Source organism: Strigops habroptila, chromosome Z (genome assembly GCF_004027225.2).
Source record: "Strigops habroptila isolate Jane chromosome Z, bStrHab1.2.pri, whole genome shotgun sequence".
Taxonomy (NCBI): domain Eukaryota; kingdom Metazoa; phylum Chordata; class Aves; order Psittaciformes; family Psittacidae; genus Strigops; species Strigops habroptila.
Window position 1 is genome coordinate 89,612,269 of NC_044302.2, and position 288,358 is coordinate 89,900,626.

A 288,358-nucleotide genomic window follows, 5' to 3' on the forward strand; every position below is an offset into this window, starting at 1 on the left:
GCTGTCCGCCGCCGCCCCGTTCCGCCCGTATGGCCCCGGGGGATCAGCACCGGGTCTGTCCCCGCTGCCCGCCGCCGCCCCATTCCGCCCGTCCGGCCCTGCGGACTAGTACCAGGTCCGTCCCCGCTGTCCGCCGCCGCCCCGTTCTGCCCGTCCGTCCCCGCCGTACCAGCACCGGATCCGTCCTCGCGGTAGCAGCACCGGGTCCGTCCCCGCTGCCCGCCGCCGCCCCTTTCCGCCCGCACAGGGTCCGTCCCCGCTGCCCGCCGCCGCCCCGTTCCGCCCGTCCGGCCTCGCGGTACCAGCACCGGGTCCGTCCCCGCTGTCCGCCGCCGCCCCGTTCCGCCCGCCCGGCCCCGCGGATCTCGCACGGCGTTCGTCCCCGCTGCTCACCGCCGCCCCGTTCCACCCGCCCGGCCCCGCGGGACCCGCACCGGGTCCGTTCCTGCTGCTCACCGCCGCCCCGTCCCGCGCGCCCGGCCCGCCGGGAGCCGTGCGTGCTAACCGAGCGGGCGGCGCGGTTCCGCGGTCAGGGTCTGGCTAGTGCCCTGTCCCAGAAAGCCCGCCCGGCGGGTCAGCATCGAAAGAAGATCCTCTGCCATTCCCGGGCACTGCTGGGGACGTCGCGCCCGAAACACCCCTACACCAGAAACCTCGACACCAACCCTAGGCGTGCTTCTCTACCCCCAAATAACCACATTCAGGACAGGGATCAACACCTTTCATGCTTCCGGGACATCGGGAGACGGTGTCTATTCCTAATTTTAAAATGAACGACACGGACAACGAAGCTGTAAAGTTTTGCGAGGCGGGCAAGATCGGCGGCGGGCAGAGGCCGCTTTCCCGGGATGCTGAGGGGCAGCCGTGAGTCCCGGCCACCCCTCGGCCGCCCGCAGGGGGCCCCGGAGCGCCGGCGAGCGGCCGGCACCTTCCTGGGGAGCTCGGCAGCGACAGCCCGCCGGGTCCCTGCCCTGTGCGGAGACCGAAGCTCGCCTTCCCACCAACCTTGCAGCAGACGCAGAAAGCAACAAGTGGGAATAGAAACCGAGGCTTTCCCTCGTCCATTCTGCTTTTAAACAAATAGGGACAAGAGTGCAGTTTAAAAACTAAGTAGATTCTAAATACACTTAAATCAAGCACTGTGAATCAGCCATGTGAGGGAGATTCTTCACTATGAGGGTGGTGAGACATTGGCACAGGTTGCCAAGAGAAGCTGTGGCTGCCCCATCCCTGGCAGTGTTCAAGGCCAGGCTGGATGGGGCTTGGAGCAACCTGGTCTAGTGGAAGGTGTCCCTGCTCACGACAGGGGGGTTGGAAGCAGATGATATGTAAGGTCCCTTCCAACCCAGCCATTCTGTGATTCTATGATTCAGATTTAACAAATAAGTTATTTCTCCATAGTCTTTAAACTGATTAATCTTACTGAAATTCCTCCAAAGGCATCACTGTGTGTGCTGTTTGTTGCCAGCAGTCAACTGTTGCTTCAGTTTATACCTACAGAGACCCTGTAAAAGTATCAGCCAGATTTTGGGAGAGCTAAAGGGAACAAGAGTAATTAGGAAGTTTTATGCACCATTCATATTGCATATAATGAGGGCACAACTTACTGGAATTAGCAGTACTGTGCTTGGGGAAGGCTTAGCCTGCAGATTACTTGCTACACTAAATACATTGGTACTACAACAAAACAAAAAAAAAATTGAAATATGTGCCTTCAAAAGACTGACTGCCACAGGCCTTGAAAAATGGACTCCTGGCACTTCTTCCCTAGTCCCTCCAAATTATGGGTTTTTTCTAGCTTCTATACCTCTGAATCACTGACTAGGGTTGCATTCAGGTGGCATTTTCAATAGCAGGGCATTAAGTTGCATCCCTAAGCCTGCTGGATGGCAAAAGTTTCTCAAATTTCCTCGTCTAAAGTAAACCACACTTGCAGTGAAACCTGACAACCCTATCAGCCCCACAAGTGTTTCACAGTCCCCTGTGAAACACTACAGGCAGGAGGGAAAGCCAAGGATGCTTCGACACTAGTAGTGCAACAACCATATACAAAAGCGAAAGGAAAATAATACCAAGTTTTAATCAGAGTCACACCACTGCCAAGGTTCTGCAAACAGTACAGGACATGAAGTGCCCCCTGGCCCTCAGCAGTGCCAGCTGCCTTAGCAGTAGTGTCAGCACTTATCCAAAACTAAAGTTAGTAAAATATTTGAAATAGACAAGTTCTTGTTCAGTTTTTCCTCCTCTACTTAGTCCTTCCACTATTAGCTCACGAGAAAAAAACCATCAGTAATTGAGCCTTGCAGAGACTATGACACATTCACCTGGTAAATCATTAGCGGGATGGACACTGCAGAAGTGGATTTCTTCCAGATTGAATTCTACCCTATCCTGATCACACTGCTACTTACATGCCCAATTTTAAGTATCTCACTGGAAAAATTGCAGAAACCCTGTCTTGCACAAAATAATTTCTTCTACCATTTGAATATTTCCTTGCTCAGGAGAACATCTTCTTGATGTACTGCAGAGGCTGAACAGTAATAAAGATTCAGAAAGGGGAAGGGGTGGAAATCATGTCTGAAGATATGTTGCTTTTTTTTGTTTGCCACCCAGAGAAAGCAATAGAGTGTGAACTGAGGAACAACGGCAGTGGCTTTTGAATTCAGGGCTGCAAGTGTGAAACACTGGTCCAAGTTTTTTGCTCATATTCTGACCACCAGACAGATTCCTTTTCAGTCTTGGGTTTGTCTTTTTTTTTTTTTTTTTATCATTCTTCATCTCAGAGAAGATGTTTTAGAGAAAGGTAAGGAACCTTCTACACCTAGATGAATAATAAAATGAATATTCACCAAATAATTTATTCATTACACCATCAGAACTCTTCCGTAGCCAGAAAAAATGCCAAAAATAGTAATCAGCTGTTTTCCAAAAGTATTGCAAGATTGATCACATACATTACCTAAGGGTTACTATCTTGGAAAATACTGTCTTCTATCTGATCCTTATTTATTCCACCAATGCTACCAAAGGCTTGTTGCTTGTGACTTTCTGAAGTCTTCTATTTATCAAAGTGTCAGTGAAATTGGTGTTACTGACTCAATCTTTTTGAAAACTGAAATAGTTTGCCTTGATGGCATAGGCTTTTGAGATGTATTCTGGTGGTAATGGGGAAAAAAATGACTGATTTGTTTACTTTGGAAATCTCAAACTGATCCTGTAGAGTTTTGTTAGAAGCTTTTTGGGGTTTATATAGTACTATGCTAAAATAATCCATGGGGCTAAGGTTGCTAGTTTGCCTTCAGGTATCATCAGTCTGCACAGTAAACTTGAAAAGCTTGCACCAGTTCAGACTGCCAACAGAAACTGCCCATTGATTTCGACCAGATGTACCAGAGATGAAAGTGTCCCTGCAGGTATTTCTCAGATAGCCTTTAAAGTGTTTCAGATAAATATGACAAATAAACATTTGCTGAAAATGATAATTTTCCTAGAATTTACCCTGAAGGATCTCTTATCACTTTTCACTTCCTTTACAGACCTCGCACACTGATGAAAGATTGATTATGATTACAACAGTGACTGAACCAGCCATACGCTGTTCTGAAATGTTTTGGCAAGGAAAATGGGGTTCTGTTTTCAATATGAAAGTAATTTTTTCAGCTCAAAGCACACTTTTGAAATACTGACGTATCACTACTTTAAATATAGAAACATGCGACTATTTCTCAGGCCATTTTTGTAGCAGCAAAGGATATTTTAATCTTTTTCTATCCAACATACTGAAACAATGGGTAGTAATAGTAAAGCTCTTGAACAGATTTCATCAAAAAGAGTTATTAATATGTGCTGCTTAAATGGGCTTTATATTTTTCTTAAATGTTGCATTCTTGCCATAGAATTCTGTTTCATGAATAATTCTTTTGATGGCATTTTCTTCTCATTAAGCTGAATTTTGGAGCAGGAAAAGGAAACAGGAAAAAAGGGACATTTCATATTTATTTATTTTCTGACTTTTAATTTTTGGAACCCCTGTGGTGTTCCTTTGTTTTTTTTATGGGCTCAGGGCTACAACCTCATGCTTTTGACTAATTTGGACAACAACTGTTAACAGTTACATTTTGAACTGGATTTTACAAGTGTATTTTCACCTATAGTGAAGGTTAGGTGTGACTTGGTGTGCATCCACCATGGGAAGATTTTCAGGCAATTCTTTTCTTAAAAGTGTAGAGGGAAATGTATACAGGTTTTCATATAAAATCTCAGTCAGATACCACAATCAACATAATTAGATAACACAATGATCATACCATCACAGGTACACTTCATGGACCACAAACATGTTCTCCAGAAAGCATTATTTAAATAGAGATATAAATCTTAAAAAAAAAACCCAAAAAAATCCCCAACCAACCAAACAAAAAACTACTTTAATCATGTTCACATCCTCTCTTCATTTGCCTTCAAGGTAGATCACTGAGAATATATTTTTCTGGCACTGATTTTTATAAGAAGTTAATTTCAAAAAGTGACCTGTTGCTCTAGAAACGTGCTTTAAAATGGTTAATATGGATAGTTAAGACCAAATGACCTTTTAAATTCACACAGTCCAAGTATGAAATTATAATTTGGTGAATTAGCTCACCAACTACAAAAAACAATCCATCCTTGAGGACTGATCAGGAATCTGAATGTGAGCATCCCAAAAATTTTCACATAATAGAATCACTGACTACTTCAGAGTTTGTTTCTTTCTGTTCCTTGAATCTGCCCACAGATGTACCCTAAGTAATGTCAGCAAATACTTTTTTGCATAAATAACTTAGAAAATTCCAAAAATCTTTAAAGACTATAAGAAAATTGCGACTGAGAGATCCAACAGTGTCTTTGATTCAGTTACCAATAATTAGTTGTGTTAGGAGGCTGCATTTCTATATGAGAAAGAGGAAAATAAGATTTTAAAAAACATACTCATAAACTTACATCTAAATCTGCATAAGAAAAAAAAAATAAAATCACTGGATGCGCAGTAATTACGCAGCAAACTCCACAGCGTCTCTGGGATTCAGAGTAATTCCCTTTCAGTTCATCTCTCTGTTAATACTTGCTACCTTTAACATAGCCCACCACATCGTGTGTGATTCATCTGCTTAACATTTCTAGTCCAAGCAAATTGTTAAACTGCCTGTATAGTTAATAGATAATCAGGTCTGGACAGACTTTTACCTCGTATGTGACAGAAAGGGATGCATTATCCTACAGAGGTTATCTTCTCTCCCTACTGATCGGAGGAACAGACAAGCAGGCATATATTAGAGGCTTTTAGATATTTAAACTTTGAGCAAGAGGATCTCATTCCTAGTAAAGCAAAATTTCCTGACTCCCTTCAGCTGGGCTTCATTTTGTAGCAACTTCTCAATGTCAAATCAAACTATTTTTGTTGCGGTTCCTCACTGCTCATAACCTCTGCTTTTCTGTCTCTCTGTACATGTTTACACATGCATATAAATTCCTATACACACATTTCTTTCACTGCTGTCCTGGAAGTCTACTTAAATTTAAAAGAATCCAGATATTGATTGTGCCTGGACTGCCAATCCAGGCTGGACCGTGTCTTTTGATCGTGTACCTTGGGTTTTTCCCTGCCTTCTTTCATTAAATGTACAGGCTTTTCTGTGTTGAGCTGCAGGCACTGAACTGCAATACCTTTGTGGCCAAAAGAACACAGCTGATATAGTGTTGTATTCTTTTTATAATTGAGGTTATGAAAAAAAAAAATAAAACGCCCTTACATTCACAAAAGGCTCCAAAACCTCAGGTTATGCCTCTTTGGAACAGGAAACCACTAATTCATTCCTTATAATTAGATTTTTCCAATTCATTGTGAATGACTGAATAGCTTTTCAGGTAGGTATCTTATATTAATAGTCCACAAATGCTCTACTACATCAGGTCTGTACTGGGAAGACACAGAGACATTCACTTCAATAGCTGGCCTCCGTATATCCTCACAGCAGGAAAGTGCTTTCTGCTTGTGCCATTGCTTCCCAATTCAAATCTATGTGGCTCTGTCAGCTATAGCCACAGCATCCCTTAAGCAGGAACCCTACTGTCCTCCAGGGTATTTTCTGACCCTGCGCCCACTGAATCACTTCTTCTGTGTATGTGCATGCTGGCACAGAGCCCAGGGAGTTATAGATGTTTCAGATCAGATTCCCACACTTCTCTTTCTCCATCCTGTATGACTTTTCCATCCACAATTTTTGGTCATTATAAAAAAAAAAAAAAATCAAATCAAAACAAAACACCCACATTCCCACAAACCCTCTTGAGTTCCTAAAGATTTTATTTTGTCATCATTTCCTGATTTTTTTTCTTTCTCTCAGATGATGCTGTCTAGAGAAGGGGTAACAGGGAAGAAAATAGGCAGGAATAACAGGTTGAAAGAGTTAGTCCAGAAAGAGAAACTCTGTAGTCTCAGGAAAGGGCAGACTGAAAAGCATCTCGTGCTTGGAGACAATTATAAGTAATGGGAATGAACTTTTCCTGCTGAGGATAAAACCAAGATAGAATCCTGCATGAAATACTAGTTGCCTCACATCGGACATGCTGAACCAAGATAGAATCCTGCATGAAATACTAGTTGCCTCACATCGGACATGCTGAACACCTACCCAAAAAGATTACTGGAAATTCAAGCAAATAGTTAAATGCCTCTCACAGAAGGGCTGTTTTTCTAATTGCCTTCCAGAAGTTTGTTAAACCAGTACTTTGTAAACATACACCTATACCTTAAACTTTCACCCCTTCTTTCCAACGCTCCTAACCTGTTCTGTTCATTTTACAATCCTTCTCTTTTTTTATTCCATTTAATGTAGATACTTTCTTATTCTCCAATTTAATTATTTTAAATATTCACTGCAAATTGTGTAGCTTGTTCTAGGCAACAATTGTCAAGTGTTTTTAAAATGTTAGGTATTATAGACACCATTAGCTTTAAAATAATTTCAGGAAAGTACTGATAAATTGCTAAGCACGCTACAGTATCTACTGTCACAAAACAGCCTAATGCCTGCTATGTGACTAGACTATTCAAAGAATCCTAACGGCAAGCACACCAGGAAACTTCTCACTGTAACAGGCAAGATAACATTATTCATATGCTGAATATATGTCAGCTATATTAAAATAAATACCTTACAATCTTCTCTTGGCAAGTGTTGTTGGATATTGAGTATTACACAAAATCATCTTTTTTTGCATGGTCTGTGTCCTTCCATTAGCTAGAAGACAGCACATTATGACTCATAAATCAAATATCACTCTTTTATAAAAATATTCTGTTTCCAGAGTTATCATGTCTCAAGCCTCGGAGAAGCCACATTTCTATGTGATTTAGAAATCCTTGGAGTTTTAACTCTTTCTTGCATTTGTGTTCTCTGGAGTTTGAGGCTCACAGTTCTCACGCTTAAGGCTGCTATTTGCCTTTGGGAAAGTTTGAGCAGAGGAATGAGCATAATTAAGCATAGATTGCCATGAAACTATCCAAGAAACCCATGCTGGAGTCAATTTTAAGCAGAGGGCTACTGAAGCATACATGGAACTCACCCCATGTCTCAAGGACAGGACGGCACCAAAGCAGTGCCCTGAACACCTGCCTCTGGTACTTGGGGAGCCATGGCTGGGGCAACCTTAGCAAAGGACACATGAGAGTATCCTTGGTGAAAAGTACATGGCACGCACTTAAAAACGCGGGTGCAAGGCTATGAGAAACCTTCCCTATGAAGGGAAGACATTCAGATGTAACCCAAATGTGGCTGCACACTGCTAAAGCACAGGAATGGCCTCTGCGCCCCAGCGGAGACAACCTGGAAGATGGGCTCTGCCTGTGCAGGGGCCTGAGGCCCTGGCTGGGCCCTGAGGGGTCCTGGTTGCCTCAGGTATAGCAAGCCCCCATGGCCCCTTGTTGCTGCGATGGCATGCAGGTTGAACACTCTCGTGCTTCAAGCACCTTCTCCACAAGCTTGGTGCAGATGACACCAAGTTGGGTGGGAGTGTTGATCTGCTGGAGGGCAAGAAGGCTCTGCAGAGGGATCTGGACAGGCTGGATCCATGGGCTGTGGCCAATGGCATGAGGTTCAACAATGCAAAATGCCAGATCCTGCACTTGGGTCACAACAACCCCATTCAATGCTCCAGGCTTGGGGCAGAGTGGCTGGAAAGGTGCTTGGCAGAAAAGGACCTGGAGGTGCTGACTGACAGAGCTGAACATGAGCAGCTTGTGCCCAGGCAGCCAAGAAGCCAACAGCATCCTGGCCTGTATCAGCAATAGTGTGGCAGCAGGGCCAGGGCAGTGATCATCCCCCTGCACTGGACGCTGGTGAGGCTGCACCTCAAATCCTGTGTTCAGTTCTGGGGCCCTCACTACAAGAGAGACATTGAGGTGCTGGAGCAGGGCCAGAGAAGCGCAACAGAGCTGGTGAAGGGTCTGGAGCACAAGTGTGATGAGGAATGGCTGAAGGACCTGAGGCGTTGAGTCTGGAGAAAGCTCAGGGGGGACCTTATCGTTCTTTACAGCTACCTGAAAGGAGGATGGAGCAAGGAGGTGGCTGGTCTGTTCTCCCAATTAAAAAATGATAGGACGAGAGGTAACGGCCTCAAGCTGTGCCAGGAGAGGTTTAGACTGGATATTAGGAAAAATTTCTTCACTGAAATAGTGATCGGGCATTGGAACAGGCTGCCCAGAGCAGCAGTGGAATCACCATCCCTGGAAGTGTTAAAAAACCGTGTAGATGAGGCCCTTGGTGGTTTAGTGGTGGTAGTCCTGGGGTAGAGATTTGACTCTATGATCTTGAAGGTCTTCTCCAACCTGGCTGATTCTGTGATTCCAAGCAGGGTAAAACCCCTTCCCTGCCGGCTGCGGGAGTGCGAGGCCCTGCGGCGACCTGCCGTGTGGGGCCGGGGCGGGGAGGCTGCCTCATACGGGTCGGCCCTCCCCGGGGCTAACGCCCCACCTTTGAGCCGTGGAGGGCGGAGGGGGGGGGCGGCAGTCCCCGCTGGCGGCCTCTCGTCCCCTCCCCTCCGGGCTGGCCCGGCCCGGTTCGCTCCGGCGCCTTAACCCCGGCGGCTCCGAGGCGGGGGCTCCCGGAGCGGCTCCCTCCCCACAACCCTCCTTCCTCCCCGGCAGAAACCAGACACCGGGACGGCCCCGCGCAGTCCTTGTGGGGAGCGGCGCTGGGAGGCCGCTCCGCCGCTGCCCCGGCGCCCGACCATGCCGCGGCCCGGCTAGGCGCGGCCCCGCTCGGAGCTCCCTGCCCGCACCATGCCATATGTCCCGCGGAGCCGGGCGGCACACGTCTCCCTCTGGATCCTCGTCCTCCACGTCCAAGCGCCCTGCCTGAGCAGGGCCCCGCCAGCCGGCAGCTCGCTCTTCCCCGACGGGAGGCAAGGTCAGTAAGGCTGGGTGCGGGGAGTTCCCCGGCACGGTGTGAGGGAGAGCGGGGTCGCCCTGGGTGTGTGTCCCGCGGGTCGAGTCGCGGCTCCTTGGCACTGCTCGGGCAGGAGAGGGAACGAGGCGCGCTGCTGCTGCCGCTCGGGGTGAGCGGTGCTGCCGGGCTCTTGGTGCGAGCCCGCAGCGCTGCCCTGAGCGGCTCCCGGCACCGGCTGCTCCAGCCTTTAAACTTTTGCAGTGAGGACAGCTCTGGCTTGTCCGTCTGTTGCTGTTTGGAAGTCACCGAGTTGCACTGTGTAGATGAAGGTATTGATAAATCCTGCTTTTTGCTCGTCTTCCTCGTTAAGAAGCATCTCTCTCAATACCAGAATAGTTTTGTATTAAACTGAAAAAGTGTATTGCCCTGATTTGTTTTTTTTTTTTTTTTTTCTTTTTTAACAAAGAAGAATTGGTGTTATCAGGGTGTAAGACCCACTGTGATTTATTCGTATTTAGTGAGGATGATAAAAGCGAGGCTTTATCTGCGGGAGGAATCTCGAGGCCGCTGCCCAGGTGGATTAATTCATTCCCTCAGTTGAAACTGACTCCACACCTCCCTGGGGGAGTGTAAATCAGGAATTTTATCCTGATGCCTGTTTAAGGAAAATCAGAGCGGCAGCTCCCAAGAGAGAAAGATTGTGATTAGTTGGAAGACTCTGCCTGGTGGTAGAAGACTCGAAAGTGCAGGAGGAGATTTTGCTTCCTGAAAATCTCCCTGATGCAATCAACAGCTGTGGTGCTGTCAGTGGGAGAGCTTGAACACAGGAGAAAATCTGCTGTGCACCTCAGAGATCATGGAAGTAAAAAGTGGTTAAGCAAGCTGCTGAAAAGTGAAGTTATCCTGAACTTAGTTCCTGCTGGATCTATTTAAACTGAATGCAAAGTCACTGCGTTCCACTGTCTCTCTACATGGGACAGAACAGGGATGGCTGTGTTAGCACTTAATAGCTGTTTAACTGTCAGGCATTTGGAAGTGAATGTAGAATTAATTTAACTTTCTAGGCATGAAAAGTCTAGGCTTTCGCAGGTGTTTGCAAATAGTTAAAATTTGGCTAATTTTTTTGCAATGGAAGATTGAATGCAGTGCTAAGTGTAAAAAACTTAAATTTGTATCTCGCATAGCGGAAGTGACTCTTGTGCTCCCTCCACATGCACGAGTGTGGCAGCTGGAACTGTTAAGGATTCTCTCATTGAATGTTGAGGGCCGCATCCCTGCCATGGGGCTTTGGAGCTTGGGGTGTTTCCTGTGTACAAAGCCTTTCTTTGGCTCGGGAAGACGCTTCCTCCGGAGAAGAGCAACTCTATTTCCTATCCCAAGGAATCATTTGAAAAGAAGCCAGAGGGTCTGAGGGGCAGATGTAGATGCAAACATGGAGATGAAACAGTGTCAAATGATGACGCGTCACATTTTAAATGAATTCTGTCAGAAAATATGTTATCTGTCTGAGAGAAATTGTGCTTTTCCCGTCACATGTTACAGACTATGTATGTTTTTCTCTTTATCCTAGTTTATTCACTTTGTGTATAGCCATCTTTATGGGCAGTTCTCTGCTGGGTTTTGAATCCACAGAGGAGCAGAACAGGCAGCAGTGGTTTGGAATATTATCAGATGTTTTCAGTGGTGCAGAATTAGGAGGGTCTGCAGGGAAGCTTTCTCTAACAACTTAAACAATTCTTAGACTTGTCAAACAAACATGAATGGCCTGTGGAAGCCATGATGCCAGGCTAAGCACTGACTTGAATGTATCCTGCTCAGTGCGATGTTTGGTTCTGCTTATGGCACTGATGAAAGCTGGCATGGCCAGCCTGCAGTTGTGGAAGGACAGAGTGATCCCTGGAGCTACACAACCTGCCCAGGGAAGTCTTCCCATTCCTGGGCTATAAATCCTGAACAGTACCATGCGACAGGCAAGGCTTCCCTGGACCGGAGAGTATTATAGGTGGCCAAGGAGCATGCGGTAGCATGCCAGCCCTGAGGCTTGTCAGTGGCACTGGGATAGTTTCTCTCTGTTTAGTGTTTGCTGGCACTAAGGTTTATGTGAACCTGTGGTGTTTTAATAAGAATGAATTATTACTTTAGGAAAATCAAAGCAGTCAGTGGTGAAGAATTCAACCCTTATTCTTGTGCATTCTGGTTGCATGCATTAAGTTACTCTGTTGCCTCTGCCTTCTACTTGAGCATTACTCTTTCCTAGAAGGGCAGAAAGGTAACACCAAAATTGTACCTCCTATCTTTGTTTTAGACTTGTCTCCACCTAGAAAGGTCAAGTGGTACGTTAGACTTAATATGGAGCTCAGAAGATTGTTATTGGTAGGATTGCCTTTGCTAATCTCTACCCAATGGTCTAGACAAAACTGGTAATGATTATTTGCAGAAATATCCTTAGCCTCATCTTGTTAAACTTCATTGTGTTGTAATCTTACTCCCTCTGGTCCTTTGAAAACTGCTTAATAATTCAATTCTGTGATTATATTACAGTATACTATTATTGCAGCATAATTCTGCTCTCCAGTGACTAGCATTCAGAAACGAGTATTTAAGGAGGGGTGGAAGAAGTTAGACTTCTCTGCTTTGATAATCCTGGTGCCACCAGATGCTTAGGCATTATTTTCCCTTTTACTGATGGTGGTGATGTCTAAATTGCCTTAACCTCTACACACTAATCACTGTAATGAAATAAAAAACTTCCTTGAATAGTTTGAAGTCCAAAACCGCAAGTCCTTGGTCTTGCACGGAGCTGACCAGTAAAGCCACAACAAATTAATCTCAAGACATCGAGCAGAGGCAAATCGCATAGTGACAGTAAAGGAGTGAGTTTTCCTTCAGGCATTTAATTTGATTATTTCATGAGTTGTGCTGAAAACCACAGAAATGGGGCCTTATCTTGCAGCATTCTCTGTTAGCCTGTCTTTGCTAGCACAATATGGGATGTGGGTCTTCCCAGAAGTCTAATAATGAAACTTCTACAGGTAAGCCATAATTTTGGGTGTCACACCTCTCTTCTCCTGCACATTTTTTGCTTCACTCTGGAGCATAAGGTAGGAGTGACCTATCTTCAGCTGCTAAATTGTTCAGCTGGCACCTTATGTGGTATATAGAGGCTGTGTAAACTACAGGCATGAAGGTGTGGATTGAATTTCCCATGTCTCAGTCCCTGCTGTGCCTGCGTGGGCAGGGGCAGGAGATGTCTCAGAACTTGTGGGAGGTGCTAGTCTCTGAGGTGTCAAGACCTGCCACTGTGGATGTCTAAAAGCCCACTGCTGTGGCTTGTCCTGCAAAGGCCAAAAGTCATTGTAGGCTGGTGGGAAGAATTGTGTGCAAAGAAGTCTGTTGTGTATGAGAATAAGTTTGCTTGTGAAATAAAGGTGCTACTGAGACAAGGCCAAATTTCTTGTGTGGTTTTGTATATGTGCTTCCCCCTCCTCTCCCCCCCCCCTTTTTTTTTTTTCCAATTGGGAGTGTTTTAGTGCATGCGTCTCAGGGGTCCATGGCCTGAGGAAAGACAAGCATCCATATCTCATACTACAGCTAATGAGGACAAAGGAGATATGTTCCTTCCCGGAGGGGATGAACCTGGACAGCTGTCTGTCTCAACATGGTTTATTCTGTGTGTCTTTGAAGATGTAGGCAGAGGAGAGAATTGTTTCTAGAAGGATTGTCTTACCAGTCCTGAGGAGGAGTAAAGTGCTCTGGAAGTACCTGGAGCAGGCTAATTGCTCTGTTAACCAGCTTAATTAATGAATGAGGTTTAAGTGCTTCACGTACAAGTGGCTGGGACTTGGGGAGTGAAGAACAGCCCTGGAGAAGGATGAACTGAAATAACATGTATCCTCACAATTTCTTTTTGATGAAATATGTTCAGATTGATTTCTTGGGCTGAAGATAAGTATGCTAGCAGAAGATCTGGCCCTAAGAGTGTAAGTTTGTAGGGACTGTGTTTTATGTGGATTTATGTTATTTGTTTGGGGCTTTTGAGTTTTACACTAATTTAAAGAAAAATGAAATTGGGAACAGGTGGTATTTGTTCTGTGTCACAGCAGGAGACAAGAATGCCAGGAACGCTTTCTTCCCTTGTTAGATCCTGATAAGTGTTAATACATCCAATCTTACTCTGGTTGGAACCCCTTATAAAAAAGGGCACAGTTACTTCATTCCCCTTCAAACCCGTCTTTAAAATTTCATCCTCTGCTGCAACTGCTAAAGCTGATGCTACTGAGGTGCTATTGCAAGGTGCTATTGCCTGTCAAGCCAATTAGTAGTGTTCCTTTTACCCATATCTGTTTTTAAGGCTCTGTCTCCTGCTTCAGGTGGTCAGCTTTTTGGATGTGTGAGGATGATCTTGATCAGAGCACCGTGTGCTGGGGACCTAGGACAGAGAGGGTTCTCAGCTCTCGTAGGGTTGGGAAGAGGTGTGTGTGTGTGGTACAATCAATCCTTCATATGAATGGTGACAAAATGTTTGAAAAGAAGAATTTTTAGCTTCTAGATTGAGTGTTATAACAGGGGAATATAAAGCCCAAATGAGGATTGTAATGCATGATGGTCTGTACACTGCCTGCCTTTATGTCAGTAGGATGGTGGGGCTAATTGCAGTAATTTTTGAGTTTCCCCTTAAATCATGTGAGATTTGAACAGGTTAGGACTCACCCTAGGTTTACTTGTTTTCTTTTCTTTTTTTTTCCCCCCTTCCTCTCAGAGCAATTTATCAAGACATTGCCAGAATACCATGTGGTTGATCCAGCAAGAGTAGATGCAAGCGGGCATTTTCTTTCTTTTAATTTACACCATCACATCTCAAACACGAGGAAGAAGAGACACCTCAGCAAAAAGGATAATGTGGTATACTACAAAATTAACCATGAGGATAAGGATCTATTTTTTAACTTGACTGCCCATGTGGGATTTCTTTCCCATAACTACGTAGTAGAAAGGAGACATGGCAACCACACTGGTGCGAAGATTGCAACTCACTCAGGAGCTCCTTGCCACTTCATTGGCACAGTGCTGCAGCCAGGTTCTGGGAATGGGACGGCAGCGATCAGCACTTGCAATGGCCTGGTAAGTGATGTGACTTTTAATGGGGTTCTGGCTAATTTTGGTGTCATTAGAACTGAGCTAGAACACTGGTGTACAAATATATTTGGTAAGAAACTGGATGAGCCAATCTGACAACACTCTGACATAACCTTACTGACATGATGCTCCAAAAGAATCGGTTTAATATTATGGATGTCATTTGGATTTTTGGAAGAGAGAATCACGTCAAGAGTTGATCCTGAGGCCCCCTTGGGGTTTACTTTAGTCGCTAGATTTTTTTTTTGGTGGTAGACTGAACATCTCTATCATTCATATGGCTTGAAGCCATCCAAATATCCAGTCACTGCTCTGATCCCACTAGTAGTTGGAGCAACTTTGCTGTGCATCTGGATATGAGCTCCTGTTTTAGTTTCCTCTAAAAGGAATGTAGGTCAAGTGCAGCATAACTGCCCTGCTTATCAAACCTACTGATGGTAGGCTGGGAAGACTGAGAGATTTGCTTCAGAACTGCACTGCAACTTCAGAAATAAATGTTAGGATAGAGGCAACCTTAGCCAGAGCTTTAAATTCAAATCTGAACCACTTGTAAGCATCCCTAATTCAAAAGAGTACTTCTGAGGCTGGAGCTTGAAGCCTTACATTTCTCAGTAGGCTGGCTCAGACAAGGAGGTAGAAACCTTATTTTTCTGGGCTTTGTTTTTTACCACTACCATAGGTTAGGTTTCTATTTCTACAGGATAAGGCTGAACCCATCTTGTCAGGGAGGGGAAGAAGACACAGACTGCTGGAATGTGAAGGGGATGCTACAGGGAGCTGTGTAAAATGTCATACATAATCGCTGAGAAGCAAACGCAAAGGGTTTGTGGAGTATGCAGACAGAGGTGATGAAATGTGAGCAGGGTGCGTGTGCTGTAGCGCCTCGAGCACTGAGTGGCACGTTAAAGTGTTTGAAAGTGCATAGAGCAGTGCACTGATGCCTTTCTGACAACACATCTCAGTCTGACACAAGCTAGGGACTGATGCTTCGTTTTTAAGCATGAACTCCACACCAAGGTGTGTATCTGTAAAGTACATTCTTTCCCAGACAACCTGTCAGTGTTGAAGTGTGTTCCTTGTTACTGAGCAGTATGAAGCTTTCTGAAGTTTTGGAAAATCAGTGAGTTACAAAAGTATCCTGGCAATTTATGAAAAGTAACATGAAGACAGCTCTGGTGCAGATGAAATGTGAAACTTTGGAGTCTACACAAGTGCTGATGACACTTTTGGCATGTTGCCTAAAGAAACAGACGATTGCTTGAAGTCAGAAGCTTCAGTCCCACAGGCATGAACATCAGGGATTTTCTAAGTAATTCTTCCAGTGTGGACCGACTTGTCACAACTTTCCTGAAACATGTTGTGGTCATACAAGTTCAGTAAGGAAAAGGAGACAGGATGAAAAAGGTAGTTCCTTTTGTTGGTTTGTCTTGTGCGTTACCAGAATGTCTTCGTTAGTTTTCATTAGGATGAAAACCTGAAATTATGTTCTGGGTCTTCATTATGCCTTCTGAAGTCTTCAACAAGGATTTAAAACCCACAAAAAACTTCAAATTACATTTTAAATTCAGCTTGGTAATATCCGGTGCAGTGATCCTTTAATTTGGGCTACAAACTTTTTGAGGTTTAATTTGATTTGGAGGGTTTTTGAAACAATGTTCGCTAGAATACAGGCTTGGAGATTGTTTCTTTTTGACAAAATACTTGTATCAGAAAAATACTGTCATGGTTTGGGTTTTCCCACTACCCCAGAATGAAACCTTGAAAATATAGAATCATAAATTAATTCAGGTTGAAAGTGGCCTTTGGGGAAAAACACGATGGTTTTGGTGCAATGATTTTTGAAGTCCAGAAGTCACTGCTCTTAAGAGGTTCTAATAAGGGTTGGGTCTGAATCTCTTAATTCCTCTGGCTGCCACAGCTGGGGAAAGGTGGTTTAGCTTGCCTTTCCCCTGGAAGTTTTCCAAAAGGTCCAGTGTCATATGGAAACATTGGTTAGTGAGTAGTTTTGCCAGCACTGAGAAATGCAATCGGGTTTTCAGGATAAAAACATGTTGTTTCTGAACGTGTATGTGATAGTCTGCTGCTTCCTGAGCTAATGGTAAATTATTTCCATACTGGAGAGCCACAGTATTTTGCTCTTCTGCACCATGTCTTTTTCTGCTTTTTGCTGCATTTTTTTTTTTCCTTTCTTTTTCTTCCTGAGATGTGTTGTTGTTGTGTTTCTTAATTGAAAAGAATTTTTTTTTTTCTGTTTATTCTTATCAGGGAGGGAAGGAGAACTGAGAATAGGTAAAACACATGGAATTAGAGCAACTTATTTGAGAGACGAAAAACCTATCCCATAAGGAGAAATTGCAAGCTTGTTTACTGTAGGAGATTAATTCTAAACTACTTGATAAAAAGAGTTATAAGAACTAATGAATTGCACAGGGTGAGTTGGTAAGGCTCCTTGGGGCTGAGATGAGAAGAAGAGGAGGATAACGAAACACTGTGATTGAAAGATGCCAGCTTCCCAGAATAGGCTTTGGCAGCAGTGGCTGCTGCACAGGTCCCTGTGCAGGGTCAGGACCACACTCTGGGTGTATGCTTTGACAAGTCCGTCCCAATTCAGCACAGCACTGCGAGCTGGCAGAGAGCTGATGATGAGCTCCAGCCTCATAAACTGGGGGCAGGTAAGAACCAGTACCTTAGCTTTCAGATTTGGGGAATAGGAATATTATTGATCTTCCTTTCCTCAATGCCATTTTGTCTTGACAGTTCAAGTATGTTATAAAATGATAAACATACTTTGCTTTTTTTGCTGAGATGGTCTTTCATAAGCTAAATAAGGTACTGATTTATGATAGTAGTGAGTGACAGGAAAGTGTGCCATACCTAAACTGCTAATTTTTGTCTTTCTTAATGATAGGGGCTGGTAAAAAATTTACAATACTGGAAAATACTGATTTAAATAAATAAATGTGTTTTAGTGGAATATTCCTTTTGTTGACTTTTTTTAGTGGGAAAAGGTTGAAATGTTATCTTGTAATTTTTTCCAGTGAATTGCTTAAGAATATGGTCATCTTTCGCAACACCGCCCACCCCCTCCAAAAAAAAAACCCTAAAAAAAAAAAATTTGGCCTGAAGTGGGGCACAATAAATTCCTAAAGATGAGTGTGGGAGGGGAATCCTAGTTTTAGTCTTCTTTCTGGAATGACTTCCTCTTATGGGAAGTCTACTTGGTTCATATTTGGAAGTTCCTGAATTTGCAGGATAAAAGCAGTGTATAAGAACAAAACAGAGATGTGTGGTTTAGATTTGTATTCTGTCATAAGGATCACTTGCACAGAGCACTGAAAGTATAGTAAACCTAGAAGTGGATTTCCATCTCCCTTGTGTTTTTACTTTGAAATAAATTCCTGCTTCCATTGACATTACATGGGCATCACTCATGTAGCAGCGATATAACTTACTATTAATTTTTATTCATGTCACTCTTTAGAATCAGATTTCTTCTGCATAAATCAAGTGGATGGTGCTGAGAAGATGTGGTTTTCAAAGGGACATCTCTTTGGCTTTATCACTTTGACAAATGATTGAAAAAGAGAAGTGACGCTTTCGAAATGTGGGAAACAACTTTTTGCCATCACTGGTTCTCCAGGTTGACAGCTTGTGGCTTTTCAGCTAGAATGTCATCAGTCTTAGGAATTGCAGCATTTCCTTACTTGTTTTGAAAACAGTACGCTGATGTCTTATAAATTTCATTTTCCTATGTATTTATATATTCCCAAATGCCCTGCAAGGGGAATAACAAAGTGACAGATTTGAGATATAAGAATGGAGGGAACAGTCATTGTATGACGTTGTTCTTTTTAAGAAATGTAAATATGTCTCCATTTTCAGAAATATATATGAAAACAAACGGCTAGGTTCGTAAAAGGATCTGGGCAGAATGAGACAAGAGGATTAAGAGGACAAACTAGCAGAGATCTGGAGGAACTTAGCTGTAATTTCCAAATCCTTTTTTTCGTGTATTAACATCTTGTTGTATCTTTTTTTCCCTTTCATGCTAAATAGGTCATGACCTTCTTAACAGGTTGAAGAACATGATTCTGCAAGTTCTGTCTATTCTGTGTCGGTTGTCCTATAGCCCAGAGAAATTACCATGTCTTTCTATTCCTATGTGGTATATCGGCAACCAACATTTTTTTCTCTTCCAGTAGAAGCGGGGTTATTTTTTGGCTAAGTATGTGGCAGTGCAGAAATACACTTAAAGAAAGGGAAAATGTAACCTTTTCTTCTGTTGCACTTACGATCATCTGAAACTGGATTCAGCACTCATCTCTGACAAGGAATTGCACAGCCCCAGAACATATTTGGACACACTTGCTGTGTTGGTGGCTGTTATTTTAAGAAATAAATTGAAATGTATTTCTGTAGTGGCAATAAAGGTACTGGGACACGAATACACAAGTTCTTTTTCAGGGACTCTTTCCTTCACTCATCTTTCTTTGCTTCCTCTAAGAGAGTCTCTGACTTCTTTGTACAGTCTCTGACTGTACAGTACTTGGTGGGTTCTACTTGTGGTTGGAAGAATGGCAGATGGCCCTATCTGTCAGTCATGTCTTTTTATCTGGATGTCAGTGACATCTCCACAGCATCTTTTGGTTTGTCCAGCTGGTGATGATCTGCTGGAACCAAAATGTAAGAATAAGGTGTCTGGAGAATATCAGGTATGAAAGCAAGCTGCCAGCCTTTTTCCTGGGGATGGGAATTGCGCTGTGGTTGGATATAATGGAGCTTCCAAAGTCTGAATGTTCTGATTTGGCTTGTTCTGGCACGTCTAAAGAAGGAAAGACCTGCTAAGTAACTCGGTTGTGTATCTGCTGTATGTTTCTTCTTAGGCAGTAGTATGAAAAACAATGTAAGTAGAAAAATTTACACTGAAACTAAATGCAATGTTCTGTGTCATGCTTGGATGGCCTGTTCTGTCCATATAGTAATAAATATCTGGATATTCTCCTCGCTTGACTAATGTTGTGGTTGTGTTGTGTGGTTTTTTGTTGTTGTTTTGTTTGGTTTTTTTTTTTGAAGATGATCCAAAGATGGGGGGGTGATGGTGTTTGTTTTGTTGTTTATTTTTTCTCCCCAACAGATTCATCATTCAAACTTTGACTAGTATTTGCTGCAGTACTTTAACATCCATCCTTTCTCTTTGTGTTTGAACTTCAACTATCCATCTGCCAGCTCCCTTCCCCCAGTCTTTTGTCTGCAAAAAGACTCTAATTGACAGGTCAAATGAATCTCATCAGTGATCTCAATACATGAGAATCCGCTGTGCCTGTGGTTCCTGGTCTTGGCCTTGTCACCTTTAGCCAATAAGAAGTTGTTAGTCCAGAAGCTGTGTATGGCTGGAGTTTTTATAACATAGTTGTTACTTTTCAGTGGAACAGTCATTGATGGTGTAGGTGAAAATGAGGATTAGTCAGTATGAGCTGATTTAAATGGAGTACCCAGGATTAGAATGCTTTATGCTCTATTTTTGAGAACATAAAAGACAGACTGTTGTATAGTTTTAAGAAATCTAATTCTCTTGTTTGAATCTGTATGTAATGATTTGCTAATTACTTAGGAGTATTGTTAGTGTACAGAGCTGTCAATCTTAGTTCCAGTTTCCAGGAATCTTTTAAATGAATCTTATATGCATGAGTGTATTTTTTTTTCTGTGAAAGTCTTCACTCATCATTTAGTGTGTGGTGTTTTTTATAAAAAGTGTCTTGTTACTGAGGGAAAACTGGGGAATTGTGACTTCAGTCTAACAGTTTAGACCCCAGAAGTGAAAAATATACATAACATCTGTTTTGCCTTGTTTCCTAGTAATGTGAGGTTTGTAGGATGGTCTGTTTTTAGATTCTTCTCATACGGCCTAATCTAGGCCATCTAAGCCTAATTCAGACTAATCTGAAAGAGAAAGCGAGCTATCAGAGCCATTAAGTTCTCACGAATTTTGGAGGTAAAGGTGGAAACTTTTCATCAGTGAAATGATGGATGAACACAAGCAGGTTGACTTGTGGCTCAACACGACTGTAAGTTGTTACTGAGCAGGGCGCAGTGCTACCCATGGACCAGCTGATGGTGAGGAGTGCTGGAGAATTCAGGAGAGATTGAAGAAAATTACTTGAAGTGAGGAGATGGAGTATGTGTGAGAAGCAGATCTGTGGGGAAACAAGGCTTTTATAGTTCTGCTGTTCATAAATTTTTTTTCTATAATCCATTTTTGTGATGGCTGAAAGGAAGAATCCAGCATGGAAGTAAATAGAATTGTTTGCAGTTTTTGCTGTCTTAGCAACGTGCTGTACCTGCTACCTGTCACATGGGCACATGCTTTGTATGTAATAATTAATAATGAGCAGAGGAGAGGGGAAGAACTGAAGCTTTCCTACATACTCAGGCAGTGATGCATTTAATGTGACATTAATAGGGACAAATCTTGCCGGTTGCATGCCTTATTTTCTAGCTGTTCAAAAAGAGAAAATTACCATAAGAGCCTGCCTTGCTTCTGTTTTGAGCAGACAGTCACTGACAGGATGTTAGGTGGTGAACAGCAATGGGTGATGTAAATAACAGACCCAAATAGTGTGTGTCTCCTGCTTGTACATAGAGGATAGATGGGCTAGTGGTACTTTCACAGCAGCTGTGTGAGCCTGGCTTCTGGCACCAGCTGAAAAACAGCAGCCTGAAGGTCAGGTCCTGCCTCTTCAATTCTCTTTGTCTGCCAGAGAGGAGCAGCTGCAGTCCCTGAACAGGGTCAACATCAGGGCATGGTTATATATACACATGTCAGGCACACACACATATGCAAAACTACATACATATATCTAGCTTTGTCATCGCAGAACAGTTACACTGAAGCTAAAGCTCTTGGTTTAAGATCCATGCTGTGTGCTGGGAAGGCTTCTGCCCTGTTGTACGCATTAGGTATTACCAAGCCATTTTTTTTTTTCTTAGAAACTGGTGCTTAACAGTTGAGTTCCCCAATGCATTTGTAAATTGCAACAGAATTTAAGTATTTAGTAATTCAAGCTGGGATATTTATGTGCTCACACTGGCTCCAGGGTGTGCTCTGGAGAAAGACTGATCTGAAATTGCAAGCTCTAAAAATAAGTGAGTAAAGAAGTAGTGATAAAAAAGCTGGTTGTCTTGGCTAAACAGTATCTATGTTTAAACACATCCATTGTGGGTTCCAGTACTCATGGCAAACAGCAGGTCCTTAATAAACTGCTTAGGCTTGTGGATGCATGGAAAGCCCAAAAATAGATCTAAATCCATTGTGGTTGTAACTCACAGTAAAGGCTGATGCAGACACTATTTATGAGTTGAAGTTTTCTTTTGTTCAAATGTCAGTCTTCCAATTTTTAGATGTATGTATTTAAAAGAAAGGAGATTCTAAATGCTTGGTCCAAACTTTAGTATCTGTTTATTTGGATGCAATGTTAACTCTGTTTCCTTATCTAGAACCTTATCCTTACTTGGTCATAGACCAAATCTGGCCAAAATTGTAAGAATGGAGACTGTGGCTTGGTGAATGTGTCTCTTTTATCCAGCATCCTCTGTCCAACATGGACTAAGTAAATATCTAGGAAAGAGTAAGAACAGGGCAGTAGGATATCTCCACTTAGTTCATCTTTGCTTCTGTTTTCAGCTCAGATCAAATTTCTTGATGTGTCTGTTTTCTTTCTTGAGAACTTCCTGATGGAATAGTCATTCACATACTTTCTTGGTCTCCCCTGAGTCACTGGGTGCTAGAAACATGAATCTTTACTATGAATTACAACATTTTAAGTGGATTTAGATGTATCTTCTTTTGTTTCTCATTAGTGTTTTATCAGCTTCATTTGATGCTTTCTGAAGCTGTTGTCTTGGAGGAGATAATGGACAGTCAACATGTCATGAAGAAAAAATTCTGTATGTTTTTTTGCAACATTGTTAACATGGCCATAGCTTTAGAGTTTAATGGAACGTAAGTTCAAGCAAATGGTATTCCCTTTATTTTTTTAGTCTGTCATATTTTCTCCAAGCTCGAGTTCGTTAGATAGGCAAATCAAGATCTAGTCAGGTCCACTGTCTTTGTGATTAGATCTGATTAAGCAGATAGTGGATTAGGTATTGGGGGACAAAGCATGTTGTTTTTTGGCAAAAACCCATTTACCACATAATTTATTTTCCTTTTGCAGAAACTCCTCTCTTAAGAATTAACACGCTTCTGTGTTAGCAAGGGAAATATAAATGATTTGCATTACTGTAAATCACCTTGGTGGATATTTATGGAGCTGGAATGACATTGTAGGTAGTATTTCATCCTTACTGAAGTCCATTACACTTCAGTTTGTGTGTACCACTTGAGAAGAATCTCTCCGCCAAAAAGTATACTATGAGTAATTATTACAAGTAACTTCAGATCAACTACATTTAATTTGGAGAGTTTTATCACTGAACGAAATATTTCCCCCACGCCCCTGTTCCTGAAATTCTCACACAGTATAATCTCAACTGGAAGTTTAGTTGGATCGAAAGCTATATTTTTGTTGAGGATTTTGCCTCTCCTCCTAATATGTAATTTTGGATAACGTCCTAAACAGAAAGCTAGCAAACAGTTTTTGTTATGGAATTTACTGGAAAAAAGTTATCCTGGTTTATTCTTTAAATTGTTTCAGTTGATCTCAATCTGCAAGTTTAAAGGGAGAGTGGGAACTGGCAGAAAAATACTCAGCTTTCTATTTCTGAATGCCAGGTAGTTTAACAACAAGCTGCAAACAGTTTTTCCCATCTGAAAAGTTTCGTTTAATTAGTCCCTGATTAGGTGCCTGTTACTTTGGGGGTGGGCATGGGGGCAGCTGAACCAATAGAATTTTCTTTTGAGCTGTATTTCCATTAGTGTTGAATGACAGCCATGATACTGTAGTGCACCCATGCAAATATTTCTAGTGTCTTTGATGTTTTGAATGTTTCATTAATTACTGTTTGTGATTTGCACAGCGGTGGCAATCTATTCATTGCAAATCACTTTTTTGCATTCTACAATGTGTCAACTTTGTATGTGCAAGATTGGCAGAGCAGTATTGTTATTTGGGAATGTTTATAGCCAGAAATATCGTCTTAAATTGAAAACAAGCAAGCCTGGCACATAATTTCCTAATTTTTTTTTCTTTCCTCAGGTCCTTTTGGTGGAAGAAATTTGTGTCTGCACAGTTCTCTAGAATTACTGCTCTCTGGTAGTGACATATTTTAATAAGCCAGAACTCATTGATTTTTCTATGTCATGTATACCATGGTTTGCCTCAGACAATCTAATAACTGGTTTTAAAAAGCAGCATTTTTGCTGTGCTGTTAGTACTCTCAGGGACTTCGAGTGGCTGTGTCTTGAGATGTAAATAATGGTTTCATGTTGCGAAGTTGCAGACTTGAGTGCATTTACGTTAAAATTCTGTTTGGTGCTGTATGTCTCTAAAATAATCTCAGTACTACAATTGCTCTGACACCTCACAACTCGGCCCATTTGCAGACACTTAAATGAAGAATGAGCTTGAATAAGAGTACTTGGCAAATAGAAGCTTTCCCTGTCCTTCGCTGCTCCTCTGTGTATCACTTCCCGGCATAGGACCTTTCCTGCTCAGGGCATGAATATGCTACTGGGCTGTACAAGTTGAAATTTGTATGAAGGCCAGAGGGTTGAGGAAGTGTCTGTAGACATCACACACCTGGTTCTTGGAGTGCACTGATGCATGAGAGGGCTGCACGAAGCAGCATCTGGATCTGTTTGGGCAGACATGGGGAGGGAGCAGCAAGGGACTGTAATGCTCCCTCGCCTCACACTGGTGCTAGGTGCTGCTGTTGCTGCTTCACAAGTGTGGGAAGCATCAGACAGGAGGCAGGTGAGTTTGGGCTGTGTGAAGGGGCTGCTACAGCTGGTCTTGCATGCCAGGAAACATGGCATATTTAAAATACGCCTCAGCCAGGAGAAGTGAGGAGGCCAAAACCTGCGTCATCCTGTGGTACCCACCTCCTTCTGAAGGTCGGGTAATGTGTGCTCCTTGCTGAGGACTGTATTGGAGATTTACAGTTCAGGTGTTTGTTATATACTGGTGTGAATCAAAAAAAAAATTTGTTGTGAATAGGGCTGTCTTGCATCTCCCATGGGTGGGAAGGATTCTTTTTTTTTGTATGTTGTATTTTTTAATATACTTTTCCTTAGCACAGTTGCCATATAAGCATTATAAGCATATAAGTTGCCACAGGAAGCACTTAAAATGCAGTGCAGTATTCTCATAGGTGGCTGACAAACTAGCTGGGGTGTGGTATAATGCAAAGCAGTATGTCAAGTGAAGCCAACGGACCCCAGCAGTTGCCTCACAGAGAGCACATGAGGCAAAAAACATTTGGAGATCTCCCTGGGTGAATATGTTTCCTATCTGCTGTTCCTTCGGGAAAGGGAAAATTTAATGTCTCAGAAGAAAGGAGTTCCAAACTTGATTCATGAATCATGTCATAGTGAATCATGCTCACAGATGCCTGGAGTTGGTGTCTTATGTGTAGTCCCTGTGTTACCTTCGCCGTTAAAGTTGGCATAATAGCTTCACTTCTTAGTCAGTGGCTGTGTACTCAAGCATCTTAAATGGAGCATGGAATCACGAATGGAATAAAACTGCTCTGTACAGCATCACTGATGTGTTGGTTTTTTGGGTTTGTTTTGTTTTTTGCCCTTTGCCTGCTGTGCAGCATGGCATAATTGACCGATTGACAAAGTAGAACTACCCTTGAGATTGCTATATTTCATATGTACTTTCTCTAGCTAAGTTTCTTAAATTTCTTTAGTCAACTCTGCTATTATTGCAGTAGTTGTTAGTGAGTACTTCTTTAATGTGTGGTCCTATTCTAAAAAGGAAGATTATTTATATCTTCAAATATTTGTACAAACAGGTATTAAATATGTAGTATTTGCCTTCCACAGTCTTTCTGCTGTGTTAAGGTACACAAAACAGACTAAGAGGAAACTGTGCTTGTCTTAATGATGCGTTGTATTTCATTATTTAAAAAAGAAAAAAAAAAGGAAAAAACATTGTGCTACTCAGTCTTTATTATCACCTCTTTTTCACACTGGGACTCTCGGGTCCTTCTGTTGTGGTGAAAAAGATCTTCATGTTGTGTTAGTGCTGTGCTGAATATAATAAGGTACTGGATTTAAGACTAGGACTCTATGATAAAATTACAAGCAGTATTTTGTAACTGTTGTTAACTTGTGCTGGAGCTTGCAGCTGTGATTTCTAGTCACATTGATATAGTGTGCGTCTTCTGTGGGTGTACTTCTAAAAGGGAAATTGCTTAAAAATGATGAAGGGTTAAAAAGAAGCAGCTGGTGGGGTAAAATGATTAAGTTGTATGGGACTTGTTTAATGATACCTTCTTGGAAGATCAAGAAAAGTGATAATTCATGATTGTTGTCTTAATTCTTAAAAAAAAGGGGGGGGGCATAAAAAGCTGTTGGAAATAAACAGTAAGAAGTAAAAGCAAGTGCAAGAATTATATTCAGGTGGGGGAAAATGAAAATTAACATACAGGCTGCTAAGATAACTGAAAAAGCTTGGTTCAAAAGCAGAAAATGTCTTCAAGAAAAGCTTGTAGAAGGTGCAAAAATTAGGGGCTTTAATAAACACTTCAGAATCAGGAAGGCTGCCAAAGATTCTGTTAACAAGTGTATGATTGAGAATAAGTGGCTGAAGGAGATAAGGCCATAGCAGAGAAGCTACATTATTTAATGAAAAAAAAAAAAAATCTCACAAAGACAAGGTGCTTTTCAAAAGGAATGAACATAAAATTGTTGAATTACTGTGACACGTAATTGTCATTTAAATTGACCTTATAAGGTTGATAAATATGTGGGCAGTGAGATATTTTGGATGGCACAGCAATAAATGGACCAAATGAGCAACTGACAGGAGGGCAGCTCCAGCAAGTGTTGAGAAAGCAGCCCTTAACTCTAGAATCCCCAGCTGGAAGATTGCCAAAACATCTGGAGGTCAGTGCTTGTGTCGTTCCATGCTTGTACTGTTTTTGCTACCTTTTCGTAAGAACCTACTCTGGTCTGCTACCAGATGAAGGCTACTGGGTTGAAGAGGTCTTCTATTTTAATCTAGACAGGTTTTCACCATCCAAGAGTATTTGTATTTTTGCTTTATCTATTTGTTAATATAGAAGCCCTTCTCTTGAAAGTTGTGCATGGTAAAACAATTGGCTGCGGTTGCTGCCTTGAGATGTAAGGATTTGTTTTAAAAATAAGTTCTTTCTGGCTTTGATTTCCATCTGGAATCTGGATGTCCTTTGTTGCTCTTTGTCCTCAAAGGGCCTCACGAGATCTTAATCTGCATTAAACAGTCTTTGCCATGACTATAGATGACACCAAAATGAACTGCATTGCTTACACATTCAGAGCAACTGTTGTCTTTTTCCTAATAACTCAGAACCAAAGGAAGAAGCTGGATTTCTTCCCTCAACAGATTTTTACATTACGTCAGTTCACAGTAGCTTCACAGTGGCTCAGTACTTGCTGACAGTTTTTGATGTATCTTTATATTACCTAGTTAAATTACAGCCTGGTAGCAGACACTTGTCAAAAATGGCAAATGCATCCAACCTTTTTTGCATCAAAATGCACAGAAATGCTATTTCTTCAAAGTAGGACCCCAGTCCCAACAGCCGGAAAAAAGGGTAAGTTAGGAAAGTACAGGTTTCTCCTTACATAGAGAAATGCATGTTTCTTATTTTATTGCTAGCTAAGGTACAGGGACAAAATACCACTTGTTTATCCAGTTCAGTGTTCCCTTTCAAATGAAGAAATGAATTTCACTTGGCTTTGGAGAAGAGTTCAAAAGTCTGAGAGTAGTAGCAATTCAGGAGAGAGATGCCAAAGCTAAATGACCATTACTGCTCCCACGGGAGGCAATCCAAACCTAAGGAGGGAATGAAACTGGAGAGCGTAAATTAGGTATGACTAACCACAAAGCTCCTGCTTGCAGTGGTAATCACTGTCTTCCAGGAAAAGGGATAACTGTGAATTAAAAGAGTGCAATATTAAATACTAGCAGTATATTAATATTAAATAATAAACATTAAATTAGTTAAATATGTAGTGCAAGATCGTCAGCTACACTGATCAACCCAGATTAGGTTTTAGGTTGCCAGATTTGTTTTGTAGCAGTGCTCTGAACTGCTCTGGTCATTAGAAAGGAATATATCTCCAGCTCAGTTGTGTTACCTTTTTGGCTATTTTCGGTAATTAGGACATGTGCTCTACTGCCAGGATAGCAGACTAGATTTGGCAGTCTCTTCACATTATGGCTGTGAATGTTGCTTTATATGGTACTTTTTCTACTTAAGTTGATTATCACAACACTTCTAAAGAAATGTGTTTTATGAAGAGTGTGAGTGACAATTAGATATTTTAAAATATAAACCAGCCAAGTTTGTTTATGTCAGGCTTCTTTATGGAGACTGGAGCTAGCCAAACCAAGTTGCATTTTTCATCCTTTGACAAATGTTCTGTGTTTCCCCATTACTAAGCATTTATGTTCTTTTGAACTATAAAGTGCCATCTAACACTTGCGTGGAAAGCCATTATTCATCCAGAAACCTCTGTGTGAAGGCACATGATGCAGAACACAGAGATGCAGTGCTGTACAAAGCCTGTAAATGGATATCTTGGGGGAGCTAAAAATCTAAATCAGAAGAACACGTGAAGCATCATAGCTCAGGCTCTCAGAGTGGATGAATTTCTGTGAAGTATAGGAATTTGTGAATTGTCAGTCTGACACTGGCATTCCTGACTCTTAGCCCTCATACAGGCTATTTTTGTTACTGAGCAAATCACTTAGGTCCTGTTTCTGTCCAAGTCAGGAGATCAGACTGATCTGATTTAAAAACAAAACAGAACTAAAAAGTCAAAACAGAAATCCTCTACAACCTCAGAAGAACACCCTAAACTCCAAGCACTGTGCTTAGGGCCTCTCTTTTTTTAACCTGAGTACAGGATGAGGTCTCTAGGTGTTTAACCTGATCATGGCAGTAGCTTGAGCTGTTACGTTAGATCTGAAGCAATGCCACAGAGAATCGAATACTATTTTTCACTTGCATTTGTCTGCTGTAGAAGTAAATAATGACATTAATACTTGCATGGTACATCTACCACTGGTGAAGGACCACTCTGTTACTGACTGAGAGGAGTTGTGTTAGCCATTTGGGAGCTGCCTTTCTGTCGTGGTTTAAGCCCAGCCGGTAACTAGGAACCACGCAGCCGCGCACTCACTCCCCCCCTTCTTACTCCCCCCACTCCCAGAGGGGTGGGGAGGAGAATCAAAAGAACGTAACTCCCACGGGTTGAGGTAAGAACAGTCCAGTAACTAAGGTATAATACAAAACCACTACTGCTACCACCAATGATAATAATGATAAGGGAAATAACAAGGGGAGAGGATACAATTGCTCACCAGCTGCCGACCGATACCCAGCCCAACCTGAGCAGCGATCTGGGCCTTCTGGGTAACTCCCCCCGGTTTATATACTGGGCATGACGTGCTGTGGTATGGAATATCCCTTTGGCTAGTTTGGGTCAGGTGTCCTGTCTCTGCTTCCTCCCGGCTTCCCCTCCTCCCTGGCAGAGCATGAGATTGAGAAAGTCCTTGGTCAGAGTAAACATTACTTAGCAACAACTAAAAACATCGGTGTTATCGCTGTTGTTCCCAGGCTGAAAGTCAAAACCACAGCACTGCAGCAGCTACTAAGAAGGAGAAAAAATGACTGCTGTAGCTTCATCCTTTCTGCCCACCCAGTTACATCCAGCTAAGAGGGCTAATGATGTTCATGTGGCAAGATGCGTATGTGTTCATCTGTGTGTAGCGTTGGCTCTCCAGTATGTGGCACAGATCAAGTGTAATGATAGCTCTGCATTTTAGAGCACTTTATTACTTGGGATTACAGGTTGCAGGTCGGTAGTACCTGGCTTTCTTCTGTCTGGTGTCGAAGTTCTGCTCTAGGCACTGCAATGCTTCCTATCCATTGACTAGGAAGGGACCTGAGCTTGCCTGACTGAGGTCATCAGAATTGCTCATTACTGTCCTGGATGTAATGTGACTGATTGCTGAAAAGTTGTCAGATTTGTCTAGTTTGACAGTGGTGGAGAGGAGCTGGAATGCAGCCCCTAGGAACAAGCGGTAGTAATTGGCGATTGAAGAAGTTTTCTGACTGTGGCAGAGTGTGTAACAGACCCCAGCATAGAACAGATAGCAGAAACCTCCTGGTGTGCTAGAAACCTGCTTGCAGGGCTAGTGGCAGTATGGTGAGACAAATGTACCACAGGTACTGGACAGGAGTAACAACTTTAATTCTGGAGTACTAGAGAAAGAAGTGAATAAAACTGTGAATGCCTCAGCAAAGATTTTAAGTCAGTCTACTGAATTTCATGGCTTCCTAAATTGGGAGCATACCAAGTGCGGGGAAACTAAGTCTTTGTTTTGGGGCTACTTTTGTTTAAAATTTTCGTTGATACTTATGGGACAAGAAAAATCAACATGTGATCAACTTTGCTCAAGATGCAGAGCTGGAAAGTATGAGTACAGAGTATCACTGAAAGAGATGATGTTAGACTCAAGTTGCAGGGAGGAAAATTCAACTGTAGTAGTCTGGACTGTGAAGTCATAAATTTAGCAAATAATGGGAATTTCTGCTTTTAAGAGCTCATCTGTGGAATCATAAGAGAAAGATTTTAATATTCTCTCGTTGTAGTTTGTTTAGTAGTTTATTACTAGCAGGATGTTACCTTGGGAGGAAAAAAAAAAAAAAAAAGGATCCTGGGATTGAGCAGAGATTAGAAAAAGATAGGAAAATGTGGCTAAAGTTTCATTTAGGATTGAGCAGGCATTTCTCATCACTCAGTTTGAAAAAATGCAGGGAAAGAACTAGTGGGAAGTATTACTTTACTATTCTCCAGCTGTCTGCATTTGGCAGTTCTGGGAAATAGGATGGGGGGTAAGAGATGTTGGTCTGAGCCAGCCCTGCTTTTCTCATGCGAGATTTAGTTTATGCAATGGAGAACTGGCAACTCAGTCTGTTGATGTAGGGTTTCCCTTCATGTCCTGTTTTTTGCTGCCTGAGTACTGTTTTGGATGCTCAGACCAAAATGGTTTGTGAGGATTAACAGATGTTCTTGGAGCAAGCGTGCTAACATCCTCGGGAAGACCTGGAAAAAGAAAAAGTAAACTTTGAAATTGGAGCATAAGATATTATGTAACTGTGGGAGATGATTTAGGCATACTTGGAGACCTATCTGAGCCTGGGATTTCAAGTAGCAAGACATGTCCTTTTAGCAGTACTCAGAAATATGATTGATAAACATCTTATTTCCTTCACAAGTGGACTTCATTTATTTCAACCTTACTTTTCTTCCAGAGTTATAAAAGCTAAAGCAGAAGTAATTTTCTAGGGCACAGTGTGCCTGTGTTTGGTATGAGTCCAGATAATACAATTTCTATAAATGGCTTCGTAGTTTGTGGCTTGCTCTGGCTTTTGTTATGCCCTCTGACCCCTGCTTTCAGGGGGGCTGGCTGCTTACGTGACCTCTCCAGTCCAAAAACAAGGAGGGTGATGGATTTGGAGGAAGGCTGGGCACTCCCTTCCCTCTCCACAGTCAGTAGCATCCTTTTTTCTTTTCAGCAAAGTGCTGTGGTGCCTTTGTGTGTTATCAGAAATGTTTGGCTATAGGAGAAGGCTGATTGAGAGCAGAGGTCTCATAACACTGAGGGGCTGAAGGGATGATGTGAGGGGGCAAGTTTGTCTGCATACAGCCTCTGACTTTTATAATTAGATAGGCTCCAATTACTGCCTACCATCTTTTGTTTGTGTTTCCCAGGGCCGTATCCTTGCTTGTCAGCAAGAGCGGAGTAACCTGGGAGTGACTGTAGGTGCTGCACAGAGCCCCCTGAAGCTCACTAACTCTTTGTCCAAAAGGCTTAATAGTACTGCAGTTTCTAGTACTATCACGTGTCTTTTTGGTATTGGTTTCATGAAGGATTCAAATTCACTGCTTTCTGTTGCTGAAATAATGTGTTGTACACTGGCATATTACATGATCACAGTGCACTGGAGTTGCAAAGAAGCCTGGGCATCTTGTACTTGCACACTAAATTCTGCAACATAAAAGCCAGATTAACTCTTTAGGGGATTATTTTCTGAGGGGTTTGCCAAGGTTGGCAAGGCTTTTAGGTCACCTTTCTCTTTAAGAAGTTACTGGGCAAGTGTGTGAGGTAGTAAACTATTTATTTTCTGGCTTGGATTCTTTTCTGTACAGACCTGCATTGGTTTTAGTCAGGTGGCAGACATGGTAAACTGTAGTCTTTGCTTTTTTGTCTTGGAAAGGCTAATTTGTGCTCCAGTGACTGTGGTAAGAACAGAGAGGTGAACTTGATGCTAACAACAAGAAATTCTCATTATTTGGCTCTGTGTAAGTGTTGGACAACATCACAGAAAATACTCTGGTAGTGCTTCCAGATGTATTGAACAGAGGCTGAGATAAATGCCATCCATGGTTTTACATATTACTATAACATCGAAGAATGAAACATGCTCTCTCTGTCTTCTGCAGCAGTGTAAACTTAATGGCTGACTTGTAACACAGTTCTTCATATTGTATTATGTGTTATTAGAGCAAACATTTACCCAGGGGGCAATTTCATGGTGTGGTTACAGTAGGAAAAGCGGCAGTAGCCCGAGGTAATATACTGCATTGGTTTTGACTGATTAACTGTAAAATGGGTAGAACTGCTCCCACTAGAGCTGAGAAGAGGTGCTGGGGTCAGGGCTGGAAACAAAAGGACTGATAGTTTCAGCAGGGTGAGCCACTGTAGTGGGTGCTCACAGCTGCTGGGGACCTTGCTGTGTTTTCTTGGCTACCTCTGTGGGCAGAAGCCAATGGTGAGTCTTGTCAGGCTCTGGCAGGTTTCCTGGCTCCCGTGAACTGGCCAGATGGCTCTTCTGCCCAGTCACTGCCTGCCCAATCTGGCTGTAAAACACAAATTAAAGGCAGGGTTTAAATGCAGAGTATTTGTTTTTGCACATGGATTTACTCTGTACAAGAGCTATCTAAGCACTGGTAAAGTGGCAGTTTGGCATAGTATCTCCAGGGCCTTTTGGAGTATGAGGAGAGCGGGGATTTTTGTCATAAGCAAACCAATATTTTCTGAGCCATAAAAGGTCATAAGAATATTTGCAAAAGTCAGTCACAGTTAAGGGCCAAATTCTGCTTTTGTTGTACAGCCAATAAAAGGGTAAACAGCAAAGTGTAAACACCAGACTGTGATGCTGAATGTTTTCATATGCTCAGAGTAGCTTTAGATCTTTGGCTGTATGTTGATACAGATTTCCTTGCGTATAATGAAGCAAGAATGTAGCGCTTCTAAATAATTTTCCCGCTTTTGGAAGTGTTGGCTAGGAATCTAGGATTACTAGGCAACATAGTCATGATGGAAGGGCAGTATCTACAATCCGACTAAGTGTTTTACCGAAGACTGTAACATCAGAATTTTCAAAATAGCTCAGGTTTCTTGTGAGGTTTTGTCAAGAACTGTATGCAGAAGTAGTGTTGGTACCTAATTGGCCCTATTAAATATAATTCAGTACCACTTGAAACTGGAGCTGATGCTTAGCAGAAAATTTTGAGTGAACTACTTGTCTGTGTAACTACTACTGATAGAAATAAGGGTACAGGAGTTTTCAAACCCATGAGAGAAATCGGGAGGTGTGATGAGCTCTGTAAGGAACTAGAAGAGACAGGCAGGAGAAACTAGGCATGGGACGGAGGAGAAAGTGGAGATTTGGGAATAGTATCCTGATGCTGTGAGCAGTAGTAAGGAGTGGAGATTACCAGTGAAGGTGGTACTGTGAGTGCTGGACGTCTCCTTGCTGCAGCTCAGACTGTTCTGTGTGTGTGCAGCTGTGGAAACTGGAGGTCTGACATGAGAACGTAAGACCAGGACACTCCCCACTTCTGTTATCAGAGCAGACAGTTTGCTGTTTTAATTAATTATTGTATCCTATCCAGAACAGGGAGTTCTCATCCACAGTGTTCCTTTGGATATCATTCAGTTTAAGGTGGAAAACAGCATCTCTTTGAATATAGAAAACGATAGCAGGCCACAGCTGATGTTTATTGGAATAACAAGCCCATATGAAAGGCAGCAGGCAGTTGGGAAGAATCCTCTGGAAATCTAATAAAAGTTAATTTTCAAGCAGCTTTTTTTTTTTCTTTTTTCTTTTTTTTTTTTTTTTTTTTTAATCTGTTGTTCCTGCTTGTGTGGTGGATGCATTCGAGTTTACTGGGGAAAATAGCAAGTTCATGTCCTTAGGATTAGGCTGACCTCAGCCTGATTTGAAACTCATAGGATATTCTCCTGAGCTGCCACACGTGCCTTCCTCTTACTCTGCCCACTGTACTCTGTCCTAAAAATACTACATGCATGTCACTTCAGAAACACACATCAATGAATAGTAATTGAAGGGCTGATAATGGGAGAGGTTTAAATAGTTTGGGTCATTGATTTTTGAGAGCTGATGTGTGCCTTTGCAAGGAAAGATAAATACTACATTGGATTTGCCAAATTACAGAGGTTGGAGAGAAGGGTGAAGCAATGGCAGTTGTGCCACAGAGGAAGGTGTATTTTTCTTTGGTTCTGAGGAAGCATAAGCTAGTCTGCTGATGTGAGCTGGCAGATGGAAGAGTAACAAGATTATGGTAAGTATAGCTTGCATAAGGTAGACCTTAACTGTACAGGCAGCTGAAGACAAAAAGACCATGGAGAGAAATATGAAATGTCATGCTACTTTCTGTATAATGGTAGGTAGCAACGTGTAATTTTGAAGTGCATGCTTGTCATTTGGTGTGGCAGCTCTGAAAAGAGAAAGCAATACTAGCCAGGTACCTGCTTTCTAGCAAAGATTCTCTGTGCCAAGAGAAGCCTGGATATTGGTGAAAGTAAAGTAAATGCATCACTCACATAAAGCAGAGTTGGCAGACATTTAAGCAAGCTCCTGCAGCAATGGATGGCGGTGCCAAGAGAAATTCCCATATCCTATTGTGTATCTCTCAGCATTGTGTTTGACTGCAGAGATTTGTTAAGAGCTAGTGTTCAGCCAAACTAAGGGGACATAGACTATACCCGTGTTTCCTGAGGCTTAATTTCTCTGTTGTGTGATTTTTTTTGTTTGAACATACAGAAATTTGTGCTGTTTCCTGCATCTCAGATTGGCTCTGGCTGTGTGTGTGTCACCTGTCCTCCTGATAAAGATGCATTCTCTCAATCTTTGTATTTTCTACAGAGGGCATCAGGAACGTTTTCATGTAATTTTTCAAATCTTTGTAAGAATGTTCAGTGCCAGAGGGGCAAAACTGATACCTCCAGAGGGTTTTGATAGACATGTACCTGCTTGATAATGACTCCTCATTTAAAATTGCATCTTAAGCTCTCTCAGTTAGGCAGGTTTTGGATCATTGGAGTGTGTATAGCATTGGTTTTCTTTTAAATCATTTTTCGTCAAAATGTGCGAAGATAAATGCTGTACAAAGCCTATGTGTCATAAGCATACTGTATCTTTCACTGGTCAAACTTGTAATATCATTAGGAAATGTGATTAGAAAATGTAAAAATTGTAATCTTATTAGATAGGATCTGTTGTTTATAAAGTTGGCTTTGGTCGTATTTCCTGCTGTTAATTCTTTACTAGTCTGGTTAATATCAGCTGTCCTTCCTTCTTTCCCTTCCTGCCCACCCTGAATCATGTCAAGCTGACATGCCTGTGATGACCTATGTTGTGCTCAGTAGATACTATGCCACCAGTGGCTTTTGTCAGTTCTTGGGAAAATTTCTGTTGTTCCAAAATACATTGAACAACACCGTGAAGTTCCTGCACAGTTCTTGACCTTCGCTTTTACAGCTCTTGGATACAATCAAAACCTGCTGGCCCTAAAAATGCTTTGTTTTCACATACAAAGCAAGAACACTTTGATAATTCTGGGGTGGTGGTTTTTGGTTTTTTTTTTTTTTTTTGTTTGTTTGTTTGTTTTTGATTTTGTGTTTGATTTTTTTGTTTTGTTTTGTTTTGTGTTTGGTTTTTTTTTGTTTTTCTTTTATTGATGTCTTTGATGTGTCAACAGTTCGATCATCTCCATTTAATAAGAGACCAGAAGTTATATTTGTATTTTAATTTCCAATGTCAATTGTGTTTCACTGGCTTTATAGTCATGGTCTGAGGGGTAGAAAGGATGTAGACAAGGTAGATGTGTTCCTCAACTGAATTCAGAAATTCTTTCTCTCTTCTGGCCTGGGCATCTGTTCATTTCGCTAGAGGATACTTCTAGGGGAAACTTGTAAGTAGAAGTACTTGCTTTTGAGTCAGGTAGCATGACTTGTTCATGAATGTAAAGGAACATAGGGTAGTACAGTTTATTAGGATGAGACTGCAAGGACAATATGAGTTAAAATAATATAGCAGTATGTGAGCAGCTTTTCAGCCAGAGAAGCCATTGTGTTTGAGCTCAGTTTGGATATGAGAGAAGCCAGGTTCTAGTGGACGGAAGCAGGAACTTAGGTTAGATTTACCAGCTTTTGATTGCAATTTGAGCAGCATTAAAAAGAAATAGACAAAAATCCTTTCACAAGTTATTCAAACTGTGCCATCCACATAAGGTTGATCCTTTAAAATAGCTTACAAGGAAGATGACGAAATGAAGACCTGCACATCTGTCTCCCTGCAGGTTTTTATTATATCAATTTTTCCTTTTCAAATATGTATATTTCTTTTTTAATTAATGCATGGCTATATCATGCTTTAGGAAGACATTGTTTGTTTTGGGTTTTCACTTTTATTTTTAAAAACTTGGGTAAGATAAAAGCACAAAACAGATGAACTATATGAATACCAAACAATACTAAGAATTTTGTTTTCATGAAGGCCAGAAATGCTCTAGTAGCAGCATTATGGCTTACGTGTCAAATTTATCCCAGTTGATGATAGCTTATGTTCACTCTCTTGGGTCTTTTATATGTTTTGCTTCATTGTGCAGGCTTGTAAATCCCAATTATACTAATGGGTGTCATGCTTTCACATTATATGAAAGAAGTGCCAAATACAGCCCACAGTGGGATGCCCTCATCTAGCAAGTAGCTCTTACACTGTGGAGCCTTTCTCTTAGCTATCAAAAACATTTAACACTGGGGAAAAGAACATTAATACAACATGTATTTGAGTCCAAGGACAATGATCCGGAAAGCTGTTTGCAGTTGTGTTCTGCTAGGCTGTTGCATATTGGAACAAGAGATAAAGCAGTTCTCATGTGAAAGAAAATAAGTGGCATTTGCAAAGTTGATGGTCAGTTAATTATTGCTGAAAAGTACATAGCAACTTGCTCCTGTAGGTTTTAGAAACGTTATTTGATATGCTACCCTCATTTACTGAAATGTCTCATAAAATAATTCTTTGCTATGAATTAGAAAGCCAAACATTTGTGCTCCTCTGTTTCTGAGAAACCGGTTCTCAGAAGGACAATACACATAGGTTTGCACAACCATATGGCATTTTGATGAGGGCCGATGTCCTGTCTCTGTTGTGAAAGAAATCAAGTCACAGATGTCAACTGAGCTTACCTGTGGACTGTTCAGTAGTATGAGTAACTGTCTGATGGTTTTATATTGCTGATTTGGTTGGCAGCATTTTAAAGAGTATCTGAATGGAAACAGGTAAATTTGGAGGGATGTATGAACACCAGGTTTAGTTTTATTCATGCTTCAAACTAGCACTCTTAGAAATGGATTCATGTGGGTTTATTTTAGACACCCAAAGATCTTGAGGTGGGAATGTAATTGCTCAGGATGGTGGTTCAGTCTGCTAAAGATCAGAGTCACTCTGCTGAAGATCTCTAAAAGAGACCTTCAGCAACTGAGCTCTTAATGGTGGTTATTGGTGCTACATATCTTTGTAAAGGCCTTACCTAGCACAAGTCATGTTTACCTTTCACTAATAGTTCCAATGGGTATTTCGAGTGCCTAAAGTTGTGTGGCGGGAACCTATGGTGTTATGCCTGACATAAGCAGAGGTTAAGTCTGCGCATTCAGAAAGGACGGAAGTTAATATACCCAGCATTTTTCCATCTGCTAGTCTGCTCTTGCTTCAGGTTTATGTCATACCCAGAGGCTCTTAAAAGGGTAGTCTGAATCCTTACCTGTTGACTAGTTAATGAGATATTTTATCTAGTCTACAGCCCCATAATTTAAATCTTCTCTGGACAAAATGTGGGCTTTTTGCCTTTTTAATAATCCTGCCTGGTTTACTTTCTTGTCTCCATCCCAGCCAAAGTGAATTATCTTGGCAAATATTTGATTTCCTTGAGTATACGTGAGCCATGGCACAGTTGGTGGGTTTTTTCAACTCTGGGCTGCTGATCAATAAACAGGTTGACACTGGAGGGACTAGTATACTGATTCTTAACATTTCTTGAAAGTCTTTGCTGCAGGTGATGCAGCAGTTAGGTTTTCTTAGAATTTAAAAACATGTGCAAGCAAGAGAGTAGTAATACTTATGTGAAGTAATGATTTAATATTATAAAGGTTATAACTCAGAGGGAAAACCATCTGGTTAAAAATATGTGCATTTTTGTCATTTCAGGTATAACCCCAGGGTTGTTTTTTCTCATTTTATTTTTGACTGCTTTTCATTTGGTCTAAGAACTTGTTAATGATCTGTGGCAATCAAAGTCAGCAATAGCTAACAGTGAAAATTAAAATTAATTTTGGAAAACTGTTGTCCCTCGCTCCCCTCTGTTCTCCTATAAAATGTTATGTGAACCTGTTGTGCCTTATCTTAAATTATTAGAAGTAGGCATTTTGTGGTTTTGATCTTCCCAGCAATGTCTCCTACCAGATAGTTTAATTTGTATGGTGTGGAGATACCCATAGATTGAAAAAATGTGTATCAAATGTCTAGAAATACAACTTTCTGCTCTTTCTGTTTATAAATGCTTTTATTTTTAGATGTTATTTTCATTCCTGCTTTTATATTATAATGTTCCTCTTTTTTTTTTTTTTTTTTTTCCCCCTTCTCTGAATAATGAGTGAACTGTGCCTAAATGTGTAGTAGAAGGTACTGATTTCATCATGGAGACACAATTCTTGCTCTCAGTATAACAGGTCTAAGTCTGCTTTGTTCAAGGATTATTTCATATGATTCAGTTGTAATGAAGGGAAGAGGCTCTGCAACAGTGTTTCAAGAATGAAGAGTTGGATAGGGATGGCAGGCAGAAGGGTTTAGGTGCTGCTCAGGTGAACAAGAGGGCTGAGTGGGCTTCTGTTAAGTATGAGGTAATTGAAGGAGAGTACCTAAGAGATTGTCTACAAGCTTGGCTGTTTCCAGGCTTGCCTGGGTATCCGGCTGTCTGTGCTTACATCTGCACTTTGTAATGCGGTGAAACGTGGAGGTGCATGAGCAAGGATTACACAGGCTCAGATGCAAGAAAGGTCAAGCTTCAGCTGGACCTGTCCTGGACAAGATGAATACAGCACTGACTGTGGTGTTTTACCTGATGCCTATCTCATGCAGTGCTGTAACTAAATACTAGTCCCATTACATGTCTTAAATGAGAGGGAGCTTTTTGAAATGTACAAGTATTTTAATTACCAGGTATCAAGATTTATTCTTGTAACCAACAGCTGCTAAGTTTTTGTCTGATGACTCTGGTTGCTGAAGTGCTACCACTTACCTGAATTTTAAAGGTGGTGTGAACCTTCAGTTCTGCACAAGCCTGACTTGAATAAGCATTTCTGTTTGAAAGCTGAAGTCCAGAGCTCTCCCTCTGTGTTGTTTGCCTGTTTGGCAGCGCTGGTGTGTGAAAGTAATAAATGAAATTAAATGGCCTTTCAGTGTGGCTCTTGGCTATAGGGTTTTTCACACCTGACAGTAATAGGAATGTGTTTGAAATCCTTACTCTTCTTTTTACAGAAAATGGAGGGATGTGCGTGACTGACACAGCTGGCCTTCTGGATATCATCTTCAAAGAAGCTCTTTTTTTGTTTTTCTTGTGATAAAAGAAAAAGTAAAAATTAATCTGGAGAAACACTAATCTCTCAAGTTTTTTTATAGATTATATCTCATATTTTGGTTCCCCCCTCAGTCACAGTAGTCTTGTTGTGTGTACTGAGCTCAGGAAAGGTAGTGAATGTTCTTTAGCTTCCATGGAGAGGGTATGTATAAGAAGAGTGGATTTTCCAGATGAAGCATATTTGAAATTAATTGGGGTTTTTTTTTCTTTTTTTTAATGCTGTCAGGTATGAGCTTTCAAGTATCTTCTTGCAGAATTGGCTTGCAGGAGTACAGACTGCCCCTGCAGTTATTAGCAATTTAATTTCCCTTTCTTTGGTATGGCAGCTCCAAACCAGCCTCTCCTCCTTTCTTCTGTGAAATTGAGTATCTAAAAAAATACATATGTTTGGTGGTCCATGGTCACCCTGTCTTTGATACTCTCTTATTCTGTACAGTTCCTATTGCTGTTGTATGATGTACTGAGACTGGTGACTAATGCAGAGTTCTGGACAATCCTTCTCTGCCTTGATAGTGCTGCATTAGTGACAGAAGTAATTAATTTTATTTCAGAGGTGTCTGTAAAATGAAATGGTTATTAATAGTTTGTCAGGTCCAAGACAATATCTATGTTTCAAAGTTAAAAACTTTGAAAACCCATCATGTTCTAGCAAAAGTTATTACAATGGGTATTTCCACTCTGCTGTGCTGAAGGGCTAAGAGGAAGACCAGATATCTGAAGATAAGTCCTGTCTGAATCCTATTTAATTGATGGGTATGTAGAATCCTACCACAGTCCCATAGAAGGATTCAGTCTGCTTACTTTCTGGATCTGTCTAACCCTGAAAGCTCCTACATGCTAACATCTCACCTGCAGCTCAGCTGCAGACCTAGATTTTAGAGAGGGCAATGCAAAGTTAACTGTGGTCATGGCAGTGATGTGGGGAAATAATGTTCGTCTTTCGTGTTATAGCCTACTTGTGGGAACATTTTGCTCATTAAGTAGGTGACCCATTTTAAGGCTCAACTAAAGAGGTTTTCATTTCTCCCTGGCACATCCAGGAAATGCAGGGCTTGCTTTAGCCTTGGATCTCTACCATCTAGAATGCTTAAATCTGTGGTGTATCTGCATAAATAGGTGACCAAATTGGCAGTGTGGTTCCCTGTGAAGTATTCAAAGCCACTGAACTGAGAGAAGGACTTCCATTGTACAGCCCTTCTCTGGGATAGACCACATGGGTCTTAATCCTGTGTTTGTATTCTTCATTTGCTTTTCAAAGACAGAAGTCCAAGCTTTCTGAATGTAAACGTGTTATTAACATCCCAGAGGTAAAGAACTTGATCTTTCAGCCTTCAGCTCCATTTTTTTTTTCTGAACACCTCCCAAAATGAGGAGGTGTACAGACATAATCAGTTGGGATTGGGAAAAGAGACTGTTTCTTCTAGTACTGACTCTGTGTTCCTTAGCTTTAAGTGGTGGCTGACCCTTAAAATACACAGGGAACCAGAGCAGGGGAAGAATAGGAAGGTTTTGCTCTTTCTTTCATCTGCACTCATTGTAGACAAGCATTCAGTAAGTGCTCTTTTTGGGGCAAGGTACGCACTCCCTCTATGGATATGAAGAGGGATGCATAGCCATTTAACAGCCACTACAACCACCAAAACAACCAACCCAAAATAACCCAGCAACCAAAACCCAAACCAAAACATCCCTGACCAAAAGCAGCTGTTGCTGTCATGCTGAGGAAAAGCAGTGTGAGACAGTACAGTAATAAAATCAAGATGAATAATGTGTAGCTTCTTGTGTTTTTTCATCTTAAATGCAATAAGTACCTAGTGTGCTAGACCTTAGAAGGATTTTTGACATGCATGAATGGCAGCAAGAGATCAAAATCCAATTTGAAAACAAACACTTACAATCCTAGCTGATGTTTCTGTCACTGAAAATCTGTCCAGGCTGTTCTGGGGACTTAATGTCACTTAATTCCATGCTGGTAAGTCTGGTATAGAATAGACTTACAAATTTGCCTTTTCTGGTGTAGACAAAAGTGCTTTTGTACTATAAGTTTTGAGTTAATGGAGACTTTGAATCAAAGTCCCACTTTTGTATCACCTTGGTAGAGATAACATTGTTGGTGTTGGTATCGTATTTAGTAATTTATGTGTATGGTTAAAATGAATGTTATTTGTGATTTTTCCTCTATCTGAAGCTTTTTAAGCAACAGGCATAGACGTTAGCTTCATGTTTCATTTAAATTCCAGCTGTGCTATGTTTGAATTGTGGATTATATTGTTAGGCAAGTTACATCTGAGCAGTGCTTTTAGATGAATCCTTAAGTTTAAGCCTCGTAAGCAGATGAACTTGACTATTTTTCTGAGTTCTTTTGTTAATTTGAGTGAATTCTTTCTCTGCTTACAGGAAAGTATATTATACCTTGTTAAGTACATGACTGTGTGATTTATTGGATTTGCAAGCATGCATGTATACAGCTTGTGCAGTCATGAAAACAGGATAGTTCCTGCTGTGTCTCTGGTAAGGCAGCCTGTTTAAGCATGAAAAATGAAATTGAAGAGCTCAAAAATCCTAAACAGATCAATCCAACCTTCTACTTCAGCTTTAGTAATTTCAGAATTACTATTTTCAAACCCATGCATGCAACATGCTGTGAAATTATTGAAATGATAGTGAAACCGCAGTGGTATGGAGAGACTTTTTTCTGGCTCAAAGTGATACTAATCATGCCAACTCATGTGCCTTAAAAAGGTAATACAACCTAAATTGTCTTACGTGTTTGAATTGAGATATCAAACTGTCAGCTTAAATTTTACTCAGCCTTGTTTTGACACTGTTTTAACATTAGGGAACTAAACTTCAGTGTGCTTCTAATGAAGAGGGGAGAATAAAGGGCACCTTAAATGCCTGAAGTCCTATAAGTGGCAAGAAGTAAGTTCGTGTATCCAGAGGATTCTGTTAAGTTAATTGTGCGGTGTTGCAGAAGGTGGTGCTGGTTCCTTTCTGGTAGTTCCTGACAGTTTGATGTGACGAAAATCTATCTTAATCCCACAGTTGGGGATTAGTTTAGTCTTTGCAGTTTTAATCACACATCTAAAGATAATGTTTACTGGCACAAATTATATTCATGTTCTTCCATTCTTTCTTCACAGCTGTATTATTTCTAGGTAGATGCTCAGATTACAATCCCAAATATGTGCACACTGCGCGTTATAAACAGACCTAGGATGCTGTCATACAACGGGATAGACCAAAGATGTACCATTTCCCTGGCAAACCTGGGATTTCTCTGTGTGTGTAGTAGCTGGTTATAATGATACATTGGATGACTGTGCTGCTGACTTGAACTTATTCTTTCCTTTTCCCTGGTTAGGACTGAGAAGGAGTCTCCACTGATGCAAAATGCACCCATTTCTTCTTTAAAAAGACCACTAAAAATAAGTAATGTCTCTTATTTTCAATGGGCTTTGCAACTTTCTTGTTGCTATAGGTGCAAGTTGGCAGTTCTGTGCAGATATTCCTGCTGCTGCTTCTTCAGTGTTTGAGTGACCCAGAGAGTTTTTATCCTTCTGAAGTTCTATTTTTATTGGCAAATGTTCACAGGCTAATTTTCATTGAAGGCAGTTTCTCTAGGCTTTTTCCACAACTAAAAATTTGATTAGGCTGTTGCTGAAGGATTTAACAGAAGCCTTTTTTCCTGTCCCTAGACCAGGATTCATTTGCATCTGACTCATCCCCAATGTCAGCAGGCAGTCAGAGGAAGCTGGTTTGAGTTTAGAATTGCATTTTGAAATTTGAAGATACTCAGTCTGATTGTTTCACTAAGGATGCTTTATCCATCTCTGCTGTTTATTCCTCTTAATTCGCCTTTGGTGTGAACTTGAGAGGTGCTGTCTTTCTTGCAGTTTGTAAGTTTGTACAGAAGTGGCTTGCCTGAGCCTCGCAGCTGCTTTTTAGCATTTCTGGGAGAGGTGAAAGCTGTCTGGACCAAGACTTGCATGCTCTGTATGGTTAGGCGGTACAATATGTAGTCTGAGTACTGGAAAGGTGCCCACAAAGTGTGGAGAATGACATGATCTGGAAAAATAAACTTCCAGATACAATAGTCCTTTGGGAGAAAAAGTATATTCATAAATCTGTTTCTTCTAGATCAGATTTTCTTTGCTTGAAACTATGATTTAGGACCCTCCTGGTTCTGATTATTTCAAAGTAAACCAAATTAAAGAGCTCTAGGTGAATTTGAAGGGTACAAGAGAACTGCTTCATGTTTCTTCTTCAACTGCTTCATGTTTCTTCTTCAGGAGAGATTTCACTGAAAGCTATTAATTGCCCTCAAAAAACTTAAGAACCGCTTCTCGGGCTCCAGGATCAGATTGCTCATTACATGGAAAATAAATCAAGGAAAGAACAGGTACAAAATAGCAACAAAAATACTTTTTCTCCCAAAGGACTATTATATCTGGAAGTTTGTTGGAGACCATAAATGCCTAGTTATGTTTGGATGTTCATTCAAAGTAAGGCTCAATGTCTAGGAAACAGACTGAGTCTCCTGCATCCTTTTTAGTTTTTAAAAATAAGATTTTGCTGATGTTGTGTGTGTATAGCAGGTACTGGGAAGCAATATGTGCTGCCTCACTTCCCTACAATCCTGCAATTGTATTACTGAGAATTAGAAACAGTTGCATTAAAGCAGTGTTGGTAGTGGGTTGTGTGTGGGAGTGTGTGTTTGCTTTTTAAACAGTTGCCACTCCATGCCACCTGATCCAATACATGCTGCTGCATGCTTTTTATTGTTGATGGCTGTGCAGTGGGAAGATACTTTGGAGCAGAAAACATAATGTACTTGTCCAATATATCACACCTGCAAAAGGTGGCGATGTGTGGGAAGAACCCACGGCAAATTGGATCGTTATCTGTTTTTCTGTTATGTTCAGCGCCTGCCAGCTTTCATTGCAGGTTAGAGATTAAAAAAAAATTAAAAAAGTAATGTTATCAAGGGTTGCTTAAGAGGTTTTGTGTTAGTGATGTGCCCAACATGAAATAAGAATGCTACAACAGATGCAGTGGTAGAATTAAATTATTAAGAGTGCTTCAGCATTAGGTCCTTTATTCTCTTCCAGCATATGCTCCCAGGTATAAACAAATGGTGGTCTAGTCACGCAACGTTTTCCTTTCCCTTTGTCTAAATTTGGTGAGTTGCTATAAAAGGGTAGAGCAGCAGAAGTGGACAGAAGAATCTGTCTTTGCGCATTGTCCTGTAGCTGCACCACTAATATAAGCAGGAGAATCAGACAGCAGTTACTTGCTTTTATTTAGGAGAGTACATTGTGGGAGAGCCAAGTCCAAAATTTGTCTCTCACCAAGCCCTTATCAGGTAGGTCATTCGTTACCTGTGAATTGCATATTGATGTTTTAAAATAATGTCAGTAAAATACTTGCACAGTGCTTGAGAAATTGTTGATTGTATTGGGGAAAACCAGAGTTATTGCATAAGCTGAAGTGGAATGTGCCACTGCTCTTTCTGTTGGTTTTATAACTTGGCTGAGGAGACCGATTTTATTCAGAAATAGCCCATAGCATAGTGCCATGGTCCAAAATCTGGAACTCTATGCCATATTAGGTATAGCTGCAATCCTTTGCAATTTTTTTTCAAATGATTACACATGGGAACTGGAATTTGAAATATGAGCATGGTTATTAGCACATAAATGCTATTCTGATGGTTAGCTAGCATTTAATTGTTTAAACGAACTTCACTTTAGCAGAGTTTCTAACACTCTCCTGGTTTCTTGCAGTACCAGCCTTTGAAGTTGTCACACTGGCTGAGCAAAATTAACATAGTTTGGATTAAAACTAATGCTATTCTCAGATGAAAGCTCACTGTTTTGACTAACAGAGCTAGTGGAATTACGGGGAAGAACATAGGTAGTATCATAAAAAGTCTGTCACATGTCACTAGCGCTGAAGCCCTTGTCACCCTGTCTGTGTACGGTTTTACTGATACTACTGTTTTAGAACCAATAAAGGATTCCTAAATAGACAGCAAAGGTCCCATTTGTCTAATTAGCACCTCTGCTCTAGGAGCAGCTTGAAATTCAAGGCAAACACAGCAGTATATGAAGCACTAGGGTAATCCCAGTTTACCTGCTGCTTGATAACTCTAGTTTGTAATTACTAAAAACCAGGTATGGAGTATTAGCAGAAGGTCAGGGAGAGGGCTGTAAAGGGCTAAATAAACAAGCAGTTTTGGCTGCTGCTGCAGCCTTCTATCTAGGAAGGGCTTCTGCAGGACTATCAGGACCTGCAAGCAAGGCTTCTGGGAAATGGTGCTGAGCTCCAAATATCTTTTCATAGCACTGCAGAAGTTACTACATCAGAACGGAGTGATTTTCTTCTGCCACACAGTATAGAACAGCATTATTGGCATTGTTCTTTGGGGGCAGAATGTGCTTGTTTTTTCCACTCACGTGAAATTAAGGATTTGCCGCTCTTAATGCAATTGTCCTGGGCCCAATTGACAAGAACTGTACTCTCCTTGTACAGTTCCTGGACAGGCTCTGAGCACAGGCTATTCTTGCTTTGGAAGGCACTGGCAGAGCTCTTCATGACTGAATTCAGAAAGAAGAGACATTCAGTTATGTAAATTAATGAGAATATTTAGGCATGTGCTTCTCAGTGGAACGCTATATTTTAAAACCATAAAGCACTAGAAACAAGTGTTTTATTAGTTGGACAGGTGAGGACTTACTGCGAATGATCATAATTCAGAAATTAGAAATATTCCAGAATATCTGTGCTTTCTTTATGTGGTGATGAGAAATATCTCCATGCAGTAGAGAGTATCCTCAGTACTACTTGTTGGGCCACAATGTTATTTTACATGCTGAATTTTACATGAGTTAGATGAAGATGTTAGACCGCATGTGTCTGAACGTCACACAGCAATACAGACTTCTCAGCAGTCAGTTCTTTGCAGCTGAGTATAGCTATTTGGTGTTCCCTAGTGTGTCAGGGAAAAAAACATTAAGTGGAACACAGACTAACAGCCCAGATAACTGTAAATGAAATGTATCTGACCAAATATGAACATTTCATGTATAGGCGTCCACTTCTTAGCTTGTCCAGACCTTCTAGAAGGCCAATGAAGAGGATAATTATAGGACACTTTCTCAGGTGCAGTTTAACTGGTCCCAGGATTGATGGTTCACATCAGATGAACTTGCCTATTCTTCACTGATTATGAAAGAGATCCCGAGGGCACAAATGAAGAGTTATATATTTACATTTGGTTCAGATAAATGCCACATCTGGAGTTTGATTTTTGCCTTGAAAAATACTAAATTATGGGTGGAGCTCACTGAGTCCAATTTGACCAGCACTGGGAGCGTAATTTTTTTGTTTGTTTGCTTCAGCTTGCAAGAATAAGTTTAACATCTGGGATTCATTTTTACCAGCTTTGCTAGACCCACAATGCCAGAGAGAAAACACTGGGCGATAGGGAGGGAATCTAAAGGGATAAAAGCAACAACAAAAAGCCTCCGTGAAAAGTAAGCAAATATGTGGCCTGTCCCCTAATGCAGAACTAAAGTAAGTATTGGTTGACATGATTAAAGTAGCAGTTTCATTGGTAGCTGTTCTGTAAGGAATTAATATGCAGCCACAAAATCCATGGATGCTCATTCACTTTGCTAAATAGGATCTTCTGAGTTACTTCAGAGGCTCTTCTGAAGACTCTGCAGTCATCTTGCTGCCATACTGTGATGATGCAGCATGAGTACCTTTCCTTTCGCAACCAGTAATCTGGTTTCATTCTTGCTCTTTAAACTTGTGCTGGTGACTTGTGTTTCAGCTTGGGATCGCTGATGCTGTGAGTCTCATCAGGAGCTTTCTCAGTCTTTGTTCCGTTCAGCGCTGTCCATTTCCCACTGATGCGAATTTTTGTACTCGGTTAGGTTTACATTAAACTCCTAGGATGCATAGTTTAGACAAGAATCAGTGCATAAACAAGATCATTATTGTGCAGTAACTACAGAAGAGTATTTGGTTAGAATTTGAACTGGTGGTCAGCTGGAATTTGGAAATATACTTGCTTCTCCTGCTGTAGTGCTACACATAGTGACTCTTCATGCTGTTCTTGGTTTTTTGAATTCACTTCTGTTTCAGGTCATTGCTGGAAGCTTGACAATACGGCATATGAACAATCAATTTATTTTTAACTCTCTACTGTTATCCATTACTGCATGTATTGCATCAAAATGCAAGTCAGCTTGACTTGCATAAATCAGAATAAAAAAAATTCGCTTCCAGTATTGCATTCTGTATGTTGCCAATTAAAAGAGAATAGTGTTTTTCCCTCAGACAGAGAGCAGATGCTTCTGATTGCAATGGTAATAAATGATTTATCAGTGAAGAATAGGGATGGGGAAACATGGCTAATCAATGCCAGGAGATTGTAGATCTTTAATTAAGCCGCCCACAGGCAGATTGGCCTAGCTGTCATTGTCAGGGGAGGAAAGCTGATCCTTTCTAGTTCAGGCAGACTTTTCTCAAACTTTCATGATTTAGTATTCCACATAGGTGCAAGTGACTGGTGCATCGAGCTACCACAATAGGGTTTGAAACTATTTTTCCTCCTGGAAATCCAGTATTAAAAAAGAAAGAAAAAAAATAAAGACAAGAAGGAAAAAGAAAAATAAATGTATTCTGATAATTTTTTCTAGTGAGCTGAATTGGTTTTCTGTCTTGAGTCATCACCGGATCTCAATGTGTCAAGTGTCTCTTAAATATGCTCTCAAACTCTGAAGGCTTGAGAAAGTTAGGGACTCAATAATTTCTCAAAAGATCAGAGAAAAACATTTGACCTGTACTGTCAGATCCTACATGCTTAAATCCCCTGCTTTTGTTACCAGTTGTGCTCCTCCAAATTCAGGGGGCACTGCAGGCCAGCAATGCTGCATGGGACTTGGTTATTCTATCCCATTGGCCTTGCTGAAAGACCTCAGCTCAAGATAGTTGAAAATAAAATACAGACTAAATTAGTCAATGATAACATTCAGTGTCAGTTTTGATTTCTGCTGCTTACCTCTGCGAATTCTTGTTCCTTTTACTCCCCAGTGTTACCCTGAATACCTTGCCCTAGAGTCTTTGTGCCTAGTTAACTGAGATGTTAAATTAGATACCTCCTTAATCTGTGGTCCTTCTGTGGCCTATGGTTTCAGTCATCCCCTAGAGATGCCTGTCTGTTTCTACAAAGTTATAAAACACAGCACAGCTCAGAGTTGTTTGTATGATGCTTTAGTAGTAGCCCTTTCTGCTCCCCAGCCCTCTGTGGGGGCTTGACCATTCCTATCCCTTCAAATCCCTAAATCTTTAAAGATGCTTTGGTATATCAATGGTGAAAGGGCTGTATTTTACTAAAGCAGCTATATCATTCACCGAAGTTCACTTTTAGAAAGAGCAAAGGGAACATGAAGAGAGGAAAGAAGAGTTCAAGGATATTTCTTGCACCAGCATGGCTTAAGCATCGACCTTTCGGAAAGCTTCTGGCTCCTGTCTAGTCCTACTCCACTTCTTCCACCCCATAGCAATTCAGCCAGGGATCCCCCAAACAGCATTCACTCCAGCATTTGGGGAGTTCACCTGATGGTAAGGATGTTCAGAATATCTGCCTAAACAGCACAGTAGAGTCTCTGCAGAGATTCCTGTCCCACCAAGGAGTCTAGATCTACCCACATCAGTCCTGCCTGAACACCACCTGAGATCACAGTGATGCCTACACCCATTCTTCTGTGAAGGCTTTCACATTTCCACCACTGCAGTTTGTTAGCCCTCAGAATCAGTCCTTGTCCTTCAAAATATTTTTCCCTTGAGAATTATCTTGATTGAGAATCAGCAGATGTTTTAAGGTTCATTCTTGGGTTACAAACTTAGAGGCAGAATTCTGTTACAGTGACAATTGCAAAAGAAAACTATATAAATGAAAAAGTTTACACCAGACCTTTTTACAGTTTGAAAGAAGACTAATGCATTGCTATTCTTGGATGACCACAAGTGGCCTGGGTCAGTGTGTCTGTAGAAGAACAAACAGACAAACTTCAGACAGTTGGCCCTGTTACGGACTGGCTTTCTGATATGCTTTTGATTCCTCATATTTAGTGTATGTTTACCAGATTCTGGAGTCTGTCAGGCATTAAAATATAAAAGAATCACTTAATTGGTGACTAGCCATAGATATCCATAGGAAGCATGTTTTTGTTATGAACAGTGTCTTGGCCTCCACTCAAAGGGTTTGCTGGGTACCTCAAGAGATAAAGCAGGATCCATGACATCTTGCAGCTTTGGCTGTAGCATGGATGTTTTGTGTTGCTGTGACTGAAAGGGAGGTCTGTAGACACACACATGAATCCCCATTGTGGCAAGTGGGTGTATATGCTGTTGTTTGTCAGATGATTTTTCAAGGCATACCTCTGTAGGGAGCCCAAGCAGTAATTTTACTCCCGATGGATATTACTCCTTATTATTGTTACCAAGAGTAATAATTCACATGGTAGTAGTGCTGTGTGTCTGAGTCACAGGCACTGTGCTAGGTTCTGTATAAAGATCACCAAAAATTTATTCATTGCTCTGAGACTCTTGAGTGTAGAACAGAAGGCAGCAGGCTGGAAAGGGATGTTTTCCTTTGGGAAATGGTACATTTGACATACATTTCGGTGTTCTAACTTTTCTTTCAAGATAGGGAATGGAGTTTTCTGTTTGATCATGTTTTTTTCTGGGGCGTTTAGGTTCTGAAACCCAACTGGCAAATCCCAGCAATTCTGTGAGCGCAGACAGTGTGCGTCACCAGCAAGGCAGTGTGTGCTGCTGCGAATTAGCATCAGCAGGCCAGAATCTGCTGTTCGTTAGTTTTCAGTCCTACAGCTAATTCAGAGTGTTGCTTACACCATATTGTCCAAAAATCCTTGTGGATCCCTTACGGGTGAAAGATCCATGGCAGGTGATCAGTAGAATGGGCTTCTATGCTCTGAACTTCTCTCTTTTGTCTCTCTGTCTTATATACAGGAATATATGCTTACAGCAAGCTGGAATTTAATATTTATAAAGGATTTATGGCTGTACATGAAAGTTATTTATCTGCAGTTTGAAAAAGGCTAACATACAGATATATGTCTACCTATATATATATAGATAATGTCCCACCTGGAGAACTGCAATTTAAACTGACTTATTTTTGTTTAAGCATTGCCAATAGAATGAGACACAAGTCAGCTGTTTTGTTGCAAGTCAAGGATTAATTAAAAATTCCTGTGCTAAGAGTTTTATTCTCAGTTCTAGTCTAGCTGTAGTACAGAATTGCTCAAACCATATTCTCTATGGTTGCAGGGATTCAGCTGAGGTATTTCTAATTCTTGTGTTTAATGTGTGCTTGATTTTACTCTGTGTATGTGTGTGTAACTGCATCCTTTACTTATCCTTCATTTGCTTGCTTTTGGCAATTTACTGTGGCTGAGAGCTGGACATGATCTTGAATGCTAGAGCTAGAGTTAATCTTTCATTTCTGCAGCCGCGTTACAGTCTTCCTAAACTAGTAGAATTATTGTTTAAGGACATCAGGCAAGCATATCCCAACAGCTTCCCTGGAGCCTCATAAAATAATTGCTAAGACTTGAATTATGGAAAAAAACTTTCTGAAAAGACTAAAAACTAAAAAGACTGAAGATAAAAACAGAGCTTCTTCAGTAACTGTGCATGGCTCTTGTCTTTAAATATTCTCAAGTGCTTCTTGATGAAAAATAATCAAAGGCTCTGCCAAATTAATCAGATCAAATTATGAGGGGAAACTAATCACGGGAGTTTGAACAATTTGGGCAGTAACTTCCTAGGGAAGTCTAGAGCTTAAGGAGGAGGGTAGCTGGACACTGGATGGAGAGTCACAGTAGAAGGGCAGCTGTTTTCCTTTCAGCAGCACTGGACAGACGTGTTGAAGCTGTAACAGGGCACGTACCAGTCTTCATGTTTTGAAAAAAATTGGGCAGAATCCAGAGATGTGCTGCCAAACAACAACCGTTTTCTGGGGGATGAGCCAGGCTGTGGAACGAAAGGAGAAAGTGCATCCTGGACTAAGAGTAGGCGGTGTGGCTCTTGGAGAACAGCCAGCAGCACTGGGGAAAGCCTGTTGAGAGTAATTTTTGACAACCAGTTCCGCTAAACCACCTCTGTGTTTCCAGTTCAGCTCTGGTAGAACCTGCCTTGGTTCTTGTCTTTCAAAGTATGTGTTGGAAATCTCTAAGTGTCGCCATGTGTTGAGTACTGAGCATGGAGTAAGGTCAAGCAGCTTGCAAAGTGGCAGAAGAAGGGCTAAGAACAACGCATGTGTTTTGCATCTGAGTCTAGAGCAGGGTTATTCATTGCCTTTGGAATCCGGACATTGTTGTGATGTAGGCTGTCAGATCCATTCCTGGGGCAAATAGATCAATGAGGCTAAGCCAGGGATGTATTTTATTCAGTGTTTGTTTTCAGGTTTTCATTGTTGGAGGGAAGAAGGAAAAAAGATGTAGCACGAACAAAGAAACACATTAACTTGAGGAAATCTTGCCTGAATTGTTTTGGGGAGGAACAAAAATAACTGTTGCTTGGCTTGTGCAAAAACATTGTTTTTCAATGATAGCATTTCCATTACTGATGCTTCAGTGCCTCTGTCATGATCTGGCATAATCCTGTACAAAAATCCTGGTTCTGAAAATATCTCTCTCAAAAAGTCACAGTCTAATCGCTCAGTAGTAAAGATTTTTGCAGTAAAATTATGGCATTTAGCTGTCCCACTCTGACTAATAGTGAGAGCAGAATGAATAGTTTATTATATGTACTATTTTTGTATGTTCATCTTTGTGAGGGATGAGCTATGAATTATTGATGATTCAGTTTGAATTCATTCCTAGATTTGTTTCTAAACAGTCCTCTGACCACACAAAAACTTATTATAGATTTATGAGTTGAATATACCTCTCTTTAGAGAACTCTTAAGTCCACTGGGGTTCTGTCAGGACTGTATATGATCTAGTCTTTATTATTTCTGTTTGTTTCCATTCTTATCAAGTTTTTCAATTTTCAATATTCGTAGACTAGCAAGAAGCATGCTGAGTAAGAGCTGAGGATACTTAGCCTCTTTTAGATTTGAGTAAATTTGCTTTTTCAGTAAGACATTTTTTCTACATAACTTCCTGATCATATATTCATGAAGGTGTTTCATCTGCAGACAACAGCTGTCTGATCTGTAAAAAAGTGTTTTCTTATTCTTTTGCATATTTTCCTACATATCGCTGTACTGGTTTCACATAAAAGGTATTATATATCCTAAAGAAACAAGCTGCTGAATTATTAGAAATGTGAACATCTGTGCCTTTTCTTAAGTTGAAAGAGATTTTCATAATTTCTGAATTCCTGAAAGGTACATTATGATGATTTCAAAACAAGATTTTAACATCCCGTGAGCAAAAGAAGATGTGACAGCAGTGCTTTAACAGAAAGAAAAAGAGTCCTTTTACTATAGCAAAATACTTTTCCTCACCTGCCTGGTTCAGAGAATGTGTTAGTGCAATTCTTTTTTTCCCCCCAGATAAGTAGCCCAGTTCTTTTCTATATTGTCTTTTTTTTTCTGCTACAAGATACCACATTCAAACCTAAACCACTGACTGCTGCTTTTAAGGAAGACAAAATGAAATGCTTTTATTCCAAACAGTGTTGTATTTCCAAAACAGAGAAAGGAATCTCTTTGCAGCCAAAGAACTATTTTGATGGAAAGTCTAATTCTTCTGTCAGTTTAAAGTAAAACCAGCTTTTTCAACAGACAAAAGCTATTTATTTACAGAAATATTCTACAAAAGAAACAAACATTCATACCGAACCACTTAAAAATCACAATCTTAAATTAATCATTTTTAGACTGAAATCTATCCCTTTGATCCCCATAGGTGACCTGCACAACCGAGACTTCTTTTTTCACAAGCATATAAGTGTGTCCCCAAGAACAGTTTGGAAAAGGGACTCATTTTAGCAGAAGTGGTTGCTGATTGCATGAGGAGTTACGACCTATGGCAGTACAAGGTCAGGCCAGAAGTTCAGCCTGTCCCATAGTCATATGGGACAAGAAGAACTACACTAAAGAGACAGAAAAGAGCACATGTGCCCTACTGTGAAGTCCCAGAAGAGCGTCTTGGGCTGATGTTGGCTAAAAGGAAATACAACCTGGAGTATGAAAGGCACAATAGGACCAGGCTCCTATGGCTGCAAAAGCAAGCGACCGGGCTAAGCACTCAAGCAAGAAAGCCTCTTTTTCTACTGAGAAATCTCCTACATAGGCAGCCCCTGAGCAGTGGATTGGAGTTTCCGTGTTAGTGGAGGTCTTACTTTGCCAGATCGTTGGCTTTGTAGAGTACGTAGCTGACTTTCAGAAGGAAATAATAGTCAACAGCAGATTCCTGGGGAGAGGAAAATAGGGACATCTCCTTGACAGGCTGTCTGTTTCTGAGCTGTGGGTGGTATTTTTCTATTTAAAAATGCAGGATTCATCTTCCCTACATGGATGTATCCAGCCATGTCTGGTACCCCTCTAAAACATTTCCGATTTGCAATTTTCTGTGGGACATGCTCCTCCAGTATAAATATCTTGGATGAAAAAAATCTTCTGTTGCCTGACAGCATCTTTTGAAGCTCCCTATCTCCTGTGCTAGGGCAGACAGCAAACTGGCAGAAACTCTCCACTTCCTCTGTGCCACTTGCTGCTCCCCCATGCTGTCTCTTTTCCAGCATTTTCAGCTGCTCATTATACAGGCCCTTGCTCTGGAGAACATTGAACTTGCTGATGTCCTTTCAGCTTAAGGAGGACCTTAAAGTATTCAGCTCCTTAGAGAGGGTTGTTGGCATTTCATCAGATCAAGCTCCTACCGGGGGGCCCCTCGGCATTAGCAAAGATTTGATGCTAATTTTACTATAAGTAGTTTACTTACTTACTGGTTTTGTACCAAATTTGATTTGGATCACATCGAGTATACATCCTGCCAAGTTTTGAGCTGAAACTTGACTGGGAGTAGATTGAGGAGTATTTGTCTTTTTTCTTACTGTGTGGTTTTGGGTTTTGTTTTCACAACTTGAATTTAAAAGTATAGGTAATTTCTCTGTACCTCTGGGAGACTTGTTAATTTTCTGCCCGCAAGGCATAGCATCTCAATTAAGCAGGTAATTTTGGTGATATATCAGTGTGTGCACGATACCTCTCATATCAACACAAATGGCTTTCAGTCAGAATTCAAGCTTCAAGTAAGAGATTTAAATCAAGTTCAGAGCTAATTTTTTATGCTTTTAAACTGACATGGAACCCAATACTGAATCTGATCAGCCTTCAGCTTTGGTATGCATGGGAGCTGAGACTTGTGCTAGATTTGGAAAAACATTTATGGTGGTGTTCCAGATGCAGTCATAAAATCATTTCGTTCTCCTTTCTCAGGTGGACTGAAGTAACAGGGAAAGTCAAGTGAGTGGCATGTGATTTGTCTCAGGCCAGTAGAAGTTCAACACTTCTGTTGTGATTGCCAGTTACCATCATGCTAGTTCCCAGATTGCCATGTGCTAAGTATCAGCTGTGTGCTAGAGACTGGACTTTGTCCTCCAAGTTCTGGGACTCAGTTGAATTTAATTCTTATAGTTTCATTTAGTTTCTTCTCCCCTCTCCTTCCACATCCCATTTCTTACTCTCAATCCATTTTCAAGCCACTGGTTGTAATGCAAAATAACCTTTCTCGTGTAGTGCATCTCTTGACACTGATAACCTAACGTGCCACAACTGCACACAACTGGGGACTGAATTTTCCTGTTTATAAGGTATTTGATTTTGACAAGCTCCCTCCCCCTTCATTCCTCCCCTGTGATAGCACAGCAAGCTGCAGCTTGAGCATGGCCCACAGCCTGTTGCAAGGCTGTGCAGAGCAAATGGAGCAGCTGCATTCTCATAGCACCCATGGAAACAAGGACAGTGTGTTTCAAGCTGCAGTTGTTGAGCAGAAGCCATGATTCCTCCTGTAGGCACTAAGCTGAAGCTCCGTGTCACAGTGCTGCTCTGAGGTTATACTTCGTTGTGTGGAAATCACCTTTCAAGAAGGCTTTGGAAGCATAGATGGTAAGTGAAGAAGAGACCGAGGGCATCAGTATGGGCTGCCTTTTAGGTCACCTTGATGTAATACTTTCGTAAGTGGTGAATGACCCTTCCTAGGCATGGTGAAATTCATTCGTAAGTTCCATCTGTGCTGCGCAAACAAAGGCTTCATGAGTTTGGAGAAACGAGAGGCAGAAGTCTTCTTCCCTAACACATCTATGATCACAGCTGTAGACCTAAACCATGCCGTTTGCTTTTGACATCTCTGCCTGCTTTTGAATGAATGAAGAACTAGGAGAAAACTAGAATGAAACTGGGAGAATAGCGTCAGCAGGTGGGATGTAGTCCAGTCTCATGTTGCTTCTCCTCATAGACTTACGTTTCTTCAAGCAAAATAATTTTTGTGGAGTGGAAGAAGTTGGGCTGTGACCTTCTCTTACTCTGCTCTTGAGGAGAGTAAAGCTCCTGCCACACTTCCATCCACTGGAAAATGGGATAACTGTGCTTTCTCACATCTCTCTGCAGATGTTGTGGCAGCTGTCATCATTTGTATCTCTGCTTTTCTAGCTATCAATTAGAGTTCCTGTGGGTCACAGTAATACAAACAATACTTGTCAATAGAAACAATGCCACTTGTCATTTGAGCTAATATTTGCATTTAGTTATTCTCTAATAAAATTTGAGCTCTGCAGTATTAACATTGTCATGCTTACTAGCTTGAAATTAGTTTTAGAATATAAGTGAGCAGGAAGCCAAAACAGCCATGGTGCTTTCTGTCTCCAGGAATAGAGATCATGTCTGTTTTGTGAATCCTCTTGCTTAAGTTTTTATTGTTAATAGAAATCACGGTTTAGGCAAGGAATCTCTTACCAACCTGGTGTTTAAATCTTTTCTCTTCAGCATTACACAGGCTTTAAATCATCAAATTCGATCTGCTTTGCAAACTGTAAAAGTTTACAGGCTTCCAAATCAAAGCTTCAAAATGTCTCATCCTGCTATTGGAAGTCTCAGAGGGGATTTCAAATGCTGAGTAGTACAAACCATTTTTAAAGTGTTTATTTTCATTTTCATGGGAGGCTGCTCTGATATTAATGAGATGAAAAAACCCCCCCTATTTCTACAATGTAAGCCCCTTGGATACAGTGCTTTCTGACCAAGTTTAATTAGAAAGGTATGACTTAAATGTTCCAGGAGTATTTTCCAGGAATAAAACAGCTGTTGCTTTTTCCTATTCTCCCAACCTAAAGGTCATTTTTTGAGGAACTGGGAAAACTTTTTGTCTTGCCTTAGAACAGAGACCCTTGCCAAGTTGTTTTTGGATGCCAAATGAAGTCAAAACATACTAGCCTCACCCTCTTGTGAGTCAAAGTAAGCCTCTTGCACCTGGAGAAACAGCTTTTTCTCTGGAGAAAGCATGGATAAGAGGAAGGGTCAAAGACTCTGAAAAATACTGTGTTTTTACCAAAGAGTGTTCTTCAGGCTGGATAGCAAAGCTTATTGATTTTTAATTTATCTTTAACTTGCTGTTAGATGGACCCTGAGGTAAAGCTTGAGGCTATGTTGACTACTTTTTCATACTCCTTGCTTGATGGAGCACCGTGTGTGACCTAGCTGATTTTTGCAGTAGGGAAATCTTTTGGGTGTACTTTTTGCTCAGGGATGATGTACCTTGCTGTCCGGATGGGCTCAGGGCACAGGCTAGGCACCATCCACTCAGCCTGTCCCGGTGGGCTATCACCTCACTGGTTTTGGGCAGACTGGACAGCCCAAAGGACTGCAATGTTGCCTTCTCCAAAGGGACAACAGACTTGTCAACCATTGAGTGACGAGGAAGTACTGACAAAAGGAGCCCCAGATCTCTCTCAGGAGTGCTCTGGGCTTCCGAGCTCTTGGTAGCCTGTCTCTCAACTGCAGTGTGGAAATCACACTGGTAAATAGAATAAGGGTTCAAACTGTGTTTGAGTTAATGAATTAAGAGTTAGCCGTGCCATGCAATCTCCCTGCTGGATGCTCAGCCTGTGGCAAGCACAGGCATGTTTCAGCTTAATACAGCCAGCACTGGAAGTTGTAAAAGATTTATTAAATACCATCTTTGCTGCATTTTAAGGCTGTAAAAATGGCTAGTTACTAAATCTCCTTTAATGGACAATAAATTTTTGCCTTGTTGGAATTTCACGTCTGAGCTTTAGGTGCAGCAGAAGAGGACAGTTCTGGCTTGAGCAGATCAAATGGGACACCATTCAAAAAGTAGAAACTAAGAACGTGGAAGGACGCTTAACAGCTCTTTGGGAATTGAATGAGATGAAGTGACTGCTGTAGGGCACTGCGATACAGTTAGACATGTAGAAGCTATGGGAACATGGCTTCATGTTCCTCATGAACTGCTGGATATTTCAAAGCAGAATCCTGTACAGAGACTAACAAGGCTTTAAGCAGCTTCATGGCCACATAGTTATCGTCTTTCATTTGTGATCTTCTATCATAAGAAAATTAGTAAGATGGCATATTTCTACCACGCATATATAGCCACAGCCAACAGAGTACCTACAAGTGAATGTATGGATAGGATACTTGGAATATTTCTTCTAAGGAAAATCAGAAAATAGTTGGGAGAAATCATAAATGTTTAGGATGGACAGTTAAGACTGATAATGGAGGACACCATGACCTGAAGTACGAATGAAGATGTCTTTTAAAGTTACATGTTCCAAGTTGTATTTTTTTCTTGTGAGTGTGCTCAAATTCCCATAGACAATTAATTTCACAGAGAATTTCCTCAATATAATGAACCTAAGGAGAGTGCTTCAGCTCTGTAAGAGATGTAAAGCTCCCAATGAGTTGGAAGTCTATAGGAATTATTCTTTGCTATCAGTGTTACTTGATGAACTCTTTCTGTGTCACAGCAGAGGAACAGATACGCACGGGGTTTGGACTGCTTGCTTCTCTTACCCGTATTTATAAAGGGTGGACTTTTAATGCCTTAGCTTCTTAAAATGTATCCTAAACATCCTTCATCCAAGTCCCCATCACCACTAAACTGTTGGGAGAGGAAGGAGTCTGTCCTGCTCAAGTGCAGTGAAAAGAAGAAATGAAGTTGAGCATGGTCACCAGCAAGCTGATGCCGTAACCCAGACTAATGATTCTTTGTGAAGTGTCTCAGCTGAATGATCACATACTGTAAGTAGCTGAATGCTAGCTGATCGACATGACCATAGAAACTTGGCTTTTCTCATTTACTGAGGGTATGTCCCCAGCCAGAGTATCCCGGAATGATGTCTGACTGTTAGGAACTGGAGGATATCAGACACTGCTTTCTCTTCTGATACCTTATTTTCTTCTACAGAAGTCCACCTTGCTGTGAATTTGGCTTTGCGTTGATATTTTTTTCCCTCTCCTTTGTGTCTGAACTTTGAGCCCACAGTGTGGAGGGTTTAATTCTGCACATTTTTGATACTTCAGGTAATTTTTTTGGCAGCTTCTAAAATATATGAGGTTGCAAGTGTGACAAAAGAATATAAAATCTTTTCATATGATAGTATTATATTTTTTTTACTTATCTTGTCATCTTAAAAATAAGCCATCTTAATTTTGCACCAGAACTGTGTTAAACTAGAAGGCTGTGTTCCAGTCTAACAGCATCTTTTTCACCAAATCCTGCTAAAAGCCTTTTTTTTGTGTTTTCCTGTAGAACTTTATAAAAGCTAAAGTGTTGTCTTTTTCTGTAGGTGATGTTCATAAAAGTCTTCTGTCAAATTTCTCAGTACCTAAAAAATCAACCTCCTCTTTCTGCCTGAGCAATGGTATGACAGGTCTATTTTTTGTATCTCTAGCTAAGGACATAGGTGAAAATCTCATCTGGATGCTCATGTCACTGGGTTTGTGTTCTGGCTGAGATAGGAACAGATGGCGGCTCAAAGAGAAAGATTCTTGGGGAAAAAAATGGCATAATTAAGTCATAAGCTGAAAAAAGAAAATAAACTTAGCATGTATAATGTTTACAGATAATTTACTTCACCAGTTCAGTTTTGATTGTTTGCAGCTGAAGGTCTCTGGTAATGCATGTTTCTTATGGCACAATTTTTTCTGTAATTAGAAAATTCTTTTATTCATACTGAATTTCTCTTACCGTGCATTATAGTTGTAATAAGCAGCTGGAGCAAATTACTTTAAGGTAAAACCAGCATCTTGTCATCTTATTTTTGTTTCATATTACTTCAAAAAACTCGCTGTGTTTTCGGAGTCCCATCACTGCACTATTGTCAGAAATACTGCTTTCAATAAGTTACACACTGTTCTCACTACAGATGTTATTTTTTGGCATTATTGTCAACATACTCAGTTATATAGCTTTAGACTGCAAATTGTTGGTTTTTTTCCCTCCCTTTTTCTCCTGACATACACCCACTCATTCCAGCCCCTCCTGTCTGGGATAACATTGCAGTTGCAAAACTTTAGCCAAGGCTGAAGCTGCGCTTTTCCCTTCCCACAGGACTCAGTTTTAGCTTCCCACATGGAATTGATTGGAAAAATTCTGCCAGAAAATGTATTTTGACAAAATTCCTGAACTTTTGACCGAAAGAAATATGTGGGGGAAAAAAAGAAAAAAAGCTTTCCACTGGAAAATGCAGATTTCTACTGAAAATCAAAAAAAGTTGGCTGAAAACTTAGAGTCAGAAGTGTCATCGGATCCTCATGTCCTCCTGGCAAGCAACATCCAAGTGTGGGAGATGTAATGTGTCCAGGGCTCTTTGTGTCAACATAATGAGGCGCTTGAACTAAAAATCCTATTGAGTAATGTAGCAGCACATCCAAATGCAGCCTGGGAAACATTTTCAGCCAAAATACGTCAGAATTTGGGGGTGAAGAGGGAGAAGGAGGGGACAGCAACAATTTAGAAAAAAAAATCTCTGGTAGATTTTTAGATTTTCCCCTATAGGCACCCCACCCCACATCACACACACTGCCACCTCACCCACTGTTTTATGTAGTAGCTCTTCATAAAGAAGTTTAAATGAGGGAAACTTGGCTGCAGTCATTTTTTCTGTGGTGGAAACTAAGCTGTAATGAGCATAAATAAGGCTGGCTTATTTCCGATGAGGCTTTCATAAGGGTGCTCCTTTGTATATTCTGAGGCCGTGTGAATGCACTCAAAAGTAGATGATGCTACAGACTGCTTAAAAAAAGCGCCTATATTGTATGCATACATGCATAGCATGAAATCTGGTGGACTTTAAATGAAAAATTCTTGCTATTATATTTATGAGTCAGAAAAGAACAGATACAAAGAGCAAAACTGAGGAAGTACTTAATCAGCAAAGGGAATTTGGCTGGTTCTGAATGCTTTGAAGTAAGTTTAACGTGAAGATTGGTGGTCACTTGTTCTCAGCATTTCATTTCTTGGTGTATAGCCTGTGCAGGATGCAAGGGCAAGTGGAAAGCATGAGTTCAGTAAGTGCTGGAAGTCTCTAGAAGCTGGTGGAAAGCACGTCTGCATGCTGGAAGCAGACTTTTACAGTCATTTAATCCCAAGCAGCACTAGTGGGCACAGTGCATTTCCCACTCTGATGTCCTTAATTGACTTTACTCATAAATTTACACAGGTATCTCTGTAACACGTTACAAGAGCAGGAAACTGAATTAATAAAAACGTATTATTTCCTCCAGTAGTTTAGGATTTTAAATATAAAATAGTTCTTTTTTTTATAGTAATGGACCATTTCTGAGAGAACCACATTTCGCATGGTTAAAATCATGATCATTTTATGCATTATTGCTAATGTACAGGGTGTTTATACTTCCAACTCAAAGATCATGTAATTGATGGATTTTCTTTTTTTCTTTATTTTTTTTTTTAATTATTTATAACTTGCTTGTGTGTGCTCTTCTTGATGATTCTGGACAGGAATGAAAATCGTGGTTTCTACCTGACAGGCAATTAATCAAAAATAAACTAGTTTCAGGATAAAAAAAGCAAGGATAAAGGATTTTGATTTAGAAGACATACAAATGCCTAACTTACCTTCCAGTTGCTTCTGGGAATAGCCATGAGAAGGAATTTTCTCCTGGAGGGTATCAGCTCTTCTTGTAGTGCAAAAGTGGAACTGCCAGATATTTTTAGACGTTCAAAAAACATGGTACTATAATTAGGGAAAAGTTTTGAGGCAGGTTCCAGAACTAAGCTTTTACATGATCTAACGTTGTGTTTTCTTCTCATCTCGGTTAAGTTTAGGCACACAGTGAAGCCATTAGCAGGTAATGTGGAGCATGTATGTTTTACAGATTTTCAGAGGATACGGAGTAATACACATTTTTGGTGTAACTCTTCAGTTACTTTTTCGTTCATGAGTGTAATACGTTTACGCAGAAAGGTCTGCAGAAATGTCTACTGTTCCTGAGCCTCCCTAAATTGATTTGGCTTACGGTAATTCAGATAACACAGGACATAAAACATTTCTGTGCCACATTGACAGAGCTGTATTTTAGATGCTGGTCTCAAGAACCCTAATCTCCTCTCGGACTGGTGGCTGGGAGCAGTAATATAGACCATAGAATCTGTTCAGATCATCATACTTTTTCTGTTTTCATCTTCTCTTCCAGTTCACTTTCTCTGCATGCTATAGCACTACGAGAACTACAGTTCCAAGACACATTAGAAGGAGTGTATTGGCTTCAGGCTAGCAACATGGATAGAGAATAGCTGTATGTTGAAACAGTCAGGGAAGAGTAGTCTGTTACTTAGGTAACACACTGACTGGCCCTTCAGAGAGGGACGATGTCTCTGTGCCATAATCCTGCCTCTCTGCAGGGAACTCATCGAGGTCTGTTTCCGTAAGTTAAGTCAAGATGTCAGGATCATGTTATCAGGAGTTTAGAGGGAATATGGGCTCAAGGTACTCTTGCTCCTCTTTCCTCCCTCTTCAGACTGCGCTGTGGAGGGACTTATGGCGATCATTTCATGGCAGGAGTAAGTAGGTGGGGATGGGAAAGAAGCAAGGATACCTTGTTCCCAAATGTTTTGTTGGGTTAAACCAGGAGTTTGATATGGATCACTGGCCTACCAACTTTTAGCCTTGAAATCGCAATACTGATACTTGCAAGAAGCAACAGGAGTGAAAGAAAGAACCTTCCTGCCCAATGAACCACTTTTTAGGCTGTAGTTAAAACTCTTTTTCATTGGTCATTGTCAGGTCAGAGCTAAAACCAGAGAAACTGCAACAAGCCGTGCCTGTGGTTCAGAGATGCTTGGTCAGTGGGCTGACGGGTACAGTTGTCCTCTCTTTCAGTGCCATCCCATCAGTTGGTTGTAGGGACATACTGTTGTTGTTGAAAATATACCTAGAGCTCTTCCTGTTTTATTCTGTGCTGGCAGCAGTTCTACTTCTAGCTTAGTTTTGCTACTCTACGGATTTAGTTGCTTGTCAATAAGTAAAGATTTTCTGATAGTCCCAAGGTGTCAGGAGCTGTTGTGGCAAGTTGAACTGTGAGTTGGCCATGCTCTGCAAAGTCTGAAGTGTCTCCATGGTAAAATAGGCTCTCATATTTCTTCATGCTCTACAGTGACTTCAGTGCAGATGTCAAGTGTGGGAGCAGCCTTTAACTTCCCAAGATTCCCAATCTGTAGCCAAGAAATATGAAAGTTATGGCTGTTATCAACCTCTTTTAAAGAAAAAATGTTAAAGCTATCATACAGAAGTTACACATGCCCAAGGCAGCTTTCTTCAGGAGAGATGTGACACACAGACATGGCCTCTTCCAGAAATTAAGGGACATGAAAAATTTCCACTTTTTCTGCATGAAGTAAGGGAGGACCTTGTCTCACGTAAGAGAGAGAAGACAAGCAGGAGGGCAGTAATTACAACTCAGAGAACAGTGCTGCTAACTGTGTTTCAGTGCCTATTCAGTTATCTATCAAAATAAAGAAAGAAGCACATGCAGTAGAGCAGTAAATAGAAGGTTGGGGGGAGGCAGTCTTGAAATACCTGAAGAGGGCCTACAAGAAATCTGGAGAGGGAGTTTTAGAAGGGCATGTAGGGATAGGACGAAGGAAGAATGGCTTTAAACTGACAGAGGTGAGATTTAGATTAGCTACTACGAAAAATTATTTCATTGTGAGGGAGCTGAGACACTGGCACAGGGTGCCCAGAGAAGCTGTGGCTGCCCCATCCCTGGCAGTGCTCAAGGCCGGGTTGGACAGCGCTTGGAGCAACCTGGTCTAGTGGATGGAGAGCTGAATTTTAACATGCAAGCACTGCTGGGGGAACTTGGGAAATGAGGTAACTACTGATATACTTAATTTTTTACTTGATTGCCTGGCCTTTCTTCCTACAGATGCAACTTCGACACAATAGTCCAATGACTAATCAGCCTGCCCTATAAAATCAGGGTCTGCAGTGAAGATAGATACTTCTTCCTGGTTCCAGCTGGGTTAAAAAATATAACAGAAAAAGAAGGTCAAGTAACCCAGACTTTCTGAATATCCAGGGAAGATTGAAACCTGTGGAACGAAAAGAAATGGGCAAAGATTTGTGATGGTGCTTTTATTCCTTGAGCAGCAGGAGGAAAGCCACATCTACCAATTTCCTGGTTTAGCCTCCATATAGGCATCCCAGCTGTATAGATTGATGCTTGCAGTATGTTTCAGCTCCTATGTCAAAAGTAGCCTTGATTTATAATTTAAAAAGAAACCTGAGCATTTTTGTATTTCATGGTTAAGAATCAAGAGTCTTGATTTCTTTTTTCTTAAAAATAAAACAAAAACTATACAGGCAGTAACTGTAATCCCAGATGAGCAAACACATGTGACTTTGAGTCCTGAACCTGTGAAACTTTATGGGTGTAACTGAGGCTTCAAAACAAGGCCAACCTCTGGCTTTTAAACTTTGACTTGCATTGGAAAACGGGAGGGAAAGGGTTTCTACTCTTAAGAGCTGTTGGGCAAACTCTGGAATGACAGTCACAGTTACTTATTTGTACAGATTTGCTATGGGATGTATTAGGCCTATGGGAATCAGAGTGGAGGCAGAAGGTATGTGGTAGAGGGGACTTTGAAGCATGCTCTGTGGAGAGATATGCCTTTGAGCTCCAAGTAGATAGAACCCATAGTTGCTTATTTTTTAACAAAGCTTTTCCTCCATTCACATGATTTCCCTCCTGTCCTTATATTCTTACCTTCATACTGGCTTTCTCAATTGTTCAGGGAAACAACCTGAACCTTGGAGTGTTTTAAAAGGGTTTTTAAATTTGTCTGTCCTTGAAAGTTTGAATACAGCAGCTGCAGGAACAATGTTGCTGCTTTTTTCTGCTCCAGAACAAGTTAAGAAGGCTGCACTGACCACAGCAAGAAAGCGAAGGGGAAACGAAGCCCTAAGAATGAGATTCCTCAATCTCCTGTCACATTCCTACTGTGGATTGGGATGTCAGCAGATCTTTTGCTTTGAATTTAGTAGTGTTCTGTATATGTTGAAGTGGAAGGGCTATATAATGGTTTTGCAATGTTAGCAATTCCTGCAAAAATGCTGACACACAAGGGACCAAGGCCATGTCTGGTTGCTTGTGTCTCTTAGGTCATGGCAGAGGGAGGCGTAAACTAAGCCTGTGTAGTCCAGATCGATATCAAAGGCCCTGTAGCTCAGTCAGAGCTGGGAAGTTACAGGAGGGTACAGAAGTTATAGCATGAGAAATGTTACAGGCTTTGTTAAGCAGGTCTATTGTACGATCACAATAGCTTGCTATAATTCATGAAAAGCTACTTATTTCTTCCATTGGAAGCCTGCCCAGAGGGATTTGTAGTCTGAGTCAAGAGTGGACCACACAGTCCAGCCCATCTGACGGGTTGTGTAATCTAACTGTGGAATTGCAGCTAGGAGCAGAATTACACTTTGCACTTATGAAACAGCTTCCCTTCAGGGCTTGTTCTCTGGGGAATGGATGCAAACCAGCAGAAGAACAAGATGCAACTCTTTCTAATGTATCATGTTTGACAAATTGACTTTTGACCTTTCAGTGGCTTTATACAAATCTGCCTCAGTATACAGGATTTCAGATTATTAGGAAGTAGATATTTTTTCTATTCCCCTTTGGACCGTTACGCCTTCGTAAGGTGCAAAGCAACCTCGATATATGCAGCAAAATAAATGCTGAAAACCTGTTGTTTTCATATTTCTGCGGTGTATTGACTGCCTTATGAGAAAGAGTCAGGAATGCTGATATGAAAAGAGTCTGTTTTATTTGTGATTTCCAGTACTGGACAGTAGAGATTAACTCTTTTGTGCTTATTTTCAGACTGGATATTTCCATCTGCCCCATGGGGATTACTTCATTGAGCCCATTAAAAAGCATCCACAGAAGGAGGGAACACCCCATCCCCATATTGTCTATGGGGCAAATATCCTTCAAAATGCTTTAAGGAGAAGACGGGCAATCCTGATGGAAAAACAACAACCATGTGGATTGAATGGTACAAATACTGTTGGCTTTCTCCCTATATGCTTTTTGCATCCTTTTAAGCAGCTTTTATTTTCCAATGTTGCGTGCCTTTCCTTCTGCCAGGCTTTTTAAAATTCTATAAAAAGAGATTATGCAGAATGAGAGAATTTCAGTCAAAACACATCAGGAGTGACCCATCTAGGTTCTTTTTGAAAACTTCAATCCCCCTTACAGCTGGGATGTGTTTTTCACACATTGATCCTTTCTACCCCTGACTGTTTTTTCTGCAACCATAACTGTTTGGTAAGTTTGACTTGAATTCGTGAGTACTTCTCGGATGACGAGAATCGCAGTCATTATTTTTAACAAAGCAGTTCTCACTCCATGCAGATGCTGGCCTCAACATAAAATATTCCTCCTCTAATCCATGGTTTGAGTTTAGGATTTCTAGATTCTCTGTGATAGTTACCAGAATATTTAAAGACTTTTATTTGGTTGTTCTGAAAGTGGAGTGCAGGGCATCAACAACAAAGTGTTTTTGTAGAAGTGTAAGTAAAAATAACTTAAATATTGGTGCAGTAATACTCAGCATCATGTCTTTTGGGAAAATAAACTAATACGCTATCCTGGAAAGGCAGATTATATCTAGAGGGTAGCTGGCATCTCAAAATTACAGAGTGAGTAACTTACTTTATTAAAATAATTTCCTTAATTGACTTCATACCAAAAATTACAGAGCTTCCATTGGTTCTCTGATGTGGGAGGCCTTCAATCTGAGTCTGCACCAAACTTTAGAAAAGGTACAGTATTGGTAGGGAGAACGAATAATAACCTAAATAATGTGAGCCCTGAGTTACATACAAATAGAAATGCAGAATATGTAGGGGTGTGTTTCTGTCTTTCACAGGTTAATGGTTAGAGTAGCTGGTTCTATTCAAGGGGCTGGAAAAAAAAGAAGAATGTAGGAATTTTTAATCCTCAGTCACTACTACTGCTGAAGTTTTACCGTGTAATATGTTTTATTGTGTAATTTGAATTGATAAATTGCAGAAGCAAACAACAAGTCAGCTCCACTAAATTTCATGTGACAGGATATAACAATCATTGGTTCCTCGACCCTGACTTGTGATTTGTATGGTATGTTCTATTATCTCACGTCTGTTGTAGCCAGCTCTTCAACAGGTTAGAAAAAAGAAAGGCATTGGCCTCATCTGTTTACACTATACATTGTCAGGGCAATTGCTCTTGTTAGCAGTGAAATACAGAACAAAAAAGGAAAGTGAGCAAATTCTTGCTTTCTGTGCTAAATATATTCACTGCATGGGCTTTGGGGAATAGTTGGTGCATAAATAAATTTTAAAGGGGGTAAGTTGACTCTTTTCAAGACCTTTGCACTTCATGCTGTAAAATTTGATACCAGAAGCCTAGTACACCCACACGATATCACAGATGTCCTACAGTAATGCCTTTTGGGATTACTTTAAAACAAAATTACTTTAATTTACAGTTCACATTCAGTTGTAGAAAGGAATTATGTTTTATAGATTAAATATTATGACCAGTTTGTATTCTCAGCCCTAACTTTGTCCTCACTGGGATGGGGCTTAACTGATGGAAGAGTTGCCTGCCATATCTCTTGTGGGAACTGGTTTTCGGAATCAAGTATTTTACTTTGTGGACCAAGTTTGATCATACAGACTGTATACTTTTGTTTATTTGAGCTCTGATTCTGTTTGTTTTTTAAACTTAAGACGTTTGTGTCATTTCTAAGACTTGTGCTTGGGAAACCTTTTGTGTACCCAGGCAAAAAAGTAGTGGTGAATTTTGCTTGGATGCTTTCAAGTCAGCACACAAAGTTGGGTAGTGGTAATAGTAATCTTTTAGTCAGAACTAACCTGTCTGTCAGTCAAGGAATATAAAGAGCAATTGTATCGGCAAAATCAAAAGAGAGGAATTAATGTGGGAGGAATAGATAGAGCATGCTGACCTCCTGTGCAGTCTTTTTTCAGGTTGTTTTTTTTTAATGCAGGGACCTTGTCACCTCTTCTGTGAAGAAGCCCTGTACAGTGTGTTCATGACTTTTACTGTGGCAACAACCACATGAATCTCCAGGCTCCAACCTGTCATCCGTCTCATCTGCATACTTAGCATCAGTTACATCCCTGTACTTCTGCAGTGATTAAATTAGTTTATAATTTGCAGTATCTTTAACAGTTATAGATATCTGAAGACAAATTCCTGTGATAAATGATGCAAATTATAACTTAGGTTTGTGCTGTACACTTCCACTACTGCTTAGACAACTGCCAGATGACTCAGACATTAGCTGCATTCAAATGTGAGTGCTAAACTTGTATGTAGCATTATGATACTGTACATTACAAGCTGTTGTCTTGATTTATCATTTGAAATCTCTGTAAGAAATAGCAAAAATGCCAAAGGAAGAGTGGCCCAGAGCTTTATAAATAACTTCTCTAACCATTTATATCTGCAGGAGAGGAAACTAGGGAGATTTGTTTTGTTTTTCTAAACAGGTTATCTTAAAAACTTGACTGTGCCCCAAGTTATAATGCAAGAGAGAAGGAACTATCCTCCCTTCTGCAGAATAAGAAAAGATGTCCTCCCATTTCTTTGGTTTTGTGCAGTCTGATATTTGTTTGTGAGCTGCAAAATGGAGAAGTTTTGTGAAGTTTGTGGATGAAATTGCTGTTATGTAACAAAGCCCTTCCTCACTAAGAACAAATGGGACTGTTATGATAAAAATAGAGGGACATCTTTTTCTTGGACTGATGAGGTGGTCAGTTTGCTCTTTGCTCAGTAGAGCAGGGTAATTGAGTTTATTCAGACTGCAATTTAGTGATTGCTGCAGTAGGCTGTATAAATTGGTTTAGGGTATTAAAATAGATTTCTGAGAATACTTCATTGGAGCTTTCAGTGAACAGAAGTTGTCATGTACTTTACCCTCATTCTGGCATTGAAAAGATTTGGTAGATAAATTCCACACTGGTCAGAAGTTAGGATTAGTTTGGGTTGTACGTGGACCTTCAACTCATTGTCTGCAGTTATAAATCTTATAATTGAAAATTTTGCTTTTGGGGGTTGGAACTAAATGATTTTAAGGTACTTTCCAACCCTAACTATTCTATGATTCTATGATTCCAATTTTGCGTTGGAGCTGTGATGGGGTAAGGCTGGGGTGGGAGGCAGGAGACAGAGGTCAGGTGTTGTGTGAAATGAGTAGAGGGGTGAAGTGAGCTGCAGGAGCAGAGCAACATCATCTGTGCAAAACTGGTTTTTAAGTCTTTTGAATGATGTCTGGGTGGCATAGTTAATTTAGCAGGTGACTAGAATGCCATTAATCTATTTCAGACAATAGTTACCTGTTGTTCTTCCTAAGAATTATGCCTGAGTGTAGGATTTTACTCAGTTATGGTCTTGCTTTTAGATGATTAACTTGATACTGCCAGAGCATTCTCTTCATTTTTTCTGTCTGCAAGTGTACAGTATAAACTGTTAGTCTTGGCTTTTGACAGTGAAGTTCTTTGTTTAACCACTTGGAAGAGGGAGGGAAGAAAAAAAAACCCAGGACACTGTTTTATTCTCAAAGGATTGCCTATCTTTTTTTGGAAGAACTTTGTGGCCAATGGAAGCTGCCTTGCTTGCTGGCAGAACCCCTGGTACATACTGTGTAACTTCCATATCTTTCGAAGAATGATGCTGACATTCTTCCAGTGTTTGTTTATCCTGTATTTAACCACATCATTTACTACTCAGCTTAATTTGCTTAGTTTCTCCAAAACATAGAGACTATTATTGCATAATTTTATACAACTCATGCATTGAATTGTAGTAACTGAGATCAATTCAACATACGCAAGGAAAAGCAACCTTCTCCCTGTATCCCTCTGCTTTCTACAGAGGCTCTACTAACCTGTTATAAGATGTTTGCCGTGAAAAAAGAGCGAATAGAGACATTCAGTTAGAGTGATGTCTATTTCAAAGCAGGAACATAAACCAGACAGCTTACAGGAGTAGATGGAGTATCTCTCATCTCTGAAACAGTCTGCATTGGGCTGAAAACATGAATGCCCACATGTGCAGACAGCAGGAGATTTAGCATTTCAGGGGTGGGGTACCTGGGAAACAAAAACATGATGCCTGGTTTGTTCTAGCAATGGATGAATCAATTGCTACTAACTGTTGTCAAGAGATGTCCCCCCTCCCCACGCTCCCAAATGAAACAAAAGCAGAAGATTCTAACTTTCTTTTTTTTCTTTTCCCTCCTGTTTCTAAAAATCTCTGGATCATGTGCTGGAAAGATAATACTCCTTCAATGTTTTGTTTCTGGTATCTGGCATTGAATTTAAGAATACTTCTGTGTTCATTTCAGTTTGCTGTCAAAAATCCTGTTACTTCTAACAAATTAGCAGGTGCAAGTGTGTAGCCTTGCTAGGCAATGAAAAAGATTGTGGTGGGTTGACCCTGGCTGGAGGCCAGGTGCCCACCAGGCTGCTCTGTCACTCTTCCTTCTCAGCTGGAAGGGAAGGGAAGATAATAGCGAAAGGCTTGTGGGTCGAGATGAGGACAGGAAGAGATCACTCATCAAGGTCAAAGGAGGTGATGCTGCCTCTCTACTCAGCTCTCATGAGACCCCACTTGGAACACTGTGTACAGTTCTGGTGTCCTCAACCTAAGAAGGACATGGAGCTGCTGGAGCAAGTCGAGAGGAGTGGCATGAGGATGATCAGGGGGCTGGAGTACCTCCCGTATGGAGACAGGCTGAGAAAGTTGGGGCTGTTCAGCCTGGAGAAGAGAAGCTGCGTGGAGACCTCATAGCAGCCTTCCAATATCTGAAGGGGGCCTATAAGGATGCTGGAGAGGGACTCTTCCTTAGGGACTGTAGTGATAGGACAAGGGGGAATGGGTTCAAACTGAAACAGGTCAAGTTCAGGTTAGATATAAGGACGAAGTTCTTTACTGTGAGGGTGGTGAGGCACTGGAACAGGTTGCCCAAAGAAGGAGTAAATGCTCCATCCCTGGCAGTGTTCAAGGCCAGGTTGGACAGAGTCTTGGGCGACATGGTTTAGTGTGTGTTGTCCCTGCCCATGGCAGGGGGGTTGGCACTAGGTGATCTGAAGGTCCTTTTCAACCATAACCATTCTATGATTCTATGATTCTAAGTACCATCATGGGCAAAACAGACTTGTCTGGGGAAGTTAGTTTAATTTATTACTAATCAAGTCAGCAGGATAAAGAGAAGTAAACCCAAATTTTAAAACGGGATCACAGCCTCCTTTGGGCATCCCCCTGCTCCAGTGTGGGGTTCCCCCTGGGCTCCAGGTGGATATCTGCTCTACCACGGACCTCCATAGGCTGCAGGTGGATCTCTGCTCCACCATAGACTTCCATCGGCTGCAGGGCACAGCCTGCCTCACCGCGGTCTGCGCCATGGGCTGCAGCGGAATCTCTGCTCTGGCTCCTGGAACACCTCCTGCCCTCGTTCACTGACTTGGGTGTCTGCAGGGATGTTTCTATCACATATTTCCACTCCTCTCTCCAGTTGCAGTTGCTTTTGCCCAGCAACTTTTCCCCCTTCTTAAACGTGTTATCCCCAAGGTGCCATCACTATCACTGATGGGCTCAGCCTTGGCCAGCAGCAGGTCTGTCTGACAGCCGGCTAGTGCTGGCTTTGTTGGACATGGGGGAAGCTTCTGGCAGCTTCTCACAGAAGCCACCCCTGTAGCTCCTCCTGCTACCAAAACCTTGGCACACAAACACAATACAAAGCATTCCAGGTTTCATTAGCATAGAGATGTTTGATAGATGTATTTATAATTACTTGAGTAGCCAAGCACTTAAATACTTGAGTTTAGGCTAGTTGTATTAGAACCTGGCTCCTTCTGTAGATAGTGAAGAACTGTCATTGTCAAAGGCTGACACATCCTATCCTAATATGTTGTCTTTGGCTTTTGGTATGAATTGTCCTTGGGAGCTGCCTAGGCTATAGTTACATGCAGTAGAAATATTGGCAGAGGAGAAGGGAATAAAATACTGTATTTTGTGCAGTTCTTTGTCTCCACTTTAATGAGTGCAGAGCCAAACCCAGAACTTTCCTCATTCAATGACTGAATATATTTCAAAGTTCTGTGGCAGGCCATCTTCCAAACAATTTGGATCGAAACTATAAGGAGGGAAAAATCTGACTCACTGTTTTTCAGTGGAGTCTTTTTGTTCAGTCTCTGTGCCACTGGAAAAAAACAGTGTTTGCTACACCATGCTTGCTTACTGCATTTGCTTTCCTGTAGTTTAAAGAGTAGACTATGGTCTCTTCCATGTCTTCATTGAAACAGTTTGTTTAACCACTCTGCACAGTGAGGACTGTCAGTCTGGATCCAAACTGAACTTAGTTCGGCATGTCTAACAATGTACTGTCATAGAGGAATACATTCTGCTCTTGCTCTGTGTCTACAGCTTTCTGTATGAAACTGTGAGGGATACTATTGGACTTTCTGAGTATTGCCATTGATTGGGTAAACATATGCTTTGGTAATGTAAATGTTAAATGGCTGCAGTATTGATTCAGAGAGCAATAGCAAGCTCTAAAATTAAATTGTTACATGCCATCCCTTTCTCTTTTGTAGGGTAACACTAGCCTGGAACAATTGTAAAGCTTATTTCCACAGTTGCAATAAAAAACCCAGAAAGCTAAGCTGCATTAAAAAACATTTTTGTTCCAAGAGTTTGAAAATTTGCTTAGAACCTGACCCATTAATGGTGTAGTATTGGCAAAGCTGTTCAGCTTTTGGTCTGGTTAGTGCCAGATTTCTCAGTCATACTGAACTCTCTCTGAACTTTCTAAAAAGAAGCTACAGTTACCTTATTATTTCTGGGCAGATCACAGATTTGTAATTCTTCTGAGAAGCACTGGACTTGTGCTCTGGGGCTAATGCGCTGATATGGGCTCAGTGTTCACTATTAGTTTCTCCGAAGTCTGTCTGTCCCTGATGAACCTCTGGCAGCCTCTCCTCATACGTGACCTGCTTTAAACAGGTGTCTGAGCAAAGTTTTTCTGCATGAAACACGGTGTCCTTGCAGCTTGTCCACTCCTGGCTTGGGACTGGTGTTCTTCACTTTGCATGTCCCAGTAGCTGCTTGAACTTGGATGCTTTTTGTGTACTTGGAGAGACTCCTCTGGATGAGTTGAACTTAAAAGGAGATCCTAATACTCCTCTCAGCATAGATTTTAGCTGTATGATTAGTTTGAAATGCAGGTAACTGCATTTCTTAGGAGGCTGTAAGATTTTTTTCCTATCCAGCACTACTTCAGTCAGAGGATTGTAAGCTCTCTTTTAGGGAGAAGTGTGGCTGTATCTAGACTTAGCCTACACCTACACCATACACAAATAACATTTATTTGATAGCATGTTATGGTGTGCACAAATCTCATTCTGCACTCCTGATTATCTCCATGGTGAAAGATGAAGTTCTTAGCTCCAGTGATGGGTGCTTATCAGGACCATTCTCATAATGAATTTCTGGCAATATTGAGCTGCTTGAGACAGTGTTTAGTAGATGCAATTTCACTAGACAGCAGTTTGCAGAGCTCATCTTTTGGAGTGCAGGGTGTTATTTTTAACACAGGTCTTTGTCTGAAGTGTTTTCGCGTTTGGTTGCTGCAGAAAAAGTTCTGTCTCAACATAGATTTAGTGACTTGCTGGACTTTATAGCTGGATTTGATTAGTTGTGAAAGGTACCTTGTAGGGTGAGATTTGTTCCTCAGTTTTGTGGTGTTTATGTAAAGGTTACCTGTTGAAAGGTATCTTTGCAAATAGTATCTCTTTACTGTGTGCTGTTTCTGAACTGTCCTGAAAAAACTGTATGTAAATAACAGACTGGAGAGACACTATTCACTTACAGATCATACAGAACTACACACAATTTTTTTTCTTTCTAGGGAAAGGAATTGTCAAAAAGAAAAAAGGTAAGATTGGTATGCTAAAAGTATCTAAAATATATTTATTTATGCTCTTCAATGCTGCGCTTGTTTGAAGACTTTGTGGAATTACTGTGGCATGTCCAGGTTTCTATAAGAAAGAGCATAAAAGAGAATATTGATTGATTTTTTTCTTTTCCACTTTTTTTCTATTTTATTATTATTATTTTTTATTGCCATGGTCCCTTACTCACTTTCTACTTTTCTTCTCTTGCAAATACTCAACTTTTACTTCAGCAAACAGCATGTAATCAGGCAGCTTAGCTGAAAAAACTGTCCTCTGTAAGTAACTAATGATGAAGTCGTTGTGCACGTAAATTAGACTGTTAAATTAGTGAAAGCCTCTTTTAAATGATTCTAATCAGTCTCAAGAAACACTGCCCAAAAATTAATGTTTGTGCAAATAGGAAGTCCAAAGCCTTGATGTCCTCTATTAATTTCTTCAAAAGAGAAGCTCTAGTTCCGTGCTGTCTCTGATTGTACTCATTTTAAAACAGGTCTTCTCTTTTGTTCAGCTGCAATACAGTGTTTGAGTTGAAGCTGTAGAGAGAGTTTAGATGCTTTTTTAACACAGTTAAAACACGGCCTCAGTCTGAGCCTTCCATTTTGCCAAACTTAGAATGAGCAGCAGGTTAACTGCCTGCCTGAGCTCTAAAGCAAGCTAAATCAAGTTCCTTCCTCTCTGATCTGCACTGTTATCAGTTGAGCCCCTAGTCTGGATTCCCCTCATCTCTGTGGAGGTTTGGATTTGGATCAAAGCTTTCTTTCAGGTGCTGCAGTTTTAACAAGGGATCATTCCTGACATTTTCTGTATTATTTACCTGACATTCTCCAGGTAAAATATTCACTGAACCACTCTGCTTTATGGTATTTTCTTTTCAGTGTCCCTATTGCATCCATTGCTCCTCATGAGGTACTTCTGTCAGTCAGGTCTTCCTCAGAGGAGATGGAAGGAGAAGAGAGGGATAATATTTCATCTGCCAGGGAGGCAGTGGGGAAGAAGGGCAGTAAAAGAAGGGAGTTTCCTGCAAAGCACAGACAGGTCACATTGGCAGGCGAGCTGAAAGCTGCCCAAGTGGAGATAGCCTTAACATTGGGGTATGGATTACTGAACAGCCCCTTCCCCTACTGATGGATGTAACCTAGTTTTATACATCATTATCCAGCTTTGGGACATTTTTCTCTCCTTAATTTGTAATTAATCATACTGTTCTATGGTGTGTATGAATTGCATGTTTCAGGCAAACCTGTCTGCATATTGCTCTCTTGGTCTCAAGTGTCCACCTGGAGAGGAGAGGAGCCAAGGACTTTCTGCAAATGAAAACTCAGATTGTCGTTTAAAAAAGAACAGAGGCTGAGTCTGTTAATAGGGCTTTGCTTGATTCTCTTTCCACAGGAGTGCAAATTTCAAAGCTCAAACTTCTTGGCATTTTAGTGTGGGAGCCCAAATAGCTCCCTTCTGTGAAGGATTCTGGCATAGATTTCTGTAGGCTGCAAACCACAGGGAGTCCAGTTAATTATGGCTGGTGTTACTGATAAACCTCCACCCTTTACATGACAAAGATGAAAGCAAATTAACAGGATCATGAGATCCAACAGGTTATAATGCCCCTGACAACCAGTCTCTGATCAGAAACCAGAATCCAAGGAAAAAGTCACTCTCAGAATTCTGCCTAAAACTTCAAACATTGTTTAGCCCATGCAGTGGTACTCATATACAGTAGGTACCTACACAGTAGGTACTCATACGCAGTGGTACCTACACATGCAGTAGGTAGTCAATGGCTGACATAGAGGCTACCTGCTGGTAGTTTTCAAAAAAATGGTTCTGTCTTCTACGTTAATAGACCTAAGTTAAGATGTACGAAAGAAGGAAAGTGTAATCTAAGTGTAATTGTCTTAGTATTCTCCTGTCCTTTTGGTTTATAAGTCAGGATTTCAGGGCAGCTAAGAGACAATTTTTAAACTAGTGGTTATAAGACCAGGAAATTCTCATTGTTAGTGCTCAGTGAAATAATCCCATGTTTATATTAATAAATGCTTCATTAATATATATAAGTAAATGCATTCTCATACATTTTAACTTAGATACTTATGACTTGGGGTCAAATTTCTTAACCAGTGATTTCTGCAAATACTGAGACAAAGATCTCTCTAGAACCATTTTTATTATTTATTTTTATTATTATTTTGCCCAGCTTACGTTTGTATGTGAAATCATCTGTTTCTGTCTAGAGCTTTATAATTGGACTGTCATGTTATAGCTGGAGAACTCAAATCCAGTCTTTGAAAGATATTTTTAGCTGAATCCTTGACTTATTTTCTCATCTGGAAGAGTTAAAATAGGCAAATCTGTCTTCTTGAAATGTACCCAAGGTTTTTGTGGTGGCCAAAGAGTAAGGGGATGCCAACTGGGGTGGTTTCAGCTAAGCTCCCCAGTTCCCATGCCTCTCTGTGGACACGCAGAGACCTCTCTATGGATGTGTTGAAAGAGATTATTTGCAATGTCACAGTTTAAGCTGTGCATTTTGAAAGCTGAAGTAGAAACTATTTCTCTTGGAAATGTGAACATAGTTTAGTAACTGAGTGATAAAAATACCCTGAAAATACTAATCCAATGCCAGAACGCGTAGCAACACCCTGACATTGTAAATATACAGAATAGCCACAAAGGCAGGCGGTTTATATGAAGAACATAAACAGACATCCTCTTTAACAACTTTGCTTGAAAAATTTTGTTTAAAAGATGCCAGTGGTATTCCCTATCCTGTATATTCTGTTTTACAGGATTACTTTTTATCTGTAAGGTGAGGAGCTGGCATTTACTCTTATACTGTAACACTGTAGATATATTCATGGCAACCACTATTCCTGCACAATGACACCATGTTTGTGCTAATAAATGAAATAGTCCAGAATTCTTTGGCATTGCTGCCAAGTGGCATAGAACAGTCTGTGAGCATCCATTAAATTTTCCCAGCTTCTTGAACAGAGTGGCCAGATCTTGACTACTGAGGGGGATTCCCGGTCTGCATGCACTCCTGTGCCATGCTCAGGAATTGCTTGATAGCATGCTCATTGGCCCATACTGAAGCCATGCTGGGAACTATCCACTTTAATAAAGAAGGTTTAATGAAAACCTTCTTTAATAAAAATCTGAGTGTGTTTGTTCCCTGAATATAATGAACTTACTGGAGTAGGAGAAGCCTGATGGGGCAAATTCTTGTTGCATTTTTTTGTTATGACAGAGGGGACTTGGGAGTATGGAGTACCATTTTGCTTCATGAAGTTTCAGGGGTGGCATTATATGTCCAAAGAGCACATCACCTGGAGAAGAACCAAGTTAGTGGTGGGTGCTCTGTGTCGTGGCAGAGTATCTCTCCTGGGACAGCGAGGCTGTAAAGCTCTGCCAGCAAGGATGTCTTAGAAATGTAAGGATGACATTTACAGAAAGCCAGAGGTGTCAGTGTGTTATAGCAGAAGGTCAAGCAGGAATAAGGCAGTTGTATTACAGTAGTGGAGCCTCTCTTAACTCCAAAATAGAAAAGTCAAATAAAAGTGTATGAGGATTGCTTCTCTATATGGAGATACAATAGCAAGTTTTCAGGAGAGATTTCTGCTTGAAACTGCCAAGTTATGACTAGGGGTTGGTTTTTTTGCTCAAAAAATTTTGGTTCATTGGTCAAGCTGGAAAATAAGAGGGATTTGATAAGAGAAAAATGACACATACATGAGAGTGCACTCTGAAATGTGATTTTGTTGTGTCAAAAAAACAAAAGGAAAACCAGAAAGGTATTTCAGGTTTAAAACCATTCTGCTCAGACACGAATAAAGCATTTTTGTTTCCTAGGGTGAAATGAACCATTTTTAGCTTTCACGTTCTTCAGCCAATTTTAAGTAAACAGAACTATTCAGGCTGAAAAGGTTGCGTAGTTTTGAAAAAAGTTTCATTTTGAAAGTATTGAAGTGACGCATCTTACTTTTATGGTGTTTGACAGTTGATTTTAAAGTATGAACATTAATATATGAATAGTTTCAGTTGACCTGAATCTACATATTTGGTGACAAAAGTAGCAGACTTGACTTAAAATTTTTCCTGCAGATCTGGACTGTATTCATGTGTCAGAACAGTACTTCCTCCATCACTTAAATATACAGTTGTAGAGACAACCAGTTAAACATTGTAGTAATGTCAGAAATGAATGTTGTAGTCGTATTTTGGTGAATACTCTCTATGCTAACTCACAGAAGTCAAGAATGCTGGTCATTACTAACTGCTCTTACGGAATAGTGTTTCTGAGCCTTTTTTTAGTTGAAGGATCAATTGGTTTGGGTGAGAAAAAAACCCAGTAATTTGTACAGTTTTCGTTTATGTCCAGCTAAAAGTGAGTTAATGTTTGAGTGATCATTTGTGGCTCTTCTTTTGTTGGCTTGTTCATATGTGTAGAAATGCCATTTTTTTAAACTGTCTTGTAAATGCTTCATAGATCATCAGTGGTCAGGAAACATTACTACAATCTGTGAATTAAGGCGCTCAACTTTTGTTATTTAATTAGCCTTAACTACTAATAACAAATACAAGGTATACTGGATTCCATTGTGAAGTTTCACCTCTTGACACATTTTTTCCCAATCTGTTATAATCAGTTTTTGTTCTCTTTGTTGGAGAGTGAATGAAGGAATTATAAGGAGAGGTGAAACGTAGTGTCTTTTAAGGTGCTATCAAAAATAATCTCTGTGTAGAAAACACATGAGATGAGTATCTGTAAAGTAGAGGCCTAGTGTACTGGTAATATTGCTCAAATGCAAAAACCTACAAATTACAATATTTGGAAATAATTACTGAGATTGATAGAACTGCTATTGATTTCCAGAAGTCAATGGAGATAATGAAGAGCAAATTTGATTAGTGTTTTTAAACATACGATGTGATTGGAAGCTAGAGACAGTTGATTATTATGGAATACTGTTAAGTTTCTGTTTCTTTATTGAGCGTATCTAGACTGTGACCACCCATCGTAACAGAAATCTTTATTCAGGGAGCATGAAACTCCTTGGTTAATTACAAGAGACTGCCACCAGAGCAGCTACTCAATAGCTATTAGATTTTGTAGAGACTCGATGCATTCATGTACCCAGTAGGATGTCTGTGGGGGACACACATGCTGGGGCTGGAGCAGGATCACAGCCTGCAGGGAGGCTGCATCCTGTTTTGGGACCACCCAACAGGCTTGGTAAACACTGGAGTGGTGGCATCTCAAGGCTGCTGTGGACTGCCTGTGTGTGTTTGCCTCTGACTTCTATCCCTCCATGAGAGGAGGCAGGAGCAGCTGGTCCCAGCTGGTTCTGTGCTTATAGTTTACAAGCTCAGAGAGATGCAAGTAGCTGGTTTTGCTGTATTAATTGAAGGGAAATGGTGAGCCAGAGGTGAGTTACTGCAGTGCACATTTGGCTCTTGGAGACCTAGAGGAGGCTCTTAAACACACCGAACATTTCTGATTCTGCACGGGGGAGCATAAACAGGCAAAATAGTGCTGGGCATATTGTTTTTGTGATGACAGTGATAGTACAGGGAGGATCTTGTGAAGGGTATCTGTGTGGAGCGAGTCCTTCCTCAGTTGTTGCAAGGCTGAAAAAGCCATTGTGGGCATCTTGGGTGTACGAAGCAGCAGTCAATCCTCTCCGGGGAGGTGCAGGGTCATCTTGAGCTGCTTGAAGAAGGCAGAGCAAGACTGCAGGTGGGAAGAGAGGCCTTTTGTTTTCTCTCAAGGGGAATCCCAAACCCTCCCCTTCTGCTCTACAGCTGTTTATGCCTGGTCAAACCAGAGGAAACTTACACCCTGGCTGGAGGATGGATGAGTGATGGTCTAGTGTGAGGCATCCCTGCCCATGGCAGGTGGCTGCAACTAGTTGATCTTAAGGTGTTTTCCAACCCAAAACATTCTATGATTCTATGAGTGTGGAAGGAAGCATGTGTTATGGACCGGAGGAGAGCATTACGCTGACATACCTGCCTCCTTTGCTGTACTTCAGCTTGTGGTTGTATTGGGGAACAGTAGGAAATGTTTCCTCTGTATTTTAAAAATTTCTCCGATATTTTAAAGGTTTTTCACATATTTTAGGACTTTGGTAGGTATCTGTGCCATGGAGAATTTGGTGTCTGATAAAAGAGGAGCTGCACAACTTTCCTGAAGTAAAATGTTTGCACAAGGAAATGCACCGCTTTACTTAGAATCCCTGAATCAAATGTGATTATTCTCAGTCATCCTTTCTTGAAGTGAGGACTGCTAATGTTCACCAGTTTTAGATTCAACATTGTGAATTTCAGTAAGTAGGTGTGGGTGCATAAGCTGCCTTAATGGATTTTCCTGCATTAATGGCTTTTGCCCAAGAGGAATGGCTCTCCCAAGTCCCTGTGGTACAGCACTCAGTCTTATCACTTGTTACTTGGGAGAAGAGACCGATCCCCACCTCACTTCACCCTCCTTTTAGGCAGTTGTAGAGAGCGATAAGGTCCCCCCTGAGCCTTCTCTTCTCCAGACTAAACACCTCCAGGTCCCTCAGCTGCTCCTCATCACACTTGTTCTCCAGACCCTCCACCAGTTCCATTGCCCTTCTCTGGACTCACCCCAGCAACTCAATGTCTTTCTTGTAGTGAATAAGATCCTTGTAGCCTTTTAGCCTTATTCTTATTCCTGATTTGTAGATTGGTGACCTCTGATCACCAGCATATAACCACTTTTGGTTTGCTTCATTATTACGTGAATGAAATTTATAGAACATTAATAGAAATTTTTGGAGTCTGATTCAAGAGCTGCTGGATACTATTTCGTTAACCTCACTGGAAAGCAGATCAACCCTGACAAAGCACAGACAATTACTTCAAGATGCCACTTCCAGTTATTTGCATTAATTTCGCACAAATGAATTTTCATAAAGATATGTAATAAGGAAAATTATTAATAAAGCCCATATGTTTCAATTCTCATTTACATCATAATGGCTCTCCAAAATGGCATTTCTCTGTCATTCTTAGGTCAACAGTTCTTAAATTATTTGGTAAGAGACATTAAAACATAATTTACTGAGAATTTTTAATCTGCAAATTTGCTTTACAGTGAGATGTATTCTATTTTAGAAGATACTTGTTTTTCATCAAATTAAAATAGGATTACGCTGCAAGTTGAATTGTTTTCAGATGCTGTTTTGCCAAGTGCTAGATTAATTCATAGAAAAGTCACCTTGTTCTACTAATCCATCGCATTAATGTTTTCACCAAAATAAGAGGAACCAGCCATTGAAGTTATTCTGTGAATCTAAGTGAATGAGCATGGAAAGTTCAAACGAGATTAAGTAATATGCTCCTAGAAAACCAACCTATGCAACTATAATTTTTTATTGTCCCCTATTGACTTGGGAATCCCTGGAAAGAACGTTCAGGCAGAAGGAGAATTAAGTGCAAAATGCAGGCAGCTCCAGGCATAGCTGTTTCCCACAACATTGTTGTCTATGTATCTCCTGATGCCAGTGGCTCAGAACATTTATAATTCCATCCTTCTAGTGTAAGTGGCAATGAGCGGCAGACACACTCAGCAGCAGTATCTGAGTGCATCAGTCAACACAGGTCCAATTTTAGCTTCATTCTGGATTAGAGTGGTGTAGCTCCACTGTTTGATAGTGTATGTTTTTGACAGCAGGAATGTTAAACAAGGCTTGCAGAGTTGTAACCTTTCTTTCTTTGTGCTTGTTTTTGTTGGGACTTGGCAGTTGTCAACATGGGAAAATATGTGATTAAATATCTGTAATAGTTTCCTTTGTGAACACTGCTTCACACTCATAAAGCATTTGTGTGATTTAGCTTAGCCTGTTTCAGAAATGCTTGTAAAGAGAGCTGTTTTGGTTACCTGTTGTGTTTTAAATTCACAACCTTTCTTCCTTGTTTTCCAACAGTTTTTCTGTATAGCATGTGAGTCCTTACTCTGGCATTGTCAGCATCCAGGCTTAGTTTGTTATGGACATTTATAACCATGATTGTATATAATACGATAAAATAAATATAATAAAATAGTGTTATATGATACAATGTGTGTAGAATTTTAGTGTATTTGGTTTCACTGAGCTTTTCAATATAGCCACATTATTTCAGCAGATAGTTAGAATAGGGGAAGAGGTTCACTTACTGTGTTTGAGTTTTGTAAATAATTAGTAAGTTCTTGCTGTAAATCTACTGTTAGTGTTGCTCTCCTCCTTAATGAGTGAAAAAGAAGGTTTCACATTTATCCAAAAGAGTGGTGGCTAGAGTACTGTCCTGGGAAATCCCCAAAGCTGGTCAGAAAATAATCACATTTCAGAATTTATTTCTTCTGCCTTACTAGCCTTTTAAGTCTTATTAGCTGAGTCACTCCTCAGCCTTTCCTGTATTTAGTCTATGGTTGGAATTGTGTATGCTTTTTAGTGGTAGGTGAGTGTCATTAGTGATGATTTCACATGTTTATTCATCTTCCCTTGCACAGTGACTCTGTTCCAAAGAGTTTATTGACCTCTTGAAGAACTTAACCCAAAACAGTAGTATTTTTTTAAAATATCTAAAGACATGTCTTAGAACAAAGTGAAGGCCATAGAAAAAATCATAACATAGCAAATTCTGAACAGTGTGGGATTTATTAGTCTAGCATCATTCATACCTCATGTCCGGAGATGTAATATTTTGACTGTGGATAATACAGAGTGGTAAAAATGAAAGACCTCTTGCGCAAAGAGAAAGGAGGTGAGGATAGAAAGTTGAGACATAAATTGGTTGTCTGACAGCCTTCATTCATAGCCTGCATTCTCCTCCCCTGGAAATTTCCAGACATTTTCACCTTGCTGTTTCAAAGCCCCGTGTATCTCCAAAGATGCTGAAAGGCGGCTGTGTGCAGTTAGCACCTTGAAGGTCCCCTTGTGTTGCACTGTTTGCTGCACTCTTCCTTAAGCAACACCTGAAGGAAACAAGGTGGGAAAAAAGCCTTTGATATGGCAATGTCACATAAGGCCTTTTAGTGAGGTAAGTCACATCTGTTCTTTACGGGAGTTTTGGAAGAAAAAAACCAGAAACTAACAAAGAACCCTAATCAAGCAACATTTTGAGTGGATGAGTTGTTCAAAGAAGACTTGAATGTTTTTCATAGTGAGACTATTGATACTAGTTCTCAAAGATTAGAAAGCTCTTTCTTAACAGGGATTGGCAAATTTTGATACAGCTCTGTTGTCACCTAATAAAAAATGAAATTGATTTGCTAAAAGAGAGAACATACCTTTTTTTTTCTACACAGAAGCCATACAGCTTTAACCTGTACTGGAGAAGTTTGTGCAGTGCTGTTTTTCCATATATTGTTGGGATTTACGGTTAACTTAAAATCTTTCCTTGTAGCTCAGAGTTAAGGGTCCTGTAAGTTGTAGAATTTGTCAAGTAGGGTTTATGAAGATAATTTCTGGGGACTTTTTTACTTCTCACTAAAAACAGTTCGGATTTTGATGTTAAAAACCAACCCTTTTGCTGAAATTCATCAGCCATTTCTATCTAGAACTTGACAAAATGTTATTGTCTGCACCAGTTATGCAGTGATGTGGCTGGATATCACATACAACTCACAGAGCATTGTATGTGACCTGTTTGGATGAATCAGGTTTTCTAATAAAAGCCTCACATCTGCAAAATTATCTCCTACAACAGATAGAAACTTCCTTTCTGAGTATTTTCATGGAGTTTGGTAGCTGAAACTCTTAGCAGCCTTCTTTTTATTTAGTCTTAGACTATGCTGCACCTATTCAGCACCACCTTCATTTTTACTCTAAGGACTGGAGTTTGCTGTGCTCAGCATTTATGATGGAAGAGTATGGGGAAACAAGCTTTTCTCAGAGAGTACTGTATGTTACTATGTCTCAGACTAACCATCACCCCTTGGGTATTCCTGAACTGGTGGGCTCCTAGTCAAGATTTCCATTCCGGGACAAAAGGATGCCTGAGATTTCTCAGCAAATCTGCAATCACTTGCAACACTTTTCTAATTTAAGGTAAAAGAAAGGTGAGATTGTTTTACCCCAGAATGAAAAGCTTAACAGAGACCTTTATCATTTGAAGAGTCAAAAGCATTAGAACCATACTGAAGAGCTGCATGTATGTTAGTGTAGTTCCTAGAAGTTCTCCCTCTCTGCTTCACCTAAGAAAGCTGCCAGGAGACCAGCAGGGGTCCAGTCCTTAGATGACACCCTTCCAGGTTAGATCCCTGCGCTGGAGGGGATCTGTTGCCGAGCAGAAGTTTGTCTGCAGAATCCCTTTGCTACCTGGAGTTAATTTTCAGAACTTGAATCTCTTCTGAAATTTCCTGTGGTACATAGCCTCATGCTTAACCAGCACTCCAAACTTTTCCCTGAGAGTTGTTCACTGTATGGCTTTAAACATTTTTACCTCCAGTGCTATCACCTGTCTAGACAATAAACAAAACTCTTTGCTAGATGTGAATACGAACCCCAACAGCTGGCGTGATATTTTATTTGACTGTAAACAAATCACTTAACCACAGTCTGAACAGATTTTTTTGTTTAAATAGCTGTGGAGAAGGTTTTTCTCAGCACAAACCCCTTAAAAATGTAGATACAGAGAAGTGTGCTTTATGAAAAAAAGAATGCTGAAAACCGTGTGCCTTGGTTTCAGCTGAAACCAGGTCACCATGCAAGTGTAGAAGAGGGACTGATGAATGCAGCTCATAAATAGCTCCTCATAGGGGTGGCTATTGCAGTAGCTGAACAAAGATTGAGCTATACACCAGGAGTGATGCTGTAGCCTGGGTTAGTGGGGTTAGGATAGAGGTTGTAGCAGTCATAGTCCATCTCCCTTCTCTTACAACAAAACTCCTTTGACTCTAAACAAACAAAACCAAATAAACCACCCACTTTCTTTGTCTTTACTCACAAATTATATTCTTCCATGTAGACAACAACCTGTTTTTCCATGCAGCTCATTCTTCAATATTAAGATACAAAAATGAATGCCTTTCTTTGAGTCCCTTGGCTTGGTGGGAAGGCAACTTTCTTTATTAACTTTTTTTTTACTTACTAACGTATCTACAGGGCAGAGTCTCTTTGTATGGGAGCACAGGATGACACTGACAAGGGATTTCGGTTGGTAATCACAAAGGAAACTGATATGCATGGGTTCTTTTTTGTCACAGTTCATAGATAGTAAAAATTACAATCTTTCATGTTTAGTGGAATTTTTTTATATTTATTCAAGCTTCTGTTACATTCCATTATTATTTGCCTTGCAAAGCAGATCAAAAGTTTTATGGTTCTTTGTACTTCGCAAGTAGTACTTCAGCATCTTTTAAAATGCAAATGCCAGTTCTTGCAAAAAGAAGTCAATGCGCAACTATTTATTTACTATATTCTGAATCTACAATATAGAATAGATGTTGTTCTTCAGATTATATTATTTCAGCTTTATTACAGTATCCTGATCCAGGGAGGTACGGGTTTCCAGTATTGGGATGAACCTGTCTGGTGTAATTTTGTAGGTTTGTGTGCTTCTTGGTGGTATGTGCCTGGTGCTGGTTGAAATCCTGAACTGGTGCTGCAGTGCAGTGCTAACTGGTCACGGTATGTGTCAACTAATGGAGCTGCTGTCTACTACATGCTTGTGCACTGTGGTTCAGTTTTAAATGTGTATGTGTGTGCTGTAATTTTGATTATTAATGTGGCATATTTCAATTTTACACATAATATGTTATCAGTGCCAGCATTTCTTTCTCTAGGTATCTTTCAGATTGATCTTGGAGAACTCATTTCTAAAAATCTGTGCATCTTCCTTTGATACTTTGGTTTACTGTATATGTACAATCACTGAGAGGTGTATTATACACAGCATTAATAGTCTGGTGGTGCCACATTTTGTAGAAATGCAAGATGCCATGATAAATTCTGGCTGCATTTAGGTCTTTGAAAGGGCAGACAGTGCATTCATTACAAAGGTGTAACAGATCTTCTGCTGGTGTAAACACAAGATTTGGGACCTAGCTGCCAGGGCATCCATTCTTCAAGGGAAGAGTGGTCTGAGTACTAAGTGCAGAGCAACAGTTAGTGCTGGGAGGTGGAGGTAATGCTGGACATCTGTCCCCTGCCACAGCACTGGGGGTTATGCTGGACGGGCTGTAAGCACTTGGAGGTAGGAGCTGTCTTTCTGGTGTGCAGATGTGCCCCATCTGGAATAAGGACATCCTCAGGACATCCTCTTTCACGAGTGAGAAGCAAAAGGGGTACTGCAGTATCTATAGGGAAGGATGCTCCTCATTATTCCTAGGACTGAGGGAATCCCAGCGCTGTAGAAGTGTTTCTTTGGCTTCTGGGTTGGAAAAATGCCACTGGTTGCCATCAAACTGCCATTTCTTCATTTCTTTTTCAGGCCTAATGGTATTTATATCCCCCGTATTTCCCTGGTAACACAGCTGGTGTTCAAAGCTAGAATGAGTGGAGGGTAGTTATCCCTGCAGCGCAAGGCTGATAGCAACTCTACAGAGCAAAGAGTTATTCCTGAAAAGTGTTAGCTGCACAGATCCCAAAATTGTAGTGGAAGCACTGGCTTTCCTGTCAGTCAGACAGGATGGCAGCCCCTGAGGAGCCCTTGGCTTGTCTGCCTGGTTGGTATTTAGATGACACCTACTGGTGAAGTATCCCTATTCTTGAGGCGTATTTTCCCTGCAGCGAGCAAACTAATCTTGAATGTGCCACAGCCTTAATCTGCTGTCCTGCCGAGAATAAGAACTGCTCATGGAGAAAGCATATCCTTTATCGTAAACTATGAACTGGTGTCATTAGGGAGTTTAAAGCCATACCACAGAAGAGAAAATCTTGAAAATGACATCCCCAATTTAATTTTTTTTAGCTTGGTTCTGTCTTGCACCTTAATCCCTGGCATTTGAGTAAGGATAACTCCTGCATGTGTATTTAATCCATCTAGGGGGGTATATTCAGAACATTACTGGACAGGGCACTTAGCAGGCTGGTGTCACTTTGGAGTTGGCCCTGTTGTGTGTCAGGTAGGTGGCAGGCATAAGTCCCTTCCAACCTGCATCAATCATGTTGTGATTCTGTGATGCTTCCATTCCATCTGCAAGTGTTACAGCCATACACTTCAAATCAAGCTTGAAAATACTTTGAAGTCAGTGTTGCTTCTTATTCTTCCAGATACCCTCACCTTTTTCAAACAGCAGCAGCACCTGAGGGAGAGATGGGAACAAGATCATATGGCTGTCAGAAAGGTTTCTCGGCGGTCTGTCAGCAAAGAGCGATGGGTGGAGACACTTGTGGTTGCAGACAGTAAGATGGTTGAATATCATGGAAGTGACCATGTGGAATCATATATCCTCACTATAATGAATATGGTATGTACAATATTTCCTTTTTTTAGATAGATGAATGAAGCATCTTTACTGATGCTTTCATTACTGATCTCCTTGAAACAAGTCTGTAACATCATTCACTGAAAGAAATGTAATATCATTCATATATGTTCATTGAAACTTCGAATTTTAAAGCATTTTTTACTTTATATTTTGCATAGGCATAATTTTCCTCTGGAGTTTAAGTGAGAGAAGTTTCATAGCTATAAATTCTAGCAGTAATGTTCTTTCCACTGAAGTTCTCTGCCCTGATCACTGCTCATTGGTGATCTCAGGTTGGTAGCTAGAGCAACAGAGAGAAGTTCTTTCCCATGTCTGTGGATGAGAAAGGCATGCAGTAGCCTATTGGAACTCTTACTAACTTAGCAAGAGCTAAAATATCCGTGTGCTACTGTTTTGGTCATGAATCCAAACAACACGAGCTAGTATAAAGAAAGTTAACTCTATCTCTGTAAAAACCAGTACAACTGTTTTTCCAGGTAAGTGTCTGCATATAATACAAAGTCCACATTGGAAAAAAAAAAAAAAAAAAAAAGTAAAAAAAGAAAAAGAAAAGCTTAACTTTCAGTGTTTTCCTGTGTGGCATGTTTCAAGATAATTAATGGGGGGTGGGGGGAAGCAATAGCATTTCATGGGACTGCCTACAGATACGTCTTCTGTTAATATCTATATCGTAGTGTATATTGACCATGAAGAGTCTATTGAGGATGCCTTACGTGTCATTATCATGGCATGTGTGTAATATATATATGAAATTAATCACAGTGTAATTCTAGCCATGGTAACCTATCTGTCCCTTATGTTTATACAGTATGTTTCCTGTTTCCCACAGGGGAAATGTGTGGAATAAACCTCTGTCATGATCAGATTCAAGAACAAACAAGTCTTAACATCTTCTCTGTAGTCTGTGCCTGAGATACTAGGGTTACTCACAATGATTCAATTTTTAGTCTAGTACCTTGGAAAAGACCCATATCCAAATCAGACTTTTGAAAACACAATTTCCAGTTAATTCTGCTAATTTCTTAGTTTTGACCCAATCACAATCCATTTTGTCCATACATATTTCTTGTGGTAGCTCACATAGAGATAGATTATTACTATTTTTGGTTCTGAATCCCTTTCCTCCTGCCTAATTCAACATTGTGATGGTGTTTATGACATTTGGGTCAGGTTTTTTCTGAGTTCATTTCTTGCTTTTTTTTATGTGGATTCTTTCTTTAATGGATTCATTATCTTTGCTTTTGTTCTTATCATCCTCTTCTGTGCCGTGAAAACACAAGAGTATCCATAATTTAACTGATTTCTCTTTGCCTAGTACTGACTATTTTATGCTTTGTTGTGGCAGAAGCTGATTCGTATTAAATCATAGGATCATAGAATGGTTTGGACTGGAAAGGACGTTAAGATCATCTAGTTCCAACCCCCCTGCCATGGGCAGGGACAACACACACTAGACCATGTCGCCCAGGGCTGTGTCCATCCTGACCTTGAACACGGCCAGGGATGGAGCATTTACCACTTCTCTGGGCAACCTGTTCCAGTGCCTCACCACCCTCACAGTAAAGAACTTCTTCATTATATCTAACCTGAACTTCCCCTGTTTAAGTTTGAACCCATCACTCCTTGTCCTGTCGCTACAGTCCCTGATGAAAGTCCCTCTCCAGCATTCTTGTAGGCCCCCTTCAGATATTGGAAGGCTGCTATGAGGTCTCCACGCAGCTTCTCTTCTCCAGGCTGAACAGCCCCAACTTTCTCAGCCTGTCTCCATACGGGAGGTGCTCCAGCCCCCTGATCATCCTCATGGCCTCCTCTGGACTTGTTCCAGCAGCTCCATGTCCTTCTTATGTTGAGGACACCAGGACTTCTCTGAGTGGGGTCTCCTGAGAGCAGAGTAGAGAGGCAGGATCACCTCCTTTGACCTGCTGGTCACACTTTTGATGCAGCCCAGCACATGATTTGTTTCTGGGCTGCAAGCGCACACTGAAACCGGCCCATGTTAAGCTTCTCATCAACCAACACCCCCAAGTCCTTCTCCGCAGGGCTGCTCTGAATCACTTCTCCACCCAACCTGTAGCTGTGCCTGGGATTGCCCTGACCCCCATGCAGGACCTTGCACTTGGCTTGGTTGGACTTCATGAGGTTGGCATTGGCCACCTCTCAAGTGTGTCAAGATCCCTCTGGATCGCATCCCTTCCCTCTAGCGTGTCGACTGCACCACACAGCTTGGTGTCATTGGCAAACTTGCTGAGGGCGCATCAGTCCCACTGTCCGCATCGCTGACAAAAAATCAAAACAGAACAATTTGATATGCTGACTTTTTTGCACCCTGAGTGAACCTCTCTCCATCAGTGTTACGTGACTCTACATGTTGCATTCTTTTCTGGAGGTGTTTTTGAAGAACTCTGAAGTTCTTGGAAGAGAAATGGGCATACATAATCTTGTGTGTGCTTTTAGTCTTTAGCTTAGTAACTTTTGCGAAGTACTGTATCAGAACTCATTTGGCAGAGCTGCCCTTTGCAGTAGTTCTAACATTTATTGCGTTTCAGTAAACGTTCGGTGAAGTGCATTGAGAATTTAAAAACCAAAACAACACCTCCACATCAAGATGAACAGTGTGCTTGAAGTAAATATTGTATTTTCTCTCTAAAGTCCTATTCTGCTGTAGAGGAATCAATCTCATATCTCCTGGCTCTGGCACAGGTCACAGGGTTGTTCCGCGATCCAAGCATTGGCAATGCAATTCACATTGTGCTGGTTCGGCTCATTCTCTTTGAGGAGGAGGAGGTAAGGTTTTCATTTTCCTCAAAATGTCACTCATCATCAAACTTGGGACTTCAATGCATTGAGCTACAATTGTAAAGATATTTTATTATCTTTACTTAAAATAATGTGTTAATTTTACTCTTCTATAATCTTTGGCAGAACAAATTCTAAAAACAGACTTTGCTGGATAGCAAAGTATTTAGCTGATGACTTCAGGTATTTCTGCATAGAATCACCAAGGAAAATGTAAATAAAACAAGCAAATTAGGAATGGGAAAATGGAATCTCCCTAGTGTCAAAAGAATGTGGGATGCCAAGGAAGGCTAAATGAGAAACAGAAATTATTCATCATCACTCAGAATCTAATTACCTAGCATTACCTGAAATGTATTGTATGCTAGAGTGTTTGCAGGTCTCTGAAGAAATGAATTTGTTGTTGTGCAGCTCAAACACACATTTTCCTTTTTAGATCTTTCAAAACAAAAAAAAAAAGAAAACCTAGTAGATGCTAATTGCTGTAAACTAGTTTTATATTGGTAGTTTCCAATGTCTCTCATTCACAAGTATATTGTTATATGCTTAAATACATGCTGACTGTCATAATTTTATGTATTTAAAAAAACTCAAACCAACTCTGTGCATGACATAGCTAGCTCTGACTGCAGAAACACATTAAGGGGATTTTTCTCCATGGCTTATGTTTTATAAGCACAAGCCAGATGCTCCTGAAGGCAGTGAACAAAGCCGTGGGGCCAGGCAATCTCTTCTGAAATAAGTTATTAGGATAGAGTCTATCCTTATATCCCTTATTGTAAGAATACGTGGGCCAAAACCTGTAGTTCACATCTTAACAAGACAGTTAGAACCTGAAGTCCATGGTGACATCCAGTTAAGTTTACTTGCTAAACTTCTGTGGCTGTTTTGATAATAAACCATGGATTAAGCATAACAGTGTTGGAAGCAATAGTGTTGCATATCTTTCAAAATTTAGTTTTATCTTACCCAGAAATTACTTTCTAGTAACAATGTTATTGAGATACTTTGTAAAAATTTTATTTAAATAAACTGAGACAAGATACAGTGAATGACTAAGACTAGAAATGAGAAAATATGTTTTTGAATGAATTTATTTCACATACTTTGTATTTCAGAAGCAATTATTTCAGTAACTTGTATGTATACTATATAATAATAAGATGAGGAAGAAACACATGTGGCTGCATTGGAATTAACTCTTGGAAACTGAAAAACGTTTTGAAAGAAATAGACCCTTAGAAGCATAGTTGTTCCTTAAGCATAACATTTTTCACATAACACTGAGACAAACTTGAGCATGAAGTCCAATACTAAGTAGTCTTTACCTTCTCTGTAGATGAAAACTTGCTTTCAAGAGAATATAAAGGGTTTGTTTGAAAGTTTCAGATCAGTGCTGGATCTTAGTAAGGTCACTTACCAATAAATATGTACATTTCTGCATTTAATTTTTCCTTTAACTGCACCAACTAGAAACATGTCAACATTTTAACTTAATATTCAATGTTAGATAAATAGATGTTATTGCTCCTAATGATAGCTCTATCTTCAGGCAAAAGCATAATTGCATTTCAGAGGTTACCCAGCTTCACAGCTAACATCGCTGACATGGTACTGCAATGCAGCATGGTCTTTACAATAATGTTTTCCTTCATTTCCCATTAGCAAGGCTTGAAGATAGTTCACCATGCTGATAAGACACTAGCCAGCTTCTGCAAATGGCAGAAGAGTGTCAATCCCAAGAGTGACATCAACCCTACACACCATGACGTGGCTGTCCTTCTAACCAGGTATGACAGCAGTTCAGTGCCTGAATCTGTCTATTGTTTAATTGCATTTTTATGGTGATGATATTTTTTGAATAGGCTCATGGCATCATTTAGTCCGTCCTGCATAGAACCCAGTAAAGTGGTCTAATGAAGACATGCTCTTTCAAAAATATGGTGGTAATGCAAAAAATAACCTAGTGTGGGTGTGCCTGACACTCATACAGGCAGAGAATGAGAGTTATAAAAACATGTGGTTAAAGTTAGACCTGCTGTACTTTTTAAAGGGATTGTTTTTAATTTGTTTTCAAAGTACATATAACACTTCATGTATACATGTGGGTGTTTTATTAGAGATGCATTTTAGTCAGGAAATTGAGATCTCTATGTCCCGAGAGATTAGCAATTTGCAGAGCTCAGGTAATTTTCCCCACTTGATCCTATCTCATTTTGTGCTTAGTCACTTCTCTGTTCTTCTTTGAGGCAATACACGAAAACAACATAGCATGTAGATCAAGAACTCCATAATGACAAATCCTAAAGTAATATACAGGTGCAGCTCAGAATTAAAGATTATCTTGCAAACACACTGCCATTATTTTTAAGCTCTAAAGTGTATGATTTTTAAATATTATCTCTATATTTAAGAAGACACATTTTTTTTGTGTGTGAACAAGGGAGGCACAGCACACGTGAATGTGATGTTTGAGATTACACAGGGAGTTTGTGGAAGCACATGAAACAGAACTACAAATCGTAGAAATGGATGCAGCCTGCACACAACTGAGAGGAAAGATTGAGAAAAATGAGAGAAAACATTTGAGTCTAAGGCCTGCAAAAAAAAAAAAAGAAGTTCTAAGTTACAGTCTGACAGGCAAAAAAAAAAAAAAAAAAAATCACAAAAATAAAATCCCTCAAGTGGTGCAGTAAAGAAAAGAGTCAACAAATCTTAAAATAAGATTGTGAAAAAGAAGTCTCATGATGGTGCATGGTTTACCTCTACAAATAAACAGGCTTCAAGCAGTTCACGTGAATGAAGCTGAGAGGTATGGTGAGTTTAATAAACCATACCTCAAAACACTGAAGGTTTTAAAACTTTTTCTTATGTGAGTTGACAATAAAGATATGTATTTAGGCACTTCAGCAGCATAAATACTGGCTGCACATTATAGCAGTATACTACGACCGTAGCAGAAAAAGTGCCTATTTTTGTTGCATGTATGTTTGCAAAAACATTAGCATTGTGCTTTGCTTAAAACACCAGTTAGCGCTAATACATTATAAGATGGAGACTTACCACCCAATGTAAGTGGCACTCTGCAGCTGATTTTAAGCTCTTCTAATGACATGTCTCTTTTGTGATTCTAGAAAGGACATTTGTGCTGGCATGAATCGTCCATGTGAAACCTTAGGTTTGTCTCATCTGTCAGGCATGTGTCAACCTCACAGAAGCTGTAACATTAATGAAGATTCTGGCCTACCTTTGGCTTTTACTATTGCTCATGAACTTGGACACAGGTATAGTTGAAATTGAAGGGGGGAGGGCTAGCTGAGTTTAATTTATTATATGTTTGTTAATACTCAAATTGGCAGACAGAAACAAAACAAGGAGTGTTTTGTCTCTGTTACTAAAATGTCTCTGTTACTAAAATCAAAACTGTGTTTGTTTTCTCTAGGCGAAGGAATAAGAAAGAGATTCTTAAGCCACTGACCTTTGTTTGTATCTACAACTATCCAGTATGCCCCTTTTAACAGAGTCTGCTAGGGCAGTACATCAGGATGAAATATTTAAGTTACAAAGAAGCATGAGTTAATCATGCTTATTTTTCCAAACATATACTGAATTACTATGCAATTACTTTAGATGATCTCCAGATCAATCCAAATAATTTAAAACATACCTGTTTCCTTATATCAGGGTACTTCAATAGTGCACATTAGCTAGAAACCATTTTCAATTCAAGCAGTCAAACCTCACAGAAATATCAAATGTTTGTTCTCCTTTCTGACCTACAAATAGTCACTTTTGGGCGTTTCTTATATAACTGGTATCTTCTGTATATTAATATTGCTATTGTGGATACACTTGGATTAGGTGAACTGAAGTTCCAGGGCATTTCGTTTCAGACACAGCTAAGCTCTTTATTACTGGATATTTGCTTGAACTAGATTTCCCAGTATTTCAAATTTCTGGGGTGTTTTTGTTCGTGAGTTGGTTTATTAAGCTCACCTGAAAATAATCTGATTTTTGAATCTCTTTTGACACTGAGGTGTTTTCCTCAGGGCAGAGCATTATCTTATGGATACTCTGGCTAGAGTTCTTTTCAGCTGGACCATGTTGCTTGGCTAGGTGACAAGTTCATTGCTGTGTCTACAATCACATTACTTGCATTGTGCACCCAACCACCAATCAGGATGAAATCTGTATGTGCTAATGGTATCTTACAATAATAATCATCATCATCTCATCATCATTGTCATCTGATACAAAGATTACTCAAGTGTTGATCCTATCACCCATTAATTGGCCTTTTTTTATTCAACCTCTCTGTCACCAGAAAGGAAATAGTGTAAGTACATAACACGGAAATCATTACAATTGGCTCTGGATGCTGTGGCCTTAGTTACTTGGTCCCCAACCCTCTTGTTGACAGGAAGCTTTTCTCATTAACAGTAGCAATCAGAAGACACTTCTTACCATAGAGCTGTGTGTGATCCTCTCTTAGTCTAGCCTGGGTGGCTGGTAACTCACAGCTGTGGATGCTGCAAGACAGAGTATTACTGTACTCACCTTTGCGGGACTGATGTAGGGCTTTGCCTGTAGGAGTTGTCTCCACAAAGGAAACGGAATACTGTAGGGTTTGTTGTTAACATGGAACCATTCTTGCCACAAGCTAGATTAAAAAGTTCAGGTATGGACAATAAAAGTCTGTAAGAACAGATGAATAAAAAATGAGAAAAAAACCCCATGTACCCATTCCTTAGATGAATGCCAAAAGTCAACTCTTGCCCGTACTGTCCCTCTAGACTTCCGCAGCCTCCTGTGTCAACAGATCCTTTTGCTTTTATGCCTCAGACCCATTACTGGAGTTGATTCTGTCTGAAATCATGCCCTGCTTTTGGAACATTTAGGTCATTTTACAGTTACATTTTCCAGAAACATAGTCATAAGTGGTTTGGACTGTGATCGATGACTGAATCAAATCCTGAATCAGTTTTCACTGCAATTTCACACAAGGGCTTACACACCTTCAGATGTTAACAGCGTAGGAGTCAACCTCTTCATATATCACTACCTTTGCATATTATTATTTCAGATAATTTCCTTCACAATGAGGTGATGTGAAGGCATATATGTTTAGTCAGTTGAATCCCACCCAGAGTTTTGTATGTTTATGACTTTTACAATCTGTTGAATAAAGAAATTTCTTAGTAAGTCGAGAGAACTTGCTATGGAGATCAATTTGTAAGGCACAGGTTGAGAAAGCTAAATAGGAAGGAGTAGAGGTTTGAGGCAAACTCACTTGTATGTTCAGCAATTTTGAAAACAATAGGATCATAGAATAGTTTGGGTTGGAGGGGACCTTCAAAGGTCATCTAGTCCAACCCCCCTCCAATGAGCAGGGATACCTTCTTCATCTAGATCAGGTGAACCAGCACCGCATCCAGCCAGGCCTTGAATGTCTCTGGGGATGGCGCATCCACCACCTCTTGGGGCAGCCTGTGCCTATGTTTTACATGTATTCATTGTAATTCATTGTAAAGAATTTTATCCTCGCATCCAGCCAATAGCTCTATTTCAGTCTATAAAAAGAAATTAAAAAAAACCCCAAGCAATAGAGACATGATTATAAGACACTGTAAGACAGAATATAACAAAGCCTGGTCTGAGTTAAAGTGTTACAAGCCTGAAATAATTGGGATCCAAGAGCTAAGAAGCACTTTTAGCTTTAGCAGCTTTAATAGAACTTTGAGGTTTAAGCTGTTATTCCCAGCCCAACTGTTCAATAGTGTTTTGTCTTCCTTAAAAATACCCTTCAGTATAGTCTGTGACAGTCTGTTCTTTATTTTGTGCAGGACAGTATTGCTGTACATAACATATATTTGAAAGCTTTGTTGGAGGGGGTGTAGATTTTTTGGTAGATTTTTGGTCAGACAGGTATCAACAGTTCACCAGGCGAGGAAGCAACCCCAGTGTATTTTTAAGCACAGTGTGGAACCCATAGGTAGGTGTTATGGTACAACCAATCAGCTGGAGTTACTAAATGTTGTTTTTTATCTCCAGCTTTGGTATCCAGCACGATGGAAAAGAGAATGACTGTGAGCCTGTTGGAAAGCGCCCATATATTATGTCCCGACAGTTGCAGTATGATCCTACTCCACTCACTTGGTCGCAGTGCAGCAAGGAATACATCACACGTTTCCTAGAGTGAGTGATCAGGTTGTAACATTTCTCTGAAATGAATACAGCTGTGTGTGAGATGTTTATGTGGAGTTTAAAGTAAATCCTCTATTATTGCACTACTAGGTTTGTTTTTTTGCGGTGTGCTTGAATTAATTCCTATGGAAGGAATGCCCCAAGCTTATTGTTCACTTAGCATTTGGTAAAAGCTCCATTATATTCTTGTTTTCTGGAAGTGAACTCGAGTCTTGTCATATTGGCTCAGGTTTGGTGCAGCCTGCAGCTTTCTGCAGCTATCAGGAAGAAAGAAGCCTTTCCATCAAGGACTCTGATGGAAAATCATAAACGTTGCCTTTACCACAATGACATGTGTTGACTTCCATGACCTGTTCAAATTCGTTATGTTTTTCTTTTAAAGAGCAGCAATATAGTATAACTTTAACCAGAGTTTTGGAGTGCTCTGAAGCCACTCTGCAAACTATAATGACCTCATGATATTTCCCCTTTGACAAGCTATATTTGGCCTTTGTAAACCCTCCCTTACTAGATGTTTGTTAGCAGCACTTCAACATAATTTGGCTGGAATCTGGAAGTATTATTTCCAAAGGCCATATGTAAAATTACCATTAAGAGTTAGAAGTTGAAAGTCTGTAACAAAATGTCAAAAAGGTGTGGTTGTAGGGTTTTTTTAATATGTAATTTTGTCTTTTAGTCGCGGGTGGGGATTCTGTCTGGATGATATACCCCAAAAAGAAGTTTTAAAGTCCCCAATCATTGCTCCTGGAGTGATTTATGATGTGCATCACCAGTGCCAGCTTCAGTATGGTTCTAATGCTACTTTCTGTGAAGATGTAGATGTAAGTGCTATATGTTTTTCTTCATTTTCCTAATCAAAACTTATGCTTCTTGAACAGCATGTAAGTGCAGTTAGTGAACCTCAGTTCCTAACTACAAATGTGGTATGTTCAGAGTCTCATAGGCTAAATGTGTAGTTCAGGCATTGCCTAACACTGTTTTTCAGAGTCTGAAAGTGAGTTGTTGTACCATTTACCTTTTATTTTGCAAGACCTTTACTGGATCTGGCCCCATATCTGTTGTTAAATGCCTGTCTTTTAGCACTGGAGTAATTTTGGTTTTAAACCTATAATACTGATCTTGAATAAATTTTCAGTGCAGCTTAAATCCCATTTTAAAAGATGCTTCAAACTTGTAGCTTTCCACTGACCAAATCATTCTGGGAGCAAATCTTCAGTTCCAGCAAACATTTTCTGAAGAAATCAGGGTTGTGCTCTCTCCCCATATGTCCTGTTTTTGCAAACATTTGGTGGTCTAACTAGTTAAAGGGAATTTCAGCCCACATACTTTGAAGAATCTTTATTTTCCCATCAAACATCATTTTTTATGTGGAAATTTGTAATTTACAAGGTATCCTGTGGTTTGTTTAACAGCACAGCAAAAAACAGTGTTGTGTGGAGATGCAGTAAAGTCACAGCAGCACAACTCCCTACAGGAGCTAAGAATCACTGTGGAGTAGCAGGTTATCATAGCTAAGGTGCAGTGGTATAGTATTTTGACTGTACCTAGCATGCTCAGAGACATTTGGCTCCATACAACATTTTTCTACTTAGAACAGAAGAAGCTGTGGTTTCAAGTGCTAGTCTAGCTAAGTGATGACCAATTTTCACTGTGTTTTGGGTAGTAGTGTGCAGCAGACATTGCAGATAGCATCCGATTTGCTCACTCTGTTAAACACAGCTGTGGCAGAAGTGGCATTATGGCTATTGGCAGTGCTGGAGTGTTTTTTAGGCAAGGTATTGTGCACATCTGTGGATTGGAGACTGCTGACAGTGACTGTTTATTTCATTCAGATAATTATTTGTATCCTCATCTACTGTTCTATTGGGGAGATTATCTCTGATTAATCTTCTCAGCCTTAATAGATAACGCGATTACCAATGTTGAACTGCATCTACTGATTCTGAAGCAGGTATTGAAAGATTGCTTTCATTACCTGCTGTTCCAGTTTCCTCAGTTACTATAATTTGTCTGTTGATACAGATAGAAAATTAAAATGTAATTTTGCTGTCTTGGTTCGTTCTGTCTCTCCTTGGGTTTGAACCTAGTAGGCCTTTACATTCAACATCTCCTGAATAACTAATTTTACAGCTAGACATATGTCAGAAAATTAATTGGTATAATACTATTTTGCATTTTACTGGAAAGACTGTTTTGCAGGTAGCTGCACTGGCAAGGAAAGGAGTTGTGAATAGTATAGTCTGCCTGGCATGTTGAATGATCAGTATAGTCATTTTGTCTAAGAGGTCTGGCTGTTCTTTGCCTTTCCGCTGTTACTTTACACTTGCTTACTGACCAGGCTACATTTGTTCTCTAACATCCAATGTCTGACTGAATTTGATCCACAGATTCTTTTTGAGAGAAGAATCTGCATTTAGCTGAAGATGTCCCAGGGTTCAGTGACTCCACTTAGCAAAGACTAAGATTTATAATTCAAATAGTGGTTTCCATGAACCATTTAGGTAGTAAGTCCTCTAAACACATAAATACTGTCCCTCAAATAAGGAAAAGAAAAGCAAAATACAGATTTGGGGGAGGAATTTTCGAAGTGGTAGGTAGATCCATAGTTCCCTATCAATCAGACAGGCCGTAGGAGCTCAAAATCCTTATCTAATTGCCCTCTCTTTATCTCCAAAACTTCCACTGACTTCAATGAAGCTGTTTTGTGGTTTTTTGACTCTACTTTCTTTTAGTCACGCACCCTGATCTCATAGATTGGGTGGAAAGTGTATACCGTATTGCTGATGATAAAAATCACTTGCTTTGCGGTGACTCCACAGTAGAGTCATGAATTTCTCCAAGAGCACACAGCAAGCAATATGTTTTCTTGTACTGTTGTTATTCCAGTATTCTAGAAAAAAGCTCTGGTACATGGAACTCAATATGGAGAATTCTTGCAAAGCTAAAAAATTTCCTCCATCAACTCTTGACATTGAAATCTACAAATACACCTCATAAAAATTTATCTGTCAGTGGAAAGCTGCGTTCAGTTTCAGTGCCTTTTTCTGGTATCTGAAGCACAATGTAGGAGTACACTTTACACGCTAAAAAGCACAAAACATAACAAAAAAAGCACTCTACGTACAAGGGTAAAATAAAGAATGAATTTCATAATGAAAGAAAATTAATTAGGCAGAACACTTGGATAGCTCTGCCTTAAGAACCTGGTAACAATGGCTTCACAAAGAGTTGTAAGTAATGCTACTCTTGAACTGTAAATAGGGAACTGCAAAACAACCTTCGACCAATACATTGTCCAGAAGCAGCTAAATGAGCCAAGATGCCATGCCCCAGACATTGTATTCCAACTGGAGTTTTGGAGTGCTTTGAGATGTTCTTTCTATCAAGTTTTTTTCCAGTGTTCTAGGTGAAAACCAGGGTGAACACAGAATGCAGAAAGTTAATAAAAGGCAACTTACTCAAAACAGACTGTGCCTAAGCTTAGCTATTTTAAATAGAAACAGGTCATTTTTCTATTTTTGAACAGAAGCAGTCATTCAAGTTTTACATTTCACTCTTGGACAAATGTTGCTACTAGCTCATTGGGGCTGGATTTTTGCAAGTGCACAGTTTCTATGTTGGCTCCCCCATCTAGCATGTTGCTTGCTGTGAGAATACCAGTAGGAACTGCTAGTGGGATCCTTCTTACCAGATCCTTTCTCTGATGACATGTACAGCTCTCCCTGCTTCACAGGTAGATGCTGCCAGCTCTGTTCCCTCTCCCAGTCCTGAACTCTGGAGTTCAAACAGCCTCAGCCAAGACTTTGCCCAGAGTTCCATGGCTTTTGCTTCTATTGTTCCAGATGGGAGTGCACAGTCTCTCTGACACCCCTGGTTTCTCCAACTTCTCACACAAAGCTCATTCAGGAATTCCCAAGCATGCAGGGCTGCCATGTGTCAATGAAAGGAGAAGCTGGTATACGTGTGAACTGAGGAGGGGGGACTAGCCCTTGATGTCTGCCCTCATTCTGTAGAGAATTGTTCTAATGGAGTGAAGAAGACTTGCTATCAGGTAGCTGTAATGTTTTTTTGCCCTGCTAGCTCTTTTGACTCTGAGGAGATTCTGCCCCTTCAGTGGAGTTGACCACTGCACGTGCAGCAGCTGAAATGCTGTGCTTTACTGCATTAAACTGGCACCAGTTTCTGAGTAACTTAATATGCAATAATTTACTAACCAGAGCCTTTACCCCACCCGGCCCACTACGCATTTTTCTCTGCCAGCTAGCCTGGACTGCTTCTTTTAGATCATTCCTTTGCCATCTGTTTGGCTGATGTTTTAAGAGACCTGCGTTTTGATCGCTTTTTCCTCATCCAGTTTTGGGACCTCCATGAATATTAACCTGACTGTTGTACTTGGAGATATGACTTTGTTTTTATTTTCCTGGCTGGCTTCTCTGAACTTCTTTGGTTTCACTTTATGTTTTCAGGTTTACAGCAATGGAGATTTGAATATTGTACTCATTAGTACTCATCAAATGAAAATCATACAAACTCTGTTCACCTTCACTATAAACAGTAGTGCCCAAACTTTGCAAAGCCATTTTTCCTATGTGTAGCTGGGAGCTGAGCAGCCAATGAGAAAAATATTTGAACTCATGTAGTTCAAGTAATTCACCTGATTGATTGATAGAAAGTATTCACCATTTTGTATTTGTTAAGTAGTTTCTCCTTGTACACGAACAAGGATTAGCTAAATCTGGTTCTAACTTGTGGAAAACCCTGAACATTTGCCTTTGAAATTACGGCCTTTACAAGGCTTTCTAAATGGATGTATAAAACTATGGAAGGCTGTTGAAAATCTTGGCCATAGGAGTTCAGCTTTGCTTCAGACTGCTGCAGTTTTCTTTCTTTTCCAGAACCTTTGCCAGACACTGTGGTGCTCGGTAAAAGGCTCCTGCCGCTCCAAACTGGATGCAGCTGCAGATGGAACTCAGTGTGGAGAGAACAAGGTGACAGCTCTGCTGCCTACAAAAGGGTGGCGGAGGAACCATCAGTAGCTCTGCCATTGTTCATTGTGAAAGAGGAGCATCATGTGACATCTCACTTAAATTTTCAACCCTCAGGGACTGAAATAACAATTCACAATAACATTTTCCTGCAATAATGGTCTTAAGCTGTTTGTCCTTCCTCTTCTCTCTTCAGTGGTGTTTCTCTGGTGAGTGCATTACAATAGGCGAGACTCCCGAAGCAATCCATGGTGGATGGGGCGTTTGGTCATCCTGGTCTCATTGCACAAGGACGTGTGGAGCAGGAGTTCAGAGTGCAGAGAGACCCTGCGATAACCCACAGTAAGCTGAGTGCACCATCTTTTCTTACATTTCGTTCAAGGTCTTTGAGACACTTATGACATTGGAAGCTCTTGTATGAGGCAGTTATCAGCAGGTGACACAGCAAGACAGACGCTGAACACCCTTCCTTCCCATATAAGCATACCTGTGTGAAACTCATTGCCTCACCTTACATTCTTTAATCCTTACCCTCCATGGAGCTTATTTCTACACAAAATTAAAAAAAACCCAACCAAACTGTTATTAATATTCAGGCGTTGCAGAAATAATAGAAACGTTGCTTTAATAATACCACCATGAAAAAATAAATGTCCCGAAACACTGGGTGAAAACAATAGCTAGCGATCTGTTCTGAGGGAAATCAAGGAGTCAACTGTTCATATTTTGTTCTAGTCATGAGCTTTGTTTAACTTTCGGACACAGGAGTTGATAGGTATAGAACATGAAAGGCAGAATTTTCTAATACATATCTAAGTTCATGAAGACCCTACATCTAATTTTCAGAAATTACTAAAGAGGATGCCTAACAGCAGAAATCACTTGGCTTTCCTAGAAGAACTATCAAACATTCTGGAAAATATGGTATTTTGGGGGAGTTAATTTGATAGGATAATTTGTTGTGAGCTCAGCCAGGCAATTCTTTAGGCTCAGTTCTTCTTTGTTATACAGGTTTTTTTCTAGATCTCTGTGCTCCATACTGATGTGTTTGGGTACTTGAACATGTGAGTGGTATCTCTACCCTGTCAAGGATTCAGATTCACCTTGTTATCCCACTGGAAACTGAAAGACATTGCTCTTTCAAAACTATTTTTAACCCAGAATCTCATGTCCCAGTCTGAATGTTCCTTTTCTAGGCCACAATTTGGAGGAGACTACTGCACAGGAGAAAGGAAACGCTATCGCATGTGTAACATCAGCCCCTGCCAGAAAGACTTGCCAAGCTTTCGTCAGATGCAGTGCAGTGAATTTGATACAGTTCCCTACCAGAATGAATTCTACCACTGGGTTCCCATTTATAACACAGGTGTGAAGCTGCAGATTTTTAATACCTTGTATAAAAAGTCAGATTTACAGACCTATGAGAAACCTCTACAAGGGCAAAAAGTCACTGAATTATAAGTCTTTGAATTAATCAGAGAGAAAAATCTGATGTGCCTCCATATGCAGGTGTGCCTTTTGTATATACACAAAGGCAGGGATTCTCCACACAGAGATGTTTTAGCAAAGCTGTAGTAATAATGGCTGTGATTGTAATTAGCTTAGTTCCTGGAAGGATATTGCACTAAGAAAAGCTATTGGAAGTTACATTTATGCTAGTTGTTCTGGATAGACCTAAACCATCTTTTCCATTGTCAACCACAGAATCACAGAAATACACTAGTATAGTGTAAAGCTGCATGTTTGGGCCTGCAGCATCACTGCACCCAAAAAGCAGAACTGTTCCACTGCACAAATGGAGCTCTACTGCTTCCAGACTCAGATCTGTATGGTAAGTATACCCGGCACCAAACCAAGGATGTAATACCTCAACAGATTCAGTATTGTAATTTCCTGTATTGTAGAGACAGAATGATGCCTCTGTGTTATAACTTGCTTTGTAACAGCTAGTTGCTAAATACAGGGGTAATAGTTACTACCGTGCAGTTTGATTCTGGGTGTATGCATAAATGTAAGATGTAGATTACCCAGTAGAAGCTAGCAATATAATTTTTTTTATTTTATTTTTTTTTACCAAATCAGCTGGGGAAGTGAAGCTCAAGATTCAGCCAACAGTACTGTATGGCATGTTCATTGCATTTTCACAGTTATTGCCAGGAATAGGTTTCCTAAAGTTCAGCTACTGTTTCAATTTCATCAAACAAACACACCATTGAAGATGAACCTGGAGCAGACAGACTTCCAGGAAAATCTCTGATGAAAGAAAATATAGTTGATAGAAAAAGACTTTCAGAAGAACTTCTAGTAAAACAAACTGTGATAAATACTAACAGCCTAAGACTTAGTCCAAAGCCAAACCTGTAAAACATTTTCTGCAGACTCATAAACTGTTTTCTGCACTTGTCTGTCACTGAAGACTGGGATTCTAGTCCTCTCTGTTAGTGTATTGCTGCAGGGTACAGCCTTAGCTCTGTTCATGTCCTCTCTAGGGCAGTGCTGTGGAACTGGTAGTTCTGCATGTGTATTTGTTGCAGGTCTGCTATTAAAAGGCATTAAGAATCACGAATCAAATGCTTCCTCCACAATGGAAGGCATGTCTATTATGGTGTGTCCATGCCATATTTCAAATAGAGCCAATTTGAGCTTTTCAGACAAACCATTTATCTTTAAAATGCTGCATTGTTGAGCCTTATATTTCATCTGGAGCATCTTAGGTTTTGGTGACCTTTTGCAAAAATCTTTCAAATACCAAGGAAATATATTTTTCTCTGCCTTAAAAAGCTTTTTGACTGTTTTTACCTGTTTTCTCAGCAGCCAGAATTTCAGTCTAGAGTTACACATCTCCATCATGATCTGTGAGAGCCTTAATGTTTGCAACTTCATTCTTACATTCCATTAACAACGTTTGAAGTGTTTTCTTGCTGCTAAACTCTTAACTTTCAAAAATCCTGGCATCCTCAGGTAGGCAGATTCTCCTGGGAACTCTCATCTAAGCCAAATCGTGCGCTGATCCTTCATCTGATATCATCATTTTATGATTGAGGGTGGGTGGGCGCACTGCTTCCAGTCGTGTTGAGCCAGTGTTGACTACTGCACTGAAATACACTTGGGATTTTTTCCTCCCATTTCAGTTTTAGTTTTCTTTCATCTTCCCTTGGTTGCTAAAAGTGTCCTGGGCAAAATAACTCCAGAAATAAGGTCATGAAACAGTGCTCTCTCTGTGAGATGGAGCAGTTTGAGCCTTTCTTGTGTTTGTCTTGTAGTGCCCTCCTGCCCCCAAAAAAGAGGTGATGTTTCAGGGCTCTGGAGACTTAATCACCACATCTAGCATATGTACACCAATCTTTCTCAGTGTACACCAGCTTCCCTTACTTCTCCTCTTATTTGGTGCTATGCTATTTCAGAGACTTTTCACATCACTCATACTTCCCTCCACTCCTCCCTTCTTCCCAGGATCAACTTCACTCCTGATTTCTCTGTCTTTTCACCTGAGTGGTGCAGGGGATGGGGAATGGAGGTTGTGGTCAGTTCATCACACATTGTCTCTGCCATTCCTTCCTCCTCAGGGGAGGACTCCTCACACTCTTCCCCTGCTCCAGTGTGGGGTCCCTCTCATGGGATATGGTCGCCTATGACCTTTTCCAATGTGAGTCCTTCCCACAGGCTGCCGTTCTTCACAAACTACTCCAGTGTGGGTCCCTCCATGGGGTGCATCCTTCAGGAACAGACTGCTCCAGTGTGAGTCCCTTCCATGGAATGTAGTCCTTCAGGAGCAGACTGTGTGGAAGCATCTAGTTGAGGAGGTGAAACCCTGAGCTAGACATTTTGTGACATTTTGGACATTCTGTGTTTCTTTATCCTTCTGGAAAAACAGTAAATTATCTAAAGGGTGACAATTCTTTCTCCTGGCTTTAATTTCATAGCTTACCTAAGCCAGTTCTAATGAGTATCACGTAATTAAACACTGTAATAATGTCCTTTTCCTGTTGGGTACATTGTACCTTCACTAGAGGACAAAGACTTTTTTTTTCTTTTTTTTAGATAGCTTATGATTTAATATAAGGCAAAATACAACAGGCAGCTTTAACAAGCAACCTAGAAGAAAAGAGTGAATGACATCTTGCCGTTACTTAGGATAACTATATTTAAGGTTCCACTTGAGATTTTTCCCTTCTTTTTCAATGAATGTGGGCCTGTTGGGGAATTTGCACAATCTTATTGTGGATTAGCCCTGAAGCACAGATAGCCATGTGCTCAAGCTGGAGCACCTGAATATCCCAAGAAGTCTTCAAATGAAGTGGGCTTTCAAGTGCAAAGGCAGCTAAAGCAACCAGCACCTCTGACCAGGATATTTTCTGAATTGTGACCCCGCACTTATTTATTTCATACCATTTAACAAATTACACTTACTCAAATCTGATAGCTTCTTAGTGCTTAACTTCCATGTGCTAAGTATGAGTCCTACACTGAATCATGTATCTTTCTTTTCTCAATCAGTGTCAGGATCATCTCATGTACTGACAGATAGGAATTATGTTGCTAAAGTGTTTTAAATTTCATATTTCTTCCAGCATATGTCGGTATATCAAGGAAGATGTGTACTGATACAATCACAGGGGTTGAGCTAACAGCATGAGATAATGTTTTACTGTCAACTGGTTTGAAAGTAAACTTTCTTTTGGAGTTCCAAGCTTGATTAAAGTGATAAAGTAGCTTCACCTCAGCTATTTTTTCCCCCTGTTTTATGTGTGTTTGGTAATTGTATTTTCTAATATTATTTGGTTTGGATTTCCTCAGCCAATTCTGCATTCTCTCAGAGGTGACAGTTTGAAGAGAGGAGGCCCACTTCTTTTCTTCCTTGTGAATTAGGAAAAAAATACTGAATCCTTATCTTCTGCTGGCAGGCACATTAATCACATCCTTTTCAGTCAGGTTAAGCTGGATCCTTCCTGCAGGTGAACTCATGGGAGTCAACTGTGAGGGAAAGGAATTTAAATTGGGAAGGGAATATGTTCCTTCCTGTTTATCTTTGTGTTGCTCTGTTTACACTTGGTGAATCTGAACTCCGTTGTCATGTACAGGGGGAAAAAACCTCACATGCCTGAATTTTAGGATTTGTACTCAGCTTTGCTGGTTGGCTTCCTCAGTCCCATTCTGATTACAGTGACTTATCTAGTCTCTGGGTGCTTACAGGAGTTCTGTGTCTTGGGATTCCATTACACCTGGGTTTCTTCTGTGTATTAGAGGATTGATCTTGAATCTGTTCAAATCAGCAACATAATCTTGGTGCAGGATATGGGCATTACAGTTAAAAAACAGGATGTAGTTTTTCTAGCCTGCTGAGTGTTGGTGGCACCTCAGCTAAAGTCTTATGTCCAGTTAGGAGCAACACACTGCTGGAAGCATTCAGCCAAGCTGGAGGAGGTTTACAGGAAAGCAACATGGAAGTCAAATGATTTGAAAAACACAGATTGAGAAAAATAAGTTTTGCTCTAGAAAAAGAGAAGATTGAGTGCGTTATATGCCAGCTACTTGAAGAGATTTTCTAAGGTTATTTAGCATGCTTATCTCTGAGCTGGTAGAGATACAGGCTAGCAAGACTGCATGGCTCCATGCAGTGTTGTGCTTGGGTCTGGAAAAAGGTGTGAAGATTCAAGCATTTCTATGCCCTGGTTAACTGACTTTGAAAATCAGTACTCCATGGTCTTACCATCTCAGTTTGAATGTAGCTCTTCTGCTTTCGATTTTGGATTTGACATCAAGTTCTCTGTCACTGTACTTCGTACCATAATTTCCCAGCCTTTCCACTTATGCAGTGCAGAAGTCCCCAGAGAGAGATGTATCTAGCAGTTCTTCATATCATGAAAGCTAGGACACGCAGAAACAGTCAAAGAAGCATGAGGGAACTTCAGGTTATACATTAAGAAGTTTTCATTGCTTTATGGGTGGTTAAACATTAGAGCAGGTTGCCTGCAGGGTTTCATGAATTACTACTATCACTGTAGATATAAATACAGTCTATGCAGGAGAAGTGTAAGTGGCTTTGATCCTAGTTTGGTGTGGAAGGGTGGGTAAAATCCTGTAGGCTTTACATAGGCAGGATGTTTAAATGGTAATTAAGTACGCTTTTCCTGGTCCAGAATTGTGTGAATACATTTATGACCGACTGCAGATTAGATCTAGTGTTTCAGGCCTATGCTGGATTGCAAGAATTCTTGTGTATTTTGGCCTAAAAGTTACTAAGATGACAGCCTGTTTGTTAAAGTCTCATCATGAATTAATCAAATTTGCTGAAGTAACTGAAACTAAGCCAGCTGCTTTAATGAGTTCCTTCTGAGCAACCCTAGTGCTCATATTTATTTCAGTTTAGTCTTTTTAGATTTTCAGGGCTGAAATAAATTTTAGAAAATCTGAATTCAATGTCAGTCTTTGCTTTCAACTTTTTCCGTTGTTCTGGGAAATGTATTTATTCTCTTTGAGAGTCAGTTCACTTTCTGAAAACAGAAGGCGGAAGTACTTCCTATACCTCTATCTGTTTCGCGTTTAAAATGTTAGACTTTTCAAGGACAGTGGCTGATTCTAGTACAGTTTATTTACAGTCCTGGAATAATGGAAGCCTGATCTTTTGTCAGGTTCCTTCGCTCAACTCTAAAAAAATGACAGATAAGTAAATAATTTTAGAAAACTAATAGCTAATACAGTGCTAGGATAATGTGCCCTCACCAGCCTTCTATGCACATGAAATACCAAAATAACTTCAAGAATGATGGCAGGAGAATAAATATTGAATAGGATTGAGTTTGTTGGGAGGGAGCAGTATCCTCTCACTTGCAGTGGTGTTCAGCGGAAAACTGATAGGAAGAAAAGCAATACAAAATTTATGGGTACAGGTAGGATCTAATTTTAGATCAGTTACTACAGTTAGGAATATCAGGAAAACTTTCATGCCTAGAAAAGTCTTCTTCGAATCATGAACCTTTGCAAGTCTGAAAGTTTCCTTGTTACGTATTTTTACTTTTTATTTTGGCTTATCAAGGGAGTTATCTTTCTCTACAATTTTTTTCTGAGTTTCATTCTTAGAGCATCATAGTTATTACTTAATGTCAACAGTCAGCACTGCCTGCTTTTTCTTGCTCAGTGATTTCTGAAATGAAATTGGATACCATCTTGCTTGCTATGTCAACACACAACTAGGGACAAGGTACAGATGTCAAACTGCTGCTCTACATATATTTCATTACAAACAGTGTAAAAGCTGAAATGGCTTTCTGCAAAGTCTGTGTCAGTTAGGATTGATTCTCTGCAGGTAACAGACTAGCTGGAATTTTGGGATTCTCCTTTCCATAAGAGTATTGTGCCTTGTGTTTAAAAAGGTGCATTGAGAAGGTAAGCAAGGTGGAACAAAATTTAGAGCACTAAGATAATCGAACTAGCCACATGGTCAGAAAAAAATTTCTGCAGATACAAGTAAAATTACTTGTATTGAGTATCATGACAGCTCTTATCAGAACAACTGATGGATGTTATGGCTGGCAGTTTTCACAGAGGGGCTGAGGACTGGTAAGGATTACAAATTTTATGTTCTTGACTGAGACTCTGATGTAGCTCCATCTCTGTTGATATTCTTGAACATGACTCACTTTGAATTCCACTTGTTTTGTAACCTTGGTCCATGTGTGTCCTCTGGCTCTAATCACTCTGTTACCCTTTATGAAGGCAATTTTGAGAAGCCAGAAGCACAACATTGTTGTCAGTGCTGAGATGCCATTTTAGCTCTACTGACAAGAGGGAAAACACAAAGTCCTCATTAAGGTTTTGGATTTCCTTTAGTGCCCCTTTTTATTTTTGGATCCCAGTTCTCTAGAGATCCTGTTTATGTCGATGAGATTCATAGTTTCAAAGCTCAAGCTGTATAGGATTCAGTCCCCAAATTTTCTGGGAACAGGAGCAGCTGTCACTTTTGTGCACTGCATGGTGTTGTGTAAGTGTTGGTGCTATACAAACCAGAGCAAGGAGAGCAAATTTTCCCCTTCAACAGAATAAACCTGTATGTAGGAAATTATTTAGGTTTTTTGCATTACCAAAAGTTTGAATTTCGTTAGTAGAAATTCCTTTAATTTTAAACACAGTTCTTTGTATGATACAAGCCAGGTCAACAAAAAAGAGAGAAAGAAAGAAATTCATTAGCCAGTATGTATAAGATATATAGTTACTGCAGATATAGAAGGCTGCATCCTTCTGAGATGAAGGGAGCAGCTTCTGTTGGCTCTGTCATGCACAGGATGAAATTGTCTCTCAGCAGAAGCACCTCTGCAGCACACAGGGAGATTGTGTTAAAATGGCTCAATAATGGTGCCTTGAACTCCTTATAGACTAGCAGTTTTAAGGCCCACTGGTTTGCTCAGCAAAGCATTTCAGCTTGCTGAGCATGAACAAAATGCTGTGGTGCGTGGCTGGACTGGGGTCTTGGAATAGAACAAAACAAGAAGACAGGTCCTCTGTTGCTGTCCCTCATTGATATGACAATGGATGATTGATTTTTTTCCAGTCAGATAGCTCTGGATCTGCTGGACGGTTTCCAGGGAGTGCTGTATGGGCATGGATTATAAATCTCTCTTTGCTTTGGCACTGGATTCAGTTCTAACTCATCTTCCGTGTACACAACTTAGTAATCAAACTTGTGTCCTTTGGCTGTCTGAAGCCTGAGTTTCAAAATTTCTCATTCCAAAGGACCAATATTTATGAGGCAGGGCAGTGCGTGTTTGGCTCTTCTTACTCCATGGGTTGAATAGACTAAGGCCTATTGTAGGAAATCTTGTTTCAGAAACCCACAGATTACTTTTTCTGCAGCTTTTCTCTCCCCTGTTGCCTCCTTGCACATCTATCCAAGAACAGCCTGCGTCTTGTCAGACCCACCAATATTGTCCCCATTTTGTAAGTTGCCAAGCAGGAAAAAGTCCAGTGTTTGAAATAATTTATTAAGTGCCAGCATATAGCTGAAAATAGGCACTGATGTGACACTACTGAGATGCAGAATATCAGAAGCAACCACTTGACTGCTCTCTGAGGGAGACTGGCAGCAGTGGTGAAAAGCTGTAAATTATCTCTGATCACAGTCATCAGCTGATGGAAAACTGTTGCTTTTCAGTATCCTTGGCAATCTCACCGCCAGATTCCTCCTTTCCCCTCACTGATGACAGTTGATCTTGCTGGTTTTCTGTCCCTTTCTCCAGCACAGCTCAGGGCCTCATCACTACTTGACTCATCCAGCTGGCTGTAAACATACCAGTGATGGAGAGCATGGAGGCATGAGGGCACCAGCCTCCAGCAGCTTCTAGAAGTCCATAAGTGGCATTTATCAGGCCTTGTCACTGTCTTTAGCAATACAACCCTCTCTCTGCTAACTGCTTCTGATTACGCCATTTCTGTCAAATGCCAGGGAAAATGAGTGGATGGTGTAGTAAAAACATACTGTCATTCCTTGCACATTGCACTTCAGTGCCCTACGGAAGTATTTGCTGAGAAAGCATCTTTGTTTTCTTTTCAGCAAACCCCTGTGAGCTCCACTGTCGCCCAATAGATGGCCATTTTTCAGAGAAGATGCTTGATGCAGTCACTGATGGTACTCCTTGCTTTGAAGGAAGGCACAGCCGAGATACCTGTATTAATGGCATGTGTAAGGTATTGGGTATGTTTGCATGTTTCTTTCTCTACGATTTTATTTTATAAAGTTGTGGGAAAATGTTTTATGGGAAAATAAACAAATTAACGAATTTTTGAGGATCAAGGTCCAGTACTTCATTTTACCACGTTCTTAATGATCATGGAAACAAGTTTGTAGAAACAGCTTTTCAAAGTAGACATAAGAGCTGTTTCCATCCTTTTTAATTAACCCATTACACTGAGTAGTAGCTATTTCTAGTGCATTTTAATTCCTCTTTTCTTCTTCCATTATTCTAAAACATCAATTTAAGAAAATGTGTTTGTTTCTATGAGATGTTTTCACAAAGGATTGTAGCTTTAGGGTTCTAATTGGTGTTACCACTCCCTGTGTTTTTTTATGAAAATGCAGTTTAACATTACGCATTATGTAGGAGTTCTGAACTGACTTGTTACAGGATCAGGCGTTTGCACTTCAGGGCAGTAAAAATTATTTTCATTTAAAACAATAACTTCAATAATGCTGTACAATGAAATAACAGGCAAACACAGAGTATATAGTTCAGAAGTGAAGAATAAGTATAACATTCTCTGCATATTCTGCATCTTGATAGTAGGTTGCTAGGATGATGTGTTTGTTTGTGGTATTTGAAGGTGTGTTCTTGTAAATTCTGTAATACGCACATCCCTAATTTAGTGAATTAGGTTTTAGTGAATTTCTCATAAATAAAATGAGTACTTTACTTGTAGGGGATGTATTTACAATAACAGTTTATTTTTTCAAACTGGGGATTTGTATGCTGTACCCCTTTAAGCCTGATAGCTTTTTTGCTTTTAACATCTTTAGAAACAAAAGCAGGACTTGGTGTCTTGTGGAAACTATATTAGCTTACTGTACAGAGCTTGGGATTGTATGTCTTAGGTCATTTTATCATATACAAGTGCAACCAGATGGGACTTCAAGAAGTCGTGTTTCATCTCTTTAGAGAATCACGTTCCTTTTGTCACATTTTTTGCATTCTTTTCTTGAAGACTTCTAGTGATGGAAACTCTGCATTTTTAATAGGTCATTGGTATACCCTCTCTGAGGACTTTCTATTTTGGTAGAATGCCAGTGCCTCAAGAGAGCAGCAATAAAAGATTTGTTTCAGGCTTTCCTAGCAGGGCATGCATTTGTGAAAAGGGGTTACCAGGATCCTGCTCAAATTCACAGTGAAGAGATTCTGCTTGACTTTGCTGAGACCAGGATGGGCCTTTTAACTATGATGGTGGAAGACCTGACCTGGACTTGAACAGTTCAGGACAGGTGGAAACACATCATTAGCAAACTGAAACGTGTAGTAAATGCTGCATACCATATCACTGCTTTTGACCTTGGAAGAGGCCAAGTGCTACACTCGAAAGGCTGTCTTTGTGATGTTGCACTTCCATTTTCTGATTTCCAGCCCAAGTGGACTGGGATCACTATGGTAATTTTAGTTTCCATATGCCTTCTGTATTGAACCTTGCCTGTGACAGTCAAATTTATACCTGTTAGAAACAGCAAAATTTAATTAATCAGAATAGGTAAGTCAGAGGTGAAAGGAAAGCTAATTCTAATTGCGGTTTCTAGATACTGGATATACTTTAGCATTAATAGTTCTGCGGACTCAAAGCCTTTCTAAAAAAATTCACCCAAGGTACTGGTGCTATCATAAATAGTTTTGCCAGCATTTCACATGTTGACTGCTGCTTCACATCTTATGACAAACAGATTTAACTAGAGTCAGAATCATGGAGTGAACAATATAATCATGCAACTGCCACAAATGAGACCAAATTATGAATATAACCCAAATAGCTCACATTTCTAAAAGGCAGTGTGCTTTTATCTGAAATAGGTACCCAATATAACACTTGAAGAGAAGCATTTTCAAGTGTGCCATATAATTCACTAGCACTTTAGTCCAGCTAGTTAAACACAATACGTACATTACAAGTCACAGTGAATAAATCTGGAAATGCATTTAATATAATTAGTCTGGTACGTCATTGTTGTACTCCAATAGCAACATGTTGCTAATGATGTGAAAAAGGTGCTCACAAACATTAGTGGCAATGTCTATTAAAGTGTTGTTCTGCCTTTCAGTACTGTATCTCACAAAAGCACTTCACATTTCTTCTTAGAGCTAAAATAACACTTCACTTCTTAGGTCTGAAATTGAGCAGACAGACGCTAGTGCTGATCCACTTGGTCCTTGCAATTTGTCCAATATTTGGGTTCTAATCTTTTAGAAGTTCTGCCTATGCCTCTGTGCAGAAGGAAGCCTTACTAGTCAGGTGTTGTTGGTATGGTATTCCTTTAGAACTTGCCTCGTCAATTCAAAGACAAGCTAGAAATATTAACTGATTGAAGGTCTGGCATATACAATAGCTGGGTCTTCTCTCAGCTTTTTCCTTACACAGAAGAGGATTTGCCTAAGCACGTGCAATGCTGTTAAATCACTGAGTGCTGGAGCCAGTGGCTGCAAAGTGGTGTCTCAAATCTACATGCCTTCAGTTACAAACATGTTTTGTTCCAGGTGGAGCAGCTAATAAGGAGATGAGCAATGGAGTCCCCTAAATCTTTTTATTGTATTTGAACCTAGCCTGGCCTTCCTTCAGGTATCTGCTTAGACCACATTGTGTCATGATGTCTGACTGATAAACAGCCTGCAGTGGAGAGAGTCAACAAGATCTGTCAGTAATTTAATCTAAAATCATCAAGAAATACCATGAGTAGTTTGCTATTTAGTCGTACTCCTCTATACTCATCCTTTGAGTGTCACTTTTCCCCTTTATTTAGAAGATCTTTAAAGCACATAGCCTATCTTCCTGTGTTTTAAATTATACATCACAAGTGCACTCAAATTCTTACTAGAGCAGTCTGTTGCTCCCCCAGTGTTAATAAGCAAAGATACTTCCACCAGAGTATGTTGCTTGAGCACTGATGTATACGTGACTGAGGAGTTTGGTTAAATTCAAGCCATGGCATCATCTAAAAGTGGAGATGTACGTGGTGTGTGCACTGAGAATGGGCAGACATTGTGGGTGGAGGACCTGGCATGTCTGCTGTTTCTAGCAAGCATTCATTTTCCAAACAGAATTTTAATAGGCGTAAATGACCTTCAGTCATGCAAATCTGTGAGCTGTTCTCTGTGGTAATTCACAATTGTTATGTTGAGAGACTAACATTGTATTGGAGAATTACACAGCTGTGTACTACTAGGGAGGAAAATGTGTTGCTATTTTGTTTTCTTTTGCTGAAAGGCAGATTGCACATCTCAGATTTTTTGTAGTAGCTTTGCTGCCTCTCACTATGGTCTATCTCCTTATCCCACTGCTAGCCCAGCAGGACATTGATTCAGACCCATGTAGGCAAATTGTAAGAGAAATAGGCACATCAGGGCACGTTTCTCCCTATTTAAGGCAATGCCATGGCTAACATGAAATGAACATGATTTCTTTATTTGGAGACCAGTGGGGGAGACAGACAGACAGACAGAAGGAAGAGCTTAAAAGCTCAATGTGGCATTCACACAACTTTGATATTCAATACGCCCTGACCGTACCATTCAGCAAAAGCAAAGACTTTTTGTATCTACCCCCAGCTACCAATCTGACACAAAACTCTCTTCCTTTTGAAGTAGCAAAAGGGTAATATCTCTGTCTTTTCCTTTAGTCAGTGGGCAGCAGGAAGGAAATCGTTTCTCCTTCCTGTAATGTAGCAAGGCAATTCGAGTCATTATTTCTGCCTCCACGCTGTGTGCTGGGCCCAGAAATAAATCCAGTCTCTCCAAAAGGCTCTTAGTGAATGGGGCAATGGCAAAGGGCTGCATGAAGGGGTGCTGATTTGTACTGCGCCTGCTATGGCACACAGTGGTTGCTGTAGCACAGCATGTTTCACTGGCAGAGGGAGCACAGGGAAGCATGTGTGCAAAAGATTTAGAGCCTAATTGCTGCTATTTCGTGTCTTGTTTTATAACCTGCATTTAGTCTCCAGATCGCTTTTAACAGGCAATTTAGCATGAAAGTTGAGGCACATGATTATTTAAAGCAGTTATAGAAAATATGGCTACTGCATATACAGAAGAATCAGAAGAATGAGGAAAGCAAGTAAAAGGGAGGAGGAAGTATTTAGAAATTAATCTAATGGATGACAGAAATAATGTGTTACTCACTGGAGTGGGAAAGTAAAACTGCTCCAGTGGAAATTAAAGTTCATGTAAATGTATTTAGAATGAATGACTGCTGTTTAGTCTGACACATCAGAATATACACTTTGTGATGTTTATTACTGGCCTTGTAAGAAAAGGCCCTGTTGCTAGCTCTAAAGGTCATCGCACCACCAGTAGTGCCCCAGAGCTGGGGAATAAAGTGAAGGCTTTATTTACTCTAACACAGTAAATTGCCTGCCCTGCCACAGTTGTCTGCAGTGCCACCATGCGTAGGTAAGACTGAAATCTGATCAGATCCAAACTGTTTCAAATGTCAGAGGAAAAACAAAATACAAGCTTCCGTGGTTAAAACTGGAAGGGGCAGGCAAAGGATTCCCTTCATGTCATAGCGATCCCATATTTTGATGTCATGGATGCTAGAGGAAACTTGAGCTGATTCTGACTGAGCTGATAGAGAGTATGGCCCATGCAGAGGTGTTAATTGACACCCCAAAGACAGGAAAGTGATGATACTGTGAAGCTGCCACCCCACTCATTTGCTTGTGCCAGTGCAGTAGTTCGGGATTAATTTGTTCAGCGTTTGGGGATTTTTACTAACAAGGGAAATATGTTCAGTGATGTTCCTTTCAAAATGTTTGATTGACAGTGGGAACCAAATAAATTAGTTCTGGATGCAACCACTCAAACAAGCATGAACAGTAAATAAAGCTGGACAGAAGCCTTTTCAAGAACACTCATTTTCTACCAGAAAATACTAATACGGCAAAATTTATACTATTTGAAGATGTAGTTTTTTTAAAAGAAGTTTAAAGAGACACTCCAAAACACTCAATAATATTTTATAATAGCAAAACATGAAGTGCAAGGGTTCCAGTTCCAGATTTTCCCCAACTTTCTGTTTAATAGTGAATATGTGGGTAAAATGGAAAATAAACGTGAACTTTCAGGACTCCTCAGAGAGGCTGGTTACTCCTCTGGTCTAATAACAAACCTGATAATAATGACTTTACTAACTGTTTGTAGATGATTAACAAATGTACTGGTAGTATAGTAAATACGCTGCAGAATGCATCTCTTTAAGAAAACAGCTACACACCTCTTTAAATTCTTAGGAAGTGTTAAATATAAACTGCAGTGCATCTGTAGATAGCAGGTGGAGAGTCAGATCTGAACTCTTGGCAAGATAAAGAAACATCCTGCACTTATCGCAGTGGTGTCTGTGTACTTTGAATACTTCATTAAATCCATCCTTGGTTGAATAGCTACATGCTTGGAGTCAAAAAGGTAGCTACCTTCTTAATGTGTGCTTATCTCTGTAACATTCTGTACTGCTCGTAAACGTGGTCCTTGGTGCTGAGTTGTGTCTGTGTGAAAAACATTACAAAACTTCCCCTTTTTGAAAGTAGCCTTCTCTGAAAGGAGCGAGAAGCTGAGGCTGATGCAGAACTTCTTGGCATAGCCATTATTTTTCAGAGTGGGTATTAAAGGTGCTGGCTATCTGAATCCTTTGTAAAAATGCAGGTGACATGGTTTAACACCATTTGTAATTTGAGGCCTTTATGTGCTTCTGTTTTTGCAGCTTCTGTAGCTGCTCATTAAATCACTGGTACATGGAGGAAAAGTTCAGGTGTTTCTGAAGCTGCAAATGACAGAAAAATATTAAGAGACTTGCAGCAGCCTTTATACCTAGATTAGTTTAATATGTGGATTTTCTTGTTAGAAGCTTATAGAAGATTACAGTAGCTGAGGTACTGAAGGTAAAATAAGATCCAAATGAAAAGAGGGGATACCGAGATTTTCATACATCTTACAGGTGGTGTAAGGCAAGTTGCCAGGTATTGCACTTGAAAGCTTATACTGAGAAAAATCAGCTGAGAAAACCTTTACATACCATCAGACTTACAGCCATTCCTCTAAATCACAGGCCTCCAGATATCTTAAATACTATTAACAACCATTAAGTGTTGGACATTAAACTGTTCTGCAATCTTGCTAGTTTTTAAAGAGAGGCAAAAACCACCTGAAAATGAAGATTTTGTTGAAGTTTAAAAACATTAGTGCACATAATTTTTTGTTTGGGCAAGGAAGAAGTTTTCTACTGGCTCATTATGAATAAATTTTTCTCTACTTTCTCCCTGTAGCAAGCATGAACTGGAAAATCAGTCTTTACCAGAACTTTATCTTGACCCATTTTCCCATGCTGGCAAGCTGGAGACACAGCTGTCACGGCTATAAACGCTCATGCCTGCTGAAGAGTTTCTCTTTGACAGATGGTTTGAGTGCAGTAGAGGTTTTGCACTGTCTGACAGCCACAAAAGGCTGAGCAATGATTTCAGTTCTTTTTATTGCATTGTATTGTTGGGAATTCGTGGATGCTTCTACAGCATAAGAAAGCAGACACAAATCCTAGATGTATTGGCCAGTCCTAGATGTTGAGGCCATTTGGGTGGCACATTTCCATCTCAAGTAACTGGTCACTACTGTATGTTTCATGACATGGTGGCGGGTTGTTGCTTGTTTGTTTGTTTTTCACTTTCATATAATACACGACCTTGACCTAGATATAGCAATCTCTACTATTAGTTTCTTTATGTAGGATATATGCTCTTCTACAAAATGGGTTCTCTCCCTTCTTAAAGGAGCAGTGATACATGAGGTTTGAGGAGCAGTGTAACCAAAGGCAGTGATATTGGAGCTTTGAGTATTTCATGGTGGAGGCCACATTTATTCTGAAACTGTTTTTCCTCCTAGGCTGTTGGCTGTGATTATGAGATAAATTCCAATGCAACTGAAGATCAGTGTGGAGTTTGCCTGGGAGACGGCTCTGCTTGTCATACAGTGAAGATGATGTTTAATCAAACTGAAGGATTTGGTAAAATGGGCTCTTCTTTTAAACTCTTCAGTTGGTGAAGTTATTTCTCTATGTAAAAAGGATTAAGTACTTCTCACAGCAAACTGAATGATCGATTTGCTTAGGAAATTGTAAATGGATGTTTCACAGTGAATGATGCTTCTGCCAGAAAAGATCTGTGGTCGGTGCTTTTTAAGTTCACCTTGTATAATAAAAATTATGTCAGAGACCAACAGGCCGTACGCACTTAACACAGATAATAATAAAACCCAAAATAGCAAGTGTATTTACAAAATCATTGTAATTTACCTCTTGGAAAATGGACCAAATCTCTGGACAGTGTAGTGCACCAAGAAAATGCTGGGGTAAGTGGTGTGAGGATTCATTTCTAAGTGTCATAAATCTGATACCACTTGCTATACTGACCGTGCACCACCTCTTCCTAATGCAGAACTTTGCACTTCTGGTTGCTGTAAATGTTTCTTTAGATGCCTCTGGCTTGAAAAGTAACTCCCTGCACCGTTAACATGGTCTGAATCATTTGAGCCTTTCTTTGCTGACAGTAGTGAGACATTCAGGCTTTTAATTACCTTGTGTGGGATGAGTGGGAGCTGGAGAGTTGAGAGAGTGGAAGACTAAAACTGAATGAGAACCATGGCGGTGAGCTGAAGAGACAGCAGGATGAGCAGCTTTGCAGGCAAAATGAGGACAGGAGGGGGAGATGTGAGAAGACAGGACACTGGAGAGTGTGTTTAGGGCAAGGTCTGTGGCCAAAGAAAAAGGCTGGTGCAGAGATGGGAATTCTCAAGAGCAGTAATTGGTATCATGCTAGTAAGGAGGGAGAAACAGCAGTGAGGTTTTGGCTTTGAGTTTCTGTTGGGATTTTTTTTAATAAAATAATTCTGATTTGCACAAATATGACCTGTGCTAATAATTTACAGCTGATAAGATTTGATAGGGTTTTCCAAAGATTGGGGAAAAGCACTTAAAATATTTCAGGGTTTTTTCTGTACTGTGTACATGGATTTGCTCTCCTCTGCATCGTATCCCACAGGTGAACTGTGAAAATGACCTGCAACCAGCTGCAGCATGGCAGCAGCACAGGTTACGTATATTTGTGAGAGTTACAAAGGAAAATAGAGCTCCCTCTCCTCCAGTACTACAGTAATCCTCCAGCCTCTGACCTTTTGCTTCTGCTACTCTAAATTTCACTCTGCCTTTGGTGATGTGTGGGTTTACCAAGGCTGCAGATGATGTGAGGTTTATTTTCAAATAACAATTTTCCTTAAAAGTAACACATGGAAGGATAAGTGCCTCTTACTTTATTTAAATTCATTTTGTGTTTTATCTTCACTTAGTTTTTCCTTGCCCCAAGATTCAATAAGCCTCACTGACACATACTGCTAAGGGATACTGAATGTTAAATAAAATTATTTCATTGCTTTTTTTAGAGTCAGTAAAGAATTGGTTGATTTTGCAGATTCTTTCCCCTTCTACAGACATTAACTCCATTGCTGATGAAATAAGGAAAAGTGTCAGGAAAGGCAGAGGTTGGTGGGCTTTTTAGCTTGTAAGATAACATGTGGATCTTGTTGATGTTCACAGGTGTTAAATTGAGAAAAGGAAATGGTTTTATTTACAATGTCTGGCTTCTTTTTGTGTCAGATAGATAGGTACTGTGCTGTTCTGCCTTGCAGTACAGATTTATGGCAGAGTGGCTAATGAACAGTTTATGTAAATGTGAAGACTTCAGGCTCATAAATTCGGTACAGGTAACAAAACTGGATCAAAGCATGCTTCCAGTCACTGACAAGGAAGATTTGAAGAGTTTTGCTGTGCTTAGTGGCACAGAGAGATAAAAAATCAAAGCTAGTATATTTTGAGTGAAAGCTTTATTCAAAACCTAAGTTCAGCAGGGCCCTTCTTGTGTCTGGTGCTGCAACAGTGTGTATTCTGTCTGCAAGTGAGGGTGCCAGGTCAGACTAATGATATGCTAGAAAAGAGTTTGAATAAGTCAGCCTTTCACTGCAGGGCAGGGTGATCACTTTTACCTGAAGTCTTACTGCCTCATGCTCAGAAAGAAAGGTTTAAAAATATTTTTATATTTTATTATTACTTGGATTTTTTAAAAAATCATTTATCTTTCCTGTGGATACAAAATGGGAATAGCAGTCAAGGAGCTCCCAAAACAGCGAAAGGAATGGCAGCATCATCTGTGTAATGGACTACATTAGAGTTTCATGATAGAAAACAAATCAGAGATCTGATGTGTACAAACAGCTTTGGCTGTTGGCACTAATATTAGCAAGTGCCTGGCCTGCACCTCATTTTCAGGAGTTTCATTTGAAATCTTTTAAGCTGCTTCAGATGAACTTTTACAGCAGAAAGGTTGCAAGATGAGCAGGCCTTTGAAAAACAAGGTCTAGGCCTGGACAAAGAAGTCACGAGCTCTCCTGTTGTTAAGGTAGAAGTCATCTAGCTTTTATTTCTAGGTAGAGTATTTAAAATAAATACTAATCCTAATGAACTAAATAAACTAAATCCTTGTTCTTACTGATGTTGTTTGATAACTGCGAAGGAGCGTTACTGTGTACAGCAGAATGTTTGCAAGGTGTGGAAACTCTTTTGGAAAGAGAATAAATTGTGTTGCTGGATGAGAAGTGTTGGAGTAGGAGAAAGGCACAAGGGACACAGGTGTAGGAATGTGGCAAGTGCAGGGAGTGTGGAGTAAATGGATAACAAAAAGGGGGACTGAGGATGTGAGGATCAGACAAAGGGATCTGCCTGGGAAGGAGGAGAGGCTAGGTAACAAGTGGTGGTCAGGAGGATGGGTAATTGTCCTGTCTTCACCCTTTTGTTTGTGAAGGGCAAAATTTTAGCAGTGATAGGTAAACAAGAAAACTGTGGCTGTACTCACCCTAACCTGGAGGTTTATACTGGTCCCATTATCTCCTAACCCACGTGGCTGGCAATGAATCAGCATCTGCCATGGTCTTCCTGCTACCCTTGTTTCCTTTTCATGCAACCGAAGTGCACACATAGATCTGGCACATGCCTGAACCTAACCCCTAGATGGAGTCTGGGCATAGCCATGATACAAATGTTGATGTGGGAGACTGAAAGGTCTCCTGGATCCTCACTTAGGATACTGTCTCTAGACTATAATTCTTTTCCCGATTACCATCACACACTGCAGTGCTCCCTCTGGAAGCTGTATGCAACCTACCTTGACTTGCAAACATAGTATGCCACCGGGAGCCGGTGCTGTTTTCCACATGATATTCTTATGGTAGTGCCCAGAGCCTAGCTTAGAGTAAAATCATGCCTTGGGAACATGTATGTTTAAGACAGAGAAGCTTGCAGAAACAATAAACTGGAGAGCAAGATGGGAGCTGTTGTGATAAGGAGGAATAGCCACATCTGATTATCATCTCGTCTGCAATACTGTGCCGACAACCTGAGTGAAATTACTCCTCTCTCGCAGTAATGGGAAAAGAGAAACAAGTTCTTCAGTGCTGATAGAGCTGTGCCTACAACAAGGGTTGCGTGAATTTATTCATGTTGTACTCTTGTCCGTGTTAGGAGCATATAGATTTGATTTTAATTAAAAAGGGAAAGATCAATAGCGTCTGAGAGTTGCCATCTCACGGGTGTGTGATAGCAGCCACAATATGGATGCTCCAGGATTTAATGAGCACAGCAGGTAGGTTAGCTGACATTTTGACTGTTATTGAACCTCAGATCTCTCGATCCTTATCAGATGAAACCATATAACCATGAACAATTATATAAACACCATCCATATCCTTTTAAACAAAAATTTACTGTGTTGAGTGACAAACTCAAAAGCTTGCTGCTGATAAGGTTTGCTTTCAAAAGCAGGTAACATTCACTGGGAATTAGTCTGAGGTTCTGGGGTATCAGAAGGTAATTTAGCTAATCAAAAAAGCAAGGGCCAGGGAAAAGTGAGTGTGGTACACTGAGCAAATATAACATCTATGACCAGATAGTTGCAATACATTTAAAATCAGGCTTATGAGCAACAGCAGGTGACTCAGACAAACATAATTATGCAAAAACTTCAGAGGATACACATTTTATGTTACAACAGAAGGAAAAATATATTTTATTGTTTTTATACTTTGTGTTTTGAACAAATGTTATTCTAATTCTATCAAAAAAAAAAAAAAAAGGCCAACCAAAAACTCACCTGGAAAAGGACACCAGCATTGCAAAGCTAAACTGTGAGGATGTGACACAATTAAGATTTTCCATGCTGTGTTAATTTGGCTGACTTGCGAGTATGCCTTCTAATCAAGTCTTTGGTTACATGGTCACACACTGCGTTTATAAGATATCTAAATGAATAGAACATTTGGGAGAATCATTATGCCTTGGATATTTGTAATAGGCCTAGACCACTGGTTTCCTATAATAGAAGTTATTCAGTAATCCTCCAGATATTGTTATTCCCTTCACTTATGAAAAGTTTGATTTCCACAGTCAGTCTGAGAAACTTGCAGAAGGTGACATCCTGAGAGCTCTCCCTCTTGAACATTAATTGCCAGGAGCAAGGAGGTTAGAATTATGTATTATTAGTATAATAAAGAACGGTCTGAGGTAGACAGATCCTTTTATTGTACCATAAACAATGTATTAGACATTAGAACCAATACTTGCCAGCCCACAAAAGAGCTGCAAGGAAATTCAGCAGGTGAAGACTTCGGAGCACTTATTTACTACAGTAGGTTGTTGTACAGCATATAAGTATGTACAACATATGTTCCAATCCTGAAGTAAATGAGCACAAACTGCAACTCACACTCCCAGGGCACCTGCTTATAGAGCTGTCATCCATCCAATTCTAAAAGCCCAACCAAGAACAATACCAAGAAAGCTATCAGAGTTTCTGTTCAAATTGCTATGTGTACTACCTATTTTTACAGTTCAGTAGCAATAGCAGTAGCAGTTCCCTGTAAGGTGAGAACAGAGCCTGATGTCACATATTGCCTGTGGTGCAAACAAAATTCTGTAAGATGCGCTGGGTTTGTTCTTGACACACATACTAAAAATCTCTTTTTATAGACAATTTTATGCATGAAAAGCTGTTGAACTTCCTTATGAAAATCAGTAGTTTATAAAAATGTGTTCAACTGATCGTAGTAATTGGAGGTGTTTGAATGGCATTGAGCTTTTTGAAGCAAGGCTATCTATGGGAAACAGTCATGGAGAAGTTAAATGACTTAAAAGAAGGTACATGGAATTACGTACATACCAGGGTGCTGGTGACAGATGAAAACATTCCTTGCAAATTGGAAAGGCCTTTCCCACAACAGACTCTATCTTGCTGGGACTCCCTGGCATTTCTCCAGATGACTCACGCTGTGGTATGCCAGAACCCTTGGGTGTGGTTATGGAGATGCTGATGCTCAGCTGTGAAGTAGGTTTCCCCTGGTGCAGCTCAGAAAATCATTCACCTCCATATCCCTTCTAAATGCCACTGTCATTGCCTAAACAGAACATGTGTTTGTATTCCCCAGCTGATACTAGAAAACCTGACTTGGAAAGTGACACTATTAACTAGCTGAAATACAAGCTCTGTGATAGCACATTTGTATATACTTTTAAGCAAAGTTCTAATTTTGATAATCTTATACATAAGTAAAATGCAATGATATTTTTGTTATTCGCCTCCATGAACCTTTCTTGTCTCTTAGGATACGTTGATATTGGGCTAATTCCGAAAGGTGCAAGGGGAATAAAAGTCATGGAGGTTGCAGAAGCAGGAAACTTCCTTGCTGTGCGAAGCAAAGACCCAGAAAAATATTACCTGAATGGAGGCTTTATCATCCAGTGGAATGGGGAATACAAAGTGGCCGGCACGATATTTCAGTATGACAGAACAGGGGATCTAGAAAATCTGACTGCCCCAGGACCCACCAATGAATCAATATGGATTCAGGTAAATAGGGGATCACCACGGAACTTGCTGGGTTTGAATGGCAGCAGAATGTGCTGAGGCTGGGAAAATACATATATTTTTATATAAACCAGTCTAATAGCATGCCATCATGCAAAAATCAAGTTAGCTATTTTGGAGAGAAATAAACATTTTGCTTTAGAGGGTTGTTCGTTCTGCCTAAAAATACATGTCCAGTGCCACAGTCCGATGATTATTAGAAGCTGGTATAATCCAGTGCTGCCACTAGGATAGGGATCCTGCCATCTGTAGTTTGTCAGTCCTTTGCCCAAACTTCCTTGCATCTTGTGCCAGGTTAGACCAACATGTGGCTGTAGTGTGAACCAGACTCAGTTACTATTTATCACAAAAAGGAAACTGCTGTCAGGCTGTGAGTAGTGAGAGCTAGGGAAGGCTGAGAGCCGTGACAGCTTGCACTGACCAAGAAAATGCAGCATTACATAGGTGGACGTTTATGATTAGTGAAATGGATCCATTTAGTATCCATTGAGATTGCTCCCTTTTGTTTCTTTTATGTTGCTTTAGAGATTCTAACTTAAACGTAACCAGCTTCTGTTAATTCTGTAAAAATTTACACTTTGTTCTCTGAGTGTATCTTTCCTGGCGTGTTTACCTGTGTATCCACCATGCAATTAGAAGTATTAGGGGTGTGATGGTAAACCACTTTCACACTTTGAATGTCTGATGAGAAGATCAGATCTTCACTGTCAGTAACATGGTCAAGGAAACAATTAGGATGAAGAGTAGAAGTTCGTTGCTGATGTTTTTTTTCCCTTAGTGATCATAGAATCACAGAATCAGCTAGGTTGGAAAAGACCTTTAAGATCATCAAGTTCAACCGATGTTTCTCTTTTCTCCCTCTCGTCAACAACTGGTGAATTTCTTGTGTGGCTCTTCTTAATTGGAATTTTCCTTCTTAATCCAGGACACTAAAATTAATATTCAGGAAGTGTCTGAATAAAGTCTGAAATTTTCTGACCTAGTGGCTGTTTTGTAGCAGATGTGTCAGAAGGGTAGGGAAATTATAATTTACAATGGTGATAGGCAATGGCTTTTAATCAGCAGCACATCCAGACAGTGTCCTGGATGGTCTTTGCCTTATCTTTTCTTACAGTCAATAGGATACCAATTATGCTGACCCACTTACTCCCACTTACTGCTTGCAAAAGCGCATGAGAAACAACTGTGTCTTAGAAAGATACATATGTGCCAGTGTCAGCACACAAATGGAAGTTTTGCCAGTCTGCTTTTCTGAACTCATACTAGGCTCCAAAATGGGCTGCTTTAAACCTTGCTGATTCTTCTGTTGTCATGCTTTGAAAGCTTTGGGCCGGTAGCTTATTAATATCATAGGTAATTAAATAAACCATACTCTTTTTCCAGCTACTTTTTCAAGAAACTAATCCTGGAATCAAGTATGAATATACTGTACGTAAAGAAGAAAGTCATGAGAATGAGATTGGAGAGCCAGAGTATTTTTGGCAGTATGGAGACTGGACAGCCTGCAGTGTTACCTGTGGAAGAGGTAATTCTTCACTTTCTTTTTCTGTTACTGTTTGTCTTCATAACTGGCAGATCTTATCTTTAAGTTGTCCAGACAGCATCCTCAAAGAGGTAAGGTTCTTTAATCTGCATTTGGTGGGAAATCCGATCACATGGTCACAGTAATGTATTTTGGCTTTAAAATAAAATGTTATTAAATCATTTAAGGCAAATAGGTTTCTGTAACACCTGCTGTGAGATTCTCAAACTCTGTCAACCAAAATGAAAGACTACAGTTTCCTCATAATTTGTTGTCAATATTGTTCACAGTAACCTTGTTTCCCAGCACTTACTAATCTATGACCTAGTCCAGTTTCCCTACTGAGTCTATCCAATATGTCAACTACAAAAAACGTTCTTCATTTCTGTCCTGCCTTGATAAGTAGCAGTGGTTTTTGGGCATTTCTCAATAGGTATTTTCTTTAAATCAGTCTTGAGAACTGACATGCCTTTGCCACTCTCAGTACAGTGGCTTTGGAACAGCTGCAGTTATATGTAGTTCTGTGCACCATGTTAAACGAGACAAGCAGAGTGATGACCATGAAGTAGGATCTGAGAACAGGTCCAGAAGTTTGCCTTTGGTAATAGACAGAAAATGCTAGCGGGAAAACTTTATTTAAAGTAGTTAACAGACCAGTGAGATGAAGTTAATGCTTGCAGTAGATCAATAATGGTAAAAAGACTGACGGTTTCCTTACAAAAGTTAAAGGTTTTTATCCATCCTCTGCAGGAATGATGTTTAAAAGATGAGAAAAATGTGTGTGAAAGGAGATCTGTACTTTGGGGGGAAGAGATTGCAGCCTTCCATCTGAATTAGTTCTTAAGTTTCAAAAAACAGAAGAGTCTTGAAGATAGGTTGGGAACTGTGTTCTTTTACTGTCTGTGTGAAAACTGTACAGAACAGTAGAAGATTAATGTTACAGTCATTGGACATACAACACAAAACAAGCCTTTTCTCGTTCTAATGATAGGGTATTGCCAGTGTTTTTTGATAATTAGTGCTTTCATTAACTACTTTCCGGAAGAAAAAGACAAACAAATATAACAAATCTCGATGGGAATCTAGAAGCAGTGTTGATTACAGGAATAACAATTTGTTAATCTTTCCTGTCAGGGAAGACACTATAATAATACAATTTCAGTAGTTTGAATAAAGGGCATTATATGCCCTTAATCTTAGATTAAAAGAAGAATTTTAGAATGCTGGTGTAAACTACCCTGTTCCAATAACATTCCTATATTATAAAAATAAATATATATAAAAGGCATATTACAAAGATGTTTGTACATCTGTATATATATATGTTTATGCAGATATTTGTGGTGGGTTTTTTGTGGGTTTTTCCTTGCTTGGGGGTTTTTTGGGATGTGTTTTGTTTGGTTGTTTGAGAAGAGTCTGCACAAAACAACATGTGCATTCCGTTTAGTGGGGAAAACCCAACCTTTTGTTTAAATAGGTACCCAAAACAAGTGTTTTCCTTAATTGCATGTTTTAGTTCTGATACCCAGTTGTAAATAGTGTTTAATGTAGCAATTGGCATGAGAACAGAAGAGGGGGGAGGGAGGGAATCTTACTAGGCTGTTTATTATGTTCTGGTATCGGTTTTTGGTTTTGGGTTGATTTTTTTGTTTGTTTGGTTTTGTTTGGGTTTTATGTGGGTTTTTGTTCGTTTGGGTTTTTTGGTTTTTTACATCAGCTGCACTTTTCCCAGAACTGTTTCTCACTAAGTAAATTGTGTTCCTATGTACTATCTTCTTGCTAAAGAGCTGTGTGACTTGACTTTGATTTCTAACTGCCACATGGATTACTTAAATAAAACACTGCAGGATATGGTTTGGGTTTTTTTTTCAGTTTTTATTTAATAAGTGGCTTCCCCTGTTTGCTGTCTTTGGGTTCTTAATAAATGTTTCTTGAGCACATTGGCTTTCGCTTTGCATAAGCAGAAATGATATGTTTCAGGCAAGATTGTGGATTTACCGACATGAGATGGCAGGGGAGCCAAGAGGTGCATCATAGCTCAAAAACTGCACAGAAACCTTCCCAATTCTCTGCATTCCTTCATGTACAGGAGAAAATAAATTAATAGACCCTTTGCTCTCTTTCATCTGAGATACAGACATTTCTAAAAGTAACTGAACAGGTCTAAAGGAGGATGTAATCTGCTAATATATGATGCAGTCAGGGTATTGTTGCTTACTTCCTGCCCAGAAAAAAAGGGAAACCCTAGCACAGAGCTTCAGTGCATCACTTGAACCAGGGGAGCTCTGATATTACAGTCTGTCTGCAGTTTTCTGCAGGTACCCAATGCTTAATCTGATGTTTATGCCCGGATGGTCAGAGCATAAACACATCAGCAAAAATACCTGGAGCAGCATGGAAGGTGCGTTTGGAAAATGTTACCTCTTCATCATATGGAAATTTGGAAACTCTAAAGTCTTGCTACTTTTAGCAGGGAATGTGGGCATGGTCATGATTTTTGACCGAGAACCAGAAAATCTCACACAGTTATGCATTTTTGTGTTCAGTTCAGTTTGGGGCCAGGAGGCAGAATAAGGGCTGAATGTCCTCAGTGTTGCTGGATTAAGCAAGACTTTTCTCTGACTTCCACAGAATTTCTTTCCGACTTTGAATGATGAGATTGATTTTATCTGAACGTACACTCTGTTTAGATTCAGAATTTATTGCCATTGGCAGTAACAGACCTGTTGTGCCAAATCTCAGGCAGTTGAAGAGTTTTGAAAGGTTTGTGAGATAAAAGTGTATTGAAGTAGACAAGATCATCTTCTATGGGTGTGCTGCATAGCAAGTCTACTGAAGACAAGTCTGCAGTGAGGGTCAAGGAGATAAGAAAGGTTGCATTTATTTAGACTAAAGTAAAATAACCTTCAAAGAATTTTGCCATTATCATTTGGTAAATAATAAACCAATTGTTACTCAGGATAAAAGGGAGGGCCAAGAAAAGTGAAACCTGGACCTACCTAAAGATTCAGCATAGGGCCTCTCATCACAAGTGGTCAGTATGGCAGCAGTAAATCCAAGGGCACTTCGGCCTGTTGTAGCCACAGAGATCCGGAAAACACAAACAAATGCTTTCTGGAGCCAAGAGAGTGAAGCTAAGGGGGACAAATGGGGCTACAGGCATAGAAATGGTCTTTTTCAGGAAAGCCTCATCTGGCTTAAGATGAAAAATATGGTTTTAGCCCTATGATACAGCTCCTTATTCAAGGGAGGTGTACCTGGAAAAGGTCCCAATGATGAATAATGTCTTTGTAGGGTGAAGTTGTCCCTTCTTAGAATTAACCCATAGCAGCTCCCTAAAGATATTTTCCTAAATATTCTTGGTCTCTTGCCTTGACCCATATTCTTCCTCAACTCCATTGCAACTGAGAAAGAGAAGGCGCAGATGTGCTTATGTTTTCCTTCATTTCCTTCATCTGCCCCTGTCTTTTGTAGTCTTAAAGAGTGGCTCTGGCCAGTCTACAATAACACCATTTAACAGGGAAAAAATACTGTCTGAAAAATCAATGTTTTCTAATAATGCATGCAGGGAAAAGGAGAACGCATTGCAATACCTGATATCCACTTGCAATGTAGAAGGTATTTTAGTAATTACATTGCAACCCATTTCATGGCAAAAAAATGCTGAAGGGGATAGTTTATATTAAAAATCATAAGCCTTGCTTTGTCCTCACTGTAGGGCAGTTTGACTCTCTGCCTGCCATTTGCTTTATGCAGAAGGAAATTATTTTGCAGTCAGTATGTGAGCACACCAGACAGTGTCTTGCAAACTGCTGTACTCTCTGGCTGAGAGCCTGTCCCTTCAGAGCCTACTGTCAAGACAGCAGTGTAAAGCCCTTAAGCTGTTTTTATAGGAAGATTAACTTAAATGTTTTACTGAGTTTTTTTCTAGACCAGCTACCCATTGGTTTTTATTTAAGTAATGGTCCATTAGAAATTTTAAGTCCTTCGTCCTTGTCTAAAGGCTTTAATCATGAACTAGAACTAGCTTTGAGTGACATTGAACGTAACAAGAGGCAAAGCACAGCACAGATACAGCTAAGGGAGATCATATTAGGCAATCCCAACAATTTACTTCTCCACAGATAACATCAATAATTGACAAATTCTCAAAGCTCTGCAAAAGGACTTAACTGTAAGATTTGTTTGGGGGTTAATTGTTATGTGCCCTCTAAATCCTTCGCAACTGTTATCGGGGCTACTTTGCAAAATTACCTCCAGGTGCTCCTGAGCTGAAATGTAGTACCAAACTTGTAGCATTGATTTTAGGAAACAAAGGTCATTATCTTTTCCTTCTCTATTATGGGTCTAAGTTTTGTAACACCAAGAATGTAAGGGTTGGCTCTTGCATTGTGGGCATAACTTGCGCATGCACTGAATAAAATTTGTCCATTCAACTCCAGGCAGAGCATCTGATTTGATGCACAACTTTGATAATTATGTGTTCAAATTAGTTTTAAAATCAAATACTCTCTTTTGCATACACATTTTGTATGTTTGCTTCTGATCCTTACTTTTATTCTACTCAGCCTTACTTTTGCCCAAACTGAGGCTATGCAGCCAACAGATTTCTAATCTCTGTTTCAAAAACCTTCCACACCCAAATAATTTTAAATTGGCACCTTTTTCCCCAAAGTAAGAGAGAAATCAGGTGCCCAGTGGGTCCACCTTCCATCTAAAAAATCCTGCATTAGGGATGAATTAGTACAGAGGGGTACCACTTAACACAGCTGTGATGGTACACTTCTCTGTAAAGAAAACGTGGGTGTGGGAAGGGCTACAAATGAGTGCTGAGGTGAGTAGGAAGGAATGGATGTTCCAACTCCAGAGGAAAAAGCAGGATCTTTGCAGTGGTATAATGACCAAGTGGCAGTGTCGTGATGAATACAGCCAGCATCTCTGTGCATGCAAAACAGCTGTGGACTTGTTAGCACTGAGGTCAGAGAGATATAAAAGAGGAGGAAAACAGCTACCTTCCCAGAGCCGTATAGACATGGTGTTTAGATTTCAAATCTTACTGATTTTTAAATAGATTTAGAATTTTTAATCTGTGGCTTAAATAGGATATTACACATTTAAGTTACGTAGCTCTGTGTATATTTGGTACGGCATGGTCAGTGCGAGGTGACTGGTTTTCTACTTCTGGAATGTTTTCTAGTTCAGCTTGCTCAAGATGAAAAGAAGCATTTCGTTATGTCATTCTGTATATAACCACACATATATGTGTGTATCAGTATGTGCATATAGGATTCCTCACAGCTTTTTGGAACTGAACCATACATAGTCATGATGAAAAAACTGTGCGTTTAGAGCTTATTTAAATATGTACATCCATTCCAGAACTTTCCAAATTTTGAAACTACAGTGGGAGTTCACGTAACTTCCATAATAAAAATTGTTTGTGTGAATAAATTAATTTATGGATGCCAGCGATCAGCAAATATTTTATGAGAATGGAGAGCCTCAAAACAAAACATTTGCAAAAGTTTATAGTGGTTTTAAAGTGAATTACAGCAGCTGAAATGACGCTAAAACATGTATCAAAGCTAAACAGTTCTCTTGCATTTGTAACAGCAACATATTTTGATTTTGAAAGGGACAGAAACATAATTCTGTGAACTGCTTTGTTTACAACTAGCAGGAAGATTGCCAACTATTCCAGTTACATTTTTCATAGCATAAAAGAAAGCACTGCTCCCTGGGAGTCCAGCACTGAACAAAAAAGCTTTCTGCTGCTTGAAGTTGCCTAGGAATAGGAGAGTGCCACGTCCAGCCACGCTGCAGAGTCATGCAGCTACTTCCACATAATCAACCCTTGGATTCCAAGCTGGAGCTTGGAAGCTTCAGCGAAGGGTATTAGTGGAGTACAGGTCTGACGTCCCTTAATCCTCCCTTGTAGGTGAAACTAATCCTTGTTTTAGTTAATCAACCTTCATGTATGATTAGAGGAGTCTCAGTCATCAACCCCCGTGCTGTTGTCTGTAATTGTCTTATGTGTCTCAGTCACAAGTGTTAAAGTACTCTAAAAGCTGTAACATTTCCTCACATACCTCATGTCCTAAGGTGCTAAAAAGAGGGATATAGGTTTCCATCCGCTTCTGTGGAATGACCCAAATATGAATTAAAGTTTCCTTCTGTGTTGTTGAGGCCTTTTTCAGTAATATCTGACTGCAGCCTTCCCCTTCACACACACAATCCATGCTCGGTTCTCCCACCACAAGTTACCTCTGTTGCTAGCTTTGGATTTCCTAGTATTAGAGTTGGTATTCTGGTTTTTCTGTATTTATTTTTATGCATAGATGATTGTTAAATTTTCGAGAGGAAAGAAAAATGGAATGCTGTAAAATTGCTTAAAGCAAGATAGCCATAATGCTAGCATGAACTTTTAGGAAATACATTTTAATTGCCATATATAGTGTCCTGGCTTCATCTCGGATAGAGTTAATTTTCTATCACAGCCAAAGCCAGGACACATGGGGACATTGCTGTATAGAGGAATATGAATAAGTATATGTTCATATTCCCCAAGTATTACTATCTACGGATAACTGTTCTTAGTTTTGCCCATGTAGTTCAGTTTGTATTCTGCTTAAACAGTCTTCCCAGAAGTACAGAAATACCAACAAAAATACACTTACTGTGAACAGCCTGATGCTGCTGTGTTCCCTATTATCTGTGGGTAGTCCAAGAACCATTCATAGCTCTTTAAACCTGCTTCAGGGCCTGCAGGAGCTCTTTTTGAGGCTGACAACTAAATTGAGATTCAGGAAGATGCTTTCTATGAGCTATCTGATCCAGAATAGTGCTGCTTAACTCCTTTTCGGCTATATTGAAGGACATTCATACCTGCCTTAGTTCAGACATTTAGCAGAACTGACTTTGACAGCTGTTACTGTATTTTGGGGTGTGGAGTATGACCAATGTGTACTTCCCATCCTTGAGGATTTCTGCAGCAAATACCAACCTACAGGGATTACTCTTCCATTTTTTTGTGTCTTTCTGTTGCAGGGGTGCGGCGCCAGATTGCCCACTGCATGCAGAAGGGAAGCGGAGCCATCAAAAACTCCTTCTGCGACCCAGCAATACAGCCAAACGGGCGGCAAAAGAAGTGTTATGAGAAAGACTGTCCACCCAGGTAACAGATGCTGGGAGGGCTCTGGTAGTGTTAAATAGCAGCCTGATTCAAATGAAGATGTTGTTCGTAGTACCAGGTTAGTGTGGTATCTATGGGTGAGAGCTCCCAACCATTTCAGAGCAAGATGGCAGAAACCCAGTAATGGACAAATTAGGAGTGAGCTGCTCTAAGAGGTTTCTGAGGCAAGTTACAAGCAGTCTGTCCTGGGAATGGCAGAGGTTGCTCTCTCATCTGTGTAGATAGTATTTTTGTTTAGTTTAGGTGCATGTGTTCCTGAAAACTATATAGATTTTTTCTTATTTTAAAAATTGTATTCTTGTCTTAGCTAAAGTGAAAAGGTATTACTGTGTGTACTGAGAACTAACTTGCAGAGATTTTTTTTTTAAGCCTTCTGATGCTGTTTTTCCTTTTGTGGCTTTTAAGACTCATTTGTCCTTTTTGTGAGGGAGGAGGATTGGAAATGTCCACTTATATAACTAAATATTATACATTCTTTATAACTATTATTATTTGGCATCTTTTTATCACGTCCTTCCTCATTTTTTCCTTTCAGCAAAGTGCAGCTTTCTTCATTCTGTGATAACATGGGAATCATGTTTCTATTCCCATAACATTATTTGAATTTGTCTTCATACCTGTTTTTTCTGTTCTACCATTTTAGCGAATAGGGTAAGGAAGACTAACCACAGCAAACATTCCAGGTGACAGCAGAACTGTGGGCTTGTAAAATAGGCACAGATTTGCGGAAGGAATCAATGTTGGGTTTACTTTCATGCTTTAGGTACCAGAACATCTTGCTTTCTTCTTTTGTTGTCTTCAGAAATTGTTTATATGCTATTAGCAATGGTATATGAGTCTTTTCCAAGTAATCCTAGTTAAATCAGAATCAAATCAATGTCATTACAATGATTCCCTTACAGTGTGTTGTGTCACATTTGCCAGCAATTAATTTCATGAAGCTTTAATGTAAAGAATTCTGCATGGATGTTGGTTTAATTAGTTGTTTCCAAGTATTTTCACAACAGGATATGATGCCTGCTCTGGGAATTGCATCTTTGCGCTTGCAGCCTCTAAAAATGACTGTTAAAAGCATAAACTACTATCATTTTGTAATTCTTTGTAGATTGATAGAAAATCAATTGATAGTAGATAAAATTATTAACTAGTTGACTAGTTAAGAGCTGAGGCTACCCACATACCTGGGGGTGTTTTTTATTTATAGCAAGTATAAACTGTGCTAGTTATTCCAAAGTTCCAAATGAGCTCAATTTATCCCGTTTGTTCTAAGTGACTGCATTATTCAGAAAGCGCTCATATGAAGCTGCCAAAGACCAAGTGTTCTGTAGAGAGGTGGCTAAATTGTGTGCTAGAGTTCAGGACAGTACTGTTAAACACAACACTGCAGGGGACCCTTGGTTACTGCTGCAGCCATGAAACTCAAACTGTTACATGATCTCGCACATCCCAGCAGTGAACCAGGTTCTTTATGGGAACATCCTATCTAAAATAAGAAGGAAGTTCTCTTGCATAACCCTCCCTCCTATGATCTGCTAAATTCTGCTGATGGAAAACATGCTATGATGAATATAGCTACTATATTGTAGTGAATATAGCCACTAAATCAGAATTAGAATATTTATCAAACAGTAGCTACAGCCGAAAAATAACATAGAATCATAGACTCATAGAATAGAAAGGGTTGGAAAGGACCTTAAGATCATCTAGTTCCAACCCCCCTGCCATTGGCAGGGACACCTCACACTAAACCATGTTGCCCAAGGCTCTGTCCAACCTGGCCTTGAACACTGCCAGGGATGGAGCATTTACCACTTCTTTGGGCAAGCTGTTCCAGTGCCTCACCGCCCTCACAGTAGAGAACTTCTTCCTTATATCTAGCCTGAACTTCCCCTGTTTCAGTTTAAACCCATTACCTCTTGTCCTATCACTACAGCCCGTGATGAAGACTCCCTCTCCAGCATCCTTGGAGGCCCCTTTCAGATACTGGAAGGCTGCTATGAGGTCTCCATGCAGCCTTCTCTTCTCCAGGCTGAACAGCCCCAACCAGATCTTATCTCATTAATCCATTTCAGGAAGTTAATTATAAACTGTTTAAGTGACAGGCTTCTGAGAAGTTCAAGTCTCAACATGCTTGTTTGTTAGCTGGTCTGCATTTATTTTTCCCTCACTTCCTACTAAAAGAATCTGGTGCGAAACAAATAAAATATTTAAAATGTCACAAAACATGTATGTTACATGTTGACTAGGAACAAAATGAAGATGGCTGAACAGCTGAGAGTTAAAATGTCATACAACCGCTCAAGTAAAACTTAAGTGATATTGCTTAGCTAGAGTGCAATGAGATAGTAGCATAAACATAGGCTTTTTTCCATGTTATGCTGTGGAATATGGTTTCCAGTTACATGTTTGTTTGGTAGGCAGGTGTTTAGCACCATGGGTGTTAATGATAAAAATTAATAGATTCTACTTGAAGAAAAAGAGTGAAATTTTAACTACTTACAGTATTCTGAATAAAAGTTTTGCTCTCCCCTTAAAGAAATTGTCTGAAGCATTTTTAAGCTGACTAGCCACTTGAACAGAGTAACCATAAATAGATAATTTTGCAAGTACTTGGGATCTTCTGGTTTTTATCTGCTGTCACTGTATTGTCCTGGTTCCAGACCACTTAGTAGACTCCCAACAGCATAACAAGAATAGGAAATCTTGATTCTGTGATAATACACAGAGTGAAAATCAGTGCCCAGTTGGTATCTGCTGTGCCATAGTGAAAGAAGACAATCTTCCTTCAGCTGTGACACAATACAGTGGGAGAGAGGGAACATTCAACCCAGTAGGCATGAATATAACAAATTTGCTTCCAAAATCACATGCTACTTTTTCAACAGGTCCCACACCTCATTCAGCATGCATCATCTAGGTATAGATAAGGACTGCATTGACAAGGGTGTTGGGTCTTGGCTTAATTGTTACAGACCTTGGAAACTCAGCATATGAGGAAAAGAGATAGGGATCATTTAAGGCAGCTGGATGCCACCTGAAAGAATCAGATTTTCTGCCTACCTCAGTTCCAGGCTGGACTGCAGAATAGCTGAGCACTCACAGCTGCAGCTGAAAACTAACTGAGGTTATTTTTAACATGTGCTCACACATATTAATTACCCAAATCAAGCATTTTGCTTGCTTGTTTGTTTGTTACCATAATCTTTTCATGCTATGCCTGCCTGTGGAGATAAGACAGTCCTGTAACTTTGCAAGGATCAAGTGATGCATTAATATTTAAGAAGCACTCAGTTGCAGTAGTGGTAAATGCCATCAGGAACCAGAGGTAGGAACAAGTGCTGTATGGCAACTCTCATCAGGCTTCAGTTTCTACCAGCTGTCCCAGTCTCTCACCAAAATCAGCGCAGCTACCCACTAGTTTTCTTCTCCATATGCTTTTCTTTGCCAAGCATCCCTCTATTACATGTGTGATCTAAAGAAAGCCCTGTTTATAACCTGCCCAAAGCTAAGTCTGTCTGGCAGTGCACCCCTCTCTTTAGGTTACATCTGGGAGATCCGACAGCTTGGTCATTTCAGTTTAGAACTTGCATGTTTGGATCTGAAATTGCCATGTCAATTTTGGATGTGTGTTCAGCAGTCACCTCCAGTTTTGGTTATGCCTTTGCAGTGCAAGGATATAGCAGCAGCGCCAAGATAAACAGGGGTTAGCAAAGCAGGTGCTGCTCCCTTCTGTGTGGTCCAGGACCTGCTTTGGGGAATCCTGTAACAGGACAGACAAATGGATGGTAGATGTTCTGCCAACCATGTTTTGCCTTTCTTTCCATTTGGCTGGGATGCTGCAGTTTGGAAGTCCTCAGTGCAAGCAACCGTGGAAAGACAAGAGTGCGTGTGCTTCCATGTTAAGTTTCTCATGTTTGAGTGTTTAAGGCACATGCGTGTGCCTTAGAATGGAAATGGGAAAATGCATCATCAAGAACTCCAGATACTGGTAAGAATAAACTGTCAGTCAGAGCAAGTTTTTTGAAGTATGTATGGTAAACATGGTGTTGGGCAATTAACTACTGTTACCTGTGCTGAATGGGGAAGAACTCTATAGAAAAAGTCACATGACTAAACGTAATTTAAGATTGACCACTATAAAGGTGCAATAGGATAAAATCTTAACTCTGGGATTTCCTAACTTTAGAGCACCTTACTTTCTTCAGTGACTTTAAAAAATGTTTTGTGTGTAGTAGTTAATTGTGTACCATTACTGCTGATCAAGATAGGTTCTGTAGTAAGCTCTGATAATTTACTGTCAGAGGTTCAGTATTTAAACCTGAAATAATAAACCTGAACCCTCACTTAGAGCCATTTGAAAATTGTGAGGGGGGGGGTGTCATCTTATCATGTCTACAGCTTGAAATATGTGATCTGGTTCCAATAAAATTAATAGGGCAATTCACATACTTCATGTTGCATTTGTGCTGAAGCGTCAGTAATTTAAAAGATACTAGAGTTTATAAAATTGGAAAGAAGATGCAAGGGATGAAAACAACACTGAAATTACTTGATCCAGGTTATCGTAATACATTTTTCTCTTTTTTATTGCTGTGTTCTGCTGAGGCGCACTCACTTTTTGTCTTTAATGGCTTGTTAGTTTTCTTCTGCTGTTTAAAGAAGCCTGGAATATCAAGAACCAAGCCAAAGAAAGGCAGGAGAAGGAGAAAAATAATTTGTTCTTTTATTACAGTAATGTCCAGAGGCCTCAGCCAGGGTAGTTGTGGCAATGGGCTGCATTCTAGAGCATGCAGCAAAACAGTCTGTGCCCCAAGGGGCTTCTCGGGTAATTTAAAAGGAAACGCGGTATGTATAAATAACTAAAGGGAAGGAAGGTAGGTGTAGCTACCTGGGAGAAGACCAGATGGTTGCACAAATGAGCTGTGTGCACAGCTTGATTGCTCTGAGGATTTTTTTTTTAATGATTAGGAATAGATATCAGTGTCTTCCACGTCAGTGGGAGCTCATTTACAACTGAAGTATAAATTAATCAGAAAACAGAGAAGGAACATGGAAACTACAGAGGAAAGGGGAGAGGCATTGTCAGCAAAGTGAAGAAAACAAAATCTGTTGTAAAAATGGATCTCGAACTTCCTATTTATTAGAATGGGATTATTTTGCTCTAAGTTCATTGACTTTAAAAGGAAAAAAATACAATAGAATGGTGTTGGTTGTAAGCCAAAAGCAATTTTTTCCACCTTTCTGTCTAGAAAGGTGTTCTCTAAATATGTCCTTGTTTGGTTTTCAGCATAAGGCTTTATCATGACCCGCTTAAAAACTCAGGGAAAAATAATAATGTCTAGGAGCTTTTGTGACTTAAAGTTACAGCTTTTTTTATAGAGCAGGTTTTTTTATAGAGCAGCTAGAAGCTATGTTCGTGCCTACAGCATTTTGAACTGGAAGGAAAAAGACTATTCTTGTTTGGTTTTGTTGGGGTTTTTTTAAGTGTAATTCTTTATGCAAATGTCACAGTTATTGCCAATGCTTCTAAAATAGTAGAAACCCATAAATTTTTGCCCTTCTTTGTTATCATGGAAGGCAGGCAGGCAGATACTTGATCCACTCTGGGTCAGCATAAGGAATAGGTGGGTTAAGCTGTGGAAAGGTGAAGGTGAACTGAATGTAAAGGGGATGACTCTTGTCAGTAAGGTGTTTGGCATTGGAAAATACTGCGGTAGAGGAAACATCATTCATCTAGTGATTAATGTTAGACGTAGCGTGCTATGGAAGACCATCTTTAACCAGGAGAGAGGCTCATTTTTACTTTGTGAAGGAACAAAGTACAAAAAAGTCCATCCTAGTGCAGGCCCAGAGACTAGGCCCAGAGGTGCAGCACTGTAGGACACTGATCCCATGTGGGTGCACACAGCGTAGCTCTGACTAGCTCGATTTTTGGGGCTGTGTGCCTTGCTGCTTCTTCTGGAAGAAACACAGGACCAGTTTGAGCACTTGTGCAATACTGGCTTCATAGATATGTGTGAGAGAACCACCTTCTTCACCATTGTGCTATCATTACAGACCCTCCAGTGATTCTCATTTGTTAACTTTTTCTGTGCTGAGGTAGCAATAATAAACAGATAAACAATAGCATAGAGTAAATAGATTACTAAACTTGCTAGCAGTTCCTCAAATTTGGATTTGAAAGACCATCTACTCAGTGGATTCTTACATATTGTAAAAACATAATACTTGCTGCCTGCTTCTGTCCGAGAATCAGCATCTTGCAGTGATTGTCTGGGACAAGGCAGATGAGAAAGCTCAAGTGATCTGGACTTAATAGGAAAAGTTTACATCTGAACCCAGAATTTAAATTGCTGTTTGTTTTTCTTGTAGTCTCTGAGCTTTTCTATACTATGCTTATGATGGATTGTTTTCTGATGTTTCTTACCCCCTGTTTTTCAGATGGTGGGCAGGAGAATGGCAGAAATGTTCAACCACGTGTGGCCCAACAGGCCAGAAGAAGCGAACTGTTCTTTGCATCCAGACCGTGGGATCTGATGAGCAGGCACTGGCTGTCACGGAGTGTCAGCACCTGCTTAAACCAAAGACCCATCTGTCATGCAACAGAGATATCTTGTGCCCATCTGACTGGACAGTAAGCAACTGGACTGAGGTATATTCATGTAAACTGTAACACTGAACGTTTTTGGGGTTTTTTAGGTTTTTTTTCAAAATTACCTATTGTAGTCAGCAGAGAGGACCCAATGATCTGATCTCTTTTTGTCCTCTTCTTTTTTTTTTTTTTTTTTTTTTTTTGTTAACATGTCTTAACAAATCCGTTGTGTGGAAAAAAAATCTGCCCTGTTTGCTGAGGACCTTAGCAACTGTGACAAGTTAACTGTTTCTAGGGATTTGGTTTGCTGAGCTTTTGGGACTGTAGAACAGAAAATGCTTGCATACTAAAAAGTCTGTGTAGTACTCATTACTGCTGTGGAATAGATGGGGGGAGGCTCTGTGTCATGTCTGTAGGTCTACAAAGAAGCGTTTTTACATTCTTTGCATTCATATCTCTTACATCCATAGCTGTGCTGGTTTTGCCATAGCATGAAAGCTTTTTAATTCTAGTATTAATCTGAGGCCCTAACAATCACTAGAATGCCTGTGTATCCTGAAGAGTTAATTAAATATTGCGCAGTTATTTCACTGGCAGCTGATGAAGTGCAGAATATGAAGTCGTCAGAACTATGACTGAAATAGGCTACGTTTATTTAAACACACTGCAACATATTCTGCAGTGTCTGTTAGTACTACTAGGGAACACTTATTGGATGTGCTTTGTCGTGGGTTTTAATTTGTGGAAGGGCCTCATGCTTCTTAGCTTTCTTTAGATTAGGATGCTGGTATCTACAGGGGTTTCACATCTTCACTTTCCATTGAAGGCCAGGAGAGTTCAGGATCCCCAACATGTGGAGCAGTTTACATCCCCATGAAAAATAAAAATGCACCAAGATATTTTTTCTGGAGTGGGAAGGAGTAGAGTTTGAGTCACGTGACATTTTGAATTATTTTATTCTGATTCTGTATTGTAGTAAAATTTGCTCATGGTTCACCTCACAAATAGGCAGTTTAGCTATTAGTGTAGCTGACAGTCATGACAACGAATGCACAACAAATATTTTCCATTTCGGGTGTCAATAAAAATGAAGTTTACCAAGTTCTTCAAAACTTCCAAGACCAGTGATCTGGATGCAGGAGTCAAACCCACCATTAGCAGATTTAATGAAGATACCAAATGGAGGGGGTGCTGTTCACTCTCTTGAGGGACAAGATGCCTTGCAGAGGGATCTAGATAGTTTGGAGCAATGGGCAATCATTAATGGAATGAAATCTAACAAGTCCAAATGCTGGATTTTGCACCTAGGGTGGAATAATGCCAGGCATAAGCATGGATTAGGAGAGGAGCGTCTGGAGAGCAGCCTTGCAGAATGGGATCTGGGTTGCTGGTCAGCAGCAGGCTCTGTGTGAGTCAGCAACGTGCCCCAAGAGGGCAAACCCCATCCTGGGGTGCATCAGACACAGCATCACCAGCCGGTCAGCAGAGGTGATTCTGCCGCTGTGTTCAGTGTTGGTGCAGCCTCACCTGGAGCACTGTGGGCAGTGCTGGGACCTACCATTTAAGAAAGATGTGAAGGTCCTTGCGTGTGTCCACAGGAGGCAACAAAGCTGGTGACAGGGCTGGAAGGAACGTCCTGTGAGGAGCAGCTGAGGGCTCTGGGCTTGTCTAGTTTGTAGAGAAGGAGGCTGAGGGGTGGCCTCTTTGATCTCCTACAGCTTCCTGAGGAGGGGAAGTGGAGAGGGAGGTGCTGAGCTCTGCTCCCTAATACCCAGTGACAGGACACGTGGGAATGGTTCAAGCTGCGCTAGGGGAGGTTTAGACTGGACATCAGGAAGCTTTTTTTTATCAAGAGGGTGGTCAAACACTGGAACAGGTTTCCTAGAAAGATGGTCAATGCTTCAAGCCTGTCAGTGTTTAAGAGACATCTGGACAATGCCCTTAACAACGGTCTTCACTTCTGGTCACCCCTGAAGTGGTCAGGCTGTCAGGCTAGATGATCACTGTAGGTCAGTTCCAACTGAAAATATTAAGTTTCCTTTTTGGAAATTCCTCTCCCTTCTTCTCTCAACTCTGTTTTATTTTACCAAACTCACTGTTTTTGAAAGCAGGTTCAAATAATGAACTAGTGGAGTTTTGTAACAGTATTAATTCAGTTTATGCTGCTCACAAACCATCATCACTGAATGTTGATTGTTTTATGAACTGCGTAGACACCATGTTTTAACTGCCTGTGAAAAACCAGGCTTGGGATTACATGGCTAGCAGTACAATTATATATAAATGGCATGCTGCTACAGAATACAGCTGGTGCTTCTGTGTCATTGGTTTGTATTTGCAAGTTAGTGACAAAAATTAATTTCTACACCTGTAGAAATTGGGGAGAGACTATAAGAGAGGCTATATCGTCTGCAGAAATCAAAGTATTGTCAGGAGACTTGTAACTGCAGAATGTTCTTGGTGAATGTACTTGGTGAGATTTTACACAGGCATAACTTCCCTCTGAACTTTTCTGGCTGTTAGAAAATCATTCTATATTTTATAAGCCGAATGTACTTAATTAGGCAGAAAATGAGGATAGAGTGTTGTAGCTATTCTGAAATACCTTTTTAGTACTTGGCCATAATCTAAAGCAGAGATTTTCAAAGCTAATTCTGGAAGACAGCCATTACCCCAAAACGTTAATGAGGTTTCCTTTTAACTCACACGAATGCTAATCTAAATCATCCAAGTGCCAAAGTCTGACAAGATAGATGTGTTGTGTTTCTGTGTAAGCAGCAACATAGTAAAATGCAGCTAATGTGAACTTGCATAGCTTTGAGTACTTTAAATGTGCTATACAGCTGAAAGTGCGAGGAAGACAGACAGAACAGCTAATGAACTTACCTGCTCTGAGGTTACTTTGCTTTCTTCCCCACTCCTTTTGCTGCAGAGCTGATGTTATTTTACAAGTATTAACAAAAGGCAGCATCTCAGTAAAACAAGGTCACTGGTGTTTCTACTGCCCTGTGACCTAGGCTAGCTCTAAAAAGGGTTAGATATCCCAGGGGGTTTCAAATGCTGACAGTAGGAGTATTCATCACTTCATCACTTAAGCACCTGGTTTAAGCTAGCTGAATTAGCTGGTCAGGCTCCTTCACATCCTAGGAAGACTTCCTCCAGCCTGTTGCATTTAACATCTCTAGTTAGCCAGCCTTAATACCTCAAACCAGAGAAGTGTGTTGAAATCTTCCCAGGTCCTCACTGGAGCAACAGCTGGTGAAGGCATGGCTGTGCCTGTGGGGCTGAGGGTGAAAAACTGCATCTCCTTAGCTTCCAGCACCCTTTATACAAACAGTGCTCCCATTTAAACAGAACCCAGATTGGGTAATTACTTTCAGTAGTCTGTAATTTAGGAGAGATGTACTAGCAGCCCTGGCATCATGTGGTAGTTGGACTAAGACTGAATGAAAAATCCATTTCATAAAATCAACAAACATCTGTGAACTGCCTGGATGATCACAGTGGGCTTGTGGCACTTTTTGTAGCCAGCACTGAGCCAGTCAGGTATGTTTTTAATGGCAGGTTTTTAGTCTGTTTTTTATAACACTGGTAGAAAAGGTACTGGCTAAACAACTTTTGTGATTCACTAAAGAAATAAAATTCTAGCATATTACTTTCATATTTTGTCTTTATTGTGTAGCCTTTTCTCACTGCTGTTTCCCCAAGGCAACATTTACTGTTCTAAAAGTTTGGAAAGAGCTCCATGGTAGAACATCGCTAGGATAAAGGGCTTGTTCCTCAGGAAAAGCTTTGTTATTGATTATTTATAATCATGATTCTTAATTATAAACAAATGCCGTTTGATACTTACTTTTATTGTTATGTGCAGCAGAATGAAAAGGGGAGATAGCAATAATTCTGTTTTGTTTGCAGTGCACAGTTACTTGTGGTGGTGGAATAAGGACTCGTAACGTCACTTGTGCCAAAAATAACAAAGAGCCTTGTGATACTTCCAAGAGACCAAACTCTAAGGCCCTGTGTGGTCTCCAGCAATGTCCTTCTGCTGGAAGATTTCTGATACCCCCACTGGCACCCAGAAGAGGAAAGATTATCATCAGAAAAACAACTACTAATCCCAAACAGAGTCCTCCTCGCAGAATACCCATACCAAGCCCAAGGTCCCATACAACAACAAAGGTACCCAAGCCTGAAAGTGTAACTCCCTGTTTGCCTACATCCTCTGGTTTAGGTAATGTCTCAGAAGAAGAAGGAACAGCCAACAGAACATTACAAAATAATTTTGCTGGACCAAGTGATGTTTACAATTATCCAGTTGTTTCTACTGAAAATAGTTCATACCAAAATACTACTTCATGGCCTTTTCATAGTAGCTTAACTACTGCAATTATAAAGCATGTTGAAAATATTTCTGAAAGTGCGCCATTTTCTACTGTAGAGAGTGAGGTGCAAAGAAGTGAGGACACTCCCATAACCTCTTTTACCAGTAATCCAGAAATAACTTCTAGTTATGATTACTTAACCGAAGAATCTGACGACGTGGATGGGTCACTTGGAGGCAGTGAGAAACCAATTGATCTCCTTTATGGCACAGAACTCAATCCTGAAATGAGAACCAGGAGCACAACCCTGCATGCTAGCTCTCCTGTCCTTCAAAATGAGAGTGTGACTTCTCAGCCCCTGCCAGCATCTCCTCACCAAGACCCTTCTACTCTCCTTCCTGTTAGCAGAGCAGCACAAGGGTTGGCATTTCCAACAAGAGCAAATTATATTGGACTGCAGGTTGATGTGCCTGTTGTAGAAGTAATTGACCCACAAGCATCAGTTACAGTAATGCCCACAGTGTTTGGTCACATACCAAGAGATCAGACTGACAAAAGAAGAGAAACGAAGGTACCTGAAACAGTAACCACCGGCACACAGTCAGCTCTAGAGCATGCTCTCAGGAACCAAAGTGCAACATCTGAAGGTGTTTTAAGCAATGTCAAAGAAAACAGCGACCTGATAACATCCAACAGTTTGCCTGGTGATGCCTACTGGATAGTAGGCAACTGGAGTGAGGTAAGTTATTTTTAACTCATAAGAAGCGGAGGGTGTGAACTGCTGTCTGAACCACTGCTGAGGAAATAAAGCTTCTTAGTTTGTTACAATTATCAGAATGGAGTGTCATACATTTAGATGCAATGCTTGTCACAAAAAAAAAAGGTAACTTGGTATATCTAATATTAGATTGCTTACGCAAAATATGTCTATATTTATGGATTCTGGAAAACTATGCATAACTGGACACTGACGTTTTCTCAGCTGAATGTTCCCAAGTCCGCAGGGCTTGATGGGATTCATCCCAGAGTACTGAAGGAGTTAGTGAGTGTTGTGGCAGGGGCCCTCTTGACCATCTACCAAAGTTCTTGAGAGTCTGGGAAGGTTCCTGCTGACTGGAAGCTAGCCAGTGTTACTCCAATGTACAAAATTATACTTTTATCAGCAGCCCTGGTCTAGTGGGCAGGTCCCAGGGGATTGGAGGTTGGCCAGTGTGACGCTTCTCTACAAATAGGGCAGAAAGGAGGACCCTGGAAACTACAGGTCTGACAGCCTGAGCTTTGTGCCGGGGAAAGTCATGGACCAAATGATCCTAACTGAGATCATAAAGCACATGCGGGAAAATGGGGGGATCAGGCCCAGTCAGCATGGGCTCATGAAGGGCAGGTCCTGCTTGACCAACCTGACCTCCTTCTGCAACAAGGTGACCCGCCTGGTTGAGGAGAAAAGGCTGTGGACTATTTGGACTTTAGTGAAGCATTTGACACTGTCTCCCACAGCATTCTCCTGGAGAAACTGGCTGCTCATGGCCTGGATAGGAGGATTCTTTGCTGGGTTGCAAACTGGCTGGATGGCCGAGCCCAAAGAGTGGTGGTGAATGGTATCACATCTAGTTGGCGGTCGGTCGCTAATGGTGTCCCTTAGGGCTCAGTGTTAGGGCCAGTGTTATTTAGTATCTTTATTGATGATCTGGATGAGGAGATCGAGTGCACATTTATTAAGTTTGCAGACGAGAGTAGGAAGGCTCTGCAGAGGGATCTGGACAGGCTGGATCCATGGGCTGTGGACAGTGGTATGAGGTTCAACAAGGCAAAGTGCCGGGTCCTGCACTTTGGTCACAACAACCCCATGAAATGCTCCAGGCTTGGGGAAGAGTGGCTGGAAAGCTGCTCAGTGGAAAAGGACCTGGGAGTGCTGATTGGTGGAGCCGAACATGAGCCAGGTTGTGCCCAGGCAGCCAGGTAAGCCAACAGCATCCTGGCCTGTATCACCGATAGTGTGGCTTCCTAGAAAGGTGGTCGATGCCCCACGCCTGTCAGTATTTAAGAGTTGTTTTGACAATGCTCTTTAATAATGGGCTTTAACTTTTGGTCGGCCCTGAAGTGATAAGGTAGTTGGACTATAGGATCATTGCACGTCTCTTCCAACTGAAAAAACCCTCTATTCTGTTCTAAAGCTTTCCAGGGACATGATGTTCAGGTTTGTCTATAACCAGAAATACCTCAAGGGTTTTGTTTTAGAGCACAGCAGAATGTTAAGCTATTAGATGAATCCCGGAGACACTAAATGAATATGCTTGTATTTCCAAATAAGTACATAACACGAGTTAGCTGTAGATGTGCTGTTATGTTCTAGCCTTCAGTTACATATAATTTCTCTCTAAATTATGTGTGTTTTCTAACTTACTACGTGACCAGGGTCATGTAGAAAAGTTAGCTATATTACTGTGTAATGCACATTAATGCCACGGATACTTAAACATATTTTCAGTTGGCTATTAACAGATTATTGTGGTGCATTTCTGTCTCATCCCACTGTCAGCGTTTGTATCCACCATTAGGAAATGCCTCTCTCAACTCAGAGCAGCATTTAGCCTCATAAAACCAGTTTGAATCTACAAAGCAAAGATAAGAGTTTTAGTCTAAAGTTAAACCAGTATATCCAGGGTTCATAATTTGTCCAGCACATCCATGGAAGACATTGTAATATGGGGTTCTGCAGCTTTGTTTAAAGTTTAGGTGATTGCATATTGGAGCTGTTTTGTAGTAGTGGTAACATAAGATCAGAAGTGTATAATTCAGAAATGCTATAGTCTGTCCTAGTCATTCTTTACCTCCATTAGAAATATGTTTCTTATACATAACCAGCATCCTTTGTACTCTAAATGAAGATTCTAATTTTTATATGCAGATCAGAGACGATAATTGTCTTCTTAATAACTGTTTTGGGGACTGATTTCTAAAAACAGTCTGATCCTTTTTAGATTTTCCTATATATTCCTAAGTATTTCCAGTATTTTCTAAATATCTGGTGGTTTTATTGTTCTCTTATGGACTTGCTTCAGTTTCACCATATATTTCTTCACAAATGATGTTCATTATGGCCCTAGCTGACATCTGGAAAATAAAATGGAATAATTGCTATAATTTTATTTATGACCCTGTTTGTGAATGATGGGATGAGATTTGTCTTGTTTTGTAACTATCATACTTTTGATTTATTCAATTTGTGATCCACTGTAAACTCTGGATTCCTTAATGCAGTGTTTCTAGATCAGCAGATGTTCTCAGATTTGTTTGGGATGTGTGTGTGTGTGTATGTATATATAAAAAGTTCTCACCAAATGGAGTATTTTGCACATTTCTGAATTTCAGGTTACTGTTTTCTTACAATTTTTAACTTGGTGAGATATTTTTGAATTCAGATTGTATCCTCCAACATTCCTGCCAACTCTCCCAGCTTGGCATCATCTGCAAATGTTTTAAGTGCATGCTGTCCTTCATTAAATTAGTCAATGTCAATACTGAAGAGAGCTTGGCTCTGGAGAGAGCCCTGCTGGACCTTTTTATTTTCACACTGAATCACCAAAGACCTCTTTATTTCAGTTTTTCAGTTAGCTACGCACCAATCTAGTAATGTTTTCACCTGGACCATATTTCCAGCTTTTGCTAAAGAATGCTCTGTGTGATTGAGTCAAAATGCATCACATCAGCTGTCTCTCTATTTTCAGGAAGCCAGGTACCCCTGCCAGAGAAGGATATTTAATTGAATATTTTGTGCTAAATAGGCACATGTGGGCTGTTTTACTGCTATATCTTCTTCGTTAGTATTTACAATTTTGATCTCTTCCATATCTTCTTGTGAAGTAAAGTTAGGTGAAGTGTTGCATTAGGCCGTAGATCTGATTTTTTCTCTTCCTAAAGATAACTTGACAAGTATCCTAAAGATAACTTGAAATATGTTCTTCTCTAATCCTCCGGGACTTTTCCAAACTATTTTAAAAAATAATTCTGAACAGTTAAAAGATTATTTAAGAACACTTGAATGAATAATGAGGTAACATCAATACATTCAGTTCACAAAACTGATTAAATCAATTCGAGGATCCTTAATGGATCTAACCTTATTCATCTTTAAGGTTTTAGTAATCTTTTGCTATTCTCATTCAAGCTGTACTTTTTTTCCTTAAAATTAACTTTATGTGAAGCCTGGCACATTTAACTTTCCCCCCCCCCCCCCAACTTTGAAGAAGAAAAGGTGGTGAAAAGGAGAATTTGTGGAATTTCTGTCTTTAGAGATATTGTGAAGCCATCTGGACATTGTTCTGAGTAGGGCAAAAGAGTGCCAGTGACACTAGTGCTTCTGTGTGTAACTCTTAACTTCTTTCCTACTACTTTCCCAGTCATTCTGGGCTGTTACCTTTCCCTTTCTAAGAGTTATCTGGCTATCAAAGATACCCCATGACCACCCCATCTGCTCATTCTGCATCTCTCTTACTAGTCATGGAACGTCACCTGCACTTCCTCCTTCTGTAATAGACATCTGCTGTAACAAGAAGTCTTGGTTCCTGAATGACAAAGGGAAAAGCAGTAAGTCTTCCTGAACTTCAGAGTGATCGATCTTGTTTATGTGACATGAAACAATGGTCAAGAAAGCTAAAGCTTTCTCCCAGTTCTATTTGCAGTATCATGCTGTCATGCTGTCTTGGCTCTGTATCTTCTCACAAAAATTTTTGAAAGAACCTGTTGGATTTCACCTTCCTCAGACCAGGACATAAAGGTTTGTAAATAGGATCTGCCCAGCATCATCCCTGGAGCTATCTTTGGTCTTCTCATGAATGCTCAGAATGGGGCTTTAGTCAAAGACTAAGCAGCCCTTCAGTAAAGTCTTGGTATTTTCAGACTGGTATAGCAGGGCTGGGGGGAGCCAGTAAACAGTCAGCAACCAAGACAGGGACAGTTCCTCCTCCTGAACAGACAAGTTGTCTTGGATAGATACACGACTGTGCAATCTGAACAGGTGGTACGCAGTCCAATTCTTTGTGGCCTCTTGGACAGATGTCCCAGGAGTCTCAGAAGCTGGAGATGGCATGCTCCAGAGACCTTGCAGATTCACACTCTTCATAATGTGCAATTTCCCCAAGTTCCTTGTTGTGACCATTAACCTTTTTTCATTTCTCTGATTGAATCTGGTAGCAGCTCCCTATCTTCAGTGTTTGGGTTGTTTGGTTTTTTTTTCCCCCTGCCTTAGGTTGAGCTTAGCTTTCCTTACCTTTCCAAGGAAACTTACTCAGTTTCCCTATTTAACTCTTCCACTTCTGTGTAGGAAGTTCAAACCACACAATAGCAGTTGCTCTATCATTTTGCTGACTTTAACCAAGATTATTTATGCTGTTTCTCATGCCAGCTACAGGCTGCTTGGTGCACGTTGGATTTGACTGTGTATAGTTCACTGTCCCTCCCTTTTAAAGGTAAATGGGTGTCTCCAGCCACTTTTCACCTCTTCCTGTTTCAGAATAAAATGATAGTGACTTTTTTGGTGAACAGTGTGCATTCTTGGGATCTGGATTGGCATGATCAATATTCTCTTACTTCAGACGCTAAAACCGTCCCAAATGTTGGAAACACCCGCTCTCTGAACTCATTTTAAAAATCCTTTTCCTGCACAGCTTTCCCAAGAGTCTCATACCATTTATGACAGAATTTCAGCATTCTGCACTCAATTTGCTGAATATCTTCTCAGCAGTACTGGGGATAGAGAGGTAACAGTGCTGAAGATTGATGCAATGACATTTTATACTGGATCCCCAAAGATAGCAGAAGGAAACAATGAAACAGCTGGTACGTTTTTAGAAGGTCTCAGTCAGCAGCAGTTTGCCAAAGAAGAGTGGTGTATGGTAGAAATCAGAATTTGCATTGTTTTAAAAAAGCCACAGAACCTGAAGCAAGACCTAGGTAAATTTGAAATTTTCCTTTGAGTATCTCAGATAAGCTAGGCCATCTAAAATTGCTCTAAATACTTATATTGATTGATTAATCTTGATTGTTTCCATAATGATTCACTAATGCTGTGTGTACCCCTGTGCTTTCCTCTCACCGGTGCGCAGTGCTCTACCACGTGTGGAATGGGGGCTTTCTGGAGACATGTGGAGTGCAGCAGCAGGAACACATCTCACTGTCAGCACACGAAAAAGCCTGATCCTGCAAGGAAATGTTATCTCCGCCCATGTGCTAGCTGGAAGACAGGAAATTGGAGCAAGGTAACTTCATTCAGAGCTGTGTGTGAACAGTAAGCTTGATAATTCAGAGAGTAGTGAGTTCAAAATACTTCATTTTAAAAATAATTATTTACTCAGTGAATGCATGCATGATTCCCAGATGACTATTCAGCACTAATTTGCTAATTTCCTGAAGAAGTTATTTATGGAAACGCATCTTCTGTGAATTCTATTCTTCCTGTGTAGAGGTCAGGCTCATTAACTCTTGCATCTAGAGCTAAAGCAGGGCTCACTGTCCATGTTCTGTGGAGATCCTAGGTCAAAGCTGTAGATATTTACATGTGGCATCTTTTTGATCTCTGCCTCAAGAGATATGTCCTAATTTTAAGAAGCAAGTGGAAATTTGGGAGAGGGAGTTAACATGTTCCTATTCACCCTTGCCACCATGTATTACCTCTTATGCAACATCGTCTGTTCCCCATTCATGTAACTTCCAAGTTTTACGTTACAAAACCTAAAGAAAAATGTACCAGGAGAATGCCTGTCATGACTAGGGTCTTATTTGGTCCTTGTTACATAGACAGGCAAGGTCAAGAGAGAGCAGAGTGTCCAAGGATGGTAAGTGGAACACAAGGAGTTGCATTTTAGTTCTTTTTTGGTATTGTAAGGTGTGTCATGAGCATCTAGAAGGGCTTTGGTGACTTCTTGAAGCTTGTTATGTTTTTTCTTCATGCTGTCTAAAACTTCAAACATTGGATTATTTTTCAAGACTCAAAAGAGAAAACCTATAAAATTCTATTTGCAATAATGCTGATTTAATAAAGAAAAAGATAGATCTCTCAAACTTTCTCAATAAGTATGATTTTTGCTGATAGCATTGTTTCCATTGGGCTAGAGGGTAGATTCATACGAAGAAAAGGCTACAGTTACAAAACCTGTGTTGTATAATTGAGCTCTTTGACATAGAATTGATTTGTATGTGAAACACATGCCTTTTTAGAACGTCCGCGAAAGGCCAAGGCATTGTGTAACCACTTTAAGCATTCAAAATTCATTTAAAATGATACATAGACATTCTGCAGTTCCAGTTGCAATAGGTCATATTTCACCTTCACTTTTTCTTCATAAATGTTACTGCTCTTGCAACAAGTGGATGCTAGTTAAGTCACAGGATGTAGCTAGAAATTGGGTTTAATGATAAAATACTTAATGAAAAAATGTTTTAAAGTGTCAATCCAATTGTGAGGCCAGTTTGAGACAAAAGGGTTTTCCTTGCAGATTTCTGTTGTGTTAGCCAGTTAGCCACCCTTATTTTCCAGCAATTGAACTATACAAACCTAATTACAATTTCATATATAAAAATAAAGTAATTGCACATGGCAGTTACTTTTCTTGTAACTTGTTTCAAGCAGTTTTAAGGCACCTTATCACAACAAGATGTCTGTATTCCCCTACAGCCATCCACTACTAGTGTACTAGAACTTTCTCTGTTCCTTTAGTCTCATCTAATTCTTTCTCTTGACTAAAAGAAGAGTGTTTCAGAGTAGGTCTCAGAGTCTGAGTTTAGTACCAAATGTATTTTGTACTTATTTTGAGCCTATCTGCTCAGTTTCTTGCACAGTTACTTCTGCCCATTGTTTCCATCCAGAGGGACAGAAACTTCTCTTGAACAAGAAGTTCCAACCATCCTTCAGTTCCAGGGAAAGTATATGAACAATTTCCTTGTTCAACTGAAGAAGGCTCATTTACGCAGAGGAGAACAGCATCAATTGTTGTATTGCATCATGGCAGTAAAGATGAAAGCTGAAAGTGGTATAGAGAGAATTAGCTTTAATTCTGAATGAAAACAAGAATAATACGTATTTGTCCTTCTCCTTGAGGCAGCAGATTCAGTTCTTTCTCAGTATCAAGGCAGGTTCTGTGCTTTGATATCTGTGGACAGAACCTGGTGCTGCTGCATAAGGCCTTGGAGTAAGCTCTGGGGAGAAATAGGAGGCTGGAAGGGTTCTCTTGGCTCGCCAGTAGAGCTCCAAGCTGAGAAGCAATTTCACAGGCTGTGAGTGGGGCTCAGGGTGTCTCTCTCTTCTCGCCCAGGCTGCACTTGGATTATGGATCCTCCTGGTGCCATGTAGGAGCAAGGAAGGTGAGGGTGGGAACTGCTGCTGTGGGATGAGTCCACTGTCTTTAGTGCTATCAGCAGCAGCTCAAGTCTGTGGGCTAAGACAAGGAGTAATTTTGCCAGCCTGAGTTATCTGCTGCCATGGACACCTATGTCTTCCATTGGCTGTATGAGAATCAACTCAGGCAATCGTGCCTCTTCCCTCATTCCCTCCATGTCTGAGAAACAACTAAAGAGCTGACAATTTCCATGCATACAGGATTGATTTTTTGTATTTATTATGACTTTCACAATGACATATTTTGAAATAACTGGCAATATTTCCTAATTAAATATGCATCCATGTTATTAATGGATCTTCCAGTGAAGAAAAGGAAGTATTTACATGGTGTGTTCTGATTTGCGATGATGAAAACCACAGTGTTTATGCCCAACAGCAGATTGTTGTTATGGTAAACTGGAAATTCCCTCTGAGTCAGGATGTTCAAAGCTCAGGCTGTCTTCCTCTGTGACTGGAGGAGGGACAGCCCCTCAGTGGAGCATCAGTTAGAGATGTGCCTCTTTCTGTTTTGTGTGCAGTGCTCTGCTAACTGCAATGGTGGTTTCAAGACCCGTGATGTTCACTGCATTGATGTTCGTGAAAAGCGACTTCTCAGGCCTTTTCATTGCCAATTACTCGGATATAAACCACAACTCAACATCAGTTGTAACATGGAGCCTTGCTTGCAGTGGCATGTGGAGCCCTGGAATGAGGTATTGTTCTTTAAAGGAAGCTTCAGGAAAGAGCAAGTACATGTCAGTTAACAATGTCTGATAGATCACATGCCATTAGGGCAACTTAGGCTCAAAGGTAGTCACACGGCTTGTACCACTCAGAGGCTCTGCAGTCCTCGTGTATAGTATTATCACAGATGTTTGTTAGACTTCTCAGAATCATTCTTAGGATTGCATGTGATACACAGCTAAAGCTGTAAATTACCATACCCTGAAAGAGAGAAGAAGATGGCCTGGAAGAAGATTTGTTTTAGCTATCCTACTGGATCAGTAAATGTGATTCATTCAGACTGATCCCTTTTGCTGCCATTTTAATGTTACTTTCTCATTAGGGTTAATTTAGAATTTTTCATTACACTTTTGGGCTGGAATTTTGTGGGGCCAGAGTCTGAGGTCAGACTTAAGATAAATCTCACTTTTGGGTCACTTTGTAATATACATCTCTGGCAACAAACTCATAAACAGCCAGGCACATATTTGTGTCAGCTAAGGCACGAGGTGGTCTGATTACATTTTGGTGTTTGCTCCCACTAAAAGCAGCTTTGGAGACAGCACCACAGTGTTTGTGGCACTGTGGACCTGATGTTTTTGGATTTCAAGGGAGGTGATCACATTGCTTCCTTACAGGCCACTGACAAATCACACTTACAGTAAGAAAGATGGGGGTTTCCTCTCAGAGCAGTCAGCAAGGGTTGAAAAAATAAAAGAGTAGCCAAATGATTGTATTCATTTGCCACTTACTTACAATATTTCATACAAATACTTGTCTGACCCTGGCAGTTGTCCTCATGCTAAGAATACTGGATAGAATTGGATTAAAAAGGTTCATTTATCAGATGTCAGCTCTAGTTCTCTGTCCATAGAGATGCATTTCCTTGTAGGACAGGAATAATGCATTATTCAAAGTGTAACTGGCACCTTATTTCATGTCAGAGTACAAAATCTTTTCTGTATTTCAAGCAGGCTCTACTGCAGACCCAGTGAGTAATGGTAAAAATCAGTTGCTCAGTCATACTAGGATGTGGGCAAAAGAATGTTTAAAAAATAACCTGGGTCATTGTCTTTCTATGATGCTTTTATGGCCAAATAGTTAATTGATTGGATTGTGTGAATTTTAGTGTCCTCAGCTGCCTCATAAAAATGGGATGCTGCATCTCATGAATTTGTACTGTCTTGAGTAAATATTACAGATTAATCCTCCAGACATGTGACTTCCAATCTCATTCTTGTTAGAGAAATCACCATTGCCAGTGGTGCTAGTGAGCAGTTCTGTGTTGCCTCTTCTATGTTGCCACTTACGTGCTCTCCTGTATTCCTTACATTAATACGTGCCAGGAACAGCTTTCCCCCAAGAATTTGGGACCAATAGTGGCTTCTTCCTGTCTATTTCTAAGCATACGATGAAATTGAATGTCTCAGTGTAGAGCTTTTGTTCATGTCTGGACTGTAAGACTTGATATTGCAGGCTAGCCTGCATCTTTGTAAATCACATGGGTCAGTGACATGCTGTTTGTTACCTGTAATTCCACATTTCTAGATGAAGAACATTTCCTACTGTCTGCATGGTCTGTTTCTGGGTTTTCATCCATTCCCACTTCTCACCTTAATGGTTTCTGCACCTCTTTTGTAGTGTTCGAGAACATGTGGTGGCGGCCAGCAAAAGCGACGTATCTACTGCCCAGAAGAAGGCCACTGTGACTGGACAAAAAGACCTAATGCCATTGCATCATGTAACAGGCAGCCTTGTACGCAGTGGACTAACCAGGCATGGGGCCCGGTAGGATTCAGTTCTTTTTGTTCTGAGTTGTCACGAGTTGGACATATTTGGTCACATTACCCACTTGTCTGTGAACCTCCGTGCCTATGGGACGTACAGTTTCTTATGCAGAGCTACAGTGGGAGATCTGAAAATATGACTAAATGTTTCAGAGTCTGCCCATCTCAGTTCCTTCAGGTCATGAACATTGTAGCTTTTACTTCTTGTTGCTGCAATAGGTGGTGTTGAATGGTTGGGGTTTTTTATTCCTTTTCTAATCATAGAATGGTTTGGGTTAGAAGCGACCTTAAAGATCATCTAGTTCCAACCCCCTGCCACGGGCAGGGACACTTTCCACTAGACTAGATTGCTCAAAGCCCCGTACGGTGTGGTCTTGAACACTGCCAGGGAAGGGGCAGCCACAGCTTCTCTGGGCAGCTTGTTAGAGTGAAAATAAAAAAGGAGATACCATTGACATTTTTCCATTACTCATTCAAAATTTTCCACTCTTTGAGACTACTGGGGGCCAGGGTGACCCATAAAGCAATTCTGTGGAATATTGGACTTGCCAACACAAACAGAAACTGTGAAGTTTGACCAATATCCTTCTACTTTGGTTTCTGAAAATCTACTTGACAAATATAAGGTGTATCTTTGGAGAACCTTCCAGTATCTGCAATACATGTTTAGTTATAAAGAAACTGGTATATCAAATGAACCTCTCCCTCCAGTTTCCTTAATAAACCCATTCGTACATTACAAATACTCCTTAAAGCAGCAGAGAACATTGAAAGAACACCAAAAGCCAGGAGATACAAATAAGGAAACAATGGAGAGTCATTTAACACAGTAAATTTAATGAGTTGTTTATGACACAAGGCCATTATATGGGATATGAGTATAATGTAATACACAGTGAAACTAACAATTAAATGTGGAAGTGAAAATGTTGGGATATGCATAAGATCAGCAACTGAATACCAAAATGTATAACAACTATTCTACTGATTTATTAATACCATTTATTTTACTTTATAAAATATCTTTTTTAAACATCAATCTAAAGTTGCCACAAGAGTACCTAAGATCTTTTAAATGTACTTCACAATAGTAATATTGTGTCTTATGCACAGAAACGTTAGAGAGAAGATAATCTGCAGAAAAATTAAAGAGGTACCAGTCCCATCTTCATCTCTTGCTCTTCATTAACTGGCATTCTCTATCTGTGGAAGTATTTATGTTGTTATGTTTCTCTTCACATGTATGTTCACACTGGATATGTGAAGAGAAAAAGAATTTAACATTAACTGGAATTCTCAGATGCTTGAGGATGTTGGAAGAATTAAGTACATTTACACAATAGTACAGAACATGTTTTGAAAATGTTGTTTTTTCGTGGCCGTCTGTGTGCAGCCAGAACAAGCAGCTGGCAGTTGTTTTGTGGTCGTAAAGAATGGGTAACCACAGTGTAAATGTCACCAAAGAAAAAACATCTCACTGAGCTTTTTTTAATCTTCAGCTCAGCCATTTCTAGACCTAACATTGCAATTGATTATTCATGTTTAATTTAAATGGTGAGAAAACACAGGAAACAAAATAATGTCAGTGTGCAGTACTAATTTGGATTACTACCCACTTACTTTGTAGATTGGCATTTCAGATCATCCTCACCCTCCTCTTGTAGAAAACAGTCCTCTCACCCTGGTTACAGGTGAGATTTCAAGATGCTGTGTTTATACTATTTACCCTCTACTGCACCCTGCCAAATCCGGCCACTATGCACAATGGATGTGTCTGGGTGGAGAATACAGTACACAAAGTACTTCAGTGTCGTTGGTTCTGGATCATAGGGCATTTTTACCTTCCCGTCACATTACAGTTCAAATATTGGCATATTACCCAATTTCTATGTAGAACACTTTTATGTGTGTTAAAATTACTCTCTTTCAGTGCACCGTTTCTTGCGGAGGGGGCATTCAGCAAAGAACTGTGGAGTGCATGAACACAGAAACTAATGAAACTGAAGATGACAGTATGTGTGTGGAGAAACCCAAGCCCACAGAGTATCAGAAATGCAGTCTGCAAGAGTGCAGGAAAAGTACAGGTATGATAGCACACCTGCATCAGGCAGTTTCAAAAAAGTTCTCCATTTGTGCTCAGATTCTGAAAAAAATGGGAGCTGACCCAATTTACTAGCTTGTTTTGATTACCAGGGGCTCAGTAATTACAAGTCAGCCTAGCCTGCTACTGCTCAGCCAGACTGTTGTCAGAATCACGTTGTCATGTTCTCCAGCCCTGCTGGCCCTGTGTTGTCGTGCTGGGGAATGCAGTTCTCTGAGCATGCATCCCTAATTCATGATGCCACAACTAAATGAATAGGTCTGTTTGTATTGACCTGTTTTAGGTAACTCACAGGCTACTTCAAGGGCTTGGAGGGACATGCTGTGAGTCTAAACAGATGCCATTTCTTAAGATAGATACCCCTATGGGAACTGCAGATTCTGAACTGGGAGTGCGAAGAAGCAAAGTGAGACGCTGTAAGAAAAGTCTGACTGGTAATGAACCCAGATACAGTCTTGGCAGTATAAATTCAGTCTCCAAAATGAAGAGGTGGAGAGAAGTCCTTTTGTTACTCAGGGTATCTCTCTCCCTCAAAAGCCCAGGAGCCCTGTAGATGATTAATAGCCCAGCAGAGAAGTGGCAGGGGAGGGAGGAAGCTTACAGAAAGGTATCTTTATCTGTAGCCTCTGTAGTGCATTATGCAGCAGGTATCCTCAGCTAAGAGCAGCAACAGCTCAGAGACCTTCTGGAAAAGCCTTCAAAAGCCTTTCGGAGATTTTTCATGCTTAGGAAGCCAGCAGTAAGGGTCCAACCTGGCAGTGAGACAAGAGGTTGACTCCTGAGGGCAGTACAGGTCTGTCATACACCTGAGAGTGATGCATCGCTCCTGCTGCTGTTCCAAGATCTTCAACACATGTTTTGCCCTAGGGTTGAATTGCACTGCTTATCTCCTGTCCTTTTCAGGTTCAGAAAGACAGATGCAGATAAATACTACCTACACAGACTAGTAATACTGTTTCTGTGAATGAAAGCTCAAGGGGCCAGTAAAAAAAATTTCTTAGAAATGCCCTAGTGGGTAGACCAGTGGTCCATGAAGCCCAACACTGTGTCTCCAGTAGTAGCATTAGAAAATCCTACTTGGGAAGAATATAGGAGTTTAGTCCTTTCCTGTGATTCATTTCCAATGGTATTCCTCCAGCATTCCCAACTGACATAGTAGGACTATTAAAGGCACCCCTTTTGGTGCCTTTAAATCTACAGAACTTTTTCCATTAATATGTTGCATCCCTTTTTACCCTGCCATGCTGTCTGCGTTCACCCTCTCCTGTGGGAGCAAGTTCCAGAGGTTCACAGCCTGCTGTGAAAAGAAGTGCTTTTATCTGTTTTAAAATACCTTTACATTAATTTTATTGAGTTTCCTCAGTTCTAGTGTTAGGGGATTTGCTGAACAGCCTTGCATTTGACTAATCCAGCATCTTCCTACTTTTGCAAACCTTGACTCTTGCGCTAGCCACCTATTTTCACAACTAAGGACCCCCATTTTGTGATATCTAAATAAATTTGACACATCTCAGTTTATTAAAGCTGCAACAGCTGTATCAGCACCATAATTCATACAGTACCAGTCCCTGGCTTATTCTGGTGCTGCAGAAGCTGAAGCATGGTCAAGCTGAACATGTAGTTGCATGTGTCCTGCATGGCTCTGCAGCACTCTGCCAGCCATTGTGCTTATCTTAAATGCACTGTTTTAAGAAGCAAAAGTACCAGATTCACAAATCATTGATGCTAGACTTTCTCTGGCAGTTCTTTAAACCAGAAACATTGAAGTGAAAAACATTGATCAGCTATGTCTGCTGCAGAAGTAAAGCCTCACTGACCAGTTGCAAAAGAGTGCTGTATTTTCCAAGACAGAAGGTTGTGTGAAGTTTAATAGGACCTGTTCACTCAAAAGTCCTAAAATCGCAGGGGGATCAAGCTGACCTGCAATACAAAGGAAGAGAAAGCCATAATAAGGAAAAGCCTTAACAGGCATGACTGTTTATGTCTGGCATAAAGCAGATTAAAATTCTAGAAATACAGATAATGCATCTGCAAAATATAGCTAATTCTTCTCATCTTCTCCACCACAGGGCTACCCTGCAGCAAAGACCAGCTCTCGGTTCACTTCTGCCAGAGGCTGAAGGGCATTGGCAAGTGCTTGTTGCCATCCATACGGACTCAGTGCTGCTTCACGTGTAGTCAGCCTCGAATTCATAACAAAGCAAGATATGGGGATCAGAGAGGCCTCAAACAACAGAATTACACTAAATCAAGAAGAAAATCACCTCAAAATCAAGAAAACACCAACCAAGCTGCTCGGCACTAGTTGTTTTTTATCTAATTGCTTTGAGTAGGGCTTCTGTTTACAAGTTTTACATTTCTTCTTTTTTTCTTAACCATCCAATATACATGGAAATCTGTGATATAAACTGGGAAAACACATCCCTTAGGGTTATCAGTCCTAATTTACTGCTACAGTTTTTTCTCTGTAATAGTCCAACATCTGTAACATAATTTGCAGCGTACCAGCAGCTAGTACTTTTAGGCATGCATAGAGGCTAGAAACGAGCTTGCAAGAATGTTTGCTTGTTTTTTTAAATGAATGTTTAACTTGTTCTTTCTTCCACTTCTCTTTCAAAACCCACTTGAAACAGCAGCACTGCTTACTCGAGTGCTGAGTGAAGGTGGCCGATGGGGCAACGGGCACAGACGTGCCCTGTGGGCCAGATCTCTCTATGCTCACCCACTTTTCTGTATATAAGAATGAAGGTGAAGTGGCAGTGTTTCTCTAAATTGTTTGCTCATTTCATGTGTTTAAGAGCAGAGTTTTTCTAATAACTGATTATGATGTGCAGGCCAAATTGAAACATGGGTTTTTTCAAAAGAAGAAATGTGTATTTTGTACTTGACTGAACCCTTAAAGGATACCTCAGCCATAACCTGTCCTGGCCAGTTTTCCTCTGCTATGCGTGTCTTGCTGTAACCTGAAAACCCCACCAAATATGGGATGTTAAATTCCCAAATCCATTTTAAACTACATTTCTCGGTACCATGAAAAGCAAAGCTGGTTGCATCTACAACCTTAATAGATAGTCACTTGCAGCGATATTCAGAACTATGATTTAATCAAATATCTCTTAGTAGAGTGATCCACATCCACAAGAGTACTTGATCACCTCACTCATAGTAAACTTTTCCCTGTTGCAAATCTTTGATCTTAGTGAGGGCATGTGGGACAGGAGCCTGACACCCAGAGTATCTGTGTAGCTCTGGGCCTCAGGCGTTAGGAGCGCACCAGCCAAATAGCTTGTCTGTTTTGCTATTGAAGAAAATGGCAGAACAAACTCTGGGGGGACCAGACGGGACCCTTTGAGGCAAAACTGGGCATTTTCAAGAGAGCTGGACAGACTCTGACATTGGGATTTGGAAACCTTGGTTCTTCTTGCTCTTTTGAAAATCTCAGATTTACTCCCTACCTACCTGACAACTTGAGATTGTAATACAGGAAAATGTCACTTTTATGCAGTGTAGAGTGAGGCACATGGCCATGAATCCAGGTGTCACTATGGTTACAGAGCTATGACTATCAGTAGCCATATTTTTAGACAAACCTTTAGGAATGTTAATAGAAATATTTGGCCACAAATCTAATGGTCTTTTTTCATAGGTTTGTGGCCTTTGGCTAAGGGCTCACTTCTTCTCTTGAAGTCTCTGGGAGTTCAGGATATGCAGCATGGTAAGGTTAGATTTATTAACCTCTGTGATGGCAATATAACCCCAATTATAGGTGCTGATAAGACTTAAAATCCACTGTTAAAAATATGGTGCTAATATAACAGATGTGGGGGATGACTTACAATGGTGCGTGTGCATGCATGTGTGAGACATCATGCATGCATATACCCTTAAAATAATACATGTCTATGGTGTTGCTGGCCAATACCAGTAATAATGCTTTTTAAGTTTCACAGTGTGCTTATGTCCTTCTGAGGTCCTGGATGGCTACTGACCCTTTGAGCAATAGAAATCCTGGCAGTTCTTAATCCACTGGACACAGAAATACTGAATCATGTGAAGGAGTGGAGGTGTCCCATACGATTCAGGAAGTATTTGGGCAGGGTTTGTCATCAGGCTGGATTGTGTAGAGTAGAGCCTGTACTGCTGTGTCCAGTGCAGTTCTCTGATGGCCAAACAACCCACACTGGTGTTCCCAGAAGCATCCTCTAGGATTTGGGCAGGACAAAGTTAGATTCACTTCAGAGTCAGACTCCTCTATGCTCAGAGGTATCTGCAGTATTTTATCCACAGAGGTCAGCAAAAGTGGGCCATCAGGTATATGTGGGCTAATGACAAAGGGGCTGACTGATAGTGCAGGTGGAAACGTGCCTGGGAGGGTTGTCCATTCCAGTGCTTCTTTTAGCTAGTGTAGAGTAAAACCATCTCTGGCTTCATTGTTTTGTTCCATTTCTTTTGAAATGAATTAAAGTGAATAAATAATTTATGGACATTAATCAAAATAATCTTTCTACCCAGGGAAGCATAGTCATCACTGTTGCTCAGCTTAAAACTTTAGGGAAAAGACTGTGACAACAACATGAACTGTTTTAATAGAGTGGTATTCTGCTGTATTTTACATAGGTTCTTACATTGCATTCATCAGCCTAATAATCTCCTCTATACTAATAATATGTGCAGTCATCTTTCCCATCCATTTAGCAACATACTTTTCTTATGACATAACTATTTTTAAGTAAAAGTGGATTTATGATGCTAACCCAGATGGTCACTGTTCTCAAAACTGAACAGAGTATTAAGTGCAAAGGTGTAATATCATTATATTATCGTATTAGCCTGAGATACTTTAGCTTCAAAAGATTGCTCAGGAAAACATGGCTCATTCACTGCTTGTTCTAACATTTCAAGGTTTAAAAAGCAAACTATGATGACATACTTGTTTCAAGCTTCAATAAAAGGCATCACTTATGTTTGACGTCTCTGTTATTTTATGTTTCCAGTGCAAGAAGATTTGTAAGATGGAATTCCAAGAAAAAAAAAAAAGCTTAGAAAGTATCTTTCCTACTCCAGGGGAATCATCATCATTGAGGTATTTTGATGCTTGATATTACAACAAAAAAGAGATAATTAAAAAGGGTGAGGAGAAAAAGTAGCAGAATAAAGTATAGTGCTAAGAAAAAATATACATTAATAGGCTTAGTTATTTCGTATGACATGGGTGACATCTTACCACTTCCAGTCCAAGCAGATGTGCCTTAGCTCCTTGGCAGCAGATGTGTGCATTCCTGTTGTGTCTACTGTAGGATGTATTTGTTTTCCTGAAGAGTTCTATACAATATGATCATGCTCACTCCAACACACACACCACACCACCCTCTCTTGCAGAATCTTTTCAGTACTTAAGTTTTGCAAATACTGATGATGATGATGCCCAGAAACTTAATCACACTAACCCTGCTCCTTGACATGCCACACAGGAGCACAGCGATCGCAGTTAGGCATATATGCTTAGGAACAGAACACCATCAGTTGGCACTCAATTACCAAACTCCATTGATGAGTTCAGCCTTGTAACACCCTATGGAACTAGCAGGAGGTTGCTCCTAATTTCACAAGGTAAGTGTGGATCTCCAGCCCACAGGAGCAGGATCCTGCACAAGTGCTCTAAGGGAGAGGTATGAATTGAATTGAGGAATGAGTTGAAGCTCCCTCCATTTTGCAAAGGCTCATTAGGCATTCACTGGATAACCTGTTACACAACACAGCACAGTTTCTGCTGTCTGCTGCACTGTGTGGAATGACTTCCTGCACTTCTTTTGCCTGGCCAGGCATGTAGCACTCACCAAAGGAACTGCCTTTTGGCTGCCTAGCATCAACTTGAAATGAAATCAGCGTGCAGGGAAAATACTGTGCTTGTGGCTGTAGTGATTCCCTCCATTATTAGTAGAAATAGTATCCCTGCAGGTGGTAGAATATGGGAGCTTACACAAAGACAGTGCTTATTTCTGTGATTGATTGATCTCAATTAATCAATCTTAATGAACAAATGCAGGTATCTCCAGCACACCCACAGGAACAAAACCTGGGAATTCTTAGCCAAGGAGTGTAAGTCCTTCCTACAGATGTGATAGTGGCAACAGTAAGAGCCAAGAGGATGTGCAATAACTACACCTTCAGAGTGGCTAACCATCTTCTGTAAGCTGAGGTGGCTGGGTTTAGGAAGGCATCTGTGGTAAACACATAAAAACCAGGAAGTCGTTAAGTATCTGGGCTGCTGTCAGATGCCTGCTTGAAAAACAATCAAAACAAAAAGAAAATTTATCAAGGCTCTTAAAGGCATCTGCTAATTCACTGTTATCATTGTAAGTCATCAGGTGTCACTAGATTAAGGTTAAGATCTGGAACAAAGGAAAATAGTTTCTTGGAGGGACTGGGTGTTTAGAAGAGGCAGTCTTTGGTAGACCTCAGGTGAGAAGATGGTGCTTGGCAACAATCTGTTCTTTGCACAATTCAGTGTTTCCATGGCTTTGGCAGGGGACTGAGACATGATGTATGCTTTCTGCTTATATTGACTGTGGAGAACAGTACTTTCGGGACTCGTGAAGGCTAATGAATCAGAGGCCTGCCCCAAAGCCTGGTCTGTGAGGCTGCAGTCTGAGTTCCCTCCAGATCTGAAAGGAGCCCAGCTTCCTAATTAATAGGCCAAGTGCCCAAGGCACAAAGCAAAGGACACAGTGTAAGAGTCAGCTCTTACTGTGCCATAAAGGCAGAAAAGAAACCCTGAATTCCCTTATGTTTAACATGAAGTTTCAATAAACGAAATAAGGGATGAACCTTGGATGTTAAATCCTTGAGGATTGTCTTGGATTTGAGTAAATACTACCCTAGCAGAAAGATAATGTGCTCTATATGTAGAGGCTGAGGAAGCTGGAAGCAAGAAAAGGCTGCTTGTGGAGTCAAGCCAGTTCCTTGCAAATGAGAAGGGGAGTCCCAGGCAGGTAAAGGTCACTGTTACCTGTGAGTTTTTGAAGGCAGCACAGGGCTTTACTGCAGCTGTAATCCTTGGGATGTGAACAGGCGCCCAGTGCTGCCCTCTGAGAGCACCGCATCTGTGGTCCTGCTTGCTGGACTGCCTGCCCAAAGGGTACTGCTGTTTACTCTGGTGCTGGAGTTACAGGAAATTCCCACTGGGAACGCTGGCGTGCTGGAGAGATGGCAAACGTGTTATTAATGGGAAACTGCCATAAGTGTGAGGGAAGCTGATTAATGAACTAGCAGAGGGAACGCTTTATTGCAAACCCATGAGGACACTGTGAACAGGAGCGCAATGGATTTTCAAGCTCTCCACATGCTTATTTACACAGATGGCAGGCATGGAGAGGCTATGTTTTCTCTCTGTTCTCCTGCATCTGTTATCTGTTTTATACAATAGCTGAACTAATGAAGCTTCAGATTAAATTACCTCTTAACCACTTTGTTTGCTTGGAAGTATATTGTTTGGTTGTTTGGCTCTGGAAGTAAAAATATATGGTTTGGGTTGGAAGGTTCCTTAAAGCTCATCCAGTTCCAACCTCCTGCCATGGGCAGGGACACCTTCCACTAGAGCAGGTTGCTCCAAGCCCCTGTGTCCAACCTGGCCTTGAACACTGCCAGGGATGGGGCAGCCACAGCTTCTCTGGGCACCCTGTGCCAGCGCCTCAGCACCCTCACAGGGAAGAACTTCTTCCCAATATCTAATCTCAGTCTCCCCTCTGTCAGTTTAAATTCATTCTCCCTTGTCCTGTCACTACATTCCATTGGAGAAAGTCCCTCTCCAGGTTTCTTGTAGCTGCTTTAGGCACTGGAGCTGCTCTGTCTGCCCAGAGCCTTCTCTTTTCCAGGCTGAACCAGCCCAGCTCTCTCAGCCTGTCTCTGGAGCAGAGCTGCTCCAGCGCTCACAGCATCTCTGTGGCCTCCTCTGGACTCGTGTCAACAGCTCCACGTCCCTCTTGTGTTGGGGCCCCAGGACCGCACACAGTGCTCCAAGTGGGGTCTCATGAGAGCAGAGCAGTTGGGCAGGGTCGCCTTCGACCTGCTGGTCTTGCTGCTTTTGATGCAGCCCAGCAGATGGTTTCTGGGCTGCCAGTGGACGCTGCTGGGTCATGTTATGTTTCTCACCAACCGACACCCTCAAGTCCTTCTCCTCAGGACTGCTCTCAATCCAGTCTCCACCCAGCCAGTATTTGTTTTTGGGATCGCCTCAGTCCGTGTGCAGGACCTTACACTTAGCCTTGTTGAACTTCACAAGGTTTGCACTGGCCCATCGCTTAAGCCTGTCAAGGTCCCTCTGGATGGCATGTTATATTGTCATGTTATCATATATGGGAGCCTGAATTAGACTCATAACAAATATTGCTGGCTTATAAAATTACTGCCCTTTACTGCAATGCCCACTCTCTGAAAGCTAATTGAATGGTGTTTTTCTCCACAGGAGAACTGCAAATACTGGAAATACTACATCCGGGCTGAGAGGAAGCCATGAGCATCCTCAGGCTCCAGCATGAAGCAGGAGTTTGCTTACAGCAGATGTCCCTCCTGTTAGCAAGTGCTCCCTGTATGTGACTTGGAAGATGACAACTCCCTGTTGTTCCCAGGTCACTTCATTTCTGTTCATGCTTGTCTTCCAAGTGTATGTTTCAGCAAGGAAGCAGATGTTGCAGCAGCTAGACCCTGCTGGACTAAGTGGGAACAGAAATGGGTCTTGGTAATTATTGTAGTTACACGTTCAGCTAACTTGATTTTAGCTGACTATTCCTGCTGGCTCCCACTGCCCTCCCACAAAGGACACATGGTCTGACTGACATGGGTACCCTCGTTTATACAGGGACCTTGCTGGGAGCAGGCAGCACTTGTATAAATCCTCTGCAAGGATGCTGAGGCTTCTGATCTGCTCTGGTGCTCCTTTGCCTCTTCAACACCCACTTGGCACAGATGTAGTCTGTCTGACCTGCATTCACTTTCCATGTGTCTTTCATGCCTTGTTTGACTCACAGTATCCAAAAGAGTGGTGAGGTGGGGAACAGAAAAACATCACTGCCTAGCTCAACAAATCCTTTGAGCAAACCCATGTCTCTGGGTCCACTGTTTGCTGTTGTTACAAGCATGTGAGGAGGTACAAAGTGTCCACTAATACAAAGGAAGCTTTTATTATTGTCCAGAGAGCTTTTATCGTGCTGCTGTGACTGCAATGGCCTGGGACTGCAGACCCTTAGTGGGTCTGAAACTGCAGAAAGGTAATCAAGACTGGAGTGAAAATTTTACATCCGCTACAGCCAGTCATCCTTGCCCTAGGTGCAGAATGAGTTTCTGTAAATGTGAAGTTCTTATTAATCAGCAACAGTGATAAAGTAAGGTAGAAAGTTTAATTGGTGAAAAGTGGAGTATTCAAGTGCGTGAAACCTTTTGCACATTAAGTCAGGTTCTGTGAGAAATCACTAATGATGTCAAAACTGATAATTTTGATATTTATGAAATGTTCCTATGGGAACGTAGGTGTGTGCTGTTCATAGGACAGAAACTGCATTGGGTGGCTCATCCGTCAGCTGCCACTTGCTTGGAAATTGCATTTGGATCAGATGCTTAGCTGCAACTTTGTGTGAGTGCCTTAAGTGCAGGTTTGTGCAGGATGCCAGAGTGGTCTCTTTCCAGTCTTTCCTCTTGACAGAGTTTTCCACTATATAGTGATAATTAAGGCAGCACAGACAGTTTAATGTGATATTGAGGGCTGTGTCAGCTGAGAACAAGGAGCAGTCCCCTGTCCAGCGCACAAGGAAACAGCTCAGTTTCATCTTGACCCTAGGTGATCTTTTATTTTAATAAATAATCAATCAGCTGAGGAAGAAACAGTTACTCAGAAAAGCTGTTTGTTTTCTGGTGTCCAGACACATTGTGTGGTTTTATACAGGAAATCCACTGAGCACAAAGTTGAAAGGTGTTGCTTTCACTGTGTGTGTTTTACTAGCTGACGGCCAAGGAAGTTGATGCTGAATTGGCCAAGTGAGCAATTACGAAAAGTCCCCAAACAGATTTATAGGGTTTGTCTGACTGACTCCCATTGTTTCTGCACATACAGGGATGTCATGTGCTTGAGCCTGAAGATCTTTTTCAGGGGAAACAATAAAACAAGTATCTGAGGAAAGAACATTGCGTATCCTCTGCAATAGCCCATGCCATCTCTCTTTTCAGATGGGAGTTGCCTGCTTGGATGAAAATATACCGTGTATGGAGTGCAAAATTCACTGTCATTAGAGCTACCCAGAGAAGCCCAGGCAATGGGTTTCTTAATCGTCTTTCATCATCTTTATTTATTGATTTCTTTTACATTTGGTGGATGACTGTAAATATTTAGCACTAGATTAGTGAATCAAGGATGCTAGTAACAGGACTGTTGCATCCTTAACAGTACTTGTTCTGTTCAAAGGAAAAGTATGTTCTTAATCTGAGCTATGAGGACATTGTGTCCCAGTGAAACCAAGGCATCTTCTTTGCTCAAGAGTTGGGCTGCTGGCATGACTGAAACTCCTGATTAACTTCATGTTTCATTACCACACATTTTCGAGCTTTTTGCCTTTTGGTAGCTGTAATATTTTTACCTACTGTGAAGTAGGTAGTTATGAGATTTTAACAACCTCAGGACTGTGCTTTTTCTTTCAGTGCCAGGAATAGGTGCAGCCTCTATTAGAAATCTATTCCACAGAGAGGTGCTTGCAAACTTCGGTCAAACCACCTCTGTGTCTTCCCTTAAGTGAAATTAATATGAGTTTCTTCAGTTACTTCAAAGCATATTTCTTGCACTTTTTTTTCCGTTCTGTTCTTGAACCCTTGAAAATATAACTTTGAACTGCAGACACATAAACTTGCTGCGATATTGCAAATCTGGTTTTGTCACTGTACACAGAATTGGTATCCTATTACTTTTTCAGGGTTGAATTTTGTTCATTATAGCTCTAGCATTAGGTTGTAAACTCAATTTGTAGTTTGCCATTATTACACTGATATTTTCCAATGTCATGAACTTCAGCAAACAACCTCCTCTTATGTATGTCCTCTCTGCTTTTAGCTTTTCTTCATTTATGAAAGCAGACCTTTAAATTCCACTCAATTCAGCAAGTGACCGGGTTCACCCTATCTGATCAATCTCCCTCATTTACTGTCTTGCCAATTTTTGTGTCATCTGCAAATATTCTCAGCACTTCGGATTTCTGTTTTCTTCCAGATCACCAAGTTCAATGGCAGGATTATCTATCTGCATGAAAGTGTTTTGCTGATGTTTCCCATGTATATTATTCTCATGGTGAATTCTAAATGTGCTTGTGTTTAGCATACTGGTATTTTATACAACCAAAATATTGCGAAACAAAATTTTTCACAGATATCTTCTGTCCACTTCAACTAAGCTTGTCTGTTGGAGGGAAGCTATGTTAGGGTTGTGGCTTTTATGGGCTTGATTTGACAAGAACCAACCTAACCTTTGCCTTAGTGAAGTTTCAACCTCAAGGCACGCTCAAAACATGCTCAGCAACAGCTCTGAAATGTCTTTGATCTCAGCTTTCTGTTAGCATAGCCATTGAGATATCCTTGGGTTGGCTGGCAGGTTGCCACCTTAAACATCCAAAATAGGAAGAAAGCAAAACAAGACACTTGCAGAGGAGATCTATTGCATGACATGCTTCTCTGTTGCCTTTTGACACTTCTAATTATGCATTTGAAATCATAGGAGTTTTGAAAACTTAAGCAGCTGCTGTTCCAACCAGCTGCAGAGCAGCACATGGGAACAGCGAGACTCCGGGTATTTGTTACAGCAGAGGAAGAGCTTTACATGGCTTCTCTTTATGCTCACTGTAAAGCTTCAACTTACAGATGTTCTTGGGGCATCCCCTAAGCTGTCTGCCAGGAACTTGCAGGCTCAGTGTTTATAGCTGCATGAAGCCCAGCTATAAAAGCACCTGAACCTTACAGAATGAGGATGGTACTGATGTGTCCCCAGAGGACACACACCTTGTGCTGAGACACAGCAGCAAAAAACCTATTGCTGGCAGCAGCAACAGGGACCGGCAGGGAGTTGTGTGTGCTTGCAGCAACCTTTTAGCACATGTGAGGGAGTTATATTGTGAGAGATCCTGGTTTTGGAAGTCTTACTGGGCCAATACTTCTATGTGGTAGCAGGGGAGCCTGCAATGGGAGATGCTGTGCTCCAAGCTCATATTGGAAAAGGTGCACCCCATCCCCAGGCTGCCACCTTGGTGCAGACAGGCAGTGATCCAGAGCCTGCCTGCTCTTCCCCAGGGGCCATTAGTTGGCTGTGGCTCCTGCAGAGTAAAACTAAACTGAGGAAGGGAAGCTGGCAAGGGAGCTGGCTGTCCTTATCTCTGCCTCAACCAAGCAAATAATCTTAAAGATCTCTATAGCTGAAACCAGGAATAGAGCTGCTTTTGATCGAGGAGACTAGTCCAGCTCAGTCACAGCTTAGAAGGGAAAATATATTGTTTTCTAAGCAGATCCAGCTACTGTAAGTCTAGAGAGGAAAGAAGGCGGCAACCTGGGGTGCTGGAAATCTGTGAGAGGAGGCAGGTGACAGCGACCTTGTTACAAATTCACATGGTCTTTGGATCTGCTTGTGTGTAGTGACCTGTGATCCCTCCAGATGGATCCCATAGGCTTGTGGTCAGGCAAAACGTCCGTGGACAACTCCAAAGCAGTGGTAGTTATTGATGACTGATAAAATGAAGTGCAAATGTGTGCATTTCTCCTAAGGGAAGGAATTTCATTGTCTCAGTGAAGGACTTGCCACTTTCCCCTTTTGCCACCCCTGTATAAGCTGTGAACAAGGAATGAGTTGCCCCTGAATTGACAATTTTGAGAATGCTTGTCTGTGATGATCTGATCTCACTTTCAAGCCATTTCATGACTAAAAATGCCATCTTCTATATGAATTGATATCAGATATTACTTCAAATGTCAACTGTATCTAACTTGTAAAATAACAGCTGGATTCAGTCTCTAGACAGTTCAGGAGCTTTTTAATATGTAAAAAGAGACTTAACTGAAGATATTTTGATCAACTGTGGGAAGCTCAGAATTCTTTTTTTTTTAATTACATATTTGAGAATAAATGACATCTTATCAAACAAAGGGGTTTTTTTTCCCCAATGGAATATTGCCATAGCTAACATCTTCCTTTCAAAGTAAAATCTTGGCAAAGTTGTAGTTCTTAGTGGAAGGCTGACAAACATCAAAACCTTGGCCTTTGCCTATTCATTTTACCCTGTGTGCAGTCCTAGCAACTACTATGAAATAACACTTAACATGTTTCTGAAATGATGGTGTTAATTCCCATGTCCTGTCTAATTTCCTTTCTGTGCCTACATTTCCCCCTCCATAAAGATTGGAGGAATACTGCATGGTAACTGATGAGCTGTGCTATTATTCATTGTCACTGTTCACTCTTAAATAGCCTTTATATGGTACATGTTATATGGCACTGGATGTTACTTGTTAACAATGCAACTTCAGGTCATGATTCATGTGAAATTTCTATCTCTGAAATCTGAATAGAGTCCTAAAATGATGCACTGAACATGATTTCTACCTCAAATACCACGTAATACAACTTTGAAAAGGCAGCTGAGTAAAATAACAGTAATTCATAAGATTTTCATCAGCAGAAGCTTGCCCTTTCCCCATTCTTTAGGTGAGGGGGAAGGAAAAATAAAAAAAAAAAATTAAATAAAAAAGCATTAACTGCTTTACATTGTATTTTTTCATTAAATTCAATGCACATTCACAAAAAAAGCTTTGCAAAGCTTTGCGTAATTTCGAATGAAGCTTCAGGTGTTCAGTTAAGTATTTCTTGGATGACATTTGCTTGACTGTAAGTTCCCAATTTGAAAGCTATTCTGATAACAGTGCAGGGTAATTTTCTGAGAAACATCTGTGTGTGCATCTTCTTACAATATCCTTTTCAGCCTCCAGCTTGACTCCACTAGCCTCCTGCTGCTGCTTCTTTTTCCAGCACACCTGAAGCAATGTGTGTGATTTCTCCCTAACAGACATTCTTCAGCATCTTTGTGGCCCTTCACGGGACTCCCTCGAGTATGTCCATATCTCTTCTACTGGGGAGCCCAGCCCTGGACACAGCACTCCAGATGTGTCTCACCAGGCTAAGCAGAGGGGAAGGATCGCCTTGATCTGCTGGCAATGCTCTGCCTAATGCAGCCCAGGATGCTTTTGCTTTAGGGCTGTTTTTGCTGTAAGGGCATGTTGCTGGCTCACATTCACGTTGTCCACTAGGATCCCTGCACTGCTTTCCAGTCGATCAGCCCCCAGCCTGTGTTGATGCTGGGGGTTGGAACTGGATGATCTTTAAGGTCCCTTCCAACCCAAACCATTCTATGATTCTATGGAATCCCTGCGGACTTAACCTTGATTAAAGATGTGATCACAAAAACTTGCTGGCTGCCCACAGTAGCAACCTGAAGCAAGAAGGCCATCAAAAGCAAGTATGGACTAGAAACATTAAGCAAATGCAGCCGTTTACAGAGTGTAGGTAACTGAAACAAATATTGTCTTGCCTTTCCTGAGGAAGTTCAGTCCTCAATCTTCTTACTCCGCATTTACAAAGGGAAACTGAGAAACAAATGTTTGTAGCTGAGATGGAGAAAAGAAAACCAGCCTGTGTTGCACTGAGTTGTATCTGAGGATGAAAATTATTGTGCTGCAGCTCTTTAATGAGATTTGTTTTTATTAAATTCTCCTGTGCAGCTATTATAGCAGGTAATCCTTGCTGAGGGTTGTGATGCTCCCCTTCCTGCCCAGCGCCTCTCTCCACCAGCTCTTCCTGTTTCTTGAGCAGCAATGGTTCTCGTCAAATATAAATACTTTTTTTATGATGCTGTAGAAATCCAACAATAAGAAAGAGCTATGAAGAGAAAAATCTCTCCACCTCCACAATGAAGACTGATAACTATTTGAGGAAGGGAAAAAGTAAATTGCTAGCTACAAGGCTGTTGGTGCTTTTGCCTTTTCAAATGGATAATACAGATCTTCCTGCACACTCCACAGCTGTGTAGCAGCATCTTCATTGTTCACCGAATTTCTGAAGTTGCTTTTGTGGAACAGAACAGAAAAGAGAAGAAGAGTTGCTGATAAATTACAGGGGAGACATCAAGCCTTTGTGAGTGGCTCAGAGAGATCTTTCAGCCACCAAAGTTGGTGCATAAACACTGTGAGGAAAACTGCCTGCTTGGTGGGTGTCCTTGGTTCCTGCTCATGAACTGTGGAGTGGAAGTAAACAGCGTAAGATTTTTTTCCTTGTTTTTCCCAGACTTTGTTATCCATGGTAATTTGTGAGGACTGTTGTATTCTGAAGAATTGGAGACCTTTTATTGATAATAACCATTTAAAGGTACTGGTGATACTTTGAGCACTGAATCAATAATGTGCCTAAAATACTATAAGCCAAGTTAGCTCAGAGAAGGACTGATTGACTGATTGATTGATTTTTCCTTTTGCAGCTTTCTGGGCAGCACCTCTGGGCTCCCAGGCCTCCTCTTGCCATCTGAGCAGCATGGCCTTTGTGAGAATGCTCTTTCCTGCAGATCATGGAATGGCAGAATGGTTTGAGTTGGAAGGGACCTTAAAGATCATCCAACCCCCTGCCATGGCAGGGACACCTTCCACTAGAGCAGGTTGCTCCAAGCCCCTGTGTCCAACCTGGCCTTGAACACTGCCAGGGATGGGGCAGCCACAGCTTCTCTGGGCACCCTGTGCCAGCGCCTCAGCACCCTCACAGGGAAGAACTTCTTCCTAATATCTAATCTCAGTCTCTGACAGTTTAAATCCAATCCCCCTTCTGTCACTACATTCCTTTGTAGAAAGCTCCTATCCAGATTTCCTGTAGCCCCTTTAGGCACTTCAGAGCTGCTCTAAGTTCTCCCCAGAGCCTGCTCTTCTCCAGGCTGAACCAGCCCAGCTCTCTCAGCCTGTCTCCAGAGCAGAGCTGCTCCAGCCCTTGCAGCATCTCTGTGGCCTCCTCTGAATTCGCATCAGCAGCGCCACGTCCCTCTTGTGTTGGGGACCCCAGAGCTGGACACAGGACTGCAGGAGGGGTCTATTAAATGGAGCAGAGGGGCAGGATCACCTCCCTCGACCTGCTGCTCACGCTCCTTTTGATGCTGCTCAGCACACGGTTGGTTTCTGGGCTCTAGGGGTACACTGCCAGCTCATGCTCATCCTGAGACACAGCTAATACAACCAAAAGGAACAGGTTGTGCAGAGCTATACACAGTGTGTGACACAGATGGGAATGGGTAGCAAACACAATGGTCAGCAAGTGTCCAGAAGAGGCAAAGGCTTGATCCTGCTGTCAGCGTTAGCAGAGGTAACACCACCTCCCTGCAGGGCCCCCGAGCTTTGCTGAATTGGGTCTGAAAGGGTATTGTGAATATCTACAAATGCTGTGCAGCTGCTGGGCTGAACGAGCACTTCAAGGCTGGGGGAAAAAGGTATTAAAGACTTGAGGTGGTGGTGGCCCCCCTGAGAACAGGGAGACACTGTCTCAATCCTCAAACAGCACCGACAACTGCTGCACTGACTCAGAGCAGGGCTGTTTATGGCTGCAATTTCAACAGCAGAGAACCTCCATCCTTTTCAAGAGAAAAAGGTTTTGATCAAGTCTCTTCATGTGGCTGGTGCTGTGGTTCTCTTATTGCTCTGGTGTGAAAGACTAGGTCAGTGAGTACTGGGAGCTGCTAAAAATGAGTGGTGCAAAATGCAGCAATCCTCTTATGTCATGCCTGTTTGCAGTGGCACAGACAGACTCTACGCACATGCAAATACACATGCATGGTTGCTCTTTCTTATCATAGAACTGAATCGTAGAATCATCGGATAGTTTGGGTTGGAAGGGACCTACAAAGCTCATCCAGTCCAGTCTCTCTGCAATGAGCAAGGACATGTTCAACTACATCAGGTTGCCCAGAACCACATCCACCCTGGCCTTGAACGTCTCCAAGGATGCACCCTCATTGTGAAGAATTTTTTCCTCACATCCAGCCTGAATCTCCCCTCTTTTAGTTTAAAACCATCACCCTTCATCCTACCGCAACAGGCCCTGTTAAAAAATCTCTCCCCATCTTTCTTATAGGAACTGGAAGGCCGCAATAAGGTCTTCCCACTGCCTCCTCTTCTCCAACCCCAACAATCTCAGCCTTTCCTCCTAGAAGAGGCGCTCCAGCCCTCTGATCATTGTTGTAGTTTGTTCTTCTAACAAATGCAATCTAATTAACAATGCCTCTTAGTAAAGCAAACAGAAGAGGCAATGCAATTGTGGGGAGCAGACCCCTGGTTTCCAAGCCTGAATGTCCAGTTCTTTCAGGGCTTTGCAGAGTGTCACTGGCTAAGTCAACAGAGAGCTCTGCACTCCTGGTGCCCCCTGTAATTAAATCGCAGGCTTCTCAGAGCAGAGGCTGCCTCTGTACAGCTTTGAACAATGAGGTTTTGATCTTGTTTGAGGTCCCTTGGCACTGCATTAATACTATTATATTAATCATATTATATGATTTACTGCCACATCACCAGACAGTTTTTAAGAGTGACCCTGTGATGAAGGGACAGCTGAGGATGGGCAGTTAAAACTTCTAGTCTGGATTTCTGTTATAGTTTTGAACTAAGCAACTGGCATAAACCCTGGCTTGCACAGGTTAGCCACGAGTGAACCACGATTTGTAGAAATCCTCTTTAGATTGCTCCATTGCTGCTGTTTATTTTGCCTGTGACTGTGACACAGATAATCCATTCAAGCTCATGTTATCATGTTCAGAAAGAGGCCACATAACAATGGCAGCATAAATTACCATTCATAAGCAAATGGTATTCTGCCAGGAGTTTGAAGCTGAGAATGAGCGCACTGCCCAGCCATGGTGAGAAGAGAAGGGAGAGAGGACCCACTTGGCAGCTCTTGACACATATGAAAACAGAGGTATCTCTGTCCCTGTTTTGGGTTGACACATGCAGCTGAACTTCATATTGTCACTTCCTTTGTCATCTGTGATGGTGCCTGTGCTAGGAGAGCGGGGACAGCAAATACCCGCTGCCCCATGAGCCCTGACACAGGCACCTGTGCTTTCCTAGCACCTCCTCGCATAGCAAGCCCTGAAATGGTTGTCTGAATAAGCATGACTGATTAGCTCTGTGTGTGTGGTAATTAGACCATGTATCATCCTCACATGGGCCTTGGTCACTTCAGGTGTAATTGCTGCAGCAGTTTGACAAAGACCATTTGTGGAGGTGCAAGCAAAAAGGTGAGCAAACCATGCAAATAAATGGCTTCTGAGAAGTGAGCCTACCTTTTTGCACACAGCTCTTGCCTTGTGCTGACAGCAAAATGGCACACAAATGTAAACATGCAGGTGACAGCTCTCCTTCCCCTTTGCAGGTCTTAGTCTAAAAGCACTCTCTCATTTGCTGTACCCTGCTGTCTTCTCCATTCCTTTACTTCTCTTAAACAATTCCTGCAGCCTTTTCCTTTTCTTGCCTCATGGCTATAGCCATGTTTTAGATACTGCCTGATTGCCTCCTGTTTGCTGTTAAGGAAAACAAAGCTAAAATGTGCTTTGTTGCAGTCTTCCAGCAGTGGCAGCACTTCATCCTGGTTCAGCAGGGTGGGATAAAGGGCACATCAGTATTTTGACGTTCAGCAGGTTCTTCATTTACTGTGGCGAGACTAATGCTTCATATGAGATACATCTTGATACCTCTCTCCTCCTTAATTTTTAATGGGTAGTGCAAGTCACATGTTTCTAAGCAATGCAATATGTGCTTTTTTGTGACTGACATGGAGGGAAAATTGCATTATTTGCTGTATCTTAATTGATGTGCAGACTGATGTTGCAAACTACAGTTGGTACTGTCTTCCATTCACTTGGAACACTGCTAGACAAAGAGTGACAGCTTGCCGTAATCTCCCTGCACTATCTTCCATACATAGGGATGACGGAAATTACTTTATCACTGGTTTATGGTACATGTTCTGGTTAGTTTGGTAATTGGAAGATAACAGATTGTCCTGTAAACAAAGTACTGCTTTGCAAAGTGTTCTTCTGTTAAGAACACAAAGCCATATACCACATCATTGCACCGAGTGCTGCACTGGCTTGTCGTGGAGCATCTTGAAAACTCAGGAGTTAATTGCTGGGAATTCAAGATTAATTAAACCAGAAATAGTAAAGAAAGATTCTACTTTATATGCTGGTGATAAGAAGAGCTTCTTCCTCTAAAGTAGAAATGTGTTCGAAATACACAAGAAGAGTCCCAGATCAATGAAGCAGCACAGCCAGGCCTTGTTTTCTGTATTCCCTTACTCTCTTCCCTTTTCCTGTGTCTTTTTCTATATAGGAGAGACCCCAGCCTCAAAACATGCTCTTCTTTGGGTGTTGGGGATTTGGGTTTGAATCCGCTCAGGCAGAGGATGGAACCAAATGGGGGATTCCATATCTGGGACAGGGACTCAGTGCATGGCAAGGGGCGAGCTTTAAGAAGAGTAAGACTCTACAGTTTAGGTACACTAGGGCAAGGCAGCAGCTGGTTGCAGGATCAGTTATGGGCTGAGACTGGACTCTAGTTTCCTCTTGATCCCCACTCTAGATGCTGAGATCTTTCTTGAATTCAGTTGCAAGAGTTGAATTTTTTTTAAACATCTATTTTTTTCAGCTTTCCAGATCAGTGAGTTGTCATTTCCAAACCAACTGGGCTAAATGTCAGATTCCTCTGACAGTCTGCACATGAAATCTCTAAGAATTATTGAGCTTTGAGGGGGCTGAGCCCTGAAAAAATAGCTCTGAATTTCTTTAAAATAACCATAGAATCATAGAATGGTTTGGGTTGGAAAGGACCTTATGATCATCTAGTTCCAACCCTTTGCCATGGGCAGGGACACCACGCACTAGACTATGTCGCCCAAGACTCTGTCCAACTGGCTCTTTCTTCCTCCTTAAGTCTAAACCTGCAAATCCAAAATGATACAAGTTCGTATATCATACGATGAAATGGAGATTTGTTGTGTAATGCCATTTCTAGTCAGATCTTGAAAGTCTTATTCTGTGGAAAATGTTTCATACTGAAAAAAAAAAATCCCCCCCCCAAACCTCACCCCAAACCTGTAATTGGAAAGTAAACCCCAAACATTCTGAAGTTATTATTTCCACCCTGTGAAGAATCTCATAAAAATCTCTGGCAATAAAAGATACAAACAGCTCAGCCTCCTAATGCTGAGGAGTGTAGATATCCCTACAGTGTGAGAAAGGAAAACCTTGGCAGTAAAGTGGATGTACAGCCTGTCCAGGGATGATCTGCTCAAAGACTTACAGTGGTTTAAAAATCCCAAAGAATTCTTTTGTTATATTAGTATGATCTGAAGGTATTTGGACTCCACCTGATCCCTCTGCTGACACCATCTGCCAGAACTCAGAATATGTGTATGTGATTTGATTTCCCATAGCTAAACGGAATAAATATGAATTAATGTCATTGTGTGATTACTAACTCTAAGCTGGCGATGGTTTCTTGGAAAGGTATACTTAGTAATCAACCCCCTTTTGACATTTCAGTGGCTGCACAATAGAAGGTGCCTTTCAATATTCATAGCTAAGAAGTCCATTGCTCAGTTCATTGAAAGCCGTTCCAGTGTGCAGCCTGGCATCCTTGCAGATACACAGGGGTAGAGATTTCACATCCTTATGATCCTTTATCCCATTAAACAAAAATACAGGGAAATTTTCTTGTTCTTGCTAATGTGCTGTAGACAGGTTAGAGTTTGTCCCTGAAGTGTGCAACTGAGAAATCACATGTTAAACATGATTAGATTAATGTCATTGTGCATTTAAGCTCTTTCAGAATATTAAGTTACCTTGTGTTGATGTTGCCATACACACTCGGTGTACAAGGGTTAGTTTTGAGTTTTCCCAAAACAAGCAGTTATATTTCAGGAATGTGATAAATCAATAAATGGTTTATAAGACTGTTTCTTCTTGTCATGGGTAGCAAAAGGTGCTTTAAGTGTCAGCCCCAAACTGGCATGCAGTGAACATATTCTCCTCTGATCTAGTGAGATAAACTCATATCAGGGGATGCTTCAAACCCCAAGAAGCTTAATTGTACTTTGCACCTGGATGTCGGAAAGGAGAGCATGTCTTTGTTCCATGCTTTCTCACCTAACCTCTGCTGCCCTCTGTTTCTGCTTCTCCCTCTAGGCGTCCCAGAGGGGTAATTCCAAAAACTTTGTGGGAGACAAGGCTGTCTCATGATTGCAGTATGGATTCAGATGTTGTGCCTTCATTCTAGTGGTCCCTACTACCTAATCTTTTAATACAGATAGATATACACAGTTGCTTTGTGGAAGCCCTGTCATGTTTAACTGGCACAAATACTTTTTTTCTGGACACTTTAGGTGTTGTTTGTGGGGTTTTTTTCATTTTTCACAGCTGCCCTCTGTGCATCTCTGTGCAGAGAGTTTTCCTGTTTGCAGAAGAGTTTTGTGATCCAATTGAAGGCTATCAAAAGGGTTCAGATATCTTATGTATTGAAACTAAATGTGTAGCCCAAATGATTTACCTTTAATGTGTGAGAACACTACAAAATGTTCCTGGCTGCCCCACTTTATCTGAGCACATGTTCCTGGTAGTGTTTTATTGGAAGATGTTAATGCACGCCTTGCTCCAGGGGCTCTCCTAATGTGAAAAAACTTCACTTTGATACAAGTCCAAATGCCGCTCATTCTGTATGAGTATACTCAACCACAGAGGCTAACAAGGCATCCACTGCAGCCAGACAACTGTGAAAGAGTACTCCTGTCCAAGGCAGATGGAAAACACTGGTGTGCAGAAAGGCTGAGTGGTTTTGGAAGTACTCTCCTAGCACCAAGCAGTATGTGCTGTCTTTTTTTTTAATAAACTCTTGCAGTACTTAATGTTCATAGCATCAGTTTAGCATTATCAGATTTGAGGGACAATTGCTTAGACCTTTGCAGGGACTGACGGTGATAGTGAAGAAGGCGAAGGCAATCAAGAAATTGTACAGGGCATGAGCTGAAGGTCTGAAATGAGTTTTCAAAAAGACCCCTTAATTTTGGCCTGTTTCTAGCAAAGGAAGGGTCAGAACTGGAAAACTCATTTTCTTTTACAAAAGGGCTGAATATCAAAACTGCGTCAGATTGTCCCAGCGGTGTAATTGAAGAACTAGCATTGGCCACTCTGGGAATTTCATCCCAAGACGTGACAGGAAAAGCCTTAGTGGAATTACCCTTGGTTGTGGCAACGTCCAGCATGGCCAGGGGTAACTCTGAGTGAAGTTTGCAGAACTGAGGACTGGTGCAGTGATTCCTGCCAGGCAGAGAAATTCCTGCCAGACACTATTTTTATATACTTGCATATAATCTATCGGGTTGGGTATCTTATCTTCCTTCCCTGTCATTCAGAGTGTCTCTTTCAGTGATTTGCTTTAAAATCTGCTTTAAGGTACAAGCAAACAAAACTTGCTGGGAAGTAAAGCAGATTTGGAGCTGTACCTTGCCAGCTACTGCACATGAAATGCCCATGAAGGCCTCCCGAGGGCCATACAGACTGAAAACCAAAACTGCAAATGTTTCGTCTTTCTCTTGCCTAAGGCTAATCAGAGCATACTCTTCAGACCTGGAGAGGTGGCTTTCAGCCTTCTCAGAAGAGAATAATGATACCAAGGCTTCTCTCCTGCTTGACAAGTGGTCCCACCATTAAGCTGTGACCTCAGAGTTGCATCCTCCTGCCTTAGGAGACATTTGCAGTACTTAGTCAGGAGCCGAGTCCTACCAAAGGCAATAAGCAGTGACTAACGTCCTCTTCAGAATTCTTCTGCTTGAACCAAGAGAGGATATGCTGCTTGTGCCAGGCCAGTTCTGCTTCTGCTCACTTCCACACCTCCTGGAAGCTGGAGAACTTGTAACAGCAGTGAGTGTAAGTTTAGGTGGCACTTGAGCACAGCATTGCACTGATCACCATTCGGATGGAGACACCTCAGTTCTGTCCACAACCTGCTGGAGGTACATGAACTGTACCCTTAGGTGCTATTTCTAGTAAAGTATTAATGTATGTGCATATAGATCATAATGTAGGTATTTAAAAGCATTATCTAAGTAAATGAGGTTTCTGTGGAGTCACTTGCCCAAGACTGACACCTACTGAGGCATACACAGCACTGGCTAGCATTTTTTGCATCACCAGTATCTCATTACATAACTACGGCAGCTTAATGCTGTTGTGCTCAGGGATCCCTGTAAAACTAAAAGCTCTGTGAAAGTCTACAGATACACCAGCCTAGCGGAAAGGTGGTGTGAGGCACAATTCCTGGGGACACAGAGCTATTAGTTCCTTTTCCCTGGGGGACAGGTATCTACTCTAGTTTTGCTTCAACATTTGGTGAAGTCCTTCAGCCCCAGAGACAGCTGGCATCGGATTCTGCTGTTTTGCACAAGCAACAGTCAACTTCACAGCAAAGTAAAGCAGGCACGAAATACAGAAAGTAATAGCCCACTTAACCCTCACTGAAATAATTTTGAAAGCAGCAAGGCAGTGGAAGTTTCCCCTTTTCTTGTTCTACAACAGTCAGAGTGAATGTTTAGACTGAATGAACCAGAGAAGGAAATAGAATTTGCTAAAAGTTGCTGGGGTTTGTGGCCTGGTGAAACTGAATCCACAATGATCTAATGTTACCACCATTCCCTGAGGAAGGCCAGTGAGGAAAAGATAGATTAAATGCTTCTGCCCAGATAATACAGGAAATAGCAAGACCTGGAGGTTTTCAAAAAGACAGGATGCTTCAAACCTGTCCTCATTATTTGTATGTTCTTTGTTAAGGCTGTAGCAATAGCTTTCTTTCTAAATAGTTATCAACTACCTTTGGAAGCTGTTCATGTCAGTTAAGATTAATAAATAAAAAAACCAGAACAATCCAAAAACCCTCAGACCATGATTTTATTTTTTGTCAGTGACAGACATTTGTCAGCCAGATGTACAAAAAACCCCACCAAACCCAAAACGAATTTATGAGATCCCCTAACTGTGAGATAGGAGGGGCTGCTAACTGAGTATGTGATGCCTGGAGGAAAGGCTTAGGAAGGAAGTGTTCCACTGAAGGGGACGGTATCTATTGAATTGAAACACAGCATTTGTTCAAAAAAATTAAAAAAAAAATAGTAATTATCCCTTTTAGTTTGGTACATTCTTGTTTCTGCTGTGATGTCTACGCTTTACTGAAAGGACACCTCAGGGACATGAACAGAAACACTCACTGTTCCCAAGCATCCTGGTTTCATTAGCTGCTTCTTTGGCCCTACCTCTTCCAGACAATCTTATCCCCATGCTACAGCTGCAACGGCCTTACCCGCAGAGCCAGCATATTTCAGATACTGCCTTGGAAGAGGGTACAGTTGGCTTCGGTTAGCAGCTCGGTACTGTGTGGCAGGCAGCCCCCTGTGACAAGTGTCACACAGTGAGAGCCAAGACTTTACCAGAGGCACCAACTGCTACGGAAGGAGGAGAAAGGAGAATACTGCTGTTCACTTCCCTGCTCCGGTGACCAGGAACTGTTCATCAACATTTAATTGGTGTAAGGCCAGCAGACAGGACTGCAAGGTCTTACTTCCCTTGTTAAAGGAGACACTCCAAAGGCTGCTGCAGTGTATGATTATTATGTGGTTTCTTAAGCCTAAGGCCTTTTAAGTTTCATGAAAAACATTTGCTATCTAAATGCATTTTATTCTTAACAGGGTAGTTGGAATGCTACGGGTATCCCTGATTAACATTCCCATTTTCCCTTGCAGCCACAGAAAGTCATTTTATCTTGCTTCACCTGACATTGATCAGAGGCCAGGAAATTCTACTTCAAAGTTTGTGAAAATTTGATTTTTTACAAAAATAGATGTTTCTGAGTAAGGAAACATCTCTGCTAAAATGAGTAAAAGGTCCAATGAGAAACATATTTCAAATCTGGTTCAGCATAAAAACTGTGCGGTTAACTGAATTAGGAAAACTAAGATCTTATTTTATGCCAGGTAGAGCAGGTGGTGTTAAAATTCTTCTTCAGCTTGTCTGGAGCGAGAGCGTTTCAGATCCAGCAGTCTCTCCACAGTGTCTGCAATTGTACGCTCACCATGCACCTTGTTATCTCGGGTGCGGATGTTAACTGTTCCACTTGCCTTCTCCTTTTCACCAACAACTAGAAACAACGCACATGCAAAGGAATGAATTTAACATTTAGCAAGCTCTTTTTTTCCCCCTATTCCTTTAAAACTTAGCTCTACTAAATAAAAGTTCTAAAAAGCTTACAACCAACACATCAATTCCTTCTCTGCCCTCCTCCCAGCTTCCCCAGCTTGTATCTGTAACAGCCAATAGCCTTATTTAATCTTGTATAATTTAATAGGTTTTAGCATGTTATGAACAGCAACTTACCAAAATATGGGTAAAGATAAAACTAAACTTAGTAAGTCCAGCTTGACTTACTTATTATTAGAGACAAAGTCAAAATGAGAAATAACAAAGAATCACAGAATCAACCAGGTTGGAGAAGACCTTTAAGATCATAAACCACTACCCCAGGACTGCCAAGTCCACCACTAAATCATGTCACCAAGGGCCTCATCTACACGGTTTCTGAACACTTCCAGGGACAGCGATTCTACCACTGCCCTGGGCAGCCTGTTCCAATGCCTGAGCAACCTCTAAGTGAAGAAATTGTTCCTAATATCCAATCTAAACCTCCCTTGGTGCAGCTTGAGGCTGTTTCCTCTTGTCCTATCACTTGTTACTTGGGAGAAAAGACTGACCCCTACCTCACTATAACCTCCTTTTAGGTAGTTGTAGAGAGCCTTCTCTTCTCCAGACTAAACAACCCTAGTTCCCTCAGACTTGTGCTCTAGACATGGATTACTCCATGGGCAAAGATTAGAAGGACAACATGACTGTAATTAATCAATAGCTATCTTTTTTCTTTACAGAAAGACAGTTTATTGGAAAATCTCAAAGCTCTTTTAAGATACAGATACCAAGATAATGTAGGTATGTCTCATTACTAATGTAAGATTGTATTTCTCTGGTACCCAATCTACATTCAGTTGGGACAACTCTTTGAAAAAACCTCTGAACCTAAATTAGATGAGACCTTTTCCCTGACAGACTGATCATTTCTTTGTGGTCTTGAAGATAATATGTGGTTGTGTATTAGCTGTATCACACACTTAAAGTTTTAAAGAAGAACTTTATTCATGATTTTGTCAAATATTCTCCTTCTACTCTAGCGGAACTCAGATAGTTTTAGGGTCAGTGCTGAAGCCTCAATTTACATGACATGACTAATATGCTGCTTCAAATCACATACTTCAGGGTCAGTTTCTAACTCTCCCTGCATGACCCTTTTGTGGAAGTCTTCTCCTACACACGCATGTATAGCTCCAGAGTGGACCACAGCTGAATACAGTGAAAATATGGTAATTCTTTTGCTACACTTGAAACAAAGAGCATGATTTACTGGGGGGAGTGCAAATCACTTAACAATCTGACTGACAAAGGGCAAGAGATTTCACAGATGTCTCTACATTGCTGGCCAGAAGACAGCAAAGGTCTTTTCCTAAAGCAGCAGGAATGCCTTAGGTCACAGTGATCTCTTTTCGGTGACAGCTATCCACACCAGGAATGCCCACCATGTAGGCAGGAGAGGCTCTCCGGAATGGAGACTCTTAGGAACAAAGTAACCTAAAACACTGACTACCGCTTTCTGCCTTGCTCACAGAAGATCGAGCCTTATAATCTATGCAAGGAAATCAGCCTTTTTAACAGAGGTATGAGGTAACAAAAATACATTACCCAGAATGAAGTTATACTGTGCAAGCTGAGCATTTCTGATCTTCTTATTCAGTGTGCATCCAGGATCTACATCAACATCTGCCATTAATCCGGCATCGTGGAAGTGCTGCCTGACCTAGGAGAAAAAGTATTTAAACTGTCACTATAGGATGACACATTCATGACAATGAACAATTTATGACTTGTAAACTTAAGCCAGCTAAGCTTATCTGACCCCTAAAACAAAGGCACTGTCATTGGCTCAGATGTTGGAGATGAGCCCAGTTCAAGAAATGAAAACAGGTCAGCTATCATGCAAGTACATACACACTGAATACCTAAGCAGTTATGTAAGTATCTAATGTTTTGGGCTGAACAGCAATTGGAGTTTGATATTGTAAAAGACAGCATGTTGGTGGAGCTTTCTGATCCAAAGAGATTTTAATTTATCTTGCAGACTATTCAATTCATATATTGTGTGCTTGAAAAAAACACAGGTCTGCTGGATGCTAAATACGCATCTTCATTTTTCTTACTGCTTTGCAAGATGTGTATAGCCATGGGAAACTAGAATCTGAAAGGTAAGACAGCTTTTGAGCTAGAGAGAAGAAAAAAATAAGTTTTCCAAAAATGTAAGTCTTACAAAGATCAGCACTTGTTGTTTAGATACCCAAAATCTATTTCAGGTTGTCTTTAAGAGAAATCTACAACTACAGCAGCTGTCATTGTAAGACAAGAATACTACTATGTAATATACAAAGACTTGTAACATTTATCTGAGATGAATGCTATTAATAACCAAGTATCTCAACTAAATACAATATACTGGAGAAAAAAAATAAAAAAAAAGCCCTCAAACATATACCTCACCTTTTGAGCATACTCATCACATGCTGGTCCCACTGGTACCACCATGACCTGCTGTGGGGACAGCCAGAGCGGCCTTCAATAAACAAACAAAACAAGTTTATAAAGCTTTCAGTATTTTTTTAAGAATTAAAAGTCCTATTAACAGATAAGACTAAGATCTGTTTAACAGTCATAAAGCCAGCTGCTTAGATGGGGTTCAGAGGTGATGACAGCCTTACACTCGTTACAATTTATTTCCCCCAGGAAATGAGTGTCAAAGAACTGCAGAATGGACAGAATTACTTTCTTACCTGAAGATTCAAGTTGTCTTTACAACAGGCAACAAGTGCTAATTGAGTTGTTGACCTTATTACTAACTAATCATGGGAAAACACTTACTTTTAAATCTTGTTATACTCAGAGGGCGCATCCCCATCTGGCACTACACTGCATCAGGTAAACAAAATCACCCACATAAATGACTCTTTGCAAGGCAGCCCAGCTGCAAAAGCAAAGTTGAGATATGCACCTTGGGCAGACAAGATGTATGCTGCACCTGCATGAGTGGCATCATGTAGAGGCTAGAATTATTTAAGGAGGTATGTCTCTACAGCAAGCAAGTACAACAGACCGTCTTGATTCTTGCATGCTTGGGGCTAATTTCTCTTCTACATAAAACATTTGCTTGAACTGGAATAATAAATCTACTTTTCAACATTACCATTTGCCTCCATAGTTTTCAGTTAGAATGGCGATCATTCTCTCCACAGATCCCAAGATAGCCCGGTGAATGATAACTGGTCTTGTCTTGTCATTGCCATCATGGCTGTGAAAAAAGGTGGTTTTTTTCAAATGTAAAGGTTTTTTCTGGATGTAAACATATGCCTGTAAGTGACAGGAAAGTTGGATTACATAGCAATTAAAACCACCAGCCTCTGCGCTTACCTGACAAAGGTGAGGTTAAATCTGACTGGCAGCTGGAAGTCAAGCTGGATTGTAGCACACTGGTGGTAGCGGCCAATGGCATCTTTAATCTGAATGTCAATCTTAAAACCAAAAAGACACAAACTTTTACTACAGTTTAAGATGCAAGCATGCCCCTCTGAAAGCAAATTCATTGTTTTAAGATGGAAGGTTTCACTCAATGCAGAGGAACTGTATGTGGTTTTAGACAATATAGGTTTACTTCAGCATACATTAGGATTTAAATGATTTGCAGGTTCTGATGCAAATCATGTCAGAGCTAAAACCAGGGTGAACAGGCAGAGAGACATTAACTCAGACTATTTTTTGTGAGTTTCAATCTTGGACTTTAACAGGCCTTTTCACTGAGAGAATTCAGCAACATACAAGTGCAATTTCAAGATTAGAACTGAACATGTATCCCCAGAAACATGACTTCTTCAACCTCAAACTGGCAAACTTACACCCCTGTTTTATGCAGTATTTGAATACTCTGTAGCTAATGTTATATATTCAGGGCACGAACATGGGAGTTCACTTACCAGAGGAGTACAGACACTTGTTCTGTACTATGAGTATCTACAGTCAAGCCTATTCTTTCACTTCTCACACTTTAATCCCTAGTACAGTTATGATACAAGTTAGACAAACAGACGGGTAGAAAACAGTAGATTTATAATGTCCTGACCTTATTCATTTATCACATTGCGCTCTTATACATCACTTCACCAGTATGGCTGTATGCTGGAGCTGTGTGCCTTATTTTGATTTATATATCAAACAAAGAGATCAGAGTTCTATTAAATGAGTTCTAAATATCTTCCAATTTTGCATTCAGTAGCCAGAACTTATCATAGTTCAGCTAGTCACCAAAAAACTAATTTGCAATCTTCTTTAATTTCAAACCACCCAGTCACGGAGTAGAAAAAAAACCCCATCCAAGTAGTTTAAAGTTTCTCTAGATGTAGAGCTTAACTTAAGAATGGAACTTCAACTACTTTCCATTAAAACCTGTACAAAATGCTACGTTTGCTCACTTTACTTTGGCTAGGGTGTATTAGGAGCAAGTATCAAGTTAATTAAGGTTAACAAAGGTTCCTGTAGATATTTGCCACCTTTCAAATCAAGTGAGGAAATTACTAAATGTAAAATGCAAACAAGATTATGAATGATTAGCTGCTATAGTACATTTCACCTACAACCTACAAAATGAAATTGATTCAACTACCATACAAAGAGAGAAATCAGAACCAGTAGATATAGATGTAGCGTAGGTTTATTAGGGAAAGATTTACAAGTAATTTTGCAAGGCTTTCTGTCCCTATGCTCAAAAGATAACAAGAAATTTCTAGAAAGCCCTAGTTAACTTAGGAGACAAGCTTTAAAAACCCCAACAAAACCACAAAACCAATACAAGGAGCTTTTTATAATACCCAAACCCACCAGCAATTCAATACAGCTACAAAACTATGCCAGTAAAAGCAACATTTTTCAAAATAACTGTTTAACCAGAAAGTTTTTGTTTTTCTCATGACTTGTGATTCACTTACTACCCAAAGGATTATTTCTCATGCTGCAATTGCTCTGCTAACACAGATCTTACAGTGCCACCTTCTGTTCATGTTTCCCACTAAATCAATCAGCTCTGTTTAAGCAACATACAAATGGTTTATATGTGTAAATTTGGTTTAATTGAGTATTAAGGCTATATGAAAACCAGGATCAGACAGTATTATTTCCTGTCTCAAGTTTGTCAGAGTTTATGTATCTGGAAAACTACAAAACTTCAGTCAGGCAGCATCTTAAAATGGTATTAGGTCCCTTCTTACAAATCCCAGCTCTTTGACCCACCCAAACACAACAAAAAATGTAAGCCAGCTAAGGGTTAGCAACATACCAACCTTAGGTCCATAGAAAGCTCCATCACCAGGGTTTAACTCCCACTTCTCACCAAAGTCATTGAGGCTGTTTTCGAGTTGCTAGAGATAAAGAAAACATACACTGAGTGTTTCTCAATCATTTGCTGTCTTTCCATGTTACAGAATCACGTCAGCCTGCTAGTACAGATATGTGACACTACCAAATTTTCAGTACTTCTCAGTCACTGCTGCAACTCATTTATTTTCTGAAAAATCAAAGTTTTGGAAGAGCCCCAGCATTAAAAAAAAAAAAGAAAAAAAAAAAAAAAGAGTCCAAATTTAATAAACAAACAAAAAAAATTAATTCATTCATTTTGGAAGAGGCCAAACAAGCAATGTTAGCTAAGAGACAAGAACTTTTTATGCTAAATTCAAAGTTTGTAGATAATATTGAGATGGGATCAATCCCAATACACCCAGTATCTATTCCTGCCATATCTTCTTCCTAGCACTGCGCCTGCAGGGGTTAACCCCATCTCTTTCATCATGAAAGCAACTGTGCTTTTGGAAAATGGCTCTATTATAGAGGCTGCCAGAATTGGCTCTCCTCCTCCTTTGTTTTTTTATTATAAAACATACAAGGAAAGACAGAAAGAGACAGAGTGGTAATTTGATTTTGACATTGGAGATTGCTTCTGTATGGAGGGTAAGCTATTTACAGCAGCCAGACTGAATTGAAGACTGTTATTAAAGTAATACTGCTGATGCCCAGCTGTCGCTATAGTTCCTAGAAGCCAATATGTTCTTACAGGACTTTAAGTTGCAGCCTTGCTTTCATATAAAAAGTTGATAAAACTGTGTTACCTTTTCAGCTTGATTCCATACTTCAATATCTCCCAGGTACTTTTCAGGACGAGTGGAGAGATTCAGTTTAAAGGAAAATCCAAAGACATCATACACAGTACGTAAGAACTCCAGACAACTTTTAATCTCTTCTTCAATCTTTATGAAAATAGAAACAGAAGTCTCAAATATGGAAAAATCAGCTATTCTGTTTTTAAGACCTGATTCCATTTAATAGCAGCCCATACCTGCTCCATAGCACAGAATATGTGAGCATCGTCCTGCTGGAACCGGCGTACTCGAGTGAGTCCTGTGAGAGCTCCAGACAGTTCATTGCGATGCAGAACACCAAAATCAGCCAACCGTAATGGCAGCTCACGCCATGATCTTGGGCGATGATCAAACATAAGGCTGAAGGAAAAGTTTATTAGTTGAAGCTCATCCAGAATCAAAATGCCAATGAGAAGCATCCAGTATACCTAAGCAGATGCCCATAATGCCAGTGATGTAATCTGAATACAATCACCACTCACATCTCCTTTTGTCAGGGAAGCAAATGCAGATAATCCTTTTATAACCCGTATGCTTCCCTCACCAAACAGAGAGAAGATAACACAGCTCCTAAAACTGAGCATTAAAACCTGAATGCCTGAATTGCCACAAATTTGACAATGCCCCAGTATTTTGGATATCCAGGTTTTGTAGTACCACGGTAAGCTTCAGCTCAAAACCACAGCCACTGTAATGATGGAAAAAATGGTATTTTCCAGTGTCTCAAGTAAAGAGAGCATGTAGTCAACAGGACTCATAATTACACCACTCCTGACAGCATGCCACATCTGGATACCTGAAGATAGCCATCTTTACAATTAAGCAAGCAAAAGAAACAGGATTTGTTTGTTTGAATCAGCATCATCTTTGATAAAGTGGATTTGCCATGTACTTACCAGTGTCCTGGACAGTTCATAGGCTTCAGAGCAAAGATTTCTTTCTCGACTTCAAAGGAAAACATATTGTCACTGTAATGCTGCCAGTGCCCTGAAGTCATCCATAGTTTGCTGTTGAAAACATTTGGAGTAACAACCTCCTGGAATCCACGTTTTCGATACTCACTCTGAAACAACAGACCCAGTACACAAAATAACTAAAAAGACAAAATTACAAAAGTAATGCTACTCAGCCTTCAATCTGCAACCATAAAAATATACAAATGCTGCCCTAAAAAAGTCCCTGACTTGAGGAGAGAAGAAGCAGAATAAAATTCAAGTTGGACATGCCAGGATACATCCCTTCCACCAGCACCACCCTTCCCACAAACAATTCCTCTGTAGGAGGCAAGAAGAACAAGTTTCTTCCCTGAAAGCAAAGCAGCAGTCTGTAATTACTCAATGATACTTGATAGTATACTGCAGTGCAAATATACAGTAATAAGACAGACTTTAAATACTACAAGATCAGGATTTCTTTTCCCCTACACATAACTTCATAACAGTTCTACAGAGTGAAATTTAGTTAGTGTATTAAAACAAATCAATATGCATCAGTGGGACAGTTGTAGTGTGAGCTTATCGCTACTATTAGATGTTAAAGAATTCATACTATAAAGTATCATTATCACGGCTTTAACTGCAGGTGTAAAGCATTGATAAACAAATAACCTTGCAGAGATTGTGACAACACCAATTCAAAGAAACCAGGTTTCTTTAGTTCCATGGCTTACAGAATAAAAGATCCAAATAACTTGAAATGCAGGGCTGTTAATACTGTTACATGTAGCATGCTGTTACGTATTTTTCTAAAACTAAGCAATTTCTTCTAGAAGATTTCCAAAAGACCTTACCCGGATGAGTTCAATTAACGTGTTATAAATGTAAGCTCCTTTTGGCAAGAAAAAACAGCTACCAGGGCTGAGCTCATGAAAGAAAAACAGTTCTTGGTCCTGCAGAAAAACAGATTTGAAAAACTTAGTATTTGTACACCATCTTTTTCACTTAACTTTCACAAATGAATTACTACTGACTTGGCATCACTATGCAAAGTTTGGGTTGGTTTAGCTGTTTCGGTTTTTTTTAAAAGCAATACCAATAGATGAGATGCATTTTCACTAGTATTTATATCCCCATCAGTACTGACAGAAGAAGGAGATTGTTCAGTTTCCAATTTCATTAATGATGCTCCTAAACTTTGCATTTATGTGTAAGTCCTAACTGTGTCCTCAGAGCTCCCTTTGTACTTTGGCAAGTGATGTTTAGTTCTGCTTCTGCAGGTCTCTGTAATTATTTGCACATGAGCTCAATGTGTGACCTGTAGTTAGCTAATGTTGTCACAAACTGTGCACATGCTTGTGGCCTGCACATAGTGAATTTTCCTGTGTATTTCCCTGGTGTCCTAGGAGGACACCTTGCAACAGTGTTCTGGACTATCAATTATCTGACAGGCATTTCCGTCTAAAAACAAACCCAAAACCAAACCAACCAAACCCCCATAGAAATGTATTAGAATTCTGAAATCACACAGAAGAACTGCGAGTGAACAGGCTGCAGCAAACAGTGTAGGAATGAGCACTGCCTGCAAACTGAAGAGCTCATGTTTTGCAGACCAAAGTGTCCATGTTCTGTTCTGACTGATATGTGGAATAAAGATGTTAATGTGTTTAAAGCAGCAAAAGGTCTAAAGAGAAGTTACTTAAGATTTTTTATGATCTTTGAGAGAAAATTACCCAACTTTGCAACTCAACTAAAAATACAGTTGTGTCACGTCTTGATTGTGGCAGCACGTATACACTGTCTTCAAGATCCTTCTTGTTAAGGGGCTATAACCACACAGTGTTTGTGAAATACATTAATAGAAAAACTCTCACCCGCCCAATTTTTCTGTGATCTCTGCTTTTAGCCTCCTCCTGGAATTTCTCCCACTCCTTCAGCATTTTTGCATCTGGGAATGAAATTCCATAGATCCGCTGGAGGGATTCCATATCAGCCTTGCCTTCCCAATAGGTAGAAGAATTCTGCGTGCAAAAAAAATAAATGAAAACCTTCAAGAAAAGGAGGAGCCTCCACATTTTACTACTACTGCAGGCAATTATTAAGTCGTCACTGTACTTAATGTAGATAACTAAAGCATAAGGAGAGTTTTAGTCTTACGTTCAGAGCACTGATCAGAAAAATCCAAAACAAGCAGGTGGCTTCAAGCTCTCCGTTATTTTTTTAAACCTATTTGCTCTCTTTGTAGCCACCCTATTACAACTATTTATTCACACTCAGCTATAACCATCAGCTGAGCAAAAACTATAAACTCTAACTGATACAGTTCAGCCAAGCCTTAAGCCACACTCACTCCTATCTGTACTGGAGTGCAGGCCCTGGACACCTACGTGGGCTTCACACCATCTGGATATCATTCTAGCATGCAGCCCCTTCCCAGTTTGTTACAGTGAAGTTTTGGCCAGGTTACCCATTTCACAGTACATTCTTGGATAAGACACCATCCTGTGGCTCAAAGACAGCAATGCATTTTCAGTGAAAACATTTGTGTAAGGCAGTTTTCAGCACTTACCTTATGGATTTTTATGGTCTTTATCTTGCCAGTATGTCTAACATGAGGCCCTCTGCATAAATCTATCAACGGACCACACCTAAGAGTAGGAAAACATTCATTTGGTATATTTCACCCTAGAAAAATATATCCAATAATATTATGATGCATGTGTAATTACCTGTATACTGTTGTAGTTGGTGTATTGACCTTCTCATTCAGGATACGACACTTGAATTTATTATACTGAGAAGAAAAGCAACACGCATATTTGTTAGCTCCTTGTTAAGCGAGCGGATGGCCAGCAGTTTAAATTATTTGCAAACCTGACGCTATGCTGCATCAGAAGAGGATTATAAAAGACAGAAGACAGTCAAGTAGTGGAGCAAGCTGCCCAGACAGCAGGTTGTACAGTCTCCGATTTCAGTGTTGACCCCACGCCCTCTGCTTGACATTAGACTGGAGACCTATGAAGGTACATTTCAATCTAACTGCCCTCTACTCTGCTCTCATGAGACCCCACTTGGAGCACTGTGTGCAGTTCTCATGCCCTCAACACAAGAAGGACATGGAGCTGTTGGAGCTGTCCAGAGGAGGGCCACGAGGATGATCAGGGGCTGGAGCACCTCCCGTATGAAGACAGGCTGAGAAAGTTGGGGCTGTTCAGCCTGGAGGAGAGAAGCTGCGTGGAGACCTCAGAGCAGCCTTCCAGTATCTGAAGGGGGCCTACAAGGATGCTGGAGAGGGACTCTTCATTAGAGACTGTAGTGATAGGACAAGGGGTGATGGGTTCAAACTTAAACTGGGGAAGTTTAGGTCAGACATAAGGAAGAAGTTCTTTACTGTGAGGGTGCTGAGGCACTGGAACAGGTTGCCCAAAGAAGCGGTAAATGCTCCATCCCTGGCAATGTTCAAGGCCAGGCTGGACAGAACCTTGGGCAACATGGTCTAGCATGAGGTGTCCCTGCCCATGGCAGGGGGTTGGAACTAGCTGATCTTAACGTCCTTTTCAACCCTAACTATTCTTTGATTCTATGATTCCCCTGATCTCCTAACAGTGAAAACTGAGTAACATCTATCTCAGGAATGCCAGGTAATTATTTACAGCTAGGTACGAAAGAGAAAGGATCAGCTTTTAGTGTTCCATGGACCTCTCAGAAGTCCTCATTATAGAAAATGTCCTATGAAGCTTTCTGAATGCATCAGCATATGCAATAGTATCGCCACAGCATTTTGCTAACAGCCGATTTAATATAGGCATAAACATAATTGCACATAATATACTGCAAATCTACATCTGTGGGAAATAAAGAACATGGCTTCAGAGATTTTGCCAAGGTCATCCAGGGGAAGAATGAGAATTCTTATAGTTGCAGAAAACCTACTGCACATTCCTGCTCTTTTTTTTTTTTTTTGTTAAATTCCACATATCAGCTTATAGGAACATACCACCTTAAAAAATTTAACCACCTTCTACCACTACCGGAAATGCAGCTAAAGTTACAAATACTTAAAGAATAACTGCATGATGCTAGAAACAACCTTCTGAAACAGCCTACCTTAAACATTTCAAGCAGTGTTTCCTTCTTAACTTCCAGTCTTTCAAAAGCTTGTTTTTCCTTCATTATCTTTTTGCATAAGGTTTCCAAAGCAGAGAAGTCATTACTTGATACACCTCTAAAATAAACACATACACGAAAGTGAATCTTTCTTGCCTTCATTTGCAATTTCTGATCCAGTTGCAGTCAACCAGCTTGTGGATGGGACGCACTACAAGGAACAAAGCAACATGCAGCAGTGCGGATGACTTTGTCCCAGGAACAGGAAGGTAACAGAAATATTGCTGTGATTGCCACCACCCCGCTCCTAATAAAGAAACACACAAAACCTACCCTTCTTCAAGGAACATGTCGTAATAAAATCCATTTTCTATTGGAGGGCCATAGCACAAACAGCCACCATAGATTCGCTCCATAGCTTCGCCCATTATATGAGCACTTGAGTGCCAGTATACCTAATGGAAGCAAAAAAAGGGGATCAGTCTGAACACACACAGTGCATTTCTGAGTATTTAATTTAAAACCTTTTCTGAAACCCAAAATCTGCACCAAGTACCCTGCTTTTCAGGGTACTTGATGCAGATCCCACATTAGAGCAGTGTGCAGAGCAAAAGTGACCAGCCCAGCCACACTCTCATCCTAAGCAGCAATATATCCAAAAGGTAGTATTTCCACTGGAAAACTGGTTACAGCCTGGTAGCAAATAATTCTTATTTTCAACTATCATTGAAATGATTCAATTGTTCTCAAGAAGTCAGGATACTAATCCAGAAACCTTTTTTTTCCTGTGAACTTCAATCAATCAGCTCTGCATAAAGACCAAAAAGTGCACTTTCAACATAAGGTTGTGGTCCTAATCTAAAGATTTTATGCATGGGAAATGCTGCACTGAAGTACAACATTTCAGTTAAAAATTATACTCCGTCTTGTAGTTCACCTGAAGTTTTGACAAATTGTTTTGACAAATTAAAACTGTATCTATAGGAGTTTTGACAAATTAAAACTGTATCTATAGGACTTAACGTCTCCTTTTATACGCACAGTCCAGAAAAAAAATAAATCTCACAGGAGCCATCATTTTGCCAATATGAAAACCCTAAGTCTGAATGGACAACCTCTGTTATGAGTGTGACTGACAGCTTCTTGTACCAAACAATTTTTTCTGAAAACAGTATTTACAAATTTACTGGATATTCACCTGTCTGAGTAGCCAAAAGAAAGTTACGCACTTTTGCATGTACAAAGAGAAGCCTACTCAGTGCTTTTATGATTGAACATACATTTGCACTCAGTATTGTGTTCAAAGTCAGTGCTGAAGAGATCAGTTCAAAAGACCTACATAAACATGAAAGTTGCAAATATAAAATTTTAACAAGAACAGACTTGACATAAACTACAGCAACTGCTAGCAGACATGGCTATGAACACACAGCAGAATGTGTATTATCTGCACGACTGCAATTCCCTTGTACCAATAGAAAATGCAGATGTACACAGCAAACCTGTATCTTCATCATCATCTTCTGAACATGGTGAAGATGCAAATAACTACTCAAGGCTGAGTTTAATGCAAATCCAAGGGCCAGCAAGTTTTGGTAGAAGATACTCACTGCTTGAGCCTCTTCATCTTCAAACTTAAGCAGCTCCAGGGTACAATCCTCCTCCAAAGGACGGTCTAGATCCCAAACCATCTTGTTCACTTTAGCAATGACAGTGTTGTCAGCTAAACCCTGACTACAGAATAAATACACAGTACATCATATTTTGAAATCAGCAAGCAGAAGTACCCCAAATTCGCCCTCCATTTTGAGTAAGGTTTTCAGAAGTGCTCAGAGTAGATACAGTGTCATAAATAAAATCCAAATAAAAGAGCAGTTTAGCATATCTTTAATATTCATGAAAATCCTACTCGTATCTCAGAGATAAGAGAAGAAAACTGCTGCATACTTGACATTCATACATTCTTTAACACATTTGACTTTGAGGCAGCCACATCAAAGTACTAACCTGACTTCAAAATCCTACTGCAATAAAAGACAGAGCTTCTCTTTTAAAGATTTCTGATGTTGTAGCTTTTATAGTTTTGTTTCCACTAAGCAAAAACCCCTTTCCTTGATCCCAAAACACAAGAGCAAAGAAGGTTCCAATGACAAGGCACCTAACCATGAAAAAAAAAAAAAAGGCACTTCATCTCTAGGAATCACCCAGTTTTTGTAATTTTAACTGTCATTGTCCATTGCCCAAATCGACTCCATGGCAGTTTGAGTAACATGGAGATGTGCAATGCTCTTTTTGATGGGTATCCCCCATGCAAGAAAAAATGAAATTAAGTGAAAAATACTCGTACTGTTAACTCCCTCTGAAATCAACTGAAACATCACCCAGCAGTCATCTTCCCTAGCTTGATGCAAACTGGTTTGCACGTGCTAGTAAATTTAGTAGCAAATTACTTCTTCACTGTGAGGGTGGTGAGGCAATGGAACAGGTTGCCCAAAAAAAGTGGTAAATGCCCTATCCCTGGCAGTGTTCAAGGCCAGGCTGGACAGAGCCTTGTGCAACATGGTCTAGTGTGAGGCGTTCCTGCCGATGGCAGGGGGTTGGAACTAGATGATCTTAAGGTCCTTTCCAACCCCAACTATTCTATGATTCTATAATTCTAGGACAGTACTTGCTGGGGAAAATGTGCAAGTAACGTGTGTCTAAAAATCCCACTTATATTCTTATGCAATTTTAGAAACTGCATCTTCAGAAGGCAAAAAAATTACACTCCAAAAGTAAAAGCCTATTGGTTACCTCTCAAGACACCTTGAGAGGACTTGAGATAAATGACTAAGAGAGAAACTATATATTACACATACCCTCTCAGCTACTACATGCAGACAAAGAGCTGTCTGAAAATGATTGAGCCTATCACAGAATAGCATCATACCTAATTCCACAAGCAATTTGATAAGGTGTAGTCTTCCAAGATTCAGCATCAACTTGCTTGCCATCCGGTAACGTAACTTTAATGGGTTTACTGTCATTTGCAGCTCTTTCTGCAAGGAGCGCATCATGTTCAGCCTTAAGTTTATTGTACATCTCTAAACGCTCATTGATAAATGCAGGCCAGGGAGTCAGCTATATATAATGAATAAAGACAAGGGAAAAAAATCAATAGATTATTATAGTAATCTAATATCACATTATGTCAAGAATGAAAACAGAATGGATACATTTTTCACAAGCAGCTGTGACCTTATCTATAGATGTGCTATATCTAACAATCATTATTATTAATATATAATACTATATAATTAACAAGACTTAGCTTAACGAAAATTACTTCTTTGAAATGTACCACTGTACACCTGTTAACTAAAGCACAAATCTATTAGCAGCCTACTACATAGTTTATTGAACACCTGTTTAATAAGCTACACAAGGACAAAAATCAATTTGAAAAGACTATAGAAATTCAACATAAAAATTGATTTTTCGTATTAGGTCAAAAAACTGAGGGAACGCCTCTACTCTGAGCCACCTGGACAGGAACTGACTCCAGCCTCCGAAACACAGAATTACGTCATGTCTATCAGCCTGGGCACAACCAAGGTTGTACAGCTGTGCAGCTGGCTCAGGATTAGTGCTGGCGAGCAGCTGTCCCTTTCTGTGCAGTCAGAGGGAGCTGTGTTTACCCACCATCAAGACAGAAAAGACAGCACTTTACACTGGCTTTCCTCATTCCAGAGACCAGCTGCTTACGACCCAGTGCAAACAGGGGCACAGTGAAGAGCAACTATGGAAATCTGAGCTGCTCTCCCATTGCACCAATACAACTTGGTGTAGAAAGCAACAAAGTCGCTGCATGGTAAACTTTGAGAAAAAGAGTAACTCTAATACCAGATAAAATCTTGACAGGGGTGAACAGCAGCAATGCCAGCAGTGCAAAAGACAGTGACCGGGAGAATGCATCTTTCACTCCCCCTCGCCCAGTGGCCCAAGCGCAGCTCACCTCCGTCCGCCCTCCATCGCCGGCCGCCTCCTTCACCTTCTTCTTTCCGCAATCTGCCTTCTTTTCTTCCCCAGCATTTACCTGAGCAGGGCGAGCACCATTTCCTCATTGTCCAGCAGCCGCTCATAGCTACAGCGCTTTAACCCCCTCCTTAGCCCCACACACACCAGGGACGAGAACCCGCCTCTTCGCCCCGAGAAACCGCACCGCAGCTCCCTCCTCTTTTACCTCCAGGTAAACCCCACCGCCTTCCGCCGCAGCTGCGGAAACCCCCGGCTACGAGGGCGAGGGAGGAGAGGCCTAGCTCCCCCCTGCCGCCAGCACCCGTCCTCCGGACAGGGCTGCCCCCCCCCACCTCCAGGCCTGACACGGGAAGAAGGGGACGCCCCGTCTCAGGGCACCCCCGGCGAGGGGAGTGAGGGGCAGCCGGTGCCCCACCGCGGTGCCGGGCCCACCTGGCTGTCAGCGCCCGCCATGGCTGCACGCAGAACCACCCGGCGGAGCGGGGAAAGGGCGGGCGCAGCCCCGCGCAGGCGCCTCTCGACCGCGGCAGCTGATGCAACCAGGGGCGGTCGCACGACCGGACCTGACCCGACCCGACTCGATCCGCGCCCAGCCGAGCCCCTGCGGCCGGGCCAATAGTGTCGGAGGGCAGCGCTGGACCGGGCTGAGCCGGGGGCCGGGGAAGTGGCGCGACGGGAGCGCAGGCGGCCTCAGCAGCTCAAGATGGCGGAGCCCCTGCCCGCACCCGTCAGGGCGGCAAGCGGGATCTGTGTCCCCACAGCGCTGCGCACCTCGCTCCTGCCGGGGGAACACAACCAGCCTTCCCCCGGCAGCAGGGCTGTAGGGCCCCAGCGGGGTGGCAAGGGGCTGAGGGACGGGGTGGCGCCGAGGGAGTCCCGGCTAGTATTCCCCTGAGGCAGAGATTCAGTCAAGGATGGATTGAGTAATGAGACAAAACTAAAACAAAAATCGGATTGACCAATGTCTGATTTCCCAGGCGGAAAAAGTGGAAGAGGTTCTGAGGAGATTCTGTCAGACCTCTATTGCGTGAGTGCGGCTGCTGTGCTTAGCGCTGTCCTGTTGAGGGGAGATTCAGCATCTCTAATAAAAGGATGTGATTTCAAGTGTTCAGGCATGGCTTTTTGATTTGTAACTTTCTTCCACTTCTCCCCCTGCTATTTATATAGTAATAAATAGTTTTCGTATAGAAAGGTTACTTTCAGCACATTTTTATGGTGCTATGGACTCCCAAAGCAGGCAGTCCCAAGGCCTGTGGTGTGTTAGTTTAGGAAAGGTGTTTATGACAAGATTTCATGTTCTGAAGATATCATAGTGTAGCCTCCTTACTTGGAAGAGTCTAAACCAGTGGTCAGGGCTACAGCTTGTCTTGGACCACTGCTGTATGCAGAGCATCCCACACCACTTCTGCCTCCAGTAACAGATGCTGCCTCTTCATCTGCAGCAATGATCTGGGATTTTAGAGAGTTTCAATGAGCTAAAAAGTGCTCAGATGGACATCAGAGCACTTCAAACTCCATGGACTTTAATGCTGCAAGAAATAAGTTCAGGAAAAATAGGCAGATTTGTGTAGCTTTCAAATACTGGTTGTGTAGCAGCAAAGGACCATTGAGAGAACATCACTGCATTAGTTGACCACAAATGTAGGAGCTTAAAAATAATGCAAATATTTATATGTTTTAAATTAATGAAAATATTTTATATATTTAAATATTAATATATTTTATAAATATATGAATATTTTCGTATAAATTGTATATGTAATATATATTTTTTATATATATATTAAAATGAGAAGGCATACTAAATATGAACTTAACGACAGAATCAGGCCTAAACTTGAATAATTTATTTGCTGTATGAATGTAAAATATGAACAGCATAAATACTCGCAAAAACATTTCTTAAACAGCAACATTTAATAATATACGTAAGTTACTGTGTAGTAATACAATGTTTAGTGATATAAAGAATATTTGGTTTTAAATAGTAATTTTTAGATTCGAAATGTCTTCTAAAATCTTTTTGAGTGGAAGAATTACAACCGTCTAAGAGCACAACGAAAAGCTTATAGTTAAATTATCTAAGCCAAAATGAAAGGAAATCTGTCTGATAAAAACGATGATTTAAGTATTTCGAGAGCAATTTTCCCGTACGCCAGGAGATGGCAGCAGCGAGCCACGCTGTGGTGATGAAACACATTCTCGAGGGTACTCTGCTCACAGCTTTAGGTAACAGGATTTATGGAATAACATACGAAACTAATGGACTGTTTTACTAGCTTCGCTCTTAAGGAGCGTTATTAAAGATGTGTGACTGAACTCAACCGGACTCTAAGCCAGTGTAAATTGGTTTCAGTGTGCTTTAATGATTATCGCCAAGTGAATGAATGGGTGTTTCTGCTTCATTTGGAGTTTGTTGAAAAAATGTGGTTGGAAAGTTTGATGGAAATTGCAGTGTAATTTGGCTTATATTTCATTTAGGAAAACTAAAAATCCAAACGAAATCAAAATCAAAATTTAGAAAGTTAGTCAGAAGAAAATATATTAAAAAAAGTAATTGGGATTATTAAAAGGAGAAGAGAGTCAAAAAGAGTGAGAAACAAAAGGTAAATGAACATACAAGGAACTGAGGAAGGGGAAAGAGGATATTTTAAGAAAAAGTTTTCTTAAGAGACATATTTAAGAAAAATATTTCACAACGTGTAACACATGTACACCATTTACATTAAGTGAAGAGCTACCAGCTCCCCTTACAAAGTTGTGCAAATACAGAAATCTCAGCTTTGAGAATTGAAGTTTTTGTGCAGTTTTTTTCCGTTTTAATTTCACCTGGACTGATACAGCAAAGCAGTAGACTTCTTACAAGTCCGGTATAGCAAACTTAGAAAAGTACATTCAGAAATTTAACTCCATGTGACATTAAATAAAAAAATAAAGTTGACATTAAATTAAAATACCTGTGAAAATAACTGAAGTCCTAATTTGAAACTGAAACATGCTAGGAAAACTGGATCTAAGCTTTGGCCTTTGGTACTGTTGCAACTTTTATGCCCTTATTATTGAAAGAAAATAGTTCGCTTTTTAGGAGGATAAGAAAAGTAACTGATACTTCATGCAAAGAAGGAGACCAGTTTAATTTGTTTCTATATACACGAAGGGTTCATGTACAGCCACTACAGTATGTAGTTCGGTAGTCATGGTGCCAAAAGGTTTTCCATAGCTACCAGGCATTTTTCTGCTTCTTCCAGAAGAGATGCGTGGTTGTGCTTGGTAGGGAGAAAATCCTTACTAACAGCAGAAATCCCACTGTCCCTCTGTAGATTGGAAGCACACTGCAGAGTGACGGCCTTGTCCCACCTGTGTCCCAGGGTGCAGGTCCTTGTCACCTGCCCCTCTTGCCATCATCTCCCCATACCTGCAGCTGTGGAGACAATGCATTCGCATTACTCAGACTTGGTTTGTTCTCTACTACCTGGCAGGGTTTTTGAATAAAACAGAATAAGGTTATATTTGGTCAAATGGAGGAGACATAAAACATACACCCATCGTTTGCTTTTCATTTAAAGTCAGTTTTGGATACTGGTCTCAGAAGAAGTTGTGTAGTCTGCAGTTGTGTGGATCTGTGACTGCCAGTCTGGTCTCCGCTCTGAGTCTTGTCATTGGACTATGAAACAGGGATTCAGAGCTCCTGTATTCCATTTCTTATTCTTTGGTTAAGATAAAACAGCGAGGCAGCAGTCATTTAAAAAGGGAAATAAAATGCAAGCAATTTCGTAAACAGAGGAAGAGGGATGATAAACTGGAAAAAAAAAATTAAAATCTCATGTCCTCAACTGTCCTTAATCACAACTTAAAGTATTACAATGAACTAAAGTTAAAAACCATGTTGATACAACATTTTTGCCAAACTTCTGGCTCTTGAACACACCCTTTGGTTTTGTACCTAAATATAAACTAGCTTTTACTATAACTGAGCATCACCAAGCTATTCTACTACATAAAACTTTTTTGCCCATACAAGGAATTTTCCAGAATTCAAAATACTTCTTTGGTAACCTTTTTTCCCTAACAAAAAAAAGTTATAATGATTCATTTTTGTGTGTATTTCAGAATTTAAAGTCTGAGAGTGTGGTTTATTTCAGATATTTTTGTAATAGTAGAATTCCAATTTCTGAAGAGTTTTTTTTTCCCCATGGATATCACTGATATTTTTTCCCCTGAGAATAGTCTTTTCTGTGCCTGTAACACCAGATTATGGATATATTTACATAATATCTATACAATGAAAAGTTGAATTTCATAATTATGAAATTAAAAAACCCAAACAATTAGCCTAATCAGGCATCATTCCTGATACTCTTACCAGAAAAAGCAGTGACTTGCACGTTATGGAGACCAAACCGTTCCTTCATCTTCTCTGTGAGCAGAATCCCCTGTACCATGGTGTGATGTGGCACATGGAGGAACTTCCTTCATTATGCGATTAGAAGCAAGAAATGTATTTCTGAGTCATTCCTTTCATACAGTCCATAACCATCAATTTTCCAAATTCACTTTCTTTCTCCAAGCAATCTCCATCATGCCCCATAGCACTGGAAATGATTTCCAAATACCAAAGGACAAAACATGCTCACATTAGCGACCCCTGCAAGTGTTCTGGGGAAATGGCAGACAACACAGGGAAACAGATGTTGTGTCGTAGGGGTTTGTTTCCTTTGACCATATTTTTCATTGCAGTTATGACTTAATTTCACACATTTCCAGTTAAATTTATTTTATTTTAAAACTATGTTCTCGGTTTCTCTTTTTAGTCATGACTCAAATGTTCTGGTGATCTTCTCGTTAACATCCCTTTTTAATGATGTTTCATGGACACAATCCAGACACATTGCTGCAAATAAAGGAACACATGAAAGCTGTTGAAAAAAAGGACATATTAACTGTGAATTTTGTCAAACCTCTTGTGACAAGTTATGCAAAGGCTTTTTTCTTTGTGTCCTTTTCACTTGGAAGTATTTGGGATTTTCCTGAAAATAATAGTAAACTGGTAAATCATTTCAAGGTTTTGTAACCTCAAGTACAGAGGACAGAAAGCTCTCCACAATTAGCAGTAGCTGCCAGAAGATGCATTCCTGAGGGACTCTATTGTTAGACACTGAGCAGAGGAAAAACACTTTCTGAGGGGAGATAGAAAGTTTCATTTATTCAGTTTACCTGGAAGAATGGGATGAGACATCTTGGCAATAGCATGGAACAGAAAAACAACTGAACACTATCTTTAAAACATCTGCTCCATATGGAAGGACCACAACACCTCTTTTCAGTCTTCTGTTCTAGACTAAGCAAACTTAACTTTTGATCCTGTCTCAGGGGGACACGCTTCCAGACTCTGGCTCTTCCCTTCTGAACTATCCAGTTTGTCTGTGTTTCTCTCAAAACAATAATGCTGAAAGCAAACACAATACTCCTGCAGAGCACAGACGAATCTTGCTCAGACTTGATAGTGCTTCAGCAGATGTAACAGTATTGTATTGCTCACTTGCCTTCAGTTTGTACCTTTTCAGGATGAGCAGCGCTATTCTATACTGTGTTCTGCTTTTCTGTACACTTTCCTGAAGGGAAAAGCACTGGACATTATTAAATTGATTGTTTGACTTCAAACTGCCTCTCAGTTTCTTATGATCATCAAAATTTTAAAGTATTTGTCAGCCCTCTTTCATCTTTACACAGATTTTTAACACGTTCTCTTTCCTCCTTCATACACCTAATGGTTTTTCGGACAAGAATGAAACATGGGATAGAATCAGCTTAAAATATCCTTCTAGTTTAACACAGTTTCATCTAATCATACAAGTGTTCAGTAACTAATGAAGCCGATCCTAAGACAAACTTTTTTGTTTTAATAAAGTGATTATTGTCACAGCTAGTTGCAACTTCTCCTTGGTCTTCTATCTCTCTGATATCTCCCCATTCATTTGTCACGATTCTGGCTCTGACTTCGTGTGACTCTTCCATACTTGGAAAGTATTGCATTATTCATTGTATGTTCTATATACTTACACAGCCTATGCTTCTAGGCTGTGTACATCAAGCTTTCTTTTCACAAACATCAAAGCGTCCATTACCCCTTTAAACAACAGTACTGTTTAATGTTGGCATTAAGGGTAAACCACAAAAGAATGAAAGATCATAAAAAAAGATATGTTCTACATATATGTTTATTTTGTCTTCTAGATCACCTCAGTCCAGTATGCCATCTTGAGTGCAGCTGCCTTGGGATAAGAAATTTGTTACTGCAGCTCACCTGGAGCTGTTTTCTCCACTATAACAGAAATTACCACCCCCTCCAGTCTTGTGGCATTTCCTCACGTGGAGCTGCCCCCTGCCTGGTTCTCTCAAATGACCTAGTTTAGCCGAAACATCTTTTACTCTCAAATCATACTGACAGAATGGGGGTAAGTAGCAATCACACGTCCGGTTGTCCTGGCGTATCTTGTAAGGGCAGTAAACTCTGGCAGCAGGACCCAGCCATCCAGCCAGCTTGGGGCTGGAGACCCATCCCCACAGCCCCTCTTTCAGACCAGCTACTGTCAGAAGGGGTGTGACCTCTAGCCACTTTTTTCCCCTTTTTTTGGATTCACGGCAGTCCAACAGGTTTTGGTGAGCACTGTTGTACACAAAAACCAGAACAGTTGCACTTCAGCTACAAATTACACTGGGCTCTTGCTCTGCTCTGTCCTACACTGCACCACCTCCTGACTGCCTTTGAGAGAACAAAGTTAGCCAAACTCATCTGCCTAAAAAGATCTGTCTGGTATTAAAATAGAATGCTATAACAGTTGAAAAAAAAAAAAAAGAATTAAAACCTGGTATTTTCTGTCCTTGCTTTCTTATGTGAAAACCGTCAGGAAAATTTAAGAGGAGAAAAGAAGTGTAAAACCACTTACTACTTGTAATTCCTGCTAACACTTCCACAATTGCATATGTTTGCTTTTTCTGTCTGCTTTGGCAGCAGAAGACATGGGAGAGGTATATTTTTTTTTTCACAAATGCAAGCAATGTTTCTGTCCTTTTGGCCTTAGTCTACAAGTGCACATACAGGAGAATGAGTTTTCAAGCAGTAATTTTATTTTTGTGTGTATATGTCATTACTTACACAAAGCACCTATGCTGTCAGCAAAAGCAAAATAGACAACTAAAGGAAATAACAAGTAGGCTTTTAGGAAATACATGGTAAACTGCACACAAAGAAGACATCACTTCCTAGAGGTCTGTACTGTCAGTGTGCAAATAGGAGCCACATATCCAAAAGGCCTCTGTCTTTGCAGAGAGGATGAGGACACCTCAATTTCTTCTTCCTCTGCTTCTGGCAGCTTGAAGAAGTGACCTGTTCTGCACTGCCTAGTTCCTGCCTTCTAGCAGGAACTAGAACCTGTGAATCTCTGGCAATTTTGTTTGTTGACCTCTTATTCATCTTGCTCAAATTATATTACATTAACTGCAATTTAACTGCATAAATGGCCAGTTCCTTGTTAAGTGTAAGATCTCCTCTTTTGACTTGCTTTGGTGCATAACACTTTATTGACACCTGCTACCCCACTCCGCTCTGGGCTGTTTTCATTATTCTGCTGTGTCTTCCTCCATCCACCCATGTGTTCCTGAAGCCTTTTGTCCTTCTCCCTTGGTAATCTCATTGTTTCCATTCCAGTGATGTGATGACAAATGACAAATCTGTATTCCACCGAGTCCATATATTTATTTTTTATCACATCTGTGCTTTAATAAACTCGAAATGACAGAACTCCTGAAGCACATATTTTTATTTAATTAAATATTTTTAAAATCGACTCACAGGAACAAGATCTGTCAATAGTATTAGATTTCTTCCCATGCTTTCCCCATAATCTAATCCTTAATCAACATGCAAGAAAAAAGACATACAGAGATTTCAGTGCTGTCTGTTCAGATTTCTTGCTCTGCTGTGCCAAATCAACTGCAAACCATACCAATGAATTCAGAATATTCTTAATCAGCTCCCAGGCGGATATTACTATATAAACCAAAACTGCCCGAAGTGACGAATACCCAGCCAAAAAAGATATCTGGTTTCTTTATGCCGTGAGACTTCTGTTCCGTTGATACGGGAATACATGTGGAAAGTAGCACAACAGAATAGTTCCTGTCTTGAGATTACACGGAACAGCAATCCAGCTCTTTGGCTGACAGTGCATCTGGGATGTTTAATCCCAACTCTGGTTTTGAGAAGACACCATGATAATATTTCTAACATTACAAACAATATAGATACCTACTGTAGAGTTACGAAGCTCAAGCAGAAATCATGTTTACTCTACAAAGCCTTTAAAGTCATGTGGACAGAACTGCCACGATGTTGGTAAGGTACAGTAGACATTTGTATTTCAGCACTTCCTACTTATCTTCTTTGATGGAGCCAAATGCACATGAGGAACAAGATGGCCATTGTCCTGTGCACTTCAGTGGTGACCACCCAAGGCTGAACTGAGCTCAGGAAAGAGTCCAAGATATTTACATTGGTAAAACCCCAGAGGCAAATTTTGCAGGTGTTGTGCTATGACATGGAAATGAAAACAACAGTGAAAATCATAGCATCACTTTGATCCAAACCAAGATAATTTATCCTTCTAATTTAGTACAGTTAGCATAAAGAGTGTGTTCTATACCCAGATGTTATCTGTAAATATGGAAAATGGCTGCCTAAAGAAAGTTAATATTTTCCAATGTAGCCTAGGCAGAAAAAGATGGTGCATTTTTGAGACAGGCAATGAGTGAAGGGTACTTGATCAGGTTACATGTTTAAAAAGAATGCAGTAATTGCTCTCTCAATATTCCTCTCATCTCTGAAAGTACTTGGAAAAACAGAGGAAGCATGGAGAATCTTCATTTAAATTGAAAATAAATACAAAACCTTCTTTCTTATTAGAAATAAAAGTTACCTTGAAGGTTCTATTGTCAACTTGTTATCAGTATGTCCTTCCATAGGCTTCAGTGGAACCATGCACATGCTGTACAAAACTAACAACTAATGTAAATAACATTTGCTGTGTATAAAGCTGCATTTTGTCCATTTCGTGTGGGGTGGCAGGCAGCGGACAAGTATTATTCATGCTTGAACAGCCATGACAAGAAGTTTAATCTTTATTATTTAGGGAAGAGAAGGAGGTGGAGGGGCCAGATTCAGTGTTTCTTAGCCTAGCATGATTGAACAGCACAGCTCTTGTGGGACTGCATCTCACCTTCACCTTCCTATTGGTGGGAAATGATAGGTAGCTGTAGCACCGTGTGACTTCGAGGACCATCAAGCCATGATTTTAGCAGTGGTAGTGAAGATAAGCACTGTAGTGGAGGGATGATCTTCAGATCACGTTAAACCTCTGGGACGTCACCGTTTCCTCTCCCAAGTTCTGTTCTCCCCATTTGTAAAAGAAAAATGACATCCGCCTGCCCACCTTTACCTTACTTTGTGGTGTGAAGTGGAAGGTGTTAAGACAACAGGGTAGCAAGTTCTGCGAAGTGTTAGTACTGTATGTATGGATGTATGCTCATATTTTGTGTGTGCAGTTTTGTCACCTTGTAGTTCTCACATAGATAGATATCTCCACAGAAGTGGGCGTCAAGTAAAAGAAAAACAAGTAAATACGTCCCTTTTCCATCTACTTTTTTAGTATTAGACTGGCTTATCTTGAGTTTTCATGCTGCAATATTTTCACCTAAAAACTGTGTTGCATTTTTACGTAAAGCAAGTATACAAAGACTACAAAGCACAAAAAGAGACACCCATATCCACTGTGCTGCAGTAAAAGAAATTCCCATAGGTGTGTTCCAGAAGAGTGCAGATTCCTTGAAATAAAAAGAGAACGGTTTTCTCGAAAAACAAGGAAAGAATTTAAAAGTCTGAATACAGGATATATTTGCTGTACAGATGATGTCAAAGTATTTCATCTTTTCAGCCTCTAGGGGGGACTGTGTTTTCAGCGAACCTGAATTTTCTTCATCTGCAGCAGGCAGTTCAGACTGTTGCTCATGCTAGCTCGAGCGAGTCAAGTGATTCTTGCTTTGTGTATGAGTTATTTCTAGGGGGAAGATAGCCTGTGTCTGAAATGACTTTAGTCCTAAAGGGCCAGCCTGAAAGCTCTGCTCTCACTGCAGTCCGTGGGCATTCTGCCTGCTACTGATTCACGACTGCAGGATTTGTTCCTATTAAAAAACATTTATGTAGCTGAAAAAAAAAATGCCCGTGGAGTAATGCTGAATTTATAGCTATGGAAAATACTGTAAGTAAGTGAACTAATGGTGAGGTGGATTAAGTGACATTCTGAATTGGGATTTACAAGTAAATTCTTGTGCATAACTTTCTGGCTCAGTGAAATCAATCAATCACAGTCTGGGATTCTTCCTTATAAACCTGCATAAGGTGAAGGGAAACAACTGAAAAGTTCGTGACACTTTGGGCCCTCAGAGACAGTGCGACTCCCATAAGGCTGAATGCAATTGCTCAGGTGAGAAAGGACCACATGCTGCGGGCCAAATCTCTTTCTGAAAGCATTAAAACTGGTCTTTGATGCTACTACTGCTACACAGTACTGGCGAGATGCCTTCTGTTTCTCTTTCGCCTCATGTTGGCCCTGCTTCTCCCACTCTGATTCATTCACAGCAGCACTTCACCTCACAAGGAGCAGCCAGTGTGAAGGGATGGCAGCCCTGTGATTTATGGGCTTACTATCTCTTCCATTGTGTTTACACAGCTTACGCTCAGAAAAAGACAGCTAGGAGAGTATGGAGCTCATTCACATAAAATGAAAAAGATATTCTGGCGGGGGAAGGGAGGAATCAAGAGACATCCATCCAGATTTCGGTGTTGTAAACACATCTGTAGGGTCATCATAAAGCAGTGACTACAAAGGTCAGCATTTCAAAATGTGTCTTAAGAAAATGTTTTTGCAAGCTTTGTGGTGAAGATGGGTGGTGTGTTGTATATTGTAACATTCTGCTTAATCTCCACTATGTTATATGGAGTCATTTACAACAAAAAAATGCCTGACATAACTTACAGTACAGGAACATACAAAACCAGCTTCACCAGGGAGGATGTTTATGTAATCTTCAAGAACAGTCTGAAGTTCGATTCAGTAATCAAATAAAGCTATGTGAGAGGCACATTTCTCAGGGTCGCTACCCACCTTTGAATTTCTGAGTTTCTTTATTTTACTGAGCCCCTGTTAGATACTGAGCTTCTGAAAGAAAAAAAAAAAAGGATTTTTTTGATGATTATTGCTGTAGGTCTGCGTTATCTTCTGCTTTCATTCCACTTCTCAGCTGTAATTGCACAAGCGCTTCTAGATTCCTTTTTAACCAAGGCATCTTAAAGGTGAGCAGATGGTCGCCCCAGGAGCACAGGTTTCCCATTCATGGGCTGCACAGTGAAGGCAGCAACAAAAGTAAGTTTACACACACTGCCCTTACCACGACCTCTGTGCTGAACTAAACAACCCCCTTCTGTAAAGCCAGGAGCAGTTCACTCACCTTTCGAATGCAAACCTGGCACTCTCCGTGTAACCATAAAACATCAAACCATGCAACACTGCTCTGGGTTTGAGGATGTAGGCTGTGGGCACAGAAAACTCCACAGAGAGACATCCTTTGTAATTCTGCTGTCAAAAAGCATCAGGTATTCCAAAGCCTCTTTCACAAAACATTTTGCACATCTTGCATGGACTTTATTCCAGAACAGCAGTGTCCACTTTAAATGGACATTAACAAAATCTTAAGCATAGCACTTTATGGCCAGTAAGATGAGATGTATTTAACATGATCTCACTATGCAGCATTGTCAAGACAATTTAAAAAAAGTTATTCTTCTTTTTATTTCTCCCCAATAAAATAATCTCAGAACGTGTCTCCTTCACTGGGGGAAACCTCTGCTGCTTGGGGCATGCAACTGTGTCTCAGATGCAGTGGGTAGGAAGCGGTGGAAACTGCACCTGGTCTTTCTTGCTATGGGGGTCTCAGAAGATCCCAGAGGGACACAGGCTGAGGTCAGGGATCCAGTGCCGGCTTTCCCGCAGGGTTCCACCGACTCGGAGCACCAGCACCTTTCTGCGCGAGATGGGAGCCGGGCAGCTCTGCTTGTGCCCTGCTGCAGTGCCCCTCAGGGCGCTGCCTGCATCCCCCACTGCTGATGCTGCAAGCTCCCTTCCTCAAATCCCCCATCCCTGCCGCGCACCGAGCCCCCGGGGATGCGGAGCGGAATCAAACGATTTCCATATGCAGCGAAGTGCCGCTTAACCAGGCTGTAGCAACCCCAAAACATTAAACACATGAAAGTGCGATGGGACCCTTTACTCCCCGTCCACAGGGGCTCTCTTGGCGGTGAGGTACACGCACATCCAGACACAGGCATTGCGGCGGCGATAAGCGCTCCCCCCGCCCCGCGGTGCCGGCCGGCGGCAGAGATGCGGGGGGGCGCGGAGGGGGCGGGCAGGGGCGCGGCGGCGGCTCCTCCCTGCGCACAAACCCGGCCGCGCGGCGCGGGGCGTGCGGAGAGCTGCCGCCGAACCGCGCTACTTAAGCGGGAGGGCGCAGCCCGGCAGCCCCGCGGGGGAATCCGGTGGGGGGGCGGGCGGGGGAAGAGGCTAGTACTAGTAGTGGTGGTGGTAGTAGTAGTAGTAGTAATAATACTAGTCTGTAAGAGAACAAGACAAGCAGAGCCGAGATGCTCCGTCCGTAACCCTCAGGCGGGGACAGGTTGTGAACTCGCCAAACACCTGAGCAATAAAGCACGACCGAACAATTTCGAGGCGGGCGGGAAAGGGAGGGGGGGAAGAAAAGTTTGCTGGAGCACGGGCGTCTCGGGGGGGGCGGGCGCGATGCCGCCCTGGCTGCTGGGCAGCCTCTGCTGCGTGCTGGCGGCGCGGACGGCACTGGGCAGCGGCTCCGCGGGCGCGGAGGAGGAGGAGGAGGAGAAGCTGATCCGGGTGCTGGTGCTGCTGCCGCAGGACGACACCTACCTCTTCTCGCTGGGGCGGGTGCGTCCCGCCATCGAGTACGCGGTGCGGAGCCTGCGGGAGAGCGGCGCCGGGCTGCTGCCCGGCTACGCGTTCCAGCTCACCTATGAGGACTCGGCGTGCGGGAACCGTGCCCTGTTCAGCCTGGTGGACATGGTGGCCCTGCAGCACCGGCGCCCCGACCTGCTACTAGGGCCCGTCTGCGAGTACGCGGCGGCGCCGGTAGCGCGGCTGGCGGCGCACTGGGACGTGCCCATGCTGTCGGCGGGGGCGCTGGCTGCGGGCTTCGGCGCCCGGGGCGGCGAGTACTCGCACCTCACCCGCGTCGCCCCGGCCTATGCCAAAATGGGCGAGATGCTGCTGGCCCTATTCCGCCACCACCAGTGGAGCCGGGCCACGCTGCTCTACAGCGACAGCAACCCCGAGCGCAGCTGCTACTTCGCCATGGAGGGCGTCCATGTGGTCTTCCAAGAGGAGGCCTTCCACATGGCCGTGCACAGCTTCGACGAGAGCAGCCGGCACCTCGACATCGACGACGTTGTTCGCGCCCTGCAGACCGGCGAGAGGGGTGAGTGGTGGTGGGTGCCCGGCTCGGCTCTGCGGTGGTGGATGGGGTCAGGGACGCGTGTTGGGGTGGTGGGAGCACCAGGGAGAAAAGATCCTGTGAGATTGGGGAGGCACGTGGGGAGGCTCACTGTGGTGCTGCACTGGCATCCCTGGGCCAGGCATCCCCCGAAGGACAGGGACCAGCTGCCCTGAGCGAAAGCCGTGCCCACAGAAGTCTGTTAGAGCTTTGCCCCCCACAGCGGAGGGTGAAGCTCACCCTCAGGGACTGCAGTGGGAGGGTTCTGTGGCATGGTAAGACATGAGCTTTCTGCCAGCGGTCTGGGTTATCCAAAATTGCCCACATCTGTAGAGCAGCAAATCTGTCGCTTATTCTCTGAGATTAGTGCAGTCACTCTCTGTAAGTTCAAAGACTAAGCAAAGATGTTTTCTTCTCACCCCGCTGTGTCTTGCAGCGGGGATCCTTTTCCCTGCTCCTGCTGTTGGAAGCCTTGTTGAGTACCTCATAAATAACAAATGCATTTAGGGGAGGTGGTCATTTCGGACAATGCATGGATGCGAAACCCGTGAGTGTGTGCAGTAATATTGCCACCAACTGTTAGCAAAACACTGGGGAGATAAATGGCTTGTAAAAGATCTTGGAAAGTCACCCGTGGGCTGGATGAACTGGCTTTGCATCCTGAAGTAGTAAAACGCTCAAAGTGCTTTGGGATGTGCAGATTGTAGTTAGATGGGTTTTAAAGTGAGGTCTTGCTGAGCAGTGTGTGGATACGTGGACAATTGAAAAGGCATTTTCTGTTAGAGGCTTTTACCAGCCAAAGGCTTCCCCACTAAGTTATTAAAATAAAGGAAAAGGTGTAGACCAGGAGCAGACAGCAGGATCACATTGAAGAAAGTCCTTAGCTGTTTTTTGGAGGAGGTGTAGGTGTGTGCAAAGTGTTTTGTACAATTTCTTCATCCCTGGTTATAGAATGTTAAAATAGCATCCAAATGGGACTGACAAAGATGATGCTGTGTGTGGCTGTCACAGCTGGTGTTGAGTGCCATGGGCTGTGGACGGAGCAGCCTTGCACTTCAGGTGTTGTTAATGCTGCTGTGAAAACCTTAATGTGCTCAGGAGTGTGTGGGAGATAACTGAGGTCTAATAGCTTATGGTTCTTTAGTTCTCTGTTCACTGAAGCAGGTGCTTAAAATAAAGCTTTCCTAGTAAGTGCCATTCAGAGAAATCTATTGAATGGAGAGAAGGGAATGTGTGTAGGTACTAGAGAAAACTGCTGTGTGGGGAAAGATGCTTTTCTTTTTTAACCAGCATAACTTTTGTGTGCGTGTGTGCTCAGCTTTCCTGGTGCTAAGAGCGTAACAGCATGCTTACAGCAGGAAAAGACGGTATTCACCCTTAGCCATAGGGAGCTGTGGCTATATTGTGGGAACATGACTGATGACTGCTTTTCAATCTGCACAGCCAGGAAAGAGAAGCTTGCTTTCAGCCTGGGCTTCAATGCTTTCCTGAGCTGAGACATTTGGTCTTGCATCATTTTGTAACTTGCAAATGACTAAACAAAAGCAGTGCTCTGTCTTACTTCTTTCCCCTCCTTGTGCCCTATGGGGCCCTTCAGCTTCCACTTGTGCCTTTTTGACTTAAAAGACTGACCACAGGATTCTGCTGGCGTGTTCCTCTGGGCCTGAGGAGTGGTCCTGCTGCTCGTGGCATCTTTCAGGTTGTCACAATATTTTAGAAGTCATATATCATTTGAAGGGTGCAGCATGTGCCTTAGCTGACCAGGTGAAGTCTTCATTTCTCCTATGGACTCCTTGGAGGTCTTCCAGTAGGGTATTGGGGCTCGTGGGCAACAAGACACTATCCAGAGCTCTTTCTAGGAATGTTTTTGGTTGGTTGGTTTCCCACCAGTTTTTGAGGGCTATTGTGACGCTGTCCTTGGCTCTCACCCTGCACCTTCTCTGTTTACAGAGATTGCTGCTGGTGGTGGTCCCATCTGAATGGTTGGGCTTCCTTGAGATGCCTGAGTGGCAGTGAGCATTCAAGCAAACACACGAAACTCTCCCAGGGCTGAGAAAGAAGCTGCCCCACAAGCTGGCCCATGGGGACGTGTGGCAGACGCTGGCCCCATGGGTTTAGGTTGCTGCTGGCTGGGGCTTTGCACCAAGCTCTCGGTGGTCCAGGAGGCAGGAGCATGCTCAGCCATGCACTAGTGTTTGCCAGAGGCTGCCTACTCAGTCCCTGGAGCCTCTCCAAAAGACTCAAGTCTTGGAGCCACAACAAAATCGTGATGTAAAATACGATAATAAAAGTTAACCACTTTAATGAATTTCATTACTAGTTCAAGCTGCCTTGCAGGCTTGTTTAGCCATGCTGCAGACTGCTGTAGGCTCAGGTTTACCATAATGGTCATAAATGTGGGCTGTGCTTAAATGTGTTCTGCATAAGCACGTAGTGCAGGGGGTGTATGTAGCAGAGGGAACTGGAATTAAACTCTCAAGTATTTGCAGGATGAGTCAATAATCCTAGTCAATAAATTCAGAATATTACTGTTAGAATTACTGTGGTCTACGTGTATCATACTGGAGGGAGAACATTATGTATGTGTTTGCACACACACGTTTATATGTACACAATAGTAAGGTACAGATGCAGATTAAATACACATAATTTACGTTTTTGGAAGATTGCGAGAGACATGCCCATAGCTTATTTGCTTCAGAATCTTGAAATGTGTAATCTTTTCTCTCCTGCTGCATTAAAAACCACATCCAAATAGTTAATATTACTTCCTTTACATTCCTTTAGAGGCTTACAAAATATGATTTAATATATTTTGAAGTAGGTTTCCCCACACACACACTCTTTTCTTTATTCCTTTTGCTAAAGATCTGTTACTAGTGTTGTGGGAATCTCATTGATTCCACCTACAGATTACAGCTTCATGGTAGATGTGAATTTTAAAGGCAAAGTCAAGGGAGAATTGGGAGTACAGCAAGGAAATGTTTCAAAAGGAAATCTCTCACCTATACTGAAATTAGAAACAGTGAGACAAATTCATTCCTGATGTGCATCTGGAAAAGATTTGATCCAAATTTTATTGTAAGAAATTCTTTTTGTTCTTCTTTTCCTTCATGCTAATATACTTCACAATGGTCATGAAATATGTCTTGCTCTGTTGCTCTGGAAATTATTATAGTACGCTGCTATAATCAGTAGGATGGAGCTGTGCATGGTATGACTCTCGTGAAGCATGGGGATGTACCGAACGTGACTCGCCCTGGTGGCACATCTGGAGCTTTGTGCCTTTGATGGCATCCAACCAGAAAAGCGATGGGAGAAGATTCATTGTGTGTGAAAAGATTTGGCCTGTTTGGCCTTTTCATTTCTTACAACAGCAAACACTTCTACCCAGAAAAGCCGAATGTGGTTTTGATTCAGTTTTATTGTTGGGTTCAAAATATTTGAGTACATTATTGTAGCGTTTGAGCCCTGCCATGCGTGACGGTGTTCTTGGAAACGTGTATGCAGTTGGTTTTGAATTATCATCCCAACAGGATCTCTTATGACTTTGCTGTAGGATATAGCCCCAAAGCATACACTGGTACAGTACTTTGCAGCTCCCTCTGATGTCAGTAGTTTCACAGCCATAGACTTGTGAACCTATAAAGAAGTTTATAGTATAGCGTGCTCAGTAGGTGAGCTGTCTCCCCACTGCTGAAGACCTTACCTGAGTTCATGCTTTCCCTTTGCAGAGGGAAGGGATAGAAAGGGGAGTAGTCCCCTCCTGCCCAGCAGGTTAGGGAAGAGGCTTCTCAACCACAGTTGTCGCAAAGTGGATTGTGGTGCCCACATGGAACATTTCTGTGGACTTGCAGGTCCTGTTGTAGCAGCAGAGCCCCTGCTTAGCTCTTGGTCCATTATAAATGAGGCTCTGTGGCATTCAATCTTGTAACCACCTTTAATCTTCACACTCAGAAAGTGGCACTTGCATTTCCCATTTCTGAATATTAAGTGTCCCATCAAAGGTCTTTGCCTAGGCTTATTGTATAGCTTCTGGAGGGAAAATCACATTCTGGAGAGATTTTACTTAAACAGCTGCACAGATGCTGCTCTTTGTCAACTGTAGAGAGGCAACAAATCCTAGACCAGATACCTAAATTTTGGGTAGCTGAAGTGTAGGCAAGATGACTCTATACCAAACTGTTCAATGGAATGGAAATTAAAATGGTAATGTCATTGTATCAGCTTAATTCTTCATTTTCAGACTGTTTTGTGTACTTCACTAAGTACTTCTAAGTATATGACACTTAGAAGTAACGACTGAGGCTTATGGTTGCAGTTGACTCCACAAATATGTGCAGTTGAAGAACTTTGAAGCCAGAACATATCACATGTTGGAGGAGTAAAAAGAACTTGGGTCACACACAGGCTCTATTTAATTTTCAGAGGAGACAATGGAGGAGGAAGCGTCTGTGTTTGGTACCTGTCTTCTATCAGCCACTTGGGAAATCAGCTTTGTTTGCTATCTGTGTTGTCATGTTTGTTGCAATACTGGGAGGACATCTGGGGTCACTGTCTCTGGCAGCGTTGATGCTTTAACAGCCTGTTCCCTGAGGTTCTTGAACTGCCTCTTATCTGTGTTCCTCATTTTCTTCCACCAGTTGTAATCATGTGTGCCAGCGGTGACACAATCAGGAACATTATGCTGGCTGCTCATCGGCAAGGAATGACCAATGGGGACTATGCTTTCTTCAATATTGAACTCTTCAACAGCTCATCATATGGTAATGTTTTTCCTGCCCAAGTATGTTGCAAAGTCTTCTGTAAGCCTGGTAATATTTTTAGATTTGTTAGCCTCAGAGTATGCAGCAGTGAGTCCCAAAATACTCCACTGTCTCTCCCCGCTGTTGCAGTTATCTTCCACTGGGGCTCTGGTATTGCAAGAAGCAAAACAGACCTCAGGCTATAGATGCCACTGGTGGATCACAAGGTCCCAAATACACTATACAACTTGTTTAATTGTAGGGGAAGCAGCACCAGATGGAGACATTGGTTATAGCAGCCAGGTGTGGGTACCCCATGCTGCAGTGTGTGTGCTCAGCTCTGGGTAGCTTGCACAATCCCCAGCTTGTCACTGTCACATCTCAGGGCAGGGTATTCCTGGCTGCCCCATGACCTGCGGTTTGTGAAGGTATCTGGAAGGAGGCACGAGCAATGGCCAGAGCCATGGGCAACTGCAGGTCCTGGGTCTCCAGAAGTCATCTCTGTGCTGGGGGATCACACATCTAGTTTGTTTCAGCTTTTGATCAGAAACTGTGTCTGCAAAAGTATTCAGCAGTGTTATGTTGAAAGGAAAGCACTGGATGGGACATGGACAGTCCAGATTTACTAGGGTAGAGTGGGTAAAGGTGGCTGATTCCACTCCTAAGGAAAAAGGATCAGATTTGTCAATTTAAAACATGACTTTAAAATGTAAATTAAATACATTTGTATTTTGAAATGTCCCTACATTCAGTTACATTTGATATCATGGGATTGTGTGGCAGGGACTAAACCTGCTCTCAGCTGTTTACTGCTGTCTCAGTTAAAGTAATAGTGGAGTGGTGTTTTTTGCTGAGTTTTAAACAGCATCAAATGGCTGAAGCTGAGGCGAGTTCATGCCTCGGAACTAGGTTTTGTTCAAGTGTCAACATGGCTTTTGAAAGGAACCCTCTTTTGCAGGTGCAGAGGAGATAATCCCCCCCGCCCCACAGGCTGCCTTAACTAATCCACTATAATAACAAATTTATTTCAAATTGAAAATCAAGTGGCAGTTGAGAAAGGAGGAAAACTTGGGTTTTTTTCTTTCTTTCTAGCCTCAAAAAGCTGGCCAATGGGAACAGCTGAATTCACAAGAGGATGATGTGTTTTGTTTAATGAATCAGATAATTGTGAGCTAAATTCTTTTGCATAAACTTTTTGTTACTCATCTACCATGTCTGAGATCATTTTACAGTAAACAGTGATGTTTGTTGAAGAGCTCAGTATGTAGCTGTTTAAATTCAGAGATACAGATAAGTACAGAAGTACAGATCCTGCTCCATGTATTGTATAGCTTAGCTAAAGAGGTGCCAAGTTTTGCCAGGTAATAAGGAAATCACTTAAATAAGAAAAAGATAAAGTTGCAGAATGAGATCAAAACCAATGGTTCGAATCAAGGTTTTCTTTTTGTTGAGTTGAATTTGGAGTGACTTTATCCTTTGTGGCATAAGCAAAACCATTTGTCATTGCAACCTTAATCAGAACCAGAGCAAAAAGCTGAAGGTCTACCCTTGTCAGCAGTCACAAAACGCTGAAGTTTTGGCCCTTCTGTATAGCCTGGGAGCTTTGGAGGCTTAACTTTACTAGAAACCACTGATCAAGTAACCTCTCTGGCTGACAGTGGTGGCTCATTACCACTGCGCTACTGCTGCGTTTCATCTCAAAGGGTAGAAATGCATCAGAAGTGATTCATCGGGCCATAGGTACAAGTCTGTGTGTGAGGTGGGCCCCTTTGGAGAGAAGTAGGCACCCCTGGACAGTGATTCACCTCATCTTTAGTTGTCCATAGTGGCTCAGATGAATCACCCCCTACAACTGATGGTTTCCTTTCTTGGCTGAAATGAGCTCAGAGTGGCTACCTGGGAAGTACTGAAGCTGGCTGGGACACTTCAAAGTTCTCCTTTAACTTTGGTCACATAAGAACAGTGTTTGCAGGAGGTGGGGATGCTGTGTTTTGTAATGATTTTGCTTTCCAGGATGGTATTTGCTAGGAGGTAGCGGCAGTTGTGTGAGTCAGTGTGCGGTCCCCAGGCTCAGCACCCTGCCCCAGGAGGGACCCTGGTGTCACAGCTGATGTGGAGTGGGTGTCCCCAGTGATGCAGCCCCCAGTAGATGGCACTTTGCCCCAACAGGGCAACACTGTGCCATCCTGGTGTGAGACCTCCATGCGCACGGCAATGGAGTAATACCTATTTGCCCCACCGTTGTGTGGGACCCTCAGCACCATCCTCCTCTGCATCCCAGGTAGGCCAGCCTTGTCACTTTTCCAAGGGACTAATGAAAACTCTCTGTGTTCTGGTCTGGTGTAGTTAGAATATGACATTTCCTGACATTTCTAATAATTCCTTTAAAGCATTTTTCTGTTTCTTTGTGGTTGTGTTTTCTATGAAGAGTGAAACAACTGTGCATCAGAAGTTAACTTTTGTGCAGATGGTCATCACATGTGGAAAGCAAGCATAAAACAGAAATGTGGAGCAATTCCCCCAAAATTCCTTGTTCCCAGTGCCTGGCAATACTAGATTATGTACCTTAGAAAAGGTACAAAATCTAAGACAGGGTGTGATTGGAAGATTGGCGCTGTGCTGTGAAGTTCAGATGACTGTGTTGCAGTTTGCTGCTGCCCTCCGTTCTGAATATTTTTAATTTTTCAGAAGAGCAGACACACTAGATGCCAAGGCTGCAATAATTGCACATAAGTACTGTGGCAAGACGACCTCCCGCAAAATAGCCCATGAAGGAATTTAAATACGTAAATTATTCTAGGAACGCTGTTATGCAAGTGTATGTATCACTGCTCCCAGTGTTAGGATTTTTATAAACAAATATGCATAGTGTCGAGGATAGAAACTTACTAGAAACAGCACTAACAAACTATTAGATGGGGGGATTATAGACACCCCCCCCCCAATCTATAATCTCTCTCATTTTAACGTCCATTTGTAAATGCAAAGCAATAGCAAAGCCCCCTGTGCTGTAGTCTCTGCTGTGCTTCTTGAATACTGCACCTCTGAAACGCAGGTACCCAGCTGGGGCAGAGGATTTCAGCTTTAAAGCTGTGTCAGGGCTTGTACCCTTTTGAGGAGAAGCTAGCAGGATGTGCTAGCTTACCATTGCCAGATGTGCATTTCTTCATTTTCGAAAGCAGTAACAAGGGCAGGGTTCAGGCACTGAATGGAATAGTGCTATGTCTGAGGGCAAAACCAGACAGTGGGATGTTAGTTGCTCTCCAGTGTTTCCATCGATCTGATAAATAGAGTCCTGGCATAAGTAATTTTGACCAGTTGAACTTTGTATTGGGAAAGAATAGCTCAGCTGATGCTGAGCTATGGTAAATAAGGCTTTTGTGGGGTAGAAATGAGAGATAAAAGGGCTCAGGTGGTCCCGTGCCTCCCACCGTGTGCCGGGAGTGACAGGAGCTGCCCCAGAGCCAAAAGCAGCAGGAGGAAAGACTTGTCCTCCAGAAAAGTGGCAGGTCTTTTGTTTGTTCTCCTGTGCTCTTGGAGAAAGCGGAGCAATTCTCCAATTATGTTTAGTGTCAAAAAAGAAAGAAGGTGATGATCATACTATTAACTTTAGTGATGCCTTTCTGACTGTCCAAGAGTGTCACTGATGGAGTGATGTGTAACAAATTTTGTGGTTGAATCCTTCCTCACTTAAATATTTCTGTGTTCGAGATCTGGCACATGTTTTTTGCTCAGAGGTGTCTTCTCACACTTAGGCTTCATCCCACCCTTTAAAAATAAGCAAGCACAGCATGGGAGTAAAGTTGTCCATCTGTTTGCACGTTTACTTCCCACCAGCTGTTCTTCCCTACCCAGTTTCCTGCGCATCTTGGAGCAGGTTCAGGTCTCCCTTGTACTCTGCCATTTCCCCAAGGTGCAGTAGAGGGGAGTTCTGGGTGGAAAACGAAGGCAACCCTGTAATGGTACCTAATTTGGAGTTGGAAATATTATTGTTTTCCTCTTAGGAAATGGCTCTTGGAGAAGAGGAGACAAACATGACCTTGAAGCCAAGAAAGCATACTCGTACCTCCAAACCGTCACTTTGCTGAGGACCGTGAAGCCCGAGTTTGAGAAGTTTTCCCTGGAGGTGAAAAGTTCTGTTCAGAAGCAAGGTCTGCATGAGGATGACTATGTAAGTACTTGATGACAGGCTTCAGATCTTAGCATCTTCAAAAACATGCACCTAATTAAAGCAAAAGTAGCGGTGAGAACTTATCAGGACAGAATGACCTCAGTCCAGTTATAAAATCCCACTGCTGCCTGTATAATATTTTCTATGTATTTATTTCTTCGTTTTCTTTTTGTGGATAATGAAAATAGTAAGAATAGACTTGGTCTACGTGCACCAGGTCTGTACTTCACCATCCATGACCAATTGTTCTGTGTTCATACTCTTATTAATCAGCAGCAACTTTGGGGAAAGGCAGATTGCCAGGTCTCTCTACCTCTCTCGCCAATCACTTGTCTTTTTTTAACAGGCAAAAAATTATATTATTCTTGGTTTTTTTCTCCCAGTAATTTTTTTTTTTTTTTTTTTTTTGGTAGAACTAGGTCTCAGAAAGTTACACTCTCTGTATTGCATCTGATGAAGTTTTTCTTGATCTGAATGAGAAAAGTCTTATTTCTTAACTAAGCATATTTAGGTTGCATCTGAAAATTGCTTTTGAGGTACTGCTAAGCTAGTTTGTTAGGTGTTTTCATATAAAAGTCTTCTGTGAAGGCAAGAATGTATAGCACATACCTATAGTGATTTCTGCATGCTGATACAAGTACTTTGCAGACAGTCAGCTTTCCCCATTATGGGGAGTAAAGTTTCAGATTCGCTTATAAAGAAAAAAGGCTTGAAGAGAGTTTGGTCAGTCTTTAACTGTAGGAAATGAGAGCTAGAAATTTATGCCTGAAACTCAAGAAAGCAACCCAACCTCCTCATTTGCCAGCTCCCACTTAGGCACCTATCTCATCTCTGCTTTAAGCAACGTGTCTCTCACAGGTGGAGGCACCATCTTTACTTCAAAGCACAAGCACTGAACTTGAATGTGGTGTTAATGAATGACCTTTCCTGCAGTTCATTCCATAATCTCAGCTGTCTTTAGAAAACTGGTTCTTCTTAGAACTTGAATATATTTTATTTAAATATTTTACTTAAAATCCCAAACAGAATGGTTTGGTTTGGAAGGAACCATAAAGCTCATCCAGTTCCACCCCCCTGCCACAGGCAGGGACATCTTCCACTAGACCAGGTTGCTCCAAGCCCCGTCCAGCCTGGCCTTGAACACTGCCAGGGATGGGGCAGCCGCAACTCCTCTGGATAACATGTTGCAGTGCCTCACCATCCTCATCTAATCTAAATGTTAAGTTTGAATCACGTTACTAGCATGTTTTTCCTGTGAATCTTTAAAAGTCTAGGCAGGCAGAAACAGCCTTTCCTTGGCATTCTTTGCCTTGGGTTAGTGGATAAACCCCAACTGCTAATTTCAAAGTGCTGCTTTCTGAAGAACCTGCTAAATGAGTTTTGAATAAGGCATAAGACTGTAATTTGTGCTGTTCCTCCATTTTTCCCTCCATGTGCCCTTTTGCAGGTGTCAATTAACAAGATACATTCCTTGAAAATCTTCCATGTGCTTTGCATTGTGGTTTGTGAGAAATTTGAGTATCAAAGATCCAGTCAGCCACAGTTTTGTGGCTTTTCTAGTCTGGGCAGTCTGACATTTCCCTAGATGAGAGAAGTGGCCTGCAGGTGGTTTTGGGGCAGGCAGGGATATGCTTTGCTGTTCTTTAGGATGGGGACCCACTGCAAACCCTATGCAAGTTCGGTGTTGGATAGATGCAAGCGCTGTTGTGGTCAAGCAGAATGCATGAGAAAGCAAATCCCTCCATGCCAGCAGGGAACAGATTTTGCAGACTAATGTTTGTCAGGGAGACTCCTTGCACAGCAGCATAAGCACTGCCAGAAGCCCTCTTGTCTCTTTCCTGACTTCACGGTTGCTTGTGCAATCAGCCATCCATGCTGGCAGTGCTCCTGGCTGTCCCAGGGCAGCTGTGCGGGTTCCAGGCTCCCTATTGCCTCATCCTTGACCACCCTCTGCCTGGCTCTGAGGGCTGCCTCTCCCTGTATCCTGTTCCCACATGTGATCCAGAGCTTTTCATCTTGCTCCAGCACTCCCTCACAAAACCATCAGCCTTTGCTAGGCCCAGGCAGTGATATGGAGCCCCTCCTGCTGCTGCTGCTTCTCCTAACTCCTCTTCCCACTCTTCCCACCTGGCTTTTTGTACCCTTCCCAATTTTTCCATGTTGGGACAGAGGGAGGATCTGTGTACACCTACCACAGCTTCTTGCCATCTGAAACTTGTCAGTCCTCATGGGAAGCTTGTGGTGGAGGCCATAGGGATCTGGGGCTCCCTGTGGAGGAGCTACAGATCATGGCTATGGGAGAAGGAGGTTTGGTTTCAAATGCAGAGTGGGTGCTTAATTTACTTAGATCTCAGCAAAGCCTCTGCTCCTACCTGCTTCCTCACATCCTCCTAACCCAATGGGAAAATAAAATCTCTGTAAGAGAAGTAGCCTAGGGTTGAACATATCAAATAACATAAGCTGTGTTACTTCATTAATAGTGTGTGAATTTTAACTTCCTGGCTTGCTTTTCATCATTTATGATGAATTTTACACTTCCTCACGTTGGCCAGTGGGAAAGAGATACTTCGTGTCCCTCTAACTGGTTGCCCTGCTGCTGTGTTAAGAGGAGAAGCATTTTAGGGCAGCCTTCAGGCTTAAAAAAAATCCATTTAAAAAAGAATGGGGAAAAATAAAAAGCCAAACTGAGGGCCATTTCCTTCCTTTCTGAAAGATATATGGGCAGTGGCCATTTCATTAACAGTGCTGCTTTTGGCAGCATGGGAAGAAAGCAGTGATTCTGGCCTGGGCATGTACTAAGTAAGGCTGTGTCCTCCAAGGGAAGCTTAGGAGGGAGAGGTCCTTCAGCTGAGGAGGTGGGAAACAACAGAGATGGATTTTTCCCTCCTGGATTCTGCTCCTGAAAACAAAAAATATGCAGAAAGAATAGTCAGTGGTACAGTCCATCTCAAGTCCTGTCCACGGGTCTTGAAATATAATCCTCATCCTTTTCTGCAAGCTGTGTCCTAAGAGGATGAACCTGGGGAGGTTTGGATTTGAAGCATTCAGTGTTTCTGCTTTGTGTGGATTTTTCCAGTGTCATGGGAAAATGGGGCCCCAGATCCATGGTCTAAATTATCTCTCAGTGACCCTAACTCAAACAAAAGTCGTTAGTGCTGCCATTTTGTCCTGGCCTCTTGCCAGCGCTAATCCTGAAGGCATTATTATCTACCAAAACAGAATACCATAAAAATGGAAAATAAGCAGATGACAGAAGGGAAGATAAGGGAGACAGAAAGGGCAGAGTCCTAAAGCAGCAGCTGTCCAGTTGCCAGATGGAGAACACATATGGCCCTTGGAGGAGTAGCGGGTCAAAGAGTGTTGGCCATCTTCAACTCCAGCTGTGAGATTACACAGAAAAGAGAAAAATCTGTTGTGGGTACTTCTTTATGAGGTCAGAAATTGCTGTTGTTTCTGCATAGGTGTTATGCTGTAGAAATGGGGAAGGTGGAAAAACCTGTCCCTTCTGAATGAGCCAGAAAGTATGGAAAAGGCTATTTCTTTTACTCCTCCAGGAATCTTTCTTGTAAAGGAAAAAGTTTCCTTGAGCACCTTTTAACTAGACAGCTTCGAAAATGAGCGGCAGAGAGGTTCTGATAAATCAGCTTAGAAGTGTTTGTATAGGTAGTAGTTGCACAGGATGGGGCTAAAAATGATGATGTTCCCTGTCTGCAATGTCCCGTTGCAACATCCCATTGCAACAGCTGCCTGAGTCCATTAGCAAATATTATTACTTTGCTTGGTCACCACTTCCAGAGTCTGAAAGCAGTTACTGTCATGTTAATGTAACCCAAAGAACTGTGGGCTGAAGCCTCAGATCTGCTCAGCCCTCATTTCAGCACTCAGTAGTGTCATGATTTTTTTTTTTTTTTCCAAGAGACATCTCTAGTTCTGTAGAAGGCCTGACCATTTTATTTTGTGCCTACCTGGAGATGGACCTCTCTGATGAAGCAGACTTTTCTGTCTTAGGAAAGCAGGCTGAGAGAGCTGGGTTTGCTCAGCCTGGAGAAGACTCCAGGAGACCTTCAGTACCTTCAGTACCTAAAGGGGGTACAGGAAAACTGGAGAGGGGCTTTTTACAAAATCATGTAGTGACAGGACAAGGGGGAATGGCTGTAAATTCAGAGAGGGGAGATTTAGATTAGACATTAGGAAGAAGTTCTTCCCTGTGAGGGTGCTGAGGCGCTGGCACAGGTTGCCCAGAGAAGCTGTGGTTGCCCCATCCCTGGCAGTGTTCAAGGCCAGGCTGGACACAGGGGCTTGGAGCAACCTGCTCTAGTGGAAGATGTCCCTGCCCATGGCAGGGGGTTGGAACTGGATGAGCTTTAAGGTCCCTTCCATCCCAAACCATTCTAGGATTCTATGATATAATAGCCAAAAGGAGGATTTATTTTCAAATTTGGGGTTTGATCATAAGGAAAGTAGGATTACTTTAATGCTATAAATTACAGCAGTTTTCTCACTTCTGTAATGTTAATGCTTTACAAAGACATTAACAGCAACATGTCCTGGTCTCTCTAAACTAGTTGAGATCCTTGGTTTAATTGCAAAATACAGGTCTAGCTCTGCTTGCAGACCTATAGCCTAAGTGATGCAGACAGCAATGGGAATTGAATGCATTTACTTGAAGGAAGAATTTGAAACTGTCCCTGAACTGGTATATGAATAAGTCCCAACAGATACTCTAGTTAAAAATGTTTATGAATAAATAGTGTTTCAGTTAAAGTATATGCATAAGCCATTTTTATTAAATAATGCCGAACACTTAATGGATTGGTGGTAGGCTGCAGTTGGGAAGCTCTTAATGCACCTTCTGTTCCTGACTCAGGTCTAGAATTCAATAAATGCTTTTTTTATGTCCAGCCTAGTATTCTGAGCTGGGATGATTTTACAGCCTGATGTATTTGCTCTTCTGAGGTTACAGACCACCCATGGCTTGGTTTTTTTTTCTCATTTAAAAGCTGAAAATGTAACTAATTAAGCAAATAGTTCTGCTTTGTTAATTACATGACAGCATTGTTCACGAGGTGGATGCATGTATTTTTGCCCTATCCACAGCCCTTTTCACACTGAAAATGAGCAGCAAGAGAAGGGAACTGGAGCCCAATTTGCCTGTAAAGTTATCTCAGTGAAAGAATGAGCTACATAGATTAATTACATCAGCGAAATGCTACTACCTATTAGAAAGGGCAAGTCTGTTTTATTGAGCATTTTTAGCTCTTTGAAATGAGAAATGGTGCGCACAAGAGCAACTGTTCAAGCTCTAACAGTTAACTACAAAAGCTATGTGGGAGGTAGCTGTGCTCATAAAGTTTATCATCTCATCCGTAACATCCGTGCCAGACTCTTCCCTGTGTGTATTCCTTACGTCAGCCTTTTAATTAGGATTGTACACCAGCTAAGATAAGGGTTGGGAGAAGCGAGCAATTCGGTCATGTCAGAGAGAGATGCTGAAAACGTAATGTATTCAGCAGTGTAATGTCCCACTTGTCTTTCTTCAGGCACAGGCAGGCAAGATTAATGACAGGCAGGCTTTTGTGTCTCTTCTGACTACACCAGGATGGGAGAGAGTTTTGGGGAGATTTAAAAAAGAGAAAACCCACAACGAAAAAAACCCTGCTGGGGAATAATTTGTTCAAATGAATAGGTCTATTCAGCCACTGGAGTGCTTTGCTAATTGTGTTCAGAAGAATAAAAGCAAACCACAAGCTGCTTTGAGCAGCCAGAAAAAATGGGTTCACATGCCAGCTTATTAACAAGATGAATTCTATTACTAAAACGTATTTAGGATTTTCACGACCAGCCCTTCACCTCTTGGAATTAATGAGAGTTTCTTCAATTTCTGTAAGAGCACTGTTGAACTCTGGACTGCTAAATTTGGTGAATACAGCAGACGCTTCTTTTTTGCTGAAGTTAATGCTTTCTCAGTGGTATGAAAGGCTAGTGTCTTGCCGGGGTCTTAGGCAAAACTACAGCATAATAGTATTTGCCATTAACAGATGTCATACAAGACAGTAAAAGAAATAAATTATTCTTCTCTCTTCCAGTGGTTTTCTGTTAGTTTTTCTAGCCTGTCTAAGCATAATTTTGAAGCTGCCTAAAACCATGGAGGAGATAGTAAAAAAACTGTAGGTGTATCTGAAAATAGTAACACCTGAACTCTTTGGGAATGTAGAAGTTTAGAACTGATGTTCACATATATGTTGTATATTTTCTATAGCCCCGTTTTTTCACTTGGGTTTCACAGATACTCACATTCCACTTTGCTAAACAGACACTCAGACATTTATGGGCAAGGTACTTTCCCTTTGAAGTACTTGCTAGAAATATGCCTTATTTTTCACTAATAAAATGTGAAAAATACGTCTTCCAGCAAAGTTTATAACCTGATTTTGGTTTTGGTTTTAATGCCACTCCATGCTGTTTGCATTGCTAATGATCCAAAAGGTAGTTTATCCCATTGAGGTATTGTTTTTATGTAACTTTGTAGGACTTTTGATACTGATGTTATACATGGTCCTCAGGTTTGGCTCAGAGATGTTTGAGTGAAGGCAAGAGAAGACTATATATCTCATTTTGCAAAAAATGACACTTGAAAAATGAAAGGTGTTTATGAAATGAAAAGTGACTTACGTGTAGCTAATACCTTTTTCTACAAGCCTTGTTCCCTGAGTAGCTTATGAAAATAACACTCAGTTGAAAGTTTCCTTTTTAGCTGGAAAAACCCCTCAGCTCAACAAGGCATGAAGTGGGAGGTTTGGGTGAGTGTGTACCGTGTTAGGATGCTTTTGCAGCCAGCAGCAGGGTCCTGGGTAGGCAACTGGAAGCTGTTTTCTCATGGGAGTGGTGTTCTTGCTGGATGGCTGGAGGGAAGCTCCAGCCTCAGTACTGCGGGTGCTGCGGTGGGTTCACCTGTGCTGGTAGCCTCATGCTGTGGTAACATAGATGGGGTTAAGAGTTCAGTGTTTGAAATCTGGCTTAGCCAAACAGTTTAATTGGAGAGTTTGATTAGGAGGGTGGCAGGGGTTGGGGGATGGAGGCACGTTTTATTTTCTTTAGGGGCATAAAGGGAGGACAGTTCTTCAAGGCCAGAAATGCTTATTCCTCATTTGAGAGCTCCAGGGCAGAAGAGATGTTGCCTCCACAGGCACCAGTGCTGCACTTTCGTGTGACCATGTAGCTATTGAGATGGTGAAGGTGATCCTGAATGATAGCAGGGCAAGGTTTAACTTTATGACATTGGGGTGACAAGGCTTTGTAAAAGTACAGTATAGGTGGTAAGCAGTAACACCTTGAGTGATCAGAGGGCTGTAGCACCTCTCCTATGAGGGTAGGCTGGGAGAGTTGGGCTTGTTCAGCCAGAAAAGAAGGCTCCAGGAAGACATTGTAGCAGCCTTCCAGTACCTAGAAAGGCCTACAAGGAATCTGGAGAGGGACTTTTTATAAGGGCATGTAGGGATATGACAAGGGGGAATGGCTTTGACTTGAAAGAGGATAGTTTTAGATTAGATATTAGGAAGAAGGTCTTCACTATGAGGGTGGTGAGACTGGAAGAGATTGCCCTGAGAAGTTGTGGCTGCCCCGTCTCTGGCGGTGTTCAAGGCCAGGTTGGATGGGGCTTTGAAAAACCAGGTCTAGTGGCAGGGGGTTGGAATTGGATGAGCTTTAAGGTCCCTTCCAACCCAAAACATGCTGTGATTCTATGAAGTCTGTGATCGCTTGCTACATCAGTACATTAATTTCTTACGGCTGAGTGGTGGGAGGTTGAGCAACCTCAACATAGCCCTGAGAAAGACTCCCTCCCCAGAGGGAAAAATCTCCTAACAGAAGGGCACGCTGGCCCTGTAGGTGAGTCAAGTCACCCATGTGTATGACTGCAGAGCAAAGGCAGGCAGCAGGGCTCGGGTGCGCTCCACCTGGGCTGTGAGAGAAGGTCAGCGTATCATGCTGCCAGCTCTGATTTTTATTTCAGTGGATATTTAGCAATTCCTCTAATGTGGAGGGGTTAATGTAGTCGGCCTGTGAGGATGGGCTGTGTGGATTAAGGCAACGGTGTTCTTGTACAGGCAGGGAGCCATAGGAACCCACAGGAGTATACTCCTGACTTTCCTTCTCTTTAGTAGATACTCTTTTCATTAGGAAGAGAAGCCCGACACAAAATCAAAAGGTCTAATCCGTTCTAAGAAGAACTAATGTATCATGGCAGACTGAAAAGACAAGGACTGTCTATGTCCCAGAGCAAATGAATAAGAGGGGCATGAGAAAGGGGCACGGGACAATGAGAGGAGGGTAGGTGAGGAGCTCTGAGTGCCCTTTGCTTGGCGGCCGGGAACAAGGCAACATTCAGTAGGCAGGAGAGCATTTACATTTGATGGGACACGCGTTTGTACAATGCATCCAGTTAGCCCACCAGACTGCAGATTAGAAAACGCTTAGCAAAATCAAGCAGGATGCCGGGGATCAGACAATTAACAAGGAAGCAGGAAGCTGTGAGAGTGAGGTTTTTAGCCTTTTGGAGGGGCTGTAAATCGTCATATTTTGATCTGTTAGTTACCATGCTGGTGCTGGAGGGTGGGAGGACACATTCCAGGTGTGTGGCTGGGACATTGCTGCCTGCTGAGAGGTACACATAAATATCTTCAGATACAGCTGCTGCATCTCTCCTTTCCATGCTAGTGGGATACTTGCAGGTATGCCAGCGAAGGAATGGTTAATCAGCCAGCTTAACACCTTTAATTCAATATCCAGAAAGCAAATAACAAAACCAAGTAATTAGTTTTTAAATTATTTGCAATGGAAGCATGATTAATAGCAGCCTGAGGGTTTGCATTAATTCCATGCCATTAAGGTTTACAAGTTTGTATGCCCATTTACCCTGATATTTAATAAAAACATAATTTGTCATGGCAACTTCAGCCTCAGGTGGGCAAATGATTTACTTCCAGCCCAGAGGTACCTCAGGTTATGGCTGGTTATCCCTCTCCCCCAGCACCTGAGTTTCAGCTCCCCAGTGCACCCCAGGATGCCCTGCAGACAGATTGGGGAAGGGTGGAGTTCAGATTCCCTGAAAGCGGGGATTTTATCCTGAATTTCTCTCATGCTAGCACAGCCGTTGTAGCCCGAGGGCTTTTAGATGAAAGGGGCAAGGGATTTGAAAGGAGTGGCTCACTGAGGGGTTTTTGTAAAGACTCGACTGTACCTCCATGCAGCGGGGAGTTGGTTAGTTGCCTGTGCCAGAGTAACAGGATCACATCCATCCCTCATTCTTCACCTCCTTAGCTGGCAAGGGTGAGGCGGGCTGCTGGTGCTTAGGAATGGGTTTGTGTGCCTAATTTTTGTGTGGTACTGAATAAGAAGCTTAGGTGACTAATCCCAGTGCTGAACGCACTTTTGAGCTAAGCACCAGTTTTGGCTGTGCGTAAATCATCCGTGTTTATCCAGCCCTTAAGACTGTACTTAAAGCAAACGCTCTGCTGCGTAGCCTTTGCTAACCTGCTGCAAAGCAGAATTCAGATGGTCCTTTCATCAGATGGGTCCTTTTTACCTCACCAAAGATTTCACCAGCCCACCCTCATACTGTTTACTCACCAGCTAGTGTAGCACAAGTAAATTCAGTTTGAACAGATTAGTTTTCTCCACAGTAATAAAGCAATTTTTTTCTCTTGCGTTTTGCATGAGAACTGATGTGATGTTGACAGGTTTTTGTAGAGAAAATAATTTTTTTCTGTGATTTTTGTGGTTTGGTGATAATGTTAGAAATCCACAACCCAAAACAATTGCACATTGTACAAGGATAAACATTTAACAAAAAATGTCCTTCCTGTTTGTCCTAGCTCTGCATTTATTTAAACCAGTTGGCTTATTTTAGCGGGTGGAACTGATTTTTTCAGATGAGTGACTCTGTCATCCTGAAAACTGAAATATGTTCCTGCTTGAAAAACAAACTTGCACACGTGCTTGCTGACATTTAAAACTTAATATTTAATGAAAGCACTGGGTTTGGACTTTTTTCATTACTAGGTGTATATGTGCAATTAAACTGTCCCAACAGTTGCATGATGCCAGCTTAAAATGTAAGCATTCATTACAACTGTATAACAGGTTAATACGAGAGTATCCAATGGGGTCTTTAGAAAAATGTTTTAATTTCTGTGTGTTCAGCTGAAAAGAGGAACTTCTTTAGTATCTCTTGTGTTTCGCCATACTAGAAGTATGGTTTCTGAACATAATTTTTAAGTTATCACGTGAATGACCACATAGTTTGTTAGAAGGCAGGAAATCTTAAAAAGGCAGTTCATTTTTAATGGCAGCTATACCTTTAACAGTTAAGATTCCTTCAGTATACAAGCAATGTTAATATAGTGCTGTGTGCTAGACATCCTTTGCATTGGTCATTTATCTCAAATTAAAGATGTACTATGAACATGGGGATTTTACCTTGACTGCAGGAGCATATTAATGCATTCTCTGATTCCTTTTCTTTGATAGGTGGCCTGAAGCCCTTCAGAAATAAATTACACAGGCCAATAGTATATGTGTAAAATATACATGAAGGAAAAATTCCCTTAAATGATTATTCTGTAGTAGTTCACTTCTGGTTCCAAACAGTGCTGTTCCTTAGCTGCATTGATTGCATTCCTTTGAGAACAGTGTTAAAAGCTAATACAGGAACCAAAACACACAGAGGTAAAACGCTGGTACCAACTTGCAGAAGGGAATCAGTGAGCGTGTTGAATAGAGCCAGGAATAAATTCCACAAAGGTTTGCAGGGGGAAAATCTGGTCCCAGAGGTGCTTTCCTTTGTTGGAGCACAGCAGTTTTCAGCTCATCCCCCGCCTGCTTTAGCCACACTGTTGGAGGTTTGGGGGCCATGCTGAGACCTGGTGATGTCAGGTCATGGGTTTGGTTCAAAGTTTGTGCAAATCAGTGACAGTAAAAGCCCCTTGATGTGAGCTGGCTGTGGGTAAGATTTTAAATCTGCTGAGGTGGCGATTCCCGTGTCTGTGTGTAATGGAAGGAGCAAATTTTGGCCGTATCTTGGAAGTTTTCTGCCTGCCCTGCTGGCAGCGGGCACTAGGAGTTTAAAGCTGTTTTCTAGATAATCACAGGAGAGTGTTGCAAGCAATAAACACAAAATGAGCAGCTCTTGAAGGCAGTGGGAGGGAAGGGTGCCTCCATGCCCTTGCATCTCAGGTGTCGCTGTGCCCTGCCATGTTCTAACTGGCATTTCACAGCCCATCTCCCTTGAGGCCTTGGATTGAATAGGTTTCTGCTTCAATTCGTCATTGAGACAGAAGAGCAACTTGTGTCTGTCCCAGCAGGATGACAGTAAATTTAACAGTTTTTCAAGAATGGGGTATTAAGAAAAACAAGGAAGAGAGCATGAAGGAGGATGAGGTGCAAGAGCAAAGGCTGGCTTTGTGGTTAGCTTTCTTTCCCTGACAGTAAAATAACCTTCACTGGCAAAGTGCCCTAACTCCCTGAAATTGGCAACCTGTTTAAAAGTAAATCCCAGGTATCGGTTGTTATCTTTTATTCTCTTTTTATTAATTTCTTTTATTTCAGCAGACCATTTTGTGGAACAAAGGGCTGGCTTTGAAGTGGATGGGAGTTTGTCACTAGAGGAATTTCAGACCCTTTGAAGTAAGCATCCTCTTGTGTAGGTGGAGCAAGGGTAGCAATGGTTTGGCATGCCAAGGGTGCACATCAGTTCATGTACCAGCTGGTCAGATGCATGGCTGAACAGTCCAGGCAGGCAATAGCATAATCTTAACCTGAAGAAAAAGGGCTTGTCTGTGGCAGAGTGTCTTTGTGTCCAAATCAGTAAAAGTGCAGTAAAAGCAGGAATCTTTGTATACATCTTGTCCCTCATATGAGGATGGAGGTGGGCAGCCAATGGGTTGTGACTGCTGCTTGCTCTCCAGATGTAATTAATTGCCCCGTTTTTTTTTCCACCTACACCTTCTCTCTTAACTTGCATTTCAATTGCAAAGTCCTCATGCTGGGGCCACATTGCCTAATGTGCAGAGTGCTTAGGTGGGGGCTCATGTCTGCTCTCAGCATTACTGCTGTACTAATAAATACTAGTGAGGAGATGGACAGAAACAGGCATCCTTGTTGAAAAAAGCCTCCTTAAAGTCGAGGGGAAGTAATGCCTTGTTTGACTGCAGTGCTGAATTGGTAAGCTTTAATCTTAAAGTGGACCATAAGTCTTGGTTTGAAGAATTCATATAATAAAATCACGTGCTCTGTTGGAAGAAAAGTCTCCTTTAGGTTTCCACATACACACCGTCTCCCTGTAAAAGATTAAATTGATGCAACAGTGTTTGAATTATTCTGTCTTAAATATGTACAATGTTTGCTTGCTATGTGATATCTCTTTATAGTGGGGGATGCTCATCCTCTTTTTCTAGGAAGAGGAAGAAAACCAACCCCAAATAACAAGTGAGGGTTGGGATGGTTATCTGTTGTTTAGAAAACCAAATCCTGAGCTCTGGCCTCATGTTCTTGAGCAGGTGCCAGCTTTTGTATTATGTATTTATAGAGTTGATATTGGTGGATACAGTGAGAGGCTGTCCTTGGCTTCAGCTGCATTGCCCAGAATTTGGCATAGTGCCATATGTTCTTTTTCAGTTGTGAATTAAATATTGAGGAAATGGCCTTCTCTGGAGAACGTGTTTCTATTATTTTTCTCCTTCCCTTCCTGTTTCTTTGAACCACTGAGGTCCAGCTTCATCAGGCAAGCAGTCTGGTTAGCAAAGCGAGCAGGCTGTATTTTTAGTATTAGGCATCTGAACATACAGCTTTGATTAAGTGGTTTACAGCTTTATCCATCTTTCCAGTTGCTGGGCTGCTTTCACAGTGATGTGATCTCTGTGGAAACAGGTTGGGTTATACATCCGTGTCTGTGAGCACCCCAGGAGACACTGTTAATGACAGCTGGCTGTGGGTGAATCCTGTGGCTTTGCGTTTGTTATACTTGGGAGTCCTTGAAATCTCAATCCTGATGCCAAGGAGTGGCTGTTATCTGTAAGTGAGATTTAGGAACTCTATGAATTTCTATTGCATAGTAGCATTAGGAAATCACATGAGGATCTGAGGAGCTGGACAGCGAATTAATGAGAGCTGTAATAATCCTCCTATGTCCTGATGGTAACATGCAGGGTTACCTGCATGTTACACAGTAGTGTTATGGCAATAGGACTAAAAAATTACTGCAAAGCTGAAAATGGACATGCATTGCTGGTTTGAAATTCACTTCACCTATTCACAGGTAATGCTCAAATGTAAGGGTATTCTTCCCTTGGCTTCACATTCTCAATCTACATCTCACTTCTACCCAGAGTTTCTCACTGACTTTATGCAAACTAAAAGTTTAAAAGAAAACAATCATATTTTGTCTTGAGCATCATGTCAAGCATGTAAATTGGTAAGATTTTTGCAAGAAGTGAGTACACTCTATGCAGTCCCCCAGGATCCTAACTGATTTTGGTTGGGACTATAGGTTGACGACTTGGAAGTCACTGCGGATGTAGTGGGAAGTATGTGCAGAGACCAAGTTGGGGAGTGTTAGCTATGTGCTTTTGCAGTGCAAAAAAAGTGATGATAATCTTCCCCACCTAGCACAGACGTGGTATGAATTGCTGTAATTGCTGTGATTTAGAGCTGGGCAGTTCCAGGTGGAAGAAAATAAGCTTACTTAACAGTCAGTGGGCAGGATATGGAAAATTATGGGTCCTGCATAGCTGTAGCTTGGCCGTCTTCCATGTTGGTAGTATTTTGCATTACTGCATATGTTGTTAACACCTTGGTGTATATGAATAGTGTGGTCACACTATAGCTGCTTGGGGAACTAGAACTTTGAACTGTGTAGAGTTTATTCATATGATTTCCATGGAGAGGGTTTTTTTCTGATGGAAAAAATTAGAGTAGAAAAGTAAGAAAATAAAAGGCGCAAATGTGTGCTTATCTCTTCCAGCTATGCAGTTAGCTTACCTGCTTTTTAGTTATATGGTACCTTGAATGGGATGTGAAAGTAAGATGGAAGATACCTCAGCAGAGAGGGTTTCCACATACTTGTGTTGCAGTCTCTAAAGATGTTCAGCAAATCAGGCAGCTCTGCTCGCATTGCTGATGATGGACATTGAGGGGCGGCTCTGCTGCGCAGCTCAGGTCAGGGACAGCAACTTAGTAGACCTGACGTGCAAATTGTGATCACAGCATTTGGAGCTCAGTTCATACCTGTAATTAAGAAAACAGCATAAATCAAAATGGAAACTACTATAATAAAATTTTCTGCTTTTTATTAGAGCTTAACTGAAAGAACTGTTAATTATGTACAAGATTAGTGGATCTTTAATAGCTTTTGTAATCTGTTTAGTTTTGTCCTGAGGGCTGTCTGATGTTGAATCACACGTTAGTAATTACTATGAAGACCTTCAAGCAAACTATGAAGACATCTTCACATTTACTCTCATCCTTGCTTGAAGCATTCATGGAACATTTACTTCTTCTAGCCCTTTTTAACCCTTTTCTTGCAGCAAAGGAAGGATGGGGTTTTTTTGTAAGTATTGTTTATTCGTACTGTGAGATACTCTAAAATTAAAAGAAACACAAGGCAGAAAGTGTGGAAATTGTTGGATTTGTGTCTTAGCCTGTTCCATCATTTCTTACAGGACTGAATGTAGAGCAGAAGCTATGTTAAAATAATAAAAAAAAAAAAAAGAAGAAAGGAAATCCTTCATATCCATGAGGCGTATGAGGTATCATTAACACAGCTAATGTTCTCCAGAAAGGAAGTCCTGTGATTATATGGCTTGGGACAGTGTTCTACTAAGTCAGAGTGGTATGAGTTGGAGCAAATTTTGCACTCTTTTTCTCAGAGGATCTGTTGTAGACAGTCACAGGCAACAGGGCTGCAGAGTGAACATGAGCAAGCTCTGGTCAGGTGGAAAATGGAACAAAGACAGAGCAATCCCTTCAGAATTATCTGCAGCTGTTACTTTGCACTGTAATATTCCTCCCATCTCCAATGTTTTCTCCTTTGTAGGTTAGAGTAGTCCTACACAGCATGCAACCCATTCTCTGTGTAGGATCGTGGCAATTTCTAAATGACCAAGCAAGGTGAGATGCAGGAAAACATTATGCTCTTCATGGCATCCTGTATCCCATTTCAAGAACTGGTGCTTGAGCAAGTTCCTGGAATAATGTTAAAAGCAGCCAGTGTGCCCAACATATGGTTTGGCTGGAGAGTGTAGGTGCAGTCTCACCTGCAGACAGTGAATATTACTCTTTTAGAAGAAGATTTGAAATGGCACAAATTGCCAGAAGTTTCACCTTCCTTGGCAATGTAAAATAAAGTGCTGGGGTTCATGTGTAAGGAACTTAGAAGTGGCACAGCTGATCTGATGATTTTCTAATGTCATTTTTTGTATGTAATGTAAGGGCCAGGAGTCAAGGCAAGGGGCTGTGGCTGTAACCTCCCACATTGCCAAGTGAGTTTTGACAGGCCTTATCTGGCAATCTGCAGTGTCTACAGGAGGGTTTTGAGGCTGGTGGCATTGGTAGATTTCAGATTGAGCAAATTAGCTGACAAAATAGGTTTTGAAGGCTGCTGTGCTACACTGAGAGGTCTTTGCCATGGACAAAGGAAGTGACAAATAGCTTTTCTTGAAATAGATGCCAGGCACAAGCTGTAAATCAGCCAGCAGGGAGGTAGAGCAACTAGAGAGACTAATTTCTCTCCTGGGAGAATGAGTGTCACATGAAGAAAGCCCATGTTTGATCATCCACAGGCCGCTTGGACTCTAGTGCTGGCACATAAAGCAGTTGTCGAGCTTTGTGGTTTCTTGGTTTTAGTTTTTTGTTTTTTTTTTTTGAATTCTGAAAAGTTAAACCCCCCATTGGCAAAGCCTGCCCCAGTGTGCACTCTGTCCGTCAGCTCTTGTTATTCCACTGAAAGCCTGACTTTCACCTCCTCTTTCATGCCTTCTTCTTAGGTTAAAATAACTGCAGCTGCCTTTTGGTCTTTGGCTGTCAGGCTGAGCTGAGCTGTTCTGTGTCTCCTATAGCACTGTGGGCTCTTCCCCTAAAGTGGTGGTGCATTTTCTCAATAAAACAAAGGTTGGAGTTACCTAAAAGTCAAATTTTAAATATCAGAGCAATGTAAACTTTTGTATTATCAGTGAATAATTCTGAAATTCTCCTAAATGTTCGCAGCTGGTTTAACAGTGAAGGAATGTCTTGTGTGTAATTACGTTACCAGGGGCTTGGTTAGTTCGGCTTAGCCAATCAATTATGTAATACTTTTTATCTATGGGGCAGTTATTTACTTAACTGGCTACATGTTTTTATCTTTTAACATTGTTAATGTCCAGCTGAAACTGTCAGAGTTAGAGTATCACTTTATTTACCAACATTTTAAATTGTTTAGATACATGGAGATGGAAGATAAGGTAAATGTTTCTTCTATCCAGAACATTTGTAAAGGTGGGTTATTCACTAGAAATGGCAGCAAGAGACCTCATAATGTATAATTGTTGGTTATGTCTTTGCTAGAATGTCAGGAGTTTTTCCATTGTAATGCAACTGTGAGTGAATGGGAACATCTTTCTTGCAGCTGAAAAGATAATTCATTCTGAATTACTGTGCATCAAACCAGGATGCATTGCGCTACTGAGATGCGAGTGGCTGCTTATAGAAGAGGAGTAGCTGTGCTGCTAAAGCCATGTGTGTCTGTTTCTGCTGATGGGTCTCCATTTGAACTCAGCTCCTAAAAGAAATACTTCATCACTGAAGCACTCCAGGCTTCTGTGAACAAACCTGAAAAGTTTCTGCAGCACTCTTCTTTTAAGTGTTGATGTTATTCACAATGATGTAGACCAAAAGCTGTAGGTTGCCTGCGCAGACTCGTGGGAAGCAGACCTGGTTGGCAGCAGTCTTCTTTTATATTAGGGTTAGAAAACAACATCTCATTCATTTCATGTCACTTACTGAAAAAACTGTAAAAGACAGGAAGCTGTTCTCCTGGCAGTTCCAGAGAACGCATTACTGTAGAGGGTAAGTAGTTTCCTCCATTGCTCATTTGCTAGTGGAGAGATGCTCAGCTGAATAAGGGCCAGAAATGGAAGTGGTAATCATTAAACAAGCAAATCCACCAGTTGCGCTCTCCAAAAAAAATCATGGCAGGCAGAACATACTTCCCAATCCTGAGGGGTGCTAAGTCCTCTGCTCTGGGGGAGGAGGACATGCTCGGTGCTGTGGGGTGAGGGTGCTCAGCGCCTCCCAGAGTCTCTTATAGACAGCTGCAGAATTGGTGCGTCTGGACTTGGGAACTGTGATCTGCAGATTTCTCCCCTATCTGCAGAGCTATTCAGACACAACGTTAAAGTGTGATTTGAATGTTCAGAGTAACAGATAGTGGTTAGCTGTTCTTAAAAGTGGGTCACAAGTTGCCATTTTCCCCCTGGGTTTTTGTTGGTTTTTTTTCTTGAGACACATTCCTTTGCATTCCAGCAGTTGAGAAAATAACCCTCCAAATTAGTCAGATTGGTTAATTTGGATATTCCCGCTAGTTAATCAATTCCATAGGGAATAAAAGTTTTTCATGTGTCAATTGCCATTGCTTTTTTTCCTTTTTTTTTTTTTTTTTTAGGCGAACATGTTTGTGGAAGGATTCCATGATGCTATTCTTCTTTATGCTCTAGCTTTGCAGGAAGTCCTGAAGTTTGGTTTCAGTAAGAAAGATGGTGAAAAAATTGTTCAGCAAACACGGAACAGAACATATGAAGGTAAGAGTTAATATGGAATTCCAGCTTCCAGAGTCAAAAAAATTCAGGTATTTGTTGTGTGCAGGGTAAGGACCTATGCCTGCTCCATTCTTAAATGAGAAGGAAATAACCATATGAAACCGCATACATCTTTAAGGCTGGCTCACATACCTCCCCACTCTGACTTTCTTTTGAACCACCCTTTGAGGTCTTACTCAGCTCAGAAAACTCCTAACAATTTAATGACCCTCACTGATGTTGTGAAAAAATACCAATACTTTTCTCAGGCTCCTTCTTTGTTTTTGAAAAGATTACAGCTGCTCACTTTACTTATGTGCATCTATTAGCTCTGAGATTGCCTCATTTTTTCCATTTGACTTTTTTATCTTAAAAGCCTGGGAATAGATAGAAGCAAGCAGGTGCCAGGTTTTTTTGTTTCTCAATGGGTCTCCTTTGGGCCCCTGAAAGATTTCCCCCCAGCCTTCTTTCAGGAGCTGAGCCTGTTATCTCAGAGGCAGCAGCTGAACAGCACTCTGCCTTTCTGTGCCTGATCCTGTAGGTTGTGGTTCCACAGTGCAACTGGCACTTGTATGTCACCCTGCTGATGCAAGGTTGTGCGAGTGCTTTTGCCAGGTAGGGATCATCATAAACTGATTATTATTGGATTCATCAGTCATATCTTAGAATATTGCCCTCTATCTCTTAGAATACTCCAATCTTCTGGTGTAGGATTGGCAAGATTTCCTATGGAAATACCTAAGAGAAGGAAATATTTCCCCTAGAGAAAGAGTGAATGATAAATTTGAATGTGCAAGGAAAACCTCAGTGGTTAGGTTCTCTGCTCTAAGGACACACTGGACCTAGTGGAGGAAGGCAGGAAGGATAGCAGCTCCTCTTTTCTGTTCTCATTTTTTGTCCTGAAGACAAGGCAGAAGGGTCCCAAGGGCAGCTTAAGGCAACGCAAGGGATTGCTTTAAATTATGCTGGTTGCAGACATCCCATAAAGAGCCCTGCACCAAATGCAGACTGTGCTTGATGTCCCACTACCTCCCTTTGCATCCGTGGTTTCCCAAAACACACTGTTTTAACAGAGGGAATCTGGTGTCTAAGGATTTGCTTCACTGTTTGCTTATCTTGTGTGTGGACAGATGCCCCAGCACAGCCTATCTGTGTTGTTTTTTCTGCTCCAGGAAGCCACAAGTTGGTGTGCCCATGCAAGATTTTTATAGCACCATGTGCTCCATGCAGGTTACATGGTTGATTCTCACACCTTGCAAATCCAATCAGGAAGAAAAAATGTTCTCTTTCCCCACTTGTGAAAACTGGTTTGTTGTTGCTGGCTGACCTATCAGACCTACTCTGAAAATGTAGTTGTCAAGTTGAGCTGTGAGGGTGCAGTTGAAAAGGTCAAAATGCCATGTAAGTCATATGCTAGCTCATCCCTGTGGCAGTACTTTGCTGGACACAGTTTACGAGGATAAAACTGATTTTGTAAGAGACCTTTAATTTGATGTCTTGCAAGCCAGTCGTTTTTGGAAAATCTTATCCTTTTTTTCTGCCTGTAAGCCGCTCTCTGAAGTGGATGCAGCATCTTGGAGTATGGTCCATGCATACATCCACCAGGCTCTACTGCAGCGCTGAAGCTTTATAATTCACTTAAACTTTTGCAGGCCTCAATGTTGAGAATTCCAGTTTCATTAATTACATTAATTTAGCTGGTGATAATGAGATATTTAGTTGCCAGAGCACCTCATTTTGCAGTTGGCTCTGAATAGTGGTCCAGCACAACTCCAGTAGAATGTGGATGCTGTTTCCTGCAGTGTTCACAGTCTGCCAGCCACATCTGCACAGGCAACATCATGTGCTTAGGAAAGGATAAGACTGAGGTGACCAAAGGATTTCTTACTGCTTGGGCTGTCAGAGACACCCACTATGACTCCAGGGCAAGTTTTGTGGAGAATATTTTCTATTCATGGGTATTTCCTCTGAAAAAGTAGCAAAATTTTCTGTATGTAGCTGTCTAACAGAACAAAAAAAGAGTCTGGGTAAAATCCTTTCACCTTCGTCCAAACACAGTTCTTCATCAAGGTTGTTTCAAAATTTCTTAAATATGTTTCTTATGGAAGAACATTGTAGGAAATGTTGACATTTCAAACTCTTTGGTTTGGTTCAGATGGAAAAGTTAAAAATTAGTCTATCCCATTAAAGAAAATCCATAGGAATTCTGAGTTTCAGCCAATTTAATACCTAATTCCAAAAACTGAGTTTTGGCTTTCTAGGAAATCCAGGAAGGATCCAGAATCCAAATTGTTGGATCCAGAATCCAAATTGCAAGGATGTTGCAGCTCGTCATAGTGGCCTCTTCCAGTGCTCTCACAGCCTGTTATGGGTTTTTATACCCATTCAGTTTTCCTGCAGTAATCAAATTGGGAATTGTTTGGTAACTGTATTGTAATGAAACAGATACTCAACAATAATCTTCTGGTGACTGCTGCACGTTTTGAAAATCACATTTAAGTTTGAACATTCCTAACATCACTAAATGGGAACAGAGACAAGATAAATAGGGATGTGTTAATCTGTTGCATGTTTGCTATCATCAGGTATGTTGAGGGGAATTTATACTCTGGCTGCATTTCTGACCTCTCTCTTCTGATGTACAGCCACTGAGAACTTGATTCTCTACTGCTTTGTGCCTGGCCTGGTCATGAAGTTGGTGTCATGTGGATGTATAATGATGTGTTTTTGATTTGCACTTGTGTAAATGCGTACCTTTGGTGTCAGGCAGTGGAGGATCATATTTTGGAATATCTAAGGAGATAAAGCGTATCAGCAAAGGCTTACAGTGTCTTCATCATAGTTAATTGCTATTGTGTAATGGATTTTAAGAACCTGTTTGACTTATAGCATAAGAGGTTGGAGCCACACAAGGGCCTGCATTGAAAGAAGTGGTTCAGACTGAATACAAGAAAGTGTTTATTCATCGTGCCCATTAGAACAAGTTGCCCTAGCGAGGTTCTGCAGTTACCATCCCTGGATGTTTTGAAGACTAGATAAAACCCTGAACATCTTCCTATTCTGACCTTCTGGCTGACCTTGCTCTTAGCAGGAGGTTGGACTCAAGACCTCATGAAGTCCTTCCAAGCTTGAGTTACCCTATGTCTATGATTCCCAGTTTTTACAGCCTAGAGCTTGTAAAGGAAGGAAGTGAACTGGGGATCTAAAAATATAAAATAAGCAGCACCATATTATGCAGTAAATCCTCTGTAACTGAATGCAGGACTTATGCATAGGTAGTGCACCTGGTGCCCCTTGTCCGTGCTGCTTCCATCAGATGGAGACAACACTGGATTGGCTTTATGGGTGCACCAGTCCCTTCAGTCCGTGGGGTGTAGGGCTGTGCCCCTGTGACCTCTGCAGCACATGAGCTGGACTTTCCTTACTGAGGCATCGTTAGGTATTTCAGGGTTAGGCTTTCTGTAAATAATTCACATTAAATATATTTGATTTTTATTCTTGCATGCTGGCTTTTGGATTAGATTTTTCTCACGTATTCCCTAAACAGCCTCACACATTTGATATTTAAAAAGGAGAAATGTTAAGAATTCAGGAATGCAGACACCGAGATGAAATTACAATTTCTTTTGGAATGCCAGCAAAAATGCTGGGAGACTGATGAGATTTCCTGTCATATCGGTCTGTAAAAACCTGTCCACTTGTTTTCTTGTTTTCCTTGGAAAGGCTCAGTATTTTAATTCATTTTCTAATTCCTCACATGCCATTCTGTAGGCATTGCAGGGCAGGTGTCCATTGATGCCAATGGAGACAGATATGGGGACTTCTCTGTGATTGGAATGACGGACCCAGAGACAGGTACACAGGAGGTAAGGAAACAAACACCATTGCAGTTGGCCACTGATGAATTAGCCAATGTAATCCAACATGATATCATCTCTTTACTTGGTGGGCATCTGCTTATTTAATATACAATTTTAAGTGGTATTGCTTAATCTTATCAACCTGGAGACCAAATCCTTTCTGTAAATAACTATCTTGGATTAGTAATCCTAAATTTTTTTAAATTTTCTGAACTTCCTTTCTTTAACAAGACATCTTTCTTTGCATGATACTGGAGTATTTAAAGTTCAAAGGGTGAAATCTCAGAAGGCAGGTAAGCTAAGCACTGGCAGGGGAGGTACCTAATACCAGCTAAGCACTGGTAAATTCTGAATATGGGAAGTTATTGTTTAAAATGAGCAGGGCCTTTTATTCATTGGTAAGACGAAAAGTTAACATTATAGCAATAGGACTGCACAAATCACCCTGATGTATGAGCACAGTGAGTTACAGGTGTTTTAATCTTACTCTGTGGTCAACCACAGGCAGGAGTGCAGACCTTGTCTCGCCTTGTTTATCAGGCAGCAAGACCCGAGTGCCTTGTTTTCAATGTTTAAGAGGCATTTTAATCAGACAGCTCCACATACACCACGTGGGTTATTTCACTGGACGCAGCAGGAGTGGAGGCAGCCAGACTGTGAAAAACAGTCTATGAGAAATAGCACCAGCTGCACATAGAGAATAGCACGACTGGCTTGAGTTTATTAATAAATGCATTGCCCTAACTCCAGATGCAGTATAAAGCTTCTGTTAGTTGCAATGTCAGCATCAACCTAAGCTTTGCTGGCCTCCCGTGTTTCATCAGTCTCAACTATAAAGCAGCAGCACGTCTGAGCTGGACATTTCTACATGTGGAATCCAGTGAAGTTATATTGTTCCTGTCTCTGCTGTGGCAGAAATAAAATTCAAGAAGCCTTTTTAAAAGCATCAGGTTGTCTGGTGTGTTTCAGTGTATTTTGGTGTGTAAAAGTAACTGAAAAACTACAGCAGCAAACTGCAGACACTCCCAGGGATAGGAGTAGTCATTAACTGAAGCTAGGAGTACAGTTTGATCGGGATAACTTTGGTTTGAACAACTTGTATCTCTTCTGTTTGTTCACCCCATTAGCTTTTTCTCTCACCTCTCAATATAACCCCCCTCTCCTACCCTTCCTTCCATTGCTCTTTCACTCACAATTTAAACTATCTTTTATTTCTTTGATGTTACATTTCACCTTTTACCATATTGCTCATTTTAATTTCCCTCTACTTTGTATGTGATGTTTATAAATATACAATATACAGTAACATAAATTAACATATTTTACATGTGGCTACTTACTACTTATGTCTGCTACATTCATTTCGACCCTCACGCCTCACACTAAAAACATGGTTTCTTCCATGCCTTGTTTTATTCATTTCACCAGTTTTTTGTGTGTCTGTATGAGAATGTTTGTCAGCTGAACTGAGCCAGATGAATGGGTGTTTGGGCAGAGCCGATTTCCCAGGTCCATTCACAGAGTTTAAAGCTAGAAGAAAACACTAGATGACCTAGTTTGACCTCTGCAGGCATGTTTCTTGCTGTTGTATGAAGCCCTGTAGTTTGCATGTGATGAAAGCTCACACTGTAACAGGAATTGTTTTTCATTTGGAGACACTGAAAGAACAGGGACTGCCTCATTTGCTCCCTTGATGTTTGTTCCACTATTTAACTACTCTTGCTCTTTAAAAATATATATCCTGCTTCTGATCTGAATCTGTTTGGTGGCTGCTTATAACTATTTGGTCTTCTTAAGGTTTTCTGTATGCTTGCAGACTTAGTAAGCTATGCTGGTAGAGAGCATCCCACTCCTGTTTGATAAATTATAGAGTCTCTTAATGAACAGCCTGCTGCCTGCAAATGATTTCAGAGGTTTCTTCCCTCTACTTTTTCCAGTTTGCTGAATTTCCCTTTATTTTTGAACGAATGTTTTAAAAAGGTCTTCTAAGGATTTAGTCACAAAACTAAATAACTTCTTTATTTTGTGTGAAATCTACCTTTCTATACCTAACCAGGGCAAATGTTATTTTGTAACTCCTTTCAAAATCAAGTTTAGGTGAAAGATTTGAGCAGGCTGTCAGTGGCTTGAATTCTAAACCCAGTGTGTTAATAGATGGGTTTTATCCATGGTAGAACAAATACGTGCTTCTGCAATTGTTTACTACTTCAATGTCATGATATTGTACTATTGTACCTAGGGTTTTTTTGAGCTGTTTTCCAATGAGTGACCTACTACTAATAGCACAGTTCAGTCCTGCAACTTTGCAGTAGACCCAACATACATTATTTTGGATAAAGCCTGGATTTACTGTTGAGGACAGGACTGAAATTCTAAAGTATCTTGATGAATTAGTCTGAAATAATGGTCCATTCTACCAGAATAATAAGCATGAAAGTCCCTTTCTATGTAAATGTCAACAACTGCATAAATAGAAAGTGGAGAATGGCAGGCTCCATCATAGTTCTTCAGAAGATTCGAAGGTTTTAGCTGAACATTATCAAGTACCTCCAGATCCTTGCAAACAGAAAAGTCCAGGCTGGAGTGTGTAGTAAGGAGCCTTGGCACATTTGGAATGGTACTTTCACTTAGGTGTGTGACAGTCCTGAGCACTCAGCCCTCTATGGAGCAATTGAAGAAAGCCCAGGGAGAGCAGGAGGAGAGTTCAGAGGGTTAAAAAACACTGCTTGAACTGGGTTTATATGGAAGAGAAGCCTTAAGGACACACCAGATGCTGTGAGTATGTAAAGCAGTGTTTCAGAAAGCAAGTCTGTCCATTGGCAGTTTGATAAGTAGTGATACATAATTGCAATAAGGGTGATTTAGGTTACCTTAGCAAAAACCACTGGCAGCAAGGATAGCTGAATTCCAGAATAATTGCCTGCAGGAATTGTCAAGTCTCCATCTCTGAAGGCTTTTAAGAACAGGTTAGATAAACATCTATCAGGAACGCTTTTGTTCAACTGATCCTGCCCTGGGGCAGGGCATGCACCACATAACCTCCTGCAGACCCCTTCAGCCCTATTCTTTGTGATTCAACACCCTGCCACAGCCGTCCAAGTGAGTGATGCTGCTCTCTTGTTTAGTTTTACTTCCCTAAATTTGTCGGAAAACTCTTTTCATTCCTTTCTTTTTTTTTTTTTTTTTTTTGCATAGGTGATTGGGGACTACTACGGAAAGCAGGGGCGTTTTGAAATTCGGTCAAATGTGAAATACCCTTGGAATCATGGCAGGCTGCGACTAGATGAAAGCCGGGTTTCAGAGCACACAAACAACACACCATGTAAATCATGTAAGTTTAGTGACTTAATGCTTCTGCCCAGGCTGTCAAAGAGAGGAATCGATGTGGTGATGCAACGTAATGGGACATACTAAATTCCTTAGCACAGTTGTCCAATTGAGACATCGTGAGTATGTCGCTGCTGACTGTTGGGGAAGTTAAGGTCTGGCAGCCGTGGGTAATATGTGGTCTGAATTACTTTCCTGAATTTAAACATGACAGTAATCATGATGCACAGCCTGTGGCCCTGGAGACTTTAGGACTTTCCAGGGGCTAAAATCTCTTTTAGCCAGAAATCTAGAATCTGTTTTACCCAGAAGGAAGGACGTAACTGAAACCCCAAATAGAGAATAACCATATTGATGATTAGCAGCTGGGAAGGCGGTGTTGATGGGAGCAGTGTTCTCCCAGTGCAGAATGATTTTCAGTGCTATTGAGAGGGCACTGTGAGGGGCCAGTAGACAGAGAAGAAGTGAAGTCTCTGAATCCAGAAGGCTATAACTACTCTCCACAGAGACGGTGCCTTTGTTTTGCAGTGTACTGACTTTACAGATCATGTTGTAGTGAGCAGGACATTGCAGGGAGATGAGGGTAGGAAGATATTGGTGCCTCAGGGGCAAAGAGTGATCTCAGCTATTCACAGGAAACAAATTGCTAGTCCTGCAGTGAAAAGGTATCTGCAGTTTGACAATTCTTCAATTCCTGAAAAACCTGTGTTTGCACATGCTGTAGAGGCTATTTCCGGCCCACACCCTTTATGCTTAGCATGGTGTAGCTATGCACCTTCTTCCACAGATTCTGATGTACAGACAAAATTGCATTGCCCTTTACAAAGTAACAGTCTGTACTTGGGCTCCCCCTCAGCCACTGTGCTTCTTGCTCTGCCTCTGCTGAGATTTGAAGCAAGATGAAGCTCATACAGGTTTAACTTGAAACAACGTATGTTCAGAAAAAATAAATTGAGTAACTATTGGATAATCATACATTTGTTTTAATAAACCTGGGTGATAGAGAGTTATGATGCTAGGTGAAATGAGTTTGTTTCTGTTATAATGACTCAGGGCATATTAAGTGCTGATTCCTATTATGTGCTTCACTGTAATCCCAGACTATGTAATGATTCAGACCAACCTGTCCAGACCAGTTTCCTAACAACATTCCTGTGCCTCATGTCTCTAGAACTGTGTCTTCATTTGACACTGATCTTCGGGGCTTGTTTAACCCCAGAAAAGCAAAGACAAAAAATAAACATGCAGAAACTGGAACTAAGAAACAGGTTCCCATGGAGTACTGAGCTCTGAAAGGCTTTTGTATTGTCTGATGTTGGTCACTCATTTCCTAGTTGTGTGTGTTTTCCAATATGTGAATGCAGATAGTTCTTAATATGAACCCTGATTGCTTATTTTTCGCCTTTTCAAGCAGGTGGTCTAGGAGAATCAGCAGTTACAGGAATAGTGGTGGGTGCCTTGCTCGGAGCAGGATTGCTAATGGCTTTTTACTTTTTCAGGTTAGTCCAATTCTTTGAAAGTTCTGTGAATTCTTTACTCCAAAACCTCAGCTCCTGGCAGCACATCCTAGACGTGAGACAGGGAAGCACCATAATAATCTCTGGTAACATTCCCGTGCAAGACAGTTAGCACACTTCGGTTGTCCTTTTGTGTATATCCAGATAATTTTATTAACTCAAGGCCTCATCCTGTAACCACTTACATCTCTGAGTAACTTTACTTAATGGAAGTAATTCCAATGAGTTCTAGTCACCCACAGTTGCTTTAGTAAAGCACAATGGCCTCAAAAGCTGCCTGTGTTTGGTACTTCTTGCCAACACAATTGTGCAGGCTGTGATTGTGCAAGAGATTTATATCACTTGCCTGGTACCATGCTTAGTTTTTCAGTATTGAGCAGGATTGTACTGAAAGCTAGAAAGAGATTTCTGTTTCAGTAGAAGAGAGAATTTGGATTTCAAAGCTGTGCATTTAACTTAATAAGCTGAGGTCAGTGCAGGGTGATCTGTGTTTTATTCCTGGTTAAGTAAAATAATTCTTTCACATCTAGTCAGAGATTTGATCCTACACTGACAGAATAAATCAGTTATACATGTTTAGTATCTTATATATACTTTAATTTATCTTTTTATGCTATGGAAGAGAAAAGGAGAATAAAATTAACCTCTGCATATAAGAATCAAATAATTCTATCCAATAAAAATGTCAGTTTATAAAAGAATGTTAACAAAATTAAAAAAAACCAAAAACTGCTCCAGTTCACCATCACATTTCCAGGGTTCCAAAGATCCCAGAACCAGGATTATTCATCAGGTGCTTACAACTAAAATTCTGCAGTATGATTTTATTCTTACATGTGTTTGGTGCTTATAATAAGTTGTTTGAAAGAAGATAAGTTAGCCAACACTGATTAAAGACTCTCTTTAAAAGAAAAAGAAAATACAAGTCTGTCTTTCTGTCATCAGAGTATGTCATCAGAGGTTCTTGCGTCTTTTATACATTCTTAATCTGAGATGGCAGTTTTGAGCTGTGTTTTTTATCACTGCTGATACTGAGGACGGAATTGGTATGTGAGGACATGAAATGAGGCTAAAGACATATCCTGGGCAGAAGGAAGCCTCTGGTACTCTGTCAGATGTATTTTCATGTATGAGACACCTAAAGACACATGGGTGAATTTCACCCTGGAGGTCTGATTGCACTCACTCAAAGTAGGTGTAGAGGGACCATCCTCTAATTCCACCATTAGAGTAAACATATGAAATATAACATATGAGGATGTATGGGTCAGATTTTCAGAAAATGTAGGTCTAGCAATTATGTGCCTGGAAGCAACTTGTAACTGCAGCTTCGGTACCTTTCAAACCGTATGTATCTTCTGATTACATCTCATTTGGATCTGTAATTACCACAACCAAGCATGCAGACTTAGCATACAAGCTTTCTGTCATGCATCTTCACAAGCAGAGCTGTATGAATTTGGGGTTGTACTAATGCCCTTTGGAAAAATTGGTCCTGAAACTGAGTAGAAGCAAAAATGCGTGAAATATAGATATGAATCTTCTTAATGATTTTCAGGGGAGATTTGGATACTAAAGGGGAAACTGAAAGGCAATCAGAGGGCTTGTTTGACGTATAAAGTAACATAACAGAATTCTTCAAAAGGCCCTAGAGGAAGGCACACAGGAAAAACTGTGTCTGATGCATGAGCAATTGTATTTATTTCTTATCTACCCTCTACATCCCTCTTCTTAATTCATCATATTACCTCCTCTGACATTACAAACATAGTAGCTTTCTCAGAGGGAGAAGGGAGGATTAGTTAGTTAATACACACTTTCAGTGAGAAATGCAACTGAATAGTCAGGTCTCTTGTTTGAACTCCGCATAAAGTGCTCCCCCACCCCTGTTACTGGAAAGAAATTTGGCTTTGATCAATACAAAGCAGTGATGTGACACAGTTCACATGACACTAGATCAGAAATGTTCAAAGAAGCAAATGTCTGTGTCTTGGTGCTTTGAGACTGCTGTATAGAAATTAACAGGCATTCTTGAGCCTGGGTAAAATGTTTCGAGGCAAACTACTTTAATCTTTGACCAGGGTTTCACATTCTGCCATATTTCATTTTTCAACTGGCACCCAGCTGTCCCCTACAGGCATTTTTTATAAGGGAAGTCCTGTTACGCTATAGCTGGAGAAGGATTTCTCACTCTGTTCCTTTCCTTTCATGCAGAAAGAAATACAGAATAACTATTGAGAGACGAACTCGACAGGAGGACTGTAACATGGGGAAACATCGGCAGTTACGTGAAGACTCCATTAGATCTCATTTTTCTGCCGCATAAAGAAGAAGAAAAAGAATCCCATTCTTCCTAGGGCAAAAAAGAATTAGGGAGAAAGACACAACCAAAGATGTCAGTGTAAAAGAGGCTCTTGAAGAACTCACTCTTTTAAGCAGTAATTTTGTTTTAGTTTCTTTCAGAAGCTCAGGAATGATTTACTAATCACATTATGCCACATGGCCTTTCATCTCATGAAAAAAGATGATGCAGTTTGATGTTACAGGATGTACCTAGTATGTAAAGACAGTATTTCTTAAGGCATATATTAAGGGCAGCAGATCTGGGTTTAGTTGATTGGGAATGCCTCATTCTGTTCCCTCTTTTTTCTTTTTTTAGCTCCTACCACCTCCTTCCTTAATTGTATCTCACCCATGGATATCAAATATGGTTTCACAGGCACAGGTGTTGGTTGCTGTCAAAAAGAAGAAAGGAATTCATTTGGGGTATGATCCTGCGTCACTGAATCATTGCCATTGATTATAGGGGATACAAGATTGAGCATATGGAGTTTAGTTCTGGGAGGGAACTGGCACTTGGGTGTGCACTTGGAACTCCATTGGGGTGTAATTAGCTCCACTGAGAAAGTCAGGCAGGTGGAAACACACGCAAAACAACTCCTTGTTTGTGTAGTATCACAATCAAAAGCACTGATTCTCCCTCTTGGATGCTGGGAGTTAGGAAAAACTCCAGTGAATGATGAGGAGTTTCACTGATAAGAGATAGAGAGAAGACAATCAGGCCTCCAGAGAGGACTGGCTAATTCCTCAGTCTTATGTGTGTTTTACCAAGCTTCTTACTCTCCACTGCCATGACTTTTCAGAGAGACAAATATAGTCCATGTAGGGCCTGCTCCTGTTCCCAGTGAAGTCGATGGCAAAAATCCCATAAACTTCAGTGGGCACAGGACTGCATCCAAAATTGTAAATATGAAAGTGTTTGTATAGCTGACACAATTCAAAAGGGGATCTTTCTTTGTGTAAAAATTACATTCCATGCTACCATTTTACTTTTAGGATATTTTTATCTTGTATTTTTCTATTAAAGTATCTATTTTTGATTTGGTAGGATTAAAAATTAAGGAAGAGGATGTTTTGAAGACGTATTTTTTATGACAGGAGTAACATGCAGGGAAAGTCAACAGCTGTAAATACCTTTTAGAACTAGTATTTAGGGGACGAGAAGTGACTTTATCGATAGTAACAGACTTTGCCCCGCTTTCTTCTCCAGACATGTGCAACATTCAGACAGTTATTTCAACAATATAAATGCAGTAATTGAATTGTCTATGTGATGTTGGCCCTGATCCTGAAAATAATGAACTTTTCAGATTTTAAATAGTCCAGCATTAGTCAGTGAGACTAACTATTCATGTGTGTACAATTAAACACACAAGGAACTACCTTCAGGAATTAGGGTGGTAAAATACTGCTCTAGGGCTGACTTTAGTCTTGCTGCCGTCGGTATCCCTGGGACTTTTGCCATTGACTTTACCAGGAGTAAAACTGAATCTGTGATGAATTAGCTACTGACAGGTTATTTTATACTAGACAAAGGAGAGCTCTGTGCTTTCTAGTCAACAAATGGAAACAAACAGTACATATTATAAATGTGATGAACAAGATCCATAAAAACATTGCCAGTGGGAAAACGCAGCTATGACTGTGGTTCTAGTGCATGGAATATTTTGGTTTATCCTATTTTGATTTCATAAGTAGAACTTTCTCGTCTCAGCAGTCATAGTCAGACTTGAAAGTTAATCTCAAGACCAGCCCTAAAGCCTATGTTCTACAAAAGTTCTAGGCCCTGAGAAGCCAGAATGCCAATTCAGAGAAACCATTTCAGGGTAGCTGGAAGTGAATGAACAGTGAAAGCTGGCTCTGCCTTGTTTCTGCTGTCTTTTGTTTGTTAATGGGGAAATACCTCATGGAGTGTTTACGTGTCCTCTTTTCCTTATGTTTCACTTGCCTTTTAGCATAAGCAGGGTTCATCCCCTGCCCTTGTGAAATACTGTCCAATGTCCCAGGTAGACAGAGAGAAAGGTTTCCTGACTGCCAGGGCAGCTTCAGTATAGCTGGTGGATGTAGACCAGGTAGATTTGGTGTCTTTAGGACTCATTGTGGTAGCTGTTGTTTACAGAATAAATTTCCATCATCCCATTTCCCAGTCTGAGTCTGTGTGACCAAAGTAACACTGTAGTCAATGAACAGTTTTCTATGGGCACCAGCAAACAACGTAGGCTAGAGCAGCATTCGTAGTGCTGTGGAGTTGGGGAGAAACAAAGACTTCCTGATCAGTTTTGGGAATTCTTTTCAAGCAGTTGAGTTTGTCTAGCCCATGGGCATGCATAAGGTTTGGTTTATTTTTTAAATAATTTCCCAGGGAGTTTTGATCTACTTCTTGTTTTGCAAATATGGCTTTCAATATTTTTACTTTCTTTCATCCATTTGACTACTTTGCCACAGAAAAAGTGAAGGAAAATTTTTAAATATGTAAAGAGGGTATGATTTGAAACATAAACTTTTTTGAAATTGTTTGTTAGGACTGGTCTTGCAGTGTGAATTAGTACTCAAATAATCACTAGTTAGAGAGCAGGACAGTAGCGTAGGTCTGCATTTTTCCTGTGCTGTGCACAGTCAGGTCAGACCAGAAGACAGAAGCCAGGAGGTGTGGCTGGGACAATAAATTGTCAATACAGCTCTTTTATTGTGTAAACTGTAACTAAGCATATTTAAAAAAAAAAAAAAATGTAATGAAAGGCCACTTTTTAGATAAAAAGATAATAATTATGTATTATGTAGGGTTTTTAATCATGACCTCAGGAACTGTTTTTATGACATGTCTGTTGGTGGGATGCTGATGAGGGCCTAGCCAGACTTTACATCCCAACACCTCCCGACAAAGGTAGACCTTTCTTTCACATTAAAACATTTTATACCAATGGGCTTTAATCTTTCTACATTGGTGCGCATCTACCTGTTCATTTTCCCCATGGAAGTGTGGAGATCATTTAAGACATTTCATGTAAGTAGATTCCTGTATAGCATAAATAAACTTGCTCTTCTTAGCTGCCTTTCACAGGGCTCTTACTAATACTTCCCGGTCTTTTATGGACCATAGATCAAAAACTGCCTGGAGTTTAGATTATTCAGCAGAGAGATTCTTTACCAGCTAATGCACTTTTGCTTTCTGGATCATCTGCATTAGCTCAATGTCACAATGTTTAGGCTTCAAACTATGTAAGGGAATGTCTAATTAAAATAATAGATTCTCAAAAGAGTTTTCAAAACCTACATTTTTAGCTTTAACAAAGTGGCCATATTAAAAATATAAATCTGTATTACAGAGCAGCACAAGGAGGGCTTAGACTCAGCTCAGTACTTTAGAACACACTTTAAATACACTCAACTTCAGCTAATAAGAGCTTTGCTCACTTGGGACCAAAGGGTATGATCATGGCCATGGCTGAATGAAAGGGAATCTTGCCGTGTGCTTGAATCAGAGAAACGTTGGCCCCATAGGTCATATGTTTATTGCTAAATCTTACTGTTGTGCCTGTTAAATTGAAATTGAACTAGTGGCTTCATACTAAATTTTTTTTTTTTTTTTCACCGAATGTTTGATAAATTCTGCTAATTTAGCATTTTTTAAATTACCAAATGCTGATCAGCTTAATAGCTGATTCATCTCAAAGTCCTCTTCATGAGGGTTCTATGACCCGACTTTTACATTCTTATCTTCAACATGTAGACTTCCACTGCAAGTTGACAAAGATGAAGCAAAACTTGCCATAGCTAAGACTTTTGATTGAGAGTGCTGTGCACCTTGCAAGATTGTGGCCAGAATTCTGTTTATTAAAGGGTTATATTCGTTCACTTCTGAAAATAAATTTTATTTTCAATTTGGTTTTATTAAATGCTTTACTGCATTATTGAAAGTATTTTGTTGGTTTTTAATGTAGAATTATTAAGGTATATCTAATGCTTTGAAAACATTCGTGCTGGACAAAATAAGAGTGTGCTCCCTGACAGCGTGTTTTACTGAATGAATCTCTGATTCATTTTTTAGCTAGGAGATGAGATCACACTCCCATTAAGCTAATGAAAAAAACCCCTTTCGTTGATTCAGTGGAAGTAGACTTGGGCCCTCAGTGAAGTGTCTTCAGGCTTTAAACTCAGCATCTTGAGGCAGTTCAGAGTGAATTTCGCAGCTTTGCAGTAGAACAGCATCAGCCTTAGCTGACCTTGGCTCCGGCCTGATTTTCACCTCATGAATGCCATAATGCTCCTGGAAAGCCAAGAATAGACATCAAAGACGGGAAGCTAATAGTCCTGGTCATAAATTTCTTTGGCAATTCAGTCCACCTTTTCTGGAGCTCAAGACAGTTCCACATCCTTCACTACCCTCCTCTGTGCTTCAGAGTAGCCATGTAGCTGGTCTGTTTCTTTAAATAAAGCAGTTAAGGTTATTTTTCCTCTTTTTCTCCCAGGGTGGTGCAAACACTTGAATTCTCCATTATTTTCATGCTCTTTCCTCTAGCTTCAGAAGTACTTTGAAAAGAGACAGCCATTTTCCAGCATTTAGTCAGAAATGCTCCCTCTTCACCGGGAGGTGGCTTTTGCATAATTTCAGGCATTGTCATTGCTGTGGCACTGCTCAGCCGCCATCACACCTTGTGCTGGCCCATGGCCACAGTGGCTGTTACTGGAGGTCTAGTCCCAGAATTGTCTGACGTTGCCTGTGTTTTAACTAAATAAAGTTGAAAAATCAGATCAACCAAAAACTTTCTGAAGTTTAATCTGAATTTTTCACCTGGCATCCTTTCCTTTTAAAAACACCCAAGCCTTCTATAAATAATTGTGGTTATAAAAGCAATCTCATTAAAGTCCCATTAAAGTTAAAATGTTTACTGGGTGCCACTTGGATCAGCAAAAATGCACTAGTCCAGGCATGGTGAGATGATGCCAGGTGATGTCAGCCAGTCTTTCTTTTTTCCTAAATCCTAATTATTGTTATTATAAAATGACATCAAATCTAGTGACCACTCTCTACAAAACAGAGCATGTGGGAACAGAAATGAAAGTTTCTAATGGTCCATTACCTTTTCTGTTGGTCAGCAACATGTCCTAGTAGCTTGCCTCACAACAGTAAGCGATGAAAGGATGAATTTCAGCAAAGTGTGTGTTTTGTAGGAGGCAGTTTTAGCCCTTTTTAGAAACGAAATATAAAAGTTACTTTTTGGAATATGTTTTTAAGGACATGCTGGAAAAAGTTTTGCCTGCAGATGTGTTTTTTGTGTCTCCTCTTCTCCACCCCTTTCTTTTTGCTGTTGAAAGCCCAAAAGGACTGTATGTGTGTGAAATCTTTTAAGTGGAAGAATGGAAGTGTTTGCAGTGTGCATATCCCTGCTTAGAGGCAGAAATGAAATCAGATGGCTTGAGGCCTGTATTTTTTGTATTCTTGAATACCTTTTAACATCTGAGCTCTGAAACTGATGGAAAATTATTGTTGAAATTAAAACAAATAGCTGTGAGAGACCTCAGACTTGGCTGTCTGCAGGGGTCAGCAAACTGTGTGGCAGACTTTGATAGTGTCTTTTCTCTTCTAAAGAATAAGAGGAGGCCTAAGCGCTGTGGTTTGCCCCACTGAAGCCTTAAGTCTGCCAGAAATGCAGCTCTCCGTTTATCTTGCCCATAGAGGAAGAAAGGACACAGGTTAATGATGTTTTTATGAGGTTACTGCTGGTTTTGATCAGGAAGACAATGCTGCCACAGCTTTGAGGCTTTCTTGGGCTAGTGTTTAATTATGTCCAGAGTATCATTACATAGACTGTTTTATTATGCTATTACTTCTTCCAGAATTTACCTTTCAGAATGACTCCTAACTGACATGCACCAAATTCACAGCATACAAAGCTAGCTTTCAAAAGGAGAGTCTTAGAGCTCATTCAAAATCTCTCACTAACCACTAAGTTCTTACTCTGCATCTAAGGCAAAGTATTCTAAGTAACCTGACACTGTTAAAGTTTGTATGTTAAGCTGTAGTACTTTAGAAATCTTATGTGGATTCATTAGGTGTTAAATCTTTGAAAGGTTAAAATCCACTCTGTGTGAACTGTTGCTTGGTGTTTCTGTCATGTGAATGTTTCTAGAGGACACTTGAGCAAGCAAGGAAAATGTACCAAAAAAGGGATTCAAAAAAATAATCTTCTTTTGTAATCTCAACTGGTATGCACAGGGAACACACAAGTCTCCTCCATAAACGATGACGAGAGGTCTTGCTACTGTTACACTACACCATCAGCAGACATAATGAGCACAGCTATGTTGGCTCATGCCTGGTGATGATCTGGATTTCTCTTTCTCGCATAGGTAGTGTGACGGAGGAACAAGCCACCTCTGAAAAGCCGATATCACAGTTACTAATCAGGTCAAATTTCTTGGTGCCATGTGAGATGATAAATGTTTTCTCCCATATTTAGTATCTCCCTGATGTTGCTTTGTGGCAGAAGTTGTGATGCCTTATGCAGTATAGGTTGCAAAGGATGAAAACATCTCTTGAGAATGTTGTGCAGTTGAGTTAGGGAGAGAGAAGAGGAAAAATGCTCAGGGATTGATTATACTACCGTGATGATACTATTGACTCTGTGGAGGATGGGATCAAGCTTTTTCTGCACAGTACACTGCCCTTATTGTTCAGTATCTGCTTTCTTGGAGACTCAGAAAGCTTATTCACCTTTAAATCTCACATAGCCCCCTTATCTAAAATTTAAGCAGGCTTTAAGTGGTTGTAGGAGCTGCTCAGGGTGTACCATGCCCTAAGGTTGTGTTTTCACCTAGTAACAACGTTGATTTTCTATGCAGGTCTAAAAGTGCAGAGAAGATTTGGGTAGAGTGATGGGATGAAAGTAATGGGTAGAATTTGCTGTGTTTCTTGTGCAAAGGGTGTAATTATCACAAAACTAAGAGGACTCAGGATAGACACTGTGGACGTTAACTTTGTCCCCCTTTTTTTGGTGATATTGTTCATTATTAATGTAAAAATACTGGACAACAGAGAAACCTAATACCAGTCTAGTAGAAAACAAACAGAAAGCTGCACAGTATATTGTACTGATGTAAGTAGAACTATCTGCATATAATGTGATTTTATTTATTGTTGTTGTTGTGTAGAGGAGAGTGCGTATTCATGACTGTGGATATAACCTTTGTTTATGTGTCTAATGTATTTTATTTCTTTTATGACTTGGTCATTTAAAATATCTACATTCATTGGTGTCTTTTGACTTTTTATTCTGTGCATTTTCTTTCACACATTTTAAAAATGGAAGAATATCACATAACCTAAATTGTAACAAAATGTTTCCATTAAAGACATAGGAATATGTTATCACCTGTTTCTGTGATGTCTTTTGTCACCTCTTTATTACATTCTTGGTCTGTTTCATATAGAGGATACTATCAGATGGTACGGAGTTACCATGATAGGAGGGTTATCCTGTGTCTAAGACCCAGATATTAATGGTGATTAGCAACTGATAAAATCAGAAATCAATCTAACCTTTCTTTGGGAAGAAAATTCACCCTTCTATTTTAAGGTCTGGGAAAGGTTTTAATCAGTATAAATAAACTTTGGGCATTTTTCTATTTCTCCTCAGTCCTCCAGAAATGCAATTAAATAGGAGCCAAATTATTTAAATACACTGGAACCTTAACTAGTAAGCATTAATTTTTATATCTTGCAGAGGCAAAACTTACACATTCTACTGAGCTATAAGTTCATTTCTTTGCAGCAATCTTATCAAATTAGGTGAATTTAATTCTGTTTCTTTCCTCTTCTATTAAATACAGTCTTCAAATTATCCTGTTTTGTCTAGCCTTTTGTTTTCTGTATGCATATGTCTGTTGGAGGAATGTTGCCCAGTTTAAGATTTGTGCTTGAAAGTATGCCAGACCTTTATAATCTAAAATAACTTGGAAATGAGTGTGAGGAAGAAGTATCTGATCACACTAGCATCAAAACTACAAGTACCAAAAATTCAAGTACCAAGAATTCACTGGAGAGTTGATAGAGAGATGGAAAGAACCTCTGGCTTAACTACAGACCTAAAATCTTTCTCCAGCCCAGGAAACAAAAAAGCAAAGAGTGAAAATACAGGCTTGGAGAGGCCCATTCAGTTAGGGGAGGGTTGAACTACTTTCCTAGCTGCAGTGCCTTTCACTGGTAAGTCTCTAAATATGTTACCAAATTTAATTAACTCAATATTGCCAATAAGGAAATTAATATTACAAGTTCAGGCAGCTGATTAAAGGTGCAAAGAGACCAACTTTCTGAAATTGTAGAAGATATTCCTGATACATGTTAGAATTGAGATGATTTTACATCTCTCTCCTCAGAAGTACACTTCTAATTGTATGAGTGTTGTACAGGTAGAAATTACTATTTCTCCTGCTTTTTCTTGATGGTTGTGCTCTTATGTCTTCATCCCATTGCAAACAGGAATTCTCTGGAAGAACCTAGAGATTTTCCAGTGTTTTTGTATAAAGTGTTGTAGAAAAAATTGTACAAGTAGTGTGTTGTGTTCCTAATAACTGCAGTAATCATTAAAGGTGTTTTGTGATCTTTTCAAACGTGCACATTTTCACATGACTCCAGTCTCCATTCCCTTCTAGCAATTTAAGATTCTAGTAAGAGTAAACTAAAGGTTAGTTTACTAATGTTTACAAATATTCTAAGATCCTAGAAGGGAGGTTGGTAATGAAACGTGCTTTACCCCTTCTATATTGTAGGCATACATTGTCAGGGAAGACGGCAGGAGCAACTTTTCACGTCTTGCCTTCATTGGCAGAAGTGGAAGAAATCTCATCAGCTTGTGTAAGCTAAAGCTCACTCCGGCTTGGGAATATGGCATGAGATAGTATTGACTGAATTTATGTTCAGCACGTGACCCTCAAGCTATTAGTGCATGTCTGACATGTCATTATCTTCACAGTGGTAGGACCTTCTTCCACTCTCACTATTTCTTTTTCCTTTTTTGATAGCTAATCCTTCAAAATGAATGCTTGAGATGTGTGTGATGAGTTGTGTGCATGTATACATATATTGGTATTTATGAAAGAGTTCATCCAACTGTGTTGGATATCTTTTTGTAAGGGAGTTATCAGCCAGTCAGAAAGGTAAAAATTTCCTTTGGTGAAACTACTTATGGCGATTGATCTTCAGTTGTAGAAATTTTGGATATCATTTTAGATATCCTGTAACCTAGCTGGACGCATTTTTGTGGCTTTCTTAGGAAACTATTTCTTGAGGAGCATTCATTACATTTCCGAAAAATTATGGTGGCATTTGAGCCAAATCTTGGTCTTGAACCTCAGCCAAAGTTTTCTTGAGTTGAAAGAGCACCACTGCCAGTAAGAAGTAATTGTACAACTGACAGAACCTCTTCTGTTGCCTCCTAGGAATAACCATAATTTACAGTCCGTAATGCCAAAAAGGGTCTTCCTGTGTATATATGCTACTCTTCGTAAATTTTCCCGAGTGTTAGGGTTGGTTTGATGGTCCTTAGTCCTCTGCCTTATTTCCCTTCCTATAAGTAATTATGCTGTTCAGCTATTTGTTCTGGCAGTGCAGTGGTTTATTATCAGTGTGTATTACTTCTTGACACTGCCATTCAATTTACACAATAAACCCCTGCTTTCAAATTTTAGATGCATGTATATATAGCTCAGAAACTAGCTGATGGCAAAAACTGTAACCATGGATTTGTGTTTGTCCAGGACAAGGGACATAGAAAGCTCTTGTCTATGAAAGCCCTATTCTTCTCCCAGCTGTATTTCTACAGTACCACAGCAGACAATATCCCCATCTTATTCTATTCCTAGTACTCACTATATGAACAGCCACTGAAGACCAGCTACTACTGTACTGTGTAGGAGCCAGCAAGCTTCACAACTGGTTAACCCTCCTTCTGGGGTCTAGCAAGCTAATAGCACATTTAAACCATACAAAACATACAGAAGAAGCAGTGCTTGTGCCTCTTCCTCCTACCTCTTGCCTACTGTTAGAGTACTAGTAGTGTGACTGGGGGAAAACCAGTGTCCTGGATTGGGATCAGGCATAGAACTGCAGTATTTCTGTCTCCTACGAGAATAATCTAAACATGAGTACTATTTGTGAACCAGTGTCTTGCTGAACTCATTTACTGTCATACAAGAATGAAATGCCTCTAGTAAAGGCATTTAAAAATTTTTTTTCCATAATCTAAATGCCTAGACTACCAGACTACAGCAGGCATTTCTCACTTATTTTTCTTGCTGCAGCAGAACAATTTATTATTGTTAGTTAGCCTTCAAAGGGAAAAAGTGACAAGACAGACTATACGCTATAGCACAGGGGCTATTCTGACAGCAGTGTGGATTTGTGGATTTAAATCCCTCTTCAACCAAACAAAAGAAAGACACAATCTGGGGCTTGTTAAAGCCCTGGTAACTAATGTTTCTTAAAAGGACGCTAGTAGAACAGTCACTCTGTTGTGGCTTAGGCATTCCAGCCAAATTAGATACCTGAATCAAGGGCTGGCCTCATCTCTGCTGCTCCCATGATGAAGGCTTTTAGATAGTGAGAAAGTCCCGACAGCACTGTCTGTCCTTAAACTTGCACACATGTATAATATGCTCCTGCTGAAAACAATTGGTAGTAACAATTATGTTGAACTATTGCTTAAATAAGCAGTTTTAAAGCGTGGACTATGCTGAGACTCCTCTGCAGTACTTGCCTCCACGTGTAGGATGGAGGGAAAGTCTGGAGAAAGAACTCGCAGCCCCACACTGAATCCTCTCATGCAAGATTTCTTTAGAACAAGGGAAGAGATTCCACTTGCCCCCATGATTACTGCGGTGTTTCATGGGATATCAAGTGGAATAATACCTTAAGAAAGACCTTTCTTTTTAAAGAAAAAATGCTTAAGAAAGCCATCCATGCTCAGGCATCAAAGGAACAGGTCCAGTGAAAAGGGATTGATAAACCCCCTCAATTAGGTCAGGAAGAACCAAAAGCACAGCAACAGGTTGATGCATACAGGAAATTAAACTGGAGGAGTCAGGCTACTGGGTAATGACTAGAAAAGGCAAATTATAGATCAAGGAGATGGGGGCTTTAGTCTTCATTCTCAGAAGAGATTTATCAGAGCAGAGGATTGGTTAGTATCTAACCTTCTACCCTCCTGGGCAGAAGAAAGAAATGACGCTTTCTACTAGGTCCTGGGCAGTTTTAGGGAAGAAATAACGGAGCCTCTCAGGAAGGCACTGAAAGGTTTAAAGAGTGTGGATGAGTCTCTGCCTTTTTGCATGCCTTCTTAAACAGAAATAAACCTCAGAACCACCTGGGATTCACCCAGCACCAGTTATAAATAGGAATAACGGAGTAAAGACATCAAACAAAGGAAAATGTAGGTTATGTATCAGGAAAAATTGCATAAGAGTGTGGTCTATTAGCCCTCAGGCACCCCTCCCAAAGGGGGTGGAGGTGGAATTTCTGTTGCTCAAAGTATTAAAACCCCAAGCCCTTGGGAGTGTGCTGCAGGAGAAATCCTGCACTGGCTGGAGGGAGGATGAGGTGATTAACTGGTGGTCATTTCCACCTCCAAATCCCTTTATGTACATGCCAGGATGCCTTCAGTGACAAGCTGCAGTTCAACGCCAGAGCTGAAAGCAGCCTGGACACAGCTCGAGAGAGTGATTCAGAAGAAGCAGACAGGAAAGGAGGTATAGAAAGAGGGGTGGGGGTGTTAATTTAACTGAGACAAGCCAAAGTGCATAAAAATTTTTCCAATTTGGGATAGGAACCGAGGCTGAAATGAAGGAGGAGTAGTTAAGTGATCCCATCATTCCTTGAATATTTATAGATGCATGTCACATGTCAGTGGCAAGTATGTTAAAGCCTCATTAACATTGCTTTCCTTAGTAAAAACCTGTCAAATTAATATATATATTAACGGCTTCTGCCTCCAACACAGATACCACTGCCCTGTAAGCCATCACCTGGGTCTGACCAGGGGGAAATTCTTCCCCTGCCTGAGCTGCAGCTGAAACAAAAGTTTCCATCGGCAACAGCACCAAACACTCAATTTCCTCCACCCTACAGCTTCTCCTTCTCTGCCAAGGAAATAAAAACGAAGGAGAAATAACCTTTCTTAATCGCGAACGTCTGCATAAGAGATCATGTTTTATTTCACTGCTTTACGTTGTCAGTCCTTTCTATAGTCCCTCCTTTCATCACTTGTTTTCACTTGGTCCTGCATCATTCGCTCTGGTCTCTCTACTCCATACGTAACGTCCTTCCTTTCCTCTACATTTCAATTTTACTAAGTGTTTGCTTTCTTTTTCTTTAAAGCTATTTTATAAATTGTTGTTGACTTGTCTGAAAGAGTCCACCTGGATTGTCCTCTGAGAAAAAGCCTCAGACAAGCCTGGCAACATATCTGAAGCTCAGGGGCCTTTCCTTTGCGTACCACAAGCTGTGCTCAAGAGTGCTGCATTCTGCTCCTTTGTCATTGACCTGCTCTTACTGTCATTTTACCCCCTACTGCTGCAGGGTCTGCTACTGAGGGAGAAAATACCTTACTCTAATGCTATGGGGCTCTGATTTTATTACTGGTTCACAGCAGATATGTAAATAACCACAAACAACTGCATTCCCTCAGAGGACATTGCTTACATCACCTGTCCATTAGCAGATACCATGCAGTGTGTGATTATTTTTTTCATAAACGATATCATTTGGATATTTTGAAGATTATTTTTTTTTTTAGTAGAAATAACTGTCTTTTCTCTGATTTCTCAGTGCCTACCCTCCCGGACTGGAAAAATAATCAAAATCCAGTTGCAATATTGCAGGCTTCAATCCCATATAGACCACCTGTTGAATATAAAGTTTATTGTCTGTCAAACAAACATTATTAGGAGGCTGTGTTCTACTAGAACATAATGTACCTAACTTGGCAGACTAATGTTAACAGGATAGTACCATTGCAGAGGGAGGAGGCAAAGACACACCCGTACATATCCCATGATGCCAGCACGATTCTTCCTATTTCTAAATGCCTGTAAAATTTGAAGCTGACTGTGTTACCAGCTGGCCTACAGTCATGTGTTTAGGTGGCAAAGAGAGCTACATTGCAGGAGAAGATCTTCGAACACTGATAGTAACTACATCTTACACAAGGTTTCCCAAGAGTAAGAAAGTCCTACAGAAACATTAACCAACACACAACATGCGGCATTGACAGCGAGCAGTGCTGCCTCTCAAAGAATGTTTTCATGTTCTGGCTGAATGCCAGCTCAGTTTTCCTTGTGGAGTAAGTTCTTTGCCTGAAACTACGTAAGTTGGTGTGTCTTCTTCAACCTCCAAATCCTTAGTTACTGCACTAAAAACCTGAATATTATGTGCTTTTTTAGAGAACTGGTTTCTTCTCACTAGTAGTTTTGCAAATGCACACATAGGGAAAACACAGAAAACAGCAAGAAAACCATATACGAAAAAACCCCCAACAAAACCAAAACCCAAACCCAGACAAATTATTTTTAACAAAGTTAAATATTAGTATAGAAACATATGTGCTTCTTTCATTAGAAAGTAAAAAATGATCCAAATTCTTTTCTTATTTGCTGTTAAGATTTGACACAAATATCTCCTGGAATTCCAGAAGAGCTGCCAGCCCTGTGGATGTACCAAGCCTGAAGTCATTGCTTGACTAACACCTGTATTCAAGATGCAATCTGAAGCAAGGCTTTCAATCCAAGCCATCACCTTTAAGGTCTGCAGCTCTGGTAATTTTAAATGCCCACATATTTACATTACATTTACAGTGCTCCAGTGCTCTGTGTTTCATATGTTGCTTAGGCTCCCTTGTGGTTGCAGAGCTAACTGGATTAATTCAGAGTTCCCAAGAAGGTTAGTTTTGCTAACCATCCATCTTGTTCTGCTAATGGAGAGAATTGTTTTCTATTGTGGTTACAGTTTAAAAATCAAGGAGGTAATGTTATACTAGCTAAATACTGCATTAACTGCAACTTAATAAATCTACTGAAATTGTATCAATGCATTCTTATGCACAACACATTGTCTTCTGTTAGATTATGCCGTATATGTACTGGAAACACTAAAGCATGCATTAGCTCCATAGTGAAAACAGAGCCAGGTAGTGTATCTATGTGTTATTTTCAAAGAGTCGGGGCTAAATGCTTTGTGTGCCATAAAGAAATCATGCCTCATCTGTAGATACACAAATTTCTCTCCAGTGTATGGAGAAAAAATTAGCAGTTGAGAAGCAACAGTTTTTAATGGAAATGAGGACTTTTTTCCCTGTCCGTGCTTCTTTGCACAAGCTTCTTTAGAGTTTTTAGTGTTCAGAAAAGGAAAAGACAGCTCTTAGAATAAAGGACAAGTTTTAGAAATTGTTCAAGACATGATATACCAAAATAAATTTGGTAGAATTATTTCCACTCTCCAACCACTGAATTTAGCCCTTAAGACACGAGTGCAAGATTTCTCAAAAACGTCTCACAAATGTCTACATCACTTGCATGTAACTCTGTAAAAGCAAAATGCATTCAAGAGTAAGCAAAATGCATTCAAGAGTGAAAGACTTTTCAATGCCTATTCCAAGTTATGAAACTTCTTGTTAAACTTTCTAGTTGTTGCTATTCTTGCTCCTGATTTGATGATCACATGTGAAAAGCTTTATACATGAGGTTGGTTGAAAACTGATCATTCACACTGTGAAAAAGAAAAGACTGTAGAGGCCTGCTCATAGTACTCTTTACTTCAAAACCTTTGAAAGACAGTTACATCTTCCTGAACTAAAAAAATTCTTTTCTGTCAGTCAAGGAAAATCTTTTCTGTTTTCTTTCAAACAGCTGTTTTCAAGCACGTAACACAAAGAAATTACTTAAAAGTAAGGTAATTGTATTAAGTAATGTTACCTTCACCATTTTTTTACTGAAAAACACTCAAAGGTCCCAGTAAGAGTTTTGTAACAATATAAAACTTAAAGGAAGGGTTTATGTAATTAAGGGCCTCTTCATGATTTCCCCTGTGCTTGCCTGCTTTGTTAGTTTGTCCATCAGTGGCATGTTTTGAAACAGCTGGTTAATTTCAACTACATGTGACAGAAGTGTGTATGGCTCTGAAAGATACTTGGAGTTCAGAGATTTCATGCAAAAGGATGACTAAATACAGGAAGGCTGTAAGAGTGAGTGGGAGAGAGAAACAGCTGAAAGTTTCTATTGATGGAAGGAGTCAAAACTGGGTTCTGCATTTATCATCTCCATTGGCCTGATGCTAGCCAATATAAATCCTTGCGCTGAGCTGGTGATCAAGCATGCTGTCCCGGGCCTATTGCACAACAACAGTTTTGAATGGTAGCGTAAGTTGGAGTCATTATACTTCATTTGGCATTGAAATAAACAGAGGAAAAGGACAAGGAAAGGGAAGGATAAATATTTTTGCAAAACACATCTAAAAACCTAATGAACGTTAAATCATTTCTACAAGAGTTTGCAAATCAAAGGAAACAAGGAAAAAACCCTCCTAAGTTTGTTAAATTGAGAATGGCTACACTTCTTTTTGGTTTTGTACTATTGTCTGGAATTTTCCTTCTTTATAACATTACCATTAATACCTTACATTTAAGCCTATGCTAAGTGTGATTTAACACAGGAGACAGAAAACCAGAGAGGTCTGGTTTTCAGTATCAGAGGTGTCTTTGTTGTGGAAAGTTGTCAGCTCCCAAACGTTGTCTACACCACATAGATCTGTGTACTTTGGCAGGTTTATAGCTCAGAATCTAACTCCCCAGAGACTTGCTGCAACTTGTAAACGCATAAGGAATTTTTCAGGCCAGTTCTATATCCTAATTCATTCACTTACAAAAACAGTTCCATTATAAGATTTTTAAAAAGCGTTCTCAAATATTTGCTTTTCTTTGTCACTCTCGCAGTAACAGTGATTTAGAACTTTGCCAAAGATGTAAGGTTGGCTCACTGGACCTGATAACTTTCTCTCTGGATTTCAAGGTGGAATTCGTGAAGCTTTGGGTTTGTTATCTGTGACGCAGAAAATAGGCAGGCCTGAAAATATTTCAGCATTTATTCCTGGCTTTTTACTTGGGTTCATTTCTACATGTACAGCTTGCCCTCTAAGTCAAATGCCTGTATCAGCTGTGCAGCTGGACAAAATTCTTCCAGTTGAAAAGGGAGAAAAAAGCAAATAATCATCAGATGAAACATTTAATTTTGTGTTAAGCAGTAGAGTTCAGATAACCTGAAACATTTTGCAGTTTTTGATCTTTGGCTGGGAAAACAACCTGTTTTCGTTTCATTTTGGTCGGAGTCTATCACTCTCTCTACAGATGAGAGTCTCAGTTCATTCGATTACTAATAAAGCAAAAACATAAATTGGGCTGTATATTATAATATTATTTAATCCCTTTCATTAAACATCTAAAATGTTCCAATTTTTTTCAGGGGAAAAAGAATCAGTTTCTTTTTTAACTAGAGATTATTCAGGGACTTCCAGTACTACGAAAGTGTAGCTCAGTAAATTGCTTTACACTGGGTCCCAGCTTCTTTGGCTGCCTGGAGTACTTGGCTTGGATCTTTCATCTTTTTTTCACATCACTGGCTTCCAGTCTTGCCCTCTTATTATTTCATGTTAGCTTCCTCATCTATCTCTCTCCTGTATAACCTTTTCTTTGTACTATTTAAGCCACAGATACAAACTGGTTTTTTGAAAGACACACCAAAACTTGATTCATTCCTGAATGCCAAGAGAGTACTGCAGATTATTTCAGACACCATTCCAGCAGGCCCATTCAGCACAGACATGGGCTTGCATTCGCAGGGTAAAATGTACATCAGGATCAAAAGAGGATGGCCAAAGCTTTGCTGTACTCTAATAATCTCTGCCTCAGAAATGGCGGGGGAGGGGGGTGTGGGGGGTGGGAGGTGGGGGGTGAGGAGAGAGGGGCTATTGCAACTAGAAACGCTTTGAAGCCCTGCAAGATCCTCTGGGGTGCCCCTGTTCCTGCCCAAGCTGAGAGAAGGTGGAGATAATTTACTGATGGAGCTGATGCCTTCACTTCCTCAAAATGTTCCAGCACACCTGCAGTGCTGTCTCACTGGGATTGTGAGGGACCAGGAGCGACTATCAGATTAGCCTCTGGAGGGCTGACTGCCAAATGATTCAAACAACATTGTATAAAAGCACATTTCTGATATAGTATTTACACATCAGTTTATAGTGTTTTCGTGTAGCCCATACTTCCTCCTATTCTGTTCTGGTTCATTTACCTTGTCCGCAACTATAGTATGTAAGAGGATTCAGAGAGGGTGTGATTACATCTGTTTTATCAATACACACCATTCTGTGGAAATGAGACCAGCAATTAAAATTAAATTACACTTTTCCCCTTTGAAATCATTGATGAAAAAAATAATCTAAAAATATTATCTTAACCTTTAGCTAATATCACTGTGAACCTTTAGTTTAAGGTCTCTTTATTTAACTGTTTAAAAGAGGAAGTGATAACAAATATTTCGAGTAACATTGTTCCCAAAGTCATAGGAACTCTGTCTCCAAGCAAAATACTTAACCACTTCTTGTTTACAAGAAGTATTTTCTGATGTTCTTTTCTGGCCTGGAAAGGTCCAAAACTCACACCAGAAAAAAAAAAAGAAGCACCTTTTTTGAACTCACAGATAAAATCCTCCACTTGTATTGTAGCTGGTCTGATACAGAGATGGAAGAGAAGGCTTGAACAGTACCCAACGACTTTTCCCATCAGTCTACCCTGTGGAACACATAAGCACAAGTGAAGCTAATAATATCCAGCCACATTAAATTGCAGCCTTCTCTAACGGAGAAATTGATTTAACTGATGCTTCTAAATGAGACTTAAAAAAATTAATTGACATAAATTAATGCTGCAAAATATTTGTTACATTTTTATCTGAATTCTTCAGTTAAGAAAAAAGTGACACATATTATTAACTGATTCTTGTACTGCGCTAACTGCTATTTTTATCCACATTCTCTCCATAAAATTGATGGAACTAACCGGGAGTAAAAGTTGCATGTGAGTGGAATCGTCACTTTTATTTTGATTTACTTATCAAGGCACATCTAGAAACCTGCACCTTCAGGAGATTTTGATCACCATCTTTAGACACAGAAATAGTGCTGCTGCAATCAGAGAAGAAGCAAATGCCCCATGGGCTTTCCTGGCCTGTGGAGTACATGCTAACAGGACTCAGAACTTCTGGAAGGCGTAGCGCTTATGAAACCACTAAGTATTACCAGTTGAAACAATTTTTAGGATTTATGTTGCTGACGTGGAGACCATAACCTGGCCTGCAATTCAGTTGCTTCTTCAGTTTTCTGCAGCTGTCCTGGACAGTTGCTGGATCTGGTCTCTGGTGGGAGTTCTCTGTTGAATGCTTTCTGACAAGTGGACAGAAAGACCCTTGTTTAGTTGTTTTGCTTCTTGCAATGGAAAGAAAATTCAATCTACCAGCTAGTTTGAGGAACTTTTGAGATTGGGGGAAAAAAAAATGAATAAGCAAAACTTTTAAAGAAGGTGATATTTAGCATTTTTAAAGGTGAGGAAAACATGCCAGCCAAACTGTCTGACCACTGGTATTCAGCGTCAGAGGCGAAACTAAGGAACATTAATTTGTCTGGGGTTTCAGTTCTTCCCTTGTATACGGCAGTAAGAGTAATTACAGTGAAGTCAATAAGGTCACTCAATTGACTAGAAACAAGGTTTCATTTTTAAGCCTGGATGTAGATGTTGGGTTAATATGAAAGAAGTTCTACAGCTATAGCTGGGTAAAGAAACCAGGGAGGCTGATTCTTCCTGGTGAGGGACATTATGACTTTTATCATCATTAGTGAGAAATGTATGCATTACTCAGGAGAATAATAATAATGAGAAAGAAATCGGGTTTTCCAAGGAATCTTTTCAGTTCTTAGCATTTACCCTGTGTTCTGCAGTGATCAGATAGTTTAAAGAAAGCTGAGAAAAATCTCATCAGGTAAAGTCTTCCCAGAAGAATTTTTCATCAGTCTGTATTAGTTAGTGATTATTTTGTGTCTTGAAGAAAAGGATTCATACATAAGCCTAAAACACAATGCCTATATTCAAGCCAGATTCCAATCTGAACTCATGCAGTTATGTGTCTGTGAAAAAAACAGCATTTTCTGTGATGGTTTTCCAGAATATTTCTGTCAGATATTCCTCTGCCTTGGGTACTTTTGAAAAGCAAATAAGAACAATGACATAGTTAATGTATGAAAATAGGCGGTGACGCAATTAAAAAATGAGCTTTCTGAATTTTTGTTCTTATGTTAAAGCACCACAGTGGATCTAGGTGAAGGTTGTATGGTGCATTGCATACCTAACAAGAGCAATAAAAGGAAAATTGCAGCTTGTGCATACGTTTTACAACTTCCTGGAGAGAGATACTTCGACACTGTAACAACCACAGTGTGAACCTGGCAATGACCACAACTGTAACTCTGTCCCAGGGCAGACTACTGTCAGCTTCCTAATGCTTCAGCTCATTTCTGACTCTGCAGAGCTCTGAAGAGTTGTATTTGGAGATTGGAAAGACTACTGCAGCCTGAATTTGCATTGTTGGAATATCTATATGACCTGCAAAATCTCCTGCAATTTCTTTTTCTTCACACTGCATAATCTCAACATGGAGAGAACTCCTCCTGCAATTTCATAAAGAGAGCCAGAGCTGAACACAAAGATGCAAAGTCTGATGGGTAAAGGATGCTTTCCTCACTCAGACAAAAATACTTGATTTTAAGCCAGATTTAGGGCTTTCACAAGAGTACATGGACATGAAGCAATGCATCTTGATTCTTGCCAGCAGCTTGTGTCATAAGAAATCTGTGTAGCTATTCCAGGAGGAATTTTAGAGGTGATTATTTCTTATATAGTCTTCCAGTTTTAAACTACTTGACATTTCCAAGTGAGTAGAAGGAAAATGATAGTCAATACAGCAAGCCATGCAGCAGAAAGTTGACCCTGATGGTGTTACCCTTTATCAAGCTGAAGTGCTAACCATTTCTCATAGAAATTATTTCCTGTCTGCTGGACATATTCCCACAGCACTAATAGAGGGCTGGTATATTGCTCTAATTAAAAAAGCGTAAGTTGTCTAGGAGGCTTTCTTTGTACAAAATACAATGCAGAACATTTACTATCAGAGAGCAGAAAATACAGAAGTTAATCCAAACATGTCTATGTTCCTTTCAGTTTTAAAAAACCCCAAAGCTTTAATGAACAGAACTAATAAATGCTGTTAGCACTATGCAGCATGCTATGCTACCCTTTTAATAACCCTGACTCCCTGACCCTTCCACAAAATCACTCTTTGCTCACTCATATTTACCTTAAAGCATCCCATTAATTTTCTCCAACAGTTCCTCTCTTTCCCACCTTCTCTAATGCCTACTTATGCAGAAATTAATGCCTACTGTAATGTGCTCAAATCCAAATATGTATTGCCCTGAAACCTTTCTCTTGGTGGTGGCGGCACTTATCCATTGATTTCAGGAAATGAAGAGGAATGTAATTTCTAACCCTTTATGCAAAGTTCTTGAAATCCACCAACTGGATTCAAAAACTACTAGCAGAGTGTCAGGTGGACTGTCAGGCAGACGTTATTGGTGGTTAAGAAATGAGACTAAAAAACTGAGGCTGGACAAATAGTGCACACATTGTACATTCCTAATAATAGAAATGTGGCATTTATGTTGCCCACACAATATAGATACATACAGAGAAGGAAATGCCATTTTAAAATTAGTATTTCCACACATAAACACCTGCATCTAAGCACATATGAGTTACTTTCAAATTTATTGGAGTTCATGCAAATCATCCAGGCACCACTTAAGTACACAGACTTAAATGTATAGCTGTTTATTAAATCTGCTTTGTATTCATTCATGAATATTTGAAATGCATTCCATAGCAATTAGGCAGGTCTGTCTGTTTGTAGTGGTACTGATGTAAATTGACTTCAGAGCCAAACTTTATTAAAAAACCATCTAGCTCCTTCTCCTCATGCAGAGATTTACTGAGTACTGATCAAAAGCTATTACCCTATTGTGCAACCAGAAACTCTCTATTTTAGGTAATGTGAATATGACAACACATTTACATATTTGCTAGCATCCTTTTCATTTCACAAAAAAAAAAAATAGAGCAAAAAACCTGAAGAGGCTTATCCTAAGTTAAAATGGGACTTACTCAAAGTGTGTGTCCTCAGGAAACTGATCAAGCCACCCCTTCTGGACATTCTTGAGGTTGCTGAGAATAATAAAATGATCATCCTGTTCTTCCCTCTGATTCCGGTGCCTAATCACCATTTTCTTGAGTTTAGATGCTGTGATTAGTACAGAGCCACAGACTCCCCAGTGTCTTAGTATAACCCTCTGGAGAGTTCCCATTCGTGGGCAGTCTAACTTACAGTCCATGTCTTCAGGGACATATGAAGATGGAAGATGACACATAGGCCTTGAAAAAGATCCAGATCTCTTAATCTTCACTTCTGGTAGCGTAAGTGATATCCAAATCCAGACAAAAAATAAGCCATCTGTATATATTTGTCTGCTTCATTTTCCTCATACTTAAGCATTCTTTGGGGTTAAGTTACTTTCTGAGGCACTCCCTCCTTCCTATCGTACTTTGACTTCTACTTCAAAACACAGAGTTGAAACAAGCTCTCCTCTAAACCACTCTAAAATGTGCACTAGGGAAAAAAGAAAAAGTTTTCTAACTTTTTTTAGCTTGACAAGCTTGACAAACTTTGTTAAATGTCTTGGGCAGGTCAGACATGAAGAACTAGTTTGGCCTGAGCAACAGTTCTCTGTAATGCAATTTGAATGCACAATTATCAAAAAGTTTGACATCTTATCTTCCATCATTATCCCTGTAACCAGTGCAAGAATTCTTTCTTGGCATTGCTGCTGAGGTTTAACTTAGTAGGAAGGCAAGGACAACAGAGAAAGCAATAGAGCTCCACCTCCAAAATAGATGTTGCAAGCTGACAAAGTCGTGCATATGGAAAGCTCATTTGACATGGACATTTTCAGTGACCTTTTTTTCCTACTCTATTGCAGAAGTGATATTCTGCAATAACTGTGTCCACATGGCCAGCTGTTTCCTACCCAATTTCTACAACAAAGGCATACTGACAGCAGGGGCCTATTTAAAAGTATGGACATACCATTCTGGGCAGGAATCCTATGGTGCTTTTTCCAAATGGTGAGCTAGTTGTCTGCATTCTGGATCCTCTCTTGTGGTGTGTTGTGATTCTATAGAAAAGCCAGCTGGAATCAGCCAGAATTGCGGTGCTTGTGGTCAAACCACACATTTCCACTGCTTCATATCCTCTCACTGTATCAAAGCATTTTCAAGTTGCTGTCAGCTGCCATGAAGGCAAGTCTTCTGTCTGCCATGATGCGAGGAGTGTCTTATACAGAGGCTGAGATTTTTGCACTGAATGGATTTGTCTATAGAAAGCACACACCATTTTGACAGATCTTAAATGAAGTGATGGCACCAGGAAGAAGTCAAGAACACTAATCAGGAATGAACTGCTTCTGAAATAATTTAATCTTCTGAGCATAGGAAAAAGGCAGAACATTCTGGGGAAAGCTCTGTGCTGCAGATATGTCACACTCAGTGGAGACAATAAAAATATAAGCACTATGTTGATCTCTGTTCTTAGGATCTCTGTCATGCCAGTCTTACGGCTATAGCAGCAGCACAGCAGTGTGGGCCGTAAAACATAGAAGGCATGGGAGATTCCTGGTGGCTTTACCTTCTTGTTCCCATGTGATATTAATATATTAATGGCACCCATGTGCCCATACTTTGCCTGCTGCACCAGGATGAAACATTTATTTAATGTGGTTAAAGACATGGTTCTCTCTAGTTTGTCATAGAATCATAGAATCATGGAATAGCAAGGGTTGGAAAGGACGTTAAGATCATTTGGTTCCAAACCCCCTGCCACGGGCAGGGACACCTCGCACTAAACCATGTGGCCCAAGGCTCTGTCCAACCTGGCCTTGAACACCGCCAGGGATGGAGCATTCACAACCTCCCTGGGCAACCCATTCCAGTGCTTCACCACCCTCACAATAAAGAACTTCCTCCTTATATCTACTCTAAACTTCCCCTGTTTAAGTTTGAACCCATTACCCCTTGTCCTACCACTACAGTCTCTAATGAAGCGTCCCTCTCCAGCATCCTTATAGACCCCCTTCAGATACTGGAAGGCTGCTATGAGGTCTCCACGCAGCTTCTCTTCTCCAGGCTGAACAGCCCCAACTCTCTCAGCCTGTCTTCATATGGGAGGTGCTCCAGCCCTCTTATCATCCTCGTGGCCCTCCTCTGGACTCGCTCCAACAGCTCCATGTCCTTTTTATGTTGAGGACACCAGAACTGTATGCAGTACTCCAAGTGAGGTCTCACGAGAGCAGAGTAGAGGGGCAGGATCACCTCCTTTGACCTGCTGGTCACGCTTCTTTTGATGTAGCCCAGGATACGGTTGGCTTTCTGGGCTGCAAGCGCAGACTGCCGGCTCATGTTAGGCTTCTTGTCAACCAACACCTCCAAGTCCTTCTCTGCAGGGCTGCTCTGAATCTCTTCTCCACCCAACCTCTAGCTTGCCTGGGATTGCCCCGACCCAGGTGTAGGACCTTACACTGGCTTGGTTAAACTTCATAAGGCTGGCATCGGCCCACCTCATAAGCGTGTCCAGGTCTCTCTGGATGGCATCCCTTCCCTCCAGCGTATCAACCGAACCACACAGCTCGGTGTCGTCGGCAAACTTGCTGAGGGCGCATCAATCCCACTGTCCATGTCACCGACAAAGATGTTGAACAGGACCGGTCCCAACACCGATCCCTGAGGGACACCACTCGTTACAGGTTTCCAACTGGACATCGAGCCATTTACCACAACTCTTTGCATGCGGCCATCAAGCCAGTTCTTTATCCACTGAGTGGTCCATCCATCAAATTGATGTCTCTCCAATTTAGAGACAAGGATGTCGTGCGGGACAGTGTCAAACGCTTTGCACAAGTCCAGGTAGATGATGTCAACTGCTCTGCCCCTGTCCATCAGTTCCGTGGCTCCATCATAGAAGGCCACCAAATTGGTCAGGCAGGATTTCCCCTTAGTGAAGCCATGTTGGCTGTCACCAACCACCTCGTTGTTTTTCATGTGCCTCAGCATGTTTTCTAGGAGAAACTGCTCCAAGATTTTGACAGGCACAGAAGTGAGACTGACTGGTCTGTAGTTCCCCGGGTCTTCCACCTTCCCCTTCTTGAAAATGGGGGTTATATTACCCTTCTTCCAGTCAACAGGAACTTCATCTGACTGCCACAATTTTTCAAACATGATGGACAGTGGCTTAGCAACTTCATTCGCCAGCTCCTTCAGGACCTGTGGATGGATTTCATCAGGTCCCATGGACTTGTGCACGTTCAGGTTCTTAAGATGGTCTCAAACCCGATCCTGTCCTACAGGGGGCCTAAGATCTTCATTTTCACAGTCCTGCTTTTCAAGACTTTCGTGGTGTGGGTGGTCAGAGCATTTGCTAGTGAAGACTGAAGTTTTTGATAGCCTGGTTTTGATGGTAGAGCAGCTTCTCCAACACCAGGATCACAAACTCATGTAAACATAGAAAAACTGGGACATTGCTCCAAAAACCACAGGGGATGCTCACAGTATTTAAACTTTGCTATTGTTTTGGATAAAAACAGCTTACCTGTCATGCCCTTTGCCCCTGAAGCCTTTAAGCAGGAGTCCTGCACAGTACTGTGTTAGTTCTTCCTGCGAAATGATGCAGGTTGACAGTGGAGTATGCATTTAAGGGACTGAGCAGAAGAAGAAAGGGCTTAAGTTGATGAGTTTGAGCACTACCTCCCTTGTGAGTGCTGACTTGCTTGCTCTAGTTTCAATTAATTCTACTTGATGAGAATAAAGGAAAGAATTTCTCATGGAAGCAAAGAACAAGAGGTGTTCCCAGATGGCAACTGGTAAGGGCTACAAATTCAGAGAGAATTTGTGTTCCTACATGGAATGTGAAAATAAAGAGACTTCATTCATCATATCTTGTAAGCATGGGAATTATGCTTTTATGGAATACATAATTACTTGTCACAGAATAGCGTATGTTAAATATATTGCTTTGACAGGAGAGCCCACTGTATACACTGTGCATTCTGAACTGCATAAATGCCAATGCTTTTATCAGCCATTTGTTATAATCTCAGCCTCAGGTACTTTGCCTTAAAAGAATCAAATCAGTTGTTAACAAAAATGCTATCAAACAAAAAAAAAAATCCACTTACCATCATCTGATATGTAAACTTTATAATCATCTGTCTCTCCTGATGAGTTGAGCAGTGTGTTCAAAACCTCAGTTTCAAACAGAAGGTCATGTCCCATCACCAACAGCTCTGTCTGCCCTAAAAGGTTTTGCAATACATAGAGGAAGGTGCTGTGTAGAAAAATTCTCCTCTGAGCAAGCAGTATTCTCAATGACTCATGTATATGACTGGATTGTTGCAGTGCCTGAGGCTAGTGCGATCTCTAAAAAACCAACAGTAACAACATTTGTCTCTTCATCAACTCCAGGGCCTGCCTCTGGCTGCCTCTGCCTTTTTGGTGATATTGTGGGGCAGCTAAATGCTCTCTCATATCAGAAGAAAGCTGTCCAATGTGAAAGCATCAAACAGATGCTTATACTTTCTTTCTTTTCTTCAGAACAAGACGTCATCTCTTTTCTCTTTTTTCCATTAATTCGATAGATTTCTGTCCCACCTTCTTCTTTTATTTTTTACTCCTAGGCCAGTAGTTAGCAGATAATAAACCTTGAATGTCTTGGCACTTTATTATACTGGTTGTAGAAAATGTAAAGAAGAAAAGAAAAAAAAAAAGAAAAAGCTCTAGCTCTGAGTATTAACTTTTCCTTACTCAGGCTCCATCAAGTTTGAAGAAGATGACAAACTGCTTTCTCAGTGCCAAATTATGAATCTTGCTCCAGTGAACCACATACTGCTACTGGTTGTATGAGGTCATGGTCTGGACTAATGGACAACAGCATCTGGCTTTTCAATGTGCAGTGGGACGTTTAGCACTCAAACAAAGAAACAGCCACAGGGCTTGACTCTGAGGCAAGAGAGAGTGGACTGGATGGGAGCAGGTCAGTAATTGCACCTGCATGTCTGCAGGCAGCCCTTACAATGTTGTATATTAAATTTTGGGGTTAACATTGTTAGAAGAGGTTGTTCACAAGACAATACAGATTGAAGACATACGCTAAGATGCTGAACCAGATTCCTCCAGCATCTTGCTGGATGGGAAATGCCTTCTTCTGTGTCTCACTGCTGCACAGTTCTGGCATGCTGCTCATCTTTTGCACTGAAATAGAACATCCCTCTGGTTGTTTAGAAGCCTCAAGATCCAGTCCTACATAGATGTCCTCAACATTTGAGAGAGTCACTGTGTCAACAAGAAATCCTGCCTTTCAAGGAGGAGCTCCTCATCAGTAAAAGGGCATATCTCACTGGTCTATTTATCATTGTCCTCCACAGTCCTGGATGCTGAAACAGCAGTCCAGGTACAGACAGGTAGATTCATTGTAATACACGGAGTTAACCCAGCAGGAAGGTACAAGAGAAAGGGAGAACATTGGAGGACTGCTATGAAGCATGAAACATACATGCAAACACTAGTTCAATAACTCAAGAAACTGGAACCTTTTTCAAATGCAGACAGGAAAACTCACACCAAGGGGCAAGTAAATTCACAAAATAAAATGCATCAAGTACTGCAGAGAGCGTACTTGTGGTAAACAGTCCGATGCAGGCACGCTCACAGAAACTGAAATAAAGTTCCTACTGTCAAAGATCCATGAACCATGCAAAAATTTCTTAGCAGTAAGTATGAAGCTATTTGCCTAATTTCTATGTAGAAGCACTGTATGAACTGGAGCTCAAGTTCACAGGCTTTTGAAAAGGAATGCAATTAAGCTCACTAATCAGGTGTGAAAAATTTGACTCTAGGTATTTGCATATAGCGCTGTGTAAATAATTGATTTTCCAGTTGGCTAGGCTAGCATTTCTGTTTGATTTCACTTGAGTGCACAGAAGAGATAGAGGCTCTTCATTAGCATGGAAAGAAGAAATACTTCTTAGCCTTTATACCTCAAAAGACTCCTACGGAAAAAACAGAGCAGATCTATACCTTAATACAATTAGAGTAGGAGGTCAGGTTTAGTTAATCATGTTCAGATTCTGTTTCTCTTTATTTTTAAATTTACAAATATGCTTTTAGTTTTGGAAAACTGTTATGTTGCTGATGTTTGATGTAAATTATCTGTGGGGAGATGTGAGAAGCAGCAAATGCCTGTAGGGTTTGCTATCGTATGTCCAAATAAAGTCCATTTTTTAACAATCGAAATTGTTCTAGAAGCCGTTCATTCATGCTTAGGTTAATACGTCAATGGCATTGTGTTCAAGGGTAAGAACAATTACAGAGATAAAATGAGTTACACCAACACATACACAGATTCCACATCACTGGTGTCTCTTGCAATAAAAAGCCAAAATGCCCTGTCATGGACATTTGTTACCATACAATGAAAGTGTGACAATACCCCCAAATCCACTTATCCTTTTATTAAAACAAAATTCCCCTGGCTGGCAAATGTAAGACATGCATCAGGAAAGGAAGTGGGAAAACACTCGCTGTCCATCGTCAGCTATGAGGAAAACATTTTTATGCATAAGGTGGGATGTGTTCTCAGATATGATCTGAATATCAAGGTCAGTATGCTCACTTGTGAGAAAAGGATCATGCTCAGCTTTAGATTAAGTAAATTGTGGCTCAGAACAGATTTTCACTGAAATATTTCTTTCAGTTTTAGTTTATATTTATACAAAACAGATTATTTCAAAAAGGCTTTGAAATGAGCCATGTAAGTGGTTGACATGGGTGGAAATCTGCAGCGTGAAATTTGCTTAAAAGAAATCATGTTGAGCTGACTTTTGGGATATGCACCACGGGAATTCAGGACTCAGTGAAAGGCAGGAGGGATTGAAGTGTTTGCCGGTCTCTGCACTGTGCCTATGACTTCAGCTGAACTGTAGTTTGGACTGTACAGTACAGTACATTTCATACAGTACAGCTGTATGCTCATGAAGCTCACATACACATCAAACCTCTGTACTACCTAGAAATGTTCCGTGAGATGAAGCCAAATCCACACCCGCGTGACATTTAATTGTAACAAATTATTCATAGATGGACTCATAGATGTTAAAGCCAGAAAGGAATGCTGCAAGGTTCAACCTTGACATCCTGGATAACATGGGATAGTCATGTTGGGATGGTCCGACTCAGATTCACGCAAACATTAAAACAGAAGTACCACTGAGTTCAGTGAGATGATGTATTTTTAGCAAATATGTGATTCGTTTTTGTCAAACTGTCAAATTTTCATGGAGAATACCATCACTGATGAAAAGCTCTTGATTTTCAAGGATTGTTTACTGAAGTTGGGCCAGGGACAGCCCTAGCACAGTCAGCAGCTAATCACAGCAGTGGATTGCTGGCATGAAAAAGTGTCCATGGCCTCACGGTTTGCCTTTCCCGTGCTGTAGGAGCTGCTAAGCATCCCTGCCTAAGCATCCTGGAGGTGAGTGCCAGAGCTCGTGGAGCAGCAGCTGTGGCTGGAGGAACCACTGCCACCTCTCAGCAGCGACAGCCTCTCCATAGCTTCTCCATTTCATGTCAAGAGTCTCAGACCCGTGGCCTTCTGCCTCCTTTCTTCTCATCATTCCTCTTCCACAATGCAAGCAGCTTGATCCAAGACAGGCACTTGACCCTCACCTGCAACGCAGAGAAAGCAATATAGCCTCTGCTTCGAAGAAGCCCTCAATCAGCTCTGAGAAAGGAATATTACACTTGGATCCTTGAAATTCATCAAACGTGTCTTTAGATTGCTGACAGGAGCCCCTAGACTTTGTATTAATCGTTTTTTATTAATAATCCCAACCAAAAATCTATAGGAACAAAAATTCCTTTTTAATCCCCCGGAAGTAATGTCAGGCAGATTTCCAGTATACTTGGTATTTTGCTTCTGATTGCCCTTAGGTGCAGCATGAAAGGACAAGAATCACTCATGTCACCAGCCAAAGGACCCAGAGGAGCTCTTTAGCTCATTTTTACTGCATGCAGAGATTTATAACACTCTATATATGAGGCCTTTGAATTTATAGTGTGTGCTGTAAGGCAAATTCAGACATTAATTTAAATACATCAAGACCCTGCCACGTAACTTTGTGAGATATTTCCCTCATGGACAGGTACCTATCTGTTGAACAACAGGTAACGCCCTGTATCTGTGAGGATTTTTTGGTTGTCTTCACTCCCTGTCAGGGTTTTCTCTGAAGTGGTCTCTTGCTCTTGGTGCATGCTGTTTCTGTATATATCTCTTTTAAGTGAATGTACGTTCTGATGCATATATTATAAAAGTCAACTTTTCACCCGAGGCATGTGTTTCTAGGCACAATCTGGGGTTTGGAAATACTTAGGGCTACATGCTGGAAGTGAGGCCAGGTTTCTGTGGCATGCTGCCACATCTCTTTTGATTAGGAAGCTAACGGCTGGATAACTTCTGAAAACAGGAAGGTATGACAGCAAAACTTTATTTCAATTAAATAGCTCCCGTATAAACACAGGAATTCCACTGTCATCCCCGTTTCTTATCCTCAGCAGGTTTTGCAAGGACAGACTGGCTGGGTGACAGGTCCAGTGGCTCTGTGCTGGCCATAGGTCACTGCGAGCAGGTCTCTTACCTAGTTCAGCTGGCAGCTGAAAGAAATTATCTGAAAAGTCACAATACATTCAGCTTTAGCAGAATTTACTATTCCTCTGTGGATCTAGTGATTTAAAAAATTTTTTCATGGAGACCTAGGGGAAAGCTTCCAACACAGGAATCATCTTGTACACAAAATGGCTGCCACCTCCCCTCACTGCCAGTGGTTTGGAACCAACAAAATGGCCACCCCGTCCCCTCACAGTGTGCAAGAACAAGCAGAAGTGAGGCTTAGAAAGATAAAGCAAGACGAAGCAGGCAAAGCGTGAGTGTTGCAAGTAGACACAGGTGAGGGTGGGACCCCAGGCTGGGCTGGCAGCCCTTCTCTCTGTGAGCAGCACGGAGGAAGGCCATCCATTCTGGTGCTGTGTGAGTGTTCAAGGTTAGAGGTCCGTGGACACTTTGGAGGTGTCATCCACCATAAGCTCAGCTACGAGCAGGAAAATGGAAAGCCCCAAAAACCAATTAATTCCAGCAGTGATTTTAAATCTGTCCTTGGAGGCCCAGCTGATGATCCTGGGCTGCTGAGGTACAGACTCATGAGCAGTGCCATTTTGAACACCGGTGGCTGCTGACTAGCAAAGTATGATTTTTTCTGAATTATTTTTAGCGTGCTGCAAACATTATGAAAAAATTAAAAAATGTCCTCGCAATTAAAAATAAGCATGTTCTGTTCTGATTTCAAGTGAAAGAAATCAGCTGTCTCAGATATTTTGCCTCTGTTCTTACAGGGCAGCAACAAGTATTTTGGTGAAGGAATTCATCTGGTTGAGGATGCCAAGTGAGCTGCTGCAGGGGAGCTGGGTAAAGACAGAGATGGAAAGTGGATTGAACACCTCTTATGGAGGTAAGCAAAGCTGCAAATGATAGTAATATTCCTGACAAAGGGTGTTTGAAAGGCTGCAGACTTTAAGGGGAGTTGAGTTCAGCTCCTGATCTGCAGTCACTGAGGAGAAAATGGATCATCTGGAGTAGCTTAGGCTTAGGTTCAGGGGGTGGCAATGGGGCATGAAGGGGGGAAAAGTTTATAGGGTACAGAAGGTGAAAGGCACATCTAGTTTTTAACTGTTGGATAGCAAGGCAGCATTACAGCAGCACTGTGCCTGCAAAACAGAGAGCATGCAAGGCAGTAGAGAGCTAACAGACACCCTTTCCGCACCACAGCCCTGGAGCTTCTCCAGCCTATGTAGAGATGAAGTCTTGTGTTCAGTAGCATCATGAACATAACTACCAGTTAAACATGAATTGACCTACCTACTAACTGCCCAGTGACCATGTAAAAATCACCAACTTATATACATTGGCAGAAGACAAGCTAGAGGAAAGATGCAATGGTTTTTGATGAAATACAGGCATAACGTAATGTGTGATGGTAAAAGCTGTGATGGTAATGGTATGAGCTGTAATTTTCCTTGTTTATAGCTCAGTTTCCCCCTAAAGTTCTGAATGAGTTTTAATGTAAAGTATGAAGGATTAGTAAAAACATTTTTCAAATAAACAAAACGAAGCTTAGAAATGCAATTTCCCTGAAGGCTGGTTAAATTAATTTTAACTTAAATGTTCTGTTCCCAAATCCCTATGAAATTCAATTTCACATACAAAAAAAGAAGTTAATTTTGGACTGACAGGGTTCTTCAGGAAGCAATGTTATTTCGCTTAATTCCCACATATAACTCTCCTTTTAGCCATAAAGTTATGCTTTCAATGTTTATATACTTACAATGTATTGCAGTTTCAACTATCAGTGATTAGAAATTACAAATATTCAGGTGAGAATCAGGTAGAAGAAAATCAAAGTGATATATCAGAATTATTATTTGAGTTCTACTGTCTCTTGCACAAACTTTTGGAGTATCAGTGGAAATTTGGTATCTTAATTTCTTACTCTTAGTGCTTGCCATTAACTCTTTCCTATGCAGTTCATAAATTACTGGGTGTTAGACTCGCTTTGTCATTGTTCTTACAAACTCAGCTGGACTTTAAGTGCAGACAAGCCTGAAAATTTTCTGTATCTCCACCATTGTGGGCCACACATTTCTGATGAACTCTGGAAAGAACCTCACACTGATAAATAAAAAATCCATCCTCAAGGTTGCCCTTAATAGTCCTATGTTGTTTAAACATACTGTGCAAACTGTGACTCCTTGGAACAATTACACAGATCAGTTGCCTATATTTCTTTATAAACAATACTGAGATTAATTAGTTGGAATGGCTTCCTTTGCTTCGCCTCTGATGTCATGAAAATGCTATTACTAGCTCTTCCTTGGACAGAATAAACAAGCATATCTGATATGCAAGCTAATATAATGTCCTTTATTTACATGATTGTAAATCCTGTTAGCTCTAAAACAATCTTGAATTTAGGAGAGGGCCAAAAAGGAGAATAACAAAAGAGAGAAGTGACCTCAGTGATTCCACTCTGACGTATCTTCAGCCTCAGAACTGGCATGGGAAGGTTATGTTATCAGTTGGCATGGGAAACCTGAGTGATGGTTCTGCCATTCTGCCCACAGCAGGACATAAACAACTATCAATTGTTTTAGGAGTTCATAGCTTTTACCTGTACCTCAGTTAAGTTTTCTGTGTAATATGCATAAAGTTTCAGACATATTGAATAAAACTAATCCTTTAAATAGAATTAAAATGTTATTTTAGGGCTTCAAGAACTTTGTGTTCAATACTGAATTGTTTTAGGTTTCTACTATAACATCTATGCACATTTTTTATATGGCTGCACATCATATTGCACAACTTGTTAATTTAAGTATCTAAATGGGAAATCTAAGCTCTTTCAAAAATGTATTTTTGTAATAGCCTTACTTCTTATTGGCCTCTCAGGAGGTTGAGCTGTGTGCATGCATTCTGTAGTACACACGTGGTAAGCTATGTTGGGTCTTCTGCGTGCATGTTATACCGTGGATCTGTTCTTGTTCAATACGTCTAGCAATTTGTCAGAGAAAGGATAGTGACAATCAGGCTCTGTCTGCTTGCCTGACTTGCAAGGGCTCGAAATCACTGTTTTTGAAAATGCATTCCCATTCTTTAGTGAATATGTGATTTATGGGATCAGCCTTACCATGGTATACACAGGATTAACTTTGCTGAAGTCAGTGGCATTCATCCCATGATTTGGCAATCTTCCTTTCTAAAAAAGGCACAAGTAAGTAATAATAGAAAAAATAAATTGTTGTTTCATCTTAAAAAAGATATTAGCCTGATTTATGTTTTTTCTTATTTCTTTCCCTTAATTTTTCTGTGACAGAAATTGATAAAGTAATCATGGGTCATATATTACCAAGAAATCAGAAATTGTTTGGGAACACATCTAAAGCTCTTACAAAAATCTGAAGCAATGTTTATACATTTAAGAGCTTGTAATATTTAATTACATGTGAGAAGTATTTTTCTATTTTAAAAAACCCTGGGAATTTCCAAGTACGAAACTGAGCCTAATCTGGGACATGTTGGACTTTGTGGGCAACAAGAAGCTTCAGATTCTCTTTATCAGGGGTTGTAATGATAAGACAAGAGGTAATGGGTTTAAACTTAAACAGAGGAAGTTCAAGTTAGATATAAGGAAGAAGTTCTTTATTGTGAGGGTGGTGAGGCACTGGAACAGGTTGCCCAAGGAAGTTGTGAATGCTCCATCCCTGGCAGTGTTCAAGGCCAGGTGGGACAGAGCCTTGGGCAACATGATCTAGTGTGAGGCATCCCTGCCCATGGCAGGGGGTTTGGAACTAAATGATCTTCAGGTCCTTTCCAACCCTTGCTATTCTATGATTCTATGATTCTATCTAGCAAAGTGAAAAAATTAAAATTGGATTCATTCTCTATGCTTTTGCTGTGAATTTAAATTTTCCTTCTGGACTCTATGTCTCTCAAGTGTGCCCTAAAGAAAATACTGTTTTTGATATATAATTTTTCAATTCGGTTTCTACTTAATTCTATGAAGTTGTTTTTTGTGTTTGCTTTATTTCTGGTTTTTGTTGGTGTCTTTTACTGTTGTAGTATTCATACTCAACAGAAAAGCATAATTTTTCTTTACAGATATGCTGAAGGGAACATGTCCGTAGCAGTCATTATCTTTATATGTAGTTATATATATATGGTCACCTACATATATATATAATTATATATTTATGGTCACTTACTCTGGGATGTGAAGGAAAGAATAAAGTATATAGGCAGAATGCAGTGAGGGGATTACTAGAAAGTCTTACTAGAAACTGAAAGGAATAGTGCTATTCAAAACAGTGTTCTGTATCATGTATAAAGCTGGTATTTTTGGCAGGATTAAGTTCTCTAAAATTTTCAGGCAGCATTTATAACATGAAATAGAAAGTTCTACCTGATATTTTGTGTAGGTAAAACTTACTCTTTTTTCAGACTATGTTTATTTTTTATCTGTATGTTTGGTTTAATATTGTATATTCTTTTATAAGAAGATGAACTGCATTCTATAACCATCTGAGTTATGTGGACTTTTCCTGTCCCAGTAGCAGCCCTGTATATGACATGATGTAGCAGCCAAGCACACTGTCCTAAGAGCTCGTAATTAGTGTAGGACATTAGTAATCAGGATGCTCCAGTTCCACTGGTCTGCTGTGTGACCCAGGACAAAATTTTTCAGTTTTGTTCTTCAGTCTTGTTGCTCAAAAGATGCAAGATTGCAGACCTATCAGTTTCCATGGCAAAAAAACCAGCAATTTCTCAGTTTCTTGGTGGTACATCAATGACAATTTTGTCTCCTCTCCTAGAACATTACCAGAGAACAGAACTTAACAGTATCACTGCTGATCATTCAAGACTCTTAGTGGTTAAAGCGGAGGGCTGACTCTGGGCAAGATCCTTAATCTCTCTGTGGAGTACAGATAATGTAGTTTTCCTTCTCCCATCTTCTTGCTATTGTTGGTTACGTATACAAGCTTTTTTCCATCTGTTTTACTACTTTCATGCATAATTTTATAGTTCCCACACTAAATGCAACTTTGATTTTCTAAACACTGCTTGATATCTTGAGGTTGAGTGTTTTTTCCTGCAGAATCCACTGTAAAATCTGTCTTCGCTTGTTTGGAGGGCTTTTGGAGGGTCATCAGCTCTTCTACCCAGAGTGAGTTACTCTAGCATCTAATGGCTTCTCAGGAAAATAGATGTTCTGCTACTACAGCTGTTTAAAAGCATGGATAAGTGACTATTTACACCCTGCATATGATCCTTTTGCTTTGCAAGTATCAAACCCATGTCTTTCACTATTTTAAGCTGCTGGTAGTGCAAGTATAGTCTAACTGCAAAGCATTTGGTCTAAACGACTAAACGGCGCCACAGAGATATAAAATATTATTTCGTTGCTATTTCCATTTTCGTTATTATGATAAATACAGTGGTGGACCAGGAGAGATTTATGTCTGACAACAGTTCTTGGAAAGTCAGTTTGTATTCTGGTTGAGCATAAAAATCTTTTTCTCTGTTTTGTCTTTCATCAAAGCTAGCAAAAACATCAAGCAGGACAGGATAAATCCTAAGCATGGCGAATTATGACTTTTTCGGTGACACTCATTGTCACTGAGAGACAAAGATTAGGATTTTTGGTTGTGAAATAGGAGTCTGTTAAAATTAGGTTGAATAAAATAATGCCAAGGGATCTACATATCATTCTGTATCTTTGAACTGTAAGTTTCTAAGCTGTTTTTTGAACATACTTCTCTACTCCATAAACTATTTAAATGATACTTGGAGTGTACTATGTCACATTCCTGCAAAGATGCTGGTAGCTGAATTATTCAATCCTATTTAAGGAACATTATTTGACTCTTTTCTGTTTCTTCATCCATCTTCAGATCTTCTTTCTTTTGAAATGCCTGACTTATGCCTAACTTTTTTCATTGCATGATCTAAGCCACATATACTATTACTTCAGAAAACTCAGTGTATAGAAGGGTGTCGACCTTTCAAGACCTGACCTTTACAGATGCAAATCGTCTGAAGACAAGCAAAGGTGAAGAGGATTAATACATCCTTGAGGAGATTGAGGGCCAGACTGTGTGCAGGAACAAATCACAGCAATGTGTTCATGGATGGTTCAGGCTGCTTTCACCTCCTCTGCTCTGAGGATTGCTTTGCAAATGGCTGACATAGGCTGTGAGAGCAGTGAGAGAGCCTTGTAATTGCCATGACATTCACATTCCAATCAGTTTGAGCTGAACAGTGAAAAAGGATGACTAGGGTATCACTACGTGCAAGCTTCCAGGACAATCTTGCAAGCTTACACCAGGGAAAGCTGCATATATATGCAGGTTACTAACACCGATACCACCTGGTGAAAGTAACTTGCACTGCATTTTTGGAAACCATCCTTGGTATATACTTGAGATATTCATAATCCCTAGCTGCTTTCCTTATCTATAGCCATTCTGCCTCATTTGTTACTTTCGGAAAATACCTATATATATGTATATATGCATTTTCTGTGCCAAAGATTACCAAATTATTTAGTTACACCTATGAAACCTGAGCCTTTTCACCAGTTCTTCAAGAAACAACTGCTACCTTATGGTGCTTCTGAAACTACCATCAAGCTGGGGAGACATACCTAGCAACATTCACTTGTAAGAATACACTGGTCAACGATCTTGACCTTTCTTGCAGGGGAAAGGTTGTAGATGTAGTGTCAGTCCTTGGTCAAGTTAACACCAATGATTGTGGATCCCTGCAAGCAATTTTTAATTCATTGGTTGGAGTCTTTTTTGAAGAAAAGGACTAGAGCACAGGAAACTTTTTCTCTTTTTCCCTCCTACCACTTCTTTTATTCTATGCTCACCTTTGCCTAATCTCCCCATTTCCATCAAGTGAAATCTAAAACTAATTGAAGGAAGAGAAAGGATAAATACATTTCCAGAAACTGCTAATGTGAAGGAGGATTGATTTAGGACTGGGCAGCACCAAAATAATGAAAGGAGACTGTCAGCAGATGAACCTAATGGAAGAATCTCTTGTAACACCCACATTGTGAAAAACCTTTCCCTGGACTTCTAGAAATGCTGAATCAGATGCCAGATGAAGCTGTGATAACCGCTGAACAGAGATGGCTTGGTTAATATTTGTTGTTCTTGCATTCAATGTCATCCTGGTGCTAACTAGCTTAAAAATAAATAACGAAATTTTTCTAGACTCATTCTCAGAGGTCACTTCAGGCTTTAGGAACCTCCCTGATATTGAACTCCCAAGTACTTTCATTGTTTCTGAAAAGGGGCAGGAAATGATTTATAAAATATCAGTCTTCCTCACAGAATTTGCGCCTGGAATTGGAACAGGAAGACAACTGCAGTTCTTCCAGCATTTCCACCATTGTTGTTTTAGCAGCTTGTATACCTCGAAGAAACACAGAAGCAGAAACTGATCTTCTTATACCTATCTATATAAAATTCTATCTCTTCTTCTCTGGTTGCTCGTTTGGTTTTTAAAACTTTTTCTGCACATATCTATGGATTGCAAGCTTGGCATGTGAGAGTCCATTTATTAGAAAAATAGTAAATCTCTATATTTTTGAAAAGGTAAGGACAATACACGTTTGCTTAAAGACTTGATGTTTCTTTGTGAACTACCTTTTATCCTTTGCAGTTGAAGATCTTCTAACATATTTGATAAGTGGCATGCTGCCAGGTCTCTCACATAGACCACCCACTCTTCTCAGTGACGTCAAGGAAGTCCCCAAGTTTGCATTATTCAATGGTAAGGAAGCCTTTGCTATCTTTGACTACACAGATGGTGAGCAAAGGATGGGAACCTTTGGATTGGACTGCATCCCTTCACTGATTTGTTTTCTCAACTGAGCTCCTCTGTAACAAAGAAACCTTCTGTTTGGCATACTTGCAATGAGAAAATAATGTTCCAATCGATGACAGGTGCTTTAGCTTCCAGCTGATTTCAAAGTGCGTCACACCGCTAGAAGAAAAACTCAGCTGAAAACTGCATAGACCTGTAAAAAGACTTTCACAAGTCCTGCTGTGCAATCACCAGGAATATGCTTTACACAGCTGAGCTCAGTACAGTGCTCAGTGCACACGGCTGCACGCATTATCTCTTACCTTTTTACTCTGCTTCTCTTTTCTGGTGTACCTGTAGTGCCCCAATCTGTGTCCATGCAAACAGGTTCACAAAAGCATCTGTGAAATATAATGTCAGGAGAAGCTACTACTACTAGCATTCTGATTTCCTTCTTTGTACTCTGCACCCTCTGCCATCTGCTCTTGGGCTCTTCCTGATGTTTTTATGTTGTAAAACTCTTTGAGACAGGATGTTTTCTTTTTTATTTGTTAAAAGCCTAGTGTAGAGTAATGATAAACAGGAATCTGAGGCTATGATGAATATTGAATTGCTGTACTTTCCTGACATTGTGGAATGTGTCAGTTACTCAGGTGTGTGGGGCTAATCCAGGCAAGGATAAGAAAGGCTTCTGGTAGCCAGATGTCAGCTAATATGTAAGAGTGGGAATGATACTAATACTAGTAAGTTTCTACGATTTTGTGCCCGTATTCCCTGTATATTCAAGTCAAGACCTGTATATTCAGATTAAAGGACTCTGAAAAACTTCTTCTTAGGTATTAGGAAGAAGTTCTTCACTATGAAGGTAGTGAGACACTGGCACAGGTTGCCCAGAGAAGCTGTGGCTGCCCCGTCCCTGACAGGGGAATACCAGGACAGATAACTCATGAGGTGACTTGTTAGAAGGAATATAGAAAAGTGCAAGAACTCCACTGACTGATGTGCCCTGACATCTCTCAGACTTGACCCTTTTTTATGAAAATTGAATTGTAAAATCTTAATTTACAGAATTCACCTTTGGGAGTGGAACACCTTTGAAGTTATTTGCCTCAGCTGACACAGATATTTTGTGAGACACTAGGAAGAAGAATGGAAGAACCATGATTTACTTTTATGTTCCACCCATTAACACATGCTTTATCTTCCCTAACCAAACAGGAAGAATTATTGAGATCTGTTATACCAATTAGGCAATACTTTAGGCAAAAAATGCTTCTAAGGCTTTAAGTAGACATAATCCACTTCAAAATTTCTTTTGCAGCTTTTGTGTAATAAACATTTGTAGGTGCAAGTAATAGTAAAGGGAAGTCAAATTTGCAGATGTACCTTGGACAGATCTAAGTTTCAATATGCGTAGTTGGATGAGGAGACATGATTTGCATACATAGATTTTGTTTATAAATAGGTGCGTAAAAATTTTGAGCATCCTGTTGAAAATGTGTACTTTCAATTTAAATGCCTCTGCCTGAAGTAACACTGAAAAAACACCACAAGCTGCACATAAATTAATACATGGTGAAATTTAAGTCTGGCAATCCTAAAATAAGTATCTTTACAAATTTTCATTTCCAACAGGAACTGTATACAAAAAAGAAGCTGGGGAGGATGACAGTGTAGGTTTAGTGATGTAACAAAACCATA

The 288,358-nt window shown here is 40.8% G+C and overlaps 3 protein-coding genes across 3 annotated transcripts; 2 read left to right on the forward strand and 1 right to left on the reverse strand.

Annotated features, from left to right (window-relative positions):
• Nucleotides 1-9,224: 9,224 nt before the first annotated feature.
• On the forward strand, nt 9,225-161,972 carry ADAMTS12 (ADAM metallopeptidase with thrombospondin type 1 motif 12). Its single transcript, XM_030470436.1, has 24 exons — nt 9,225-9,449; nt 14,188-14,549; nt 66,146-66,320; nt 87,501-87,697; nt 90,419-90,502; nt 92,180-92,304; nt 93,649-93,798; nt 96,566-96,709; nt 97,395-97,539; nt 101,614-101,706; nt 101,900-102,045; nt 102,900-103,069; nt 111,251-111,384; nt 118,311-118,431; nt 124,128-124,372; nt 125,774-125,915; nt 132,960-133,086; nt 139,546-139,756; nt 143,612-144,757; nt 150,123-150,275; nt 152,932-153,105; nt 154,757-154,903; nt 156,833-156,986; nt 159,073-161,972. Exons 1-24 carry the CDS (start codon nt 9,323-9,325, stop codon nt 159,306-159,308), a joined length of 4,908 nt encoding a protein of 1,635 aa, XP_030326296.1. The 5' UTR covers nt 9,225-9,322; the 3' UTR covers nt 159,309-161,972.
• A 19,044-nt stretch (nt 161,973-181,016) lies between these two features.
• Nucleotides 181,017-198,174, reverse strand: TARS1 (threonyl-tRNA synthetase 1). The gene is made up of 19 exons (XM_030470066.1): nt 197,960-198,174; nt 197,505-197,585; nt 196,440-196,630; nt 195,121-195,244; nt 193,844-193,965; nt 193,511-193,628; nt 192,133-192,197; nt 191,973-192,051; nt 191,278-191,424; nt 190,258-190,356; nt 189,365-189,531; nt 188,666-188,828; nt 188,439-188,576; nt 187,617-187,694; nt 185,698-185,798; nt 185,474-185,578; nt 184,774-184,846; nt 183,925-184,039; nt 181,017-182,278 (listed from the first exon to the last, which is right to left on the reverse strand). Exons 1-19 carry the CDS (start codon nt 197,978-197,980, stop codon nt 182,130-182,132), a joined length of 2,136 nt encoding a protein of 711 aa, XP_030325926.1. The 5' UTR covers nt 197,981-198,174; the 3' UTR covers nt 181,017-182,129.
• Nucleotides 198,175-210,432: 12,258 nt separating this feature from the next.
• On the forward strand, nt 210,433-256,186 carry NPR3 (natriuretic peptide receptor 3). Its single transcript, XM_030470884.1, has 8 exons — nt 210,433-211,138; nt 215,797-215,919; nt 219,903-220,069; nt 237,762-237,897; nt 241,666-241,760; nt 244,950-245,085; nt 246,493-246,580; nt 248,813-256,186. The coding sequence occupies exons 1-8, from the start codon at nt 210,433-210,435 to the stop codon at nt 248,922-248,924; spliced, it is 1,563 nt and encodes a 520-aa protein (XP_030326744.1). The 3' UTR covers nt 248,925-256,186.
• Nucleotides 256,187-288,358: the final 32,172 nt, after the last annotated feature.

Bases quoted from the DNA above. Each gene is read 5' to 3' on its own strand.
- ADAMTS12 (XM_030470436.1), top strand. From the start codon at position 9,323: ATGCCATATGTCCCGCGGAGCCGGGCGGCACACGTCTCCCTCTGGATC. The intron at 66,321-87,500 runs GTACAAATACTG...TTATTCTTCCAG, and splicing joins ACAACCATGTGGATTGAATG to ATACCCTCACCTTTTTCAAA. The intron at 125,916-132,959 runs GTAATTCTTCAC...TTTCTGTTGCAG, and splicing joins CAGTGTTACCTGTGGAAGAG to GGGTGCGGCGCCAGATTGCC.
- TARS1 (XM_030470066.1), bottom strand. From the start codon at position 197,980: ATGGCGGGCGCTGACAGCCAG. The intron at 192,052-192,132 runs GTAATTACACAT...TCCTACTCTTAG, and splicing joins CCAACTACAACAGTATACAG to GTGTGGTCCGTTGATAGATT. The intron at 185,799-187,616 runs GTTGGTATGTTG...TTTGGTTTTAAG, and splicing joins GAGCTTTCTATGGACCTAAG to ATTGACATTCAGATTAAAGA.
- NPR3 (XM_030470884.1), top strand. From the start codon at position 210,433: ATGCCGCCCTGGCTGCTGGGCAGCCTCTGCTGCGTGCTGGCGGCGCGG. The intron at 220,070-237,761 runs GTAAGTACTTGA...TTTTTTTTTTAG, and splicing joins GTCTGCATGAGGATGACTAT to GCGAACATGTTTGTGGAAGG. The intron at 246,581-248,812 runs GTTAGTCCAATT...CCTTTCATGCAG, and splicing joins ATGGCTTTTTACTTTTTCAG to AAAGAAATACAGAATAACTA.